Below are 259,738 nucleotides of genomic sequence, written 5' to 3' on the forward strand. Positions count from 1 at the left end.
GGTGCAGCTGGTACGAGGGCGATGCATTTGCGCCTGTGCAGTGTTGCCGCGTGCATAAACGAAAACATGTGGCCCTTACGGCATCGACCAAAGCTTTGTGGAGAACAGCTGTGGCGCGTCCAGAACAGCGTGGCTCCCAAGGCTGCCTCCGCTGCTTTTGGTGCTAATCAAAGGTAGGGTTGCCACCTGCCCGGTTTTGGACCGGTCCGACCGGTTTTTTGAACAGCGGGCCGGTTGCCGGTACTTAAAACCGGCCGTCATTGGCCGGTTTTGTGGCCCTCGTGCCGTGATTATGTCCGTTTTGGCGTTTTATAAGCGTCAATTCAACAACTAAGACGATAAATATGTGCCGAGAAGCTGCATAAAGACACGCGAGCAGAGAAAATACGCGGGCGAGCGCGCTGCCTGAGATGGCGGGGGACCTAAGGGAGGAACAAAACAACGAAATGCTACCGCTGCGGTCAGCAATTGTAGTTACTTTTCAGTGACGCACATACAAAGCAATAACCAAGCTCTGAATCACTTTCAGTACAAAGGTTATGTTTATTCCTCGCTAAGAAGACGCTACAGTAAATGGCCCTGCATGTCAAAAACATGGCGATTCTTTTTCAACACAAATTAAACAAGCTATATACCACGCCCCCCCGACGGGCCGGTTTTTTTTCTGGGGAAAGGTGGCAACCCTAATCAAAGGGGAAAGCTAAATGGAAAAAAAGGGATTTTGCAGAAGAGAACACTTAGTTCTCTGTTGCTCGGGCTGCCTGGAAATAGATAGGGGGGGGGGGGGGTCCTCCCCTCTACACATTTTTTAATGCATGCTGCCAATGATTGTTTTCCGCTATAATAAATGAAATTCGGAGTTGTTTAGCTGGTGCCGTTCGATATCGTCCATATATAACACAATTGGTTGACATTTTGCATGGGTGAAAAAAAAAATAGTTTCTAGCGATTTACCTGGCTGTAGTAGCTCTGGTCCGTCTTGTCATTGTGACATGTTCTGGACGGGATTGCTGCGTTGTTCGTTTTTTTCCACATTTACAAATACGGGTAATTAAAAGAGGTATACACCAAATTCTGTATATTAATAGTAATGAAGTTATACGCCACAAGCTGTTCTGTTGTTTCCGCGAACTGTCACTCTAACCCATACTTGTACTCCAAGCGGGTGACAAACATTGCGAACAAAAATTCCTTCAAGGACAAGTAAAATGGGAATGCGGCGCTGTCAGCGCACCCTTTAATTAGCGTGTGCCTTTCTAATGCGTTTTTATAAGATGCAGCTGATTGTTTCAAGAGTAAGAAATAACCTATTACCATAATCAATCACGTTTATCTTATAAATACATTTCGTGCAAGCCTCAGTGTTGCTGCAGTCCAGAAAATCCGGATGTCCGAAGCGCGAGCACGCGAAGGGAGTAACAAACAAGTGAAAAATACTCGGTGACAAGCTGAACAGCTGCCGCCTTGCAGACGAAAAGACAGCAGCCGGCGACCGCCGAACAACGCGTTTCCCCCCTTAAAATCGTCGGTCAGTCTGCCGGTCGAGCGGCGGGAAGCAGGCGGCGCGTCTGTAGCAGACGACAAGAGAAACGTCGACAAAAATGAACTCAGTAACTACTCTACGTTTAAACCGAACTTGCTGGACACGTGCTGACGGTTATGGTTTCATAAGTCAAAAGAAAATTTTACCCAGCCCTCTTCCTAGCGCGAAAAATGCAGCACGTGCGCGCAGCGAAAAAAGCACGTGCCAAAGCGGCGGCAGCCTCCGCGTACTCCCGCGGAGGGGAGAGTGCAGCGCTGCCCTCGCCCGGCAAACTTTATGTTGAATTCCAATGGCAGATCCAGAGCGGTCACCGTGCTCCACCGCGGAGCGCGCCGACTCTGCGAAGAGCGGGCACTCCGAAGCTGCCTTTGGAACGCAGCCGCTCCCGCCGGAGCAAAGTGCCGAACCGTGACCGGAACAGGAAATCCCCAGCATCCTTTGCGTCGCGCAGACTGCGGGTGATCATGGCAGAAGCGAAACCTGCGGCTCGTTCCTCGACTCACCCGATCAACTACGACGATCGCTGAGCTGAATTTGTAGATTCCGCGCGTCGTTCGCAAGAAATGGATAAAGCAGGCAATCGTGAAGCGTTTTCTTCCTTCGGAAACAGTCCGCACGCCGGCCGCGCCTGCCAGCTCGGAACACTCAGCTGCTCGAACCAGCGCTGACCACGGTAGCAACCGCTTGTCGCTGCTCTTCCGAATCAATCACACCGCTAAAAAGGAGTTCCACATGCGAGAAAGTAGATGTTAGTGTGATGAAAAAAATTCCCCCGCATTTCCCCGGGGGGGGAGAATGTGAAAGTGCGAATGCACGGTTGTCGGCCCGCTTGCGGCGCTTGCGCTCGTCCCCCGCAGCCCACCGCCTCGCCGCCTTCTCTTCCATCTCTTCCATCGGGTTTGTAGTATCACGTGTACACCACGCAGTTATCAAGCCGCTATAACGCCGCTGAGTCGCCAACGCATGCCGCTGACGACGTAGTTTGAATGCGTTAAAGATATAAGGCGCGTTACTCACACTGATATCAGCGTGGCTTCCGTGGCTTAGTCGGTAGCGCGTCGCGCTGCGGCCGCAAAGTCCTCGGATCGAAACCTGGCGCCGGATGCTGTTTCTTTTTTAAATATAGAGGAGCACTGCGGACGCCGCCGCCGCCGCCGCCGCCGCCGGCGGTGGATGGTTTGGGGTCGCTTATAAAGTGCATTCGCACTTAAAACTGTGCTAGGGATTGTTGTCAGGGCTTATTTTAAAAGCGGCGATCAGATATCTGCCGCGATGCTAAGCCTGCTGTGACCGGCCGCGGACATCCGGTGATCCGACCGATCGCCGCGGCGTGCAGCGGCGTGCCTCTCCGCCTCTCGCTGCGCGCCTGGAGGAGGCAGACGAGGCAGAGGAGGCGAGCACTGGCCGGAAGCGCAGACGGCGGCGACGTTGGCGACGTCACGCGGCAAAAGTAAGCGCCCTAGTGAGTTCCGGCCGACTCCGCCGATTTCGGCGGAGCAAGTTTTCTTGCTCCGCGGAGTGATCTCGGCTGCGACGGCGCTCCCGATCTACCATTGGAACAGGATTTGGTTGCTCCCGATCTGCCATTGGAACGCGCCTGCATGTTCCTCCATGCGCGCCTGCTCCACACAGAGCAGAAAAGTTGCTCCGAAAGTGCTCCGGATCTGCCATTGGAATTCAACATTAGTTTCGCCTCCCTATGGTCCCTAGAAACAAAACTTTCTAGGGACCGAAGCAGGGGCCGAACGAACACCAGCCGGGGTGTTCGTTCAATTTACCAGCGCAACTATAAGCGTATAATGGGCTCACGACAAAGAAACGGATATGAAGTTTAGAGAGGGCCTTTCGTTTGGTCTTCTCAATTTATCTGTGTCGTTCAAGGTCTGCGATTGTGCTCGCAACGTTCTTAGCGAGAATCCTAGCCATTTAAACTTGCTCGGACAGATAGGTGTCAACGCGTGAAATGTGTGCGGCCTCTCCGCCTCTTTTATGGCGCTGCAACCATCCTGCCTCCCCTTTGTTTGCGTGTTCCCCGAGTGGTTGTCCCTTGCACGTGTGTGTAAATAAAGCAGCCTTGAAGTCAGTTTCTCACCCTTTGCATTGTTCATTTGGAGGCCCCTGCGCGCACGTCTTTGCCGCAGCCTTACTTACGCGCAGTGGAGTTGGAATCTGTTTACAAAAATGCCGAATTAAAAAAAAAAGCAGTGTGCACAAAGTAATTCAGCCATTAAGAGGTGTACTTTAGCATTTGTATGGCCATAAATTGTACCTATCTCAGCTGAAATGTTCAGTAAACAGACATTTGAAGACGACAGAAACGGGAGAACGAACTTTCTCGATTTTGAAAATTCGCAAACTTAAGTGACACGCGAAACATTTTTTTATCCTTATAGCCAAATTAGGCTGCAATCGGTAACAACGATTGCATTATTCATTGCACAGGTTCTTCTGGATCACCCACACAATAGAAATGAGTCGTGAGATGCACGCGGGAAAAGCTAAACGGCAGAATTTTTTTATGAACTTATGATCAAGGGGTGTTCTCACGAGAGATGGAACATGCATGTCCGGTTGGCATCTTTAATTTTGTCAATTTTTTTACATACCTTTTCGTGTACAGGTGAAAAAATATCTGAAGTTAGCAGAAAAAAATTCTTTCTATCTGAATAAAATTCTCAAGGCTGGCTCGGGCTACAGACGCGTTGGATAAACCCCGAAGCGCCCTCTGCGCAGCGCTGTGCGTGCATCAGCGGCGCTCGTCCCGTCCGTCCTGTGTGTGTGTGTGTGTGTGTGTGTGTGTGGTTCTTTTTCGCGCAAGGCCCGTGTTCATTCACATAGGTGCACCAATTCGCCCAACAACAAGTTCTTCTAAACTGCGCGGACACCCTTGCCCATAGAGAAGGCGCGGGGACAAACTCTATTAGCATCCTCGATTAACCGCACCGGTGCACACCGGGGCACACCGGTGCGCCTTTTCATCCTCGATAAACCGCACCGGTGTGCACCGTCCGTCCTCGATAAACCGGGGTGCACCGTCGCGGGGCAATTTTTGGTTGCACCGCCGCGCACCGAGAGAGTCGACGGTGCGCCGGCGTGCAGTCCCGAGATGCTTCGCGGACGATGCCGGCGAAGGAGCTCCCTCCGCCGTCTGCTGCAGCGACGGCGCCATCGCATCGCCGCACTCGTGTCAAGGCGGACGGAGCTGTGTATTGTTGCTGACAAGGATGGCGTGCTTGTGAATTCATCGGGCAACGATGCGACAGTCTCCTAACGGGCGGTAACAACAGCCAGTGATTGTAAATGAGGACGCGAACTTTGTGTACTTCAAAGGCGGCTACATGCATTGCCAGAAAGTTGGGGATTGACATTCGTTTCGTTCGATCGAATTATCATGAACTGTCACCGGAGTGCCTAGGCGATGAAGACCTACTTGTTTTGCTGTAACGGAAGGGCGGAACAAAACAGGCACTCGCATTATGGCTCAAACGAAGATTAGAAGCAGCTTGTATGTAGCTGTTTAGTGGAAGCGGTGGCGGTACGTTGTTCCGCATGTGTGACGGATTTAAGTTGTGCGTACATATAATCATATTGGCCTTCAATAAATACCACTTTCAAATATAGCTGTGTCTCATTACAGTGCTGTATTGTTACTTGTGAACGTTTTCATGAGTTGATTTCTTAGATTAAGAGATGGCGCCTGGGTAGAACCGCCCCGTTTGTCCTCGATCAACGCTCCGTGCCGGTACGCACCGTCGTGGGGCACTGTGCACCGCGCCGGTTTTGGGGGCAACACCAGCTCCATTCGATTCAGAAGGGGTGCACGGCAACGTTGCAGAGAAAGTTCTGTGGTGCCGGTGCAGTGCAGCAGCGTGGTTCCGTGGTGCCGTGCATCACGGCTGCACCGTCAGCAGCGCCCCTGCGTGTTTACAATCGAGCGAGGTGCAGGCATAGTCGTCTGCTAATCATCCTCGCCTGTCGTCCTCTACAACTGGATGTTTATGGCCATCTGGGTTGCGTCGTACGCATCAGCGGCGACGGCAAGTTCGTCCCGCGTACCTTCGAGTTCGACGGACATTTTCACGCGGTCGCCGCAACTGCCGGTAGCCGCCTGCCAACCCGCAACGCCCCAACGCTCATGGCACCGAATCGCTGCACCTCCTCCGTAGCAGGTGCAGCGATTCTCTGCACCGCGGCGGCACCGCTGCTGCACCATGAGCAATCGAGCGACGCGGTGCACGGCACCATTCCTGCAGCGGCGAATCGAGCGCTTTGGTGCAGTCCACCGTGCAACGTTGCAGGCGTTGCAGGGAATCGCGCCTGAATCGAATGGAGCTACCGGTGCGTGTTTATCGAGGACGCTATATGGCGGGGACGGCAGGCTAGCAAGATATCTAGGGACCATAGTTATGGTATACGTCACACATGGGGGTTGAACGATTGCAGCGCTAGTGTCCCCTCTAGTTTCATTAGTATGAAACTCTCGACTGCCGTTGGCGACTGCAGAAGAAAAAAACAAAACTGACAAGTGCGGTGAAAAAAATTATAAACTAATAATTTATATCCTGTAGCACTAATTAGAGCCTCTCCGCACCAGAGGGGAATTTTTTATGAACTCTTATTTTGCGCACTTTTCTAAAAACTAACCGCAGCCGGGTTCTGGCGCTACTGTTGCGCTATGTTGCGAAAAAGAAAATAAGTGCAAAAACTGTGCAACAACCAACAAAAGGCATCTGCGGAGCTACGGGAGTGCAGGGAAAACGCCAGAGCGACTTACGGATCGTCAGGGCCTCGTGCTTTCGATGTTGCAAATGCAAGGAGTTTAAAGCAGTGAAATGATCGGATGAGCAATTGGTTGTTTAGCCATTGTGGGTAGCTTTAAAAGGCGCAGGAAGTTTCACAATGGTGACCATACATCAGTCTTATATGGTAAGGCGATCCCGGCTGGAGTGTGAGAGCTTGTTGCAAAAATCTCATGTTCCCAGCTGTAAGCCTATTTGATCTCGAAGTTGTGCCGAAATAAGCGAAGCGGATGAATTGGCGAAGAGCAGAATGCACGCCAAACAAGTGTTCGTGCAGTCCCTGCGCGCAGTTTAATACATTATTGATGGCTGGTTCTCGCAACTAACGAATGGTTGGGTGTGCCGCAGGCTCTCGTCATGTGTTCGGCTATGCACTGCTGCAGAAAGAAAAATCGTTTGTTTTCTTGTATCAGAGTACGCGTGAAGCTCGCCCAAGCTTTTCGATGGGTTGTCCGCGGCACACGTGGTTGACAAATGTAATACTTCGAATGTGTAGCAGTTTAGAATGTTCTGCTAACGAAAATGACATTGCACTCGGAATAATGATTGCCGTGTCCGCAATTTCTTTGACAGGTCGTCGAATGTAATAGGTCGTACATCGATCTCTTGTTTTTTCACGACCCGGAAAAATGCCTGGAAGGGATTATGTAAGTCCTACTGTAGAGCGGAGCCCCGCTCATGTGCCGCAGCATGCATGCTGCAATTGACAGCCACCATGTCCCATTTTCAGTCAGCTGAAGAACTCAGTGATCGGAAGCAACAATCAAAAATCAACGGTCATACGAATGGGCTTAGTGCCAAGGTAAAATGTCTTTTCTATCTCAACTCTTTACCAGCATACGGGAACGATCCTGACTGTTGGTGTTATGTGCTGCCGCTTGACTCGGGAGTTAAAATTTGCTATTACGGGAAGTGTGAAATCGAGGTGGTTCTGCGATAGGCGTTTCTGTTTTTCTTCACCTACCGGTGCCTTTTATTTTCAAAGGAAAAGCCGGCATGCATGCGGAACTCCTGGTACTGTGCAGCATGTCGGTCGATACAGTGCAGCTAGGCTCAGGTGCTGGAGGGGCTGGGAGCAGCCAGATAGGTGCCTCGACTGCAGAACTGCATGCGGACGTGTAGAAGGGTTGGGCCAGGCCTGTTGCTGCCTTGTGCAAGAATGACCCGTGCGATGGCCCACTGCAGGCTTCTGCAAATCCTGCGGGAGGAGTCTCATCCACAACTTGTGTGTGAAACGGCAGTGATCTTGAACAGCTTGGCCAAGGGTACCGAGGAGAATGTCAAGGCTCTCCTGGATGCAGGGGTGCTGCCCGTCTTGCTTCAGGGTGAGTGTTTCCTGGGTGCAGTGGCATCGCCAGGGGGCTTCTAGGGGAAGCCTCGAGAAATGGGGGCCGCAGTGTGTGATCATGTGATCCCCCCTTTTCACGCCGCCACTGCGTGGACGCGCGTCAATGTAGTGCTAGTCTCGTTGATGACCATTTCTCTCTGCGTGTGCAGGCCTGCAAAAGCATACGCAACTGCTTCCATGCGGTGAGCGATATAACTGTTTCAAGCTTGGCTTTGTGCATGCCTTCAGCTGTGTTGCCTGGCTTGCACATGCCTCTTTTCCTGGTACCCAATCATGAGCCGACGGTATTTTTCACGCACAGAACAGTCGTAGCTGCTACTTTTCATGTTCTTTCTGCAGATGTGTGTGAACGTGGCAGATGATGCCACGTCTACACACATGCTACTCATGAAGTTTGGTAGTAGTCGAGCATGCAACACTGATAAACCTGTCACGTTCACTGAAGTGTTGCAGTGCGGTGAAAAAAGAAAGAAAAAAGCACCTGGCGGATTTCTTTGTGCGATTAAACAGCTTGCAGCCCTAGCAAACCAAACTGGTCGAGTCCTGGCCTTTGGCAGCAAAATTTTATATTTGTTCAGCTTGTTCATGCTTAGCCAAAGGGAAGCAAGCAAAACTTGTTAAATTTACAGTGCAACAAAGACACACACAAGTACAAGTAAGGGACACATGCAGCGCTGACTTCCAACTGATACTTTATTGACACGGGAAAAACATTTATACATGCTAGATATAGTGACACTACAGCATAAAAAAAGATAAACAAGATATCAAATGCACTACACTTAAAGGAGCCATGAAGAGAAAACACAAGTTTGGTTCATTCAAAAGATTGTCTCGTTAGAATCATACTGACACCACTTTTAACGTAAACTTCGCTCAAATAAGCTACATAATTAGGAAAAACGGGAATGGTCATGCGACCCACCAGCTCATTTCCCGCAACAGAACCTGTGATGTCACATGGGCTAAGCTCTGCGATTGGCGGAGGCTGGCAGAAGCAGACGCAAATTAGGTAGAGCTTACAAACTAGACGAACGAGCGATTTGCGCTTAAATTTAGAGCACATTCTTTACAAAGCAATAAGAATAATGGGACAAACAGTGGAAGTTACGAAAGCACATGTAAACATAGAAGTACTGATGCGTTCTGCTGTTCGTACTGCGCACAGCATGCTTTGGTTTCGCTGCACAGCACTACGGGGCTTGGGGTTGTCTCAGACGACACTGGCCGATTGACGCAAGCAACGGTGTCTTACGTGACCCCATTTGTCGAGCGAGCACTGTTTCAGGGAACGAATATTTTCTCCCAGAACAAAAACAAGCCAGGTTTAAATGCGGGCAAAAACAAACCAAACGCTTGCCACGGTATGGTGGCGCCATCTAGGTTACGGAACGTAAAGAAACGCGGGAACAAACCAACACCGCTGTACAGGGTGGAGACAACCTTTGAACGGTCCCGTGCCGCCGCAATTGGGCCAACGGGCTCAACGCGTTATTCTTTTCGTTTCCCACGAGACCTAGCAACGCGAAACAGACAATATGATTCAAACTTCTTCAGTAAACCGCGTTGCGGCGATAATTTTAGCGCGGTTTTGACACAATGACTTGCTTCGGCGGCGAGCGAGCAACCGAACATGGCGGCGCCAGCGTTACGTGTCTCTACCCTGTACGGCGGATGCGTGAATGAAGGTACTCTAGGCTGCAGAGCGGTCGGTTCCCGTGATGTCACTTGGGACCACAAAAACGCACGATTGAGCGGGAAAATCAAAATTTTAACCTAAATTGTTTAATTTCTCAGTGAATAAAGCACCGTTTGTATCCGGACAAGCGCTGGGGGCACTATAAAACACGAAATCTTTCGAATAAAACCAACTTGCATTTTCTCTTCATGGCTCCTTTAAGCACTACAAATGCGCTGTAAATTTAACATGTTGAACCAACTAGCCCAGATGTCAACCTTAAAACTTGTTAGCCTGGGCTTGCTGCCCAGTCGTTTAAGAGGTCTAGAAGTGCACTAGAATGAGTGGCAGTAAGCAGGAGCACGTCTAGTGGACAGGGTCACTTCCATTTGTTTACTTATTTTTTTCCCACTTGCTTGTCGTATCTTTGATCACTTTGAACTGGAACTCATGGAAATTGCGATTTGGCTCTGTTGGCAGCATTGAGTACTGACTCCAAACTTCAGTACCTATGTATCGATGCTGTTAACGTCATGACTATGTGAAAATGATGCTGAGTAATTGTTGGCACTAAGCATTGCCTGAAACTTGTGTTGAGTAGGTTTTATTATCGTGGTCCCAAAACCAGAGAATTTGTAAAATTGCCTGGAACTTGTGTTGAGTAGGTTTTATTATTGTGGTCCCAAAACCAAAAAAATTGTAAAATTGCTGTCAGCATGACTTGCCATGGCTCTATTTGTGACATCTGTTCTGTGCTTGCTACTGTGTGATGCCCTATACAACAAAAAGCTTTCCCTGTTCTGTTTCAAAGTATAGGGCGAGCTTCCCGTGCAATTAAGACAAGCTCAGCAAGAATTGCGCACACGGAGTAAACTTCATGGTCCCGTACTCTCTCGTGCTTTGCCGTCTAATGGAGCCGCTGGGGCAGGCTGTGTGGCTGTGAGGGCTGGCTCTGGATGCTGTTCCAGGCCACGGGCCTTTCGCAGCGATGAAAACCTGCCCCTTTGGGCACCTGCTTCCTTGCAGTGTCTGAGACCACATGCAATTTAAGCTCATTGTTTTAGTTATGTCACTTGCCAGTCAGGAGCCTCATTTTATTATTACTGTGCTGGGAAAATGTTTGTTACTGTAAAATAACACAAATATGGTGCCAGCAAGCATGGTGTTATGAGGTTAAGGCAGTCTAAGTTGGGTTCCAGCAAACTGGGCTAGTGCCATGGTTTCACCTTTACGTGTTGCTATGCACGGTTAGGTCAGGTTTGCCCCTGTGTGACTTTTTGACTGGAAGTGCTCATTGCCGGGTGTGCTCTGCCTGGCATAGAGCCCTTCGAAAGGTGTTAGTGATGTGAATGGGGGCCGGGTGGTTGCCCAGAGTTGAAAGGCCTGCCTCCTCAGTTTGACCATGGTCGCCAGCCGATGATTGAGTCCTGTTTGCATTATCTTGTGCAGTGACCGTATTGATGGTTAATAGTGGATCTTGCTGTCGGGTGAACAGTTGACTGGGCATCATTGCGGCGTGCAGATTGGCACTCAAGTGGGAACAGCAAAATTTGCGGGTGCATTGGATGCATGAATGCATTCATGCAATCGCCATACTTTAGTAACAAGAGTCTACCACACGATTGGACCGCAGATAGCCTGCATCTCTGAAGCTTTGTAACAAAGCCATAACATTTTCATAAACACCTCAGCAGTATCGTCATGTACTAAAGGAAACAAACTTGCAATTTTTTTTGCTAATCATGCTTCTTGACGTGCAGTTATTGTCCTGGCCATTTGAGTAACAAATGTGTGTTTCTTATACCCCTGTCAAACGTGCCTGTTCAAGTGCACTTCCACGGAGTGTACTCAGCTAAAATGTAATTAGGGGGCAGCTAAACGGCAAACGCGAGTGACACTTTCCAGGGAATGCACCTTAAGGTGAGTGTGTTCCCGACATACACTTTACGCGGGCCGTCTCGCTGAGTGAGTAATCTTGTCAGTAGGGGTCTGAAAATCGGAAAAAAGAACATAAAACAGCAAGCGTTTAGATGGCTATAAATAATGTTAAAAAGCCAATGATAGGTACAGTCAAAACTTAGTCTAACGAAACCCGATCTTACGAATTTGCTGATCTAGCGAACAAATTCAGATTCCCCCACAGTTGCCTATGCAGCTCAATGCTTTTATGAACTCGAACTAACGAAGTAGATTCAGTGCCATTCCCGATTTGACGAAGTATTTTGAGAAAATGACACATTTAAAAAAATTAAGGAAGCTCACACTAATGCGTAAAGCCCATTCTACATGATGCGAATTAACCTGCGAATTCGCAGCTACGGCGCCGTTTGTGCGGCAAAACGACGCATTTCGGTGGCTTCGGCAGCGACGAAAATACATCGTTTTGCCGCACGAGCGGCGTCGTAGCTGCGAATTCGCAGGTAAATTCGCACCATGTAGAATGGGCTTAACTCTTTTGTTACGGCGGAAAAACGGCAAATTTTGAGTGCTTCCACAAAACTATTTTTTTCTCTTGAGCTACTGGACACATTTAGCATTGCTATGCATGTAACTGTAGCTTATAGATTGCTCTTACAAACACACACCAGCCGTTTTGTGAAAGGTACAATTACTTACAGTTTATTAGTCAAATAATCAGAAAAAATGCACAAAAAGTATACAGGCAACTTATATGGGCGATGGTAATGAGCCTAAAAGTTATTACAGGAATTCTAAGATATACAAATTGTTCCAACATTTCTTGGCTATGATTCAATACAGTATATATATATTAACGCTGTACACCAAATTTTGTATTTTTGTGGGCCCGTCAACCTAGCGGAACTTACGGCTGTGCCACTCCTCGAAGCCACTCTAGTGTAAGTCGGTCATGCATCTAAACACACTTTTTTGTGTTCTGGCATAAAATCCGTTTCACTTTAGTGGTAAAAAATCTGAAAAAAAATCCAGCGCTCTTGAGAAGTGTCGCGCATTGCTCCGTAGTGGTAATCTGACACGAGTGCCAGGCTATCATGAAGGTGATAACGCGATATGAAGAGGTGCATTTGGCAAAATATCCCTACCGTACGTTGTCCAGACCCTACACATCAATGTGTAAAGTCGCAATCATCAGATATGAAGCCCGTTTTGTTTATAAATACAGCCCAAATACAGCGGACGCCGTTTTCACACAACTCACCACTACCGCGGGTTCAAATTTCACTCTTGGCACGGTCTCTGCATGCGAAATATCAACAAAACATAATAAAATTGAAAAATGAGTTGTCAATAAATACGCCAGATGGCGTTAGTTGTCCACCAGGCGCCGTTTTTAGCTTTCGCGGGACGTTTGAAATCATCGGACACCGGCGTCCGATGGCCTATGGCGCCGTACTGAAAGAGTTAAGACTTGAAGGTAGCGAAGCTGTACACAACCTTCATGACCATCACAAAGGTTGAAGTCCATGATTGCAGCCGATTTGCTTCTTCTTTGCTGCTGCAACGACCTTTACTCCAACATTGTTGCTTTAAGTGTGAGCTTCTTTCATCTTTTTGGAAGTGATAATCATTGGACGTCACCATAGAGGGGCGTACGCTATGACGGGTATTTCTCATTCCGAGCAATTGTTCCCACGATTACTGCGAACACTAGAGTCTTTCTCGTTCCAAGCAAGTGTTGCCACCATTACGGCGAATGCTGGAGTTCTTTTTTTGGGGAGCCATACTTGGCCAATCTCCTTAAGTTGGTATGCTTGGCTCGACAAACGTGTGCCGGAGACGCTGGGCGGTTGCCATGAGGCACGCACACGAGTGCTCGTTATTTTCTTGGTTTTTTTAACTTCCAGGCGGTCGCCGCAATTTTCACCAATTTCCCTAAGTGGGTGTGTTTGACTTGACAAATGTGTGCAGGGGACGCTGGGCGATCGCTGCAAACCACACACACACACAAGCGCTAGGCATTTTGTTGGTTTTGTTAACTGCCCGGCGGTCGTCGTGAAGTCCGCGCTCACGTGTGTGCGCTCGGCAGTTTCTTGGTATTTTTAACTGCGGACAGAAAAAAATATAGATTTGCTAAAATTTGCAAAGGAGCATTGGACCCTTTTCCAGTAGCGATCTGTGCATGCGCAGGCTGCCAGTTCGCCATTCTTGGCAGGCTCCTCCGGTAATATAAACAAAAAGGCGCCCCTCAGCTTTCTGCTTGGGGAGCGGCTATGCATTCTAGTGCTGCACGTTTTTATTTTTTTTCTTTCGACAGCTTGTGGTGGGTTCGTACTTGCACACGAAAGAGGCTTTTTAAGGAATGGGACAAAAACATTCGAGGCTGACCACGCTGTGAGCAGCACATGGCTGCCAGTGAGGGAGTAACGAAAATGAAAAAAAAAAAAAGTAAAGAAAAGGGGGCACTTCGACCACTGCAGATTAGTCATGGGAATGTGCGCCTGCTACTGTGACGTTCATGTGTAACGGGTAATGGGTAGGTGCGGGAGGGACTGCAGAACCAGGATATCTTTTGCACGAGTTCTCTGAAAGCCTGACTTTTTTAGGGGCGTGCCTTACTGCCAATTTTAGTTTGCCGTGGTGGCTGCCAGGAGGGCCGGTACAGAAAAAAGGTCCATTTCGAGTGTGTTTCATCAGAACACACAAAGATCATTGCACGATATCAGAAAAAAAAAAAAAAAGGAGGAGGCTTCTAGTTTTGTTTTTACGCAGCTCTATGGTGTCAAATAATGATGATGTCCCTGAAACTGCTAAGGCTCCTGTGCCCACTCCAGGGCAGGCCATGGACGCTATTGACTTGCTCAGGCGATTTGCTGGGGCTCACGAAGGAACCGAAGATGCGTTGAACGCGCTTGCGTGCTACTAACAGTCCGTTCACCCAATGCTAACGAAGTGCCCTCAGGCAAAAATCACAGGCTTTTTGGCAGAAAATAAATTTCTTTCCCCAGAACCCCTAGCGTTTTATTGTTATTATTTGTACTGCAGAAGTGCATTGCTAAACTATTGGCTGGCGAGCGCCGCAGCCGACGCAATTACGATGCCATGGTAGCCGCTGGGATGCGCCTCCTTTTAGGCATCGAATTTATAGAATCAACTGCTTGTAAAATGGTAGTCCTGATTTTATGAAGTTCTCGATTTAACGAAAGAATTCTCGGTCCTCGGTGGCTTTGTCCGATTGGGCTTTAACTGCACATGGTTGATTTATTTTTACGAAAGAGAAGCAGTGACGAGAAACAATAAAATAACAGCGCACGGCACTAGAGTGAGTAATCCCATCAGCAGGAGTCCGAAAATTGTGAAAAAGAACATAAAACAGCTAGTGTTTAGATGACTGTTTTTACAAATAGAGAAGCAGCGACAAAAAACAAGAAAATGACAGCGCGCCGCTCTAAAGCTCCTGTATATAGCTCCCCTTGGGGAGCACAGTTGCACATCTATCCGCCATGTTAAGTTCCAAAGTCGTGTGGGAAAGCCACCCTTCGCGCAGTAGGAGCCGCCGCACCGGTTGCACACCAGCCGGGTGAAGTTGATGCATGCGTGTGCGCCAGCTGCTGTGTGGGGCAGCCGCTGACTTGCGCACAACTGAAGAAGGAGTTCGATGTGCAGCACTGAAAGCTGGCTTTCCTGTTATGCTGGAACGGATGGCGTGGCGGCTCATGGAAATCAGATGCGCAGCTCTGCATAGCATATACAGGTACTCTACTCCCAACAATGTGCCAGTGCCGCCTGGTGGGGTGTTGGCGGCCGCTCTCTGCAGCTTTGTCGTAGCTGGTGTCTTGTGGCTCTGTGGTTGTGTTCCCATTTCAGCCCTTTCTGTTATAATCCCGGCTCTGATAATTTTCCCTCAAAGATAATGCTGCTGCGATTTGCTGCGCAGAGAATATAGTGAAGGTATGACCGCCGGTGTTCAGTCACTGTCCCGACGGTGTTTGTTGTGGACTTGTGTGAGGCGCCGGTTGTGGTATCGAGCAATGCAACACAACAAAGTGTTTGCATTGCTTCTCACATGATGAAGAATGGGGAATTTCAAGTAATTTTGTGGAATATATGCCCTGGCTATCGTCACTGACATCATGGCCAAGAGCACTTTGTTTCGTCGTTTAGCAACGCGCAGCCAAAGTGTCATTCGGGGAGGCATTTGGTGTAAGTGCACTTAAATAGGCGTGTTTGACAGGGGTCTTAAATTGTGACCTGAACCTTTGATGGTCTTGATAAATGTGTTTAGGCAAACTTTTCAATGGTGAGTGTGCATGAATTTACAAAAATGCCAGCTCATTGGGTGTCATTTTATACAATTGCACATGTGACCACCTCATGCCCTCACATGACGTGCTCTAACAAGGTGCTCTAACACACAAAAAAAATAAAAAGTTGTTTGGCATAAATTGCTTGGCTCACACGGTTCAGTAGCTGTAGATTTTTGTGGCATCCCCAGAAGCTACTGCAGGCTGTGCTTTTTAGCGTTTGGTTTCTTGCACACAGTACACAAAATGGATGTGGTGTGGTAGATTTATGACTGCTCATGTAATGCGTGCTTATGGTGTGCACACAGACCTGTGGTTGCTGCTTACGTTTATCTCGCACGTTTTCGTTGTGCTTCTGGCTCCTTGTGTGCTTTCTGCTTTCTCATTGAAATTGTTTCAAGTAATCGTAGCAATCTGTAATCACTGAAATAATTTTATCCACAAGTTAGGCAGTGTATTAAGCTTTTGAGAAGTATATCAATTCTAGGTGATTTGACTAAATATGAATAAAGCTCTGTCATGTTGTGTTTCCACATTAATGTTTGCATGATTGCCCGTCTTTAAAGGGTTTCTGCAGCACTTACCACCGACTATTCGGAATGCATTTTGGGGTAAAGTTTGTTGTCCCAGCAATCTCCTCCTGCAAGGATGGTAGAAATCCGTTCACTACCACTGGAGCTACGCAAGATTAAAAATCGTGCATAATTGTTCCCTCTACACTCGACTTCGGACTGTGCGACGAAGACTGCGCACTCCCTCCGGGAGAGGGGGGTGGCTCGTAACATCCTCTTTTGTGGCTTTCAAAATATCACAGGCCGGGGATTTTTCTCTTGGCAACGTTGTACATCCCCCAATTACTGGTGTGGTGCGAAACAAAGCAGCCATTGGTGCCTGCTCGCAAACACGTGCTCAGGCTCAGGCTCAGACTTTAGGAGCAGTGAACGCTTGTTGTCGATTGGTCTGGTTGGAAGTGAAGTATTGAGTTCGTAAGTCCAACTCCGCCCACACTCAAAACAAAAAACACCAAAAGTGTGCTTACAGGTTCCGGCATAGAAGATGGTGCATAGTGCTGATGATGGTACATCGTCACTGGCAATGGGAGAAATAAACCGTGACGTTGACCAGCAACTCCCAATAGGACAGCCCTTGCAGTATTTATGTAATTAAAGTAGTGCATAATGAGGGAAATATAAGAGGGTGGGGTGAGTTTTCCCACAACTTTCTGCTTCACGTGCACATGTAATATTTGGCTTGGGTATTCCTGGTGGTGTGATCTAAATGTTGCGCTGGTTTATTTGCACTGCTCAAAGAGTGCTGCAGGGCCCCTTTAACGAACTGCTTCGGCATGGCAGTGAGCGGCCATCCCCTAAGGCAAACTAATCTCTGGCTGTTATGTATAACCCCCAGTTGCACGATAAAAAATTATGCATACTAATGCCAATGATGTGTTTCCAACATAACTTCTTTCAACAAAATACTTCATTTTGAATATTTTTCATGTGTTCTCCACTAAATGTGTTTTGGACGAGGCTTATTTGTGGTAAGCACACCTTACTACAGTTTTTTTTTTCTAAATTGAAAGCAGCTGCAGCAACAAGTGTAGCTTTGTCTTGTACAGCATTGCAAGAATTGCATTGCTTCACTTTCACTGCTGATAGCTGGCAAGCTTGAAGGAAGTGGTGCAACTGAAATAGAACTCTCGTTGGTTGAGCATTGGCTGTGGCTGTTTTCAGTTTGCAAGGTGTTTGGCTTGTGTGGGGTATGTGCTTGTGAAGAAGGGAGCAAGAACTTGTAAGCAATGTTCTGTGGAAGTGCCTGAGCACCGGAAGTGGTGGAAGTAGTGGCGAAAAAACATGAAGGCATCGTGTTGTGTCCAGCTCTCACTGCTCCCTCCCACGCACTGGCTGTGTCTGGTATGTTTAAGTTAGTTGGGATTTAATTTGATCGTCTATCACATGCTGTGTGCTGCTCCGACAGGAGTCAGGCTGTGCGTTTCCTTCTTGTGGCTGTAAGCAGCCAAGGGCACTGCTGCATGCACTGGAAGTGACGTGTGTAGGCAGTTTTCGTTTCCTTCGCTGGTACACATTTGCAAAACGGCACGTTGGCTGCTATGCACTGCTTTGCATGATGGAGGGAACCAACTGACGTTGCACCGTGTGTGTGTAACTGCTGGGCTTCTTGCCCTGCCGTTTGGTTGAGGTACCTGTGACGACCCGTGCAGGACTGGTGCACCAGGACCCGCGCTACGTGGAGGCCTGCCTGTGCTGCCTGCGCACGCTGTTCCGCTCAGAGCAGGCACCCGTGGAGTGCATGTACGAGGAGCCCTGGGCGGTGCGCCACCTGCTGCTCATGGCCACCCAGACTCACGCCGCCAACCAGGAGTGCATCGCCACCATCCTCACGGCCGTATGCAAGGTGCCTCCCTCAGCTGCTCTTTTTCGTGCTTTTAAGGGGGGGGGGGGCATCTTTTGCAGTATGTCATGCAGGATTGCAAATGGGCATTTGCATGGGAAGTCCTGCCATAGCTTTAACTGGCTGGTTAATTAACTAGTTAGCTCAGAGTAACTAACTTTTTGCAGTCAGGTACAGGGTCCCACCTCAGGAGGGTTTTGCACAGACATGTGCCTCGTAAAAAAATTAGGAGTACTGTCAATATTTTAGGACGCAGCCCTTTGGCGCCCATCTCTGGGCTGAGCCGCGTCGCCTTCGTAACCGAGTGAACGATGGCAAGACCTAATAGTGAAAGAAAGCAAAGGAGGAGAATGTCGCGAAATTGTGAGAGGAGGGCGGTTGCCGTGGCGGCAGGAGCGCTGTCCGAAAGTGTGCAGTGGGGGAGGGGAGGGGAGTATGCTGTGCCCGCGCGAGATGCTCGTCTGCGCGATGCTGGCAAAAACGTGCGGGGGGCGTGCGCGTGATGATGGTGTGCGTTCCCTGCCTAAGACGCGGGTCGCGGTCCCTTCCTGAGATGCACTTCGCGCCGCTGACGCGGAGGCTCATCATCGCTGCCGTCGAGAGAACCCACGAGTGAGTGCTGCCTCAGTGCACTGCTGTTGCGCCCAAATATCGCATTAGGGAGTATCGTAATCGCCAGCCATTTTTTTCTGTAAGCATTCATTCATTACAGTGTTTCTCATCTGTTAGTGCACTGGGGATCCCTCCTGGGCTTGTGCAAATGATTGGGGACTCCAGGGAGCAGATGTTGATACGTGACATGGTCAAGAAATCGGGAAATTTATGCCTGAAGCTTGTCTTATTCCCACAAACCAATTCTGTGCCGTAGGCTGTACCATAGCTGCTGTAGGCAGGCGGTTAGGAACGTCGTCAGGGTCGCTAATAAGGTCTGCATCTTTGGTAACTCCGATCCCTGCCGCGGTCGCCGCATCGTTGCGATCTCTCTACCTGCACGTTGTCGTCAACACTTGTGAACTTACGTGCTGCTGCGGCATCTGGAATGGCTCATGGGAATGCTGCCAGCTCTCTAATTCACTCTCCATGCACTCAATGCCGTTGTCTGCTGCATCCGAACACCTTTCTTCCGGAGCTGCAACGAAGCCGCTTTGCTGATACAGCCGCAGAACACGCACACGACACACTACAGAATGGCCGGGCAGCGCTTCCCCTTGCGTCAGCTTTCTGTGCAGTGTTGTGCTCAAATGTAGTGTGAGGAATTTCGAATTTCAAATGCCTCTGCAACCGGCGAACCGGCGACTACTTTTCACTGGCCTCCGCCTGTCTAATGATGTCCACATTCGTCGCTAAATCCAAATTCTTTCGTTTTTTTTGCGACCATGGCTCCAAAGACACACCACCGTTAACAGAACAAACACGCACTCTGCCACACCGGTCTCCATGCTAGCGGAGCCGCTGATGGGCATGCTGCAGGGTCACAATGCCTCCCGTTGCTTTCCCGTTCCCCTTCCCCTTTCGTATCCGATCACACCCTGCGCTCTCGTTCGTTCTCAAGAGGCTATCCGCAAGCTAGCACATCGAGCAGGTCGAGCAGGTGTGGAAGGCATAGAGTTTCTTCGCAAGTATTGAAGACCACCCAAGCGACGTGACACGCAAGAAGTCATCATCATCGCCCACATCTCCATCAGAAGAAGCGTGCTTGCAGGGGCACCTGCGGGGCGGCGTTCGATGTATGGAATGTGACGGTGAACGAGAGTTCGATACGTGCATACAAAGCACTATACTTTTGCATAGGATTTCACGGGGATGTCTGGACTGTTAAATATATGCAGTAATCCGATATACCCGGGTTCTATATATCAGGCATTGACTGCAATCAAAATGGGCAAAAATATGGCATAACATTAGAAGGAAATAAAGGGAATTCAGAGCCAACATTTGAGCTGAATTTCTCTGCCACATGGTAACATGAAAGATTACGGGTTTTGTTAGAAATTCTTGGCTTCTCAAAGCATGGCCTACACGTAATTTCGAGTGGGAAGCTGCAAAATCTGGGCACAGCAACTTCCTTTTATTGGGGACATTGTGCCCCATTTACCGTAATTACCCGATTCTAACGTGCACCTTTTTTCCGGAAAAATAGGCCGAAAAATCGCATGCGCGTTAGAATCGGATACGAAACCGAAACTGCCGAAACAGCTGAAATTTCGTTCCACCCATCGCCATCTCAAGATGGCGCCAAAGCCTTTAGCAACAATTTTTCGAACGCAGGAAGCATAGGCGCCTAGGCGTTTCTATCAGCGTTCACACAAATCGTCAAATCGTTCCACTTGCGCGCTTGATAACAGCAGTGGCAGCAGCGGCTCTCACGCGTTCAAAACGTGCGGTCTGCTGAAGCGTGCGCCTCTGGAGAAGCTCGCGGAATGGGCGTGCGAGGCGTGGGCCACGATCCCATCGACCATGGTTGAACGTTCGTTCAGAAGTGTGGCATCGCGGACGCTCTTGACGGCACCAAGGACGAGAAGTTGTGGTCAGCGGAAAGCGACGAGAAGTGAGATGAGTGAGATTATTTCGGGAAATAAATCGCCCATTTCTCTCGCATTCGTTTGTCTGGGTCACAAAGTTCCGTGCGCGTTACAATCGGAGGTGCAAGTTTTTTCGGGTTTTTTTTTGCCAGGAAAATCGGCTGCGCGTTAGAATCGGGGGCACGTTAGGATCGGCTAAGTACGGTACCTATCGCCTATTGTGCCCACTGTGTGGCCAGGTAGCTGTGCAGAGTACCTGCTTGATGGGGACTGCTGCATAGGTTTTTTCATCAACTCTGTTCTTAATGGCTTCTGTTAGAGTCATCATGCTTTGGCCAAGCCTGGCAACATCAAGCCTAGCATCACCACTGTTCACTCAGTGGTGAGCGATGGCAGAACTTTTTCTGCAAAAATGCGGCATTCATTGGCTGATGTTAAAAAACGTGAGAAATGGGGCGAACTAACGGGACGTAGAGTAGGAGACACACAGACTCTGCGTCCCATTAGTTCGCTCTGTTTCTCTTGTTTTTAGCATGCACCAACCCACCCGCTTGCTCCCACATTCTAAGGCTTACGTGGACGTCTCGCATTTTCAAGGAAAAGGCATCTGCGTGGGAAAAATAGAAAGTTCCACGGCAGAATTTAGGCTTTCTGTAGTGGCTACATTGCGGCTCAGGCTAATAATAAAGCAGCCGGAGTTCTTTTTACGAGCATGTTACAGGGTGCTGTTGTGGAGAAACACATGCCATGCGGTGATTATGCAGTCAATTCTGTGAAAAAGGTGACCACAAGGGATGAAGACAGAGAAGACACGCAATGCCGTTGACAGTAATGCTGGAACTGTGCCAACTGCCATCTATTTTTAAATTATGCATAGGTCAAGTGGGGAATTTAAGGCTCGATGGACAGGCCACTTGGACTTGTTCTTCATGTATGACATAAAAAGAGATGAGCCCATTTCTGGTGTCACATTCGTGCTGCATGTCCTGTTTCATGTTTGATCATTTGCACTTCTACTCTAATTTTATCGAGGAGAGAAGATAATGATAATTGTCAGTGGACATCTGAGGCTTGTGGTCCTTTAAACAAATGTAGTTGCAGTGGGCAGCTAGCTTTGATGCATGTGTGACTGTCGTATTTTATGAAACTGACAAAAATGAATTTTTTGTACTGTTGAGTTTAAAGGGGCCCTGAAAGGCGTTTTGAGCACACTAAATTGACTAGCGCAATCGTTAGATTGGGGCGTCAACATCATCTGTGCCAAGTATTACTCTTTTACGCGCAGCGGAAAGCTCACACTTTTGTTGCAAAGTTGGTCGCTTTTTTCTCACCCTTTCCTTCGTGTTTTTGGACGCCGCCATCTTCACATGTCTACATCATCGATTCCCAGATGTTCGTCATGAGCTAGACATCCTGCTATTGGGCGGCTTTTTCACGCACTTCCGGCAAAGAGATGAGTCGTCTGCTCAGCGTCGGCTCGCCGGCTGATCTGCCAGCGGAGTGCCGGAGTGCTTGGACATTTTACGACAAACGAAACAAGTGTAAACAAACGCTTAACCGTTTGTATTGAATGCGACAGGGCCATAACACGACATGAATATTCTCTTACTTGAGTACGTTCCATAAAGAAAGCGTTGAAGCCCCGTGGCACTTCTTTCTTGCAATCGCAGAGAACGCCCTGAGCCGAATGCCCGGGTTTGACGCATACATTTTATTCAACTTCCAAACAATCCAGAGATGCGTTTCGAACGAACACAACGTCACAACATGCGTTGCAAGTACGAACCGCGATTGACAGACGATGGGTTGCCTCCTCCTGCCCCTCGTAAATTCGGCACTCACCTCGCGCGCGGTTTGCGGGGACGAACAGCAAGTCACTTAACTCCGGCGCACAAGCCGAGATGGCTTTTAGCCACGCACACTGCACATACCCCATGCGAGGTTGAGTCGTACGCCGCTTGAGAAAGATAATCCAGACTATGGGAAGCACTATCCACCCGCAGAAGCACAACGCATTTCATCGAGAAACAAAGGCGTCCAGAACACACACACCATCGCCTCCTGTAATGCCAAACGCATCTCGCACTTCCAAATGGGAGTGAGTAGTATGCCTGCAGTGCCCATATGCCGCGAGGTGGGGCCCCAAGCTAAACCGGGATCACGCAACGGTAACTGACTTCTAGAGCGGTTTGTGCCTTGTTGCCAGGGCAACCGATGTTTGATATTGTCAAAGAAATGGTGCTCGCTCCAGCGCGAGGAAGCTCAGGGCCGTGGCGGAGCATGTTTTGCCAACGTTGCCGCTCTCCACCACGCGTCGCCCCAAGCTGAACTGGCGTACTGGCGTTTTGTGATCGGGTTCTGTATCGGTTCAAAATGTCTTTTTCACATGCCACCGGCAGGAATTACCACCGCCACAAAATAAGACCCGGCACCAGCGGGGCCACATCTGATACGGCGCTTTTTGGATAAACAGTGCGCTGTGCATCCAAGGGAGCGAGCGCAGGATCCTGCCCGTGCGGCTGCGAGTTCGCCGCCGATAAAAAGTCGCGTGCCGCCGATAGCAAAGTTCTGGAGCAACGTACACCGCGAAAGGGCAAGGCCAGGCCGCCGCACACATGGGGCCAGATTTTTCGTTCGCTTTTCCAGCCTTGAGCGGAGTGCGGAATTCATGGTGTCAACAAAGCTTGCCCGTAGCAGACGGCTGTGGGAGCAGCGAAATAGCGGAAGTACGTCACCGCCGAGGAGCGCAGCATCATGGGAGGAAAGGCTCGCTCGCCGTCAACAGCGGAGAGTAAGTTGAAAGGAGGAGGAAACGCGGCGCGACGATAATGCGCGTTTTTTGATTTACGATTTCTCAGCTAATACTCATCGCTTCAACAAAATTCTTGCGGGTGGAGATTGCTAATACATTGCTTTATTTGGTTACATGTACATCCACGCATCGGCGGAAGGTATTTCAGGACCCCTTTAAAATCTCTTGCAGCATTGATCACGATGAAATACTAATCAAGCCAATGTTGGAGCAGATATTATCTTCTTGTTCACATTTTGAATATTTCATTATTGCAATCTGCATTTCCAAACGAAATGGAAAAAGCAAAAGTATTGATCATCTTGAAGGGTGGAAACAGAAATTGTATCTAAAATTTTTGCTTATGTTCTTTCCTAGTAATGTTAACTATCGTCATGTGGTTTGCAGTACCTTATTGAAGAACGTCCTTATGAACGTCCTTATTGGTTAGAATGGAATGGAATGGATGACTTTATTATAGCAGGAGGCCAATAGGCCCTGTTGGGGGACATGGGAAAAAGGGTAGGGGAAGATGGTTCATATAAAGTCTTCACTGCACTGTGAGGGTTCACTTGGCACGGTATGCTCATTGGAAGTTGTGGCAAGGACACTCTAATACGACCATGATCGGGGTGTGCAATAGGAGCCGTTCAGGAGCCACAAAGGGTGTTTTTTGGGGGACATCTAGAGAGTGGGTGAACGATCTGCCATCATACCACTTTATAGAGACCTGTTTTGAGACCGAATTCTGTGATTTTCTGTAAAATTTGGGGGTTGTTTCTGACGTGTTGGACATGTTCTTCAGAAGTCGTCGGGCGTACTTGCGTTGTAAGGAACTGGTTGCGGTCAGTTGAGTAAGCTGAACAACCCCGATTAGGTGGAAAAGGTTTGGTGTATTGTTGCTGCCGCAGTTGGGGCGCCGAGGACTAGCAAGGTGCTTATGCGTTGTCCATTTGGAGGTGACGTCCGGAGTGTAGGCCGATTCAGCGTAGACTTTATTAGCGAAAATTTCTCCTGTTCTTGGCAGGGACTGCAGAAGAGCAAGAAAACCAGGTGGTGAGGCGTCGGCAAGCCGTTGCCGGCTGAGGTTCTTAATTCTACAGTATTTTTGCTGCCAGTCCAATTCGCATGCCTGTTGGGGCTCAGGTCTTTCTTGGATGGACACGGGAACCATGGGAGGATTGCGTAAACTCTCCCGGGCAGCATTATGCGCCGAATGGTTTCCGTCCGCTCCACATATGTAAAGTTATTTAACACATTGTAGGGGCCAGCTATGCAGCTCGTACTCAACGTTTCCTCTTGCAATATTGTATTATCCAATGTTCTCATGCCAGGCAGTGTGCAGCTTTTAGCTTCCCTGGCCAATTTAACACCCAAGGTGGGATGTGTCAACTGGGTGCACCGGGAAGTGGCATCGGAACCAACCGTTGACCATATTTCAGTAATTCTAAATAAGCACAATAGCAACAGTACTGAAATCCTTACTGTCCACCCCCACAGACTTCAAACCATTTTTTTTTCAATGTTTTTTCATAGTTTTGTTCATCTTGGTCCTTTCTGTGCCTTGTTTTTTCCCCCCCAATATTGATTTGTGGTCCTTATAGCTGTATGTATGAAATGTAGGTGTCTGTAGGTTTGCTCTTTTTTATTTTTGAATATATATGTGAACACGTGCTTGTACTATTAACACGTGCTTCTCAGCAATGATAAAGACCTTTCATTTGAGCACATTATTTTGGCACTTTTTTCGTTTCAGACACCAGACCATCAGAACTACTTGTGTGCCCATGGTGCAATTCCTGCCTTGTCTGCGTTGCTTTGTTCCCCGGTGTACAAGGTAATTTGTTGTGGGCAGTTTGGGCAAAGGTGAAACTCATCCTGCAGACCACTTTATAAACTTCTTTATATTTAGGTCCAGCTTCCAAGTCTTCGTTGTTTGACGCACATGTGCTACCAGAATGCCAAGGTGTCCCAGGCAATCGTGACATGTAAGTGCGCTTCTGCATTTCTTGCCACACATGGTGCCCATAGCCGTAGGTTGCTTCGAATGGGAATGGCTGGGACGTAAACGCTAATGAAATCGCCTGGCACCCCAAGCTTGGCACGTAGGCTGAGTAGTGCAGTGGGGTCCGTACCTGTTTTACCTTTATCTATGGGGAGGGCTGGAAAAGTCGACTGGAAACAAGAGCTCTGATACTTCCCAAGGTGGAGCTGAAGTAACATGAGCAAGAAGTTTTTTTAAATTTAATAGACAAAATTTTGGGTTGAGGAAGTGACTAAAACTGATGCTGCAATCAAGGCTTTGCAGTTTTTGTACTGATTTTATGGTTTTCTGATACTCTGTGGAAATGTGATCAGGGACACTACCTGTTTTGTTTACTTGCATGACATGGGAAAGTTGGTGTGAGGAAGACATAAAACGCATTGCTGCAGGTGGAAATGCTGTGTTGCTGGTGCAGTGATAGGCATTGGTACTGTTTTGCTTCTTTTCTCACCACAGTTCAGAGCCTCTGATTCAAAAGAAGTGTACGTAGTTGTGTCTTTGCTTGAAACTAGTTGCAACAGACCTTGCATTACCGTGTGTGCGCAAAGCACGATGGGAGGCAATATTTTTTAGACTGGGTGTGTTTCCTGGGGCCCGTGCTATGCTGTTTGTTTGGAAGCAAGGCTAGTTGACTGCCCTGATCGTGGCATTATTTCTGCGCCTTATGGGGCAGCAGATGGAAGTAGTGCGCGTTGAGAGCATGATGGTCGGACGTCTCTTTTGTGCTGCTGCAGCAAGCTACGGTGGCAGGAGTGTGCCCGACATCCTGGTGACCTTGATGGCGCGAGACAAGGCCACTGAGATGCAGCTGGCTGCCGCAAAGTGGTTAGTCTTCTCTTCCCCCCCCCCCCCCCCCCCCCCCCTCCCCTCCCCTCCCAGTGTGAGGTGGGAAGGCCGCAGCAGGGTGTTCTTCTCCCCGCGCAGCATGACCTTCCTGAGCCGAGCGGGGGCGTTGCACTCGGAGGACCCCCGGATCGTGTTCAAGGCCCTGCCCACTCTGGTGCGCATGTGCAAGAAGGAGCGGACACCCGAGGAGCGGGCGCACGGGGCCGAGACGCTAGCCTACCTGGCCGAAGTGGACACGGAGCTGCAGCGCATTGCCAGCATCAGCGACCACCTGATCCCCACGCTGGCTGAGCTGCTCAAGTACCAGCCCCCCTCGGCTGTGGTGCTCTACAAGGGGCCCGTGCCTGCCGTCACCATGAAGAAGGTGCGCCTCTGCCTTCCTGGGGGGGAGCATGGCGGTGGAATACAGGAGCACAACTCGGAGGGGTAGCAAGACTGGTTTTGTTAGTTTCGTTTCCCCACGAGCCGTCATCATCATCAGCCTACTCAGGCCCACTGCAGGACGAGGGCCTCTCCCATTCACTTCCAACCACTCCCGTTCGGCACCACTCGAATCCACTGTTGGCCACCGAATTTTCCTGTTTCATTCCTTCATCGGGTTAATGGCTTACGCCTTCTTCTAGACACATCTCTTGGTATCCACTCCGTTACCCCCACGTGGTCCACCGCTTGTCATTTCTTCTCACTGCATGGCCAGCCCAAGCCCATTTCTTTCTCTTCACTTGAGCTATGATATCTTCTACTCGAGTTCGTTCCCTGATCCAGGAAGCTCGCTTCCTGTCTCAAAGTGTTACTCCTAACATTATTCCTTCCATGGCCCGTTGAGCCGATCTGAGTTTGCTTTCCATTTGTTTAGTAAGGCGCAAAGTTTCAGCTGCATATGTCATCCCTGGCAGTATGCACTGGTTGTAGATTTTTCTTTCGAGTGATAGAGTTAGCTTACTTTGCAATATTTTGGAGTGCTTGCCGAGTGCTTCCCAGCCCATACCTATTCTGAGCCGGATTTCTCTCTCGTGGTTAGGGTCAGCACTAGCCATCTGTTCGACATAGTTATATTGTTTTGCTTCTAGCGTTCTGTTTTCTGAGTTGAAGAGGGCGCTTTCGGCATGCATATTCCTCATTATTTTAGATTTATTCATATTTATTTTAGCCCCACGGCCGTGCTTTCTGATTGCAGTTCCTCAAAAATTTTTTGCAAGTGTTCTGCAGTCTCAGTCAGCAAGACTATGTCATCTGCAAACCTCAAGTGACTCAAGTATTCTCTGTCTATATCCTTAATCCTGCGTTTTCCCAGTCAGTCGTTCTGAACACCCCCTTCAGACATGGTGTGAACAGCTTTGGCGGGATGGTATCTCCCTATCTCACACCCTTTCGGATCGGGAATTTATTGTTTTGCGTGTGGAGGGTTATCCTGCCCGTGCATTCATTACATATGTCTTCTAGAAGTCTTATGTATGTCTCCTCTATTCCCTGCTCGTTTAGTGCTTTTAGCATGGCTGCGGTGTGTACCGAGTCGAACACTTTCTCGTAGTCTTTTATAGACTACGAGAAAGTGTTCGGCCATGTAAACGGGTTTCGTGTATTTAGTGGATTTTTCTACCACTTGATTGACAACATGGATGTGATCCATGGTTAAGTACCCTTGCTCTCTGGGTTGTTGGGAATCCAGGCTGTCACCTATGCAGCTAACTATAACTGGTAAACAGCTTGTAAACGACTGAGAGTAGGCTGATGGGTTTGTAATTCTTTAGGTCCTTGGTATCTCCCTTTTTTATGAATCAGAATGACATTGGCATTTTTCCAGGGTATGAGCACATTGAGTCCTTCAGCATTCCGAAAATAGTGCAACAAGCTTTTCCAGTATATCTCCTCCCTCCTTCAAAAGATCCACGGTTAGGCCATCGTCACCTGCTGCTTTGAGAGCCTTTCCTACTTCCTTTTTAGTTACTTGTGGGACATTGCAAGTTAAGCTTATACTCTCAGTAGTTTCCCCCGATCGAAAGTCGCTGGCATACAGTCTTGTGTAGAATCGTTCCGCTACCTTTATTATCTCATCCATGCTGTACGTAGTGTTACCCTGCTCGTCTCTGAGTGCATACATTCTGTCTCTGCCGATGGCTGGCTTCCTCTTAGTTGCTTTCAAGCTTCCTCCCATTTGCAGCGTTTCCTCGATCACTGCCATGTTATATGCAAGAATGTCGTTCGTTTTACTTCTGTTAACCAATTTAGACAGCTGTGCTAACTCAACTTGATCCACCGTACTTGACCCTTTTATGTTCTTACGTTTCGCAATTAGTTCCTTCGTTTTCTTTGTTAGTTTTCCTGTTTGTTTCCTACATGCTGCTTCTCCACAGCTGCTGCAGATTCTATGATTGCCGTTGCTAGGTTGTCATGTAGCCTGTCTACACTATCCTTGTTCTCGTTTAGAAGCGCAAATATGTTTTGAAGAGTTATTTTAAACTCCTCAGTCCTGCCTCTGACTGACTCCATGCTGGGTTTTTTACTTTTCACGAGTTTCCTGCTTTCTCTTTTGAGATTGAGCTTTACTTTGCATTTAACCATCCTATGATCGCTGCTCCGACTCTTACTTAGCACTTCTGCGTCCTTCACAGTACCTTTGTTGTCACTTAAAATGAAGTCAGTTTCGTTTTTTGTTGTTCCATTAGGACTTCTTTAGTCAATTTTTTATTATTTCGTTTGTAGAAGAAGAACACGGGGTGGGATTCTTAATCCATAGAGAAATAGCAGGGAATGGGGAAGAATTCTTCAACATTAACGAAAGAGTCGCAGCCATTGTGATCAAGCTACACGAGCGGTCAGGGATTTATACACACCCCCCTAACACCCCCCCAAAAAGATTCCACAACCACAAGCACCCTGCCTAGGGATTTATACAACCCCCCCAAACATCCCACCAACACCCCCCCAAAATTGAAATTCTGCATAAACCCCTGCGAGCGATACAGGTTAAAGATAGTACAGGCCTATGCGCCAACAACTAGCTATGATGATGATGCCTTCGAGGACGTGGAATCAGCTGTGAAGAAGGGAACAACACTATTTGCGATTGTTATGGAAGACTTTAATGGAAAAGTCGGTAAGAAGCAAATGGGAGAAAGGTCAGACACTATTTGCGATTGTTATGGAAGACTTTAATGGAAAAGTCGGTAAGAAGCAAATGGGAGAAAGGTCAGACACTATTTGCGATTGTTATGGAAGACTTTAATGGAAAAGTCGGTAAGAAGCAAATGGGAGAAAGGTCAGACACTATTTGCGATTGTTATGGAAGACTTTAATGGAAAAGTCGGTAAGAAGCAAATGGGGGAAAGGTCAGTGGGAAACTTTGGAATAGACAATCGCAACAATTGAGGAGCTACACTGGTAGGATTTGGGGAAAGAAATAACCCATGAGCTGTGCCTGGTGACACATTGGTTGTTTTGAAGCTGCTGTTTTGTTTACTCCGTAATTTTGTGTGAGCAGGTTTTAATTCAGGCCCGCTATGTTGCTTGGCCAAAAGTGATGAAAGTGTAAGACGTGCTGGATTGGCAGGGCTACTGCTGCTATCCTCCTCCTATGCCTAGCTGTGGCCGGCAGGTGTCTTACGGGTGCAAAGAACAGGAACCCACTGTAGAAACCACTTACACACTGGGCCGAGGAACGGTGCCAATTTTAAGACCGTGCTAGGGCAGGGCTGCCTATATGGAGGGTCGCACACTGCCTTTGGAAACATACCCTTGTCTGAGTGAACAATACTTTATTTAACAGCGAGAACCAGTGGGCGTTTCGTAAATGTACTTTGTGAAGTTGTAACCAGCGAAAGGGAAAATTTGTAGTGGCATGCTAGCCTTGCTCTGCACACCTCTGGGAGTGTTCTTTCAGCTGGGCGATTTCCGGTTATTGCAGCTGGAGCAAGAGGTCAAGGTTATGCAGGAGCTGAGGCAAGCTGCTTTCAAAGCCTTTGCGGCCCTGGGGGCAAATGACGAAGACATTCGTAAAAAGGCAAGTATCTGCTCTGAAAGCAGAATGGTATTTAGTTGCGTCAAAGTGGATGTTGTCCTGTGAAAATTACCTGAACCAATAATGCGTGTTCAGGGGAAAGTTTGTTTTGTGTAAACAGCATAGTCTGTGACCTGAACTAGCTATGGCACTTCTGGTATCTATGCCAAGAAAGGTACAGCTCTGAACCAGTAGTACTAGGTGTAGTAGCCTCAATAACTTGCAGGTAGGTCATTACAGGCATGTAAGCCACTGAAAAGAATACAAATGTCTACCATCGTGTACCACTAGACAGTAAGCTGTGGCAAGTGTGGCCACACCGCATTTGGCTCTTAGTGTCACGCAAATGCATGCTTGTGGACGACACATTGCTCTTAACACTTACGGAGGCGGTGGAATTATTGGACTTACCTGTAAAGTGCTTTTTGAGCCTAATGCAATACCGACGCTGTACCTTGGATACCTATGGATACCAAGCTATGGAGGAGCTTTAGTTCCGAGCACAAGGTCGGAGTAATAATAGGAGGAGAACTTAGTTGTGTGCACAACAGATGTTGCCACCATATTGTTCAGTGCACTTAAGGGGATGTTATTTACCGACGCATGCTGGGTTGATCACTGTCCCGGTTCAGTGTGGCTGCCTTCCAGAGTGATGAAAATGGCTTGGGAGAAAGGGACCACAGATGTGCACTCTTTTGTTATGTAGTAACCCCGTTAATATCTACAAAATTACTAAGATTTACAGTTTGTACTTAGTAAATATTTACAATATTTACAAAACGGAAGAATTTACGAAATTCTTTCAAAAAGAGACTAGAACTGTGCTCTACAGCAACTTTGGAGGGGCTTCAGATGCCTTTAACTACCAGAGTGTCGCACTTGTATTTGGCAGTGGCATGTTTCTCGTGACAGCATGCACACAAAAGCGCAGGTTACAAGCCAATTTCACTTGGGTTGTTCACAAGTAGTTGTTTTGCTCCTAATCACTCATGTTTTGACACAATATAAATTAAGCACACAAATCCTGCAAAAATAGCGTGCCGCATGAAGATAACTATTGACTGCACACATTGGCTATACCACTGACATGTGAATAAATATGTGCCGGGGAAACAAAATTTGCAGATAGCCATCCAAGAAAATAGCCCCCAATTCACAAAAAGAAAGGAATTCTTTGTTACATCAGAGAACATAGATGCGTTTTGTAAAATCCTCGTGCTCATTGCTGCGTGGCAGATAATCGAGACGGACTCGCTGATGGAGCACGTGGTGTCGAGCCTGTCGGACACGAACGCGCGTGTGCGGCTGTCAGCGGTGCGGTGCCTGCACTCGCTGTCGCGCTCGGTGCAGCAGCTACGCACCACCTTCCAGGACCACGCTGTGTGGCGGCCCCTGATGAGACTGCTTCACAACGCCCCCGATGACATCCTGCTCGTTGCCTCCTCCACCCTCTGCAACCTGCTGCTCGAGTTCTCGCCCAGCAAGGAGGTAGGCTTGGGCTTGCTGGCTGGCTGCCCCTTTCCAAACCTTTGTGGGCTGTGCTGAGCTGGCTCCTGTGCGGAAATGAGTGCGGTCCCAACCTGCGGCGGGTTTGAGTGAAAAAGGAAATCGGGACTCTCTACAAACCTATTTATTAATGAGCTGAAGAATACAAAAAGAGAACACTGTCTAACTGTCAAGGTGGACGGGGTGGTTCAATCCACACTCTGACACACGATGGGAAAGGCACAAAACTCGGTCAGGCTTACCTGGGCTGGGCAGATGTACCGTATATGTCAAAATATAGGTCAGCCCGGAATATAGGTCGATCCCCTTACCTTGCAGCTGAGAAATGGGGAAATGAAATTTAGGTACACAACATCGTTTCATTGGAGCTATAAGCACTTGTTTTGTCCTAAGATCACTCATTAGAGCTGTCTGAAATCTTTTCGGACGACTGCTTCTGCCTGGCTGTCTTCCACACAGCAGGTCCTCCTCAGTGCAGTCCGGGGAATTGCTTATGGAGCGCTTCTTAATAAGCACTCACGAGACCACGTCATCAGGAAGCGAGCACCAAGCGTGGGACACCCATCACAAGACCGTCGCGAGAGGCGGTCTTGCAGGCGGCCAGCAGGCATCTCCGGGTTGTGCCCAGCCATCCATTCGTAGAGACGTTGCGTGATGCTCGCGTACAAGAGTCGCCACCCTGTCCTTTATGTCCAGGTGCACAGCCCACGAAACAAGGTCTTCCGAGCGTTGTGTAGTGGTAGCTGCCTCTTTAGCCTACGCCAGTAGTGTGCACTCTTTTCGGTGAGACCGAATTAGTGCCAGTCAGACAGGTTGTCGTTGGCTTGAGCTTACTATATGACGTTTCTTTAAGGGGGACGCGGCTTTCAACTTTAGGAAAATGACCAAAACATCGTTTTTTTTTTAAAGCCACACATTCGGCTTCTATGTTTTCTATCCTGTGCGTTTGCAAAGATTTTCCGCTGAAAATCTTCGCAAAGTACCATAAAAAAATACTTTTGCCAGCCGTGGTGGCAAAATATCAGCAGACAAGGGCAAAAAAATGGCAATTTTCGGAGCGTTGTATCTCCGCAACGGTGCCACCGGGCGCGACCATTTTGGCATCGTTAGATCGGCCGAGCGATTCTCTTTCCGGTTTCAGTCATCTCTTTTATCTTAGTTCATTCACAAATGCACGAACGCCAGAATCTTAGTTCATTCACAAATGCATGAACGCCAGAAAAATAGACGCACAAATGAAGCCAGAAATAGATGCTGAAGCGCGATTGTCCCTCTGTTTGGCGTGCGCTAGAACGGCCCTCCTGATTGGGCGTCGCTGCGGAAATGCAAGATGGCGGCCGCCTGACTGCATAGTTGCGCGTCTCTGAGTTCATTTTCGCTGCTTTGCTCGGCCAAGTTTCTGTTCAATCATTTGATCTGCTGTGGTATTTAACACAGACGTTGGAATTCCCGAGATCCTGAGCCAGATTTCGGGAAGTTGCATGGCTCGAAATGCAGAAGTCATCGAACGCTACGTGGTACGCGTGACTTTACCCCGGAGGGTAAAACGCGGTGTGCGCGCTTGTGATAGCGGTTCGCAAAGTGAACTTTTAGTCTGATTTGCAATGTTTACACGCTTAGTTACTCCTATGTTTGACAGTAGGCATGGTAGCCTTGGGAAAGAAACGGTCGACGCGTCAAATGCTGCGGTGCGTGGGGCATGGCCCGATTGCGCTACCCGTTACGATTGAGTGCGGGTAGTTATAATTAATGCCTATGACATCAGATCTGATGTTAATACCGACTTCGCGATGTAGACTACGGTATTTCAAATCACAATATGTTGTGATAAACGTGCGCCGCAAATATAGGGCTGTGCGCCAAGCGCGAGAGTTGGATGTTTGCAGTGGGTCTTGTAGCGATGATGCGAATTAGTCGAAATTGTCAATCAAAGGGCAGACACCCCAAAGGTCAACTGCAGTCAAGGTCAGCAAATACAAAATTGCTCATCCACTTCGAGAAATGTAAACAGCTCCAACAACTTTAGGAGCCGTTTTCTTGAAAGCATATTTTGAGCCTCCTGCTGTGTTCTTGACAAGGGTAGCGCGGGAATTACTGGACACATTTTGATCCCATTTGTGTCGCTTCAATCCTTGGAGTGTGCTTGATGTCATGACAGTTTTAGATTGTTCATTTATGCTCATAATTTTTATTGCCAAGACAAAGAGCCCACCAGTAGTTGTAGTGAAATCTGGAACAGTGAATATCATGCTGCGTAGGAAATAAATGAAGCTATTAAAAAAAATTTTGGGACTGTCACGACATAAACCGTATCTTGATTTAAACATGAAAAGTAATCGCCGCTTTCTAGCATGTTGCATTACCCTGCAAGGCTTGCCGCAAGCAAACAACATGTAAACCTTCGTAGAAAAAAAAACCACTGAATATATCTTGGTGAAACTTTATATTTCTCTGCCATTTCTAGTGTGCCTACCAAATTTCATTGCTCTAAAAAAAAGTTCACATTGAAAGCCATCTTGCCCTTAAAAGCTGTGGTGAACTGTTACCAAGTGCCTGAATTTATCTTAAGCAAGAAGAAAATAGCACGCACACGCGCACTGACAGCGAGAGAAGCAACAACAAAAAAAGATGGTGATGCGTGTGATTGATGTCAGGTGGCGGTGGTGCCTTTGTAGTTTGAATTGGTTGCCAGGTGTCAACTAATATTAAGACAATGACCGGTGTATAGGTCGAGGGGCAATTTATTGAGGGGCAACAAAGTTACTGTTCTATGCCCATCAGATAACGTGTACATTCGCTGAAAAGATTTCTCTTTCTTTTTTGGTGTTGATGTTGTTTTTGCACTCTAATTGCGTTGTTCGAGCAGTATCGTGGCTATTTGTTGGCTTCCTTTCAGTTATAACCACAGGCACGTTGGATGCATTTTTAAGGAAAACCGCAACTAAAGCACAGCAGAAACTAGAAGGTGTATCTGCTTTATGGGCAAATCACGCAGTGTGGCTCTGCTCTGGTGATAACTGCAGCTTTCACACTGCTTCCAGGCTTGAAGGAAAGAGTGAATCATTTATCGGCAGTGTTGCAAGGTGTCTTTAAATCGAGTGCAATGTTTACAAGCTCTTAAAGGTCACTGCATGAAAATGACTGTGAAAGAGCCAGTCATTGGGAGTTGTCACTGCGGTGGAGCGTGGGGAAGACTTGGGCATTGTGCTGCCAGTTGTTGATTATCCATGCTGTAGCAAGTAGAGGGTACGGGGCCAGTGGCTGTCAGGGGTGGTTGCGTTGGTGCTTGGTGGCATGGTAAAAACCATCCAATAGATGCACTGACCTGAGCAGGCTGTGGGGAAATGCTGGGAGCCGTTGTGATGGGGGTCAAAGTGACACACCTTTGCCACTTGTGGGGGCGCAGGACACAAGGCATGGAGAATCCTTTTGTTTGACGTGACAAGCAATGAGTGAATGTGCGCAGCTGATAGGCAACGAAGGTGATGGAGGGCCGGTGCGCAGATGAGGATGAAGCTGATGCTCACGTTAATTTAATTTCTGACGTTTGCGTGTATGAACAAACAGGCAGCAGAGAAATGTTGAGGGAGGCAGAGAGACCCCTGCGTTGATAATTTGAAGCCTGCCTCACCGTGACGATTAGTATTTGTAATAACCAAATCTTTAAATTTTTCATAACAAAACAAAAATTTAGAATTCAGGTTTGAAACCTCAATATCGAATAAAAATGATGTGTGTTGTGTTTCATGCTTCCTTTTGGAAAATAACTGTCGATGCATGAATGCCACCCTCTGTAAGTGGGAGCACCCAAGGTCGCATTCTTTAGCTGTTTGACCACGTTCAGGAGGTGAGAGCTGCCACCGTGGCCCTTGGTTAAACCCCGCAGGGGGCGTCTGGAGGGGTTCAGGAGTGGTGCCGCAAAGGGCGTCCACTGCTGTGGGCACTTGCAGGGGTAGAACAGCTGCGCCATTTGCGCCATTGAGTGCCAAACTTGTTTATCTGCGCCATCCTGCGCCAGACCACCCCTATTGTGCCAACCTCATTTATCAGTGCCGTCCTCTGCCGCAGAGCCCGAATCGAGCCACGAGATACGATCACCATATGATGCCCCATGACTGAAAACTTGGCTGGAACATCGTGTTTTCAGTTTCAATTTCGGTCTCATTAACGCTATGAGCGGCCATGGAAGTTGGCTTTTGCTTAGCTGTAAGGCTGCAGGCACTATGCAGATTGTATGCTTTCACTTTAGATTTATTTGCGTCGCATTTGCGCTGTTTCGTTTGTCGGTGCTGGCCGCTGTGCCACAATCAATGGAAAATGACCAACAGTGAGTGAAAGGTTTTTGTCTCACATCGCAAACATATAGAAAACAGAATAATATTCTTATAAAAGGTTGTTTAGTGGAAGTGAACTTCAATTTAGTCGTCCATTTTTGACGAGCGTAGCTGCATATATTGAACAAACAGCATCTTGGATGCTTTGACCTCGCTTGTTATTTGTTCGCCTTTGTTATAAGATAATAACTCATTTGCGCGTGTGAACTATGGGGTTAGCCTTGTTTATTTGGAGAATGGTCCAGCAACAATTATGCATTCTAACAAGCTCTCCTTACGTAGTCTACCGCATACGTTTGTCGACTCTCGCAACCCAGTGACGGGCTAAAACAAAGCTATGTTTTGTTTCGCACACTCTGAAACCGCTGTTCGATAGAAAAAGTGCAAACAAACACCTTGTTTTACAGGATACCGCCGTGAGTTCGCTTAACACTGCCTTCTAGCGGACACAAAGCAAGGCCTGTTATCTGATTCCCTTTGACTCTGCACGTGAGATTTGCCCTTTGAACGGTGATAATGCAGCGCACTTGCTGGGCCCGAAGGTAGATAACTCCGCATATTTAAATTCACAGGTATAGTACAAGAACTGCGTTTCTGGTTCAGAGTAGGTTCTAGTGCGTGGCGAAATGCCTAATATAGTAGATCTATACGTTAAGCTTAATTGGCAGGGGGCTGCCTCAGCCACCAGCCACCTGCCAAGTGGCTTTCTGGCTGATCCAAACCTGCTCCAAAAGGCTTCTCTGCTGGCTGCTCCAAGCCTGCTACAAAGGGCAATTTTGCCTGCTCCCAGGACTGCTCCCAAGCTCATGTACCCTGTTCCACCCCTGCACTTGGCACTTTGCGACACCACAGGCTTTAGCCCACGTCGATTGTACACGCCCGTGCCCTAGCTGTGCATGGCTTAGCCGTGTTTGGGAGAAAAGGGATGTACTGAAGTAAGATGGCAAGTTGGGCTAGCTGGTGCAGATTAAGATTCATGGTGAAAAGCAGCGCAAGGAACACAGGGACAAAAAGGAAGAGTGGACGACGCACAGCGCTGTGCGTCGTCCACTCTTCCTTTTTGTCCCTGTGTGCCTTGCACTGCTTTTCACCAAGAAAAGGGATTACTGGTGGCCCTTGGAGCTCGGGGCCATTCAGCAGAGGCAGCATGCCCCTTTGGCCCTGGCTACCCTTTGGTGGCACACCTTGATCACCTGTACTCGGGTATGAGTTAAGAATGGCAATAGCTCATGTAGCGCCCAAGTGCTGGACATCAGTGGGTGCTGGACGTCAGTTATGTCAGTGGGTGCACGCGTTTTGAAAGGATATTGCGCCTAGTGCGTGACATTTGCCTGTGTTTTCTCGCTAGTTTGTTTGTCGTCGCTGCAGGAACTTATAAGCAGATCAAGTGCGAGAATCCGGGGAAACGGCTCGTGCCACTGGTGATAAGACGTAGTGGCCGACCTCCCCCTGTCCTCCTGCTGTGCTAGCCTTTTGCTGCTCTGTAAAGATCAGGGTTAGTCTGCTGAGGGGACTGACTGGGCCCAGCACTGTGCCCGCCTGCAGCCCATCCTGGAGTGCGGCGCGGTGGAGCTGCTGTGCGGGCTGACGCGGCGAGACGAGCCGGCCCTGCGGCTCAACGGCTGCTGGGCCCTGATGAACATGGCCTTCCAGGCGGACCAGAAGATCAAGGCCCAGATCCTGTCCACCCTGGGCACTGACCAGGTCTTCCGGCTGCTCTCCGACCCGGATGTCAGCGTGCTCATGAAGACCCTGGGCCTGCTCAGGAACCTGCTCTCCATCAAGCAGGTCTGCTGCTGCTGGCTCTCTTGTCAAGCCCCAAGTGTAATTTATTGTGCACGAAAGAAGCCTATTTGCAGTAGGCAGCCATTTTTTCGGAACACTGTGTTTAGCTCCATCAATGGGTATTGCATTTTCGACATGCCACATCATTTCAGTGGACTCCAGCGTGCTTCCCTGTATCCCTGAGCAGTATCATTGCAGCACAAGCACATTGGCAGCAGAAAGGGCTTCATGTCACAATCGAGGGAGGATGATGGTCTTCTGGCGGCTGCTGCTCAATGGCCCCAGATGCCACCATGTTGGCAACAATGTCAGAGCCCAGTGGGCTCACTGTCACATTTATGTTCCCATCAGCCATCAAAAAATTCTCGAAGGCAGCTTTATCTAGCGCAGCATCTAGAACATCAGCAAGCTCCTCCCATAGCATGGCAATGTCACTGTTGTCTTGCACTAAACACTATACTCACAACTTCCACCCCCTCTCGACATGGTCTGGCATGGTAGAAGCAGTTGCGGACTGCATCTCGAGCAACATCTTGCCAGGCATGACTGATCATTCGGTGGCGGCCAGCTAATTAATCTTCAGCTTGTCGCTCGTCCACAAAGTCACCAACATGTGTTCACCGGCTGGCTTCTGGTAGCCTGGTAGCTTCTGGTACGAACACTGAAGTCAAAATACAAGTTGCTCTAGATCGATAGATTAGCTCAACAAGAACACGAATATACCACTCATGTGTAGCTTCTTTTTAAAATTTGTAGCAAATAGGGAAAACCTGAAGACCGGTGCTGTCGCTACTGGTTATACAGTCTACGGCCGTTACAACGAACCCTCTTAATCCGGAAAAAACGTCCGCTGTAGCCGAAGTATGCAATATCTGACGGGGGAAAGGGGGGGGGGGAGGGGGGGGGAAGGGGGAGGGGGAGTATGAGCGTTAAAGTGGGTACTTTGATTGATATTGCACATACATAGTACATACACTCTGTTCTTTCTACACGCCAGCAGCACCTCTGCACTGTGTTCGTGCGAGAGCAAAACCATTCCCAAAGCATAGCACTGGCACTTGGAAAAGGCCTAGCGCATGTGGTCAAGTGTTTAAAGACGCATGATAAGCTGAGGAAATAAAGCAAGAATATTGTTACGTCCGGGAGGGATTTATTAAGGCAAGAGCGCAGGCTCTTGCAATATATATACAATATATATAACTAGGAGCAATTATTAACCAGCTATACAAAACCACTTGTTGCCACCAGAATTAGCTAGGCCCTTTTAAATCCCTTCGTGACAAGGCAGGTTTTCACGAAGCCGTTTGTCAAACAAATCGGATCGCTGCCTGACGTTCCCCCAAGGCAGCTTCCATATTTTTTACGATTTTAGTCTGGCCATTGAAACAGCTGTTATGAAATAATCTGACGATGGACAGCTGTGAAATTGAAAGTTAGACCAGCTGGACTGCGCACGGCCACCGGCAGATTTCACACAATGAATGGGAACCAACCCCCTACTTGAGGCATTTCTTACTATTTCACCGGACGAAACGGGAACGATGCATGCATGGGAACAATAAAGACTGAACTTCACTGAACCTGAGTTCTTTACTACATAAAAAATTCCCGCGCCTTCCCGCGAGGGGAACACGAGTAAATGCAGAGCATTGGGGCCTCAGTACTGATTGAAGGCAGTGTTGCTTCCATCGCTTCTTCCGTGATGCTGGAGTAGCAGACACGAGTAAATGTGGGCATGAGCATCAACCAAGGAAGGAAGGAGCAACGCAGTGACTGAAACACGAGCGACCGCTAGCCGCTATATTTGCAGCGCGCGCAGTAGAGGGAGAGCAGTACGGGGGGGAGAGCGCGCATGCGCAAGCAGCGCGCGCCCTTCCACGACCCACCGCGCTGCTATCACGCACCTGTTACGCCGAGACCGCGACGGAGCGAACGGGCTGACTACGACGCACGCGCGCGCCAGCTGCTGTTGAGAGAGAGGAGGGAAGGAGAGGCGCACCTGCTGCGGACGCGGAACTGTTGACACCGTCCGACGCAGGAACAGGCGAAGCCAAGAAATGCTCTGCATTTAAAAACTGTGACAAGGGCAGACTTGACTGCGGGTGCACCTAGCGTCACTAAATAAAGCCTTTTAGAGTATCGGCACTCTTTTCTCTCATTGTTATGTGCCGCCAGGATTTTCATTGGTCGGTTGGCACCACGTGATCTTTGTTTACACATGCGCACAGCCATTTTGTTTTTGGGCGGCTCTCCTCTCTCTCTCTCTCCCTGCTGCGTGGACGCTAGAGCAGCCCGTCACACTCTGCCCGTCACAACCGGCGGCGGTTTCGTTGGGAGAGATGGCAACACTGCAAGCCAGAAACAAAATGGCCCCCATACGCTTCCGGGTGCACGAAGTGGTGGTACTCTTAAGTGTAGCTTATTTAGTGACGCTAGGTGCACCACTTCGCGGATTCGATAGCGCTGTTTTCAATCTCACCGGAGTCGCGTTTATCCGCAACGGCCTTGTTCTTGACGGTCAAGCGGGCAGTCTCCTTAGACAGGCCTGTACTTCTGGCGATTTCGGCCTGTTTTTCCCCATGTTCCACGATGTTAGTTACGCCTAATTTATCCGACAGTGCAATCAGCTGCTCTGCCGCCCATGCCGCTGGTCGCAAAAAAAAATAAAAAAAAATAAAGGCTTGGCTTGGCTACTCCAACGACCCAGCTGCCAACAATGTTACCAGACATAACAGTCTTCTTGCCAAACCAAACAAAGAAAAAGCATATCGGGTGCCGGTCCTGCGGAAGTCGCTATCAACATTCAGTCGAAACAATTTTCGCCTAAAATTTAGTCTGTTGTAGCCGATAGTCTGCTCTAGTCGGGTCCGTTATGAGCGGAGTGGACTCCATTTAAAATGCATGGGGACCAGACAAACCAACAGAAATGGCCTGTTGTAACCGAAACTCCGTTGTTGCCGGATCTGCTGTAACGAGCGTAGACTGTACTGTGCAACATGCAACGAAAGTCTGTCGTGTACAATGTCTTTCCTGGCTGCCGCTGGATGATGCTACTCGCCCATACTTGGGTCGGCGGTGTCGCTTTTTGAGGAAGCGTGCAAGCTACGCACAAGTGGTTGGTTTGATGCCAATATTAGCGGGTGTGTGTTTCTTCAACAAAGCGTCAATACGGATCACGAGTCCTGTGAAGGAATATTTTGCTTAGTGGACACGGGAGTTCGGAAAAACACGACTGATTTGACCGAAACTGATCAAACCACTTGGTACATGGTAGCGTTGTATTCGGTTGCTTCTATACCGCTATACATCGCTGCTGCCTCACTTACTTCCTGCTTATCGTGATGCAAACATCAGCTGCAGCCGCTGTTTGCATCACATTTAATCAGCATTTGATTTGCGATTTCTCAGCAATTAAAGTATCTTTCGCCACCGAATCAACGCTGAAATGTCTACGGGAAGGTCCAACTTTCGTTTGAAACGGACTTGCTGGTTGCCTTCAGTGTCTCTTTAACTCCTTCTTTACGTGGAAAAATGGCCAATTTTGAGTGCTTCCACGAAACATTTTTCGTTTTTGAGCTACTCAATGCATTTAGCATTGCTATGCATGAAATTCTAGCTTGTAGATAGCTTTGTGAAAGGTACAATTGTTTTGAGGTTATTGATCAAATAAACAAAAAAAAATGCACAAAAAAGTATGCTCACAATATAGATGGGCGATTGAACTAAACCTAAAAATTGTTTTAGGAACTCTAAGATATATATAAGCTGTTTCTATGTTCCAAAGCTATGATTCAATATTTACATCAATGCTGTACACCAAATTATGGATTTTTGCGGGCCCATCAACCAAATAAGCAATCTCTTTTGGCAGAACGTGTGGCAGAAGCCAGGCCACATTGGGCAGCACTGTCATGATTGTGGATGCGTGTCTTTGTTTTCACACTGCAAGATATTGCTAAAAAGCAAGAATCCGACAACCAGAGAAATAGTGGATGTGCTGAAAATTTTCAAAGGCGTATACGGTTGCATTAATCCAGCATCAATTGCTTTATCGCCAAAACAGATTGCTTATTTGGAAGCCCGTGGCTTGAGAAGAGGGCGATAACAATGTGTAGTGTGATATCAAATTTGTTTTTCCTTGTGTTTGGTTAGTGTCGCTTACTTTTTTTGGATTGGAAAACGTTTATTGAGCATAAAAGTGGGTGGCTTTCATAGTCCAGATAGCCGCGGGCTAGCGCAGCTGCTTGGGCGCGAGTGATGAGGCGTTCTTGGTCCTCGCACCGTGAGCTGGCCAGCTCGCGTTCCCACTGCTCAGGGGATGGGGAAGGGAGGGGGTTTGGCGCGTAGGGGCATTCCCAGACCAGGTGGTAGGTAGTGTTTGGGACGGAGCAAGAAGGGCAGTTGCAGGGGTAAGTGGAGGGAGAGATGTAGCGGAGTATCGTGGTGTTGTAGAAGGTGTTGGTCTGCAGTTGACGCCAAATGCGAGCCACGTGTGTGCTGAGGGATGGGTGAGGAGGAGGGTATTGAAGTTGCAGTTGGCGATAATGATATAAGATTTCAGTGTATCGGGGAGGGACTGGGGGATAGATGGAGGGTTCGGAAAGGTCCTCTTCAGTCGACTTTGCTTGTTTTTTAGGTACTCCGTTGTTATAAATAAGTGCTTGCTGCAATAAACCAGTAGTTGAAAGTTAGCGCTTTGTCCTTGTGCATCCTTTCCGTCCTTCGTCTTTTTTTGTGCTATACATCCCCGCCAGAAGAACTTTTTTTTTGGCCGTCAAAGCAATATATAAATTTATTTTGTGTCTCTTTTAAGATCAGTGTGCAAGGTCGTGTAGTTCAGAGGCTGGCAAACGTGCACCAAAGGAGATTGCTGGTTGTGTGTGGTGCGTGGCGCAGATGCACTCCCTTTCAGGAGCACCAATGGTTAATGTTGCGTTGCTGCTGTCATGCAAGCCAGATAAGATGAGCCCCGCTGGAAATAACAGTTGTTAGAAATGGTGCAAACATGTTGGTGCTTTCATAGTTGGCCATGAAAGGCTGAAAAGGCAGGCAGGGAGAGAAGGGTGCTGTGAACTTGGCAAGGGTGACCAGGATTAGAGCCAGGCCGGGCACAAAGGAAGAGCAAGCTTTACAAGGCCTGCCGTTGGCAAAAAAGAAATTCGCTCACAGCTGCCCACTCTGGTGGCGAACGGTGCTTTTGCGAGTGTATGGTCATGCAGGGGCTCTTTTCTTGTGCAGCACATCGATCACATCATGGACAGCCATGGGACCCAAATCATGCAAGCCGTGATCCTGATCCTTGAAGGCGATCACAGTGCAGATGTGAAAGAGCAGGCGCTGTGCATCCTTGCCAACATTGCAGATGGGGACACAGCCAAGGCCTTCATCATGTCCAACGAGGATGTGCTCAAGAAGCTCACCACCTACATTGTGAGTCACACGGGCACAGGCGCGTTGTACTCTGCTATCACTGGTGCTGGCACAGTGCTGCACTGCTGTCTGGAGGGGCAGCGTAGTGGACGAGAACAGCAACCTTGTCCTGTTCTTTTCTCATGTCCACTACGCTGACCCACAAAATGATCAGCCAATACCAACTTGCCCAAACATCGATTCCTTTGCTGTACGCAGGTAGCAGACAATGCCTCTCAAGAACACGACTGCTTTTTAACCGCCTCTGCCCACCTTGGCCTCCCTCTTTTCTCCACCCCACTGCTTGCAGCCTTACTTGAGACAGTGTTAATACCGTATTTGCACGATTGGAGCGCACCCCCGATTGTAGCGGGCAGTAGAATTCAACACCCGGAAACCACAAAAATAACTTGGCGCTGTTTCTCTACCGTGCACACGAAATAATACCCTGGACAGATGCATCAAACTTGCACAAAACATTTAATTGAACATAAATCGGTACATGCTGTGGGCAGCTAAAAACCTTCTGTGAAGCTTTTCACTTCAAAATGTGGTCCATTTGTTTTTGCCAATTGCGAACGCTCGTCCTTGGGACACTTCATGCATGGGACGCTGCCCGTTCTCTTCTATTTCCTCCCAGATGATTACTTTGCATTTAACAGAGCCTCATAATGATACTGTCTTTTCTTTTCGATCTTGACACTGGCTGAATTGGCCCAGCTTTCTTCTGAGCACAACACTGCAGTGACTGCGAAAAGGAAAAATGAAAACGGCGGACGAAGAAGCTCGACTGGGGTGCGCTAGAGCTCAACTGTGGGCGACTGCTTTCTGGTGTTGATGCAGTGTGCCTGGCCACCACTCATTGGGCCACTTCATTTCGGTTTAAACTTGGTGGTTTCGGTTTTGAGGTTTTTGAATTTTGAGTCCGGTTGTAACGGGCAGGTTTTTTTGAATGCCTATTTTCAGAAAAAAAGAAGTGCGCGCTAGAATCGTGCAAATATGGTAGTACTCATGGCCAACATGTGAAAAAGCCAGCACAGTGCCTATGTTTTGCATCTTTTCAGAATTCGTTGCTGTTTTGAGAAGTACGCTTGCGTGTACAAATCGCCATTCCCTTCCTTGCAGGCACACTCTAACGTGAAGCTGCAGATAGCAGCTACGTTCTGCATATCCAACCTGGTATGGAGCGAAGAAGAAGGTAGGCTTCTCTTGCGGTTCTGGTTACTGAGCCCTGCCTGCTGGCTGTGCCACCAAAGAGGCCTTATTGGGAATGCCATGAGGCCCGCTGGAATGCTTGTGCCCAATATTGATGATGCAGCGCTGATTGATGATGAAGGAGACAAACATTGCATATTCTTTCAAAGCCTACCGTTGCAGAGAGCACTGATATAGTATTTCAGCTGTTACATGTGCCAGAGTTATGACGATGCTGTTACTGGCATGTTCATTGACTGTGTTAAAAATTTAGAGTAGCCTAAAGTGAGCGTGAATCCAGTGCAATACCAGACTACCATATGTGTTGCGTTGGCAGTGATGCAATTTTAACCTCAGAAGTCATTTTTAAATGCTTCTTAACTACAAGGGTATCCGTAATATGAACTGCAAGCTCTGTAGAAAAGCTGACTTTTAGTTTTGAAAGATTTCTTTTGTGCATGCTTCTAAAATATTGTTCCAGTTTGGGCGAATTCCTAGCTTTGTTTTTTTTTGTATGTCATCATACACTTTAAAAGAATAAATATTTTAGCATTGGTTTTCAGCAAGAATTCATGAGCTAAAGGGCTAATAGCTGTTTTATATGTGTGGATCTGGTGGTTATCAGTTGAAGGCCGCTGGGCTTGTGTGTGCCTTTTTAGATGTGTTTTGCCATGAATATGTGGTGAAGTGGACTTCATGCTATCGGTTGTGGAGATGTGCTTGCTTTTCCAAATTGAAAGAAAGAAAACAAACCATTCACAGCTTGAACATCGTGGCCCTGTATTCTCTCCGTGAGAACGGCGGTTCCCATCTTGTGAGCTCATTGCTTGGGTGTCCTGTTGCAGGTGCCCGGGAAAGGCAGTCCAAGTTGCGCGAGTTGGGCGTCCAAAAGCTGCTGCAGTCCCTCCTCATCACCAGTGACACCACCCTCTTTGACAAGTACGTCTGCTCCCCACTTTCTAGCATTTTGTAACTGGCCTAACAGCCCGGTAGTAGATGAGGTAACTTTACAAAGAGTAACAGTGTTCACAAAGGTCTCAACAGGTTATGACTTCTGTGGCTAGCTGCCTTCTAGATGTGGTGCCTCAGGTGGTGTGCAAAAATTTTGTGGACTTTGCGATTGCAACAGAGACTGACCTGCCTGAAACAAATTCCTTTACTGCATGGCCTGCAGTTGAACTCTGGGGAGAGACAGAAGTTCAAAGAAAGTTTTCACTTGAAAGCAGCAAGGACTGCATGAATGTATTTGCCCACGTGTGGCTCTGGGGGCGAAATGCCCGAGAAACAGCAGAGCATCAGGATGTGAGCATTTAGTGATTCAAGATTCAGTGCATTGCATGTTTCAGTGGGAGGCGAAGGTTTTCCTGGTGCAGAAGACAATTGGGAGCGTAGTCAGTGTGGCTTTTGAGAGTGGTGTATGGTGGGGCACTGCTGTTTCTACGATTGCAGTTGCCCAGGAAAATGCCATTGTGGAAGAAAGCTTGCTTCATGTTGTGGTGCTGGCTAAGAGTTTAGCCGTTGCATTGCTTTGAAGGGGTGCAAGCGACAAGGAAGATTCTTCCACATTCCATGTCTCGAATAGCATTTACAGTCGAATCCCGCTACAACAAAATTGACGGGACGTGCAAAAAATTTCGTTGAAGCGAAAATTTGTTGAGGCGAAATCTGCCCGAACACAGCACGAAAGGGCAAGAAAAATAGACCCGGATATTTCTGCATCATTGGCAGCATAATACGATGTTTAGAAAAAGGAGTGATGCGCAGTAACGTCGTGTTTATTCAGATAACAAACATACCAATGGTTATGGTTATCTGTTTTTTTTTACCAGCACGCAAAGAGGGCGATACTGAGGAGAAGGGGAGAGGCGAAGAAATGCAGGTGCAAAGCGTATTGCTGTACAGCAAGGCGTTTCCACCGAGCTGATTACTTGCAGATAGCTGCTAGGCGGTTGGAAGCCCCCCTCTCTCTTGTGGCAGGAAAGGCACCGTTATCTTATCCTCTGACTAGGCAAGGCAGAAACTGCCCTTGGCAGGCAAGCGGTGCGCGCTTGCATTTATCTCGACCGCGCCCTCGTGGCTAAGATAGAATGACACGGTTCAAGAATAAACACGAAAACATTATTTATGCTTTTGACTTTGAAGAATTGTAGAAGGAAAACTGTAAGAACAGCTGCTCACAACAAATACATGATGGCACTGCGCCAGCAGCAGAGCACATTCGTGCGATTTCAACTGGATACAGATTGGCTATAGCTCCGGCTTGGCTAACCTGGCCTGCGCCTCGTGTAAAGACGGCCCGCCGCATCGTAATCACCATCAAACAATGGCGTCCACCTACGAGTTTGTTTTTGTTTTGGGTAGCAGTGTGGGTGCACCGCGCATGTTTCGGTGAAACTAAGCGTCCTGAATGTATAAGAAGTTACAGATAGCTGGTGCTATGCTTATTTTATTGTAAAATGATTGTTCAAACCCAGCCCAAATCATTAAAAATTTCGAAGCAAAAGCAAGCGAGACAAATGGTTCGTTGTGCCAAGGACTTTGTTGCATTGACTTCTGTGGCTAGCTGACGGGGAATTAGAAATATTTCGTTGAAGCAGAAATTTCGCTGAAGTGGACTTCGTTGTAGCGGGATCACACTGTAATTCTGTGCGCTATGAAATGAACATCATGGTGCTAGTTTGCTTTTTAGTTTGGTAGTTTTTATCTGTGCCGACATCATGAATTTTTAACACTTCCAAAACAAGGCTGAAGTCCTTGCATTGGAGGCGAAACAAGGCTATTGTTATTGATAAAATTTGTGGGGTTCGAAGCTACAAATAGACCGTATTACCCGGCTAGCAAGCTAGAACATGAGAACCAAAGCCACAATCCCCACCACAGCGTCATGGGGATGCCATCGAGGGTTCGTTCGACTTACCGGGAGGTGCCAATGAAGCCAGGTGATGTCGACAAACCACGCTGTATTGCTCGCTCGTAATATGGAACAAGGCTGTGGCGAGCTTGGGCGGGGGACGGAGCTCCACGAGCTCGGCAAGCTGTTCATGGCCGCCGACTCGGGGTTGAGGAGCGCCAGCTCCTTGGTCCGACCAGTTTTTCATTTTTCTTTCAGTTCAGGCATTTTGGGAGTGGCCACGTCTTGGTGACGCTGTGAGTGCAATGTACTACTAATAGTGTTGCGTTGTAAAGGAAAAATATATCCTGTTTACCGTATTTTCCGGTCTACAAATCACACCTTTGTATAAGTTGCACCCTCCTCAAAACGAGTTTTTTGCAAAAAAAAAAAAAAAAATATATATATATATATATATATATATTAGGGATGGGCGAATATTCGGTATTGTCGAATATTCGATCGAATAGCTCTCTATTCGTTATTCGCTTCGATCCGAATGCAGGTATTCGATATTTTCGAATTATTCGATGCTCCCGAATAGGCAGCTAAAAGCCAAGCTTTTCGGTCAAGCTTTCCGAGAGTTGCCCCAGGCTTGGCTCAAGACCCACCGACGCGGACATTTCTATTATCAGTGCCGGCACTGCCGAGTTGCTGCCTTGCCTAGAGGTTCGACGAAGCTCTCGGCCGCCAGCACACTTAAGTTTAAAAAAAAAGGCGGCACTGAAACGACACCGCTCCGAACATAGCGGCACCAAGCCAGCAGACTTGTACAGGCCGCCATTTTGAATAGGCATGCCGCCATTTTGAATAGGCTCGCACAGTGCGGCAGTACGCCGCACTAAGCGAGCCTATTCAAAATGGCGGCCAGCCACTTGCGCTTTGCTTGGCTACGGCCGAGGATACTAGTGGCTACAATACTTCTTTTTTTAGCGGAGCTTCTAGGCGGCGCTTAACTCTGCGAGTTTCTAGGCGGCGCTTAAACTTGTGAATGAGCAGCCGGCGGAAACTGCTGCACCTAGAGCATGTGGCACAACAGGCATTTCTTCATGAAAACTTGTGAATACAGCAAAGGAAAGCTGTGTGTAAGATTTTTCAATAAATGTTCAACTGGTAATAGTTTTACACAATGCTGTGCCTACGTGAGTTCTAATTATTAGAAAAAAATGTATACATTAGTCAGGTCACAAGTTGCTCATTTGTCTTTGTGATTTGCAATGTGTACTATTCGAACTATTCGATTCGAAATTATTCGACCAAATCACTATTCGCTTCGAATTCGCTTCGAACCTCAAAATCTATATTCGCCCATCCCTAATATATATATATATATATATATATATATATATATACAAATTTGTTTTCCTGCGCCTGTCTGCTCCGAAAGCTTGAAAATTGTGAAAATTGCGCCAAACTGCTTTAAAACGGTCTGAGAGTTCAGAATTTTAATGCTTCCATATGTTTCAGTGGGGAAAAACGCTTACGGACGGCATAATTTTTCAGCACCACAAGGTGATGCTGTTTGTAAAGGTTTAATTGATTGATTATCCAGTAAAAAACCCGCATAAAATTGTCCCCGAGAGTTTTTTCAAAAGTCACAATGTCGGGTTGCACGTTATATTCTGAGCGTTTAAAAGTTTTCCCATTGAAAACCATTGCAAAGTCCTTTAGAAAAAATACTGATGTGTACTGAGGTGATAAACTACTTGTGCAAGTTGATGAAAAAACGGCAATTTTTGAAGCGCCGTATCTTCGGAACGACATTACTTGGCGCCACTATCTTGGTGTGGTGGAGATTGGAAAACATGGCCGGCGGGCGAAGCAGTTGCTCGTGGTTCAGGCAGAGTGCTCTTGGTCGATTTCTACGTGGTTTTGGTTATGGGGGTGACTGGGTTTACATTTAGTCGTTTGATCTGTTGCGGGAAGTTGCACGATTCCAAAGACGGTAGTTCATCAAAAACGTGGTCCCCACGAATTTGCCATGTTTCGGCCTTGAGTGTGAGTTTGGTGCGTGCTTGAAGGGAAATTTCGGACTCAGTTACGGTGTTAAAAAACGCCTAGTTATTGCTGCCTTTGACAGAGAGTTTGCAAGCGGCGGAAATGGGACGATCGAGACTGCTGAAGGGGTGGCGCAGGCTACATCGCCGCGGACGGGCTATTATTGCACGCTAGTAATAATGGTTCATTTATCTCAAGTGAAATTTAATGCCAAAAGGGAGGTGGCTAAACATACCGATGTTACTGAAATTACGATCGTAGTGAACGTGCACCTTGGGGAGGGAATGGGAGGGCTGGTGGGATGTGATGACTGTCACTTCGTTTTCGCACAACTTTTGCCATGGCGCGTTTGCAATTGTGCGTAAAGCCGAGTCTGGGATTACAAAGATAATTTCGGCATTCACATGATAATAAAAATGCCTTACGATTGTTTGGTTTTTCAATTCGATATTTTCAAAGGTGCTCCACAATATCAATGCATCAAAAAGGTAGTGCAGTTCGTACCTTGTGATACTCTGGTAGAAAAAACTTTATTGAAAGGCTGTGTCAGTCTTGTGTATTCAAAACCGATTAAAAAGTGCACCCCCTCCCCCCCCTTCCCCCCTGAGTTGCCAAAATTTTGATTTTTTTAGGCTCCTAAGGTGACATAATAAATGTTGTTCTGCTCCAAAATCAAGATTTCGCTGCTCCAAAAACTGCTCCCAAATCTGATTCAGCTGTCTCACCCCTGCAAAGGCCTTGATTTCTTTGAGCAGTAAAGAGAAGACCCGATTACGTGACTGGGTTTCGTGCCTTATTCCCCCCCCCCACCCTTCCAAAATAAAAAAAAAACATGCTTTTTACAATTTAAAGCCAGCTTGGGGGTGCAGTAGTGCTGGTTTATACAGCTTTTGCAACTTAAAGTGAGCTTGGGAGCACAGGCATGCTGCTTTACGCATTGGCTCATGCGGAACGAAATCCCTGCATCGGCCGAGGCAGAAATTAGCATAGATCCACTTCCAATTTTTCATTCTGCTTTCTTCATTGCCTCATCCTGTAAATAATTTTACATGTTATTCATTTTACGAAAAGGAATGTTTCTGGCACTCCAGGGTGAAATAAAAATGAGCACAGATAATCAAACACAGTGCATCCAGCTCCTAAGATTTACTGGAGTATTTTATTATGACGAGTGTGATGGTGGACAGAGCCAGTAGAGTTGTCAATACCCTTCCCATTAACCCTTTGAGAGTCGAATTTTTTCGCCAAATGCGTTCCCCGCAGGGTCGATTTTTTTATTGCTGATTTAAATTCTACGGACGAATCTATATAGAGAAAAAATAATCAAATTTTTTTGGGTGACCGTAAAGTGACAAAAAAAATAATTTCTGTTGTTACATACATGTGTTTTATTATGGCGTTACGCAAGAAAAATTCTAAATAAAAACGAGAGAGCAACAAGCCGGCACCTTTTGAGTGAATCAAAATCAGATATACATCAGTTTCGCGGGCGGAAAAAGCGGGAAGCGCCCGGAGGACGATACCGCAACCAGCTGCTGCATGCCCGCCGGCGCGTGCCGGCGCGCGCGGCCGGATGTGGGAGCGATAGATGGCGCACCACTCAAAATAAAAAAAAAACGAGAAAAGAGCCTCATCACTTTCGCAGGCGACCTTGGTCTGTGGCAGGCGCAAGAAGCGAGAGGCGCCCAGGTACTCGGTGGGCGATACCCAGCGCGTCCTCGTTAGCGGATGCGCAAGCGATAGCCGGCGCGCCACTGAAGTAAATCGTATAAAAATAAAAAGAAGAGCCATCGGCGCAAGAAAAAAATTTGACGTATTTCCGAAGTGTGGCAGCACATGCCAAGAAAGAGAAGTTGGCGAAAAAGGCGCGCTTTTTAAAGATACAAACAATGCTGTACATGTACGTCTTTGAACATTTTGAAAGTGCTTGCCGATGCCGTACATGTACGGCCGTGACCCTCAAAGGATTAGCAACACAGAATTTTGGGGGATGAGAATGGCAGGAGGTATTAACTTGTGTACCTCGTTATCCAAGACTGTGTATTAAGAGCGTTTGCAGAGCTCGAAAAATTTCAAGATGGCATGGCTTTTGTAAAGCTCCCCCAACTTGTCCACTTCCAAAGGGTGGAGCTGTTCCACAGAGACTTTTCTTGGGGTCATTTTTTGAGGTGTGAAGGAGCTAACGTTTAACGTGCGAAAACAGAAGTAAAGTGCTAGTACACGTGCTTCTCTGCACCCTTGAAAATACCTTGGCAGGGCCTTGAAAGTCCTTGAATTCTTGTCTCCGAATCCTGTACGAACCCTGTAAACTCCTATAAAAGGTGTGCGTGAGTTTTTTTAGCGTGTCCTACGGGACAGCATTTGAAACTTGTAACGCTAATGCATATCACAACTATTCGAGCTAAAATAAAGCTCACTGAACCATCTTGAATTGCCTCCAATTTATTCATGAGTTTTAAAAGTGTTCGCGTGTTAGACCAAGGCACCATGCTCAAGAATTGAGCGTACACACGCAGCATGCTGGTTTTTCGGAGGCTTGAAGTGTTTGCACCTATCAATTGTGCACATCACCCAGTGAAGCGCCCTGAAACAAATCACACTTAAATTGTATCATCTACGATGGCTGTTCAAACAAACTGATGGGCCAGATGGAGCACTGCCACCATGTAGCTTCGGGGGACGACCAGGGTGAAAACTTAGGAGCGCCTCTTGCGGCTGCACCATCAAGAGGTACACAACAAGAAGTGCTTAGGTGTTCTGAGATTTTTTTAGCCTCAGTTGGGGTATTTAACAGCCTACATTTTTACAAAAAAAACAATAGACATCATGTTTCTAACAATTTCATAATTCTGAATTTTTTTTTTTGTGTGTGAAACGTGAACCTGTATGAACCGTTACGGAACTTTATTTTTTTCGTTGTGGAGCTGAACTGGAATGGAACTTTCATTGATGAAACAGAAACCAGAGTGAAAAACATGTCATTCTGACACCCTGGGTGTTGCGTACACTTGAAAACACTGACCTTAGCCAAAGTAGGTGTTCCCATATCTTTTATTTGCGCAGAAAAAGCACACAGAGCATCATAATAAATGTGGCTATGCTCACAGTACTGCACAAGGGTCACAATTACCTGGCGAAGTTTTGCACTGAAACCACAACAAACTAGGTGTTTGGGTTTGTTTGGGCAAACAAAGATTGACTTATTTTACAAATTCTGGGGGGTAAAATGAATAACAACTTTTTTAACATGCTGTATAGATTGTTGTGCCTATTTTAGTGTTAGAGTGCGTACATTAAACTATGGGCTGATTGGCAAGTGAAAACATGGTATCCTGCTTATAAGAGACAGAAACTATTGTCCGGTACGTGTCTCTTATAAAGGGGTTCAACTGTATCTCCAGCCATGAAAGTACTTATTGCTCTTGTAAATCGAATCAGCCGCGATTAATTTAACAACCTGCCCGTAGTGTCATCCTGAATACAGGCCAGAGCAGTCGATGTCACATTGGTACCGTCTTGCCATTAGTTTTTATGTGGTGTAATTGCATTTATAAAGGCATTCTAGGTGACAATTAAGTGGTCGTGACGAACATGTGGAGTGCAACGAGGGTCTTATTTCGTCATTCTGGATGAATGATGGAGAGAGGTCTTAAATTGGCCATTCTGCGTGTCCCAAAAACTCTTTGTTGTTGGATGTTATACGATTGGAAATCAACTCTGGCAGCTGCCTTCTAGATGTGCAGTGGTGGTGCCCCAGTGCGGAAGCTTATTCCACCGCGTTCTTCTTTGTCTGTGCAGGGTGAAAACGGCACTGCAGCAGTTCTCATGATCTTCAGATGCCACAGCTGCAACGGAGCCGCAGTGTTGGAGGAAAGCGGGCTCTCGGAGCCGGCAGTGTAAATCTTTCATTTGTCCGCGTTGGGAAACCGATTCACAGGAAGATGGCCTTATACAGTTGTTAGTGGGGGGGTGATTTATTTTCTAGCAAAATGGACGTCCATGGCACTGCTGGATCTTTGCACAGTGTACATTTTCTGCTTGATGCGGTTCTCCACGCTTCCCGAGTCTGCCGCCTTGGCCAGCATGGGCCTGCAAGGAGAAGAATGGCTGCACACGCCTAGGATAGACTACCAACTTAGCATTAAATTATGTACATACACTACAGCCGTGTGTCTCTCCCTCGCATCAGTGTCCTTTCTGCAAATGGCTGCACATTCTATACCATTGCATGCCAGCCGCCAGGCGTGGCCTGAGGGCCCCTGACTTCTCCTGCTTAGGCAACGGTGGCAAACAGCCTCAACTGGACAAGTGCTTTTATCAGTGACAAAACGCAACGAGCAACATAAAAACCTCAACACACACACACACACAAAAAGAAAGAGTTCCTGAAGCTTTGGGATTGTGCAAAACAAACAAAACTTCAAATTTTCCAAGTTGAAAATTTAAGATTTTGCATTCGGGTTTTGTTCCTGGTAGTACACTGACCTAATTCACAAAAGTGGGTTGCAACGTGATGCTCAAAAATGCATTGCATTGTAGCCACCTGAAAATAATGCAGTAATTCTTTAGCCTAAGATGAACAGGTCACATAGCATGCTGCTTCCCTACAACCCCTCAACCTTTAATAATTACCTCTCGTGTCACCACGACACATTCTCAGAGGGTGTAAGCGAGAGCATTGTATTGGTCCCATTTTGGTTTGGCCAGTTTAAAGGGGAAGACTGGTCTTAGAGCTATTTTTTTTTATTTACCAACCAATTTTAATGAAACTGCACTGCATTATAGAGTTTTTTGTGCTGATTTCAAAGCTGCCATTAGATTTTTTTGTAAGTTGATTATATTTTGAGTTAATGATTAATTGCCATTATTTTGGATCACAGTCACAAAAAAACCATGCCATACAGAATGGCAGTTACCACGTGGCTGAACAGACAAATGACTAAAGAATACAACGTAGGAAGAACTTTTTTGATTCAGCTATTCTTGGTCATTTTACACCACAGTGAACTGTGCTTCTCCCATGCTTTGCCAGAAATGGCTTGCAGGTGGTGCCATTTGAACACAATAATAATTTTCCAAAGCCTCCATTTGAAAAATTTGTTTCAAACATTGTATTCTCCACACATTTCGGTATCAGAAGCAAAATGAATTACAGTTGTACCTGCTTTGGGTGTCAAGGTATGTGAGGACGAAATGCTAGCTTTGCATTGCAAGAAAAGTGCCGTTTCACCATCGAATTCTGCGCTAACTGAGCTTTAGAGTGCACTTTAAAATGCTATTATAATATATTAACAACAAAATATGGTGCCTTTTGATGAGGAAATTCACAGACTGATATAAAAATGGCCGTGGAGGCTGAAAATGCCATTTTTCAGAAAACGCCTTTTTTGACCGTTTTTCGGCCCCAAAGACCCTACTGCCCCCTTAAAACACAATATTGCAGCAGTTTTTACAGTTGTAGCAGAAACATCTTTCCCAACAACAAAAGGGAATAGTCTTTTAAAAAGACCATGAAAACAATGTACAGTTCTTCGCTCCATTCAGGCTCTTTACCATTTTTATAAAGAACGACTACAGTGCAAAACCACATGAAAAATAAAAAAAGCTTTGGCGGCTCTAGGACTTGACTAGCAGTGCAAAAAGGGGGAAAATCATGCCCTATATTTTCTCAGAACAGCACCCATAGTTCGGGTGGGCTTCAAGTCGTCCAATTCTAGTCAGTCTTGTGGCCTGAAGCAAGAACAAAACACATGCTATGCTGCTTCTTGGCAGGACATTATTACCCCGTGAAAGGTTCTTTTTGGTTCAATCGGCATGTACAATCAATCGGTTTTTTTTTTTTTCGGCTGCTACATCATTGAAGCCCTTGGTATGCCACATTACTGTAAGGAAGCAGGTAATTTGGAGCCTGCCTCTTTAAAGGAGCCATGAAGACAAAATACAAGTTGGGTTTATTAGGAAGACTGCTTAGTCCAGATAACAGTGATACCAATATCATCGCAATCTTCAGACAAATAACGGAGATATTGAAGAAAACGTGTGAAGCAGTCGCGGCCCCCTAGCCAATTTCCCGCAACTTTTCTATGACGTCACGGAACCTTGTTTGTGTGATTGGCGGCCGCCTAACTGACCTATCGCGACAAGACATGACTGGACGTCTGTAATGGGGCCTCTAGTTCCATTTGACTGCATCACTTGAATGCTAACGTGCAGTTAAAGCACTGAATATTATGTTTTATTGTTGGCCCATATGACATCATTCTTGCTCATAACACGTCACTGTAGCGCAAAATTTGAATGTTTTTGAATACTTCTTGCTTTTTTTTCGTTAAAACATCTTTTGTGGCTGTAATGGAGCTGAGTGAGATGCTGAATTCTAGTTCTTTCAAATTAAACAAAGTTGTATTTTCTTAATGGAAACTGAAAGCGCAAATTAAATTCTTTGTCCGTGCCTAATTTGCGCTTTCAGTTTCCATTATGCATCACCAACAGGCCCAAACCATGACCCTTTTGTATTTTCTCTCCATGGCTCCTTTAAACACTAGAACCTGAGTGACGGCAGTGTTGAACAAAAGCTGCCCAATTTCTCACATGGTGCTAAGGCCAATTATGAGGTTTAACGCGCCGAACGCTTCACAAATGATGAGGCGCGTCTTAGTGGAAGGCTCCAGATAAATTTTGACCACCTGGGGATCGTGCGCCGAAATCTCGAACACATTGGTGTTTTCCCAACTGGTGCTAAGTTGTATATTTTGTACTCGTTCTTCATAGTTTATTTTTTAAGCATGTTTTTTTATTATGGTAGATTCTCAAAATGGTATCAGTGTAATGATGGACTTAGACTCCCTTTACAAAAAATGCTTAACAGATTATAGTCTAACAAGGTATAACACAGAATTGTAAAGGCAGAAATGTTACCCAACTGATTGACTCGCAAACTTATCCCTTTCACAATAGCCAGTTTAGACTTGCTGTCTTGTCAAAAAGATTTGGTATTTTACAGTACATCAGCGATTGTCCAGCACTGAATGATGCTTTATTCACTGAGAAATTAAACAATTTAAACCAATATTTCAATTCTACTGCTGCATCGCATGTTTCATGACATCAAATGACATATTGTGGGCAGGTACCTAAAATGAAAGCTAGTATGTAGACTGAGGCTGCTGCTATGGGCAAAGTTGCCCTTTTTGTTACCTCGCTTACCGTCCGCAATTTTAGATGGCGCAGCAATACTGCTTAAGTACCACAGTTCGCATACAGTTTGGTACTGACCGGACTCGTACCTGCCATATTTTTGTTACGGCTATAAGTAATCGTTTCGTGAAACACTGGTTATGACTTGGCAAACAGGGTCATGCCAGACAAGCCCGACGCGCCCAATGGTTGTGTTAGGCAGCGTCCTCTGTACTCACTGCTTCCATGTTTGCGTGCTTGTTTGTAACTTCTATGTTTACCCCCACCATTTTTACTGCTATAAAAAATAATATTGTGCACCAAATAACAATATGCACCTACTCCAAGCACAAACAGCCCAAATTTTAATTTACACTGGATTTTGTCGGCCTCAGCCCATTGCAACAAGTGGATTGCAACATACGTCCCTAGTTCAGTGTGGGAAAGCAGCTGGTGAGCCGCATGCCTACTCTCGGTTTTCCTCGTTATGTAGCTTGTTTGTGTGAAGGTCGCGCTAAAAATGGTGTCAGTGTTATTGTGACAAGGCAATCTGTCGAATGACTCAAACTTCCTTTTTCCCTTTACGGCCCCCCCTCACACGTAGATTGACCATCTGGGGGTCAAATTCTGCTGCAGATGCTGCACATGTGAAAACTGGACTCCGCCCCTTTCAGGTATTGAGGCCTTCAAGACAATTACGGGAGAAGTTCATCTGCAATGATTGGTTTCGAATGTGAGACATTCTTGGGCTTGGGAGAATGGCACGATGTTGCCTTACAGGCATCCACAAACATGGACCCCTGGCACCTTGATGCAGAAGAAGCTCAGCGGTGTGAGCATGCTGCATGTAATACTAGTGTGGGCAAAATGGCCAAAGATGCTTCACATTAGCAAATGCAAAGCAACAGGAAACGGTTGGGGCTGGTGAGCAAGGCGAGGAACTGTCACCATGATTGACTGTAGGGTTAACGCGCCGACGCAACGCAGGCGATGAGGCGCGCCGTAGTGGAGGGCTCCGGATTAATTTTGACCACCTGGGGGTCTTTAACGTGCGCCGAAATCTCGTACACACGGGCGTTTCTGCTTTTTGCCTCCATCAGAAAAGCGGCCGCCGCGGCCGGGAATCGAACCCGCGACCTCGTGCTCAGCAGCGCAACGCCTTAGCCACTGAACCACCGCGGCGGGTAACGGTCACCATGGGAATTGGCACAAACAAACAGGCCATGTTGTCTTTTATATACACGGGATTAAGTGGAAGCATGGAGCCCTGCCAACAACAAGTACAGAGGATTGCTGTGCACAACGGTAAGTGTGCCACATAAGAAGAAACCCCCGCCTATCCAGTGCTGGAGGACTATGGAATAATTTCAATCAAGTAGCTAATGTCGTCTGTCTACACACAGCCTGTGGAGTTGTCTAAGACAGCGCTACAGGCCTACACAGCATTTTGTGCTGTCTTCAAAAGGGTGCTTGTTTTTGTTTTTACCAGTACTGAAGGACGGACACTGCTCCTAAAACAGCTCCTTTTAATTTGCAAGTAAACTCCGTGAAACTTGCTGGTCTTGCTGCTTTTTTCCCACTGATTTCAAATGTGCCACTATTTTTTCAGCTCATCAATTAGTTCCCAAGGTAATTAGAGATAATTAGTCATTTTTGGAGGAACAATATAGTCACAGAACTGTAATGTTTATATTTTCCAATACTATGTACCCTGGTGGATGCAATAAGAGAATCGGTTTTTTTGATGCACCACTTGTTGCAACTAACTTTGCAGCTCATTAAACTTCAGTGGCACCACTGGCAAGGAACCATTTTGAATGCCCATTTCAAACACCAAAGTTCAATGAGTTGTAAAATTAGTTTCAAGCGGTGCAGCAAAAAATCGATTCTCTTATTGCATCCACTAGGGTTCCTAGTATTGGAAAATATAAACATTACAGTTCTGTAACCAGCATTATTTTGCCTATTGTTCCTCCATAAATGCCTAATTATCTCTACTTATCTTTGGAACTAATTGACCAGCTGAAAAAATAGTGGCACATTTTAAATCGGTGGAAAAGAAGCAGAAGACTGGCAAGTTTCACAGAGTTCACTTAAAAATTAAAAGAAATAGTTTTAAGAGCCGTGTCCCCCTTGCAAATGGCAGAAAATGAACCGGGCTCCTTGGGCGTAGCCGCAGACCCCTTTACCTGATAAACCCCTCTCCTGTATTCTTGTGGCAGTGCTTTTCCTCAGCAGCGTCGCTTTCGCGGTAACGGCTGACGAAGGTCTTGCGCTGCTCATCACGCCACTGGGCATTCTCCATCATCTCTCTGCGAGCTGCAGCTTTCTCCTCTTCACTCAGCGGTCTGTACAATGTAGAAGAACCAAGGCGGCCAAATGCATGGATTGCTTCAGGTGAGGAATGGGCCAGGTGTGACAAAAGCGTCCCGACTACAGAAGCAAACGGCCCTTCCTGGCACGTCAGCGTTGTCTTGAAAATGTACAATTTAATAACGCACTAGCGCGCATTTTGCTGTTCGGTGCAGCCAATTTTGAAGTTTCCCTTTAGTCATTATAATGCAAATATCTGAACTTCTGGGAACCGTGCCACTGCTAAAAAGCCCCATCCTCCCTCCATACACAACACAAACTTTAATTCGGTGAATGCATGTAATAGACTAATTACTACTGGAAATTAACCTTAGAATTATTAACCGGAAGAAAGGACATGAAGTTTGAATTGAAAAATACTTGGGAATAAAACTGTATCAAACATTGATAAAAATACAATATAAATCATGTATAAAAAAGCAATACAGTCGACTCCTGTTAATACAAAATCTACAGCACAAGAACAGCATTGTTACTAGTCCACACCACGTCTCCCTTCTTGATTTGGTTTAGAACCTCAACTTTCGTTGCCAAGCTGATCATATGACACGAGTTTCCACGATAGCTGAGACTTGCCGCTCTAAATCTAAGCATCTAAAAACATTTTTAGATGCTTCTTGAATGAGCTCTCGTTGTGCATAAATATGGTGACATCACAAACCATAATACCTGAAAGTGCGCGAGGCGTCTGCACCCGTTTTCACGTTTCTGGCATTTCTGCCTTACTGAACAACTACGAGTCGCGAGAATGGTGAATTTGGATTCCTGGTACCTTAATCTATCGATATAGGCCAATGTGTTTCCACCCTTTAGTGTCCCTTTAAACAGCAGAGCCCTGGCACGGCGCTGCCAAGCAGTCTTAACCCAGTCTTTGACGAGGGCACCACTCATCCACCCATTTTCGTGGGCTCGTACAACGACGTTTTTGGGGAAAACTTTCCCGGCTGGAAGAGGTTTCCGCTTAACAATAATGTACGGAGGCAGCTTCCACCTATCGGCCGTGCAACACAACATCACGGTGGTGCGCTGCTTATCATAGCCTTCAGTTTTGACTCGCTTTTTTTCACGTCCTTCTCATTCGCTATGTAGGCCCACAGGCATGTCAGAATACACCGGGACCTGATCAGTGTTATCGATCTGGCCTTGACTCTTGGCACAACCAATTGGTCGCTATTTAGGTCATCTCTGCTGGGCGGCTGATAGCTTCATTTTTTGAGCATTTACGAGATTAATTTATAGGTACTGCCCCAGAGACTGGTATATTCATTTTCTGGGGACGCCAATTTATCTATTTACACGAACTTCAGTGTCCCTTTCAGTGTCCCTCAGTGATGCCAACCCTAGGGATTTATCCCTAGATCTAGGGGTTTTTTGTCTCTTTTAAAGATTTGGCGTCTTTTTGTGAAATCTAGGGATTTTTTTAGAGTCTGTTGAAATGAAACGCTATGCAGCTTATAGCATCCTCGATTAACCGCACCGGTGCACACCGGGGCACACCGGTGCGCCTTTTCATCCTCGATAAACCGCACCGGTGTGCACCGTCCGTCCTCGATAAACCGGGGTGCACCGTCGCGGGGCAATTTTTGGTTGCACCGCCGCGCACCGAGAGAGTCGACGGTGCGCCGGCGTGCAGTCCCGAGATGCATCGCGGACGATGCCGGCGAAGGAGCTTTCCTCCGCCGTCTGCTGCAGCGACGGCGCCATCGCCGCACTCGTGTCAATGCGGACGGAGCTGTGTATTGTTGCTGACAAGGATGGCGTGCTTGTGAATTCATCGGGCAACGATGCGACAGTCTCCTAACGGGCGGTAACAACGGCCAGTGATTGTAAATGAGGACGCGAACTTTGTGTACTTCAAAGGCGGCTGCATGCATTGCCAGAAAGTTGGGGATTGACATTCGTTTCGTTCGATCGAATTATCATGAACTGTTACCGGAGTGCCTAGACGATGAAGACCTACTTGTTTTGCTGTAACGGAAGGGCGGAACAAAACAGGCACTCGCATTATGGCTCAAACGAAGATTAGAAGCAGCTTGTATGTAGCTGTTTAGTGGAAGCGGTGGCGGTACGTTGTTCCGCATGTGTGACGGATTTAAGTTGTGCGTACATATAATCATTGGCCTTCAATAAATACCACTTTCAAATAGCGCTGTGTCTCATTACAGTGCTGTATTGTTACTTGTGAACGTTTTTATGAGTTGATTTCTTAGATTAAGAGATGGCGCCTGGGTAGAACCGCCCCGTTTGTCCTCGATCAACGCTCCGTGCCGGTACGCACCGTCGTGGGGCACTGTGCACCGCGCCGGTTTTGGGGGCAACACCGGTGCGTGTTTATCGAGGACGCTATTAGTGACTGGTGTTGCTGAGTAACCACGCGTTTTCGACAATAAGTGACTGCAAAGAATGTAATTTTTTGCTAATTTCTATTTTTCATTTCTAACTTTCCTTCGCTATTTCTATTTTTTTTTTCATTTAAAACAGCATTGGTGTTGTGCAAGCCGAGAGAGGGCGACTGTGTTTCTGTAACGCGAGGTTCTCGCAGTAACAACCACGGAGCAAGATATTGCTCCGTGTTAACAACCCCTGAGGTGTGCTGTCGAAGGAACTTGTCCGAACTTGTCGTCGCGATTGACAACTTGTCTTCGCAAGTAAAGTGCAACTGTGGAAACACTGAGGTGTGCTGTACACTCGAAGGAACTTTTCCGAACTTGTCTTCACGAGTGACTACTTGGCTTCGCGAGTGAAAGTGCAATTGTGACTGAAAAAAATTAAAAAAATGCAATCTGGGGATTTTGTCTGCTATCTAGGGATTTTTGAGGGGTCATTCTAGGGATAAAGCGTTGCCTCAGGTTGGCATCACTGGGTGCCACTGTCCCTTCAGTCTGACGCGAGGCATTTTTAAGCCGGCAGTGTAATGGGGAGAAGGTGGTGTGGCAACGATGCATATATAGCTTGCACATGCTTGAGACTTGACCTGGAGCAATTACAGCAGCCAATTATTTGTCATCATCATCATCACCACCATGCGACACTTCAACCACTCTCTCTGCTTTTCCAAGCTTTCAGATCAGGAAAACAAACCTGCGCTTCTGGGAGACCTGAGGGGCTGGCTTGCTCTGCTCCTTGGGTTGCACCCTCACAGGAGGTGGCTGCCGCTCCCTTCGGTGGCTTTGGTCACCTCGAATCTGCAGCCAACAACTACTGTGAACTTACTGCAGTGCCACAATAGACCTGCGACACTTGTAAAAATATCTAGACTGATCACGGCCTCATTCCCTTCTGTGGCAAAGCTTCTTTGTTAGGGCATATTTTGATTACATGCTTTATCATGCAGTCTGCAATGCCAAGGTTGCTTTGAGACTGCACACTGTGCACGCACCAAGTCTCACAATACAGCTAGCCGTTTTTGCAGCAAAGCTTTCTATGCCGCACTCATGGCGACCATGCCATCAACAAAATGCAGTGCAAGAAAGTCAACTTTACACAATGGGTTTCACAAAACAATGATGGTGATAAGTGAAAACATATCAAGCACCTAAAGAAAAAAAAAATGCTCGAGTGGTCAGAATCGAACCTGGGTACTCCTGCTATGATGCTACCATTCCGACATGGTTGGTTATTTAATAAAAAGCGAAGCTTTCTGCGCCTCAGTGATGGACAGACGAGATCCACGGATTGAATGACACAATGGCACAAAGTCCAGCCCATCAACAATCAAGATGCACAACCCAACGACCGCGAACGAATTCCTCCCGAGAATGCTGAGCATTTCAACCATCACTGTGAAGTTTAGTTACATTGATTGATTAATTGATTGTAGGGTTTAACGCGCCGACGCAACGCAGGCGATGAAGCACCCCATAGTGGAGGGCTCCGGATTAATTATGACCACCCGGGGATCTTTAACATGCGCCGAAATCTCGAACACACGGGCGTTTTTGCTTCTCGCCTCCATCAGAAAAGCGGCCGCCGCAGCCGGGAATCAAACCCGCAACCTCGTGCTCAGCAGTACAATGCCTTATCCACTGAGCCACCGCGGCAGGCAAGTGTAGTTACATAAGCATCCCTGCCTATTCTTACAATTCATATTGTTGCCGCAATTGATACGATCTTTTTATGAGTGTTGTGGTGATGCTCAAGTATTCACAATTGTTCCTCTTTTACAGCATTAAACAAGGCGAATTGACAAAATAAAATGCTGCCATTGCACATTGTTGCATAACAAGACTTCAAAATGCCATGCTGGAAAAAGTCCGAGCCTCCTAGCACTGCGCCACTAATCTGGGCATTAAGAACTGCGGGGGGGTCCCTAAGACTTTATGAGTTTTCCGTCGGATGCCTGTCACCAGCCAATGTCCAACAACACAACAGTTTCTTGCTCAGGAATTTCAAGAAGCATTTAGCTGAGAAAAGCACCAACACCCTCGGCACCAATGCAACTCCTTGGCATCTAAATAAAGCACGCATTGAAATCCTATTAGCCAGGAGTTTTTACGCCCAAGTTTACACCATCTCCGACTAATCTGAACACACTCCACAGATCTGCATATGAATATCCCCTCATTATGTAAAAATTAGCGGCAGAATTTAGGCTGTGTGCAACAGCACGAAGTTGCAAGCTGCAGAGCAGCGGGTGAAATAAGCTTAAAGAGTTAGTGGGCACACTCACAATCAGTCCAAACTTGGGCCTTTCATTCTGCTGTCCGTTTTCTTCTCTGCAATTTTTCGTGCTGCTATCTGACTGGCTCGAGTCGTGCTTCTGTCTTTTGCTCTCCGACTGGGAGCTGCTCTTGATTGGGCGCTTGAGGGGTGCCTCGCGGGGGCCGTCGGACTCGGAGGAAGAGTCGTGCCTCTTCCTGGCTGGCTTCTCCTCGCGGCCTGTTCGAGTGCTCTTCTCCGAACGGTTTCCTCCGCGATGGACGTCCCTTCTGTGGTGCCTCCCTGCATCAGGCGAGCGGCTTCGGTGCCTGGTGGAGTGGTCTCTGTCGTCCCGCCTGTGGCTGCCGGCGTCTCGTCTCTCTGGCTCGATTCGGGCCTGCTTGGCAGGCTGGTCATCGCCAGAGCTGTTGCTGCTGGAAGAAGAACTGCGCGACTTCTTCTTGTGCTTCTTCTTTTTCTTCTTCTTGTGGGCTTTCTTTGAACTCTTTATGGACTGCTCGATCTGCAAAGGTAGCAAGTATTGCTCGTTAAGACTCGCAGAGGCCCTTTCGAGCAAAAGAAAATGTGCCGGCACAACATTTACGATGACGATTTTTATCAGGGAGGAGTTAAGGTTTAAGATTCCAAGTTCCTGTCCTCATTTAGTTTGGCTAATGATTCAAGTTAAGTTCAAATACTAGCATTTGGGTGTGGTTTTTCATTTTGATTTACTTATGGTGACATTGCAAATGTGAGAACCTTCAAGAAAGGACCATCTTGCACACCTATATTCAGTCCCCCCTTTTTTTTAATGGTTTTGGATCCAGCTAAACAGTTAAAATGCAGTTTTAGCGCTGGTTTTGTTTGACACCATTGGCAACATGCACATAATTGGTGGCTGAGCTTGTACTTCCTGGTACAGATGTGCTTTTTGACACAAACACATACTGGTGCATTTTTTCAAAACTGCGCCGGGGTAACTTAACTTTGACCGAACTTAATTTGTAATCAAACTTTGGTTTAGCTTCATCACATACATTAAGCACTTATTAGTTAGAAACGAAGCCTCATTGCCACTGCATCGAGGAATGGCCCAAAAAAAGGAAGTTATGCCCATTTTTTTATGGGAGGAAATTATAGGGCAGATTCATTGGTGTACACACTGCACCCTATTTGCGTGACAGTTTCCTGCCTTTATCGGTCACTGCCTTCACACCTATACATGCCAAGTTCCTCTGCAGGGCAAAAATTTTAATGAAGTCAATCACTGCAAGAAAATAGTTATGAAGGCCTTCAGACCTGTCTTTTAAGTTTGCACTTCCTGAAGACCAACAACAAATTCTCAGACCAGGCAATGGAATTCAAGTCAGGATGTGCGACCCACACTCATCAAAGATCCTTCTACGCCACGAGTCAGTGCACACACAGAGTGTGAAATGTGGTTTGGAAGCTTCAGCCCTCAACTCCACCTTCAAATGTCTTCCAAGCACGAAATGAAGGAAGCCTTGTAAGCTGATTTCGCAAGCTACGGCTGGCTATTTGGGTCACATGCTTCAGCCTGGCTGAAAATCACTGCCGCAGACAATAAAAGAAAAATTACAGGCCACAGACAGCTCCCACAAATGAGTAGGAAAAAGAATAACGCCCAATATAAACAACATCGCACAATCTAAAAAGGCTTTCCCTGGTCCATTCAAGGCATGCTCTAAAAATTTTGACGGTTTTACGGGCTAGGGCTACACCTCGGCTAAGATATGCCATGATGGAGGGCTACAAACTATTTTAAACCACCTGAGATCTTTAAGTAGTATTTCACATCTAATGAAAGTCAAGATAGTTGGCATGGTTGTATTCTTCAAACAGCACTAAGACGATGGGACCAAAGGAGGAAGGACAAACACCAGCGCCTGTGTTTGTCCTTCCTTCTTTGTCCCTGTCATCTTAGCACTGTTTGAAGAAAGTAATATTTGTTTGGAGATTACTTGGTTAAGTTTTTTTGTCCTGTGTAATAAAGTCAACTTGTGCTAAAGTAACTGGTCTTCAATCGGCTCGCTTGCTCACTATCATTGACCGCCTATTTGTATAAAAAAAGGCAATAGCAGTAACCGCATGCAGTTAATTTGCGGTAAAGTCACAATGTGCAGTGAACTCGCCAGTGAGCGAATCACTAACCACGACAGTCACACACAACGAAAGTGGTACATTCCTGATGATGCAAAAAAGCACATGCGGCTGAAGGCCGCGTTTTCTTCGTGACGTGGACAAACAAATGCACCCCTGGCCAGCCGTGAGGCAGCAGTGCGGCTTTGCTAGACCTGGCGAGCAGCAGAACATTACAGATCAGCCACCCGGATATGCCGACGCACTCTTGCTATCTGCGGCACATCTCCTCATAGATCACGCGGGCACAGCGCTGCCCAGTCTGGCCACCACTTGCACGCCCCACGGGTGCAAGGGGCGCCTGCACACCGTGTACTTCATGTAGGGTGCGATTGGGCACGGTGCAGTGTGGTTTCCTGTGCAACCTTGATCTACGTCTCAATTCCTCCGATCCTCCGTTCACGGCAGCTGAAGCATTACCCCTGCTGTTCCAGCATGCTTGCTGTAGTCTAGACATCTCTCCGTACCAACCGGGCAGTGCTGCACAGAGCATCAAGAGGCTCACCATTTCTCTCAGGTGCTTCATCTTGACAGGGTTGCTCAACAAGGTTTTCTTCGTCTTCATTTCCTGTTTCCTGCATACACAAAAAGATGAAGCTTTGCTAGAAGTGTTCCAAAAAACTCTCATTCCTATATGAAGGTATACAGAAACACTATTATTTTCACTCTGAAATCTTTTGATAGCTTAATACAGCCACTACTGGGTGAATGCACTAACAGGCAATTAGCCAGTAAGACGTCAGCAGTTCAAAGGGCTGGTGTTTCACATTTTTTGCATGATGGTGGTAAGCACCCAGTGAAACTACAGATATAAGCCATGTATTTGGGAGAGGGACACCTTAGTTTGGATTACTGAGTTCTCAGCATGCCAAGGGCCTAAAAAATAGCGTCCTTTTCTGTAGTATGGTTGATGCTGGGAATCCTTACCATCAAGCGCTGCTATTCTGTGCACATTGATATGCCGCTTGCATGCTTAGGATTCACTGTGATGCCACAGAAAACATAACACCTGCCATTCATCTCGCCAAACGGCAGGTTATATGGGGACCCGTTTCTGCTGTATTCTGCTTCTCAGGGAAAGGTCCGGCTACTGCCACGACAGTAGGATGCAACACAAAATCACAGAGGTGATGAAAAGCTCCTGTTCCACCACCACGCACGACGGTAAAGGAAAGTGCTATCCTTTTCCCTCTCCCTTTGCAGACATTTGTGGCCAGTAACATTACTGGATACACGGGATGTCTCTCGGGACACAAAGTAGCCCCCAAATCCTGCATGTTACTTGTCTGGCCGAGCGTTGAAATGCTGCTGGCCCATTTTCACTGATGCATTCACTGCCATTGGCCTGGGCCACAAAAACACTTTTTTTGCCCTTTTAAATTCTGAATTCCGTACCTGCTTGCGAAATTCCCAGTAAACATGGCCATGAAATGCCGGACCTAGTTAGCTCCTTACCAGACTACTACTGACGGTGATCCAGGGCTTTAATGTTTATGATAATGGACATTAAACCATGCAAAGACTTTTGAACTTAAATTTTATTTTAACAGGACTGTAACAAAAATGTCCAAACATGTAGCTTGTATTATATGCTAGTTAGTAGCTCAACAGCCCATTGTAGCCGACAACTGAGGCTAGTAAAAAGGCGAAGCACATTCGTCGCCCTTTACTTAATCTCGGAATGAAAAATGCATCTGTCGTTGTTACTACTGCTTATAAAAGGCACACAAGAGGCAAAACTGCAAGTGTTCCAACTTTGACAAAGTGTAATTACCTTGCATGTTTTTTGGAAGCTGCCCACGTAATAACTAGCATTTTTGGATGACCTTCTTGCCTTGTTTTATCTAACCCCACAAGGCACAAGCTATCTCTAACCAGTGCAATTACATGACTTTATGCATTGTATATTCCCATTCATAAACTAATTCCATCAATAACATCAATCCATCAATATTTGTTTGAAAGAGTAAAAACATTCATTGGGAAATTCAACTCTGCAGCTTTTGTGTTTTACGTCAGATCAAAAGCGCAACTTAATTTAGCAAGTTGAATAACTGTTGCAGTGGCTGCCACATGACAAGTGTTTTTGCACCTGTACCTACTGATGGAGGTTGGCTATGCTGAAGCATGTTGTATTGCAAACACAGTAAGTACACATAAAGAGGGAAAAATGTGTGTCCCTCTCACTTTTTGTAGTTCCCTTTGCAAAAATGGAGGGTGTCCACCCCCCATTATTTATTTAAAAAACACTGTCAATTCCTCAAGGGGATTACTACAAGAGCAGGTGAATGGATACAACCTTGGTAACAATATCCACATCAATATCATATGTGACTAATTATGAAGAATTTAGGGTAACTACAGCATAACGAAGCAACACTGCCTCCGTACAAATGTGCATGCAGGATACACCTGCACGCAATGAAAATACACGTTAGAACACAAACTTTTCAAAATATGATTGGTGCAACACTTAAGTGTCTAAAGCATTTCAGTACCACGTAGTTTGCAGAAAGAATAAACAGCAGAATGCATAATCGTAGCTAACAAAAGTTCACCTTTTTGTGGTGAAGGGCGAGGTAAAGATAAAAAAAAAAAAGACAATCAATTTAGTTTTATTCTGCAGCAAAGCACTGCGTGGGCCTTTAAATGTGTAACCATGCGTAACAGTAACAAGGGTGCGAACACGCAGTAAATTTACAACCACTACATCAACTAGAATTGCTGCAATAGATTGTGTGCACAATGTATTTGAGCAAAAGATAAAGGTCACGGAGTTGAATTGTGCAATACATATCGTATTTGAGTAAAAGATAAAGGTCACAGAGTTGAATTGTGCAATACATATCATATGTGCCACAGGCGCATTGACAGATACAGTCAAACCTGTTTATAGCGAATTGCAATATGCACCGTGATTAGTTCGATATAGCCAAACCCACCTATAACGAACTTATCGTTACAAGTTCGCAATTCGCGGGAGCCCCCCTCCCCCTCCCCAACTCCACCATCCCCTTATGCAAAAACGAACACAGTAAAGTAGCCGTTACCACACCCAAAATAATCCGTTTATTGCAAGTATTAAAGCTACTTTCCGCCTGAACTGCCTACTTTGCAAAGAAAAAAATCAGTGATTTTTGTTTTCACTTTCGTTTTGGCGGCTTCAACTAGCATAGCATTCTCTACACGAAACATTATTTGCACCAGTTCGAGTCCGCGTACTCCAAAATCTAAGAAGCACTGGCGGAGCACATTGACTGCCGAAAGCGCTTCATTATAAGCGTCGGACGGCTTTCACTCGCGACATCATCGGGAATGTGGGGGAGCTCTTCCCACAGTTCACCGATGCTGCTGTCTTGGTCCGGACTCGCTGACTGCGCGGGTTCCGTCGCGAGTCCCGTGCGTCGGAAACAGTTACGGAAAGTGTCGGGCGTCATGTCGCTCCGTGCGAGGCGCAATGTCTAAGTCGCAACTCTTTGCTCCGTGGTCGCGGCCAACCCACATCTCAATGATGATGATTGTGGGGTTTAACGCGCCGACGCAGCGCAGGCGATGAGGCGCGCCGTAGTGGAGGGCTACGGATTAATTTTGACCACCTGGGGATCTTTAACGTGCGCCGAAATCTCGTACACACGGGCGTTTTCGCTTTTCGCCTCCATCAGAAAAGCGGCCGCCGCGGCCGGGAATCGAACCCGCGACCTCGTGCTCAGCAGCGCAACGCCTTAGCCACTGAGCCACCGCGGCGGGTCCCACATCTCAATCGTCGCTCCGAGACCATGCATTTCGGCGGCCATTCTAGGCGCGCAGAGTTCGATTATCGGATGTGAACTTCGTTATAAGGAATATGTTTTCCATATATTTCCGTAACTGAGTTATTTTTGTTCGATATATAGCATAATTCGCTCTATCCGGGTTCGTTATAGCCGGGTTTGGCTGTAGTAGTTTTATAGTATAGGTGCACATTGACGCCCAAAGTGTTTCTCGCCATTAGCCAAATGGCTGCGTTTCGAAGGACGCGCACCTGATGGCAAACAGTGGATCCTCTCGTATCTTGTTTTCCAAGTCTACGGCAGCATTGGTCGGTGCCATGACAAAAATAGAGCCGGGTTCTTGATCTGCAAACGCGGGAGAATTGAGCTGGCACATGAAACTGAGCAAAACAAACGGGCAGACTTGATACCTTCGTTCTTGTCCTGCACCCCCTCTTCCTCTTTCTTCATGATCTCGAAGTTCTTATCCACCTTGCGACCAAGCAGGTACTGTTCCCTGTCCACCAGTCCTGCGACTCCCTGGTACATCCAGTCCAGTCGCTCTTCCCGCTTCCTGCAGTGCGGACCGGGGGTTAGCAGCAAAAGCAAGACAGTTGCTTCTTCAGTACTCACTTGACGACACCTTTCTTTTCGGCATACTGGCGCATTTCTTGCTTATTGCGCTCTTCTTGAAGCTCTTTTTGCAACTGCTCGATTTTCGCCTTCTCCTGATCGCGCATCTGCTCTGCCTTCCACACCCTCTCGATGTTCCGCAGTGTAGAGGGGTGCCATGATTTCTTCAAATTCTGCAGCAGAAAACAGTGATAAGTAGAACACTGTGAACCGAACTCTTCTTGGGTTAAAGCACATTACACATAAAAATGAGCAAACGCTTGGGAGTATGCATCATGTTCAAGAGGGACGACTTACCAAGTCGCCACCACCCATGGTGGCTGCTCGAGTAACGCTCGGCTGTCACTTGTAAAGATCACGAAAGTCCCTGCCCGCAGCTCGCTGTGGCCATTTCTTGCTTGGCGAGCTCTATTTCGGAGCAGCAGGCACAGTTACTGCAGCCTCGCCTCGATGTAAACACGACGCACGACGTTACGATACGACGTTCTGTGACACGACCGAATCACCGAATCGGACCGATGCCGCTGTCGATGCCACCGCCGCGATAGCAACCGTTTGCGGCGACGACGACGCCAGCGACGCGCGACGACAGAGCCTGACAGAGCTGCTCTGGCTGCTCTGCTTGGTCGGTTTGCCATTTGCCAGTTTTGGCGCAAGCAGCCGCTCGGTTGAGCTGGCGGTGGTCTCCGGGTCAACGAGGCTAGGGAGCCACTCGGCTGAGCTGTCGACAACATGCCGTTGTGGTCGCCGCGGTAGTTTCATGGTCGCGCCTTGAGTCCATGCAGGAAGGCGTGTCCCTGCACCGCGATGTCTCTCTCCGTGAGCAGTAAAAACTGGAAGCCCTCGACAAAAGAAGGTAAACACTTGTTTGTCCTCGTATCTCTCAACTGGTCGCTATTATCGCCTTTTATCTGTATTGACATTAGGCCTAGAGAAGAGCCCGACTATCTGTTGGCAAACAAATCGCGCATCCAATCGCCAAGTGGACTCAAGTTTTGTACTCCGAACTAATGGTGGGCTTGGTTTTTTTTGCGTAACTCCTGGATATCCGAATTACTTTGATATTGTTGCACATTAAACTCGTTTTCCCGCAACATCGGCATCTAACGAACGGCGTCTGTGGAGTCTGTACGAAAAGGCTACCGGGTTCGAGTTGATGACCTGTTGTGCTTTAACTTTCGCTGAATTCAGTTTTACCAGTTTTACAAAATGTACTCTGCTTGAGCGTGCAATGGATTAACTTGGGAAATTTACCCTGATCATCTAGTTAGCCGGGGTGTTCGCGTGAAGGATGTTTTTTTGAGCCCACACACGAACAGCTGTGGCGCGTTCCCGGTTTGCTGCACTGGGGCTCTGCACGAGCCGGAAAATCTCTATAACCGCGGACGCTGAGAGCGTTCATTTTGAGGCTAAATGCGCACTCGGTTACGGAAGTGCAGGCCGTACGATCGTTTCCGAGCCACGGTCACGTCGGTGCTCACCGGCGCCCGTTGACGATCGTACGACAGGCTCGGCCGTGTCAGCTGCTGCCGCTGTTTAGGCAGGCTGTTCAGAGCCTTTCGCTCCGCTTTTATAAGTACTTCTCGTTGCCGAAAACACTCGCTGGGGTCAGCAAAAGTAATTTTGGGGGCATTTGTGCGACGCGGTGCGCGGAAACGTGCGCCTTGTTTTCCGGTACCACGATGGTGCATTTGTGTGGTCTGTTAACAAACGCTCAATTCACTGTCGTCGAAGTGAAACGGACCTTGGGTGGGGGTACCTTATATGCCATATCTGACGCTTGAAAAAGTGTTTCAAGCCTGAGATATAGCGTGGGGCTGCATGGCCCACCACGACGTGTCAATAGTGCCCTTGTTTCGCGCCTTTGAAAATTGTGCAAGCGCGAGTGTGCCCTCTTCAACACCTGGTGAAAAGTGCTAAATAATACCTCAAAAGCTGGTGCCTATTATTCGAATATGCCCTGACCGCGTTGCCGAGTGATAATTGACACATTTTGAGTTCAGTCTGCAGAAAAAAAAAAAAAAAAAAACCTGTACACGCTTTCGTGCTTGTTGTCGTGTCCCATATTGATAAAAGTTCTTTGTCTTACTTGAACTAATAAATTACAAATGTCTTGCCTTTAGTCCTTACCCTTCGTAAGGCGCACAACTTCCACTCGTTGTATGGGCACTTGTTTTTCTTGCAACGCGATGTTTGTAGCCAAGGTAACGCAGTGGTTTTAGAAAAGACTTTTTCTTGCCTGGTTGTCGTGACATTAGACCACAGTCGTATGTACTTTATAGTCACCGTAATCACAATGGGATAAGAACGTTCAACTTCAATTATGCTGACCCATTTCCCGTACACCCAAATAGTGGATTGATCTGATCAACTAAGTTTTCGTTGAATTAGCAAAAGTTCAGATGTCAGAAGGACCTTGAAATATGTCAGGGCAGCTAGCTTCCATCCATGCCCAAGAAATGACTGCTTTTGGTCCCCTCAAACTCTATAATTACTTTCTACTCTGTGGTTCACAAAAGCACATGATAGGCTAGTCCAACTAACTAAATGTAAACTGCAAGTGGCAGAGTTCAAAGGGGGTCGGCCGAGGTTAGACATGCATGTCTTTTTCACCCATTTTATATTTTATCATGCATGCAGGATCGGTAAATTAAAAAAAATAAAAGCAGCGCATTTTGCTATTGTTTAACTAAAAAGCTTGGGTCTACTGCAAATTGTTTACTGAGAAGTATTGGTTGGATACGCAGCCTTATGTTACATTTCACGTTGTTTCATGCGAAGCTATCTGGGATGAACTTGGCACCTCGATACACTTTCTGTCGGTGCGCGAAAAAGGCTGCTCGCACGAGTCTACAAGAATGGTGATTGCGTCAGTTCAGCTTCCTTGAAGTGAAATGCGATGTCTGTTTCAGGCATTTGGGGCGCACGCCTGAAGCAACTTACGGGCACCATGGGGGAGAGGAATTCTCTGAAATTGCTGCTCTCGTGTTCCATTTGAGTGGGCGGAAATGCTTCTGCATGTACCCCGTTCAGCCAGAAATGCAGATGTGTATGACAGGCGTAATTGTTACTTCGCTGGCATGGAAGCCGGAGGTACAGGCCATGTGTTCCGTGCATTTGGCCTTGCATGTGTTTGCTCTTCATTTGCCTTCCTGCATAAGTTCATAGGGTAACAGTGAAACAAACAATCTCGACATTGTTGCATACAGTGCGTAGCAAACATTAGGCATTGCGGGGAGTGTTATGCTGCAAAACATTCCAACAGTGGATTTTCAAAAGGAAACACAGTTACACCTCCAGCATGTTTTGAGGTCTTTGAGTATTTATGACCGTGAATTTTTTTATCATTGCCTCGTTTTATTAGAACGAAGAAAACTTCATTTTAAAGGAGCCTTTAAGTATAAAAGCAAACTGACATATCGGTAGATTAGATCGGTAGAATATATACAACTTATAGTGGCAATGGTAAACATTTTTGCCCCTTTCCTTTGAAAGCCTTTTTTTGTGTGCACGTACGAACTCATTGTGAACTGTCTAAAAAGAGGAAATAAAAACTTGCAGTTCTAGGAAGCATAGCCGTTCTCCAAGCAGCGGCTATGCTTCCTAGCAAAACGAGGGGGTGCCCTTTTGTTTGTTTCGCCCGAGGCTACTGCCAAGAATGGCGGACCGGCAGCCCACACATGCGCAGATCGCTACTGGAAAAAGGTCCATTCTTGAGAAGTACGCATAACTGCCCAAAAACGTCCTACGAACTGGAAACGCCTTGAGCGGTGAAGGTACCAACAGAGGGCGGTCAGGAGGCTTCTGGTGGTCGCTAGCGAGCGGAATGAGCTTCGGAGGTCCTGTCCAGAGGGCTGGTCAAGTCAAGACGGGTGCGTCCGCAAAATTCAGCAGAAAGGTCAAAAGCAGATCAGATCAGAAGGTCCAACTGTACACTACAATATGTGACCAGGACACGTAGTGTCGTGTTTCTGCACAACGAACCGTCGCCTTTCAAATTTCGGAAAGTTTAGTGCCAAATTAAAATGATTTCCGCCAATTTGTTTATAAATTGCTTGTGGTTACCTGAATATGTGAAACGCTAGCTTTTATATGAGCTAGAGAACATACACTCAACAAAACTTGGTTTTCTGTCCCTTTAATCGCGTGGGCCATAAAGTAGTAACTCCCATAGGAATGCTAACAGGTGAGTGCCTCTTTTAAAGGAGCCATGAAGACAAAATACAAGTTGGGTTTATTAGGAAGACTGCTTAGTCCAGATAACAATGATACCAATATCATCGCAATCTTCAGACAAATAACGGAGATATTGAAGAAAACGTCTGAAGCAGTCGCGACCCCCTAGCCAATTTCCCGCAACTTATCTTTGACGTCACGGAACCTTGTTTGTGTGATTCGCAGCCGCCTAACTGACCTGTCACGACGACACATGACTGGACGTCTGTAATGGGGCCTCTAGTTCCATCTGAGTGCATCACTTGAATGCTAACGTGCAGTTAACGCACTGAAAATTGTTTTATTGTTGGCCCGTATGACGCCATTCTTGCTGATAACACGTCACTGTGGCGCAAAATTCGAAAGTTTTTAAATAATTCTTGCATTTTTTTTTTCGTTAAAAAAAAACATCTTTTGGGGCTGTAATCGAGCTGAGTGAGATACTGAATCCTAGTTCTTTCAAATTAAACGAAGTTGGGCAGACTGGTCTTTGAGCTATTTTTTTTTACTAACCAATTTTAATGAAATTGCACAGCATTATAAAGTTTTTTGTGTTGATTTCAAATCTGCAATTAGATTTTTTGCAAGGTGATTATTTTTTATACGATTTACAATTGCCATTATTTTGGGTCACAATTACAAAATAACCACTCCATGCAGAGTGGTGATTACCCTGTGGCTAGGCAGAAAAATGCCTAAAGAATACAACATTGCAAGAATTTTTTTATTTATCTATTTAGGACATGTTACTATACACTGAACTTCACTTCTCCTGCGCTCTGCCAAAAATGGCTCGCAGAGGTGTCAATTGAACAATAATAATTTTCCAAAGCCTCCATTTAAAAAATTTGTTTCTAACATATTCTGCACACATTTAGGTATCAAAAGAAAAAAAAATTAGTTGCACCTGCTCTGGGTGCCGAGATATCTGAGGGCGAAATGCTTGCTTAGCACTGCAAGAAAAGTTCCATTTCACCATCAAATTCTACACGAACTGAGCTGTAGAGTGCACTCCAAATGCTATTTACAATAAAATATGGTGCCTTATGATGAGGAAATTTGCAGACTGATAAAAAAATGGCCGTGAATGCCACAAATGCTATTTTCCAGAAAACAATTTTTTGACCGTTTTCCGACCCCAAAGACCCATCTGCCCCATTAAGTGGCTCGCAGAGCCTCTACTTGAAGTCTTGCTTGTTCCCTCAACGCCTAGAGCATGCAATAAAAGTAAAGCAAATGTGGGGGTGTCGTTAAATTTCTCTTCCCATGCTGATAGCACAGTCCTAGAAGAAGTGAAGGTGGCTCGAGTATTATTCTTTAGTGTTTGGCTTGTGCACTTGGCGTTCACTGTTTTGCGGAACTCAGACTTCCGTGCCAAGCTGTCCTGCTGTCTTCTCGTTCTATGATAGTGTTTATTTAAAATTTCAATTTTTAACAAAGTGCGCACAGCAAAATAAGCTAATGTTCCTGCTACACTGGCGTCCGAATGTCATTTGACTCGAATGCCAACTCGTGCTGCTCCACTGGGTTTTGAAATGCCATTCGACTCAAATGACGTTCGAGCCAAATGAGCACCCAGAGAGACATTTGGGGCTCTTGAGGGCCATTTCTAGCACTTTTACTCACAGCGTTCCAAGTCGGCATAAATACATTACTGGTGTACCTAAAACAAACGAAATATTCTGAATTGTGGGACCGTTTTCTTCTCATTCACTTAAATCATGGTATCAAGATGTAATAATTCCATACTCACGGCACAAGTGCGAGAAAGCGGCAAACCAGTCTGGCAAACAGCACAGAAAACCTCCATTGTGATTCAAAATTAAGCAAAAACCGTGTCAAAGGTTACGTTATTTATAATTTGATATCATTTTACTGCCAAAGACTGCTCCTAAATTTGATTGCTGCATTATTGTGTAAAAACAGCTTGATAGCAGCAGCGCCACACAGCACGGCGAGCAATTGTTAAACCTTTCGAGTGCCATCAAAATTGTATTGGAGCACGGCGGATTCTGAATGGCATTCGAAGCCCCTCATTTGAGTCAAATGGCATTCGGTTCGAATGACATTCGGATGCCAGTGTAGCAGGGGTATAAGATGGTTTGTGCCGCATTTTTCTACCAATGTATTTTTGGCAGGGTGTTGAACCGGAACCTAACCGAAAACCGGAACTGAACCGGTATTATTGCCGGAACCGAATCCGAACCATTATTTTTTGATCACGCTGAACCGAAAAAAAGAAATGACGGTTGCCCGTTCATGCCTAAACGGTTCAACCCTCCGTTGTTGATATTGCACAATCAATGCAATTCAGGCCTGTTTTCTTTCACATACCATCAACTTCGTACCCGCTCGCGCACTTTCCCCTCCAGACGATTGAACCACTATCACGCTCTATGTAACAACAGGGGAAATGAATGAGCACCAATGTAGCAATGGTCTATTGCTGCTGGAAGCGCGAGCGTAGTGCAAGCTGACCAAACGAAATGTCATTCTCGGCAGCTTGCAGGGGATATAAAACGACTTTTCCCTTCCCTAGCTGCGGCTTCATTGGAGCAATCAGGCTGCAGGAGTGCTCCACTTTGCAACAGAGAAAGCCCACACCCAATGTGTGCAATTTTTTTGCATTTTATAATCTGTTTAAAAGGTCCGACATCTGCAAATTAATACTTGACAAGTGTGACCGCAGGAGCTGCTCAGTGGCTAAGCTGTTTGCTGCTGACCACAAGTGGCCTCGATCTCCCTTCCCCACGACTATTTTGCTGAAGTAGATGGAAATCGAGAACGCTTGTGTATCGAAATTTTGATCCGCGTTTAATATCACCAGCTGGTTAAAATAAGTCTGCCGGCCTGCAACATAAGCTGCACCTCGAAGCAGAGATATAGCACGGGGCATCAAATGCGCCAGTTTTTTTTTTAAATGTGTTTACATGGAAAACAACAAAAAACAAAAGGTGAATCACGTTATTTTAAAATATTATGCAAAAAGTAAGTGAAACCAAATGAGTAAAAAATGCACCAAAACGTGGATATTGCTCTATTCTTTTCTTTGCCCTGCCTTTCACAACCAAACGTGTCATCACTGCGAAGGAAGTGAGTTCCGTGGTCAGTTTTTGAGGACAGTACAGTGAACAAGTTCCGTTTTTAACAGATAGAGATAACAACAGATATGTCAGGGAAAACTGTTAAGGTGCGCACTTAATCCCTTGGAAAGAAACTGCAGCCCTCGACCTTGTTTTGTAAGCAGAGACAGTAATAAAGCAGGTGACACGTGCAGGAAGGCAGGCCGGTACCTCACACTGTCCCATTCGCCCAGCGATCATCTTTTCTGCTTGTTCTGCAGTTTTGTCGCTTTCAGATCTGCATTTTTTCGAAGGTGCACTTGTACTGACTGCCCAACTCGCTACATTACTTCTACTGCTACTCATTCCGGAGGGGAGTACTGCTGTGGACGAATTGAAGAGCGTCTATCCAAAAAAGTCCCATCTCATGCTCCACGCGTCAAATTTCCCTTTCATTTTGTAACAGCATAATCTGTTAAAGGATTCCACAATGTAGCACACGGAATGATGGCCGGGGGTCAGGTGGTACGATGACATACTGATTGTAATGCACACATCCGGTATAGCTATCACAAAAGGAATTGCAGTTGTCAGAGCAATAATGTAGTGACTGAGCGTTAACTAAAGCTTAGGTACTTTTAACAAAAGTGTGACCAATACATCCAATAAGGTGACAGCTAACAAATTATTCAGGGTGACCAAATAATCTAATTCATTGGTAGTATTTATGTTCGTGTTTTAGGATTTTTCTGTTTTGTTACAAATATAAAAAATGTGTGCCATTGGTATTAAGCGCTGGTATTTGAACGCGCCAGTACGCAGGCCTAAATTTAAGGCTTCAAGGTTAGCGTGATGGGCGATATAGGAAAGGGCAGAAAATAGATCCCACCGTCATATCTCTTGGCGGTGGCTTTATAATAGTCTCTAGGACAACATAAAGTCTGGGCGAGAAAGTAGGTGGTAAATCGTTGCCATTTCAAATAAATAAATAAATCTGTTTTTCTAATATCTCGTCATTGTTCAAAGTTTGTTTTGCAATTGCGCCACTGCCCTTGGGGAACAGCAGCATTTTGAATTTTTGTTCGTATTTTGATTTGACTGTCGTTTTAAACTATAAATGTTTTTTTCTAATTTCAGTGATAATTCAACTCATCGAATCGGTTTGCAAACGGGTTAAAGTTCCCGAACCGGTTCGGTATGCGATTTTGTCGAACCGGAACAGAACCGGAATGAAATGATATCGCCTGAATCAGAACCGTAGCCGAGCTGGTATTTTTTTCGGTTCAGCACACTGATTTTTGGATATGTAGAATATCTTGCTTCCAAGGGCGAACTGGAAAGGTCCATTCATTATACATGATTAAAACCAAAAAGGCATCCTTCAGTGAAGCTAACCTAAATATGTTTTTCCGAATAAAGTCACAACAAGCACACTAAATAACTTATCCAATAAACATGTCTATTGCAGGCTTATGAGGTAACTTCATGGGCCATGTTAAACCCAGGGCCGTGCAGAACAAAAGCGGTTGTCCTCAGAGATTATGTGAAAATAGCAAAAATAAAACGAAATTGGAAATGAATCCGCTTCAACTAGTTTTTTGTCCAAAAAGCTGGGTGCATCTTAAAGGGACACTGAAGTGAATTTGTCAAGCTCCCGTTTTTCCTTGCACTGCGCAGACTGGCTCAAATTAGCACACTTTTCATCGTTTATCCGGTTGATAAGTCAGCAATTATTTCATAAAGCCCGAAAGAAGAAAAACTATGATGTGCAGTCTGCGGGAGGAGGTGCACCGTGATTGGATGATGTCCAAGATTAGCATTCAAACAAGTTTCGGTTTCGATTCTGTAAAACAACATGCTTGACATCCGACGTTATCGTTGGACGGGTATTCTTGATATCTCAATAATCACCATACCACGCTTCTGCCATGTTGTCGGCTGTAAAATGCCTAAGATAAAGCCTCCCAGGACGGCTTGGAATCGTAGCAATCACTAGCCGAGGCCTACGCAGTGGATAAATGCCCTCCGCATCACCGCAGACGCTCAAATGCCATGCGCTTTTCTCCCATATTTGAAGCTTGCCTGACTCATGCCTGTATCGTAAAAAGCGTGTTCGCACCAGGCCAAGGGTCTGCTGATTCTGGCCTGTGCCCACTGCCCGCAAGCAGTCGGCGCTTATGGCAACAGAAGCCAATGAGAACTTGCTAGCGCGTAAGTGTCAGTCTGCGCGCGTTCTGCGAACTCGCTCAAAGAGCGGTAAATGTTACGGCCCAAAAATGGTGACCTCAGTATAAAAAACATCGGCCAAAAACGAAAAAATCAACTTGCAAAAAAAAAAGTACCCTTGGGGATTTGAACTTGCGACTTGCAAAATAACATACCTAGCGCTCCTGACCACTCTGCCACGGGCCAGCGCTGCTGGCGTTGGAAATATTGGCGGTGAGCGCGAACACAGGCGGCGCTGCGAAGCGCGCCTCCGTGACGTCAGCTTAGGGATTCTCGCATTTGTCGTCTGCTTCACTCAGGATCGCTCTCCCTGCTGTTTCTTTGCGCTCGGTCAACGTCTGATGCTTGTCCGCACCAGAATTGGCGTGTGGGTAACTTTTTATCATAGTAACAGGCTTAAAATGGCATACACTAGCTCATGGTGTCCATTAAAGTATAGTTTTGGATGCGGCTACGGGAGAAACATTGCCGGCGCCACCCCATTCCTTGCGAAGTCGGTCCTGTGCGGAGCGCGAAGAGTCGGAGCTAGGCGTCAGCTTCTCATGTAAGCATTCGAACAAAAGGAACAGTCAGCTGCTAATAACCGACAACAGCGAAAATGTAAGACCAAAACAAATTCTAGGCCTTCAGGGCTGTCGGCTTTGGCAGAAGGCATCACGATTCCCGGTAATCATATGTAAGGTAAAACAGTTTTTGCAACCTTGCCGAACGCTCGAACGCGTTTTGTTACATCACTTTACGTTGTCAATGCATGAAAGTTTGCCGACATGCACTATAGACTGCAAAAACTGTAGGTTGAGTTCCAAATAACCCAGTGTGTATATACGCGCGTGCTGATTCTATACCAGGCATCTAACCAGTATGGAGGTTTATTGAGCAAAACGAGTCACGTCTTCGTCAAATTTATAGTAACACATATATGTTTGTTAAGACCTGGAGGGATATTTTGGAACATTTTGCACAGCCATATCTTCCCGATATTCGGATATGCGTTATAGGAAAACGGCACTCAAGAGGAGGAGGAGGAGTAAGGGGAGGAGGGGAAAACTGTTTAACAATTAAATCGATCTGGTTAGTGGGCCGGGTCCTCAGTCCAGGACAAGAGAGTAAAAGTAATTTTCTTCAAATCATAGAGCGCCATCCCGATTAGAATAGGATTTGTTCTTCGCGCCTGGAAGGGTTGAAAAGCAATAAAGAGCTACTTGGAATTCTTCGGTTTCGAGTCTTGTAATATATGCAGGTATACTATTTATTACGTTAGTTAGCGAGTATATCATGCATTCAACACCGTAATCATGTCATCATTGTTCGAGTTGAGAGTCAATTCGTTATGATAACGATATAATTACGATAGAAATTCGGAGCACAAAAGCCGCCTTCGAGTACTGTGCACCACGTTGTTTAGGGCGCGATCGCGGTGGCGTAGCACAAACCTTCCCATTGTATTTGCATGTGAATAAAAAAAGCACGCTGCGGATATGCACCTTCTTGCACGCAGCCGTAATAAAAGCCAATTTGTGAAGGGAATGTATGCCATACAAAATGAAGGAAATATCCACAAGACCTTTGTGAGGCTCCCAAACATCCCGAAACCTCCTAATAAGAAGTTGGTGACGGCGCAGAAAAATTAATGCGTTGGGCAGAAATAAAAAGCAAGAAACATTAATCCGATACAAGACAACAACGAAACAAACAGAAGAAAGCCGCTTTATTTCTGCTGTGCGATGAGCGTGTAGAGCTGCTTGGTACGTAGTATTAGACTGTTGAGTCTTCATAGGAGCATCTCAAAAATACTTCAGGGAAGCCTACGCATTTTTGAATACTTATCGAGAAGCTCTGGTCGCTGATCCTCGCGGATAAGCAAGAAAGGACGAGTTACACACGATCTTCTGACCGATACTCTGAAGAAAGTTGTTCTCTATCTCTTCGTGTGTTGCGAACTTGTGGGGGATACAGCTTCAAATTATTCAGATGCGTCAGAAGCTGGCAAAATACCTGAGTGAGCTAGAAATACTCTTTTTAACGCACTACAGCAACGAAGCGGGCGATTTCTAGCCCAGGCACTGTTGCCTTTCACAAGCGGAGTGTAGCAGACAGCGGCGCGAATCCCTAAGCCGACGTCAGAGCCAGGGGGCGCCACTCAAAGATCTCACCGCCAATAAGGCATATAATGTACAACCAGTTTACACTTTTGTTTAGTTTTAGCATTTCGAGCAGCTTAGGTGACTATTTGTTGTATAGCGCTCGTGCAGTAAGCGTCCTCCAAATTCCATAATATCTTACGTCTACCAGTTGCATTTCTTAGACGGGAAAGCGTTCGTAGATGTGAGGCCGCACGGATGCTGCCGGTCGCCTCCGCCGGAGCGACCGGTCCGTCCATCACCGTCTCCCATCTTCAGACAAATTCCGCGCGGCGTCCCTAGCGTCGCTGGAAAGAGCGAATAGTGTTACCAGAGAAATATACCACAAAAAAAATTGCCCCCACCTCCCCGAAGGGAATCGTGAGGAAGTGCGAATGCATTTCTTGCGCCGAGAGTACACGGCGTAGTAATTCTGCCATCGCCTTGAGAGGCGCAGTACCGGCGAGGGGGAGCTGTCAGGCGAGGGGAGAGGCGCGCGCCGAGGGTGAGTGCAAACCTAACGGGGGGAGAGGCGCGCCAGCTGCAGAGCATGTGACGTCACGGCGCGAGGAGAGGGGGAGCAGACGCAAAGGCGCCAGCGCGCGGTCACGTGGGAGTGTGACGTCACGGCGCGAGGAGCGGTGCGGGAGCCGGCGCGGGCGCGCGCAGCCACGGCGCGGGAGGCGGAGCGCGCGCGGGTCACGTGGGGTGTGACGTCGCTGCGCCGTTGCTACAGACGCTCATCTCCGCTCCTCGCGCCGTTGCTAGGGGAGAGGAGGAGGAGCAATGCGGACGGCGGATTCAGGGTCGCTTATAAAGTGCATCGCACTTAATACGAGCGCGCGTGAGTGTGCGCCTCTTGAGGAGCACCGGCGTCGGCCGGATCAACCTTCGAGAACACTGCCCAGCGTTCGTGGCGTGATCTCTCGCGTGCTCCTCTACTCGCCGGTTCACGTGCGTTCGCGCCTTAATAGTGGAAGTGCAGGCGCTGAACTCACGAAGCCGGTTGCCGCGGGTTTTAGCGCGTGCTAATGCGGTCCACTTAGGGAGAGATGTGAAAGGCCGCGGACAAAACGATTCTTGCCTGCCATTCATGGAGTACTTTCAGCGGCAAGTTGGGAAATCCATGTGAGGTGCAACACCCGGGTCTCCGACGAAGGGAGAGGGGCCGCCAGCTCTGCGGTTTCTCCAGCTTTGCACCACTAGTGGTGCGAGGCTGGAGAACAAACAGCAAATTTGCATCTTTACAATGAAGCAGAATGTTTAAAACATTGTGAGCCCACTTACATTATTATCTTGTAATTTTGCGAGCTTTCTAATCGTCGCTGCTATCATTATCAAACGGCATTTCCTTCGCCGTGTAGACCCGCACGGCCAAACCGAATGGCATTAGATTTGTCGTGTGACAGGGATATTGCATGGCGGCGCACTGGTGTCGATCTACCTTTGCGATTCGATTTTGTTTTTAATCTTTGTTTTTATGTTTTGATTCTGTAGCTACAGAAGGCTGCCAATTAAAATAAAAACAAAGGGCATCGCGGCAATAGTGACATGTGGGCATCTGCAGAACCTCTCTCGAGGTGTAGGGCATACCGTGTGCCTGCGTTATACGGGGGACGGAATCGTTAAAGTTAAAAAATTAGTGCCTTTCCACTCTGTGAAGAAGGATGACCTGCAAACCTGGACGCAGTCCACGGAGTGCACGAAACAAAACACGTTTGTTGTAATTCGCGATTGAGCATACTTCCTAGCCAATTCGCTGAATGAACCTCAGAAGGATCCAAGCTTTTTTCTTCTAGACAAACATGGAGCTGCCTGTGTCCATCTTACTGTTTGTGTAACACGCAAACCCGAACCCCTCTGCCACTAAGGACTCCGGACAGGTCCCATTGGGCCGTTTACCATCCGCGTTTAAACCTCGCACCAGCATAACAGACATGCCATCCATCAGTAATCAGTATGGGCATGAAAACTATAGCTGCGTGTGCAGCCCCCCCCCCCCTCCTTTTACTATTCTTCGCTACAAACCGGCACACGCATAAACCGGCAACCGGTCATGTGCGCGTGCTTAAAAGTGACATACGCGGTCGAAAATATCCCCTGAAAGCCTCTGAAGAATTTATATTGCCTCACGCCGGCGTTCCAAGCGGGCAGGTTGCTGTTCATCTGGAAGGGATTCGCTGCTACTCGATGAGCTGAACTTGAGGCGGTAACGGTGGTCCCAGCGTCTTTCCGTTGTTTTTGCGCCCGTGCGCGCATGTGTTCGGGCCAATGCTTCATTTCTTGCTCTTCCTCCAAACGAACGGCATGCATCCGTCCCATAGCGATTTAAAACATGGAAGCCCTTGAGCTCTATTCGCGCGTACGAACATGTGGCTGTCCGTTTTTCTTCCCCCTCGTAGGCATCTTACTGTGTGTGTAAGAAGTCTGTGTAACACACCAACCCACACTCGAGCCACTTGATTGAGGAGGACAGCCGACTAACCGCATTGAGCCATGGAATTTCGACATTTAAATCTCCCACCATGAAGCGGCATGAAGCCTAGCTCTGCGTGCATTCTCCCCTTTTTTCTACCCGCAAACCGTGTACGCATAAACCGGCAACCAGTGATGGCGCATACTTAGGCGTGAAAGACACCGAGGAAAATGTCGCTCGTAATGCCTTCCAAGCTGAAAAAAAATACGGGCTCACGCCGGCGTTCCAACGGGACAAGTTTCTCATCAACCGGGAGGGATTCGCAGCTTTTGGCGAAGTGGAATTTGAGCGGAAACGGTGACGGCGGGTTTCGGTCGTTTTAGGGGGAAGCCCTTTGGCAGCCGTTACCTGGGCTTCGCGGGAGCGGCGTCTGTTTATGCCCGCGTAACCGAGTGAGCGAACGCAGCAGCGACGAAAGAAAGAAAACGGAGAGGAGCGTCTAGCGAAGGGGTGAGCTGAAGTACTACACGTGCGGCGACGGCGTCATCTCTCACTACCTCTACCTCACACGTTTCTTGTGTCGCCATCATTGAGTGCCCTCCCCCTGACACTTTCCCGAGACGCTGTTCCATTCTCCGCTAATCCAAACCACGTGACGTTTGCGCGGGAGGTTCAAACACGATATGCAACAACATGCTCGCTGCTCCCTTGTACGGAGCTAATCCGAACCACGTGACATTTGCGCGGGAGGTTCAAACACGATTTGCAACATGCTGGCCGGCGGCGGCGACGCACTACGAGGTAGCAGCAGAGTAAGTAGACCCGCCGCGGTGGCTCAGTGGCTAAGGCGTTGCGCTACTGAGCACGAGGTCGCGGGTACGATTCCCGGCCGCGGCGGCCGCTTTTCTGATGGAGGCGAAAAGCTAAAACGCCCGTGTCTACGAGATATTGGCGCACGTTAAATATCCCCAGGTGGCCAAAATTAATTCTGAGCCCTCCACTACGGCGCGCCTCATCGCCTGCGTTGCGTCGGCGCGTTAAACCCTACAATCAATCAATAGCAGCATAGTAGTATTAGTAGTAATAGCAGCAGTACGCCGCTGTGCGTTCGCTGATCACGCGGACGCTTCCTGTAGCCCGTTCTACATGGAGCGAATTTCGCCTGCGAATCCGCTGGAACGAACATTCGCACTTGCGAAGTTGGCAATGCCTGGAATTGTCTACATGGGGCCTGCGAACGCCGCGATTTTCGCATTTCAGATGCGCCTTGTTTGCAGACTGAATTAAGTTTGCCACCAGCAAAGGTTGTTGTGATTTTATCAAGGGTGGTTTTATTTTACTTTCTTGGCAAGTTGTTCTGCCTGGTTTGCGTTAAATATAAGTTTATTTGCGGTTTTATATAAGAATCGCCAATTCTTTATTAATATACGCACACACAGCAGAGAAGACAAACGTTTTGGTGTGCCCGCGCGTTTGTCGCGCTCATACAAGCAACGCCATCTGGTTTCCAAGCGTGCAAGTGGTGCCGAGATGTGCTCCTATAGGCTCCGGACAGCGTCCAGAGGGCGACACGGAGCCCGCGACACCCAGCGCCCCCTTCGGCAGTATGCGCAACACTGGGTCGGTCCCCGCAAGACGGTACGCTGCTGGCTCGGGGGCGCTCTTCTTTTTGCAGCGCGGATTAAGCATACTAGTCGCCCCTTTTGAGCTTAAAACGAAGTAAGAGATTGTAAAGTAATCCTGCCACGTAGTGCATGTGAATGGAGAAGGATTTATTTGGTTGAACTCACGTATGAGAAGGCATATGAAGGCCGCATAGGCGTGATGCCCAGAAGAGAAACGCTTGTACAGCCTGACTGCGGGGCAAACCTTTCTCAAGATCAGCATGTTTCGCTTCAAAAGAAAACGTAATTTATATTGCTCACTCCACTAAAGAGGAGGCTTTGTCTGCAAATATATCAGACGTTGCGCGATGTTTCCGCGCGGGGTATTCCATCCATGTGAGTGCACTTGCATGCGACTCTGGACCACACGGGAGTTACATATAGGTCTTTGATCCGAATGTGATGCTCCATACATGTAACAGTATAAAATTCACGTCTGTTGGGGTATAGCGAAAGTGCGGACGTTAATTAGTGCCCGCTTCGCCGAGAAACTTTTGGGCTTCCAGTTGTAGCCCAGTACGTTAGTTGCATATACGTAAACACGCCCCCAAAAAAGAAACTCATCACGAGAAGGCTATCACAAGAAATTCCTTTGGACAGGGATGGGATGGGGGAGGGGTAAGCAGAACATCTAATAGGCGTATCGGAATAAATTACGGAATATTCATATTCGCGTATTTTTTTTTCTCTCCATGCCAACGGTTCGGCAGGAGACCTCCCTTAGGAAGGAATAGTAGCGCTTTTATTACCATCAACAGTTTTGCAACAAAAGTCACGGGAGAAAAAATTTAGTTCCCTGTGTACACCCCTCACTGGTCCGGAGTGACCGCAATCACAACGGATGGGATAAATAAAGTTTGTCCTCCTCCTCCTCCTCCCCGAACGCGAAATTTTTTTTTCCTATGTACATATTGTTCCAACTTTGATTGCGGCACGTCTTAGCTCTATTTTTTGTTGCTTTTCAGTGGCTTAGACAATAATTTCATTGTTTCTTTTTCAAGAAGAGGTGGTGATTTTACGCTATCCAAATTCTCGCGAAACATTTGGGAACATTAACGCCAATAAGTGTCCGCGCCCTAATGTGGTTATATGTATTTAATTCGGCGGTATAAGCACGTGGAATATTAGATGAAGCAGAGTAGAACCGCTGGGTGATAAACTACTCTGCTATACCTGTGTTCGGGGGCCCTCTTTGTTACCAAATTTAATGCGCATTTGTGTGTATTTACCGCCTGCTGGCCGCCCTACTAGCAAGCTTCTCGTACACCAAGGCAGCATGTAATCCGCTCGCTTAATGTGGGCCTTTCAAGATTCAGTAACCATGATCGGTATCTCCGAAAAAAAAAATAGAGAAGAAGAATCCGCGGGAGAATGCAAAGCCTTGAACACATGCTTCTCGGTTGTGCTAGCCTACGGCTCGGCAGCGAGGCGACAGCATTTTGGAGGCTTCCCCCGACTGTATAACATTTTGCATGACTTTGTTGCTCTATGTAGTACTTATACGCGCAAATAACGGTATAACAAACGTTTTTTCCTAATTTGCGTTCACTGGCGCTGAAGGCGGTCGGCGCGGCGGGACCGACTCAGAGTTGCGCGTGTCTGTCGCGGCTGGCGCTGCGCTCGCGCGGCAAACTTCGCTGTCCGGAGCCTATTGGCCGCAGGTCCGGCCCCTTTACGCCGCACACGCCACACGAGCGGCGTTTGCTCGACCGCTTCAAATGTTTGGCACTTTGCCGCAGCAACAAAAAGAGGTGGTTTTGCCGCACGAGCGGCGCCGCATCAGCGAATTCGCAGGCGAAATCGCTTCATGTAGTACGGGCTTCGACGCAGCAGAAATGCGCCGTGACCGAGAAGACTGCAGCTCGCACTGCGCACAAATTTCCTATTGGGGAGTATAGTAATCGTCAGTGCATTTTCGACTCCCATCCGTGCTTCTGTTTATTTTTCGCAATCATCTGATGACCGCACTACCGCCGTTAGCTGCCGACTGCGCAACTTTAGGGGGGGGGGAGCCCCGGAGCGGCGCCGAGTAAATAGGAATGAAAACTGGAGGGGGGGGGGGGGTAGACATATTCTGCTTTGCAGTAAAAAGTACGAAAATACATCCTCGCAAGTTAACGATGCATCGAGATTTCACTGTAAACCACCTGCTTGCAATGAAAAGACAACACTTCTTTATTGAGTTTGGTTTGGGCGGGGTGGTTCCTTATTCCAGGTAGCCATGCGTCGTCTTGGTTCGGCCGTCCCTCTCCACCAGCCGAAGTTGATCTCGAGGTAGGGAGCTGGATAGCAGTATCTCCCACTGCTCACGGGCAGGGGAAGGAGGTGGCAGGTCTGAATTTTTGTTGGAACGCCCATAGTATATGTGCCGTAGAGTGCCTGGTTGAATATAAAATTTACATTGTATGTCGAATTTTTTTTGGGAATAACAAATGCATCCTGACTGGATGGGCAAACTGGTTTGCCTGCACGTATTAGCAAGTCTCTCAATGCTTTTCTGGTCATGAAACTCCGCCGTCACGCTATGGGAGAGTGTCGTGCGCTGCCCGAGGGAGGAGGCCGCACCGCGGCTCCGGCGTTGATCGAAGGGCACCCGGGGAAGTTGTCGGAGGGCGTTCGGTAGGGAACGGACGCTCGCCGCGGTGCGCGTTCGCTTCACGTGTTAGGAACCGCTAAAGTGGACTTGGCATTTTCCGCGCGAACGGTCATGCGGCTACTGCGTTTCTGCCTGCTGGTGTGGCTACAGCGGAAACTGCGGCGAAACGTCGCTATTATTGCGTTACATTCTTTACCGAGTTACCTCCACATCCAGGACCGTGTAACGCCCTGCATTTCCACAAAAATTCAGATTTGGCGGAAGTTCCACCCGGAGTCGTTATAATAGTCTAAATGGAGATAATTGGTTGGACAGAATTAAAAAAAAAATAAGCAAAATAGAAAACAAAATTTTAATAAAACTGATCAGACAAATAAAAAATATGCATCCTATATATCTCCCCATAAAACCGAAGAATAAACGAAAAAAGTACGCTCAAATTACGGCTGTATTCAATATGCAGCCGTATTTGGCTCTACGGAAACCCGCACTCTAGACAAGCGCCAGAAGACAGGGTTCGCACAGGTCCTTGAAAACCCTTGAATTTAGAAGTGTCAATTTCAAGGCCTGGAAAGTCCTGGAATTTTTAAATGGTCCTTGAAAACCCTTGATTTTTCCGGAGAGAATCAATGGCCCTGTCTTTTCTCAAGAATTTAAAGTGTTTGTCGTGGATTTTAGGTGCTAACAAATGTAAAGAAACATTGTAACAATCAAGTTTCACTGTATTGCGTGAAATTACAAGTTTGGTGGATTTTCATTATTACGAGGCAACATTGGGAGCAGGCACTTGTCAATCCAATCCATGTCACGATACAATCCAGTGAAAGCCAGCTTCTGTTCTCTATGTTGCATCTTCCATCTAGTCTGTGGACGCTCGCTCCTTGCATGTTTGCTGTGCCTCATACGCTCCATCTGCGTTTGCTTTTTCGTGCAAATGGGGGACGTGTACATTATTCATCCTGCCTTGCAGCAACACTTGCGGATTTAATTTTAGCTGATACTCTTGCTGACAAAGCAGGAGATGCAGGCAACATTAACTAAGTTTTGAAATCAAACAGCCTCAGCAAACACAAAGGAAAAAGAAAAACCTCTAAATACCAGCCATGAAATAAAAAAATAAAGCTGGGGAAGCATTTACGAACCCGTTAGCAACTATGTAAATGTGCACTAATGTGCTTAGGTATTGCGCAATAAAAAACTTTTGCATTGTGTTGGAAAAGGTATAAATAATCCCATATAAAACGTTAGATGGGGACCTTGAAAATGTGTTTTCTGGTCCTTGAAAGTCCTTGAAAACCCTTGTATTTTTGCTTTTCAAGCCTGTACGAACCCTGGAAGAATGCTACGCATTAGTAAGCAATTCTCTGAATTTCTGCAGATTTTTTCGCTCTCCTTCTGACGCTGAGCTGCGCGGGAGGTTGAAGCGTATCATTCCACGAAAAAAGTTAGCGAATTGAGGTTTTATGTACTGCACGTCCGCGTATTTTAAAAAAACAAGATCACACCGGCTTGGCGAATGCGTCGCGAATGGCGAAAAATAGCGCGTCAATGTGTGCGCAGACATTGTCCAGAGAGCACACCCCTCGGCCACAACGGATAAGATCCACTTTTTTTTAAGTTCCTCCTTAATTTTTTTCACTCGCAATAAGAAAAAGGCTTCGAGGACAGCGGTTCGCTGATAATTCCCAGCGAGTGAAGGTGAAGCCGAGCCAGAGAGAGCTGCTGTGGAGATTTTTTTTTTTTCGGCTGTGTCTTCGCTTTTTCTCTTCCTTGAGGGGGGGAGGGGGTTGCTTTGTAATCACCCACATTGCCGCACTGTAAATGAGCTACCACAGCCTTTTTGTTTTGCGGACATTTTTCTTTTTCATCACCCGGACGACCTTTGTTTCCGTGGATTAATAGGCCACAAATAACCTCGCTGCATAAAAGGCCTCATCACAATATGCATATAACTATGTCAACTGTGTTTATATGATATGTAAAATAAATATGTAAAAAAGAATATGTAAATGCTCGCTGTGGATGAGTTGCTGTGAGCGCACGCGTAACGAGCAATGTGCAAAGCCGAGAAATATTTAAAAATACTCCAACTGTCGTTCCATTCCACAACCAACTTGCTTCCATCAGAAACCAGAGGCACTCGCGAGAGTAATCTTTGTTTTATAATGTTCAATAATGCTAAGGCTTTCGGCGTCTTGAAAAAGCACACTATGAAACCGTGCACCTCAATGACGAGTAAAAGGATTGAAGTAGGCGAAGAGGGCCGAAAAGAAATCGTCCACCCGTGCAGACTTTCCCTTTCGCACCGCGTCGAAATGTCTCCTCTGCTTTTCGCTCGTTGTTCAGGCCCAGCTGGTGTCGGAAATTAGTCCCGCATGTCACTCACTATATCCACCTCCTTGCGGGTTAAAAAAACCTGTCTCGAATCCCGGCGCCTGCACGTGTATGCAAGCACGGAGCACCATGGCCAAACCAGTTGGGCTTTCGACGCACGTAGGGATTTTTCCTAGAATGAACAGCGCTGTTTCCGGAGCTTCGATGGCCGTGCTGTGAAACCGATTTTCAAAGTTGAGATAGGTGAGAGGGCTATGAGGAGCGCGATCAAAGGTCTGGAAAGAATTTACACCATTTTGGAACCCAACTCCCCCTAAAATCCCCCACGCGCGGAGACTTCTGAGAAATTTTTCAGAAACAAACCCAGACATCAATCGTCAGTCTTTAGCGTGCATTCTGCCTTATACGAATTCCACGTAAGGGCCGCAATTACAAGACTTACCTGTCAAATTCGTTTTGTAGCAACAGCTGAGGGCGAAATTACCAACAACGCATTTCTATCGACAAAGTGCAGCCAAAGGTGGCTGCAGGTTCTGCCGCGCGTGACTGCACGCACGGAGCAGTAGCCCTTCTATCTGGGGGGCATCGGGGGAATAGATGAACTTATGAATGAAATTTTGCTTTGACTGAAAGATCATACGTTTCGTAGCTCTCTCGGCTTTTGATCGACGAGCAACGATGCGTTATTCGCTGAGAAATGAGTAAATAAAGCTGGCATTTCTCTCTCCCGTTTCCCTTTCATTTTTTCGTGACGTAGCCACAGCGTCACAAAGTAGGAGCGAGTCATCGGTGCGGTCTAGGCGCTCTCACGCTGGCAACGGTAGCTTTTACGTCTGAAAGCCAACGCCGATTCTGGCCGAGGGGGCGGGACTTCTATCCTTTGACCCCGACGGAACGAGAAAGGCTTTTTGACATGCCAGTGATGCCCATGGCAACAACACCGCATCAGTCACTTCCCAAGGCCACACACCTGGCGGTGATACGTGGAACGGGTACGGCACGCGAGTTTTCTCCTACGTTGCTCTAGCGACTTTACGCACTGGCGCCTTCCCGGCGCGGTAACAGTGGGGCTCTTCGATTTACAGTCTCAGACTCACCGCGGATAGTCCGAGGGTAGTCCGAGGATTCCCCGAAGCCATAGAGATACATGTGAAAATCGAATGCCGGACTGCTTCTCGGGGAGTCCGCGGTGAGTCCGAGACTGTAAATCGAAGAGCCCCAGTGTCAGTAAAATGCGATCAGTTGCGACCGCGCTGTCCGCTTCGAGCAGTCGAACTCGATAAGCTGGCAGTCAAAATTTTTTTTAACACGAAAATGTTTTTATTCCGGGATACACAAACATTTGAGTGACGTCATATCCATCACGGAAATGACGCCAGTACAACGAAGCGGGTGGCCTTGAAAGGGTGCACCCCTGCACACAGGTTCTTCTTGCGGGGAAGCAACCGTTTGAACTAAAGAGTACGTTATACTTAGGGTTGTTGTTTTTCGGGTTTTATATTTTAACGCGAAAGTGGTTTATGCCGGATACAAGATTTCACTGACGCCATATCCGTCACGGAAATTACGCCAGTACAGCAGGACGTCGCTCGCCAAGCACACCTACAAGACAGCCGCTGACCCTCAAATCATGCTCAGCTGTAGATTTTGCTGCACATTTCACTTTCGTGTTTTACCGATTCCTATGACAGATGAATCAGCCACAATGTTTTGTACGCTCTTTGAATAAACCACCGGCCACATATTACAGCCTGCGAACATTGTGACTGAGTCCTGCCAGGCTCCCACGGGCCCAAGCGTAGAGCTATGCGACGCTTACGGATTATCAACAGTGGCTTGCGGCGAATGGAAGAGAACAAGGTAATTACTCCTGGGTAATAAGGTTCGAACCCGGCGCGGGAGCGCTTTACCGATAGCAACATTCGCGCGTGGAGAACGGATGATTAGAAGCTCAGGCGAGTCGCTTAAACATATTGTTCCTTTTGCCGCTTCGTTTTCTTTTGCTCTGTTCCTTTTGCAGAAGGTCGGTCGTTCACTGTCGTGGATTGTTGACTTCGCTAATTACGCACTAATGTAAATAGAGCACGTCTTCTCCATAACGAAACTGAAAACATGGTTGCCGACTCTGAAGCGTGAGGGAAGCAGCCTGTCTCGCAATCTATGACAGGTGTAGTCTGTGTTTTTTAAACAAGTTGAGCTCACGTGAAGTTTTGGTTTCGAGAAGCTTGAGGACGTCGAACATACGATTTACGCCGGTGACATCACCCTATGGGTATGCAAAGGCAGCGATGGACATACCGAGACTACTCGAGAGAGCAGTCAACGAGATCGAAGATTACTTCCATGACGCTGGCCGCAAATGTTCGCCAAAGAAGTCGGGAACTACTCTTGTATCAACAGGCAAGAAGACACAAGAGTAAACCGCAAAGGAATCGGGATATGATAACGATACGCACCAAAGATGGTACTACCATGCCCACGGTAGCTAAGATCAGTCCTGGGAATGACCATAGAATCTCATGGGAGGAAGGGGGACACGCGTGTCAACCGTCTCGTATACAAGGCAGCCAACGCCGCCCGCCTACTCCAACGAGTAACCTTCCAACTGGGCGGCGTAAAGGAGGGCAATCTTGTCCGCCTAATTCAGGCGTTCGTGATCTGTCACGTAATCTACGTGGTTGGTACCAAAGTGAAAGAAAAAAGATCACCATACTGGTACGCAAGGCTCACAAGATCGCCCTCAGCCTACCGGACACCACGAACACCGATCTGCTGCTTCACCTAGGAATCCACAACACTCTCGAAGAGATAGCCGAAGCACAGAGTGTGTCTGAACTAGAAAGGCTATCAGCAACCAGGACAGGCCGCAAAATCCTCGCAAAACTGCAGATCTGATATACTACCGACAGCAAGGAAACAAGAGCACGCTCCGCAACGAAGTTCGCCAAGCCGTACGCATAAACCTGATAAGGAACGTTCACCCAGAACACAACAAAGGCAGACGCCAAAACGAGCCAAGGAACTCACGGACAAACACAGCGAGGACCCCACGCTCGCTTCGTCGACGCTGCAGATTACGCCGGCGGCAGCTGTTACACCGTGGCGCCGCAGGCACTACACGATCCGCTGCAAGCATAAGTCCGAGGAAGCCGAGGAGGTGGCCATAGCCTTGGCGCTTGCCGACCAAGGCTGCGCCACAGTCCTCAGTGGCTCGCCGCATAGCAGTATAGAATTTTAGTTTGCCAAATGGGAGATCTCACCCACGGCAGTCCGCATCCTGCTCCCGCATCCAGCAAGCCAACCGTCATAACCAGAAACATCACTTGGTTCCCAGCACACGAAGTCAAGGTCTCGGAGACAAAAGAAAACAGAAACGAGTCGGCCCACGTCGCAGTGCGCGCACTCTCTCTCCGCGCTGGCAACGAAGAGGCCACACAACTCTGATTCAGCACTAAGGACATACTCAACTGAACTGCCACCAGATCACTGAAGCGTACCGCCTAACTCCCGGGACACTCCTTCCACCCAACGACAAGCTGGATGGAAGGAGTGGAAGCCCAGGCCGTAATCTTCCGACAACTACAGACCGGAGCCCTCCAAACCCGGGCAGAAAGTGCAGGGCCTGCCGAAGGGAGACGGCTGCTCAAACGCACATGCTGTGGAATCGCAACGGACATCCCGAAGAAGCTGTCAGGAATCCTTCCGCCCGCGGCGCCGCTGCGGCGCTGACATCCTACGACCAAGAACAACTCTGGGCCGTCGAGCAAGCCCGAGAGGCGACAACGAGGCAGGCTTCTGACACCCCGCATGTAGGGAAGAAGAAACCAAGCCAAGATGTCTCCGACGGTGACCTATGCCCGGTCGACTAACGTGCGCGCACGCGTACGCCAGTTTTGCAGGCTCAAGAAAGTTCATTCCACTTCACTCCACTTACATTTATTTCACGTACCCAACCACCTAAGAACTGTTTCTTTGAAGAAAACATTTCTAGATTCTCCTCCAATGAGCTCTCGCCGCTCACAACTTTTGTGACGTCACAAACCGCAGTACTCAAAAGCGTACGGGGTGTTGACACCCGTTTTCACGTTTCTGGCATTTTCTGATTTGTTAAACAATTGCTAGTCGCGAGAATGACGTATTTTGGTTCTCGGTACCGTACTCTATCGATGCAGGCCAACTTGATTTTACCCTTTAGTGACCCCGTAAGTCTGGTCAGTACATTGCGGCCCGTTCGCGTGCGAGCGAGCCGGGCCCTTTGATTTGACAAGTGGCCCTCAATCAGTTTTGCCACTGTATTGTGCAGCCCCGTATACGGAGCAACTTGTCTGTGGGTGAGCTGATGGGCAATGGGCCTGTTTTAGAAACTTGCGTATGAGCACGTCGATCTTATCCTGTTACGCTCTGCTCAGGATGACGTATGGAACCGTTAACGCGCTAGAGAACCAACTCTTGGATAAGCGGCAAAACGCTAACGATCGGTTACTCGACGTCATGGGCGCATGTCAAATTACTCTGGACCCCTCGATCGCGCCAAGAGGCCCTGCTTCGAACACCACGAATTTAATGTGCGCAGAAACTCATCTCGCCTTGTGCCCATGGATCGGCCGGACTTGTAGCCACACGGAGGCCGCCGCCGCCACCGCGCCTGCTTCTGCCATTGTGTCGCAATCCCACTGCTCGCCCTTGCATTTCCGCCCATTGATTTCGCGCCACGGAGCGCTGCTGCCGATGAGCTGCAGCACCCCGTTTGCCGCATATCCTCCCGAACACGCGCAGTGTGAGGCTGATCACGTATGCTAGCGGAAGGGCAGCTGTAACCGGAGCGCGCCGCCCGAGCTGTCGCTTTCACACGGGGCCCCTCATCAGAGCCACGAAGAGCGTACATGTAAATGAGCATTATATGGGGACACGCAGGTTGCTCTTGGCTGTTTATTTTCTAGCTCTTTGAGGTTAAGCCTCCTTTTCGGAGTCAACAGGGTCACGTTCAGCGACGCCATTGACGCTGTTAAGCTAGACGAGGGCGACATCAAAGTACTCGACCCGCCTAACCCCTGAAACTATTGCGATACGATGAAGTCGATAGAGGCGCTGCACAAACACGCGCTGATGGGACCACGTAAGCCGTAACCCGGCCTTACATATGCTAACCCCCTCTTTGTACTGCAGTCCTTAGTGCATCCCTTGCTGCAGCGCTCTCCTCCATCGGCACGAGCAGCAGCTCCTAGCGTTCCCGACGCTCCTGGACTTGCCCACGGTGTTCTTTGGCAGCTCTTCATCGTTTTGGGTCCGTGACCATGGTGAACGTGCCTCGCACCCCCTAGACAGAACGCCACGTGCCATTTTACGAGGCGAGGCACCTACTCGGCGCTGTTGCGCTCAAAATGGGTGAAACGTATGGGTGCCTTCTATTCCCAACGTGTGAACTCGAGATAGGTGGTAATCCATTGTACGAATTCAAACGAAAAAATTCAGACGGGATGAACGGGACAAAGCAGTGAACGTTACGGCGCAAAAAAGGGCGAATTCAGTGTGGACAACATTGCCCAAAAACAAATCAACACAAAGACATCCATAAAGGGGTTCAGGCGAGCTCAATTGCCCTGTATTAATTCTAGTTTTTCAACGCCGGCGCAAGAGAATACGTCCTGCGCTACGCCTTATTCGTACAGTCATTTTATTTATTTTTTTATTTATTCATACTGTAAGCCTATTCAAAGGCTCATACAGGAGTGGTACAGTGCAAAAAAAATACGGCACTTTAACACATCTTTACAAAGGTGTTTAGCATACAAGGGCTAATAACGGCGATGTATATTTTTATTTCACAGGTTAACATACTTTCATTGATAATCAGAGTTTACAATATTTCAACTTCAGCAGCAAACATGTCCACAGAACGCGCTTCGACAACTTCACTACGTAATTTATTCCATGTTTCTATAGATAGTGGAAAATAGGAAAATTTGAAAGTGAGGAAAAATGATGTTCGCGGGGGTCCAACAATGGCGCGTATTAGTATGTTTGGGAAGCCACATTTCCGAACTTTGTTACACTCTTACGCAAAAAGGACTACCAGTTCGTCCTTTGGGGCACTAGCGGCCTCTGCCACAATCATTGGTCCCTTTAGGGGACGAGCGGTTTGTCCCGCGCCCGGATGGTCCGTTCCAATACCCACCCCCCAAGGACGAACTGCTGAGAAAAAAAAAAAAAAAAAAATGTGTGCACCAGCAGGGATCGAACCACCGACGCCCAGAAATACTCGTGAGGTACCCGACGCGCTACCGCTGGACCACGCCGCCGGGTGGAAATAGGGGTAGATAATATTCAAGTGTACAGCGTGTAGTTCTGTGCATAACGCGACAGATCCATTGCAACTTGTGTCCGAATTTCTATCCGTGCAAGCGAACGTGACCACGATTTGCGCCTTGCGTTTAGCGCTTTCCTAAGTTTAGGGACTATTGCTCAGTTTGATTTTAGGTACAGCCTTACAACCATAGTTTTTTCTCGTAAATAACAATCAACTCGTCGTCGCTTAGTTGTGGTAGGGTAGCTCGGTGATCGGACGAGTCAGGACGACTCATTTGTTTCCGCACAAATTAGCGCAAACTAGGGGTGTCCTTAGTGTTCGATAGATATGTTAAGTGCTCTATGTAACGTATGTGAAAGGTGTCGTCCGTCCGTGTGAGTGTCAGAATAGGGAAACAGACCATATTTTCCTGCATCGGCGAAACTCAATTTGGTGTTGCTTAGCCTGAATTCTTCAAGTTCGCGTCGCTATAGACGATTGCGACTGGGAATTGCGAGCGGGTTTTACAGCAGTTGCAGCATTGTCATAACTTTGGTGCACAAGGCAATTATGTACCGAGTATTACTTCGAGACGCTTACCTGTAGCGAGAATTTTTATTTTGCAGTTGTCATCAGCAACTACTGCGTTTTTTTCTCGTCTGTTAAAAACATATACATATTCATTACGCTTAGGAATCCACGTTTGCTATTGTCACTAATTTTTGTGTTACTGCTGACGCACTTGAAAGCTTTAATTGGAAGTTATTACCTCGCACAAATCGTATGCAACACAGCGTATCAACATAACCTCACCGAGAAGCGTCTGGCCATCGCGCTTCGCCGCTCCTTGCCATTACCCGGCGCTCTATTCACCCTAGGCGATTTTCTTATAATCAACATCGATATTTTCTCCCGTGGCACCATCTAAAGGACCCACTGACTGCAATGACTTGTGTTTTGGAAATCTAAAACTGTTCACAGACATATGCGCGAAAGGGCAACGACGACGCCATTACAGGGGACTAACGACGCAGCAAAGAGACTAACTGCATGCGTTTCGTCTTCCCGTTACTCCTTATCGATCGGCGGGGACGAACAGTTAGTCCGCATTTGTGCACACGGCACATACTCTGCCGCAGATACTCCCCTTGAAGATGAACGGTTGCCCCTGAAGACTAACGGCTGTATTTTAGTCCCTATTTCACTCCTTTTTGCCTAAGAGTGTACGGTGACTAAGCCTCGCGTCAGTTTGGCCGGCATGGAAAGAAATCGTTCATTTGTTTGTTTTGGTTCATTTTTATGTGATGGCGTTTCATTTGCTCATGACTGAACGTGGCTTTTATTCTGCAGCCTCGTAGAAAAAAAAAATAACGTTCTTGCCCCGTTGCGTCCTTTTTTACCCTACTGCAAGGTAGGGCTATTCCACGCTACTGCCACGCTAAAGCCCTCTTCTAGGTTTCAAGGTGTGGTTAGTGATTGAACCTTCCGTTTTCTTTACAATTGCGCCGATAAATCATATGGCGGCGCAGTAAGTGATTTAAAAGTGGCACTGCAGCAACACTGCTGCCTACATTTTCAGCTCTAATAACGGCGGCAGTCGTGACCGGCACGGGAAGCGCAGCTGTCAAGATAGCGTATCACAAAAGACGCATTGCTCTGGAGATTGCCGAAATAAATCGGGGGACGCGTACACGTATACCTTTCGCCCAGCATTACTGCGCGCCTATAATTAAGTACCGCTTGCAAAGAGCTATGCAGCAGTGCATGGGCATCGTGCCTTATAAGTGGAGACCGTAGTTTAGGCAAATGCCTGTTTTGTTCCTTGCGTTCTGATCGCGCCACTTTATATATATATATATATATATATATATAGACTGAAAAGATAAAAACTCACACAGAGCGCGAAAAAAATAAGGTTCGTAGAGACAGAGACAAACGAGAAAGACGTAGAAAATAAAAATAAGTTTACTGACATTTCAGAAAGAGGACTCCCTTTCTTCAGAGGGAGTCCTCTCCCTATATATATATATATATATATATATATATATATATATATATATATATATATATATATATATATATATATATATATATATATATATATAAGCATAAATTAGGTTAAGAAGGGCTTCTACAGTGTTTTTAAAGTGCCTACAAATGATGCCTATTTTTGGCGTTGCACCTGAATGCTTATAGGTGCCTATAAATGCCTATTTTCAAAATTAGTGCCTATATGAACACTATTTAACCTCAAGATTTGCTTTCGACTGCAGTTTGAGATCATTATTTGTGTTACCGGGCAGAATTGATAGTTCAAACTCTATGATGTTCAACTTAGTCCTCTAGTTCAGCCAACCACTGCAGAACAACCGCTAACAGCACTTGAATGGGACGCTCGTTCTCAGTGACAAGAGGCACAATTTTGAATTCAAGAATTTGGACATTGCGAGTATTTGCTATTGTTTCCGCAATTTTCACTGTGATTCCTGGACTAAATTCCCCGCGCCCTCCAAACATATCCCTTCAAACATGATACAAACTGTCCGTACGAAACAATCCTTTGTCAACTGACCATTCCTATATTGAAAAGCCAACGTCATAACTGCGACGCTCCATTTCCTTGCGACTTAAACTTTCCACTGCCGATGGGCTCTAAAACATAATTTTCTATCAAAAATCTGTTCATCTCTAAACTCTTTTCGAAAAATGCCCTTCAGATATGTGGAAGTGTATTTGACATCGCTGGGACATCTTGATTGTTCAATATAGAGATCATTGTACAAAATAAAATCGCCAGAGTTGTACCTAACAGTACTCATATAACAGATTTTTAATTTCTTCATAAATCGTCATCTCATGCGTTTATTTTTTGTTTGTTTTTTGTGTCGTAATTAAATTGTGCTAGGCATACAAAAATTAGGTCTTTTTTAATCCGTATCCTCAGCTCTCAAGTATTTTTTCATGCCTGTTTCACTGTATATGACGCTTGAGCAAGCAACAGTTGTCATTGAACGTAAGTGTAGACAGTGCGCTTGTTGAATTAAGTCAGTGGAACCCCATTATTCCGGAAGTTTTAAGGACAAATCAACGGCTATGTTAAACTTCTGGCGCTTTGCTGCAGTGATAAACAATAACAAGTTTGGTTTTGCTGTCGTGGATACAGGTCGTGCACGTCTTTGTTTAAAAATATCTGCGTTGATGTAACAATTTATGGTGCCTATAATTACGATTTTTGAGGCCTAAAACGTTATTTTGACTACCTGTTTTGGCGCGTATAACGTGCTTTTGTGATGCCTAAAAATCCGGCCTCTACTTGTAAGATTACAAGTGCTAGAATTGAAGCGTGTGCCAAATAACAACAAAAAAATTCTGAAGCTGCAGAACGGTGAAGCGATGGGCCAAAACGCGTAACAGCAACGTCGTTCCAGCGCGACGCTTCTTTTATCATGGCGTAGTCGCGTTGGCCGGCAGTGTTGCCACCTCTGAGTGTTCAGTGTTGCCCGACTTTTTGCGAACCGCAGTTGCGCCGTAACCTTGGTAACGCAGACTCGCCGCGCCGAGCTCCGCCGTCGTTGCGTGCGCTAGCCGCCGCAGGCTTGGCGCATGCGCTCTCCGCAGCTGGGTCGCCGCTGACCACGAGCGGGAGCGGGAGGCTTTCACTAGAACTTTCACCGTCGTCGGCAAGCGGCGTCTGACCACCCCTCGGATATCGCCCGGCGAGGTGCTTCACTGGAGTGGGTCGGGAATGCCAAGGGCGCGAAACTAGCGTCGCAGGCTGAGGAAGAGCGAGCTGTTCGCTCGCGAGACGCCGGAAGCGGGACCACAACCGCAGACGAAGGCCGCCTTTGGACGAATCTGCGACAGCCACAACGGCCGTGGACGAAAGTGAACAAACGGTCGGTCAACCACGTATTAGATGCGACTGCATCTCATTCACTCGCCTTGTCCCTGCATCCGGCGTCGGCGTTGTTGTCGGCGTCCGCCCCTCCCCCAATCTCCTCACCCCCTCTCCTCTTCGATAGCGAACACTCTCTCGCGAGGAGCATTGGATTGGATTCGAATGGCTTGGATTGGATTGGATTGGCTTAAAGTGGATTGTGTTGCGTCATAGCCGCGGCAGACGCACTGGCGCCGGCGCGTCCCCTCACCGTTATGCGCGCTATAAAACGCGGTGCCTGCGCCGCTCCGCTCCATCGTTCCAGCGCCGTTCCTCCGCTGCCCAACGCTGCAACGTGAACCCCCTATGCGTCGCATCTACACAGGGGTTCCCGCGAGGGGAGGTGGGAGTTTTTTTCGTTGGTCGAATGTGTATGCGCGACTGATCAGTTCCAAGGAGACTTTACCGACGATCTGTTTGGATTCGTGTGCGATATGTGCGAGCGGCCTCACGTGTGGCTACCGATGCGTGTCTACCCGATCCTAATCAGTCATGTTTATAGCCACCGACCTAGGCGCAGCCGTCATACCTGGCTGACGGCGAGGGTGTGTAATAATTACGGCTAACTAAAAGGTTAATCAAGACTCAACCAGGCCAAGTCAATTGAGCTTTCGCTTTGCACACCCATGGTTGGCTGAGCTAAGCCGCAGCCATTTTTTTGCAAGGCGGCGGTTGTCGGGAGAAACTGCGCCATGTTCTGTGCGTGGTGCGCGGGAACGCACTTGGGAATTTGCGCGCGTTTTCTCTGCACAGCTCATTTTAGTTCGTGGCACCAAGTATGGCGGCCTACATTAGCCAAGTCGTAGCGGCCCATGCTCACCGCGAGTGCATCACGGGAGCATCGGCTCTGCCGTCTTCATTCACGTTTGTGCGAGCGCCACTCCTTCCGAGTTCGCCTGCCTGACTAACGAAACGTCGTCACTGTTGGCTGGTTGCATTCAGTGTGCGCTAATAGGGGCTGCTTGCCCGTGCTGTTCAGATCGCAATAGCAGGCTCAATTAATGTGATTTCGGGCATGTTGACCCACTTAAAAAAAAAAAAAAACCTGACACAGACGCCTTCGTGCGGCTGTGAAACGCGGGTCCGGTCAGCAGGACTGGCCTTGACGACGAGCATCGCCGGTGGAGGGCCACAGCAGCGCGAGGCTCAGCATCGACCGATTCGTCTTTGCTTCGATCCTGTGATCGATGGCGTTCGCGGCCGGCCCGGCAGCTGCAGCCTGGCCGCTCGCGATAAGCTCCGTTTCTCCAGGCTTCACGCAGAGTACCCACGCTACAAACAAGACGAACGCGGCAACTACTGCATATCCTGCTCGCTAGCTATTCGCTGCCAAGAGGCGCACGCAGCTTTGCTCTCTGTGCCTCGCCGGCCGGTGCACGTTGCCTGCGTCCGTTGCGGCAGAGTTACGCCACTGCGACCGGGAAAGAGCAGGCTTTAGGCACCTGTAAAAGCTCGGGAATTGTCAGGGATACTGAAAAACAAGACGAAGGAAAATTATTAAACATTTGCGAAAAATCTATGAATGCATCGCTATGAAAGGTATTCTCAAACTACGAACAATAAAAGAACAAATGTCGTATCCCTTGCTGCACAGTGTGCATACACTGCGTTTTTTGCGCCATCGTGCTCCGAAAGTCATCATTTATTGCACTCAAACTGCTCCCAAGCTGCGCCCGCAACATGTGCGGCAAATTTTGCTACGCACAACTTTTCTGCTGGGCATTGTGAGTATTCGTTTGTATCGTAAACAAGACAACCGTGGGATAATCGGTGCCGGGATGGTAGCTGAAAGGGCGGAACGAGGAGTGCGAAAACCAGCCGGTGGCCGTCACTGGGCCCGGCGTCTGCTTCCTGCAAACAGGTACCGATTGTAGCTGCTCAAAGTAGCTCTGAGCAGCTACAAAGCAGCGCTTGGGCAGGAAATTACGTAGTGGGTCACGTAAAGGAGCTGCTCAAAATCTGCGCGCAGGCTAACTGCGGAGGAGCAGACGATTGGTCGTGTGCTCGTGTCGGCGCTCAACAACGCGAAGTTAGAACTTTGGTGACAAATTATTGCAGCGAATTTTTTTTAAAACGTCTGTCAACTGTAGCATTTCTCAGTTTCGTCGAGAACCGTTGTCGACGCACCAAACGCGCGTCTCGGCGTGGTACGGGACTCTGTTTTCATGCGTATTCCGTTTGCGGCTGAGCAAGTTCTGTGAGGTGTGCACTGGCGGGTCGAAATAAACTGTTTACCTCACATAGCCGCTGCCCGACTCGCAGTGTAGGAGATACTCAACTCGTATTGTGACTGCGACGAAGCGGTGGCGTAACTTAGGTGAAATTTACAATCCCAGATGCAAACTGATGCAAAATCCCATCGCATTTGTTTCAGCGAGCGAAGCATTTTATGACGGTGTCCAAACGTCGCCATTTGTACATACGTACCGGCTGACGCGAAAACGCGGTGCCCTTCGTTGAACACCGGGACCCGTCATCGTCTGCGGTCACATGGGCGTCTCAACGTCGCCTGTAGTCACGAACTATACGAACGAACAGCAGACAATCCCGCCATTCTCGCGCTGCGCAGACGATCAATTGGCGCCAGAACGAGCGAGAACGGCAACGAGGCTCTTTGCATGCGTCGTCTGCTCGCATTTCTGTCGTCTGCTCCTCCCTAACAGCGAGAGCAGTTTTGGGAGCTGCTCCTTGGTGCAATTGAAATGCGATTTAACAGCTCCCGAAATGGTGGGCGGAGCCAACGAGGAGTTGCTCAGCAGGTTGCTCAGGAGGGCAGCTTGGAGCTGCTCAGAACTGCTTCGAGCTGGCGAGAGAGACAAGAGATAGAGAGACCTACTAATGCTCGTTTTCGAGTGCCATGGTGGTTGCCCATCCGCGTAAAATAACCCGCACCCCCAGGTTGCGCCCGAGGAAAACCACTCACTGCGTAATTCAACCTTTTAATCTTCACAAAAACGGAGTGCGACGCAATTACGTCGAGTTTATTCAAATAAGGAATGTACCAGGTTTGCCGCTAGACACGTCCTATCCTGTCTTCGCCCCCCGGCACGTTTTCTGGTGTTGCCGTTTTCCGCATGTCACCGAAGCTGTGCGAAGAGCCTTCAGTGAGTGACTGAATTGAGTACCATTTTGTAAAATAAACTAAATTTTATTCAGATCGGATTATGAAACTCTATAAATTTTGTTACGGTTATTCAGGTGGTTCGAATTTTCACTTTTGTTGTGAACCCACTGAAAAGAACATGGAAAAAAAAAAAAAAAACAGGCACGTCACGCAGGGGTGTTGAAAGTTTTGACAGCCACCTTTCCTGTGAGTACTGTGCATAATTTTTATAACTTCCTTAATTACTGGTATTCACTGCGTCATGCTCAGGCTCATGATAAAAGACACGAGGGAAAAAGACTCCAGGCATTACATACAGTAAAAAAGGGCAGTAAGCAACTTTGAGAACAGAAAAAGTAGCTCAACGAACGAAGCTCAGCTGGAAGCCTGGGTACGTTCTTCAAGGAGAAAATGCTATTTCGAGCATGGAAAGCAGACTATTGTATTGTGTTCTTTTAGTGCGCGGCATTTAAGCGCCCGCTCCTGTGGTTTCACCGTGCCGTCGTACCTCGTTGCAACCGAGCGAACGAAATGGACACCAAGGGCAGGAAAGCAAAGGAGGAAAGTACCGTATTTGCTCCCATAATGATCGCACTCGCGTAATGATCGCACCCTTGAAGTTTGTCGTCTAAATTCGATCTTTTTAATTTCCCGCGCAATGAACGCACCCTGAACTTGCCGCAGCAGTATGTCATGTGTGCGCCAAGTTTAGCTGATGATGATCGTGCTTGCCTCTGTTTTCTTCCCTTTCAAAGCAGACATGGCTACGCCATTGCCACAGACTTGCTGATATTAGCGATATCGGCAAGCATGCGTTCAATATTGATGAGGAAGAAACTCACTAAATGCACATAATGTACTCACAAGACAAAGAAAAAAATGCGCTCAGCTTGCTGCGTCGGCCCCCATGTCTGTTTTGATATCCCGCACTGTGGCAGCGGCATCCACTTATTGGTTGCCGTGTTGGCAACTCGCAGCAAACTCGTTCCGGCGCATTCCCTAATTCATGAAAACACTGCATTTTGTGTCACTTTGCAAAGCGGCTGGCGGCGGTTGCAGAGTTTTTATTATTTTATGTTCATGAGACCTATCGTAAAAATTCTGACCCGCAACTTGCTTGCGTTTTCTGTGCCCGAAAGTTTTTCGCGAAAAATTTATCCCGCGTAATGAACGCACCCCTAAATTTGCATCATTTTTTTTTTGAAAAAAAGTGTGCCCATTACGCGAGTAAATACGGTATGGCGCGAGACGTGGTCCCCGCGGCGACCCGCTGCGAGCACGAGACGGCGCCAGGTGATGCGGGGTTCACTTCTGAGACGCAAAGGTATGCGTCGTCACCCAGAAGACTGCAGTTCGCCCTACGCTCAATTTTCGCATTCAGGAGTACCGTAATCGTCACCCAAAATTTTGTCACGTCTTCTGTATATATTGCAAACCATCGGTTGCTAAGTGAACTTGTGAGGTAAGGTAAACTAAAGTGATCATGGGAAACCGGGAAAAGTCGGGGTATTTGGAAGCACTCATTTCCTAGACAGCAGTCAGCAGCGGGAGGAAAAAGATTGTTTTTGTATCTGCTTGCGACGTCTGTTACAAGAAATGTGGAAAAGCGGTCTCCTTTTTTCGCACTGCCGGTTGGCCAGGAGCCGTGTGCAGAGTGGCGACACTCCAAAGGCTGACGAGCCTCTCCGCAGGAAAATTCTGTACCCTCTGGAATGCTCATCAAAACACTTGACTATTCGTGCGTTGCTATGGAATGCTGTTCAGGTTACTGTAGCATGATACACAGCTCTAATGAATGCGCGTTGCATCATTTTTACGAACTTAAAAGCACCAGAAAGCTACAAAAATGCGCACCAATCCACCCTGTGAAGGTGGATGGAAAACGAAGCTGCAAACTACATCCACAACGATCCACAAACTACATCCACAACCCGTGCGACGTCTTTGAAATTCACACATGTGGCTCTACAAAGAGTGAAACCAGAGACAGGTGAAATGCACTTAACCACACCCTTTATTACTTCAAAGAGATATTCTTTGCTGAAGTTACATCAATGCTTGATTCATGAACGGTGGTTGGTTGAGTTGTATTTGTGAAGCACATGACTGGAAACTTATTTTTATAAAATTAAAGGAAGCTCAAACGTGGTGTTAGACTATTTCACTTCTCCGTCTCTGCTGCCGCTGACGGAGGCGATGAGATCGGCGGCAGAGACGGAGAAGTGAGATGCCATGCGTTGGTGTGAGCTTCCTTTGATTTTCATAACTCCTAGAGCATGCGGAAGGCGCGCACACGGCCGCCACACGTGCCGTGGATGGAGCGCACAGCGGTGCGAGAGGTCGCGTGACGCTATCACGTGGCACTCAGCAAGAACGCCGGGGGTAAACCCGCAGATGTGCTCGGTGAGTGCACCGTCTCCCCCGCCTCCGCGTGGGCTCGTAACTCAGTCGGTAAGAGAACGGGCTTTCGCTCCGTTTCTCTGTTCGTTCCAGGTACGATTCCTGGCGGTGCCAGTAACTTTTATTTGTTCGCGGGAGTTTTTTGTTGACACCAACGGTCGCGACAGAACCCTTGGGGGGTGAAGGTAAAAAGCTTCGCTTTAAAACATCCTTCGTGTGTGTCTGCGTTTATACAGTGACAGGTATTTGTGTTATACCGGAGTGTAAAGCAATTACACAACTGGCTCGATTCTCACTTTTTCTTGGCGGAAGGATACAGTGAGCGCAGGAAGAACGATCCGCGTGGCGCGAGTTTCATCGGTTTCTGTTCTTTTCTTGGCTGCTGTACCCGAAACGATTTTTTTTGCACTCTTCTGTGATTCACTGTTCCGAGCTTACCCTCACCGTTGTTTCTGTTATGAGGAAAAGAGCATGCGCAGCCCGTGGCTTTGGCAAAAACTCCTGCCAAGGATCGAGCTTCATTTCGTTGCTTCCCATTAAGTCGTGATCGTAGAAAAATGTGGTTGGATGCGCTCGGCCTTCTGAGCGAACCGGGCTGCCTAGTGTCCTCTGCGCACTTTGCCGTTTACCCTGTTACCGGAAACAAGAGTTTCCGTTAGGGGCTGAAAACGGAAGGATATGTTTTAGCACTCCGTGTTTTTTAGCCCATGTTTTAGACGAACCGACAACCGATGGACAGTTAGGGTAACGGAGTGGGTACCAAGAGAAGGGTCTATAAAAAGGGTAAGGCCAATAACACGATAGAGGGATGAAATATGGAAATTCGGTGGCCAACACGCAGGACAGTAGCGGTTGGAAGTCATTATATAGGATAGGCCTTCGCCCTGCAGTGAGATGACTGCTGCTGTTTCCGTATTCCGGCTACCGTAAGGGAAGTAGTGACATTGTTAATGTGCTCTTAACCACTGAGATAGTTTCCTATGCCCGTGACGGAAACGTATTTTTGTGTGAGAGCAACATGCATATACTTAAAAAAAAAAACTAGCATACGGCTCGGAAATTGGTGCTTAGAACGAATGCACACGCTCATTGTAGGTTTCGGAAAACGAAGAGGTAACGGAACTATAGTCTTGACCCTTAGCAAGCAAAAGTGCGTTAAGATGAGGCCCATACAGAGACTAGATCACTTGACTGGCCTTAGCCGCGTCAAAAGATACAAGTCAGAATGTCTAATATGGGACCTCTTGACTCGTTGGACTTTTTGACTCGCCTTAGCCGCACAATAGGAGTCAAAAGATCCAATGGGTCAAAAGGTCCACAGTGATTCAAAAGATCCAACGAGTCAAAAGATCCAATATTGGACCTTTTGACCCTTTGGATCTTTTGACTCTTTGGATCTCTTGACTCGGAATCCAGCCAGCTCTCCCTGTTCTCCGACTGGGGTGGGAGGGAGGATCGACTTGGCGGGGGACGCGTGTCTTTGCGCGCGAACGGACGGTCTCCTTCCTCCCGTTCGGAGGGACGGAGAGCAGGAGGGCAATCTTGACCCGACCTTCCTTCCCCCTCGCAGACGGCACCGCTCTCAAGGACCGGAGTTCGGGCCTGTCTCGGATCCAGCGGCTGCGGCGGCGACTCAGCTGCAGCTTCGGACGGCTCTGTGAGTGGCATCTCCCGCCGCTTCGTGGCACTTTCTTTGTTCAGCCATAGTGGCAACTCTGTATGTCTGACTCCTCGCAGCACGTCGATGGCCAGTAAATGACAGGAGCAATCCGCCTCTTTCACAACGCTACTGCGCATGCGCATAGCCCTAGCGGAGAAGGCCAGAAACAGTATGGCAGGGGCACGGCCGGACTGGAGCAGCGGCGAGCGCGCACTTTCATACGGCCTGCGCACCCAAGAAGGAACCAATACAGCAGATTCTTTACAGTGGGGGCGCTTCGAACCAACCCTCTGCCCTTCCAACCCGCCTTTCTGTTAGTCGACGCATCGCTTCTGGCCGAGCGCAGCTGTGTGTTTTTGACAGTGCGCTTCGCTGCCGGCGGGCCGCTCAACCCGACCGGAGCGTGAATAGCAGAATCACGTTTAGCTAAGCGATAACCCTATCTCCCTCGACGGGAAATCATTCGCGTCACTGGTCGTGCCCTGTGCGTGTGCAAACCAAGACATCATCCGAAAGGAAAAATAAAAAGTAAGAAATGATATTTCAGTCACGGAAAGTGCCGTGTTTATTTGCCTGTCTCACCATTTTCATATAATACAGTCGCTGATAAGATATGAAGGCCTCGCACATTTTTCTTCATGTGCCCCGAGTTAAAATGTTTCTTTCAATTTTTTGATTAGCCGCTTCCGAGTGATAATGTTAGGCTGTTTGACCCTATTAGACCGAAAATTCAGAAGGGGGAGGAGTCGCCTATTTTAATGACGCACATGTAAATTTACGCGGACAGGTATCGCGTGTAGCCACGGCAGGGCTAGAGCAGTGGCAAGTGCGCGCGCGCCGCCGCTCTACCTACCCCGCGCGTGCTGTAGGTCAACCGGCGAGGGTTGGTCCGCAGCGACACGAACTAGCGGCGGTCAAAGGTGGGAACTATACCCGAAGCGCAGGCCGTATGAAAGTGCGCGCCCGCCGCTCCTCCAGCCCGGCCGTGGCAGGGGTCGGCCCGTCTGCTCCGCGGCGACCCCACTGCTGTCTGCTGCTGTAACTGAGCCCGTGTAGTGAAAGCATACGACCGGGTTCCACCCCACAGAGAAAACAAAATGCAAACGCAACTGTCGGGCAAACCATAAAAATGAAATTTTTGTTTCTATCGACACACGCCAACCTCAAAACGGGAGGGAACAAATCAGGAGCTGTCCGCCACGGCACGATGCACAAACGCCCATTCTGCGTCCCGTCGCAGTCACACCAGGCATTCACACCGTCGGTGACAACGAGCTGCCACGCCGAATCCACGCCGAACACACCGGCCGACCGAGAGTTTCCGTAGTATGACATGCTCGTTGACCAAGGCGGCTAGGCGGCCCCGACAAGATTCGGGGCGCGATGAATGTAGTTCGTAGAGCGTAATAAAATGCGTAAGGTCGACGAAGCGGCCGTACCTTCCCACTATGTATGCGATCCGTATTTCGTGGCTGCGACGCTTCGCTGACTTCGCTTAACCGAAGCTCTATGCGTACACGGCTGGCACGCTCGTAGAAAATGTAAGGCATGTTAAGTCCAGAAGAAGAGTTACTCAACTTAATCCAGGAAACGAAGAATCAAAATCAACCAATGTTTCTGTCGTAAATTGTGACACAAAAGTAGGAAGGGCACATTTTTATCGACGGGTGTACTCGCGAGCAGCTTGCGAGCTAAAATTTGCGATCGTATTTCCTGGCTTAATAATTAACGCAGTCTATGGGTATCAGGTCAAAAGACGCTTCGTGGACAAGCGCCATTCAAAGAATGGGCCGTTTCTGTGCCAGCTATACTATAAATGAAACTTTTTCTGAGGTTCAAAACCTAAGCTAAGCCTCAGCTTTGTGTCCGCGGCATTCGCGTGTGTCCTTCTGCTGCGCCGTGGCCGAGTGGTCCAGAGCGTCAGAAACACCGCTCTTGGGGACTTCTTTTTTTTTTTTTTTTTTTTGTCCTGGCATGCTTGCAGAAAGTGACGCATTTTTTTTTCGTTGTAATCTGCATACAGCCATCCACTACTGGGAAATGTATGGATTCAAATGACGATGAGCTTGCGATTTTTGTAGAAATGTAGTTCCTGTGCACCGCTTTTTTTTTTTTCGCCTGCGATATTGCCACTGCTTGAAAGGAATGAACCAATACTAAAACTGACAGTTGTTCTAAAGAAGAAAGTGTAATCGTGCGACGGGGACGAAGAACACCGGTTACAAATAAAAATGCACAACAAAAAGCAATTTTCTGAGATACGTTCGTACTTCGGCTGCTTTGGACTTCGCTTGCTTCGGTCAAAACGCTCACAAAATTAATCTGCACATACATTTATGCTCGTTATGATAAGAAACAGGGAAAGAAAACGAGCGGCGGAGTCGGAAAATCTGCAGCCACGTATATTTTTTTTTGCTTCGGTGAAATCCACATACGAGCATCAAGCAATGTTTTTTTTTATAGAGGTCACATTAAGTGCGTGCGTTTATGCTGCTGCCTGACAGATGCTGGTGTCCCCCTCCCCTCCCTTTTAAGAGCTAGAAGAGAGAGAAAAAAAGCAATGGCGTGAGAACATCGCTTCCACAGCCTCAGGTACCCACCCTCGGTTACTGACACTTGCGAAATTGCTGCAAAAAGAAACGAGCGTCGCACGCTTGTTCAGATGTTTCCCACGTTCAAATTTAAACGTACGTCTATCAGCAAAGTTGTTCCTTTTGCAGCTTTAGGCAGGCTATACAATTCAAGTAAAACAAATAAACAACCAGCACCGCAGCCCTGATTCCCCTTCCGCTGCAGTGGCGGCCGACTTGCGCCCCTGCCATACCGCTTCTCGGCGGTGCCACCAGAGGCCGCCACAGCGCAATGAAAAAGGCGGATGGCAGGTACGAGGGTATAGGAAATGGCAGGCAGTTGCCGCGAAATGTCGCGCTTTCAAGGCTCATTTTCTCGGACCAGTTCAGCCACACTATAAACCGTTGTTTGGCCGGTTAAGGTTGCCAAGTGCTTGGCACTCGCGACGTTGTTTGAGCGTGGGCATGCCCCACGGGTTCTCCCGTGAGTCGCTCTTTGCTGGGAAAAGGAGGAGGAAACACGTTAATTTATAGAGCCTAAATTTAACTGGCTTTCTCAGTTCAGAAAGCCGCGAGCCAGCGCAGCAGCCTGGGCACGCGTGCGAAGAAATTCTGATTGATAATTATGAGGTTTATCGCGCCGACGCTACACAGGTCATGAGGCGCACCGTAGTGTAGGGCACCGGATTAATTTGTCCACCTGTGGGTGCACCTGGGGGGGAGGATGTTAGCCATAGGACGTTAGAATTAACTTCCCATTTTGAAGTTTAGGGCGTTAGGCCTAACGTCACATCTTTCATTTTCATTTCATTTCATTTATGTAAACCAAGCATGTCTCGGGAGGAGAGGCGAAAGGCAGATTAACTCTGCCTGACGGCGGCCATCAACCCCGGACATGTAACATTGTAACATTGCAGAGCAACGTTAGAAAGAAAACATGACAACTAGCTATACAAAGGTGATGTAGAAAAAACAAGATTATACAGTTTTTTGAAATAATATTGTAGAAATTACAATAGGCGCACAACACAAATAATTACAAACTACACAGCGTAACGCTACACCATTCCACACTTAATTCCAATAAAATACAGGAAAAGCCAAAATTGTACATTTATCAAAAGTACATTATCAATTGTACATTTATCAAAAAGCAGCAAGCACAACAGGCGTACAACAAAAATTATAACTACACAGAGTAGCGCTATACAAACTACACGGAGTAGCGCTACAGAATTCCCGACATTAAGTAAGGTTTAATTTTTTTCTTTAACGCGAGCGAAGACGTGGTGTGTTGCAGTAATTCTACAACAGCCGGGTGCTTATTTAGATAGGTGGGAATGTGGTGGTCTAATTTTTGCATACCATAGTTTGTTGGGATCATTGGCGTCCTAAAACAACTCGGCCTTGGGGGTTAAACACCTCAAACCAGCCCCCACTGAACACCAGGCAGCAGGTACCGATTCGCGCCGTACACCCCAAACCCAAACGTTAGGCCTACGGAGTGCACACCCGAAAGTTGCCGCGCGTGTGCCTACCTCCAGCAGAGTAGCAGCACGTATACTCGCAGTGCGGGACTGGCCAACCAAAGAACCCGTCGCGAGAATGCTTCGCGTTCAACCAGCTTCCTCGTTAGACGGAGGGGTGCATGATTCTTTTTTAGCGGAAACAAATAAATAAGCGCGAATTTCATCACTGCGATGGGGTCGGACTTCGCACCCGTGCAAGGGGAAGTGCGGAGGCCATAAAATGCAACAACGGTGAGCTCTCCAGGCCAACGCTGTGCTGACGCGCCTTTCGAGCATTGCGAGCGCTGCTCATTCAAGCCCGGCTGATTTTATCAGATTTCAACGTGACAAGGAACTTGGCGAAATTCCCACGCGAGGAGATAACCAGCAACGTGAGCGGTGTGAGCACGGGTTATCTGCGCAATCGACACTGATCCGACCTGTGGACCGCCTAGCTTTTACGGCGTGCGGGAAGGGCCGGCTAGCTGTTCTTGTGAGGGCCTCGCAACTCTGCTAAAACTCCAGTCCAAATTGTGGTTGCGCTGCAGCAGTGATCTCTACCGCATGAGCGTTGGAAATGATCAGCTGTCGCGCCTTTGTGCTATCCTTGCTCTACGTAGACCAAACCACAAGCTTGCCGCAAAACGTTCCACGACGCCTCCAAGAAAACGCGTTCTGCGGACATTAAGGCCTTCGCTGACAACCATGCGGAACGAATGCACCTAAGTGCTTCGGAAGCGCGTCAGACTGACGTCGGTGGTGTTTGACACGACGCTGCGGACGCAACTCGCGCGGCAGGAGTGTTCAAGCTTAGGGACTATATAAGTGAACATTCGAAATTTATATCCCCATGTTGTTTTCTTCAGTGGCCGAGGAATTTTGCTGCTTTTCTGATGGAGGCGAAAAACGAAAACGCCTGGGCAAGTTGGTTTGAATACATCTCAGAGAAGGTCTGGCGCCTGTCTTGTTTTCGACATTTCGGCGCACGTTAAAATTCGAGATTTCGGCGCAGGTCAAAATTAGTCCCAAGTGTCCTCCACTACGGCGCGCGAAACACCCCAAAATTTTTTGGTTTCATGTTATTTGAGCAAAGATTTCAGGGCCCACCAAGGACATAAACTTCGAATTTCATTTCGCTCATTGAAGTGTTTTTCCCGGTTTCTCGTGCTATTCTTACCGCTCGGGGCTGGCTTGGAGTGATATTTCTCCCCGCCGGGACGATAAATGTTTTTCACCGTTCCACCGGCCGGCGTGTGCACCGGACACCCATACCCAATCGCGCCGACCGCGACCGAAAAAGCGACAACCCCCTTTTTAAATGTTTCAAGCGGGAGCCTTCATCTCACCTCGTCTGGCGGTCGTGTCTACCTCGTATTCTCTTCTCTCACGCCACGCGCCAACCTGGCGTGAAATACGCACTCGCTTCCTTCTCGAGTAGTTTTCGTTGCCGGCCCAAACATAACAAGGTATACGCGCGCAAGGTTTACAGATTATTTATAACAGCGGCTCGCAGCGAATGGAAAAGCACAAGTTCGGGTCGTTGGGGTGGCCTGCGGCAGTAAGTACCCTAACCGAGTTTTTGCTGACCGTTGTTCATGGTCCGCTCCGCTCCAATAGCAAGCGCAGGCGTGGCGCGCTTGGTTGGCCGCGAACGGCATTGGCTCCGGTATCGCCGAGCGGGCCGCCGGTACCGGAGCGGACCGTCGAAAACGGTCATCTAATACTCTCTAATGTTCGAACCGGGCGTGGACACGCTCTATACCATCTGATTGGCGGTGGTATATTTCAGTGGCGCCCCCTGGCTCCTGACGTCAGCTTAGGGCCTCGCGCCGCTGTCGTCTGCTACACTCCGCTTATGAGGAGCAGCAGTGCCTGTGCTAGAAATCGCCCGCTTTGATCCTTAAGTGCATCATTAAAAATCCTATCTCCAGTAATTCAGTTATTTTCCCAGCTTTTGACACCTCCAAATAATTTCAATCTGTCTGCTGTACTTAAAGGTGTTGTGCCACCAAATTTGTTGCTTGTGCATTCTTTGTTGCAAACGTTTTATATTTCATTAGAAAGCATGATACATGCTCTCACATGCACATATTCTGAGTAAAAAATTTATTATCGCACGATTCATGTGAACAGGATTCGGTTTCGGTTTCTGGGCGCCGATTCAAGCAGTGACGTCACAGCGTTGCGCCATAGCCTCCTTTAGTAGGTTATATAGGAGGCTATGGTTGCACGGACGCTCTGCCACGCGTGTCTACCATGCGGCGCTGCGGTACGTTGCGACTTTACTGCGGCGTCTGCTCCCCCACATACGTGTTTCACGACCACGGAAGTAAACACGCCGACTCGTCACGTCAAGCCGCGACAGCTCCGACACGGATTCTTTGTCTGCATCCTCGGATGCAGACAAATGAAAACCATGGATATGCAAACCATAAAAATGCTAAAAAGAAGGCAAAAAAAAAAAAAGTTACCCTCCCTGCGAATCGAACTCGCAACGTTGACCGGGCGGGCGCGACGCGCGAAACCACTGAGCCACCGAACAACCGGCTTGCCAATGCGATATAGCAGGTGTACTAGATGGAGGCCCATCATTGGAGTCGCACGTCGGTGTTTACTAGCTAGTTTACAGAATTCCTGACTTGTAAACTCAAATTTCTTAAATAGCGCTTGCGCAGCAAGGTTTTGCGAAGCCCCCGCTTTGCGAAAGCGCTCGCAAAAATAAGTGTGCCCGGCTGCGACTGCGATTTTGCACTAAAGGGATAGTGCTTGCCGTACTTTGGTTTTACGTTTTACGTTAAAAACCTTTGCCGATACTGATCTCTTATTACCCAAATTACCCTACGTAACTCTTCTTCTGCACGAAACTATTTTCTGCAGGCGAGCCGATCGCACACGCATTCCGGGGTAGCGGCGTCGCCGAAGAGCACGGCCGAAGCGTCGAACGCCAAAATACGGATCGCATTAGCGCTAGTGTTGAGTTGTATGGGCTTCATGGAACTTACTGAGTTTATTACCCTCCAGAAACTAACAAAATAGAGCCGCGTTCATTGCGGCACGAATGTTGTCGGGGCGCAGTTTTCGCTTCTCGGTCGATTGACGACGCGTCGTGCGACCAGTCAGGCGACCGGTTTTGTTGGCGTCTTCGGTCGGCGAGTCAGTCACACTACGGCGACTTTCCATCGGCCTACGTGTTTGTGTCGCCGTCGGCGTGGTGTGACAACGCGGTCTGGCAATTCGGCAGTTGGCCGATGTTTTAACGACTCGTCGGCGTCGCGTCGTCGTCGCCGTCGTATCGGTATAGTGTGTCGATACGACCAAGCGACCAAACAAACTGTGGTAACTGGAGTTCACGTTCACGTCGCTCGAGTCGCTAGCGTTGTATGACGTCACAAACTTTGCAGCGCTGGCAATTCACTGACGTCATGGTTAGTGGCGCTAGCGATGGGTCCCGATTTCCAGAAGAGCATTTAGGTAATTTTTAGAAGCGAATTAAAAAATATATTAAGCGCTTGCTGTACCCAGCACTTCGTGTTGAGGGTCGTTGCATGCAGAGGAAGCCTATAGCAGGCTTTTTACAGACTTAAAATTTGGTGGCACAACACCTTTAAAAGCATCGGTCAGAAGATAGTGTGTAACTCGTCCTTTCTAGCTTATCTGCGAGGTTCACTGCTCATAGCTCCTCGACAAGTATTCGAAATGTGGGGGCTTCCCTAAAGTATTTCTTAGATCCTCTTATGAAGCCTCAACAGCCTGTAATGCTCAGCAGGAAATGAAACGGCTGTCTTCTATTTCTTTCGTTGTTGACTTGTATCAGATGAATGTTTTTCTGGGCCCAATGCACTAATTTTTCTGCACCGTCATAAACGTTTTATTATGAGGTTTTGGGGATGTTTGGGAGGCTCACACACTGTCACAAACGTCTTATTAGGAGGTTTGGGGATGTTTGGGAGGCTCACAAAGTTCGTGTGGATATTTTCTTGAGGCTGTAAGGCACACAGTACCGTCTTCACAAATTTGCTTTCGTTATGGTTGCGTGCAAGAAGGTGCATATCCGCAGCGTGCGTTGTTTATTCACATGCAAATACAATGAGAAAGTTTGTGCTACGCCACCGAGAAACGGCGCAGACAACGTTGTCCAGAGTACTCGAAGGCGGCTTTTGTGCCCCAAATTTCTATCGCAACCATCGTTATCATAACGAACTGACTCTCAGCCCGAACAGTTATGACATGATTACGGTGTGCAGGGTTTTATATACTACTCGCTGCAGAGCGCAACGTGCCGGCTTCCAGAATGGTAAGAATCGAAACCGATGAATATGTCCAAGCAGCTCTTTATCGTTTTCAAACCCCTTCAGGCGTGAAGAACAAATCCTGGCCTACTCGGGATGGCGTTACACGAATTGAAAATTACTCTTGCTCTCGTTTTGTACTGAGGACTTCGCCCACTAACTAGCTCGATTTTCCTGTTAAAGTTATCTCCTCCTCCTCCTTTTCCTCCTTCTCCTCTTGAGTGCAGTTTTGCTATAACGCATATCCGGCTAGTGGGAAGATATAGCTGTGAAAAGTGTACCAGAGATGTCCCTCCTGATCTTAACCAACGTGGTGGTACTGTATTTTTACCGTACACGTACGTGACTATAGCGTGCGCGTGCGTGCTTGCGTGATATGGTGGAAATACGTTATGGCGGCGCACCGGTAGAAATGATGGGAACCGACTTAGCACTAGCTCCTTTCCGGACTGAAATCCAGTAATGGAAAATGGATGTGTCATTCATAAGACTTTGCGGTTTGGTTTACACCTACAACTATCAGACGAGGTTGAAACCACGATTGCTTTGTGGATGCAGCGGTTATGGCGCCGTTCCCTGTATACGAGCACTGCATCCGAGCCTGAACTGACCACGTTACGGGTACCGTGTTGAATTGCTAATGTTTTGTTCAGTAAGCCTCCATTGGGTTGCCCCTGCAAGCACGCTTCTTCTGGTGGAGTTGTGGGCGATGATGATGACTTCTCGCGCGTCGCGTCGCTTGCTAGATGGGCTAGCATCAGGATAGCCTCGTGAGAACAAGAGCGTAGGATGTGATCGGATACCAAAGGGGAAGGCAAAACTGACGGGAGGCGTTGTGACCCAGAGGCAGCCTCAGGCAGTTACTAGTAAAGCGTTACCGGTGACTTGTAACTTCTAACTAGTTACTTTTAACTTTGAGGAACTTGTAAATGTAACATTGTTACTTTTTTACAGAGCAAGTGTAACAGGAAATACCGGTACAGTTACTTCATTTTTTATAGGAAACTATCCAATAGCAACACTCGTTAGAGACCGGCGTACAGTTAGTTGCGCTTTCTACTTTTCCGGGCTTTTCTCTCTCCATCTTTTACCTTTCCAGAACACGGCTGCCCTCGCAGTTCAGGAGGGAGGTCACTAAGAGGATCGATTACCTTTCCTTCAAAAGACCGAGGTCAGAGGTCGGTCTTAGAGATTATATCTAAAACTATTCCTTCATCTTGAGCAAGCAGATACAAGAAAACAACAACTAGGAATTGGACCTTCGAAAAGGGGAAGGCTATGGGATGCCAACTTTCAGAAACAACTCATCTACAAGTTATGATGAGTTTTGCAGATACAAGGGTGCACCAACAAAATAGTTGGTGCAGCAAAATAAGGCGTACACAACGATTGTTGGTGTTGGGCTTTAGTGCGCCCCCTTTTAGGTTCCCTTTGTCTAGGGTTTTACCACGTGCAATTTTGACTACCTGCACGCCTTCGTACGTTTATGTAAACTCTGTCATTTCGTTTGTGATCTAGTACTTAGTTTTATACAGTAACGTAAAAGTAACGCCGTTACTTTTTTACAGTAACTAACTGTAGCAAGCTACTTTTGGAAACTAATTGTAAAAGGTACTTTTTTGGCATTGGTAACTAACTGTAACAGTTACTTTTTACTGGTAACGTCAATATGACTGTCCAGAGGTCGGTCTGCTGGCATGGAGACCGGTGGCGTGGTGCCTGTTTGTTTTGTTCCCAGCGGCGTGTCTTCGGAGCCAAGGTCGCGAAAAAACGAAAGAATTTGGATTTAGCGACGGAAACGGACATCGTTAGGCTGGTGGAGGCCAGTGAAAAGAAGTGGTCGGTTGCAGAGGCATTCGAAATGCGAAATTGCTCGCAGCACATTTGAGCACGACACTGCGCAGTAAGTTCACGTAAGACGACGGCAGCGCAGCCCGGCCGTTCCGGAGCATGTCGTGTGCGTGTCCTTGCAGCTGGTTCTGCAAAGCGGCTTCGTTGCGGCTCCAGACGAGGGGTGTTCGGATACAAAAGACGACCGCGTTGAGCATTCCCGTGCGGGTGCCGCAAGAGTTGACAACGACGTGCAGGCTGCGGCGGATCGGAACGATGCGGCACAGCCGAAGAACAGGAGCTAGCGACCTTGACGGCATTTCCAACCCCCTGCGGCATCCGAGGTCAGCATTCAACGTAATTCGTGGCCGTGGCGGTGCAGTGGACGGCGCCGGGCTGTCTCACTTGAATGGTGTTAGTGAGCTTGAATGCAATTGGGTGAACTTCATGATGCAGAGGATAAAGCAAGCCAAGCTAACAGACTTTTTTCGTGCTAAATAAAGTGCGGAGGTCGTCGCTCTGTGCTTCGTATTTTCCGTGCTTTGGGGGACAGATGGGGAAGCTACCGCTTGTCACGATCTCAGAGTGCTCCCAGTGATGTGCGGAGTTTTAGGGTAAGCTTCATTTGGGCATATTTTCTATTTCGAATGATCGATATATTGAACTATCGATATATCGACTGCATGAGCTTCGTCACCTCACCTGGCAACCATGTGCAGACCCGCTGAGAGATGGGAGCGGGGGAGCGGGATCCCGCCGTTGTAGACGAATGCTCCGATGCCCTGCTGCTCGAGCGTGGCCAACTTTCTGCCCTGTTTCATGCTTGCTCACTCGTGCCAAACCTAGAATCAAGCTCGCGGCGTTTAACGACGCTAATGCTTGTTCTGGCAGTCTTCTTTTCTTTTCCATGTTTTGCCTCACAAGGCACTCTCTTAGTCCCTGTAACATAGAAACTTAACCTCTTGCTCTTATGTTTTGCCCTCACATGGGGAAAGAAGCCCCGCCGTCAGACCGCTTTAAATCGGAGCCTTAATGCTCTCACTGCTGGCGTCTGTATTATAAGGCGAAAACGCCGTGCAGGAAAGCCAAGTTTCTCCGACAGTGCACTCTTAATCTGGTTCCACGTAAGATCCACTTAGTAACTGGAACTTTTTTGCAAAAAAGTTCCAGTTATATAATTGGAACCGTGTTCCACATATCCTGAAAATTAAGTGGAACAGTGCACCACCTATTTTTGCAACTAAATTATGTGGATCGGTGTTCCAAATAAAAGTATGCGGATCACTGTTCCAAATAAAAGGGTAGTTTAAGTTACTTGAACATTGATCCATGTAAAATGATTATGGAATTTATCCGGTGCGCCGTTCCAGGTACCTTCAGACCAGCTGTTTATATAAAACGGTGTTCCTATAGACAATGGGAAGCTGTCTATGGGACTCCACTTTTCCAATATTTCTGCTTTCCTGTCGGTATACACCGAGGTCATATGCCAGGCTGGCGGATGCATTGGTATCAGCAGAAAACCGCAAGCACCATTTTAACACAGCCTTGATATATGACCCACAGTGATACCAACAACTGGAAAGCAGAAACCACCGCAGCAGTGTGGTCCCTGACAGTTCCCAACAGTTGCCTATCGGAGCACAGTTCTATATAAAAGTTGGTCTGAGGCACCTAGAGCGGCACACAGTCTTTGGCTTCACCCGCAGAATCCTGTGCTGGGTCTTAGCTGCATGTAAAAGAAACAATATGCTTGCATTAAAATACACACGAAACAAACTATTATGACTCATACACTGCTTTTCAACATACTATACAAATTTATTGGGTGTTAGTATTCATACATTTCAGATTTGAATAGCTGTCTATTTTAAATTGCACAGAAAATGACCAACGTACAAGGAATAAATACCATAACGATAACACTAGGCTGCAAGTGGCATTCTGACATATTCACTTTTACTCAAAAACATGGTTAATAAAGACGGTAATAGTGTCAACTGCTTCACAAATAAATAGACGTGTGGGTCTACCGCGGCACTGACATTATACAACAGTGAGCATCAAATATGCTGTCTGATCAGATAAACAAAGGTAATTCAAAGGCGGAATTACTCATTGCGCTTGCCATACTACGTTTACGCATAACTGTTTGGGAAAATGCCGTTTGCTATTAAATTGTAGGGAAAGGCCTAAAAACAAGCCATACACGGTTGTATCATCACAAACCTACAACAGTGCAGTGCAAGAGTTTAGGTAAACAACGCTCGAGCCAAGATTAACGATAAAACATTTTGACACGAGAGGTCACATGCGGCAGTATGCCACAATTAAAACATGATTATTAAATAAAGTAGTTTCCTGACACCAGACGTAAGTGTAACATTGTAGCCAAAATAGACTTTATGAGCGTCCTCAAAAGGCCTTGACTTAAGGCACGTTACTTGACCAAACAATATGTAGTTGTTTAAAATAATTCATCCCAGGAAATCTCACAAAAGCCAGCGTGAATCTTATATAATTTTGCAAACCAGGTAGCTGGAAGCATGTTACACATATCAAAATTTAACAAGCAGACTAATTATATACGTCATCAATTCAAGCGGGAACAAGTCAGACATCCTTAAGAAGGAAACAGCCAGCGTTGAATAATACAGGGGACCAGTTTTACAAAGCAGACTTGAAAGCATTTTTTCCAGCCAAAATTCACAGTTGCGTGCTATAAAAACCCTCCCGTCTTGCTGTCAGTGTAATTGTGACCAAAGCCGCGCTTCTGCCAAGCAAGAAATGCAACTTTGTTCAAAGGAGAACACTTGTTCAAGCCAAATACGCACATTTTAAATTCTTCTACGGCATGGGTGTCAGCTCACATACACTACTAAAATTTATCAATGAAGGCGGAAGCCATCTGCGTAAATAAGCACTGTCACTTTTGCATCAGCAGCAGCAGTGCCACGAAAAAAAAATCTCATGAGCTACACTTGAATAATAGGACGTTACAATGCGGTGCCATCAACTACGTTAACACCCACTATAGATTCAAAGACAGCCTGCGCATTGTGCCAATGATGAAAAATAAGGCACGACTTCAATGTTCAGTTGACATGAAACTTGCATGTGCCAGTAACTTAAACCTCTTCATCTCATTTCACCCCCTTCATGCCTTTCATTTGACCTCCTTCATGCCTTTCAAGAGATATTTTAACCTCTACCAATAATTTAAAATCCCAAGTAGAGCTGAACACTTGAAGTATTTCAACAGAGACTCCAACTTAAATGACACCAGGCCACTGGCAAATTTCTCATGCTTTCCAAGAACTCCGTGAAAAAGTCCCAAGAACTCTTCAAAGGCACACAACCATAAGAACATGATGACAAGATGAAAAAGATGACATATGCGGCGAAGAGGATGACCACATTCTGAAGTGACAATGCAGGCGGCGAATCCGTGATGTGTTTCAAGCGGGCAATATTGATGGCGCCAGTCCCTTCTCTCAGAATAGCCGGGCCTCGAGAAGACTTACTTCTCACCTCATGTACCTTCGAGGAAACAAGAATATTTTGTTACATGGTTGCTTTAAATGAGTGAGTTGCTTAGGCCCTTTCATAACACAGTAATTGCTTTAAAATCAGTGATTTCTTGGGTTTTTTCTGGGAGTGCTGCTAAAGGTGAAAGTGCGCTAAACAATATCACCACAGACAATCAATGAAATTGCCCTGATTCTGGAAAGTATCCCACCTTGCTGCCTTGGTATCCTGAATATAAGGTTTTTTATTCTTGAGAGGTTTCGTTTATTAATCAAATAATAATTACTATAATCACCTTTCGGCATTATATTTTACACACCTTCTCTCTGCAAAAAATGTTCTCTGTACTGTATAATGTGCTCCCTAGAATGCTGTAGTGAGGCTGGCTTAATATAACTTACAGCTAAACGATGTTTCTACCGCAAAGAAATAAATGGCCAGTCATAGGAAATCATAAATATCGCACTGTGGCAGAAAATGTTTGAGGAATTCGTTCCACCTAAAATATTTCCCTCTCGATATGTATTACCTCCATGGTTCGTAGTGGTATAAGGCAGAAGTTGAGCTGACTAATGCTGAACTAGGCTGTTGCACCATTTTCTTATAAATCACAACTACAGCACATTTTATTGCAGACAACACTTTCTGTGCTCTAAACAATTCCCTTTAAAAAATTACCCCTTATATAACCACCTGTCAAAATCCAATGCAAGCATTACTCATGCTACGGCTGTATTTGGGAGTATTATTGGTGCTACGGGCGTATTAAAAGCGGGAAATTTAAATCGTCAGTTGCCACCGTATTGTTGTAGCAGCAACCACGTTGGGCGTGTCCGTGGTGCTGGCAAATCACAGCAACAACTCACAAGGTGTAAAAGCTAAATATTTACAAAACTTAAATACAAAATATTGCTTTTTTTGGCCATTGTTGGATCATCCGTAATAGGCGTAATGTGAACACAATGGCCAATATTGGCGTTCACGATAACTTCTTAACAGTGAGTTCTATTAGGATGAACAGCCCCACAAATTGAGTCCCGCAAAAACAAAATGCCAGCTTACCAGGGACGTCTCAAAGTGCACTTTCGCTAACGTGTTCCGAAAAGCTCCTACTGTCACCTTGAGCCACAGGCCAAGCTGTCACTGAAAAGAAGTAACAAGTTTCAAACCATTAGTTACAAAGAAACTACCTAAAAACGCGCCATAAAAGACCCAAAAAAGGCAGTGCGTACTTACTTGTAGAATGCAATAATTTCATCCCGTGCAAGAGCTTTGATGTGTTGCTTTCTGATGATACACTTCCAAGAAGGGGTCCAAATACAATTAAAATGGTCATATGCATTCCTTGTACAGCTGTTGTAGGTCTGTCTTCGCCCTATTGCCTAGAAAATAAACAGTACAAAAATATCAGAGAATAAATTTATGCTTTGCTTTACCCAGGGAGCACGAGAAAATATTGAACAATGTCTGATTCGTTCTACGAAAGTCGAATGTCTTTTTTACAGCGGAAGCCCTGGTAATCTTTCCTTGCTAAACAATTTGAGATATAAAAATATTTGAACATACTTTAAGCTCACCTGTCCTTGGTCTATGCGAACTGGTGAATATCTGCACAATATGCACGACTCAAAAGGTTCTCTTTTGTGGCTTATGAGCTCCACAGGGCATTCATAATCCGCCACACTCTCCCCGACGACCCTTCAGCATGCCGAGGATGTCTTCAGCCAGTAAGTGCCACAGCCATGACTTCGCAGGAGCATGTAAAGAATGGAAATAATTTGTTTTCATTTTTTTTTTGCAGCGGAACAAAAACATTTGTCACAAACTATCAGTGGAGGGCCAAATGTCTCCACAGTCAGCCACAGACTCTTTTTGAACAGGTCATAGAGTATGAATACAGAATGTAGCAATTTGCTTTTGCAGTATAATTTCTGCGTTCAAAGGAGAAAATAAATGGATTAATGTTTGGTGCACATCATGATGCAACAACTTTGCACCTGAGCGTTTCGAAAATTATTCCAACTCTCTATCTGCCACTGACATTGATAGCATAAAATGGCAGGAATGAATTATTTTTAAACTTATTTTGTGACGTTAAAACTTATAATAGTCCACACGTGAGCTTTATGGGTAATTATTCTGAGGTCTCAGGTTACCACTGACATTGACAGCATAGAAACGGCTCCACACTTTCTGCATGTTTCCACCTCACAAAAGGAACGTTTTGTTACTACGCTGCTGCTCAGACAACCACTTTCCCTTGCATTTCACAACACGTCAGGGAGCCAACTAAAGTTGACTAGTGTAAATAGACCATATGAATTCATCGAAGGCATTGGAAGAAACGGGGAACAACTACACACACAGCACAGATAAAAGTAAGCAGTGCTGCCGCCAACGTCTTGAACGCACATCAACATTAGGCGGAATAGCGTGATTAGCACAGTAAATTTATGGCTCTCAGAAGACCAACACAACGCAATTAACACGGAAGTTTGAAAATACCGATAAGTCTAAAGACAGACGCTCCGACAAACAAGCCGTGCAGTGTGTGCGCGCGAGACAATAGCGTGCGACTAACCCGAGAAGATTCAGTACCGCTGACAGGTACAGCAACCGTCAATATACAACTAAGCAACACCACACCATAAGGGGACATGCAGACTCGAGAAATGCGCGCACCAGCCACTTTCTAAATAGCACTAGATAACGTACGGTCAGAACTGTCAAGCCGACTCCGACAAAGACACACACAAGCTTAAGTGAATAACGGCCGCAAACGTTTCTCGCATCGAACAGGCAGCAGAGCGGCACGTTTATTGGACGCAGTGATGAACAAGTCAAAGATCAACAACCGTTACCAGAACATAAATAAGCAGCACTGACCTTTTTTGCGCCTCCCGGCAAAACTTCACTTCGTCGAACAGTAAATACAGCCCGAGGACATGAAGAAATCCGCAGTTTCACGCCACAACCAAACTGGTAACCGCACGTAACCGTTCCCGCCAGTCTGACCGACAGTTCATTTAGTACATCAGGCGCATAACGCGAGCAATCAAGAAAACCGCTATAGAAGGCCACTGGTGGCGCTGCATGCGGAAGAACAAAAACTAGCTTGCGTTAACGTTGAGACGTAGGGGCGCTGCTGTCGTTAAAATTGTTCACGCAGTCCCGTTTTTCCCTCATCGTCGTTGTACCCGTTGCCGTCCCACTATACCACGCATCAACGCAAGCGGCGCTGCCTTGCGGCTGTCAACGCATGCGCACGGCATGCCGCGCTGAAGTGGCGGTCGTCGCGGTCGTTTCGTAACGGTTTCGGCCAACTTTTTCTTCCTCCGTGCCTTGGGCGATGCACGCCGTGGCCAGTGACCAGTCCGCGGAAGAGATCACAAGCTCGGCACCCTTGATCGCTTATATTTGCTTCGGCAAATGGGAGTATTCCTCTAAGCGGACGTCTACGCAGCTCTGAGGCTGGAACAAAGAGCTCAGATATTAGCCAATTTAACACGTTAGTTGGGCTAAAGTTGTTTCTCTCCGCGGGCTGTGAGCGCGTGCGGTATGTGTGCGTAAACTTTGATGACAGCTTTTTTTAGTTCTTTGCAGTGAAGACAAAACGACGCTTCTTTATTGACTGCGTTCTCTTGACAACAAGCCTTTGCAATACCAATAATATATACTGCAACCCTTTTTGATGTCCACGTTATAGAAAACTACTTCCGTATAGTGAATCCAGTGTATACTCGCTAATTAGCGAGTAATAATACATCTGCCCGTTTTCCAGCAGTTTTTCTTCATGAACACCAATAGTGCACGAAAAGAGCAACGGGGGGACCAGGAGGAGAAGGCAGGTCATTCGGTGAACTTGAATTACTATGGCAAGTAACAACATTATGGTAACACTGCGAATTTTCGCGATATTGCAATGCATAATTTGAAATAACAATTACATTTCAGTACAAATATATAGAATGTAAGGCAGATGCCGCGGGTATATTTAGTTCTCCGGGTTCTGTGTCGTTCTCCTCCTGCAAAGAGGCTTTCGTTTTTGCTTGTGAAAATTAATAGCCGGGACGAGACAAAATACAAAAACGAACTTCTTAGCATATAACTGCATGCGTAGCATGATGTGTGCAGTGTAAAATGTGACGCAGTCGGTTACCATTATGTATGTACCCCATCACAACATAAGTAACGTGGACTAAGTACCATTGAGCGCGTACTACACCACAGCGAGATGATGACTGAGTGTTGAACAAAAGCTGCCGTTTCTGCGAAACTTTGTAAACCAAATACATAAAATGTAATGGCCTCAACAAGTATTTCGTAATGAAGATGTTCACAAAAGCACCACGAATTCTTCAGCGCTATAGCAGCTATGGCTTTGCCCGAACGGCAGACGGGGAAAGGGAAGACGTTTAGTCCTTCCCAAATTGAAGTCACTGGCGATTTTGTACTTGACGCCTCAAATTAGAAAAATACGATGTTCACGAAAGCGGTTTGGGTGCCGCAGAACACCTGGAAATGGGTTCCTGCAATTTCTTCTTTTGCCTAAGATAACCTCCTCTCGACATTTTTAATGCTTTGTACGGCGTTGACAAAAAAGTGGGATTTCGTTTGCTGTCAAAGGACATCACTAAAACTGCAGCTTAGCCGTATTATGAAAGTTAACTGCTGCAAGGCAGTTTGTCGGCGAAGTTCATTAGATTTTATGTGCGGTGTGCGCGTGTATATTAGACGCGCACGTGCATCTTGGGTCAAGAAGCACCTAATATATATGCGGTTCATTGTTCCAGTTGATGCATGAAAGAGTGCATACTTCACTGCCATGCACGAGTTATGTGGAACAAGACACGAGCAAAAAATATACAAGCGCACTCTCCCCAACCGTTTACTGGGACATAAGTGGAACAGTAACCGGAACCGCCGACATCGCATGACCCCATTTCTTCGGTTCCAGATAAAAACCACGAACATAAAGAAAACAAGCTGACGGTTCCAGATAAGATCCACCTATATGCTTCGTTCCAGTTATTCTTTCGTTCGGATCCACATAAAATATATGGACCACCCTTTTTAACTGGAACTTATATGGAACCAGATTAAGAGTGTGATGATGGATGATCGTGGGTGAAGTGAAAGCAAAGAACGCTTCCCGTGGCCGGAATGGAACCTCGGTCCCTCGCGTTCTGAAGTCGCCGTCTGGCCGATTGCTCCGTTTCGACGACAGGCAAAGAATCCGTGACGAGAAAGCCTCGCGTTCAACTATCGTCGTCGTTGCACTTTTTCTTCCCGCACGCGTTGTGGGGTGAGGCCAGTGGCTGGAGGAAACCTTGTCACGGCGACGCTGCCGTTCGGCCGCTTCATTGTGTCAGCCGTAGTATCTCGTTGCCGCGAACTTGGGGGCCTTGTGCGTGGCCACTAATTGAGGTGCCGCCGTGGTATGCTTACAGGGGCGTTGCGTGAGACGAAATTAACATTTGCAGAAACAATTCCGAGTTGGAAATTATTGTTAGATATCGCGGAAACATTCTTTCGAGAGGCTCGTCTCCGTAGATACACCTATACGTGCGTTTGCCCTTTAATTAATTGAATTGTTATCTATGCAGTGGGATTTGATTCTTTTTTTGTTCAATTAACATTTTTATTATGGTCCTAGGACTTGTTACGAACTCTTGTGACGCGCATTACGGGCGAACCGGCAAATTTCTCTAAGGGGAGTCTCCAGGGAATGCTCCCGCATTGAAGAAATCATTTCTCTCTTCCGTGTATTATCGCTGCCTTCCTCCTCTGCACACTTGTTTGGGGTTCTCTCTTGTTCGTTTCGGTACTTCGATTATTTGCGGCCATCTGGCGGACGCTGTGCTTTTCTAGGTCTTTGTTTTCGCCGTGGAGCTGCAAGCTGTCACTGGGTGTGCGAGTCCGGCGCTCTCGAAATCGGCCAGGTCCTTCTCACGTGGGAGCTCTGCAACGACAGTAGAGGTTTTCTGAGCGAGGAGCTCGAATTATCTTCAACGGGACGCAGCAGCGAGAAATATTGTGCCTCGTGATTTGAATGCACACCCACGCACACGCAGCCACACGCGCCAAGAGCTAGACGAGCCCTTGGTACTGTTCCATTTGTCGCTGCGTTCTTTCCGTTCCCGGGAATGGGCAGCAGGTGCGGACTTCACTCCGTGTGGCCCTGCAGGCTCGTTGCCCCGCTTCCTCCCTGCAGCCGTTCGCCCCGCAGTTCCGCATCGGAGCGCCATTTCTGCTTCGCAATTCGGCTGAGGGCAACCCTTGGGCTGCATTTTTCATTGCCTACTCTCTACCGCCGTGTCCAGATTGGACCGAACTGGCGTTCAGGTCGCGTGCAATTAAAAACCTTTGCAATCGAAGCACCAAGCTGTCGTGCCATACTAGCTCATACCTTGTTAACGTGCGTTTCAGTCATAATATCAGCTGCCTAGCACTGAAGGTTGTCCTCTTGCTGAGCGAACGAGCCATTTTTTCGGCCTTGTGGACAGTGTTTAGGAATTAGCGCGCTGATTACTTAAAGCGACGTATCTGGCAAACAAAAAAGTATACGCAGGTGAAAATTCGCGGTTCGCTCTTCCAGCAGAGTAAATTAGGCTGCAAAAAAATAATAATAAACATGCACAGCTTACTGAAGACGTTCGGAGTAAAGTGTGGTGTGAAATTCGGCCTGTCGGATTGGCCGTAGCGATGGTCATATCGAGGAAGGGTTCACGAGCTGTGAAAGCGACGCACATCGCAAGGGCCATGTTTTGTACCGTCCAGAGCTGAGGCCATTCCGGAGGTGGCAGTATGCGTGTGGCACGGTGCTGTTTACTATGCACAGCAAACAGAGAACTGATGCACCAGGTATCATCAGAATTGAAAGTTGGGCATGTTGGTACATCCTCATCATCATTTAATTACCCTTAAAGGGGTCCTGAAATACCTTCCGCCGATGCATGGATGTACATGTAACCAAATAAAGCAATGTATTAGCAATTTCCTCCCGCAAGAATTTTGTTAAAGCGATGAGTATTAGCTGAGAAATCGTAAATCAAAAACCGCGCATTATCGTCGCTCCGCGTTTCCTCCTCCTTTCAACTTACTCTCCGCTGTTGGCGACGCGCGAGCCTTCCCTCCCATGATGCTGCGCTCCTCAGAGGTGACGTACTTCCGCTATTGCGCTGCTCAGACTGTCGTCTGCTACGGGCAAGCTTTGTTGACACCATGAATCCCGCACTCCGCTCAAGGCTGGAAAAGCGAACGAAAAATCTGGCCGCATGTGTTCGGCGGCATGTGTTTCGCGGTGTACGTTGGTGCAGTTGCTATCGGCGGCACGTGACTTTTTATCGGCGGCGAACTCGCAGCCGCACGGGGAGGATCGTGTGCTCGTTCTCTTTGATGCACCGCGCACTGTTTATCCAAAAAGCGCCGTATCAGATGTGGCCCCGCTGGTGCCGGGTCTTATTTTGCGGCGGTGGTAATTCCTGCCGGCGGCATGTGAAAAATACATTTTAAACCGATACAGAACCCGTGCGCAAAACGCTTCAATCATGTGACCAGTTCAGCTTGGGGCGACGCGTGGTGGAGAGCGGCTACGTTGGCAAAATATTCTCCGCCGCGGCTCTGAGCTTTCTAGCGCTGGAGCGAGCGCCATTTCTTTGACAATCTCAAACATCGGTTGCCTTGGCAACAAGGCACAAACCGCTTAGAAGTCGGTTACGGTTCCGTGATCCCGGTTCAGCTCGGGGCCCCACCTCGCGACATGTGGGCACTGCAGGCGTATCATTCATTCCCATTGGGAAGTGCGAGATGTGCGAGATGCGTTTGGCATTACAGGAGGCGATGGTGTGTGTGTTGTGGACGCCTTTGTTTCGCGATGAAATGCGACGCTGTGCTTCTGCGGGTGGATAGTGCTTCCCATGGTCTGGATTATCTTTCTCAAGCGACGTACGACTCAACCTCGCGTGGGGTATGTGCAGTGTGCGTGGCTAAAAGCCATCTCGGCTTGCGCGCCATAGTTGACTTGCTGTTCGTCCCCGCAAACCGCGCGCGAGGTGAGTGCCGAATTTACGACGGGCAGGAGGAGGCAACCCATCGTCTGTCAATCGCTGTTCAGACTTGCAACGCATGTTGTGACGTTGTGTTCGTTCGAAACGCATCTCTGGATTGTTTTGAAGTTGAATAAAAAGGTGCGCGTCAAATCCGGGCATTCGGCTCAGGACGTTCTCTGCGATTGCACGAAAGTGCCACGGGGCTTCAACGCTTTCTTTATAGAACGTACTCAGGTAAGAGAATATCCATGTCGTGTTATGGCCGTGTTGCATTCAATACAAACGGTTAAGCGTTTGTTTACACTTGTTTCGTTTGTCGTAAAATGTCCAAGCACTCCGGCACTACGCTGCAGATCAGCCGGCGAGCCGACGCTGAGCTGACGACGCATTTCTTTGCCGGAAGTGCGTGAAAAAGCCGCCCAATAGCAGGATGTCTACCTAAACACGGCAACAGCAAGAACAAGAAGACTACATAAGCATGACAACACAATAGCAGGAGGATTGCATAAATGGGGGAAAGCGAAAAACATGAAAGCGTATACATGTTCGGAGAAACAAAAGGAAAACAAGACAGGAGGAAAAACAAATGGAACACCAAAGAGAAAAAAATCAGCCAACATTTAAAACAGGGAAAGACGTTTTTGGGGAGAAACAAGAAGGGACTCACCCCAGCAGCCGTTTGACTGCACGGGGTAGCAAGGGCTTTAAAAAAACCGAGGGAGAAAATACAAAAGATTTAACATCATCCATGAAAAGGTGAGCCAGCAGTATGGACGGTACACAAGCAAAGTTGGCGCACAACAGGGTTGTAGTGTTGAGCACATGTAGTCACAGGAGGAAATAAGGAGGACACGACGCATAGGGCGCCAATAGGAGGAGAATGTGTCAACAAGAGTCAGATTAGCGCATGGGGTAACAGCGAATAAACAGAGCAAGGAGAACAGCAGATAGATACATGGAAACTGTACACTAACATCTGGGTTTGGTTGTACTACGCGCTGTTCGGACATGGGGTCTAGTTTTATACGTGTACTGTTAATGACATCTTGAATTTATTAGGGTCGCGTTCAGTTGCTATAGATTCAGGCAGGTTATTGCACTCCTCTATGACAATAGGAAGAAAAGATTTGTTGAACGCATTTGTGGAGCCATGGAGGCGCTGCTTGCTCATTGAGCTATGTAGGCGGCGTGAGGTGCGCAATGGGGGTAGCAATAATGAGGTGTGTATGTCGGAAAATGTATAATATAGTTCATGAAAACGACAGAGCCTTGCTATTTTCCGCCTAGAAACAAGTGTGGGGAGACCGAGGCACGACTTTATAGCTGAGATGCTCGAAGGAAAGCCTTATGTAGAAGAAATAAAACGGGCTGCACGATTTTGAATAGACTCAAGAGAATTTATCAAATAAGTTTGAAGGGGGTTCCGAATTGCTTAAGCGTAATCAAGCTTTGCGCGTACAAAGGTGGTGTATGCCAATTGGCGGACTCTAGCAGATGAGCATGATAGCGATCTTCGGATGTACCCGAGGACCTTAGAGGCATCGGCTGCAAGTTTTTGGATGTGGTCAGACCAGGTTAGCTTGCTGTTTAAAAGGACACCGAGGTACCGGCAGGTCTCCACCGTTGATAAGTCAGTTGAGGTGACCGAGTATGTAAAGCTAACGGGAGAGTGTTTGCGGGTGACGTGCATAAATTTACATTTCGAAACGTTTAGTTGCATCATCCATAGCGAACACCACTTTTCTAAGTGGGTTAGGTCGTTTTGGAGAAGGAGCTGATCATTTTTACCAGAAATTTTCTTGTACAGAACACAGTCGTCTGCGAAAAGCCGGATGGAGGAGGAGATCCCTGACGGTGATTCATTAATATAGATTAAAAATAAAAGAGGGCTGAGGACTGAGCCTTGCGGTACCCCTGACGTTACCGTGGTTGTGCGTGACTGACGTCGGGCGACGGTGGTGAACTGGGAGCGATCTGTTAAAAAGCATCTAATCCACGATAATATCAGCGGGGGCAGGCAAAGACACGAGAGTTTACTAATGAGTCTTTGGTGAGGGACATGGTCGAAAGCTTTGGAAAAGTCAATAAAGATCACATCTGTTTGAAAAGAAGAATCTAGATATAGGTTAAGGTCTGTAGTGAGCTGGAAAAGCTGGGTTTCACATGAAAAACCCCGGCGGAACCCGTGCTGGTTGTGAAAGAAGAAATTGTTATTGTCCAGGTGAGCAGCGGTATGGGAATAAATTACGTGCTCTAGTAGCTTGCACGCGATGCAGGTTAGCGCGATGGGGCGATAGTTGGATGGGTCAGATTTATGGCCGGATTTGAAGACTGGTGCAGCTTTTCTCAGTTTCCAATCGTCCGGAATGGTGCCTTCAGAAATGGACTGGGGGAAAATAATTTGGAGAAAGCGGCTCGATGCTGTGTTGGTAGCCTTTAATACCTTTGCTGGATTGTCTGGACCGGGAGCACTAGAGGACTGCAGGTTGTTGATTAGTTTTATGATACCCTCTGTAGTTGCTTCCATTGGAAGCATCTCGCTATAGTCCGAGTGTCGTAAAGTGGGGGTATCGTGGCTAGGTTCACAAGTGAATACAGATGAGAAATAGGAGTTAAGGACATTAGGACACTGATCCTGCTGGGTTGGCGAGCCGTCCGAGTCAACGAGAGGGATGCTGTGGGAGTCGGCGTTTTTCGTGCCAAGTAATCTCCAAAACTTCTTCGGTTTTGTGCGTAGGATATCCCAGAGGTCATTGTGGAAGTATGCATTTCAAAGTGTAGCAACACGAAACAACGACGATGGGAAACAAAAGGGACACAAGAGGGACAGCGCCCGTCTTGTGAATTCCTGACATGGGCCATGGGGTGTGAGGTAAGGGCTAAATGGTTGAAGCCGCATCTTTCGACGTACTAAAAACGGGCGTCGTATTACCGGGTCGTTACTTGCAGGCCTTCCTGATCTAGTCTGCTTCGTGCGCTTAACGTGCATAATTAGTAACTTGAGTCGGTGGGCTGGTATATATTCACCCGGTTGCTGTTGTTCGCAGCAGACACGGAGACGCCGGAACGGTGCCATCTGCTCGCCGGTTGTTCGAAAAAAAAAAGAAGAAAAAAAAAAAACGCCCGACACTGACCTGTTCATAAAAACTTCCAATCACCTCCAATCAATTCCATACAAAAAATGTAGGAAGCTCACAGTAACGCGCATGACTTCAAGGTAGCGAAGCGGTACGCAACCTTCACGACCATCAAGACGGTTAAACTCCACAATTGAAGCCGATTTTCTTCTTCGCTGCCGCACACTGACCTTTACTCCATCACTGTTGTCATAAGTGTGAGCTTCCCTTTTTTTTTTTTCTTTTTTTTTAAGTGATAATAATTGGACATCACCTTAGGGGCCCGTACGCTATGGCATGTCTTTCTCGTTCCGCACAAGTGTTGCGACTATTACGGCGAACGCTGGAGGATTTTTTTTTTTTTTTTTGCCAATCTTGGTCAATTTCCCAAGTGGGTATTGCTCGGCTTGACAAACGTGCGCCGGAGACGTTGGGCGGTCGCCGCGAGGCACTCGCACACGAGCGCTCGGCATTTTCTTTGTTCTTTTTTACCTGCCAGGAGATCGCCGTGAGGCACGCGCTGACGTGCCCTCGGCTCTTTCTTGGTGTTCCTAACTGCGGACAGGCAAAATAAAGAATTGCTAAACAGCTTCGCTTAAAAAAAAAAAAAAAGAGCACGGCGCTGTAGGATGTCTTGATAGAAGACCTACGATAAGCCATTATAAGAACTGGCGCAAAGACAGTAATGGGCCCGCATCATTGCGCTGCCAGTCGTCGGAATGTTGGCTCTGGCGGCGCGCGCGCCGCCTCGTCCTCGAAGAAAAATGCCCGCTGGAAATGCTTGAGGGCAGTTAGCGTTATTCGGGCTGTGCTTTCGTTTCATTTGCAGCTGCCATTTGCCGTGCATTTAAACGAGAGGTCTTGGGATTAATGGAAATAGAAACACTGAGCGTACTTTGCGGTGCGTTCGCTGTTTCAAGCTCGCTGTTCATCACTGCAAAAGTATGCAGCGGTGAGGCGCATATTGCGCAGTTCCGCTTTCCTGCGCCAGGCTGCTCCAAAACAGCCTGAAAGGACGCTTCCTCCAGTTTCGGTGGGGAAAAAGGCCGACATGATCTTTCAAGCAGCCAAGTTTTTTGCGGTGATCATCTTGGTGTCGCCTCGTCTTCCGCCTTCCGGTCGCCGCTCTTGTCGTCGCTCACTAGGGAACGCACGAGCCACGGGGAGAGCTGGAAGGAAGCAAGCGATAAAGCGTGATCCAGTTGTGTTCACTGAAACGGCCTTCCACATTGGCTGTGGCAAAAAAAAAAAAAAAAAAAAAAAAAAAAACCACGGCTGCTGGGTCATTGCGCTTCGCCAGTCCCTTGTTTACTATACGCGCTACATTAGATTCCCCTTTAGTCGTCCTTTGTGATACTGAACAGTGATGCAAACGCAGGGATATTAGTGACAACGTGTTCCAGATCACAGGAAGTTGCACGACGCGAAATAGTGAGTCCATTGAAAACAACGTCACTTCGCCATGGCTCGTACATGAGTGTGAAATGCAGTGCATGATTTGGGGTTTGTCAAGGGAACGTTTGTGCGCATTGTGATGGTGATGTACGTCGAGTGGTGTGTGTCAATAGTTGATGTATCTCAAGTGAAATTTAGTTCCACAAGCCAAGTGGCTAAATATAGCAACATTATTGAAATTACGATCGGGTTGGACGTGCGCCACGGGGATGGAAATGGTGCGATGACCACCACCACCTCGCTTTGTGCAACTCCTGCCGTGGCTCTACACTTGTTCGTACAATGCAATCAAGATGTGCAAACATAACTTCAGCATTGAAATGCTAAAAGGAAGCCTTACAAGCGCAGTGTTTTTCCATTTGAAATTTTTTACTGCATTTTACGTTGTCTACGCATGCAGCCTGAATACAATTTAACAAGTTTGCGAGAAGGCACGGTCGTAAATAATGAGATGGGCGCTGCCAGAGGGCGATAGCGGGGGTGAAGAGAAAGACAGCTGCCTCGATCAGAGTGTGTTCCATTGCTTCACGAGAACGGGGCGTCTGGGTTGTGCTTCTTCCTTGGATCCTCCACAGGCAGTGCAGTTTGTAACTTGTGATATTCCGTTAAAACACTTTCACTAAAGGTTATTTCAGTGTTGTGTATTCCAAACTAATTCAAAATACCCCCCCCCCCCCCCTTACACACACACCTCAAATAGCTACAAAGTTGAATTTTTAAGCTCCTAAGATGACCAATGAAATGTCGGCAGCGGCTCCAAATCAAGGCTCTTTTGCTTGTTACAATCCTTGTTCAATTACTTATGACGGCACCTGTACATCACCTCATCGCTTGACCAACCCCCACGGCACGAAGCCGCAAGTCCTCGCGGTGGCCAAGCAACGAGGCGCGGCATCTAAATCCGGCATGGAGGCAAAAGTTGGTTGCGCTCTGCCACGCTGCGCCAGCTCCGATTAATCGGCCTTGCTGCATTTCTGCGCGCCTTAGCACACGCTATCCCCATGGACTATTCCTTGCTGTTGCCAGGCGTCATCCGGGGAACAAGTCGCCACTGATGGAAGTAGTCTTGAAGCATGCGGTGAGCCAGTGTCCGTAATGTGGGAATCGCCTAACTTTCCAAGTATATAGTGCGCCGTTACTTTATCGCAATCGCCCCAGAAGTAAAAGTAATCTGCTTAATTGTGGCGGAGCTTCACGCTGCGAGGAAGATCTGCCTAAGGAAAACTCTTCCGCAAGCAGGGAGGCAAAACGTCGCACCAGAGCCATACCTTTGGACGTAACCGGCGGAGCACCAAGGTACGCTTATCAACAGAATTTCAGATAACGTGGTCGAGCTTCTATTTTTTAACCCAAGAAAAGCCGCTCACAATGTGCCGCGTTCTGCGCCCTGTTCGCTGATTGCGCTCGTGAAGGGAAAAGAAGTCTTCCCAGACTACGCAGTCGCCTCAAGCATAGAACTTCTCCCTAGGTGCTGCCGCTGACGTGATCGCGCCTGGCATAATCGGGTCGGCCCGCGGGTGCCGCTGCTGTCACCCTCGGGCTCGTGGTCCCAACTCGGGAAACGCCGCCGGTGGAAGCGCTAACGCCACTCGCTTGCTCGCGGACAAGTTTACCGCATAATTTCCAAACCTCTCTGAGGACTCGCCGAGTAGCCTGCGCTGCAGCCCAGGCATAGCTTCGGGGTCTGCCTAGTTTCGTAGACAGGGGAGCGGTGAAGCCCTGCGTGGCCTGATCCGCCTCCTCCCCGCCGGAAAAGATTCAATAAAGTCATTTTCTCTCTCTCTCTCCAAACGTTTTGACCACTTTCAAACGATGCGGTAACGCAAAGTTTTGACCACTACCAAACGATGGCTTTACCGCACGCTCGCGCGTCGTGTGTTGGTGCACGCTTTACAGAGCTGTCCAATTGACCTAGAATGCGGGCGGTCGCGGGTCTCGCATTAAAACGCGGCACTTTATAGCTTTCGCTTCAAGGTTCTGCTCAAGCGCGCGCGCACGATTGTGTAGCAGGCCCTCAGTTTCATCCGTCTTGAAGGGTGCTGTGTTGTCAAATTCCACGGGTGGCACGCTGTGGAGATGGTCTGTTCTTTTCTTCTTGCTAGTGAGGTTGTGCAAGGCGCCCTTCTTACGTAAGACGCGTCGTTCTTTTATTCTCCGCTCGCGGGAGCTGAGATTAGTCGCCACTGTATAGAGCCAATTTTCTCAGTGGTACACGCAAAAGGGATGCTGGAAGGTGGGGGCTATAGAAGCATTGGCGGTGGACGTTCGCCGAAGAAAAACGAAAACGGCGCACTAGTGAGCAGCTTCGTTTCGCCGAGCCGCGTAGAGCGAATCTACTGAAAAAGAACAAAACGCTGAAGTATGCCGCCCACAGGCGTTCAATCTAAGGGTAAGCAAAAGGATGTCGTGTGACTTATTACGAAACATAATTACCTGGTTCAAAGGTGAGATTCGGAAAAGTGGGGAAAGCTGACGCTGGACATGTTTAATGATTGGCGCAGTCAGTTTTCTGGTATTGAAGTCGTAAAAATAAGTAATTTGGGCACCATAATGATTTATTCTTTCAGTTTTAATTATCGGCAGCAGCCGGTGGCTAAAGTTAATCGGCGAAATTCGATCCGTGTGGGCCGCGCTGTGGGCGTGTTCGTGTAACAGAATTGAGTATTTCGTTGTTTAAAGTGATGCAATATGATTTTTATTGCGGTGTGTGCATCGTAGGCTTTTCGCTCTCAAAATAAAGCTCAGGGTGTGGAGCGGTATTGGTGTCAGTCGTACAAACGACGATCTGAACCCGACGTATAGAACTGGTAATCACCACATTGCGGCGGCACTTGCAGACCGCATTTACGTCTATTTTGTCTGCGAGCCGAGGAACTGCAGCTGGAAACTGCGGGCGTAGGGCAGCGTGGCCCCGGGCAGTGTGGTCCCAAGGGGAAACCCGGACGAAAAAGTCCCAAGTCAATCCTTCGACCCCGAAAAAAAGCGATTAATTTTTAGGGGAGGGATGGAACGTTGCGGATGTTTTAGAACCGTTCTTGAAGTTTCAAGGTGTTTAATGAAGCTGCAGCAAGATGGCAAGACATTTGTTGTGCAATTACTGCATGTTTTCATACGATAGTAGGCCCGCTCGTCATAGGGCGTTTTGTCATGCGTCGATTTGTAATTGGTCGTTTGGTGACGTAGGATCATTCGTCATGAGGCAGCTCGCCGCATAGCAAACTTCGTTATAGGGGCGCGGAAGCAAATTATTTTTTTTTCTTCCCTTTTCTGTTTTTATTTTTTCAGAAGACAGGGTGCAGTCTTAGTGAGATGCGATGAGCCACTTTCCGACGTCGCTCATATTCAGTGGCTGTGCTATTTTGTAATAACGGCTACTTCAGCCTTGTTAGTTAACGTGAACACCTCTCATGAATGAACGCCGAATGGCTCATGATTGGACTCCAAAAAGTTTTATTCAAAATTGTAGCCTTTGTCTTGCAAATTTTCCTTTGCCTGCAGGCTCAATGCAGCGTATACGAGTGTAGGAATATTCGTTGGGCAAAAGCAGAGGACTAGCTCAGTTGGTGATTACTAACTTAGAGTCAAAATTAAGAGCAAAATCATACACAAAAATGACCTCCTCTTTGTATAACGCAGACCTTTGTCACGCTAAAGTTAAGTCAAATGCAAGAAAACATGTCATCGGTTACTAAGTAACGTGAAAGAACGGATTAATCGCGGTAATGTGCCTCAAAGGGTATACGCTTTAAGCTGACTTGAAACCATTTCGCCAGGGTTTCCACTTGGAACCATATTGTCCGGGACCAATTTGTCCGGTGACATGTTGACCGGATACCGAAAATTACTGCCTGGTAGGAGGCATATATAGTATGGCCCTGCCATCCAACATGTCGTAATTTGAAAAGAACGCTGTGCGCCCGCTGGTGGCTGATTTAAGTCTGCACCACGGCGCTGTTGGTCTTTGTAGCCGGCATTCAGACGTTGTCTCGAACCCTCGTGAGCGGCTGCTGTGCGAGATCAGGCGTTTTCTCCTTCCTTGGCCCACGGCAGCGACCAATGACGACTTCCACCGTTACGAATGGCCTGCTAACTTTCGATGCTGGGCTTATCATGGTCAGGCGAGTTATGCTTACTTTAACCCACTACGTTGAACACACGTCGAATGGGGTAGCGGTCACTCGCTCGAGCAGTGAGTGACCGGTATACACCGCAAGCGGGGTGTACTACACCGCTTCTTGTTCATGAGCGGGTCCTCGTCATTCAGCTCCGGAGTCGGTTAATAATCAGCTGCCAGATTCACGTGGACCCAGCCGCTCCTCGTCAGGCGACCGTGGGCAGTCAGTCGCGAAGCTTGCGAGCGCACTCGAGAAACGTGAGGTGTTCGTGCAGTGGTGCTTTTGCGTGGGGCGCGGTACAATCCTTATCACACCATGGACCATGGGGAAGGGGACCATCAACAGCGTGACACCTTTGCAGTACGTTGCGGCCAAGGGAAAATGGTGTACGTAGCGGAAGCGCGAGCCTTCAAAATCGCATTTTATTCCGCCTGCATGAGCATGAGCATTTGGTCCGTATACGCATGCCATGCTAGACCCCACCTCGATTTCTTTCGTTGCTTTTTTTTTCTATTTTTGTAAAAAAAAAATGGCGCAGCTTGCACTAGTGGTGCAAGGCTGGAGAAGCGCAGCAGAGCTGGGCGTCGACCTAGCTTCCCCCCCACACTGACAGCGGATCCCAGGAGAGAGGGAGCAGCCGGACCCCAGCAGTGAAAAGCCGTTGTGGACGGCACTGTAAAGCAAAGACCAGTAAAGTGTGTACAGCGTTTTATTCAGTAGCAATCGTCGTCGTTGTCTGTCACCCTTGAGGTTAACGGCCGCCAAGACTTCGGCGTCTCCGACCGCGAGTCAAGCCCGCCTCCCTCCGACCCACCAAGGGCATCCCCGTCTCAACGACCCCGCCCCAGAATTCCCAAGCTCAACCGACCAAGAGTCACGTGGGCAACACGTCTCCGGCTCGGGGCCGGGGGGCACGGGTTGGTCGCGCCGGAAGCGACGACGACGAAGCTTAATTGGGGCACCTCACGTGACGCAAGCCCTCGCGCAATCCTGGACGACGACGGGCGCTCGTTTTCTTTTCTTTTTTTTTTTTTTTCAAAGCCACTGCGCGAAGGTCGTGCCGGGCACATCGCGCCGGGGTAGTTTTTTCCCTCGGTATTTTTTTTTTTCTCTTTGCTAACGCCAGCGAACCAAGCTCAAGCTTAAAACAGCTCTGGCGTTAAAAAGTAGGAAAGGTGGAATGAAGTAGTGCACGTCTAGTCCAGTTGACACGGGGCCGCGTTCGACCCATTGCCTGAATATATGGTACACTGCGGTACGGGGGGCAGCGTTCTTAGGTGGCGGCAGCAGTGAATTTGGACCACTGCACTCGGAAGGAGCGCAGTGTCCTTTCCATTCGGCGCGACCGATCGAACGCCACTTGTTGGGAGGCCGCCTGACGAAGTTAGGACCGGCGACCGGTCGCCGCCGGCAACTTCGATCGCTCCATGTGACGCGTCAGTGCTGCTGCTTGCATTATTCGATCTGCAACTCGGCTTTTTGCTACGAGGGCGCTCCGCCCCGGCACCGTCAAAACATTCCCTGGCGGAGAACGTTACTCCTGCGCAGGAGCACCTGCTAGCTGTGTTCGACGTCTCGCTAACTCGGTTCCCTCGATTGGGACAAGGCCTCGAAGTGGCTTAATTTCAAGCGACCATTCCCGAACCACCTTGTGCTTGTTGAAGATGTCGGTGATGAAAATGTACAGATATTTTGCTGGACACCCCTGTAGAGTATTGTGAATACCGTCTGTGGAATATATATTAAGGTGCCTTGCGTTCGACATCGAAGCAGGTACACCTTTTGTGCCTTTAGTTGAACGGAATTTTGCGCACCGGAGGCGGCACACCATGTAACGTGCCTGCGTGAGCGAGTGTCGTCGGTGGGCGGGCTGCCACTCCGGATGGCTTGCAGCACGAGCTCCGGGTGCTCCGCCGTGCTTTCTTTCGCCGCCACTGCACGTGTGTCTTCCTGCCGCTGGCGACGAAAGCGCTCTGCTCTCTCGCCTGTTCGAGGAAACCGCGTATGCAGAGGCCTCTTGTGCGCTTCTATTGCGACCCGGATGTTCTCGTGGGTCCCCGTGCCAGGAGGCCCACGTGTGTCGCGAGCGGCGGCGCCCCGTAGTCCAGGTTGGGCGGCGTCGTGCACACGTGTCCGTGTTGGGCGCACATGCACGCTGCGTCCGTACCGCGTGGCCAGGTGGGTCGCATCGATCCGGGGCCGGCGCCGTCTGGCCGCGGCGCCGCTCTGGCCGCCGCATTTGCCAGATTGGAGTGGCGCCCTGCCCCCCTTGCGTAGTGTAGCGTGCGCGCACCTGGCCGCCCGGCTGGTTGCCACACAGGGAGCTCCTCCGGCGTCTGCCCACAGGTCGGTCTCTTAAGCATGGCTACGCTGTGTCCCTCGAACGCTGCTCGTTGTGTGCCTCTGTGGATGGAGCAGTTCCGCAGCACTGCGCCGTGTACGCACGGCCGGGTGCCACGGAGGGAGAGCGAGGTCGTAGATTTTGTGACAAGTGCGCTTCCCGCTACTGATGCCAGCTTGCGAGTACGCTCTGGATTGGACAGGTCAAGACGCTTGTCTGACTCGCGTCTCTATGCGCAGGCTATAGAGCCGGCTATTATCCGTTGACATCTTTTCAATGTTGGTAAGCGCCTTCTTTTTCTTTCGCACTGCGAGGCACTGCAGCGAACGCTATAGTTATCGCCAGCACTCCGTGATTTACTCGCCGCCGCTTTGGGTGCCTCTTCACTTATTGGTGCCTGGAAAGCGCTGAGAAAGCTTATCTGTCGCTGATTTGCTCGGCGCTCCAGACACCTTTCCAGCCTGTGATTTGCTGCTGTTGCGATCTTCCTTGACTAGGCTGCTCTTTATTGCTGCAACTGCAGAAGGAAGCCGCCAGTCACGGCGATGTTGGTCGTCTAAGCGCTGCACGGACGCGCTGATTGGCAATGTTGTAAAATCCCTCAAATGTTGAACAGTGTTGCAGGGACTTCTACATGCTCCAACCCTTTCCTCCGGGCATCCCCGAGCATGCTTTCACGTGAAGTGTGCCTTTGAAAATGGGGGAAGGGTTACGCGCCAAGATAGACTTGTGCTATGAGGTTCGCCGGAGTTATGTAGACTACCTGGGGATCTGTAACGTGCGCTCAAATCGCTCTGCGCTCGGGCGTTTTCGTTTTTTTTTTTTTTTTGTCTCAATCAGAAAAACTGCCTACGCGGCCGGGTTCGAACCCGTGAGCTTGGACCAGTGAAAATGTTCTAATAGTACTGTAAACTCCGTGCATTGTGCGTGGTAACGAACGTTCGTACCTTCCCATCGTGGCGCCATGTAGTATTTTGCAAATATCCGCACATTGCCCGCCGTGATGGGAAATGTTTTGCGGTATGCCAAGTTCAAGATTTCCTGATGGAGGCCAACTGCACTCAAAATTTTCACCTCGTGAAAACGTTATTTCCGCATAGTCTGCCTAAAAATACTGCAAGTTACAAAATATGTCCTATGAAATACGCGTATCCGCGTCCGCAAACGACCATCAAAAATTGATTTTGACACCGAATTAAGGAGAGCGCGGCCATTACGGCTAGGCTGAAGTGACGCTCCAGCCGGCCCAGCTGGCGCTCCAGCGGCCGACCGGCCGGAGCAAACCTGCGCGCAACGCTTCGCCCTCGCCGCGGCCCCAGGAGAAGCGCGCCCAGCAGTGCTCTACCGACGGTCCTGCCTGGCCGTAGGAAAAAAGCGGAGGGCCGGCCGCAGTGTCGCTTCCGCTTCATGGCTGTTTGCGCGTCCGCCGGCAGGTGCAGCGTCGCCTGCGACGGGGCTATTTTAAACGCGTCTAATTAACCACGCATTTCACGGGGCTACCAGTCATGTCTCAGTTGGCTTAGTGGTGCGTACTGTACGTTCAAAGTAAATTTCACCTTTACCAAATTTATTTTTAATGCGTAGTAAGGACCCCAAATCAGCTGGGACACGAGTGGTAGCCCCGTGAAACGTCTCGTTAATCAGACAGAAGCGAATAAAATAGTCGAATTGTATACAGAACACTGTAGATCAACGAAGATTATTCTAGGCTGTTCACGTTAGTTCGGAACGCTCTCCCTATCAGAAGAGATAACACATGCGGCAAAGAAAGAAAGAACGGAACACGCACCTCCCTTGGCACACAAACAACACCGACAGCCGGGCCGCAAAAGCAAAGCACAAATAAACAAACCCAATGCATGGTTCGCGGCATTGCCCACCTCTAAGAGTGCATCGACCCGACGCTAACGTAAGCGACAGTCCGAACAAATAAAAAGAAAAGACATCCCCCTCGCGAGGGGCACGATCAAATGCACAGCATTTCCGAGGGGGTGCGCCGGCAAGTCGTATCTCTTGATCGCGGGACCCGTGTCGCCATCTTTTGGAGGCGCGGGACAACTTGTGGCGCTTTCGAAACAAACGAGAAATGAGTGAAGGATATAAGGCGCGTTCGGTGCAGCGAAATCTGTGTCGGTTTCGTGGCTCGGTCGGTAGTGCGCCGGGCACCTTGCGTTCCGCCCGCGGCGTCATGGGTTCGAAACCGGGCGCCGGAAACTGGTATTTCTTCCTGGCTGCGGACTACGACAAGGCGCGCCTGCGGACTACGACAAGGCGCGCATGCGGACTACGACAAGGCACGCCAACGCCGCGTGACATTGTGAGTTACTAAAATGCTATGCATTTAAAAGCTCCGCCGCAGACCCCGCTGCACATGCCGGCGGATCGCATAAACAGCCATGACGCGCCTGTGACATTCCAGCGGACGGGGGCTTCTTCCTCTGGCCAGCCATGCAGCTGGAGAACCGGTCGAGCCAGTCGAGCTCTGCTGCGCACGCTTCACCCACCTGCTGCCCCGTGCGCGCGTAGAGCTTGCGCGCAGACTTTCCCCCGAGCTGGCGACCGTTCGGCCGCTCGCTGGACGGCTGCAACGTCACTGCAATGGCCGCGCTCTCCTCGGTTTCGGTTTCGAAATCGCTGATTTTTGCTGACCGCCTGCGGCGACCACGCGCGTATTTCAGCTGTTGTATTTTGCATGTTGCTTTCTTTTTAAGCACACTATACGGGAATAGGGTTTTCAAGAGGTCGAAATTTTGAGTGCAGTTGGCCTTCAAGCATAGTCCAAATCAATCTGCAGCCCTCGTTAGATAAGTCGAGGCATAACCCAGCCGTCGGGGATTGATTATCTACGTAAATGTGATAAGCATTGGTGTGCAGGCTTAGCGAGTATTTTAAATGCAGAGCATTTCAGTAACTCACGATGTCACCCGCGTTGACGTCCGTAGTCCGCACCGCACCCCTCCATACTATATAAAAAAAATACTATCCGGCGCCCGGTTTCGATCCCTCGACCCTGCGGGCGGAACGCAATGTACATGGTGCTCTAACCACTGCGCCACAAAGCCGACACAGAATGGGACGCTACTAACGCGCCTTATATCGTTGACTCATTCAAATTACTGCTGACGAGCCCTCTCTCGTCAGCAGTTGCCACAAGTGCAACAACATTAACGTAACGCAAACTACTTAACGTCGTGCGCCCCCGGAAATGCTCTGCATTTGATCGTGCCCCTCGCGAGGGGGATGTTTCACTGCGTCTTCTCTCGGTCGCGGGACCCGTGGCGCCATCTGGCGGAGGCGCCGCACAACTCGTAGCACTTTCTTTGAAAAAGCGCCTCGAAAGCGCGGCAAATATGAAATAGGGATGACGCGCTTTCGAGGCAATCCGCCGACGCGGCTGCTTTGTGTTTAATGAACGATAACTCGGCTAATACTGAGCGCTTTTTTACTAAGTAGCGTTGGCCTACTTGACTGCATGGGGTCATTCGAGAGCGTGTGCAGGTAGCACACGGTGGCGTCTCGATGAGCGGGGATCTTGAAGCGGCGCAGCACCTCAAGCGTGCCAACCTGCACTCCGTCCTCGTGTCTACTTTCGCTGAAACTTCGCGTACAGATTGGCTGCGGAAGGGGCGATACATTCTGCCACGATTTCTTTCGTCGCTGCTTCGATCGCGGCTTTTCTGGTGGAGGCGAGAAACGCCCGCATGTTTTGCATTACTTTTGCTCGCTCCCACCGTTCAAAGATCAGCCCCATCTACCCACGAAAAGCCCGCCTCCGAGCGGAGATTAAGAACATAAGTAAGAAGACGGTCGTTCGTGGCATCTCTGTTCCTTACTGGTTGCGCTTCGTCCCTTTGTATGCTGTAGCGAGATAAGAAAAGCCCGATGATTAGCCTGCGATCACAAAAGCGGTCGTTACTGCTTCCTCTTCGGCGTCGCGGACGGTTGCTTATCTGCAAGATCAAAGGTCTCTGATATCGGACTTGTGTCACGCCTTCGTGCTGCCCATGAAAGCGCTGTACTTTCCCGGCGGATTGGTCTGCTGTGATGGCCGTAGCCGCCTGCGCGTGGGGAGGAAGACGTAACGTGAGCGCGGAGCGGCGGGACGGCGTGTGCGAAAGGACGACCGTTGGGCAAAAAAAGGGGGGGGGGGGGGGGTGGAATGGGGCGTACCAAGGTGTCTCAGGAGAAGCGTCTAAAGCTAACCGAGGGGTTTTTGTGGAACACTAGAAGGCGTGAACAAATCAAGTCCGCCTCAACAAAACTCCCGAAACGGATCCGGGCTCACGCATCTATGAAGGACCCGCAACAGATTCACAAAATTTGTTTCCGTCCAAACTATTGGTCTCTGAGGTGCGAGTTGGCCTGATAGTCATTGCGGGGTGTTTTAAACAGCTTCGTTACGTTTCCGAATGAGAGATCAATATTGTTGAAATGTTTGACGTTTCGGGAAAAATTTTGTGCGGATTACAGTTGGCGTACGAAAAAAATCTTGCAGAACCCATCCACGACTGTCGATGTGACGCGACTAGCAGGAAACACCCTAACCCGATTTCTGCGACAAGAACTTCAGATGCAAGTCAAAAGATCACACCCAGTCGCCAGATATCTGTTCCGCCGAGCTTCAAACCGGCCTTATACTGCCAGCTGTTCGCCTTCCAGTTTCGTTTCCATGCGAGGTCTAATGTTGCTTTCATTCGTTTCCATCCGTTTCGTTTCCATCCGGGTGTCTAATGTTGCTGCTTAGTTGAACTGCCTATTCAGACGGAGTCTCCGATAATTTTTTGTACTGTCTCATTTGAAAAATGTTAGGAGGCGCTGCAATAGAGAAGGCTCGTTGTGCTGATCTTTTTCATCGCGCAACTACTACTCGGCCAAAGATCGCAGGGCACGATTCTAGCTCATCGTACCTCATTTTTGCGAGCAAGGCTACAATTGCGAGTAATAAGATTATAATAAAGCTCAGCTTTATGTTTTGAGAGATAACTGACCGTGAACGACAACAAGCATCAGCCACGGCGTTCCGTTTTCAACTTCATGCATGTTTTTTTCCGCATCGCGTGCTTGTCCCAAATATTGTGCTCGCTGTAAATGAAAAGTCAGCCATTGACAAAATGTTTTTATGTTATGTGGGGGCTAATGGGTGCCTCTGATAATGACGAAGCGCCAGATTTATTCCAGGAAACCACCCGAAATTGCACATTTTGAATTGGAGGTTGGGCTTCACCGCATGACACGAGCACCGTGCATGCTAACATTTTTTTTTTATATCTGACAAACTGTTCCACGCAAGTCGACATTTTTTCTAGTCCGGGTTTTTGAAATGTTTTCCTACAAAATGTATATTCTAATTTTTTTCTACTACCGGTGGTTTGATATACACAACTCCTTTTTTATCATTTTTTTCGACAACTTCACAAAAATTTTGATTTTGATATTTTTTTTACAACTATGATATATAAAAACCTTTAAAAACTGGTGTTATTGGAAAGGCCGTTAGGTAATCTGCATTTTGTGTTCCTGCAATTAGTGCCTAACCAATTTTTTAGTAGGAAAAAAATGTTTTCTTGGACCCCTAAAATTGGTCAATTTTCCGGCGGTAGCGAAAGAGTTAAGTGACTGCGCACTGAATAAAATGCCCTTAAAGTAGTTGCAGAGGCTAAACAAAATAATATCCGCTACAACATGCCGATTTATCGACTTTCTTTTGAGCGAGCTGTCGCGATCTTAGCGACGTGGGACAGTATCTCCAAGTCCGGTGGTCTAACTTCCTGAAGATCCTTATCGTTCTTTATTCTTGCGTACCGTTGACAAGGAAACACTTCGAAAGTATACCATAAACAGAGAATGCTGCTACTGTAAATGGTTGCTTCAGAGCGGGAGCATATGCAAGACGACGCGAAAAGCGCAGCTGACTCCGCTGACACGGCTGGCCTGGCACCGCCTTGAAAACGAGTGGAAATTTTATTTTGTATTTTCGCAAACTAAATTATCGTTGCTTAACATTTTACGCCATACGATTTACGAACGGCACGGTACATGTATATTAGCGAGTAGGTGAGGCAATAGCGTCAAATAAACAAATTAAGCGTAATTAATTAAAGCACGCAAAACAAGCACCAAATCAGTCCCCTATTGCAGAGATGTGTAATTCTATATTTACATAATATAACACAGCCACATACACGGTGCACGGCCCAAATATTTACATGCGATCGTCACTGATTGTGTTGGTTATATCTACTGCAGGGGTCGGCAACCTAGAGCCCGCGGGCCGAGTGTGGCCCTCAGGGCTGTATTATGCGGCCCCAGCACGTCGTCAGAACCCTCGCCCCTCCCCCTGTCACTAATATCTGGACGCCGACACGCCAGTTTTGACCAATAGTGTTTGACGGGGAGACAAGGACAGAAAATTGATCGCTTCCAGCTGCATTGTTCCCCATATTCACACTTTGCCAGATTATTGTCGCATATTATTGTCAATCCACTGAATTTTTTCTCTTTGCCTTCAAGGCCCACCTCCCCCTCCCCCTCCCCCTCCCACCTGATTTGCCATCCAGCCCTCCGCCGTGTCGACTTCATGCAACTCGGCACTACACCTGAATACGTTGCCGACCCTTATTCTAGTCTGTTAAGTGCGAACTGGGGATATATGATGCAAGAGCGTAAATAGAGTGAGAGCAAACAAGGAAACGGAACGGCCACTCAGTTCGCCTGACCACTTCGTTTTACAGCCACTACTTTCGGAATCACAAACATATTTCACGCTTCTGACGCTCGCTGAATTTTGTGACTGAGCCACGGAAAAAACGGCAAGCTAGCGCTGCAGTATGTATTCGTAACGATGACGCAAACCAGTGGAGTTTATTTAAAATGAACTCATAAGTGCGCAGGTGTTCAAAAGCACGGCTCACCGGAGCGGACCAGCCTGCGGTCCGCGAGACTCGCTTGTTTTACGGGCGATCATCGTCGATTGCGTTACTCTCCTTGTTTGATCGGCTGTAGTTGAAAAGTCCTTGTCACTAAGTGTATTAGTACAAAGAGGAAGCTTTCACTTCAAATTTCACTTCATACGACCATCGATCGGTGAAGATTTTTTCCCTAATGCCAAGTTGATCGCCGAACGAGATAGGATGCGCCGGGGATGGGTTGGAGGCCATGTCGCAAAACAATCGGGAGTATCGAGCTCATTTTGCTTCGGTCAACACAGGGTCCTATGGGACACCCGCAGCTTTGTACTAACCGGAAGTACTGCCCGGAAGTCGGTTTCGCAGCGCCCCCTGGGCAGCGCAGGAGGCCTATAACCGCAGCCAGCGTAAACATATCCTGTATATCAGCAGAAGAACTCTGCCTAATGTTTGTATAATGATGTGATATGGAGACGCGTGCGTGCGTGCGTGCGTCAATTATGACTCTGTTCAAGTGGCAATGAGAACCTCAATGTCTTCCAAATTTTTCTCCCCTAGCCGCGCTTCTACCCCCCCCCCCCCCCGCCCCCCCCCCCGCCCTCACTCTCTTCCTGTTCCGGTTATCTTCCTCTCCCGGTTATCATGGCCAATCGTCCTTGCTAGCCCTGCATGCTAGCGGAAATGTGACTTTCCCGTAATCGACTTTCTCCTTTATTCCCGGGCTCGTTCAATGAAGTCTAATGTCACAGCCATTTTACTAGGTCCACCTTTTTCGGTCATCTGGAATCACCGAGGCGTGGTGTTGCTGCCATCCCGTCTAGCCCGGACATGGGTGGCTTCAACTGTCTTCCCTCGCATTCCGGGGGCCCTAGGTTCGAAGCCCAAAACTGCAGAATCTGCCCAATTCTCTTTTCGACTCAGCGAGTCACTTTGTGTGCGGAAGCTTCGCTGAGAATGTGGCATCATTAGGAGCACTCGTGTATACCTGTGCTTTCAGTCTACGAACCGGCGGCTAGTTTATGCGACATGAATAATTACCGACACGAACACAAACGCGAGCGCTTGTGCAGTCCCGAATGATGACGATTGATTCGATATCTGTAGACAGGTTCGTTGAGATCACTTCAATTTTCAGCTGTCGCGGACGGCATCTGATCGGAGCGTTGGCAAATAGCTGCTAACATTCAGCAGGGGTTTCCTGCTCCGCACGGGGGGCTGATGATATAGGGCCCGCCCGTTGCCACACGACGCCTTCTTGTCCGCCGGGAAATTTGTTCCTCGAGAGGCTTCTCTCCAATCCGCGCGGGTTAAGCGGAATCCGCGTTCGAAGACGTTCGCGCTGCCCCAACACTTGTCCGCGCGCGTAATCTTTTTGTCTCTTCGCCTCTCCGCAGCGGGGAAACTCGTCAGCTGTTTTGTTCCGTAACTCGCAGTGGCGATATCGCGTCACGTGCCTGCTCGGGCGATGATGCAGCACGCAGGTGTGTTGCGCGGGCTCGCCCAGGCATTGCTCATGCATCGGCGTAGTAGCGTTGCTGCATCGTCTCGCCTGTTGCTACGCCACAGATCTTCGCTCACCCTCTGCATGCGAGGGAAGCCTACTGTCTTGGGCGGACGCATCCTCACATCCACTCGAGGCGTCCGCGACAAGCGTCGCTGATAGGCAGGGGGCCGTACTGTGTGCCCAGCTGTGCTTGTACGGCCCTGCGCAGTTACGCAATCCCTTCGCGGATATCTTCTCATCTCGGGCGTTGGTTTGCCTTGAATCCTGACGGCGACGCGGCTAAAGCGGGAAGTTGGGCGCGTTGGTTACTAACTAGGGAATTCGTCGTGCTAGCGAACATTAACACAGGGACAAAGCTGCAGGAGAGGCGAAACACACGCCAGATGTGTGTGCCCGGAAGGCGAAGCAGCCTTCCGGGTACGCGTATCTGTGCGGAAATTCGCGAAAAAAAAATGTTCCCTTGGCACTAGTGAAGTCGCGGTTTTTGTGCGATATTATCTCTTATCCGGACCCTTTTAGCAATATTGTGTTGTAACGGTAGGGTGTGTTCGGGTAAGGACAGCCAAAGTGGTGCCATGCCCATTTTTTGTTTCGGCTGTGGCTAGCGTTCCGTCCAGCCGGAACGGAGCGCTGCGGGTTATCCTTCCGTCCAGACGGAATACAATTGAGAGCTTAGCGTTCCGTCCAGACGGAGCCGGCGTGAAATTTGTACAGTTCCGTCCAGACGAAAGCAAAACCGTCTGATTAGACGCCATGCTCTGGCTTCGGATTTGGTGCAGAGGTTGCGCCTCGGATAATTGCACTAGTGTAGCCGAGTTCGATTCCTCCGGGAAATGCTTTATTTTTTTTTTCTTGAGTGGTTGTGCCAGCGTTTTGTAACAGCTAACTTCACGCCCACTTTACAATTGACGCGGTGAGAGCAGTCGGTCTTGATTTTGCATTCAACTGGCCGCTCCGCTACCGCTCACTAGAGCCACGGCCGACGTATCCATCGCCAGAGTTCCGATCATCTGTCGTTCGTGATGGTGATTACTAATTAACGGTTATTCTAGCTAGTCAATGAACGGAAGCGGTTCGTTCGGCTGGGTAAATATCAAGAAAGACTGCTTTCGCTGCTTATTGTGAAGCGGGCGTGGCCGAGGTAGCAGCTTACCGCCTTTCTTGAGTTTTGTTGATTTTTACCCAACCGGTCAAACCCCTTCCGCTCATTGACTAGCCAGATTCACATTTCATTAATAATCACTCTCAATGATTACAGATGAGCGGCCGCCAAATGAACCGCCAAGCTCGATTCCCCGATATACACACCGCTGTAGTCTGCGCAAGGTATCTCGTATACCACACCGGGGAAACGCTCCTTGAGCAAGCGGTCCTTGACTCTCACGAGCTCATGGCGCATCTTTTTGACTGGAACGTGGGCCACCTGCACGTCATATTCCCGTAGGACACGTGCCAAACATTCACTTGTTCCTGGAAGATAGGGTACAGGAGCTCGGTTCATCGGGGCAGGGGGCGCGACCAATTGCGTAGAAGAAGTGACAACTCGGCTAGTTGGTAATGCATATGGGACATCTTGAAGGTAGCGCACTTAAACACGGACACTAGTGAAAGAAACGACAAACGACAAGGCTTCTCTCCAATCCGCGCGGGTTGAGCGGAATCCGCGTTCGAAGACGTTCGAGCTGCCCCAACACTTGTCCGCGTACGTAATCTTTTTGTCTCTTCGCCTCTCCGCAGCGGGGAAACTCGTCAGCTGTTTTGTTCCGTAACTCGCAGTGGCGATATCGCGTCACGTGCCTGCTCGGGCGATGATGCAGCACGCAGGTGGGTTGCGCGGGCTCGCCCAGGCATTGCTGTCCCTGTCAGGTCAGTTGGCGTTCCGTTGCGCTTATAAAGTGCCTCGGGTAACCGCAGCTAGCCAGGTCGTCCCGTACCTTTGCCGTGTCCACCGCCGCATCCTCGGGCTTCGAGCACAATCTTTTACGGAAATGTTTCGGAAGAACGACGAAAGCAAGACTGGGGTCATGGCTGCCCTTAGCGGGGATGACAGATTTAATGGCACGGTCTACACGATAATGGTGACTAAAGACGCATACCCAGCGGGAGATTTAAAGGGCTGGTGAAGAGCTTTTCAAAAAAAATTTTGTTGGAGGCATTACTTTATGGTTTTCTTGACGCTGAATTCGAAAAACATGTTTATTTTATGTGTAAATACCCCCAAACCATCTTTTTTCGTCAAAACAAACGACCCCTGCCCGGGGGCACGGCGAGAGCCCTGGCTGCCTTTCGCGATTGGCTGGCGGCAGATGACGTCATATTCGGAAGTGCCGGGGCTGCGGTGACCGCTCGGCCTGGAGAGCTCGTTCTGTTCCCGTTCAGGCACGGGCCAGAAAGTCCTCTGGTGAATGGAAGAGTAACACAATCTTTCCTTGGAATAGGAGAGCCTGAGGGAAGTATAAACGTAACAAGTTGGCTCGCGGCGAGCTTTAGAAAGGGGTTTTCCCCTAACGGCTCATGGCCGACTTCTGTTTCTCGGATGCAGGGAAGTTGTGCAGATATTGGTTGGCCGCGTTCACTACCAGCGCTAGTAGTCACAATCCCTAGCACAATTTTTCAACACACCATCATCCCCTTCCTCGCATGTGTAACTGCGGTAACAAGCAATGTGCAGCGGCCCGCGATGCGCGCAAGCACCAGCTAGCGAGCGGCCGGTCGCCGCGTCGCGCGGAGGTGCTGGTGCCGGGTCGGTCAGCGGAACGTGGCATTGCTGCACATACGCAGTTTTAGAATAGGGGAACCTAACGTTGGTGGCCCCCCAAAATGTAGAGGAACCCAAACGCAGCACGCGTCTGGCCCGCGACGAACTTTAAAGAACGCCTCCCCCAACAGCTCTAGCCGGATTGGGTTGCACGGATCGCCTCGGATGTTGGGAACTTTAGGCTTAGCACCGAGGCAGATATTTTGTCGCTGCTATCTTTACAATTGCGAAGGACTATCCTTAACACAGTTTTTCACCACACTGTCATCCCTTTTCTCGCATGTGAAACCATATTTTCACGTCGATAGTCATTCTAGCGATCGGGGCTGTGTTCATTCTTGCGCGCAGGTAGCGCCATCCATCGGCCTCTCGCCGCATCTGGTGCTCGGGCAGGTTCATTTGCTGCTGTTGACGAGCCCCCGCGACCGGTCGGCGCTCCGCACCTCTTTCGAAATCACCTTGGATGACAATCCCTAGCACAGTTTTTCACCACACTATAACCACTCTCTTGCACGTTTACCTTGCTTTTAGGCCTCCTGCGCTGCCCAGGGGGCGCTGCGCAAACGGCTTCCGGGCAGTACTTCCGGGTAGTACAAAGCTGCGCGGGTCCCATAGGATCCCGTGTTGACAAGCAAAATGAGCTCGATGCTCCCGATTATTTTGCGACGTGGTCACCAGCTCATCCCCGACGCGTCCGATCTGTTTCAGCGATCAACTTGGCATTAGGGGAAAAAGCTTTGCAGCGCTAAACACGTTTACAGCGCCGACGAAAGTGCCGGGACCGTGACGGCGTCTGCTACTCGCAGGTTCACCGATCGATGGTCGTACGAAGTGAAATTTTAAGTGAAATTTCTAGTTTAAACTAATACTCTAGGTGACAAAGACTTGTCAAAAACAGCCGATAAAAAAAGAAGAGTGACGCAATCGGCGATGATCGCGCTTTAAAAAGCCAGCGAGTCCGGCGGACCGCAGGCTCGCCTGCTGCGGTGCGCCGCTCTTTTGCGTACCTGCACACTATGCGTGCACTTTCATTAAACAGTGCTCGTTTGCGTCGCCGTTACGAATACATGGTGCAGCGTTAGCTTCTAGTTTTGTTGCGTGTCTCAGTGACAAAATGCCGCGACCGTCAGAAGCGTGAAATCTGTTTTGCGATTCCGAAATTAGTGGCCGTAAAACAAAGTGGTCGGGCGAACTAAGAGGCCGCTCGCTTTCCTTGTTTGCTCTCACTTTACTTAATTACGCTCTTGCAGCATACATTCCCAGTTCGCACTTAATAGCCTAGAATGAGGGTCAGCAACGGCCGAGTTCCATGCAGCCGACACGGCGGAGGGCTGGACGGCAAATTGGGTGGGAGGAGGAGGGGGGCTTTGAATGCAAATAGAAAAAATCAGCGAATTTCTAACAATATTTGACAATAATCTGCGTGTCGGCGTTCAGATTCGACGACCCCTGCACTAGAAAACCAACACAGTCAGTGATAATCGTATGTAAATATTCGGGGCCCCACGCCGTGTATGCGGCTGTGTTATGTGATGTTATAGAAGTACACATCTCTCCAGGCAGCGGGCTTGTGATTTGGTGCATGTTTTGCGTTCTTTAATAGCGCTTAACTTTGTTTATTTGGCGCTATTGCCCCACCTACTCGCTAGTATACATGTACCCTGCCGTTCTTAAATCATGCGGCATAAAACGTTACGCAAGAATCATTTAGTTTGCGAAAATACGAAACAAAATTTCCACTCGTTTCAAAGGCGGTGCCAGGCCAGCAGTGTCAGGCTGCGCAATTCTTGCGTTCGCTTGCATGCTCTCGCTGAAGCAACCTTTTGCAGTTACTCAGGATATAGGATGAGCAGCGCTCCGTGTTTATGCTACTCGTGAACTTTCCTTTGTCGACCGCACACAAGAAGAAAAAACTGTAACTGTCGTCAAACAGGTAAACCACCCGACCTGGCGATACTGTCCCACGCCGCGACTACCGCGACAGCTCGCTCAAAAAGAAAGCCGACAAATCGGCTTCTTTTAGCGAATATTATTTTGTTTAGCCTCCGCAACTACTTTAAGGGCTATTTCATACAGTATGCAGTCATTTAAACACGCCACAAAGCGCCACAACCAAATTCACTGTGGCTTGTAATTGAAAACACACGGAGGGCGGCGAGGGTCGTCTGCTTTTGTACTACCCAGAGGAGTCGGCCGCTAGGGGCGCTGCATGTCGCCAAAACTCCAGCGCAGGAGGCCTTTCGCGGCTGCCTCGTTTCTGGACAGCAGCGAAGAGCGGTACTTGCTACCGCGGCATGCGCGGTTCGAACTGCATCGTGTGCCGTACGGGAATGCACGACCGGCGAGTGTGCGAGCGATCCCACATGCAGAAAACGCTTCATGCTTTCCAGCTTGCTTGATTTCTTCTTAAAATCTACCTACTTAACTAAACTGTCGTCATATATCTAACAATGTTGATCGGGGAAACGAACAAGTTCGGGAAACCCAGAGCGCTGCGGTCCCACAAATTTTCTAATCCTCTAATAATAAGGGATCAGGAACTTGGGGCACCTCCGTATTTGTTTGAGCCCGTCGCTTCGCGTATGGAGCACAGAGCACCCGACGACACGGCCGGCCCCGACTACTCATGAAGGCAATGTAGTAGCCACGGGCGCTCGAGTAGGAAATCTCTGGTATCTAGGAGTCGCTTTAGGGAACCTCTAAAAACACAGTGGCATAACGGTTAAAAATCAACGCCGAAGCAACTCTGGACATAAAGGGCAGATTACACGCCTGCTTAATTCGGAACTTCGCCCACAAAACGAGGACACAGCGAAGCAGCGGCGCACGCCGCTGGCCGTCTACCGAATATGACGCTACTTCCGGTCGCTGCCTCTCGGTTTCTCGCTCTTCCGGCGATACGGGAGGGAGCAGTGGGCGGGGCGTAGGGTCAACTTTACCGACGAATACATCTGTCCCCAAGCTAAAAATGACGAAAAAAACTTTACAGACATAAACTAACCAATGTATTAATTGCAAAAAAATATATTTTTACCCCATTCTAAAAGCACTTCAGTAGCCCTTTAACGCGGGGCCACGGTGTAAGCGCGGGGCGCAGTTTTCGCTTCTCGGTCGATTCCCGGCGACCCGTCGCCCGACCGGTCGGACGACCGGTTTTGTCCGCGTCTTCGGTCGGCGAGCCAGTCACATTACGCGAACTTTCAATCGGCCGACGTGTTTGTATCGCCGCCGCCGTAGTGGAACAACGCGGTCTGCCAACGCGAAAGTCGGCCTACGAGTCGGCGTCCTGTCAGCCTTGTGTGACCGCGTCATTACGAGAAGCGTGATAATGGAGTAAAGAAGGTAAATATAGACCAACACGATGGCGTGTAAGCATGCTGGAGAAAGCGTTAACCAACCAAAGGTGCCGCCGCCACCCGTCGACGCTGAGCAGACGACGCTTCTTTTCCCGGGGAGTGCCAGAAAAATGCCGTCCAAATAGCAGGATCTCTGCTTCGGGACGCACATGGGAGAATCGATGACGTACGTGTGTTTAAATGGTGGTCTCCAAAAACACCCAGGAAATGGTGGGAAAGGGCAACAAACGTTGCGGCGGAAGTGCGAGCTTTCCGCTGCACGCAAAAAAAATTACCACCCGTTCCTAAAGGAAGTTGGGAGAAGCGCGAAAGCTAAAAGTGCGTCCAACTTTCGCTGGAAGTGCGTCCAATCGATCGTCTGACGTTCAAAGACCCAAATCGCAAACAAAGCACGAACCCATGCGACGATTTTTCGCGTACTAAGTAAACGAATCTACGGACGGTCTAAATGTATACCGATACGTGGTTTATGAGATAGAGGTATACTGTTGTACTCCTTCTTCATGATCGATGCGTGTATTTGTCTTATCTAGAACCTTTTTCGCGATTTTCAAGTAAGTTTTGACACAATGGATTCCCGGTTTCACGCATGCGCTGCGTGTCTAAAGATCTTATCAGAGACTTTTGGTCGACCAACCGGTCTATGAAAATGCATTAGTGTTTTTTTTTTTTTTTTTTTTTTTTTCACAGAGCGCCATCGATCCCACTAAGAAAGCTTTCGCTTTAAAAGTTATGCTTGGAACAGATGACGTTTACCACCCAACCTAACGACTGCGCTTGTTCATTTAGTATGCACAAAGCGCCTTTCAGGACCACTCCAAGGCAGGTATCGGTAAGGCAATGCTTTACCGATGTTAGCGAACCCAACTAAGCATTTCGTTATGAGCAGTAATCGGCGCATGGGATATCTCGCTCCTTCCCTCCGTGTGCATGCGTGCCGTTGTCTCCAGACGGAGCTCGTGTAGCACTTCTGTCGTTCTTTGTCCTAAAACGTGGCTCCTTTTCCTTTGCAGCTCTGTCCAAGGAGGTGATCCTTCCCGACTACGACACGGAGAATGAGGTACCGTATCTACACGACTGTCGGTTGACTCGATTGTAGGTTGGCCCCCCAGATCGCATGCCGACAAACGTTCAGGGAAAAAAAAAACGGAACAAACGAGAGCATTGCCCACCAAAATACATTGGCCACCTGACCCACAGCTCGCCTTCGCTAGTGCCATCCTCTTCACTAGTGCCGCTACTGCCGTCACAGTGCCGCTACGACGTCACAGCACGTCGTCGTCGTCCAGTGCGAGTCCGCACGTTGCCAAAGGCTGCATCGCAATATCGCGCGAAATGGCCGACCGTGCGGAAAGCACCCACCCGCACTCAGTGGCCTGGTAGGCCCTCTTCTCAGTGAGCCCGGCTAGTGTGAGTTCTCGATTGTGTGCTGACAGCCGCTCGTTGTATTGGGGGCGCAAAAGGTCCTTCAGACTTATGACCACGGCCGATCACTGAACCTGCATGCTGCGGCAGTGGTCGGGAAACTATATTCCACATTGTCAGGGACTGCACAGAGATCCGACGAAGAGGCGACTGGAGGGGTGGTGGAGGAAAAGTAGGGAAGGGGTGAATACGCAGGGGGAGTAATCAAGCGGATGAGAATTTAGAACAGCAGGGGGGGGGGGGGGGGGAAGAAAAAAGCGGGAGGGAGCGATGGGAGCTTAAAGCCTGTGTTACACGGCAACTTTCAATTGACAGTTGAATGCTCACTTGTAAATGCACGTTGTGTATTTGCAATGGGGCACACGATCGACAGTTGGTTCGAAGGCCTTCAGAAGGCCTTTGAAATGGCCGTGTAGCCATTTCAAAGGGGGAGGTGGGGGGAGGCAAATCCATTAGGCTAGCTAGGAATAGGGCAAGTGAGTGGAATAAAACGGGCAAGTCGGCTGCTGACAACCGACGCCCCGATTCAAAAGGAGAGCCACTAATCATCATCATCAGCAGAAGCATGTCAAACTAGGCTCTGCATACGTACGGCTGGCCGCTTCTATTTTTTCGTTGTACTTGAGAGGCCCTCGCAGTGCTAACGTCTGTTCCTCGGTCGCCGATCTTCCAGACGGCCTCCATGTTGCTGTTAATACAATCCATGTAGCCGGATCGCCTTTATTTAACACAAGTCACGGCAGTTGGATCGGGACCGTGTTTCGCTTGCGGCTTGAGCTGTCAGAAACGCGCATGCTTCGCTGGTTGCAAGGGCATTTTTCCCCAAACGATATCGTATTTATAATTTTTTTTTTTGCTCGTTCGCACTCTTCCAAAGCGGCCCTCTGCAGCGGCCTGTACCTGCCTGTACGCGCCATACGCCATGGAGGGGAAATCGGAAGACCCGATTGGTTCCTTCGGTCTGAGCTCCACAGAACCTCCTCCCATTGCTCACCACGGGAAATTTGAACAAAGCGGCCTTTCCCCCGCCCGGGCATTCCGCGTGAGGGGTGGATAAGGTTGTGGGATTGGGGAAAGTGGAGAGGTACCGAGCGTTTCCCGAGTTGTGGGAACGTTCGGGGTAAGAAAGCGAATAGATAGAAAATGAGGGTTTGACCGTGTGTCGATTTCTCATCGTCTTTTTAGATCCCGGGAGATCTAAGAAGGCGATGAGAAACAAAGGGAAGCAGTGGGAAAGCACTGCAGCTTGCTGATATCGACACCCAGCGGGGTGATGATCACCGCCCGTTCAGTGTTGGTGCCTGTTGGGCCACCGCGCGTGATCTGTCTGGTGGATGTATCAATCATTTCAGACGATGTGGCCTTCCGTCCCTTCAACACCCAGCACAATATATGCGCACTTGCAATCGGAGGCCGTCTGTTTTTCCGTGGCATGCAGTCTTCTCTCGGGCCCGTTCTACGCCCTGCGTGCGGTGCGGCGTCCTTGTGGCAACCGATTTCGCGCGTGCACATATTTCCGGCTCGTTGGCGGCGGGTGTACCGAGTTGCTCCGGCATTCTTCCGCCGATGTCGTCGGCGCGTGGCCATTGCACGGCGACCCCACGCGTGTCCCGAAATAAGCCGCGTGGCAAAGGCCCCGTTTTTTTGCTTCTTGTATTTTAGTCGCCGACACGATGCGTCCCCAGACGCGCGCGTTTGGCGCAGCCGTCTTTGGCCGCCCTCGGAACGCCGCAGCGTTCCGTAGCGAAGTGACTCGTGGGTGAGGAATGCCCGTGGCGAAAGCGCCCCGGCTCGTTTCCGCGTCCCCCAGCTGCTTCTAGCACCCCTTGTGCGCGCCCTGTCCAGCCATCGCGGCACACTCGGCGTCCTTTGGGCAGCAGGGAGGGCGCTGACCTCGGCTCAGGTCGCGTCTTCTCGCAAGGGGAGGCCGGCTCGCTGCTCCACTGCACCGAAGCCCGTCGTCTGGGGGGACCACAATCATTACACCCTTTGGGGACCAAATGTGATACTTCCCATTGGCAAGGTCACATTGCTGAAGAGCAGTCGATCGAACCACCGGCTCCCGACACAGCCCATAAGAAATCCAGGGCGCTACCACTAGGCCAGACAGGAGATCTGGTAGGAAACGTGTGTAAACGTGCGTTGAAGTGTAAAGCGTGCAGTATACGGTGCCCAACGCGACGATTCATTGCAGCTGCAGTGTCCAAATTCCTATCCATGCAAGTGATTGTGATCACGATTTGCGCTTTGCTTACGCTAGAGACTGTTGCTCAACTAAGTAGAGCCTCACAACCATAGTTTTTTTTTTTTTTTTTACCTTAGCCACTGGGCCACCGCGGCAACGCTTTAAGTGTTGTGGATGTGTAGAAAAAATGAAGGCTGTCAATGCGGCACCTGATGTTTTCGTAAATCTGTCTGTGTTCGTATCTTTTTTGCTCTAATGGGGATGCACTATTACAAATCGGAGAACAGTCGGCTGCACGTGCACTGTTCGGGCGCGCGCGCCGCTGGCACCCTGCGGTTTCGCGTAATGGGCGCCCACATTTCATTCCCAATGGGCTCGTTGGAAACGCGACCACTGCAGCGCAAGCTGCGGACACACCGACGGGCCCGGTGCCAGATGCCCAGGGTAACGCCTGCTGTATTTGATATTTAGGACGAACTCCACGGTGAATCGTGCTGTAAAGCCCGGATGTTTAGGGGTAGAAATATTTCGGCGCGAAGACTATTTCAAATGTTCAGTTATTGCGCGCTGTCAGTAGGCGATGTAGTGAGCGGCGCCCCTTAGCTGCCTCGGCGGTAGCTACTGCGCGCACTGTATGTCAGGCTTGAAAACAGCGTTGTTGAAAGCTTCGCCGTCTGGCGCGCCTTAAGCGCGTCGAAGAAAAAGTCAGTTCGCACTAATGAACAGAACAAAGTTGCCAGCAGTTCACCGCATGTCCAGCGACATTGGGATTGATTAATTGTGGGGTTTAACGCGCCGACTCAACGCAGGCGATGAGGCGCGCCGTAGTGGCGGGCTCCGGATTAATTTTGACCACCTACACTCTTAAAAAAAAAAAAAAGGTCGGCGCACTTGCTAACAGAACACTAACCAGTTACTTGTCCCAGTATTGACTAGGTACTTTTTACTAACTGGTCATGCATGACCTAGTAAAAAGCTACGCGTAACAATGTGGACCTGCTGAGTGCGCAGCGCGACATAGACACATTCATCATGCACACATCACACGTGGACAATCAACAACTGAATTGAGCAAGAAAGCCAACGGGATGCACGAGGAGAGCGAGTATTACTTAGTTACCTTAGAAATACGTCTGCTCTTCCTGCTTTTATAGCCATTCAGCGGAAAGTCCCCTGAGAGAGTCGGTGGGCTTGTCGTAAAAATCAAATATTTCAGCGATAATTTTAGAATTATGCATTTTAATGGGAGCATATACAAGACCGCATGTGGATTTGCAAAAAATGTTTTAATCGTGATTTGGTGGGGAAAAAGAGCTGTAGTTATTATGTTCAATAATTCGTAGAATTTGTTACTTCAGTGAATGTTAGTATCAAACCAGCAGCAGTTACTAAGTGCACTGTCTAGACTAGTAACGGTTCCATACTTAGTGGTAGGACCTACCTACCGTTCTGGGGGGTAGTAAACTCCGTAAGAAGTTAGTAAATACAGCCACTACCCTTTTACGAGCTTTTTTGTTAAGAGTGTAGGGATCTTTAACGTGTGCCGAAAATCTCGTACACACGGGCGTTTTTGCTTTTCGCCTCCATCAGAAAAGCGGACATTGAAGTCGCACTTTTGATAGCGCGCGTTTTGTGTGAAATTAAAAGCGAGCGTCTTAACAGCCACGTTTAGGTGTAGTACCCGCGGCCGTGCACGCTCACGAGGACGCGGGCATGCGTGTGCGCACGAAGGGCGACGACGTGGCCAGCCGGCCTGCAACTGAAGCTCGCCAGAACGGCGGACATGAAGTTCCACATGTGTGAGAACAAAAAAAAAAGTGATGATGGCTATAATTGCTCTGGGAATTTTAGTCCACGCAGCTATTAAAAACGGGGATTACGTCACGCTCCATCCCGCATTTGCGCAAGTGATGCGGCCCCGCCCATGGGACGCGGTTGTTGCCAGACCACGCTGCGTGATGGCGCGAGAAGAGCCTCTGCCCAGGCTCTGCTCTGCCCCAGAAGCCAGTGACGCCCGCTGTCCACTGACGGGAGGAGGAAGGCGTTTTTTCCTCTTCTGTTGGCCACGAAGGGGGACAAGGGGTAGCGACATTGCAGCCTGGCTGTGAAATTCGCTCGTTGGCGCTACCCGGAAGCAGAGCCGCCGCTGAAGGTTGGGGTGCTCTGCGGCGCGTGCGCGGAGTGCATTCAATTCCGGGGTCTCGACGCGCGGGCTGATTCCAGAGCCATCTAAAGTCCGGGGTGGTAACCTCGCGACCCTGCAGGCTGCGACCCGCAAATGAGCCGCACAAGCTACTCGTTTCCCTTACCCAAGGTTTATGCGGGCTCTTCAGGCAAGATGCATGACTAAAGGTTAGCAGAGATGAGCACGATAGCGCATGAGCTTGAAGGGTTACCAGATTGGGCGAAAAAGCGCCAAATTTGGCGACTTTCACTTCAATTTGGCTAGAAAAAGCTTTTGGGGGTTGGGCGAGTTTTATTTTGGGGCACGTGCATTAAATTTGGCCATTTTTCAAGCGCAATCAAGATATCTGTTCGCGTTCGAGGCGTCTCTACTGATATTTGGGGAACCGTTTCCGCATAGATATCTTGGAACAGACAGAGCAAAAGTTATGTTCGGGCGAAACAACAGCCTCTACACGAGATTGAAAGAGGTCAGCCCACGCCACAACCTGGTGAAATGCGTGTGCCATTCCCTGCAGTGTGCCAATGCCTGCTGCACCCATTTCAGCGCTCGAGTCTGCATATCCCATTCTGCAAGCAAATGTTGATAGCCTGTCGGCCATATGCGCGATGAAATCCTCGAAAAACTTAGAAAGTGCCAGAAACAGCGCAGAAAACTTTATATTTCCTCTCCTCTCTTAGCTTGCCGTCTCCCTTTTATCTTTGCCGATATCAAATGCTACCGTGAAACGTGTTTTCAGTCAAGTGTCTTTGACAAAAGTGACCAGAAAAACCGTATATCTAACGGAACACTAGAAGTATTCTTCATGTTAAGTTTGCTTTTCCAAGAATCGGAGAATGTTGCAGAATTTTTGAGCCAAGATTTTTTTTTTTTTGGTTGAAATCTTGTATTTTGTATGGACCAAGTGGTGTCGCTGAGTGATGTACTTACTTTAATCGGTGCAGTTTTTGACCTTGGCCCTTGCGCCGTTTTTGCCCGCTTGTGTCTACTGTGTTTTGTGAAGGCTCATGGGGAAGGTCTGTCCAATCCCAGCTGCGGCTGTTTTTTTTTTTTTTTTTATTATTATAATGAAGGCGAAAGATGAAAATGTCCCATGTACTAGCCCTCCACTATGGCGTGCCACGTAGCCGAGGTGTTTTAGTTCCCTGGATCGTTGCGTATTGCATAACTAACAGGTGATTTTCCTTTATTCTTAATAATTTTGAGCATAAATAAACTTGTTAATGTGATCCAAACATTTGGGCGATATTTGTCCAAATCTGGCGTTTTTTTTTTTTTTTTTTTTGCATTGGGCGAGATTTGTGCGGGTTTGTCTTGATGATTGGGCGGTTTTTGGTTGGTGCACCTGGTAACCGTGGCCAGTAGTAACAAGAGCAAGCTGTGCAAGGACGATCGACGCATGCGTGTTTTCGGAAGTGCACAAAGGACCGAGGCGTGATGCTTAATTTGGCTGCAGCGTTCCTCGCGCTTTTAAAGAATTCCAAGTGTATCCCCACGGGTTTTTCTCTTTGACAAGAACAAAGTGAGGAGCCATTCCACTCTGTTGAGGGGGATGGCCAGCAAGGTTGCAATTGATGAATTGAAAGGTACCTCTCAAGTTGATTTTAATCATGACTCGCTTTTATTTAACTAGAAACGCGCAATCGGGCTCCCTTCGTATCAATTGTTTGTTTGTTTGAATCTTGTGTCCATTGTTAGCCGGATGCTGGTAGTCATCTCTCGTGGTTGGTGTGAACGGCAGAGCGATGGTAATGGCATCCAAGTCCGAGGTCGGCGCTATTCTTTTCCCACAGCGCGGCTCGAAAAGTTCAACTCCGTATTTTCATTTTTTTTCTTACTGGGCTTTGGATTGATACTTAGGGTACGAGTTCAAAGCTCGCTAATCGTAGTGCTGCTTGGTTTGTCCGAACCGGGACTTTTGTCTTAGGTTCGACACCCTGAATTGCAGTCGACCCGCAACTTTAGGCAAATGCCTGCAGTTCCCCCACCCTCATTTTTAACGGCGTACATAGCCGTACACAAATGCTTCGCGCTATGACTACCCCCCCCCCCCCCCCCCCCCAAAAAAAAAAAAAAAAAAAACGGTCGTGTACGCGCACACGCCTGTTTTCGTGCGTACACCTGGCGGAAACAGGCGAGTGGTTGCTGCTTGGCAGAGGAGGCTCCTCGTGAACATGAGTCACGTCTCGTGCACGTGTTATTAGTAGCTTGGGCAAATGCCCTAGTATCGCGACGGGCAGTTACCAGTTATCGGGTTATACACGTGCAGTATGTTGCGTGACATTGAAAGACGCGGTGTTTCTTTCTCTCTCTCTTTTTTGTGGGGGAGGGTGTACGGTGACTTCCCGGTGCGTACCTGTACAATGGCGATCGTTTTTCCATAAAGGAAATCGAGGGCCAGCAAACGGACGAATGCGTAGTGTGTGATGTGGGGCATCAAGCTTTTACTGGGATCTTCTTCCTTCCTTATCTCCCAATAACACCGCAGGGTTCAGTGCTGTCTCCTAATAAAGTAATTCATTCATCTGTTCATCTAATAATGAGGCATACTGAAACTCAATAAAATTCCTGTAATGCACGTAAATAGACGGACTTGCTATAAGAATGCATGGATTTTCTTGCTTCATATGATGGCAAGGTTCGGGAGAAGTTCATATTTTAGTCAAAGAGAAAAAAAAAAACAATTTAAGCATTTAAAAAACATTGTTATTGAGACTGCTTCAGACATCTGAGGTGCGTCGCGTATCCTCTGTTTTGAGCTTGAAATAAATAGCGAATCGTGAAGCACAGTTTTCTCAAATAATTCACAAATTTGCTACAAACTCTTTTCGCCCTATAATCAGGCCTGAATTAGACATTAAAGCCACCGTAAGAAATTTTAATTTCTAGCCAATTTAATGCATTAGCTTGTATTTTTTCATCTAGAAATTAACACGATGAAAAAACTGTCAGGGACTTTGACATCGTGCGCATTTCTCCGCGCCCAATTAATTTTCAGTTCTCCTGATTTTCCTCTAGGGGAATTTTTCTTTTATTTCGTGGTTTGATGACCCATACTTGCCTGATCGCCTTCCAGCCCTTGTTCTCTGTTTGTATAGAACTAGCGTTGCCCACCCCGATATTGGTACAAGTGCTTGTCACAGAGGTCTGCAGTGCGGAACAGGCAGTGGCGGCACCTATTTTGTCTCCGTTATTTTCATCGTCTTACCCTTGTCGCGGTATACTTCTCAAGTAAGATAACCAGCTCGCCAAATGTCCCTGACGTCGTACGTACGCTTTACGTCCATTTATCTTCGCCGTTCTCTTCGTCGGAGTTGTCGCCGTCGTGATCGCGCATACCTGGCGGCGGCAGCGCAGCGCCACGCGGGAAGGAAGTGCGCCGTGGAAACCCCCGGTTTAGCTCCACGCTCCAGCTGGCCGAGTTGCTGGAAACCGCGCGCGCGGTCTATTGTTGTGGCACGTCCCGCGTGCTCTTGAACTGCGCGAGGGACGATAGTGGCGATAAAGGAGCCCGCGCCGGACTCGCGGGTCTCAGATTGGGCGCGCGCTCGCTCCGGGAGCAGCCATGGCCGTGTGCGAGCGGGTGCACGACCTCAACAGCACGGCCCTGCGGTGCTCCTTCGTCCGCACCACGGCCGACTGCCACGCGGACGAGTCCTGGCTGGAGTACACCACGTTCGTCTACTGCGGCCCGTGGGCGCCCTATCTGCCGGTCGGCGCCGAGGTGCTGTGGCTCCTGCTCCTCTTCCTCGTGCTGGGCATGACTGCCGACGACTTCCTCTGTCCCGCGCTCGTGGTCGTGTCGCGCACGCTGCGCCTCTCCGAGAGCGTGGCGGGCGTCACGCTGCTCGCCTTCGGCAACGGGGCCCCCGACATCATCTCTTCGCTGGCCGGCATCGAGCAGTCGCGGCCGTCGCTCGTCATTGGCGAGCTGCTTGGGGCCGGAACCTTCGTCACGTCTGTGGTGGCCGGAAGCGTGTTCCTCCTGTGCCGCTTCCAACTGGAGGCGGACTCCTTTCTGCGCGACACCATCTTCTACCTGGCCGCGTCCTTCTGGGCCTTCTACCTTTTCTACACCGGAGGCGTCACGCTCGGCCATGCGGTCGGTTTCCTGGGCCTGTACGCGGTGTACATTGCGGTCGTGCTGGCTGGCCATTTTTGGAAGCAGGCGCACCCCGAAGACCTTGTCCCCGTCAAGGCATTCGTGGAGGAGGCACCCCAGGAGTCTCCTGCTCGCAGCCACCTGCTCGTGCCCCCGTCGTCTCCCGACTGGAAGGACGAGAGGAGGCCCTCTCTCAGCAGCATGTCTAGCGTGGGCAGCACGCACGAAACGCGGCGCCGTCGCAGTTCGACGGGCAGCCTGCACCGGCACCACGAGCACGCTATCGCGGCCTTTGTACAGGCCTCGTACGAGGCGTCCGTCGAGCGCCGCATATCCCAGTGCTCGCAGCCGCCGCAGCTCGTGGTCAGTGAACGGACACCGCTGCTCGGAGCGAGTTGCGTGGCGGAGCGGCCGCCAGAGCCTGGCCCGCCCGGTCCGTGGGCCGAGTTCCTATCCCAGCTGGTGCCCTGGGACCCGGCGGAGTGGGCCGAGCGCGGGGTGGCGGGCAAGGTGTACGACATGGTCACGTTTCCGCTGCGCTTTGTGCTGGTGCTGACGGTGCCCGTGGTGGACTACGAGAACGCCAAGGACAACTGGTGCCGGCCGCTGAACGCCCTGCACTGCGTGACCGCGCCCCTCTTCGTGGTCGTGGTGCTCGGCCGCGCCGACGACTACGTCTTCGACAAGATGCCGGCCATGGCGCTCGGCCTGCTCGTCGGCGGCCCCGTGGCCCTGCTCGTGTGGCTGAGCTCTAGCTTCGAGCGGCCACCCTGCTTCCACTGGGTGTTCGGATACGCTGGCTTCGCCCTGTCCGTGCTCTGGATCTACGGCGTGGCCAGCGAGCTGCTCGGCCTGCTGCGCGCCTTCGGCCTCGTGGCGGGCCTCAGCGACGCCATCCTGGGCCTCACGGTGCTGGCCTGGGGCAACAGCCTCGGAGACTTTGTCACCAACGTTGCCGTGGCGCGTCAGGGCTACCCGAGCATGGCCATGGCGGCCTGCTTTGGTGGCCCCCTTCTCAACCTGCTCATGGGTGTCGGTCTGCCGTACACGATCCGGCTCGCGCCGGAAGGGTTCGCCGCCAGGCTTCCCCTGCTCCTGACGACACTCGTGCAAACCTTGTACGGGGGACTTGTGGCTTCGTTAGTGCTCTCGCTGTACGCTACGCTTTTCTGCCGCTACCAGTCCAGCCGCGTTCACGGCGCCCTCTTGCTCGCCTTGTACGCGCTCTTCCTGATCGTTGCCGTGGTTGTCGAGTATAAGCTCTCCTAGCGACACCTGCCCGCTGTTCTCTCCTTGGGTAGTCTAGTGGTGCAGCTCTTCTCCTAGCGACACCTGCCCGCTGTTCTCTCCTTGGGTAGTCTAGTGGTGCAGCTCTTTTTCAGCTTTTCTCCAACGATTACATCTGAAATGGTTGCGCAAGTCTGTTTTTGAGAAGTCCGGGACAGGGTTGGGCTTCTTTATGCGTTGGAAGACGGCTCGCTCGCTTGTACATAGTGTGTAACCCGCTTTTGTTGCAAGGATCGTGGAACTGTGGCCTCAAAGGCCGAGGCATGCTGTGCGTGCTGCAGCACATATTCATCACCCTTCGTTCCCCACCGACTGCGGAGTTTGTTGCTGACCTCCTTGGGTGCTCACTTAGCTTTGAGGGCCCGCTTATGGCTGAATTACCGGAGTCTATTTAGCGTCCGAAAAATCTCACACTCGCGTGCTTGTCCGTGGACGGCAGAAACGTCCGCCCAACTTGGCATCTTTCTGTAGTCCACATGGAAGGAGCCTTAATAGTTCACCTTGAAAGCGAACATGCGCGCATGCGATTCTCCGACCTGCCCCGTGGTCAAAGGCGGACCCACAACTTTTGTGGCGCTCATTTTCCCTGTCGTGCGAGGCTTCTCGGTGCGGGTTGTATTGGCATAAAGTGCATCCCCGCGCTGTGTATATGTATATAGCAAGCTGATAAGCGCGCAAGAACGGCCTACCTGGTACGGAAAAAGCTCAAATACTCTCCTTGGTTGCAAGCGCCCGTGTGTGTGTCTCTTCTTCGCAGCCGTTGTATGCGAAGTGTATCATCTCACCGAAGGCCCGCGGGTTCTCGGCATAAGAAAGAATGAATCGGACGGCACGAGCGTTTGTGCTTTGTGCTTCATTTTTCCTTGTTCTGTTGGGCTGTTGCTCTCATAAAAATGGGAGCCTAGATGCTGCTACGTTTTATGAAAGTATCTACCATCATCTAAAGCAGAACGCCTGTATCCGATACCCATCGGCGCGGTTCTCTTTCGACCTTTAAACGGTGACAGCGTGCGTGTTCTTGAAGGTGGAAGGTAGATAACTTCTCATATAAGACCGGCAGGTATTAGTAAACATTTTTTTTGTGTGTGGTTTTGAGTAGGTTTGACACACGGTAGAACTTACCCCGTGTTCTTTTCTGCTAGTGTACGTCAACTTTTCGCGCTTTTATCTCTTGTTTAAGTTCACTCAAGCGCGTTGCCTTTTTAACTACGTGCTGTGATCGCGGCAGGTGCACGACTTCATGTGAACAACTGTGCGAGACTGGCGGATACATCCATTAAACTGAGTCCTAACTTGCAAGGGCATAGGGCAAAATTGACATACCAGAAGAAAGGAGAGAACTAGATTGTGTTCGATATTTACATAACTATTGTATTTATTTCACTGTGTGTGTCTGGCAAAACGAAGTGTCTGATTTAAGTTGTTTTGCACCCAAAAAGGTTGGGGGCTGTTGTGCATCTGTGTGCAAGAAGCTCATCTGCAGAAATATGGTGGTACCCATGTTTTAATGTGTTAAATATTAGCCCTCTGTGACCCGTACTCGAGACAGCTGTCCTTATTTTTTATTTTGATTGTAACATGAGACTTCACTGATGATGCCAGGCTCGTTTTTGAATGGGACTTGTAGGATGCGTAGGTGCTCTTTGACATCTGTAAATGTCTAGAAAGTCTGCAAAATCAATCAGGTATATCTGTGTACATTTAGATTCGTACGTGACATGCGTTTGTTGCTAGTTGTAATATACTTGTTCATCTTCGAACCAAAGTTCCAAATTTCTTCTGATTGCTTTCATTCACATTTAGCAAGCGATCGAAATACCTTCGTGCGCGAGTTCGCTGACTGGGTTTAACACTGCCTTGTGCCAGGAAACGCGTTTTGCTGTTCACGGGGGTTGTTTTTGCACGCCAAAGCCCATCTTACCGCTCGAAGCACTCTTCGTTCCGAAATGCACCAAATACCCTTTCTGGCTGCTACAAGTTTTGCTGCTCCGGAAATCACCCCAAATTGATTCGGGCCATTCACATCACTGACCATGTCTCTATAGTCTCGCTTCTTATTTTTTTGTCCCGTTTATTAGAAGGGTACGCTGTAGGCGTACCAGGGGCCACGCAAAAAGAGTCGTGCAAAGATCCAGCGGTGAGCGCACAAATTTGTCCTGCTTGCGTAGTTTGACGCCGATATTATTCTTGCGCCACGCATCCATCCTATCGGTTCGATTCCCGCCGTCCGTTCCTGCGACAGCGCCCATTTTTGCGGGAGAGGCTGCGGCGCACCCATGAATTAGTCCCTCCCCTCGTACGTTCGAGGCCGGGTGCGGCGTCACTCCAGTGTGCACTTCGTCCTCTTCCTGGAATTGCCCACGAATGGCGCTACGGGGTTAACAGGGAGGGAACTGCGTCATCGTCTCCTCTGTTTGGCGCACTTCCCGAGGTTGTGCCCTCGCGTACGCCAGGGTTCCGTTTACCTAGGGGTTTTTTTTATTGGGTCCTTGTGTCTTGCCTCTTTATGGTAAAAGTGAATGCATGCGTCTTCGCTGGGCTTTCTACTTTATTGCATGAGCAAAAGATTGGGCATGGCGGAAAATTTCCGAGTCGATCCGCGTCCCTCTGTAACAGAGTGAGCAATTGAAGAGCACAGAACGACAGAGGGGCCCTTATTGATGGAGGCGAAAAGCGAAGACGCGGTCGAGGTTTCGGCGCACGTTAAAGGTCCCCCGGGGTGGTCAAAATTAATCCGGAGCCCTGCACTACGGCACGCCTCGTGGCCCAGGGGTAGCTTCGGCGCCCTGAACCCCGCAATCGGAACGGCAGAAGGGAGAGGACGTGGGGAGGGCTGGCGGGGAGAGCAAAGGCTGCCCTCGCAACGCTGGTGCTGTTACCAGTGTGCCAGTACGAAGAGGGGCTCTCCAGCGCCTGTGTCTCGACGGGTCCTGTGACTTCCGCCACTGCTTGTACGCGTTGTGCAGTAGAGTCATGCTGCAGCCAGTGCGGGAGGCCAAAGGGGCGGGAATGGGAATGACTGCGACGAAGTACCAGCGCTGGCGGGCAACAAAAGGAGCGACAGCCGGTCAGTGGCGCTGTTCACGCGAGCAAACGTCGCCACCGGGACGCTCAACCACGCGCTTTGCGGGCTTGTGAAGCCGTAGCCAGGCGTGGTCACATCAGGCCGAGGCTCAAGTTCTCGAGGGAGAGGGCCGACATGATCACGTAACGATCGACCAATGGATCTTCAATTTTTTTTTTTTTGCAGGCATTTTGCTTTGCTTGAAGTAAAACAGCGAAGAACAGACATCTTTTATTCGCGTTGCGTGTCCGTTTTTTCTTTGCTGTGTGTTTTTTTTTATCTCGTTTGAATTCCTGAAATGTCTTTCTCTTTGGTGCTTTCCTTTAAGTTTGAGGGTGGGTGGGGGCGCAACAACTAAAGCGCTATCCGGTCACCTCTTCTAAAAGCCACTCATACTTAGCGTTTCCGCCTCGGCCAATCGTCGTAGGTGTTGTGCACCCGTTTATCTTCGCCGTCCACCACGATCACACCGGAGATTTGAAATTTTTTTTTTAAAATTCGAAATAATGCATTTTGCCAGCTATGCAAAAATGACAGGTTATTCGAAGTAATAATGCGAAGTGGAGAGCATGTGAAGGCTGTTATTATTATTATTATTATTATTATTATTATTATTATTATTATTATTATTATTATTATTATTATTTTGTTGTTCGCGCGCCTTGTTCGTCCTTCAAATGGTAAATGTCGCCGTCAAAGGGAGAGCACGAGGCGCGGCTTTCGGTGCCCATTCGCGTGGCGAAGTTGCCTCCGACGCACAGTCCAGAGTCCCGAGAGCCCTGCCGTCGCTTCCTGCATTGCGGTGCCGTCCTGCACACGCCGTGGGAGCGCCACTTTTGTTGTTCCGGGACACAATAGCCACTCCAGGTCGAACGCCCAGCGTGCGATACAATTGTCATGCTATGCGGAATTTGATAGCCGTGTGCGATAGGAGTAGTAGGATGCACCTACTTGTGACGCTCGCCGGCCTTCTGCTCCGGCTTTGGATGGGAGGCGTCTATCGGCTAATTGAAAGGCCCAATTTTTGCTCGCCTCATACCTGGGCACCTGCAGCCCAGAGGTTGGCGATCCACGTGATCGCCGCGGTTGTCTGCAAAGAGGCCTACCTGGGGAGACGAGCACTGACGCCCGATGGAAGCGAATCAGACCCGGCGCGCTGTCCCTGCAGTGGCGTGCCGCTGCTGCTGCTGAGTGCGACTACGCGTCTTTCTGGGGGAGGCCATGGACGGCACAATCGTATCAGAATGCTTCATAACCCGCCTCTCGATTATTTCAATTCAATTTACAATGACTGCGCACGGGAGGGACCAGCCAGCTTCGTCCTCTTCCCCCTCGTCTCGTGCCAAGGCCCAGGAAGGCTGACGTCGGAAGGCCCTGGGTACTGTGACTATGTATAAAGTCTCATCTGGGGTTCTCATTCTAACGGTCGTGTTTCGCGGAAAGACGGGCACATTTATTTCAAAGCGAAGCTTTCAGTGCCTCACTGGTGGCGTCGAAAAGCGGAAACGCACTGCCGGGAAGCCAGCAGCTTAGCGCAGTGGGTTGCACAAAACGACGACGATAAGCGCCTCACGGGGAATTAAAACGCTCACCGCGGCCAGAATCGAACCTCGCGTTGTGAAGCCGACGTCTGTTCGACTGCGCCGTTCCGACGCTGTCGAAGCAGTTTGAATTTCGGGCCGATCTTTACTCGGGTTGCGCAGTACAGAGTTTCGCGTTTCAATCATCGTTCTCTTGAGAAAGGGGCCTTGATATTTTCTGACGTCTGAAAGTTGCCTTCAGACATCAATTCTGTCACTATCGTTTGAATTTGCTCTATATTAAGAGCAACATTTGTATTTTAGCGATGCATAATTACCTGTAATATTAAAAGACGCTTCATTTTGTTGATTGCACTACTTTTATTGCAATTACGCCGATTATACTGGTGTAGGTCCAGAAGCATTAAAACATTGTCCAATGATCTGGAAAAAAAAAAACAATCTATCACCAAAAATTTTTGGATACGTTCTCGAAATCCACTGTCGGCAATTTCTTTTTACCTCTCTGTTATATGATTCAGAGATTGTTCTGCAGGACTTATTTGGATGTCTTTCCTTCGACGCTTTCTATGAGACAAGGCTTCGTGGGAGGCCCATGAACATTGTTCGCAGCCTATCGATATTTTTGTATTTTTAGTCGCGGGGCAGGAGTTTTCTTTCTCTGTGACTTTAGTATACCTATTGCATTGATAGTTTCGCGGCAGTCCAAAATCGATAATTCTGCGTCAGTTTCGCAATAGCCAACTATCAGTGCTAATGTACAGATAATTTAATTTAGTGAACTATCCAGGGTGCCAGATAGGCCATCGATACCGTCGCAGTGTTATCGATGGTTTTACATCACTACTGACTGATTGCCCCCTCTTTCGTAATGCCGATTGGATTGATTGTAGGGTTTAACGCGCCGACGCAACGCAGGCGATGAGGCGCGCCGTAGTGGAGGGCTCCGGATTAATTTTGCCCACCTGGGGGTCTTCAACGTGCGCCGAAATTTCGTACACCGGGCGTTTTGCTTTTCGCCTCCATCAGAAAAGCGGCCGGGAATCGAACCCGCGACCTCGTGCTCAGCAGCGCAACGCCTTAGCCACTGAGCCACCGCGGCGGGTTCTTTCGTAATCCAGCTGTCGGGATTAGTTTAGTGCCCGCCCATATGCCAAGGATGATTGAAGTGTTTAAATTTTGAGGCCCCTATTCCTCAACTTAGTTGTCAAGCTTTAACTTCCACCCGCCGCGGTGGCTCAGTGGCTAAGGCGTTGCACTGCTGAGCACGAGGTCGCGAGTTCGATTCCCGGCCGCCTTTCTGATGGAGGCGAAAAGCAAAAACGAAAAGCAAAAAAATTATACCAGTGCGAATGCGCTAATAAAATCATAATCTTGGGAAAACGATATTTGCATGCGCCCTTCGTGCACAAACGTTGGCGGCTAACGGCACTCCGTCGGTCGGAAGAGCAGACAATCGTATCGCTGCGCTGCCGGTCATGCACGTGAGAAACTGCAGAACGGCCGCCGGCATTTCGGAAAGGGACAGCGCCGGCTGGAGATCAGATAATCCGAAAGGGAAATCGCCTGGAGATAAGCGAACGAGCACTTTTGCGAGGACGGACAAAAACGCGCATCGGCATCTCCATACCGTTGTCAGACTTGCGCAAGTGGCTGGAGCTTCCTCCGGACTTCTGTCCGCATGTTAGTGAAAACTACCAGGGATGACATTAAGCACCTGTAACATTACGTGTACTGCCGAAATGTACGAATCTGGACGCGGAGACATTCGCAATTTAGCAAAGTTTTCGGCTTCAAGTAGCTCATCGTCACATCGCAAATGTTTAAATTATTTTTTTCCTTCCTGTTTCTGTTTCGTCCACCGATAAAAGTTCCGTTCCGGTTCAGCTTCGGAACGAAAAAAAAATAATGGTTCGTTATAGTTCATAACGGTTCGATTTGGCGCGCAATGAAAATTGAGATTTGTGAAGTGGTAAAAAACATTGTGAATCATGGAATTATATTGAATATTAGGTGATGCTGAATTTTTTGTAAAAGCGTTCATTAAAAACCTCAGCTGCTCACAAAAATATTCCAGAACTCTTAAGCACTCTTTGTCCTATACCTTTTGATGGCGCAGCTGCAAACGATGCTCAAGTTTATACTCGGTCCCCAGAAACTACATGCCGGCCGTCCTCAGGCACCCACGTTTGATTGATACGCTGTCCTAGATGCAAAATCCTCGCGCGCTTTTTTAATATTCATGGCGCAAATCTGCATTGGAAGCGTCTTTTTCTAAAAACTAGTGAAGATAGGAACGTCCCGCCCTATACTTGCCGTTCCCTTTATGAATTGTTTTCGCCCGCGCTCTGGGAGCACTTGCGTACAAGTGCAACATGACTTGTAGCTGTTTCCATTGTGTGTGCGGCGGTAATCCGCTATTTTCGCTGCTAGTCGCGTATGCTGGTGTTCACGCCAAACATTGTATTTTTTCTTCTTTTCTGCTATGTCGTGTTTCGAATATTCGCGTTTGTTCATGTATAACGCACCCTCTGCAACAATTCCGTGGGGCTAATGTGTGTATTTTAACAATAAATAAATAAGGAGGAACAAATAAGCGAAGCTGCGACGTCTGCATCGCAGCCAGATGCGCGCGGCAATTTATCACGCGGGGAGCTCATCCCTGCGCCTATCGAGATAGGCGAAGAGAGTGTGGAAGCAGGCAGCCAGTCTGCCGAGGGAGAGGGGGCACCAGCGAGACGAAAGGCGATTTTATGCCAGCGAATCGACGGCAGTATCCCACCTTGCTGCATGGGAATTGAAATGAGTCCTGAAATACCTGCACTTGCCATTCAAACCGAAACAAAATTTCCTCGGTTTCGCTCCTGAACGAAATATAATAACGTTACGTTTTCGTTTCCGTTGCAGCCAAAAATATAGTTTTTTTTTTTTTCCTCGTTTTTTTCCTTCCGGTTTTCGTTCCGTTCCGACACCTTGCATGATCGCATACGGGCACCGCCAGTTCAGACGCCATGGGCCGGACAACTTGAAAGAATGCTTGAACATGAAGTAGGCAGGACCGTTCCGAACTGCTCAACCCACTGGCGTGGCTCAATAATGCCTAGATTGTTCAGCGTCCAGGTAACATCAGGCATATTTGAGGCAACATGTTACAGTAAACTGGTTCGAACGAAATTGCTTTTCGAATGCCCGCTTAATTAGGGGCTTTTCACGTACTCTGTTGCAGTGCGGGGAAAAGGAATCGTTGGCGGTTTTGACGAAGCGCCGCTTATAACCTAGTCACTTCGCTATAACGAGGGTTCGCTTTACGTAGGCGAGAGTACCATAAACCTTTTACGTAAAAGGCCTCTTACTTGGATTGCTTTTTACGAAAAGGGCCGAAAAAAGCGCCAAATACGGGTGTCGGAAGAGAGGCGATGTAACAGCTACCACTAAAACAAAAGTTATCGGCTCCAACTGTTCCATGCACAGGACACAAAGGAAGGATGGCGCTCGAGCAGTGTGAACGCGGGAAAATTGAATAGAAATTAAAAGTAGAGGCAAAAACGTAAACGCCGTACGTCGAGATTTCGGTGCACGTTCAAGATCCCCGGGTGGTCAAAATTGATCCGTAGCCCTTCACTACGGTAGCTTGGCTGTAGCTTGGGTGCGGAACCCGCGAAATTTGACATTTTCAACTTGAATTGAAGAAACCTCCATTGCATTATCATGGGAGGAGGGGGAGAAAGGAGAGGTCGTCTTTCGACAATTTTGCAGCGGAGCAAGCTGCCTCTTTTTATTTTTCTTTGGTTCCAGCCCGCATGGTTGTTGTTTCGGTAGAAGAAACAAATGTGCCCGCGTGTAAGGAATACCCCGGAGGTGACTTAAATTGATCCGCTGCGCTTCATAGCTTATAAGTGTGCGCATTCCAGTTGAAAGTGGGCATCCCTGTTTGTCCTCTGAGCGAGTGTTAGAAAGTCTATTGCAGGCGGCGGCGCTTGAATGCGTGTTAGCGGAGGCTGTAGTCCTTGTGGAATATATGGCAACGCCCGTGGGCCTCAGCGCACTCTAAGGATCCCATTATGCCGTAATTCGGCGAGTTAACCTGAGATGCAGAGAGAGAGAGAGAGAGAGAGAGAGAGAGAGAGAGAGAGAGAGAGAGAGAGAGAGAGAGAGAGAGAGAGAGAGAGAGAGAGAGAGAGAGAGAGAGAGAGAGAGAGAGAGAGAGAGAGAGAGAGAGAGAGAGAGAGAGAGAGAGAGAGAGAGAGAGAGAGAGAGAGAGATTATTGAGCGTCTAAAGGGGGTCCTGTGCCCCGTTGGGAGTGGCTACTTGTTCACGGGAGCCCATATGACGTCATGGCCGCCTGCGCCCTGTCGACCAGCGCAAGCTAAGTCGCCAGGGAGGAGCAGGGCTTCAAAATCTCCTATTCTCTAAAAGACGGGGTGGGGGCCTGGAGGAGGGGTGGATTTTTTGAGCTGAAGTCACACTCCTTAATTATATGGAGGAGTGATGCTGTTTTTGTTTGTTTTTGTTACAAAATTTGCATTCCGCAGACTATTGCTCCTGCAACATGAGGTGCCTTGTTGGTTGGGGAAAAATCCAGATTGAATGAGGCGAAAGACTGGCTGTTCCTTTTTAGAGAGGCTAGGATGAGATGGAGTGAGTGTCTGTCTTTCTAGCCGATAGTGCTGCGTGATTTCCCCGAAAGTGTTGAGCGGGCAGTACTCCGCGTCTCCCTCCGCAGCCGGGGGTGTGAGTGCGCAGGCTTGTTGGTGGGCAAACTCGTTAACCTCTATGGAGGCGTTAGCAGGCGTCCACACCAATTTATTTTTCGATTTGCTATTTTGTTCTGCAGCAATCTAAGGGCCGATGGAGACACCCAGCACGATTGGTAGTTCCGATATGCTTGCTGCGAGTCGGTGACAATCTTGTGTGCCGGCGTCTGTGTGAGGGCCAGAGCAATTGCCATCTCCTTCGCTTCAGTGATGTCCGGGGTCCTGACTGTTGGGCTTAAAGGAGGCTGTTCCTGGTCGATACCACTAACGTTGCGTATGGCTTGCCTCTGCGCCGCGAGGCGTCGGTGTATACGACTTTGGGGTATTTCCCAAAGTTCTTGTTGAGCGTTGAGCGTTTGCGCTCTCGCTGCTATTCTGGCCTCGTGATGGGAGGGGTGCACATTTCTGGGCTGTGGGTGGGTAATTGTGGACTGGCGCCAGGGGGTTGGTGTCTGCACTTGCGGGATCGCATCGAGGGCCGTCCACCCTATATTGAGGAGAATTTTTCGTCCATCTTCAGTTCGGCTGAGTCTGGCCTTTTAGCTGGATAGATGACTGTGATGTTGTGGTTCGGTGACACAGACCAGTTGCAGGGACGCAGGAATGAGGAATCGCAACATGGGTTTGATAGTAGTGAGGCTGGTTACATTTATGACGGATGATAGGCAGGAACAGGACGTTAAATGACACGAGGACAGGTAAATGCACAGCCAGGCCATTGAGCGCAACGAAAACGGGAATTGGAGAATTAGTCCCAAAGGAAGTACAAAGAAAGCAAGCCTCACTGCGTGCAACCGGTGGCTGTGGCTTGGAAAACGACGTCGAGGGCTTCAGGCGATAAGCGGGGCAAGCGTCTCGCAGGCAGCGGGGCAGGACAAGGTGAGCAGGACAGCGAAGATAATGGAGGTCGGTGGCGATGAAAATACCATCACAGCCCAGCGTTTCCGGTGACGTGGTGCCCGGGCGTCCGTATACGCGACGGCCGTAGGTCACCTGGTCGTTCTGAAGACATGTCCCTGGAAGTGCCGCCATGTAGCTGCTGCTTCTCCAGCGTGAGCTGCTTCTTCCTCCTCTTCTTTCGTCTCGGACCTTCCCACGGTTCCTGGCTGGCTCGAATGCGGCGACACCTCGAGCTCAGCCTTCTCTTTTTCTTGTTCCTTCTGTTTCTCGCACCATACCGCAGTGACCTTCGTTCAGTTCTGTGTTGTGTAGACCCATCCTGAGGAGCTTGTCTGTGGACGCGCTCATCGGTAGCCGTGTGGCATGTTTAACTGAGTTCCGTATGAGTATATTGGAGATTTATGTCGCTCTTGTTCAGTCAGAGGTACGGGGTGATGCAAGTTATTCTCGAAATGACGAATGCATCGACCAAGCGCAGGGTATCGTCAGGCCTAGTGCGACCTCGGCCTTTCGGTTTTGTCGACTCTCCGCCTTCGAAATCACGTCGGTCCACTGAGTGTCGTGCTCCTGCGCTGAAAACTGGTGGCTTTCTTCATCGCTTGTGTCATGGAGCAATTTCGTCTTCCTCCGAGTGCGAAGTGACAACCGGGGTGTCCACAGCGGCGCCGCCGCCGATGCAGTCCCCGGCTCCACCGGGCGAGTCTTGGTTCATGGCCGTAGTTGTGACTAGGCCTACTTCACCAGAGGTATGCTTAGCTAGCTAGCTCGGGAAGAAAAGCTCCATTGCAAACAAGCACCCACCGTGTTGAGCCTGGTGTCCGCTGGCTGTTGCCCTTCGACGAGATCTGCACGATGGTGCACTGGGAATTTCACAAGACGTGGAATTCCTGCAGATTTAACTAAAAAAAATGTGGGGCTCATGGGAGACGCGTTAACTTCAGAAGCGTCTCGAGCGCCCTCCCCGAGATTGAGAATTGTACGTGCGGCTAGTTTCTTCTCACGAGGGCACCTGAGGGAGAGAAAGGCAGGCCTCGCGGGCGCCGTCCGTCGTGAGACCGCGCATCTTTGCATTATTCAGCGTCGCCCGCCGGCGCATATGGTGTTGCTGCCACCCGACGGCGCGGTGTGGGTGGAGTGGCCGAGCCTAATGCACACCGCGCTAAATGATTGAGTCGCGGCCCCACAAGGTGTCTCGCGAAACCTGATCCATAAGCAACGCCGGCTGTGGCAAGACCACGTGCTTCCGTGTCGCGCCTCTGGTCCGGCATAAGACATTCCGCGGCCCGGGGACCATAATGCTGTTTCTCTCGAGGCCAAGTACCGGAACGGTTGCGGTCGATCGGCCTGTCAGGACCTGATCAGGAGAAACGGCTCCGTCTGCGGGGCCAAATCCCTCCCGGAGAGGGATCGCGATCATTAATTTTCAACGCGAGTTTCCTGGATCGATCGCACCACGCGAGTTCGGGAATTCGTTCCTCTGTTTTCCTCTTGCTCGTCCCCACCCTCAAGGTCTGCTCGTTTGTATGCTAATACGGCCGCGTGTGGCCTTCTTGTTTCTACGGTGGTTATCGCGCAAAAGATTGCTCGTTCCCGAAACTTCGCAGACGGTGTTCTTCACGTCCTTTTGCGTATGCGGGAGAGTTCGCTTTTATGAGTGGGCCAAAAGTCGGTGAATATTTTCACTGAATGACGCCCGTGAGATTATTCTTGTTGCTAGTATACGTCCGATGGCGTACGCTGGTAAAGCAACCGTGTTTGTTTTTCTTAGTACTTAAAAGGGCATGTTACGATGTGAGTGTTACGGCGTATGTAGTCAAAGCGTGCGATTCGCACTCAGTTTTCGCGCTCCCAAGGAGGTGGTTGCGCTGCAGGATGCACTCGTTGACGAAAGACCGGCCTCGGTAGGGAACCGTCGGCACATGAAAGCCATGGCCGCGATATCCGCGGGCGTGAAAAACCGCCGTCCTCGAGCAAAACCGCGCCCCTGCGCGCTTCCGTGCACGCTCGTTGACAGGATTGCAGCGACTGCCTGGCAGGGCGGTCGACCGACAGTCGTCCGCGGGGAAAAGCAAAATGGTCAAGATGGTGTCTGTGACGACGTCTAGATGATCTGCGTGACCTCGAGCGTTGCTTTATCTCTTCGATGCGAACAAAGCACCCGGTTGATGTCGCTCTCTGGGCTCTTCGCAGCCCGCCACAGCAGTGACCCCCGACTACACAATGTGGTTGTAGTGTGCAGCCTGAAGGGTCGTGACGGTGCCGTGCTCGCGCTGGAAGGCTGTCTAGAACCACTAAATAAGCTACGTAGCGACACTGACGCACGGCGGCAGCCATTTTAGTGCCTGACGCCAGGGCGGCCAGCTTTATGCGCCCTATTGCGGCCGATACTCCGAAACCTGATCTAGTGGCTCTAGCTCAAACGGTCCCCGCGTGCTCTGTGTGGCCCACACTGGATCATTGGGATCAAGCGTCGTGGGAAGCACGGGATGTCTGCTTTGAGTCTCTGGGACGAGGGGCTTAAAAGCGCAGCGCTATTTGCCTCAAGTATACCCGAAATTCATGAATGTCAGGGGGACCTGCTCCAGGGCACAATTTGAAAGTGGCAGTCCCGCAGTTCGTTCGCTCAGTTGAAACTAAGCCTCGACACGTTTGTGCATGGAAGAATGTGCCTTTAGTTTGCTAGTTTGTACACTGTATCAAGCTCTAAGTCCAGGTCGCTCCACACAAGTGCTGCACAAGCGCACTTGCGACGCTTCGCTGACTGGTTAGTAGGGAAATCTAAGGCCAATTGAAGGCGGGAGAACAGTCAGCGAAGTTAATTTGGTACTAAGGAATTAAAATTAACCGCAACTCTTATCGTACAGCGTAGAACGAAGGTTCGGTAAGCACTTCTTTTCGGTTGGGTGAACTATCACAGCGGTGAGCAGCACGACCACACATCTGCGAACGGTTTTCCGTCCAAGGAATGCAGTCGGTAGAAATGAGATATTGTGGGAATTTGGTGGACCAAGAAATCATCTAAGCTTCTTGAAATGCGAAACCTAAATAAAAATGTAAACTGTGTATACGTTATATATTTTATATTTCCGTCCCTACAATCGCTGGCTTGTGGCCGAGTGGTCTCGAGCTTCAGGTGTACTGTTTTGCAAGTCGCAAGTTCGTATCCCCGATAGTGCAAATGTTTTTTTGAAGTTGATTTATTTTCTTTTGGGCAGTGTTTTCTGTACTGAATTCACAATTTTTGTGCTGCAACGTTCATTGCTTCACGAGATAGTTCGCGAAACACGTGCTGACTGACACTGACGCGCTGGCGTGTCCTCGTTGGCGTGGTGTTGCCATTAGCACCGACTGTTTGCGGGCACACTGCCGAACCGGCTGACCCTTGGCCTGGCGCGAACTCGCCTCTTACGGTACAGGTACGAGCCCCACAAGCACCAAAGGTGGGGGAGAAGCGTATTTGAGCCTCGGCACAAGTGATTTTTTTCGATTCGAAGCCGTGTTGGTTGGCTTATCTGACGCATTTTACAGCCGACAACATGGCAGAAGCGCGGTATGCTGATTACTGAAATATCGAGAGTACCCAGCCAACGATCAAGTCGGACGCCAAGCATGTTGTGTCACAGAACGGAGACTGGTTTGAATTCTAATCTTGGATATCGTCCAATCACGTGGCATGTATTGTCGTCACTGCTGTTAGTTGATGCGGCCTGCGCAAACTGCGAATGGTAGTTTTTCTTCTTTCAGGCTTTATAAAATAAATACCACCTTATCTCCCGGATATGCGATGAAAAGTGTGTTTATTTGAGCCAATCTACGCAGTGCAAGCAAAAACGGGAGCTTGACAAATTCACTTTAAAACGTAGATATATTAGTTTTTTTTTTTTTTGCTAAGATGACACGTAATTACCCCGTTACAAAGGGGATACCACTAGCAGTCAATCAATCATCAATGCATTACCACAGAAAGTCGCTCCCGAGTATAATCATCATAAATGTTAGGCTGACATAAATTTGTTTACCTGGAGCACGTCAGCGTACATTGCACCAGTGATATCCGTTGATCGTTATGGACCGTTGTGTTCCCCTTTGACGCGGGGCTGTTACATGTTACGAGTCAGCGCGAGGTGCTTGGGCGTTACCCTGTGCTCGCGAAATAGGGTACGCCGGCCAAGTTTTGTACACTGCGGGCAAGTTCTGTGTATGGCAGTGAAGCCGGCTCACCAGGAGGTTCCTGTTGGGACAAGCCGGAGCCTGGCTGCCGCGCTGCCACTCTTGGCCTGTGAGTCACGGTACCGCTTATGCGAGGACCGGTGCCAAGTGGGTCCAGCAAAAGCGCGTTCGAGCAAACCTTCTGCAAACGGCGGCCTTCCGGTGGACTCCCCCCTTCCCCCTCTCCCCCTCCGGCACAGCGCGCGCCGGCTTCTGAAGAAACCACTGGCAGTCGTTTGGTGTACTTTTACGTGTTGGTGTCGTGCGCAACACGCTGAAAGTCGGTTGACCGTTGGTAATCCTGGGTATTATGCTCGCCCTAAAGGAGTGCGTTCTCGGCTCCGCGGAGAAAGTTTCTCGTCCCGTCCAAGTTTTCATGTCTTAAAAGCACGCCAGTGTGCTGCTTCCTGTACCATCGCTTTTCTCCACTCCCCATGCGTTAAACCAGTTGAGTGTGGTCTTTGGCTCTTGGTCTTCTGAACGGAGGCAATTCCCCTGCGCGCTGCTCGCCAATCACGCTACCTCGACATGACGGAGGGCCGTACTCGTGCGCCTTCGTCCATCTCTGACCGTTGTCGTGCGAGATTAAATTTTTCGCAGGAATAGAGCGCGTTGTGGAAGCGCTATTTTTCTCTTCTGCAGTTCACCTCCGACTGTTTACTGCACGCGAAAGTGATGGTGAATTCTGTTTGTCTGATTTCGAAACCAGAAAAGGTTTCGTGGAAATCTAACCGCAATTTGTTCGGTTAGGAAGTGGCAGGACGGGGCTTCCTGTATGTCCCGGCCTCCTTCTGCTCGTTATTTTTGGTAGCTTTGTTCGTATATCAAGCCAAATAAATGTTACGGGCTAGTGTGTGCCGAGCACGTGTGAGAGATCCCAGGAATTGAACGGCGTCGAGGTATGGCCTCCGCTGCCTGTTGCTGAACGGGTTTCGCCTTTCACTTGGTCCAGTTAAGCGCGTGCTTTGCGAGGCTTGGAATCCGTGTTTGCAGTTGTCGCTTCCGAAGAATCGCACGCACATAGAAAACGATGCCACGGCGGTGAGTTTTCAAAGGGAAGTCTTGCTGTCCAACGTGGCTCCCGAAGTCTCGAACTGCCCGTGTCGCACTGCAGTGCGGAGGCTCTTCATGCAGGAGAATTGCAGTGCCATGTTCCTGTCTACTTCCGTTTCCTCCTTCGTGTGTATCAATTCAAACCGTTTCCTGTTCTTTCGAAACTATAGTAATAATCAGCGGAAGAATGCGCCGGAACGATTTCTGTGATCACGTTTGGCAAAACTCTTTTCACGATCAGCGAAACCGCTCAAGTTTCCTAGGCCATTGAAGTGGCTGTGAAAGGGAAGGTGGAGCGTTTCTAAAAAGAAAAAAAAAGAAGAAAAAAAAACGTAGAGGCAGAATTATAGTTTCTCGCCCGCAGACTCGAATGTCGCATGAACACACACGAGTGAAGCGGCATTGCGACATTTGTCTTGCAAAACGCGCGCTCCCATCTGAAAGAGGGTCGCGCCTTCGTCTTTGACACCTTTATTTGGTCGCGCCCTTCGTGACGTCGAGGGCGGACACCCTTTGGGAGGACTTTGGGTGTCCTCCATTGGCGTCATGAAGGGGTGCGTGTTATTCCGCTTCTATTGCATGTATTGCGAGATTATTTCGTACACGGAAACTATTCAGTGTGCACTTGCTGCTAGTCAAATCTAAAACCTCTTCACCTTCCCTTTGAAGCCGGCATGAATACAAACAACTAGCCTTTCGTTACCGATTTCCAGCCCCGAAAGACGTTTTTTTTTTTTGCCTAATAAGATACGAAATATTGAAAAACTTTGAAACTTCACGTTTGAAACGTCAGCAGGGACGTGGTAGGGGCACACCAACAGCAGCAGCTGTCAAACGCGTGAACTGCGCGCAACATTCAAGTCGTGTCATCAACCGGAACTATAGTTCATCTCACAAGCTAGCTGCAGCACTGTGGAGGCTACATTGTTGTCCTCCTCAGGGCGCCTAACTCACCGCGAAGGAAGCGACAAAAGGCGCCGGGGCCGTGCGGTGCCATTTGCCGAGAGGGGAGAAGGGAGTGTCCTTTCAGGACCCCCTTCACGGCGGATTAGGCGCCCTCAGTGGGCGCACTATTGATAACAATGTAGCCTCCACAGTGCTGCAGCTAGCTTGTGAGATGAACTATTGAGGCCTGTCTACAATCGCACACTCGTATTTCTTGGCGGCGGCGGCGTTGGCGGGCGGCCGCCATTCGCGCAAAGTACCTGTGACGTCACAAAAACCGGACGAGAAAGGGGCTGCTGAATTCCCGCTTCTTTATCCGTTACCTCTTTAATAGTGGTTTGAAGTTTTTGTCACAATCGGCAATATTGTTAATGGGTCAGTTTGAATAGCCCAAACTTGTACTTTTGTTTTCGCGTAGTAAATAGTTCTGTAAGCGTCCAGACGCGAGCTTTTTTTCAGCCATCATTCTTCCGTTGTCGCTACACTTACCTCGGGGATGGTGGTGCGTGGTTTTGCAGTGCGTCGTCTGTACTTGCTTAAAAAAAAAAAAAAAAGAACGCGGTTTGGTACAGTATGTGCGTTCGGTCAGTGGGGAGTGGTTTTAGATTTGGCGATACAGTGAAACTGTTGAAGTACTTTGATCGGAGTGCACTTGTGGCAAAAGAGCAGTCATCAAGCGAAGGTTTTGAAGGAAAATTTGCTGCGCCAGAATTTCAAAGCTTCCGAGTGGAAGCAACGAGAGGAGGTTGCCCAATGGGCTTCGCAACTTTCAGTGTGCAAACAAAGGTGGCGCTGGCGTCGCAATGTCGTCGGTTCCAAAAAACGACCGCTATCTGGTAGGGCTCCCGACTTGGTTTTACCGTAATTGCACGCCCACCTGCGTGCCAGCTATTGAAAACGCTTCCATAGTCCAGTGTTCGACGGAATACCGTTCGGTAGGGTAAAAACACTATTGCAACGACGAAACGTAGGTCTCTGACCAATTTAAAAAAAGCTGTTTGACGCTTCCGGACTACTACGGGTTACGGATACCTACGGGTCACGTCACGCGGATGCCTACGGGTTACGGGGACGTTGTTCCCCTAGGGGTGAACAAGGTACCAGTAGGGGTACGGAAACGTCCAACGGCTTTTTTTGACTTGGTCTATGACCTACGTTTCATCGTTGTAATAATGAAAATGATTTCCTGTTCTGGGTGTTCCCATAGCGCGCGCACAGAGCAATTAACGGTGCACTGCGCGTTTTCCGTACACTAACGAAGGCTGCGAAGCACTGCCGCCCTCTGCGCAATTTTTTTTCAAAGTGGAGCTCTACTTGCTCTACTTGCCTCTCCTCCTGGCTTTTCGGGCGCCGCTTGGTTTCCTACACCACCGCCTGATGGCGCTGGCCTCCGCGCATCGTAACTTCAAGTTAACTTCAAGGCTGTCGAGGGGACGAAAAGAAGATTATGCTGTATTCGGGTGGTCGTTTTAGAGTGCTCTGGAGCACTACGGAAAGCGACTCCGTGTTCGGGTGGTCGAAATCGAGCGCTCGACGTATATTCGGGTGGTCGTCTCAGAGCGTCGTACTCCACTCCGAACGCCTCCGGCTTCTCTGACTCCGAAGTGGGAGCGCCGCCGAAATCTGGAGGCGATCGGGTCACGTGACCCCGGCCGCCGCGGCTCGACCCGCTCGCCTGCCCGGTCGGTGGCGTTCGCTGAGGTTTGTTGTGGGAGTATTTCGACGTTTGTGCTTCTCGTGCTATTACTGAAGGCATCTCCGCATCATGCCGAAACGGAGACGCCCATTGAGTGTAGGGGAAACGTCTCCGCTGCTTCTGCAGCTCGAAATCGACGCCGAGGAGGACAGCAGCTCAGACGACGACGACTCGCACGTTTACGCGACAAAGTTCGCCGAACTGTTCGCCGCACCGCTTCCTGTGTTCAAAGTGCAGGAATGCGTTCGCAACTTTGGTTTGGAGCTAACGCGTCCGATCTGAATGCCGCCATTTGTTAGAATTCTTGGCCGTGTTTGGCTGTTTGCAGTTCCCGTGTTGGCCGCGCCGCGGCGCACGGTCGCGTGCTGCTCCAAGATCGGGTACGCGTTCGGTTGGAGAGCGGTCACTCTTGCTCGGATTGGGGGAAGCGGCGAATCGGCGTACTCCGAGTTGGAGTATAAGAGCGACCACCCGAATACAGCATTAGAATGCTGGTGGACGAAAAGCAGAGAGGGGAATATTGCCTAGGACAGTTACCACCTGTAACAGGGAAAAGAAAGTATTTCGGGCCTAATAAGCTTTAGTGCCTGCCCTAAGCAGCGCTAGTATTAAACCAAGAGTGTAAAACATGGTTATATTAGTCCTTTTTGGTAAGATGACATGTCATCACCCCGCTTAAAAGGGGAAACCAATAGGAATCATCATCATCGTATTTTGTGCCTGTCCTAAGAGCAGCGCTAGAATTAAACCAAGAGTACGGTTATGCATATTAGAATATTTTACTCGTCGTCACCCCAGTACGAAGGGGATACCATTAACGATCATCATCATCATCATCGCCCGCATTGCTAGCGCATCGCGTCTCGCAGCACTCGCGCCCCGGCCGCTGCCAGGCACAGGCCGAGGCACTCATTCTCTCTTAAAGGGGCCATGCAGACAAAATACAAGTTTGTTTAATCCAAAAGATTTCGTGTTTATAGTGCCCCAGCGCTTGTCTGGCAGCAAATGATGCTGTACTTACTGAGAAATTAATAAATTAAGGTTAATACTTTGATTCTCCCGCCAGAGCGTGTGTTTTCGTGACGTCTGCAGTGAAGTTATAAGTGCGCGTATTCGAATGAACTTCCACTGCGTCATTGGTCTGTGCAGCCTTGCCTGCCGTCAGTCCTCCCAGATGGCGCTACCACACTCAGTGGCGCTACCATACCATACTCAGTGTTAGAATTTGAGGGTATCCATCCAAATCTACATGAAGGGAATATTGGGCTTTCAGAAGCCCTAGGATTTAAGGGTATCACAGATGAAGTTAACTTCGAGGCTGTCGAGGCAACGCCGCCTGTATAAACATTGCCTAACGCGTGAGCGAAAAATGGCCAAACAGCCACTCTCCTGTTGCTCTCTCCTACCCTTCCCCGCTCAGTATACCCTTACAGCGTGCTCTCGTGTCTAGGGACCTTACTCGTGTCCGCCAGCCAGCGCCGCTTCTCGGAAACTATGCAAAATAGTGGAAAGTTTGTTTAGCGTTCCCGAGGCGGTGCTCGTACGCCTTCTTGTTTTTCACCATGCCTGTCTGTCTTGGTCTGTCACTGATAAAACTTCCTTTGTCACGAAGCAAAATCCCTTGCGCTGCTGCCGCAGGCTGATGCCGGCTTTGCGCTCTTATCTACTCGGATCACAGGCCTTGATATTTTCTGAGTGGGACATCCCACCTCTATCCCCTCCGCATTTAGGTATTGTTTTGAGCCCGCTGTTCGCTCTCCGCATCGGTACGCACTTCTAAAATTGAGGACTGTACTGTAGAAGCGCCCGGACAGCGTGGCGGGATCCCAGCTGCTTATCCTTTTGTTTCCTATCATTTTCTGAAGTTTACAAGCACGTGGTATTATTGGAAAGTAATCGTAGAAGTAAGCGCCTGAACAAAAAACGTGCACGCAATTTTTTCTTCTCTACATACTCCAGAAAGAAAAATATCAGTAAAATAATGGCTGCCCCATCCGAAAATATCGTTTTTCTGTTAGCTATATGTCTACCCGACAATCAGTATGTTCTTACACTATTTCAGTCCGCCTCCGTCTTTATCTTTGACCCGCCGCGGTGGCTCATTGGCTAAGGCGTTGCGCTGCTGAGCACGAGGTCGCGGGTTCGATTCCCGGCCGCGGCGGCCGCTTTTCTGATGGAGGCGAAAAGCAAAAACGCCCGTGTGTACGAGATTTCGGCGCACGATAAAGATCCCCAGGTGGTCAAAATTAATCCGGAGCCCTCCACTACGGCGCGCCTCATCGCCTGCGTTGCGTCGACGCGTTAAACCCCACAATCAATCAATCAATCAACCGTCTTTATCTTTGGAAAAATGCAGCAAGTATGAAGCGAGCGACACGTTGAACGAGATCCCCAGTGCGCCACAGAACTAGCGCCCCGTCGCGGCTAAGATGTAAGTGAAACGACCCTTGAAGCCCAACAGGCAAGCTGACAGACACACGTCGTTGAAGTGGGTGCAGCGTTCGCGACTCGCGAGCAGTGACGTAAGGCAAGATGTCCGCCGGCACGCGCCACATAACGGATCAGTGCCTGAACTAAGCGTCCCTACCCTTCCCATTGAAAAGCGCGCGACGCGTCAGGCAATGTTAATACAGGCGGCGTTGGTCGAGGGGACGAAAAGAAGATTAGAATGCTGGTGGACGAAAAGCAGAGAGGGGAATATTGCCTAGGACAGTTACCACCTGTAACAGGGAAAAAGAAGTATTACGGGCCTAATAAGCTTTAGTGCCTGCCCTAAGCAGCGCTAGTATTAAACCAAGAGTGTAAAACATGATTATATTAGTCCTTTTTGGTAAGATGACATGTCATCACCCCGTTATAAAGGGGAGACCAATAGCAATCATCATCATCATCATCATCATCATGGGCCGTTGTCTGCCGTTGCTTTGTTTTTGACCGTATATGCACCTGGTTTGTTTTTGTTACTGTAGAAAGTAATCGTTTCGTGAAACATACGATATCCTTGACAAACAAGGTCACGTAAGACAACGTCGCTGACGCCAATCGGCCAGTGTCGTGTAAGACAACTCCAAAGTGGTGGACTGCTGAGCAGCTGAAACAAGCTTAGTGCACCCAGTACCAACAGCAGTGCGCATCGGTACTTTTGTGCCTGCGTGTATTTTCGTAACTTACATTGTTTACCGCACCATTCTTACTGCTGTAAAATGAATATGCATTACATTTAAGCGAAAATAGCTCGTTCGGCACGCTAATCAGCCCTGCCTAATTTTCGTTTGCTTTTGCCGGCATTAGACTTAGCTGCCAGGTTTCACGAATTATCCGGGAGACTCCCGAATTTTGATGGTTTTGTACGATTGTACGAGCAATACAAAAATCTTCCGAAAATCTACTCGTGTTTTGCTAAATCTTTTTCCAAGTGTGGCCACATTGCGCCGGAGCTGCCTGACAATGCAGTGCAATCCTCGTTATCAGCGAAGAGTTTAAAAAGTGTAGTCGGCCGTGCGCTAAAGTTGAACCGGTCAGTACTAGCGTCACTAAATAAGCTACGCTTAAGAGTACCGCCACTTCGCGCACCCGGAGGCGTCTGGGGGCCATTTTGTTTCTGGCTTGCAGTGTTGCCATCTCTTCGAACGAAACGGCCGCCGGTTGTGACGGGCAGAGTGCGACCGGACGCTCTAGCGCCCGCGCAGCCTCGAGAGAGAGAGGAGAGGCGCCCAAAAACAAAATGGTTGCGCCCATATGTAAACGAACATCACGTGGTGCCGACCGACCAATGGAAATCCCGGCGGATCCCTTTATCACTCCCTTTCTCCTCTCTAATCTTTATATACCCCTCCTCCCCCTCCCCTCCCCCCCCCCCCCCGCACTGGGTTGTATGCAGGTGAGCCCCCAGCTGGGCTCAATAATATCCCCAGTGCATCTCCTTTCCTTTTCACTCGAACCACTTAGTAGTAGTAGTAGTACAATGAGAGAAAAGAGTGCCGATACTCTAAAAGCCTTTATTTAGTGACGCTAGTCAGTACCGCGGCAGCGCTGAATGCGAGAGGCATTTCAGCAGAGCGTAAAAAATCGCACCCTGTTCCGACCATCCACATCTGATAACCCCCGGCCACTTTTTTTTTTTTTTTTTTGTCGAAGTGTCGCAGAGGTGAACATTGGTGGCCTCGACAGCAATTCATAGGACTTCCTGATAAGGACGGCGTCAGCCATGTTGAAGATTTAGCAGGTGACCAGTTGTTAGTAGTAGTCTATAGGCTGGTTAGTAGTAGCAGGTTGTTAGTAGTTTGGACGACACATTTCGGTACCTGTTCTGTTGTAACTAAGTTAAAAATGCATGTAAAATATTCCTTTGTGTTACTTCTAATCCCCCCCCCCCCACCTTTCTAGACAGATCTCCCTAATGCCATCGCAGCGAACCTGGCAGGTATGGTTCAAGTTAGACAATCGCACAGCTAGGAATTATGCCATCATAAGTTGTGTTGCGGGAAACTTGTGGATCGCATGGCCATTCTTTTTTTTCCTAATTATATATCTTATTTGAGCGAAGTGTGCGTTAAAAGTGCTGTATGATTGTAACGAGGCAATCTTTCGGATGAACCAAACTTTGGTTTTGTCTGCATGGCCCCTTTAAGGTGTGGGCGACGCGTGCGTTGCGTGAGTCAATTGAGTGTGGGGGACGTGGACATATTTTTGGCCACCCTTTACATCGCAAATTGAAGACCTCCTCGCTGTGCGCTTCGTTCAATGCGCCGCAGTGGCTGGGATTCCTGGTTACGACCACAGCCACGACAATACGATACCGTTGGTTTTCACCGCAGACTCAACGTCGACCTTTGAAAGCCGGCCGTCATGGAAGATGTTTCGGCGTGCGTCGTCTTAACTGTGCACCCTTCCTGCCCACGTCAGGAACTGGCGGTGTGTTCCCCAAGGGGATCGAGTGGTAGTTTCTCGTTGAGTCTCTTATTTCTCGACGCACTCACCACTGCTTCGATTTACGTGGGTTCCGCCATTTTCTTTCTCAACAAGCGGCCTGTGGTGCAGGCGCCGAGTTGCACTGGCATCTTGCCCGCAAGTTTATGGGTTCTCGTTCGTCCTTACTGAATCGAAAAGCGTCAGGTGGTGAACTACATCCGGAGGCCTTACAGTACAATGTCTGCAGCAACCGCCTCCTGGAAGCGTTCACGCCCGGCATTCACATTCGGTCCAACAAGAAAACCCATAACCGCGCTCGCAATAGGCTGTGTACGCCATCTACTTCGCACTTTTTTTTTTTTTTCATTTGTGTGCATCTGTCTCTCGAGCGGAATCAGCTCCTTTGTGCGGCGCCAACCTAGAGAAGACCCAGCGCGTGGACTGTCGTGCGGCCGGGCAGGAGGCGGCTCGCGCTGTGTTCCCCTTGTTTGGCCGCGTGCGCACAGCGCGCTCTGTATCGATCTGCGCTGGCGACGCGCTGCTGTGAGGACGGACGCACTTGATGATCCCAGAGGATCCGGCCTGCCCGAGTGGCGATGCCAAGCAGACGACGCGTTGTAGTCAGTCGACCTTTTTCCAGTAGCGTAGCCCTCTCCGCCCGAACCATTGCACCGGTGTGTGGCGTCCTTGCTTACAATCTCGTTGCGCATGCGAACGCGCCAGCTATTCGGGCTCGCCGCCGTTTCGGGACAGGGCAGTGGTCTTAGCAGAGCTACAGTGTAACTGATGCCAATTGTGTTGAAGGTGGTACAACGTGTATTTGTAATTGTACAATGCTGCGAACCTTGACAGGTACAAGCCGGAGAGGGGTGTACACAATGAAGAGACATACTGTTACAAGATCAGCGTAAATGCGTCGATACATGATCATCACGTAATAGTGGGTGACAGCAAGAGTGAACACTCCGGCAAAACATTCCAATCAGAGACCGTTCCAGGGGAAACCGAGTTTCTGCATAGGTCCACACGGGCGAAGAACGTTTTATTACTTCGACTATGTTTGTCACAAGACGCTCTATCAGGATTTTTAGTTACGTAATCTCGTTACTGAATTCCCAATTTCTCAAAATACAGCTGGTGTATAAACCTTAGGCACGCAGTTTTACATCGGTTGGCCAGTGGCTCAAGGTGTGCAAGCTCTAGCATATATCTGAAGGGGAGTGGCGACGTCGACAACGTTTATAGATCAAACGAGCTGCCAATCTGCGATTTCTTTTTCAAGTTTTTCTTGATCAGTGATGGTGTAGGGGTACCAGACAGTGCACCCATATTCCAGAACGTGTCTTACAATGGATTTATATGCAGTAAGTCTAAGCGACAAGGGGGCATACCTAATCTATGCTTCAAGAACCCCAACTTCTTTCTCGCAGAGGAACATATGTTATTTATATGCATTTACCAGTTAAGTCGGAACGTCACGGTTAAAGGAATTTAAAGACCTAAAAACGATATTATTGGCTTCAGTAGTTTGTACAAATGCCTCACGGAAATTTTTGCAGCGATCCGAGGCTGGAATTTCATCGACATAGAAAATCGAGCGATTTTAATTGTCCCGGCCGCGAGCTACCACTAATCGGCAGCACTAGCGAAGTCGCTATCGGCTTGGCGAAACTATACTTACTAAGAAACTCTATAGAAAGACGTTTCTGGCCGGTGCAGGATGGTGTCATATAGTCGTTCTCGGAACCGGAAACGATAGCCTGCGCTGTTGTCGGTGGTCTCGTTTCGGCAGGAGGCGTGGATGTGATACCCGTGATACCCCTGTGAGCAAAGCTTTGCGCACTTTGCGTGCGAGCGGAGTGTAAACCATTAGGCAGTTTTAGAATAGGGAAACCCGGCGTTGGGGGCCTCCCAAGAAGTTATAGGGGAACCCAAACGCAGCGCGCTCGCGCGCGGCGAGTTTTAGAAGAGGGGCGCCCCAACAGCTCGCAACCAGCTTGCGTTGCTCGGGTCGGCTCGGGTTATGGTAACTTTAGGCTTAGCATCGCGGCGGATATTTGATCGCCGCTATCTGTGCCACTGCTAATGACAATCCCTAACACAACTTTTCATCACACTATCATCATCTGGAACTTTATTCTCGCGGTAATTGCCATTTGAACGATCGGTGACCAAGACATCTGCCATGGCCTTTTTTTTTTTATTCTTCCGTGCAAGCAGCACCATCCTTAGGCCGGTTAGCGTATGCTTAGCATAGCGGCAGATATCTGATCGCAGCTTTTAAAATAAGTGCTGGTAACAACCCCTAGCACAATTTTTCACCGCACTAACATCTACTTTCTCGCATGTGGAACTTCTTTGTTGCGACCAGATTGATTCGGAAGAGTGGCGACAAGCTGTTGCTACCGTGGTCTGCGCCGGTTCGAGCTGCAGCAGTATTAAAAAACTCTGGTGGCAGCGACTCATTTGAGCCTTACGATTCAGATGACATGTCGACTGCGCGGGCGAGTGCGGACCATGTGCAATCGTAGCAGACGATGCGGCAAACATACCTGACGTCACGGGTTTTAAGTGCAGAGCACTTTATGGGCTCGCCTTGTCGTCTTAGCTCGCCAACGGTCGATGCGACTGCCGCAATAAGGCGGCGCAGAGATAGCGGACCCAAGTAGAGCCTTCCGTACCGGGGTCAGGGAGTCACGCTGAGGCTTTAAAAACCACGTGGTTTAAATAGTCATAACCGTTCAAACCTCGTGAACCGCTGGCGCTTGCCATACATCTCCCCGTTACTTAGCGCAAAGAAAACTGCAGGTACACTTAGGCAAAATCTGTGTGTATAACCGACAGCCCCCGAGTTCCTTTAGTTAGGAACACTCGTTGGGTCGTTCATTACAATAGTAAGCGAAAAAAAGTGGCCGCGCAAGAAAGAAATGGCGCGTCCGAAATGACGCAGAAAGGCTCCAGCCGCGCGAAAAAAAGAATGGCGCGTTCGAAATGACTCAGAAGGACTCCAAGGACTCCAGCCGCGCAAGAAAAAATTACGCATTTGAAATGATGCAGAACAGCTCCAGCATACGAAATTAAAGCAAGCACAAAAAGAACAGAACTCCCACTGGCGCAGTTTCAGGCAGGGGGCGCGCGAGCACTGCGAAGGCAGGAAATTTGAAATGCAGCAGTGAGTGGATAACGGTGCTGCAGCCCATTATGGCGAATCACTGCTCTGCACTTCCGACAGATTTCACATTGAGTGGAACGGCTTTAATTTTTGATTGACATTAGCACCAGCAGTTTTTGCGGCAACAAAACCGTAACGTAACGCTGTCCGGCCTGCGTTTGAACGCCCATTTGGCGCGTGACGACCGAATTTGAAACTGATTGGAATAAATGCGTTATAATTGATTCTATGATGGCAGGTGGCCGCTTTGAGTTCAATTTTCGTAATTACTGGGCCAATAGGTATTCTTTACAGCATAAAAACTGAAGGCGAGAAATGTAATGTCAGTACTCCTTTAAAGGAGCCATGAAGAGAAAACACAAGTTTGGTTCATTCGAAAGGTTGCCTCGTTAGAACCATAACGACACCACTTATAACGCAAACTTCGCTCAAATAAGCTACATAATTAGGAAAAAAGGAAATGACCATACGACCCACCAGCTCATTTTCCGCAACAGAACCTATGATGTCACTCGAGAATGCTCTGCGATTGGCAGAGGCCGGCAAAAGCAAACGCATGTTAGGCAGGGCTTACAGTTTGCATAGTGAGCTATATGCCCGTGAAACATACTGCACATTCTTTTTATGACAAAGAACGGTGGAGTAAACAGTTGAAGTTCTGAACGAACACGCAAGCGTGTGCGCCAATGCGTACGAAACTACCGCCGGCCGAGCTCGACACCTCGCCGTCGCGCAGACGAATTTTCGGGTTCGAGGCTCTTACGGTCCAACGAACCGTTCCAGCACGTACAGCCGCGACCTTGCTTGGTATCTTAATCCCTTGACAGGAGGTTGGCCGTCATATCGCCAACCAGCAAAGGTAAAAATAGAAACGAGGGGAGTAAGGAAAAGCAAGAAGCGACGAGATAGTGCCAGTCGTCGCAGAAGTTTCGAATGGTGTTGGCTTGCTGCTGTCGTTACGAGCTCGTTTCCAGTTTACAACCACTGAAAACTTCAGTTTGTTCGAGTACTTTACAATGAAATTTCGTTGCTGCGTTTTGAAATGCCCATGTAGTACGGGCAAATCGTCGAGGGTGTGCGACATCCCCGCCGGTGAAGAGATCTCCTTTCATGTGCTGCCCAACGACGAACCTCGGCGAAGCAAGTGGCTACGTTTTGTGAACTTTGCAAACGGAGGAGAAAGGGAGCTAAAGGAAGTACGAGTGTGCTCGCTTCATTTCCGACGAAGTGATTACGGCAGGGACCCTTACGTGAGCTCACTCCTGGGACATGCTGGCGCTCGTCGCCGACTTCGTCCAATCACCGTGAAAGCGCTCTGACCTTGGGGGAAAAAATGCCGTACACACCGTGCATTGACGCTCGTATCTTTCTGGTCGGAGCAGAGAGCTCGCGCGAACGGCTTTCCATACACGACACCGGCCAACTGGCATAAGCGATACTGCTACTGAAATTGAACTATTATTAACCGTAATAAAAATACGGCACATACGTACCAGTCTGTATTCGTCCGTCGCGACGGGGCTGACGAGGCAGCGGTGCCGACGGCTGGGCGTTCGTCTGTTGTGGCTATCGCGGAATGGTCGCTTTCCGGTCCCTCCGCGTATCCCACAACTCCTGCCGCTCGTGCACTTAGAAGCATTGAGCGTTCTAGTGGTATGAGGTTGTTAAATGCAAGCCCGAGCTTCTCGGCGAGAGTTTTGTTCTCCGGATGAGGCGATTCCATGACTAGGGCTGCGGGTGCACTAGGTTTTACTAGTATTTTTAAAATGGCCGCCGTCTCCGTTTCGGCACGAGTTCCGGTTCCTGTTTGATTCCCGCGTGTGGGTGCTATATGGAGTCGACATACTAAGTATCTGTTTCATGGACCGGCTCGTATGACGCCATTGTTCACGTCACGAAATGTGCAATTTAGCGGGAGATTTAAAATTTTGGCTTAAATTGCCTTATTTCTTAGCATCATTTGCTTCCGGGAAAGTGCTTGGGGTACTATGAAACACCTAATCTTTCGAATAAAACAAACTTTTGTTTTCTCTTCATGGCTCCTTTAATCCCAGGTAGTTATGTTCCTCCACTTGTTTATCTTGTAGCTGCCGATACTATATGTAAAATGAGATTTATTCTTTTTGTTTGCGATTGTGTACTGTCTTGTCGAAATTGATAAGAATCTTCCACTTATCGCACCATTCCGTTATTGCATCCAAAGCATAGTTAAAAACTTGCTGGTCGGCGACAGACACTATGGGGTAGCAATCGTCTGCGAACAGCCTAAGTCTTACAGGGGGCTTTACAACTTCAGCAATATCATTTAATATAGATATTAAACATAACCGGTGCCAACACCGAACCCTGCGGGGTGCCCGAGAAAACATTCAAAAACGAGAGCAGGCATCGTCAATTTCAACATATTGCGGCTAGTTAAATATGAAAATGACCAGTTTACTATTTGGGATGGGATGCCTGAGTTTTTCATTGTGGTTATTAGTTTTGAATGCGGAACTCTGTTGAACGCTCTTGTCAGGTCTACTAGTATTGCTTCAATCTGTGCCCCCTTGTCAAGCACCAGTGCCATCTCATAAACGGTAACTGCTAATTGATTTGTAGTTGAAAACCCTTTTTGAAAACTATACTGTACGTTACAAAGGAGGTTATTTTTGTCTGGAAAGCCATTTAGGTGTTTGGCAATTAAGTGTTCAAGAACTTTACAAACTGAGCAAGTAAGAGATATAGGTCATTAACTACAATAATCGGTGACAGCCTTTTCCAAAGGTTGGTTTCACTGGGGCAACAAGCCACTCGAGTGGTATACAAGCAGACTCAAGAGACTTTGCGCACAATTGTACCAGGAATCTAGCCAGCAACTCTGTGTATCTTTTAAGAAATGCGGTGAAAATGTTATCAGGTTTAGAGTATATTTGTAGGAACTAATCACAGGAGCAGCTCAGTAACACCCTCAATCGTAATATTGATATATCTGTAGCTATTGTTGGCGTGATGCATATTGGCCGGCGTGGGTAGCTGTGAGAAGACGCTCTGAAAATAGCAATTAAATGTTTCAGGAATTTTCTTTTTATCTGTAACTATGTGAGTACCGACAGCTATTTGATATATGCTTCTTGAGTCCTTGTTTGATATACATTGCCGAAATTTGAGTTTTCGGCAGCAAAGTGCCCAACGGTGGTCACATAGAAGCGCCCCGTAGCTTCTCGTAGTTTAGATTTCAACGTTGAGCCTATCTCGAGAAGGGCGGCGTCCCTGTTCTTCCTTTTGAGTTTTCCTTTTAAACGTAATCTCTCTGCTTACCCAAGGGTCGGCTGTGGTGATTATTTTAATTTTGTCTGGAATGAACTTATGGATGCAATAATTGCAGCATGACTTAAATTTTGCCCACAGGACATTAACATCATCATCATTAAATGTTAGTATTGCCTCTTCAAAATAGTGGACAATGTTTGGGTTATCCAGTGCGTTGTAGTCTTAGTTTTACAAATTTAGCATTGTTTAACTTGAATCCGTCTGGAAGCTTGCAGGAAAAATATACGAACTTGTCAGAGATTCTTTCATAAATCTCGGTGGTTCAGCTGGCTGAACACAGGATTAAAGCTAGAATTGAGGAGGCAGTGTTGGACCTAATACAGTCTGCGTGAGTTTATAAGCTAATAACGTGTCTAGGATATGATTTCGGAGTTCTTTATGTCAGCGGCGCCTGATGACATCAAGCACCAGTCAATGTGGGGCAGATTGAAGTCTCCCGTGTGGGCTCGATGGGCCCTGGCGGGCCTATGTGGGTCACAGGGTGCTTCCCCACGCCAGGAAATGGCCCATCCAAAATGCCCCAGAGACCTAGAGGTTCGCGGCGTCCACTCACCGACAAAGGCGACGACAGGCTCCAAAGGGCCAGGACGAACCAGGGGGTTTATTGGCCGAGTAGTACAGCGCATAATGAACTCCAAGACAGGGTTAAGAACTACACTGTACCGACGCGCGTCCTACTAAGGCCCCGCCGGACCGGGCGGGCATGGCCGAGGTTGCACGTGGCCGCTCGCGAGGTAAGGGTAGGCCTACCCTGCACGTCCGAGCAGGGCCAAAAGCAGGTCCCGGCCGAACGGCGCGGCGGGGAGAGAGAGAGAGACAAAACTTTATTAAACTGAGCTTGTCTTTAGCGTGAGAAGGTGGTGGTCGTTGTTATCAGCCCAACGACGACCGAGGCGGCCCTTGCGATCAGGGAGGTCTGTACCTCCCTGTCGTGGGATGCCAGTGCTTCCCTCCACTTCCTATACACCAGCCATGCTTATTCTCGTTTTGTGATTTTACTTTTGTTTTTGCTGACTTTACTTAGTGTTTAAGGTTTCACCCCTCATATATGACTATTGTTTTGGCGCTCTTTGCCCCAGTTGGCCTTGCGCCATAAACATCCAACCATCATCATCCTCCACTGCTCAGCTGTGGTGATTCCGGGATAGGGATTTTGGGGGCAGGCCCACAGAATGTGGGGTAGGGTTGCTGGGGCTGTGCAGAGGGTGCAGTTCGGGGATGGGACTTGTGTTGGGTGGATTAGGTGCAGGCGGGTTGGTGGGTGTGGGTGTGTGTTTGTTTGTATGAGCCTCCAGTCTTGCTCTTCGGCTGTTGTGAGTCCCGGGTGCGGGGTGCTAGCTTTCGGCGGCAGAGGCGGTAATGTTCCGTAATATCGGTATAGTTAAGGAGACTGTCTCTGGATGACCTTGCCTCGTGGGATGGGTCGGGCGCGACTCCAGCTCGGAGGGTAAGATCTCGAGCCTGAGAGTGTGCGGTTGGAGACGAGCCAACCTTGCGACAAGCAGCGCCCCGCTTATCCGGCTCCGATCTCCTTCATACCACAGAACAGGGAGGATTTTAGAGAAGCAAAGGTCTAGCTTTGCCTGTAGTGCCAGAAAAAGCGTAGTGGCGGCGTCGTGAACTACCGAGTACGCCCGCTTGATGGCGCTGTAAACACGGCTTTGTAAACATGGCGGATGCTTTTTGCACAGGCCGCTTGAGCTCCTTAATAACATGGCTGCCCTCGCACGGCGGCCGCCGGCTCGCTGCTCCACGGCCGGTCTCCTCCCGCGCGCGAAAGGAGCGTCGAGTTCGGCCGTGGCTGCTCCTGCTGGTTCCTGGCTGGCACGCTGGCCGCGTGTTTACTTGCGCCGCGCTAGTGAAGTGATGTTACGCCAGGTGACCAGATGGCCTCGACTGGCACAGACCACAGTGAGCAGCAAGTGAGAACAAATCGTTTATTGACATCCGCAAGTTTACAGAGGCCAGGACATCATTTCATTTCGATCGCTGCAATTGTACGTCGCTTTCGTGACAACATTTTTTTGCCATAACAACCCGTTCACTTGCGCTAAGATTTCCAACGAAGGGCACAAATGAGGTATTGGCGGCGACAACGGTTTCATTTGCACCGTCTTTCTAGCGGAGTGCATAACACTCACCTTCTGTTAGAAGAATCAAATATTCTGGCCTCGACAGCTGTCTTCCGATGCGGAATTTCCCACCACTCCACAAGCACTCAATTCCCGTGTTTTGCCAGTCCTCTCAACAACTGATGGACGCAAAAGCACATAACAGCAATAACAGTCACGAAACCAGTGCTCCGCGCACATAGAAACGGGGGGCCGTTGCAGCGGTTTCCATTTGAATTGGCGGCTTTGTGGTTGCGAATTCAGAAGCGAGGTGGTGCACCAGTCGGCTGTTCGTAAAAAGTTGCGTACATTTTTGCTCAACGGATGTTTGATGCGGAACTTGTTCAAAATATTTTTAAACAACACATTGTAAGCGAACTTTGTTGGCTCTCTGAGTCACGGTTCAATGTTTTGTGTTCTCTACCAAAAGTAACCTTTCGGTTGCGCCGTCTGGTGGACTTGATGGTCGAAAACAGCGCTGAAGGTTGGTCACGTGGGGCGTCGATTTTTACGCCGCCTATAGGGGAACCAGGGAACGTCCAAGCTTGACTGCCCATACCCCATCTGCCCGTCTGCCCTATCCGTGGAGCAAGAGCCCGGAGAGAGCTGAGCGCGGGGGAGAGGAGGCGGAAGGCTGGGCAAGGAGGAGCGGCAACGGAGCGGTTGGCGCCCGTCGGCCCGCGGGGTGACGTCACGTGCGCGGGAAAGCGCGCTCGTTCGAAGGCCACGCTCGCGTGAAGAGGAACAGGGGATCAAGCGGATCCCCACACCCGCAACAATAATATTTTGATCTCTGTACACGGCTAAATGATCATACAATTCAAATAAGAAGTCACAGGTAGCTCTTTGTGGCCGCTATAACAATATGGTTTCCCGAAATGTTGATTTTACAAATAACACATTAGTGGTCAAGGTTGGCAGCAGGCAGTGAAACAGACAAAGTCCCACCTTTACAAGGACTGCCGCACTACCTCCTCGTGTAAGTTCATCTTTGTGATAGCGTAAATATGAAGCCGGAATCACCGAATTATCAGGCATATCTGGGCGAAGCCAAGTTTCGGAGATGACATGTGGAAATGCTTCAGTTCCTCTTTTAGATGCGACGGCATCTCATTCACTCGCCTTGTCCCTCCCTACGGCGTTGTCGTTGTCCGTCCACACCCCTCCCCCATTCTCGCCGCGCGAGCTGCGCTCTCCGCCGCTCACCCCCTCTCCTCTCCGATAGCGAACACTCTCTCGCGAGGGGCATTGGATTGGCTTGGATTGGGATTGGATTGGATTAAAGTGGATTGTGTTGGATTGTGTTGCGTCATAGCCGCGCCACGTTGTGTCATAGTCGCGGCAGGGGGTTCACGGCACGTTTCACGCGATGGGAGAATCAACCTAACGGAAATAACAACGGAACCCCCTATGTGTCGCATCTACACAGGGGTTCCCGCGAGGGGAGGTGGGAGTAATTTTGTTGCACAAGCTTTGCTCATTAAGGCAGATAAGCCTAAAAATATTGGGTTGCTTTGAAGATTCAGAGCGTAATCCATTTACCTTGTTTATGTTGTGCAGTTTGTTGGGCATGCAGCCATGCAGCATGTGTTATGCAATATGCTGTGCAGCCGATATGGCAGAAGCGCTGTATGCCGATTACCAAGATATCGAGAATGCCCATCCAACGATAACGTCGAATGCCAAGCATGTTGTTTCACAGAACTGAAACCACAACTTGTTTGAATTTTTGAATTCTAATCTTTGACATCGTCCAAACACGTAGCACCTGTTACTGACGTCACTGCTGCTAGTTGGTGCGGCCGCCGCAAATCGCGCATGGTAGTTTTTCTTCTTTCAGGCTTTATAAAATAAATACCTTATCGCCCAGATAAACGATCATAAGTGTGGTCATTTAGCCAGTCTATGCAGTGCAAGCAAAAACAGGAGCTTGACAAATTCACTTCAGTCTCTTTAAAACTGCTGGCCCTTGCAGAATGTGGCCGTGACGCGGGTGACAATGAATGGCTTTGAGAAGAGCGAGAGCCTGGAGGATGGGGCCCTGGACAATGTTCGTGGCTCAACACCCAACAGCAACGTGGCCAGCCGGGAGCCCAATGGCAACCCTGTCTGTGAGGACAAGTTCCGGGCAGAGCCCCCCGCGCCCTTGCCGCCGCCTCGGACCTCTTCGTCACACAGCTACCTCAACAAGGTCTGCAAGATGGCTTCTCGAACTGAAGGTGACTGTCCTGCCCCCTTTTGCCTAAGTGCCATAGAGGGACGAAGACCTGTCTCTCCTTTCTTTGAATTACCGTGTTTACTTGATTGTACCACGATTTTTTTTTTCTTCTAAATTTTGCAACCTGAAGTGTCGACCCTCTCGTTACAATCATACAATCAAATGCCGAAAACCTAAAAAGTGCGATGATGCACCTTATTCTCATCGACGGCTACCATTTCGGCCATTTCGCGACCTATTTTGGCAACATGTGCAAGAGCCATTTGGATCCAGTACCAGCCAAGACTGGCTTTCTTTTTTACCCCCCCCCCCCTCCCCTTTGCTGGCAGTTTATACTTCGAAACAACTTTCTGTGGCAATGGAGAGAAAGCTGGGGGGAGGGGGGGAGGGGGGGATGGAGCTAACTGCTTTGTGCTACTGCGCCAAAATAGTTCCCGATAAACTAGTTTCAATTTCAGTTTCAGCGTGACAGGTAGGCATTTGCTACAGTTCATTTCTTCATATCAGTTCCAAGGTTGAATGTGCTCAACCACGATCACCCAGCATGCAGGCATATCGGTGTCTCCTTGCTTACGCTTCATTTGCTTCTCAACACAAGCCAACGGAATGAAGTAGAATTCTGTAAAATGCATAACTCTGTAGAATGAAATGCGGAAATGGCGGAGTCCCAGTTATGTCAGTCTCACTTGGGCATACATGTTGCAGACCCCTTACTTTGTTTGTTCTGACAGGTTTTAGTTCTCAAGCTTCTTAAAAATCTTATGTGGCGAATTAAGTGCCGAGCTTCCCAGGGAAAAGTAAGCTGCATGGCTGCCGTAAACAATGCCATGGTTTTTTTTTTTTTTTTAATAAGAGAACCTATGCGACGCCAGTGGCAAACACCGGAACCAAAAACACCCGAAAATTCAAAAACAAGGCGATCTGTTTCACATAGTCTGGCTAATAATTTAGTGGCATTATCAATGCAAGGCTAAAAACTAAGAACTCTGTATTTTTGAATTGATTAGGTTACACCCAGCAAATTATTTTTGTTGAACTGCTTCCAGTTGCGCAGCGAAACGGTGTGATTCGGCTTGTAGCCTTTACTGCATTGCCACAGAAAGTTGTCCCCGAGTATAGTAACAGCGGCATTGACGGTGTGTGCAGTGCTTTGCCTTTGTCTTGCGTCGTACTGTATGAAAGCCTCAGTGGTTTTCGTTTCGACTCCTCTTCAGCTCCCCTTGCGATGGCAACGTGTTGCGTTTAGAACGATGCCCGTTTCATGAGATCACGAGATGCCCTATTTTGATAGCTGCAGAAATTGGTAATTCAGCAGCTGCCCAAAGACTCCACGTTACTGAATCTACGATCTGCAGATGAAAGCACCAGCGGGAGCGCTTTTTCACGTGCGATCAGGGCAAAAAGGTTTCCGTGGGCCTCGCCATAGCTGCCACGTCAAATTGGAGAAGCGTGTTGCTGATTTTGTCACGTAACAGTGCAACCAGCTAATGGCGGTCAGTGTTGTACTGATACAGCTCAAAACAAGCTATATGAGCATCTTGCGAATCAAGTTCAAAGCCTCACAGGTGGCCGTCTAGTCAGTGTTCGAAAAATAAATGTGTTTTACCATACTTCCACTGGCCTTGCGTGAGTACTTTGGCTATTCTTCTTTTTCTTCTTCTTCTTCTTTTTCTTTTTTTTTCCCTTGACGTGACAAAATGTTACATCTCACGTTACTTTTGCGGTTTTATGTTTTTTTTCTAGATGCCATGAAAAGTCACCCCCTTTTGCATTACAGTCGAGTAAATACGGTACGTGCCAGCACACCCAAGTTGCCACGTTAGTCCCATGTCGGGAGGACAGCTGCTAAATTTACAGATCTCTATCACTCTCCTTCAAGGCGGGCTTGACTCGGGCAGAAAGTTTGCCCATACATGCGCTCGTGCTTGCCTCACAGAGCTACTCCTCCACAATTCCATCCTGCCGTATACATCCTCTAGAAAACACACGGCAACTTGGGTCAAAGAGCATTGAGGGCTGCTGTGGAATGCTGTGCTGGTGTGTGCACATTGCCAAGAAGGCAGGTTTTTATAAGATAAGGGACCAAGGTCTCGCTGATAGGCGTTGATAGCGGTCCTCACAAACATGTTTAGGGGCAAGGGAAGTGCAGTTGTGCCTGTCATTCTACTCGTACACAAGTAGTTAGCATCATTCCGCCCCTTACTGGCGTGAAAGCTAGATGAGCCAGTGGTCATCACAACAGGCAGTGCTGCACATGCAGATGCTCAACATTCTTTCACGAGTGCCACGATGCTTCCGGCTTGGAAGTACTCAACATTGCCATTCTGTGATCTACCCAGTTCCTCATGAAGAAGACTTGCTTATCACTTCTGGTACTTATGTGGAAGCATCATTTTCTGTTTGAACTGAATGTTTATTCTAATTGAAGCTCACCTTCTCTTGAGTGGGAAACCACTTCAGCTCAGCTCAATAATAAAAAAGTGTGGCTTTATTATTATTTTTTTAATAATGATTACGGTTGCAGCCAATTCAAGAGTACGGATGGCTAATTGCAGCAGCCAGAAGAAAAAAAAACACTACCAGAAAATTAGCAACTGGGTGACTGCAATAAAGTGCCAGTTGCAACATTCATAAAACGTAAAAAAAAAAATTAATACACATGCATGATGTGAGTGGATACTAATGTGTGAGTAGATATTGTGAGTAGACGTTAAAATTTTAATCCACACGCACCGGCTGAAGAACGATAGCGTTTTTTGACACAAAAATCCAAACCACCTGAAACTTACCCTGGTATTCTGAGTCCGTCCTCTATTCCAGCCTCTGGTCGAGGAGATCCTTGAAATCGATTTCCCCATGCATAATCGTTGTGGAATCCTCCCCTTAGCCGAGTGGAGGGAGCAAACGGAGTGGAGGAGGGACTCAGAATATGGCCCTTAGGCAAAACTTGAGTACATAACATAACAAAACTTTATTTCAGAAGGTGGACGCGTCGGTCAGCATGGGGAAGAAAGGAAGGTGGGGGGGGGGGAGAGTTTAAATGTTACATTCTGCGGTCGACGCCTGAAGAGCGCGCGAACTCCCACAGAGAAAGCAGCGTCTGCCTTGCAGTGGCGGGTTGCAGCGGGGTTGTCCATTCCACAAGCCGCTGGACGCCGGGCGGAAGATACTGTAAACGGAGCGTTTGAAGGCCGGGACAGTCCCACAACATGTGGTGGACAGTGGGCGTGGCTCCTGTGGAGCAAGAGGTGCAGGCAACTGTGGCCACAGATTGCGCAACCTCGACTTGAGTACAATGCTCGAGCTCAGCAATGAGCAGTTGTTCAGGGGCATAAGGTGGTGGCACTCCAGCGTTTGAATCCAAATGAGTTCATTTCTCACACTTTACAGTGCTCTCCTGCACTGGCCTTTCTGACGGTGCAACTTTTTATTATTCAGTTGTGCCGTTGTCTTATTGTAATTTTTTTTTCTTGTTGCCAAAAATTCAAACCTTATGTACAAGCAACTGAGTCATAAAATGCAAAGTTTATTTGTTCTACATTTATGTTATTTCCTTTCTTCATTCTTTTACCAAAAATTTGGGACCTTAGTTTTAAGAAGCAGTAAAGATCTCCTGATTCATTTGTTTGACATGAGCTTGTCATACTAAAGGTGTGCCCGAAAAGTTGGTGGTCGAATATTTTTAGGGAAAGCCACCTGATGGAGCAAGTTTCCTGCAAAAAGAAAGAAAAAGCCCACATGCAGCTACAAGCAAATGGTTCTAGCATAAAATGCAGTTCTTGTGATAAATGTCTGAACATAAATGTCTGAAAACAATGAATATACTTAAGGTTCTCTCCCATCAATCGTATGGTTCCGACAAAGAACTCCTACTACGGCTCTATACTGCTTTGGTTGGGTCTCGTTTAGACTATGGCAGTGTGGTATATGGGTCGGCGACTAAAACAGCGTTGCGAATGCTTGACCCAGTGCTACACTTGGGGCTACGGCTTGCGTCGGGTGCTTTTCGCACTAGCCCTGTCGAGAGTCTGTATGCCGAGTGTAATAAGTGGAGCCTTGAGAACCAACGGACATACATGGACTTACTTTATGCTTTTAAAATTTCATCGCTGAATAACCATCCTTTTTATCCTGTCTTTATCGACACATCAACATCACTGCTTTTTGTAAATCGCCCATCCGTTCCTCTGCCCTTTTCACTTAGAGTGAGAGAGCGAGCCTCGGATCTCAGTGCTTCGTTGTTAGATGTGTACAGGTCATCCTTTTCTAACAGTTTACCGCCTTGGCAAGTTCGCCCTGTGTCGTGCGACCTTTCTTTTATGAGACTTGACAAAAATCGTGTACCACGAGCTGCAATACTGCAGCACTTTCTGTCTTTGCAGTTTAAATACACATGTGCAGAATTTTATAGTGACGCTTCTAAACCTCCACTATGGTGTCGTGCGCTGCTCATGGTCCTAATTTCAATGCAGCCAGAACCATGAGCGTGCACACAACAATTTTTTCAGCAGAAGCGTATGGAATTTTCCTGATTGTACGACACATTCTTGAAAATCAAATTCCCAATTCCATCATTTATACAGATTCTTTGAGTGTTGTTCGCGCACTGTCATCGCACAAGCCCCCCAAAAACCACATAGTTAATCTTGTATTCAGCACTATCATGTCCGTGTATGCACAAAAGCACGAGCTGGTCCTCTGCTGGGTCCCAGGACACGCAGGGATCGCTGGGAATGAGTTGGCAGACGAGAGGGCCGGTGCTGCTGCACTCAGGAACACTGTGGACATTACAACGGTACCCTACACAGACCTCAAGCCACACATAAGACAACACCTGCGAAGAACATGGCAAACACACTGGGACGAACAGACAGACAACAAACTACATGTTATAAAGCCACACTTGGGACGGTACACATCTGACTTGCACAACAGACACTCGGAAGTCGCCTTGGGTAGGCTACGGATAGGGCACACGCATGCAACTCACTCGTATCTACTGACGGGATCTCCTAGACCCCAGTGCAGCAGGTGCGGAGAGGCCCTATCCGTAGTGCACATAGTAATAACATGCAAGGCACTTCACACAACACGACACAAACACTTCAGAGAACTCTACAGACAACATATTCCCCTACATCCATCGTTTTTTCTAGGTGACGATGCCATTGTTTCCGTGAAACGTGTGTCTGAGTATTTGTCAGAAGTCAAGTTTTTAAACCTCATTTCCTATCACACATAATCAAACTGGCCCTATACACCAGCCATCGCCATTATCTTTAATTGATTTTACTATGTTCGGTTGACACGCTTTTTTTTAACCTACCTTTTTGTGCTAACCACTTCACTTCATTAAATAACCTTGTCTCTGGCGCTCTTTGCCCTCGTTGGCCTTGCGCCATTAAACACTTACCATCATCATCAGTTCTTGTGATAAGGAGATGAGACGGAGGGAAGGAGGGGGAAAAAGAGGAATGGACAGAGACTGGAAGCACTTCCGAATATGAATAAGATATGTCGACGTGATACTTTTTTCAGTGACATTCTGCAAGAACTCGCATGAAGAGGCAGTTCTGTCTGTTTATGCTTGAAGAGGATTTCTCAGACAAGTACAGAGCTAGGAACATCATCATGAGCAGCTTTACAGAAGCCTTTATGAAATGGCCCACTGATGCTATTCTTATCTACAAATTCAAGTAGCTCTTAATCCCAACATTGCAAAGGTATAAACATGCATGAAATGCCTGCGAAAGTGGTGCGAGTTTGAAAACTTGTGGTGCGACCAACAGTTATGTGTTGAAACTCTACATATGCTGGTTTTAAACACCTGAAAAGGTGTTAGTGCTAATTTTCATTATTTCATTCGTGAAGGTGTAACCAAACTTTCTTTCAAATGGCTGTAAAAACTATTTCTCTAGGGCACTGTGTTGGGCTTGTTGGGGACAAGTTATAGAATTGTGAAGAGCGTACATATTTCACGAAGGACAGAGAGATGCTTGCAGCAAGCACAGTGCTTGTGTTGTGTGCATCTCTCTGTCTGTTAATAACTTTCCGTATAGTGCCCAATTTTTATTCACACACTTATGAAATAATCAAATATGAAAACAAGCCCCACTAAGTGCAAGTAAGTACTGTAGCATTACAAATAGTTCATTTTTAGCTCTTTGCTGCCTGTTACAAAGTTGTGTCTTGACACTTTGTAGAACAACTGCATGCACTTACAGGGGAGTGTGCAGGCAAGAATCTTCTGTTGCCTGTGCACTATTGCTCTTATTTCATTTGGAAGCAACCAGTCGAGCCGAATTATTGGGATTTTTCAATTCCCAGTCCTGGTGCAATTGAACAAGGTAATTCAGCCAGGTGCCAAAGCACATGTGCCCAATATGCACCTCACAAGGGAGCGTGCTGCTCAAGAGTGTTTTGCCACTTCTGCGAGGTGAACTCCCCAAGTTGGCCAGTGCCTATGCAGACAGCACTGTGAAGTTTCTGCTTCAGCTTAGCTAGCTGGAATGTAGGGGGTGGGAGGTTTCTGTCCCACACGGCGTGGTCATGGTGGAGACGGGCAGCAAGCATTCTTTGCTGGAGTGTTTGCCTGCCTGAGGAGTGTCTGACGCCTGTCCTGCACAGGTCCCTCTGGCAAAGGCCAGTGGCCCCGGCCAGCGCCACACAGCAGCAGCTTTGACGAGTGCACCTCCATGGAGTACCGGCAGGTGGCCCGCAAGCCTGCCCGCCCAAAGTCCGAGATCTTCTTCTCGCAGGACAAGGGACCCAAAACTCCTCGATGCCCCTCCATGACGTTTGAGGTCAGCTTGCCCCCCTGAGGGCCTCACAGAAAAGGGTTTGCGGTGTAGAGCTAACACTTCCCAGTGGCCACAGAAGTAAGATTTGGAATCTAATGAGCACGTGATCAAACTCTTTAGTTCAGCCCTTATTTCCCTTCGCATAACAGAAATTTAAAATCTGAATAAACCTGGAATGCGTTCATTCTGTATGAGACATCGACTTAAATTTATCTGCTTTAATTTTCTAGTGGATGCATTTCTGAAAACTTAAATGAGCAATATGATTAGTTAGATGCAAAGATCATGTTCTGTATTTTTCTGACTTTTTCATGTCTTGTAAAAAAAATTCAGTGCCATTCCATTCTATAGGAGGATGACCGGTTGAGTGGTTTGTGGATTACCGTGGTAACCATGGTGCAACATTTTTGTTTCAATTCAACCAGCTTCATTTGAACCGGCTTGATGCTTAGTGAGAATTATTCGTTGCGCAATGCAGTACATTATGTGCGAGATGCTGAGAGTCAGGTTCAGCTAGGGGTTCTTTAGTGTGTACACCATGTTCTTTTTGAGCAGCAGGCATTAGTGCCCAGGCCTGGTTATATTTTCAGAGGGAAACTAACTTAACAGAGGTAACATATGTTCCTAGCTTTGGTTGCAGTTTAGGTGAGTGACAGAATGTAGGTTACAAGCTTGCGTGGCCTCCTAAATGCAGTACTGCTAACGTAAAGCAATAAAATAGGTGTACCCTTGTTCATTGTACTTCTGCTTTCATGAAATGAGGCCTCATTATTGGTGCTAGGTCCTGTAAAAGTGCACGTCTGCCAGAGGTGCACTCTGAGTGTCCTGATGCAAATGTACAACTTTTCTATTAATGTTCCAAAGGTAGGCAGACAAAACTGGTGGGGAGCAGTAGAAGGCTGTTCCTGAGCTGAACCTGAAGGGAAAATCTGTTCTGCTCTTCGAGGGTTATTGTATCATGGGCAGAGCATATTACTGCCCGCAAGTTATTTATTACAAGCCGTGGCCATGCTGGACGCTACAAAAAGTACATGTGGTAGAGCTTGCACGAACAGGAGTGCCATAGTGCGCTTTAATTGAAACGAAGGACAAGTTGTAATTTATAAGCTCCAGAGAAAGTGATCTGTCAATTTTGAAGTTAACAGTAGGAGCTGTTGGCTGCTTCTGTTTCTTTTAGTATTTGTTGTTTCGTATTTGTCACTTGTTACAAGTAGTGGTTGTGTAGTTGAAAGTGGTGAACCGTAATGAGTTTCTTGCGACAATTCTCATTAATTTTTTGTTGTGAAATGCTCGGCCGTGTGTATGGGTGCTTCATTTTCTATGCAATTTTGTTGCGCAGGGGAACATGACTTTTGGCAGGATAGAGGCCTATGTACGGCTGGAACAATTAGGAGAAGGGTCGTACGCTACAGTGTATAGAGGCTATAGCAAGTAAGTACCACACCTTGGTTCCCACTGCATCTTTCGTTCGCACACACATTAGAAAATGTCCATTCAAATGTGTCTGTTTTGTATGCTAGCACCAAGATTGTGTGTTATCTAGTGTGGAGGAACTGCACCTTATCGGTGGAGTGCGTGTGAAAGGTCGAGGGTACTTAATGCAGGCGGTTAGCCGACCTTGTGCTTTTTTGTTTGCTGCGAGCCGCTGTTGATAAACAATCCCTAAATCGTTGGTCGCGTAACTCTACCCTTGTTGTTATGTTTGGGCCCGGAAGGAGCATTGACCAGCATCGACCACACGGACGGCTCGACACGAGTGCTGGCAAGCGTGTGTTTATGTCATGCTAGGTTTGTGCGAGGGAAGAGAATATGAGGTGGCAGGGATCGACAGACGGGGTGAGGTGAAGGCGCCCTCCTGAGTGGCCCCTAGCCGGGCAGCTGGGCTTGCACGATATTCAGAACTGCGCTTTTCGCCCACGGCTGGCTCAGTAGAGTTTGCGTGGCCGGTGTAGGCAGGCACCCCAGCCGCTCGAGCATTTAAAAGCAATGAAAGGGAAATGGGAGAAACAAATGCCATCTTTATTTACTCATTTCTCAGCAAATAATGCATCATTGCTCATCAAGTAAAAGCCGAGGTAGCTACGAAACGCATGATCTTTCAGCTAAAACAAATTTCATTCAGCCTTGAATGTCCCTTTAAACCAAAACAATGTTTTTGCCTTACATGCGGTAATGTGGTAATCTCCCGCAGGAACTGGCGCAGATTAGAGATACAGTACAGTTCAGGTAATCGCTGTTAAAAATGCCACCCAATTGACTTCGCTTAGTTTGCGTGCATTTCTTTCTCCCTGATAGCACGTTTTCGATTATCTGCATGTCTTTAAAAATTGCTTTGATCCTTCTTCTGGCATCTTCAACTTCTTCTTAATTGCTTTTGCTCTTTATTTTTCCTCTTGTGACCCGCCGCCCTACTTTTTAAATCAATTGCTTGTCAAGTTCGTTTATGTCTCGCGTGATTTTTCACCTGTGAATTTTTCATTCTGTGTGTATGCCATAAACTTTTTACCACTCCTTCCGCCTTTTTATTTTATTTTTTTCTCCACTTGTGACCCGCCCTCCCGTGCAGTTTTTCAAATCAATTGTTTGTCAAATGCTTTGTTAATATCTCGCGTGGTTTTTTTGCCAGTGATTTTTCTTTTGAGCTCACCGCTCGTGTAATGCCTGTCGACCAGGCCTTTGAGGTACTAAAATAAATAAATAAATGTAAAAGTTAAACCCGCAAATTTAAAATACATAAAAGCTGGCCCAAAATTGGATATTAGTATTAAGTACCGATATTTTCAGTTTAATTTGTGCATAGCCAAGTTAATTTTTTTACAAACATAGTGATAAAAAGGGATTTTGAAGGGCAGGACAATTTTTGCGCACTTGTGTTTTTGTGGACTTGTATTCGATAAAATGAAAAAAAAACTGAAAACGGTTATAGACAAAAATGGAGACAATGTTACTGAAGCAACGCATTTAGAAGAAATAGCGAGAATTACCATACGAAAGAAAATTAACTTGAGGCACATGTTTTTGAATGCTTTTGACGATGCGCAATTGCTTCATGTATAGTGAAAAGAGGTGCCTACTGGTTGTCCCTGTATGACCCGACACCTCGTTGCAACTGCAGCTGATCTGGATGAGTGCTCAGCCCGTCTCTGTCCGTGTCGTTTCAGTCTCATGAGCAAAGTGGTGGCACTCAAGGAAATCAGGCTGCAGCCTGAGGAGGGCACACCCTTTACGGCAATCAGAGAAGGTGAGCCACCCCCGTGGGAGAGGGGAGAATGACTCTGGAGGACTGCTATTCAGTTGGGCAGCACACGCAAAGATAAAGAAAGATTACAAAACAAGCACGGCTCAAAAAATTGCAGCAATAATATGTACGTTCTCTCTCTCTCTCTCTCTCTCTCTCTCTGCTCCGGTAATAACGAAATGGTAAAAGAAAAAAAATATTTAACAAAGGTCTTCATAGCATGTGGACCACTACTTCATCATGAAAGAACAGAAGAAAAAAAAAGACTGCACGTTAACTGTGTATAGCCAGGTACACAGGTGGCAGTGTAGGATACTGTGGTGCATTTTACACAAAAACAGTGAGACCAACTTTGGAGGCCTCTAAGGTAACTTGCTTGGGTAAACCATGTTTATTTTTTATTATTATTATTATTTTTTTAAAGAGGTACATGGCCTCCCCAAACGTTTGGACGTTCGGCCGAGGTCTACTAACCCTGCCTGCCTTGTGTTGCCAGCCAGCTTTTTCTGGCCTGTGCTGCCTTTTTTTGTCATTGTTAACATGTGCACATTTCAAGCACCCTTTCTAGCACCGACACACGTGTGTGGTTCAGGAAGGCTCAAAATACGTGCGTCAAAAGGTGTGGCAGAAAATAGGAGGTTGGAATGAAAGCGCGCACGGCGCATTTTAAAGATCCCCAGGTGGTGAAAATTAATCTGGAGCCCTTCCACTACGGCACGCCTCATCGCCTGCATTGCGTCGGCGCATTAAAACCCTACAATCAAATCAAAATCAAACGAAAGCGTGCATGTTTTTGAATGAGCAGCATGTGCTCAGTTATCTTAAGTTTCTCAAGTGTATTTCAAGTGAGTTTGTATTTAAATGTATCAAGTTTCAATAAACTTAATTCCTTAATTTCACCAACTGCTTCATTTTTATAACTTGCTAACAGCCATGAAACATTTCTCCATTTGTCATTTGGTTACGAGAAGGTGAGAGAGTCTTCGCGTAAGCAATGTCTCTTTTTGAAGTGAAGTCAGTTGGAAGCCTTTGCTTGTTTCACAACCCTGTCGTTGTGCTGCTCTAAGTCAAGAAGCTTGCCAGGCCCACCAATGCTATGCCTTGTCAAGCAAGTCTGGTGAACACGTTCAGGTTGCCACGCTTGTTACTAAGGTAGGAGAGTCTTGTGAAGCCCCTTGGTAATTTATCCATAGTTCTAAAAACAGTGCCAGCGACTGGAAAGAATGATTGCAGCTGTCCTTTCCCCTCGAATTTCTTTCCTGAGTCTGCAGTAAAGTGCTTCGAATTATTTAGGTAGAGTAACAAGCACTGTGGCATTGGGATTTGGGTAGGGTGACCAGACGTCCTGTTTTGGCCAGGGCAGTCCTGTTTTTTGAGGTCCGCTTCTGGCATCCCGTCTTTTTGTCCCGATAAACAATAATGTCCTGTTTTTGCAGGACTGCATAATTTCAAAATTGGTGCCAAGCAGTTTAACCAAAAATATGCCGACCTGTTGCAAGCATATTTTGCAAATTGACCTTGAGTACTTTAAAGTATTTACCAAGACTTTACAATTCAGATCTAATCTTACCCGAAGTGCACTTTGAAGTTTCGTACCGAAGACGACCAGTGGACCATTGTCAAGGAAAACATTGCAAATAAGCTGGAAGATTGGGACTCTTCAGGTATTTCGGTCTCTGAGAGATGGGTACAAGTAATTAAACAGATGACAACAGGATCTGCACTGCGCTGAGATTTCACGCGTCGCGGAACTGGCCACGTGTTTTTTCGGAACCATGGCTCTAGTAAAGCGGTTTTTTTTTATTATTATTATTATTATTATTAACTCTGCGTGGACATCAACCTTCTGTCAACATTGTGTACCAGGTTACTTGTACAGCTGCACTTTTCGTGCGTGCAAAGAAATTTTCAACAGAGTGTTGCAGGATAAACTCTTGCTTAATAAATCCAACCATCAGCAAATTATGCCGAAAAAGGACCTTAAGTGGTACCTTCAAAATTAATACACGTAATGGAACTGTGAGTGGGACTGTTACCTCAGCCTGAAATAGGGCGTAGTGCGAAATGTAATCTTTTAAATAAGAGCAGTTCTCGCATTAAGGGGGGACGTGGCTTTCAAAATCAACTTTTTTATTTCTGAGTGGATTTTGATGAAAATTGGCACAGCAACTGGAAATGCTTCTGTGATAACACCATAAAAATTTCAAGATAATATTTTGATAACTTTTTTATTTATTAAATTTTCTTTCTGTTCCGCTTGTACCGAGCTTGAGCGACTTATAAAACACGATAGAAAACTTGTTCGAAGTGCTTTGCATTCCCAAATGAATGGGCGAGGTCGTGACAGTTTTAGAATTTTTTTTTTACAAAACAATATTTTTTAGTTTTCATTTTTTTAGAGGTTAATGTGCAACAGGCATGTCGACTGTGAACGACTATTTGAATAAAAAAGTCACAAAAAACAAATCTGGAAAACCAAAAGTGTCACGACCTGAACTGTTCATCAAGGAATGTAATGCAAGAAACGGAATCAAAATAGACCCAGTGGTCACGAAGAAATCCCTGGTACAAGCGACATAGGTGGCAAAAAAAACTGTTTTGAGAAAACGGCTTCCGAAGTTGCAACATAGGTTTCACTTATCAAAAGTCGCCACGGTTGCAGCCTTTCATGTCCTTTTGAACATGGGGCTTCTGGAAGGCCTTGCCTTGAAATTGGAGTGCCTTTTACAGCCTTTCTCTTTCCAGAAAACATCATTTTCAGCTCCTCCGTGAAGAGTACATACCCCCTTTGCAAACCAAACGGAGGGGAAGATGGGTTTCAATGGGCTTTCAATGCAAAGTAGGTTAGCTGGTTGGCTGTATCGCAGTGGACAACCTCCTTTTGCAGTGTTGTCACCATGGCAACAAGTTAAGCATTTTTTTTACTTAAATTTGAACATTTTTGGCTTTTTTTATGTTTTATCTTGCCTGGCACAGCAACTTAGTACTCATACATGCAGGTGTTCATTGCCAAAAGTTTGCATACCACAAGGATGAAAATGAGCTACTTTGAAGCTTGGTAGAGTATTCTGCATAACTCCCAACTTCAATGCAAGAGCATATTTTTTTACTACTTTTGACATTCAAGGCATCCAATATTTCTCGCAGCACAGCCAGTATGCCCTAAGCAATGGTATCAATAATTTCCCTAAAAAAAATCACTGTTAAATGCTGCCACAGTAACGTACATTTTTAACGCACAGAGCATATTTTTATTCCTATATTACTAACTCAAACCTGTTTGCATGAAAATTACAAGTGCACAGGAAAAAAAAAACGTAGCGCAAGAAAGGCGATATGGCTCGCGCGCATCGCAGCGCACGCTTACCGCGACATATCGTACTTTGATTATCCCTGATATGGCTTGTCAGGTCGCTTTTAAGATTAAATCTAACGTCGCAGGCATTAATTACAACTAGTGGCATTCAATCGTAACCGGTTGCCCAGTCATGTGATGCTCCAATGCGCGTCGGCTATGCCGTGCGCGCCGCAGCGTTTGACGCGTCGACCGTTTCTTTCTCAAGGCTAGCATGCCCACAGTCAAAACACAGCAATAACTAAGCGTGTAAACATCGCAAATCCGACTAAAAGTTCACTTCACGAACCGCTATCGCAAGCGCGCACACCGCGTCACCCTCCAAGGTCTGGCGACGGTAGAGTCACGCGCACCACGAAGCGTTCGATGACCTCCGCGTTTCGAGCCACACAACTTCCCGTAATCTGGCTCGTTATCTCTGGCATTCCCATCGCGATAACGTGCGTGTTGAATACCACAGATTGAGTGTTGAATACCACAGATTGAACAGAAACTCGGCCGAGCGAAGCGGCGAAAATGAACTCCATCCGCTCGCTACGCAGCTCAGGCGGCCGCCATCTTGCGTTGCGCCCGCGACATCCAATCAGGAGGGTCAATGTTCTGCGCCCCGACCGAAGGACCAATAGCGCTTCAGCATCTATTTCTAGTTTCGTTTGTGCGTCGTTTCTTTTCTGCCGTTTGTGCGTTTGTGAATAAACGAAGATACAAGAGACGAGCGGAACCGGAAAGACGATCGCTCGGCCGATCTAACCATATCAAAATGGCCGCGCCCGGTGGCACCGTTGCGGAGATAGAGCGCTCCGAAAATTGCCGTTTTTTCGCCCTTTTGCACTGATAGTTTGTCACCGCGCCTGACAAAAGTATTTCTTTATGCCACTTTGCGACGCTTTTCAGCGTAAAAACTTTGCAGGCGCACAGAATAGGAAACATAGAAGCCGAATATGTGGGTTTCAAAAAAACGATGTTTTGGTCATTTTTCCGAAGTTGAAAGCCGCGTCCCCCCTTAAAATGTTTTCCCAGAAATGACAAACCTTTGTCTTTTTTACGTCCCCTCTCCCCACTGGGGTGTCCCGTTTTTTTACCTCCAGGAATATGGTCACCCTAGATTTGGGGCACAAAGTACTTTTTCTCATTCACATATGGCGTGACTTGGCATATGCTTATATTTGTGCTGATGTATCTTCAATGTTTCTTTTCTCTTTAGCATCCTTGTTGCGGGGTCTAAAGCACGCCAATATAGTTACACTTCATGACATCATTCATACTAAGGACACGTTGACATTCGTGTTTGAATATGTGGTGAGTGCAGTTTGGCAGTTCCTTCTGAGACAGCTACATTGATTTGCATGCTTTTCAGTCCCTGCCAACCTCAGTGTCTTTTTTTTTTTTTTTTTTTTCTTCCCCCTCTTGTTTTTTTACAGCACACAGATCTAAGCCAGTATCTAGAAAAGCACCCTGGTGGTTTGAATCCCAAGAATGTTAAGGTAAAAAATGGGATTGCATTTGCTTTAGAGGTACACAGTAATGCAGTGGGCCTGAAAGACCTTTGTTTCTTTTCAGCTGTTCCTGTTTCAGCTTTTACGGGGCCTCTCCTATTGTCACGAACGAGTGATTCTCCACAGGTGCATACAATCGCTCGTTTCCCTCTCGTTTTCCTGCGGTCTTTTTTAGAGTTTGAGGGCACTTTTGTGGAGATTAGGCCCTTTTTTTAATGTTCTGTGGTACTGCAGGATTGTCAGCTCCAGCACCCCCGAGGAAGTGCATTTTGAAAGACATAAACTTGCATTCTCTGTCACCACAGATGTGATTCGCATGAGACTTGTGGCCTGGCAAAGAAAGAAAAAGGAACATTTTTAGTAAACAGGATACGTCCTCAGTGTGACTATAAAATAAGCGCTCTGTAATTCTGCTTTACATTGTTGTGCATTTTGATACATGATTAACAACCAGGCTTCATAAAATGAGGCCTGAAGAGCGTCTAAGGTGGGCAAAGTTGATATCTTAGTATTTGTGTGCACCTAGCCGTTGCGCTTTCCTGCATTTGGCAAAGCTCATAAGAGGGGTACAAGACACAGCATTCCATGCACTATGAGGTTCGCCCACCTTAGTTAAACGCTTTAATGGGTTAAATGCCGTACATAGCCTGGCACATGTTGTGGCTCGCGAGGGGCGACTTTGTGGAAGGCATTGTCAGTGCACACAATTTTTAGCACTGCTCTTAAGAAGGTGATGGTTTGTCCTGGCTTGCTTACCCTGTTTGACCTTTCCAGAGATCTGAAACCCCAGAATCTTCTCATCAGTGAACAAGGGGAGCTGAAGCTTGCAGACTTTGGCAAGTATAACTTGAGCATGCTTGTGAGCGACTTGAATACTTCAGTAAAATTTCATCTTTATGACCTTGTAACTGCTAGTGCGATGAAATGTCTTGAAACACAGCTACAAATTAGTTTGATACTTTTTGAAGTTCCTTTTGAAGTTATAAGTCATTAGTTGCTGAAGGGAGTGTAACTTTTCTTCAAATTTTGAGGCAGCAAAGTCAAGAGCTAGCAGACTTGCAGTATCTCGGGTTAGGCATGCAGGGAAGGTGCAGTATTTTAGACAAGAGCACGTGGTGAGGAATGCAATGTAATTTCTTAAAGGAAAGAATAGTACTATAAAAACATTGCACAGCCCTGCCAGCAATGGCTGTACGCACGACCACACATATTTTTCATTATCAGTTACAAAAGGTCTAAATTCAAATCCCAACTCCCAACAAATCCCAATGAAGAGTTTTTTGTTTTTCTATCACTTAATTTATTAGTATATATGTATGCATTGTTTTTCTTAGTAGCGGTGAAGTGGCAAGTTTTAGGACTCTATCAGAACAGGGCACAGAAAGCACTTTGGGAACTCACTTTTACGTGGCACTTGCTCACTTCATGGTACAGTCTTTTAAGAGGGTGGGAGTGGCGTCAACTTCTAGGTAATGGTCGACACAGCTTGCATAAAAACACTTTATTTTTCGGTATTTCCTTAAAAAGTTATGTGTCTCCTCAAATTTTGCAAGCATTTTTTGCTATTTACTTGCAAAGGGTTCTTTATAAAATTACCTTCAGCTGAAATGGCAAACTCTGCACCTTTTAAATGACCTGGATGGTTTCATTACATGGTTTTTGTAAACTCTGGCAGCAAGCACCACAATGGCTGACCTTCACAAGTCTGTAATGTTTCTTTCAACTTCGCCTGGCTGTGGCACTGGGGATTCATGCATATAGTATTGCCAGCCTGCGGTCAGTTGCACTCAACAGCCATGCCGTGGGATCACTGTCTGCGGTTTGGGTCTGCTGCTCGCAGACTAAGAGGCGAGAGGTGACCATCTTTGGCGATAATTATTGCGTGTTCACCCAAAAATCCTGTCAGCTGGGCCGGACATTGACATGACAGTGAGCGCAGAAATTGAGCAAGTTCAACCCCTTGGGCGTCAGCACGATTGCTAGAGAGGCTTCAGCCGGTCCCTTCAGCTTTCAGGGTCACCTCGCCATGGTGGTGTTGGTGACAGTGTAGCACTGTGTCTAGTTTGTCAGATGAGAAGACTTCTCCCTCTCTCTGCTGAACGACTCGCTATGTTGGGAGAGTGACCCTGTTACTCGAAAGGACTGCCAATTTTTGTAAATAATACTGTCTCAATCGGTTGTAGTGAATGAAGCCTTTGTAGCAAAGTAGGCAATTAAAACAAAGCAGTCATGAAGTCCTGTTTCTGCTGGTACTTTTTTACGTCTGAGGCTGGATATAATTAAAAATTTGATACGATTAAGTATTTTAGATTCCTGTTTCATTTATGTATTCATTCATTCATTCATTCATTCATTCATTCATTCATTCATTCCAAATACCTACAGTGCCCGGTAAGTTATATTGTAACGGGTGTAATTAGTAATTACAATAAGTAAATACACAACAGCAAGCTAGGGAATCGGACTAGAGGTTTGTCTTTTAACAAGTCAGAACTAGCAACAAGTTATGGTCAGCAGCAACTAATTCAAACAGCAGGACTCGGAAAACAATTTCAGGGGCAGTCGCAACATTTGGTGATCGTACAATTTCGTTTGGGAGCATGTTCCAATGGTCAATTGTATTGGGAAATAACGACGAATGCTTAAATACATTGATACATCACTGGTAAGGTCTTTTTTTTTTTAATCTGTCGTTATGACACATAATTTGATGTTTTTAGGTAAGTATTTTTGTCAATTTAAGTTAATCCTATTTTAATGTTATGGAGAGTCTACAAATTTTTCTTTGTGAGCATTATGTTTGCCACCCAAGGTTATCTTGGATGTCAGAGCTTCTTATTGCAAAGTTGAAGCTACCGCTAACAAACGTTGCTGGATGCTTTTATACCCTTTCCAACAGGTGTTCCAATTGTGCCATTTTAACACAATTTTATATTTTTGAGCCAAGCTGCACCAAAACCATGAAACCATGGCATTCGCGCTCACGTCGCTGGCTACTGTTCAGACCATGAAACCATGGCATTTGCGCTCATGTCACTGGCTACTGTTTAGATTTTTTGTTGTTGTTGTTGTTAGAATGCTTTTTTAGTGTTTGTGCTGGCACTGTGGTGTGATATTAAGTTACTGTGATCGTTGCCGGCACCGGCAATCACGGTGGGAGAAAAATATTGAACAATACCCTTTTCTATACGCGCCTCATTTTTAATGCAAGGTAACACAAAAGCAAATTCTCAAGAAGAAAGTGAGGGGTGGGTTCATTACGCAAGTGAATACGGTACTTCCTTTACTATCTCTGCATGTGCAACTGCAGTTCCATGGTGTTACATTTGTTCAAACTTGTCATCAACTTCTGGGAACAGGGCCACCCTGTAATGCCTTGTGCTTGGAGCATGTTTTTGTGTACTGGACTGTATACCCCTTTCACACCTGCACCTGCTTGTGTGTGCGGCCGTGTAAGGTAGTACTGCTCAGAATGAAAATCAATGGGCTTAGAAATGCCAGCAGAGGAGTGGATGCTAGCTGCTGTGGTTCTGTGTTTCCGCGTTAGCAGTGCAACGTTGCTCTTGGCAGCCATGCGTCTTTCGTTGTTTCTTGCATTTGTTGGGGCCACAAATTGTGAGGCACAGCAGTGAGCTTCGTGTTGGGCAAGTTGGTACGTCTTTGGCGAGTTGGAGCATTTTTGGTGCAATAGAAGAACAGGCGCGCACAGGAGGGACAGGATGAACGCCACTTGTCCTGTCGCCCTGTACGTGTTTGTTCTTGTTTTGCGCAAAGCCCGCGTTTATTCACCAGAGCCTCGTATTCTGCGTGTGGCTCTTTTTCTGTCACTGCCGCGTAGTGCCCGCACTAGTTCAGTCATACCACAATTTCGTGAACCTTGTGTTAGCGTTCATTCCGTGGGAAATAAAAAAAAAGTTTGCACCATTATTTCTAGCAGTTTAAGATTGGGCTACTAGTATGTTTCAGTCTGATTTTTTTTTTAAGGTGCATTTATTGAGCGAAAAAATGCACAAAATTCGCGCCCCCATTCTGGTGCGCAGCAGTGGAAGGGTGGCACTCCGCCCTTCCTCTCAGTCGCGTGCACCCGATGTGGTCCAAAGCCCCCGTGGGAGTGAGAGCTGGTGCTTTGCCTTTGCTGCAGGCCTTGCCAGGGCCAAGTCTGTGCCTAGTCGTACTTACTCGCACGAGGTGGTCACCCTCTGGTATCGGCCACCGGACGTGCTCCTTGGGTCTACCGATTACTCCACGTCGTTGGACATGTGGTGAGCCCTTGTTGCTCCTCTCTGTCTGCTGTTTCGTTGATGGAAAAGTTGCCCCTGGCGTGTGATAGACGACACGAGAAATTTCTTTGCAGCGCTTGTTTGTCCCACGGGCGTTGAGATATCTTGGGAAGTGCATTGATGTCAGCTTCCAGTCTCGGCAGTGCACTGGAACTTTATTGGGCATAAAAGTTGGTACGTCGTTTCAGGCACTTAATGCAATGCATTGTGGCTAAGTATCATGGTTCTAATTGGTTGTTGCATTGATTTCAGTTTTGTGGTTCTAATTGGTTGTTTTGGGGGTTTAATTGATTGATTGCATCGTGTTTTTGTTTTGTATTTTTACCATTGGATGTTTTTACCATGTACTGGACCTTTGTTCCTGGCATGAGAGGTTTTGTACTAAATGGGAAAATTTGATGAGAGGACTCGCAAGCATATATTAAAATGAGAAAACTGCAGTGTCTGGGTACAAACATTACATACGCAAAAAAATTCAGTGCCCTTCTACTCTGTGAAGAAGGGTGACCGGCTTAGCTGGGCGTAGTCCAAGAGGTTCACCGAAACAAACACACCATTTGCAATTTGCGATTGAGCATACGACCTAGCTAATCAGCTGAATGAAGCTTGGACAGACTAGAGTTCTGTTCTATAGAACGAACATGGGGCAGTCTTGACAGCAGATAAGAATTCCACAATATGTACTACAACTTTGCTGTGAACTGTGTAGTTATAAAAAGTGGATGAAACTTGGCATAATAGTCCTAGTGGCTAATTGTCAAATGATTTGTGTTGGGATAGTTTCAATAAAACATGAGTTACAGCCATTTTCTGTAAGCTTACTCCCTCTGCAGACGACTGTGCATTGACAGCGGCCGGGAATAGTGTAACCTGTACAACTTCACTGTGAAGTAATTGTGACAAGTAAATGAAACTTGGTGCAATGATAGTAGTCCTAGCGGCCAATTTGAGTATAGTGTAGACCGCTTATAACGTATGTCGCGGGAGCCGCAAAAATCCGCACTATAACCAAAACACGCGCGAATTCAACCACATCGCCACCTATCTCTCAAGTCTACCTATATTTATCATCACTCAAACGCACAGCACTTAAAAACGAAGGCACGGTCTATATTTCGTGTTATTTCTAACATCAGCCGCTGCTGCAGGGCAAAAGCGCAGTCTCACAAACGGGGAGCGCGGCTTTAACTTCCGTTGTGTTTGTTTTGAAAGACCATGGCTGCGTTTTTAGCGTCTATGAATAGATGCCGCAAGACGTGATAAGAACTGCAACGGTTTTTTTTTTTTAACCCCACCTTGTGTTCACGATGCCGAAGGCGGCTGCTTATCAGCCCAACGTACTGGTGGTGGAAATCTTCGGCTTCGCGCGGCTCGAATGTTCAGAAAGGGGAAGAGCGGTGGCTTATCTGCACAACGTTCTAAAGCGTGAACCGCGTGGTAGATTTGGTATCGCGAAAATGTGCAGTGCACGCCAGCGCGGATACAACTGGCGTGGTGTGGGCGGCACGGTAAGAGGCGGCAAGATGGCGTCGGCACTGGCCGTGAAGCGGTGCAGGCAGTTCCAGTAAGTTCCAGCGACCGCTTCTAACCGCTCGCTGAAATGCCGCACGGGGCGCAAGCGAAGATGCTCATGCAAGAAAAGAGCTAATAATGTGGGCGAAAAGTGGAATATAAACTGCCATCTACGCTGCTTGTGAAAGCGCCCATCTAAAAATACCGCGGCAATAAGCCTAAACATCTCTGGCGCGGCTCCCGCCATTAGGTACGCGTCTCCCCATTGGTGCAAGTCGTCAGGCTCCTCCCACTGCCACGCGAAGAAGCCACCGCGAGCGCGGAATCGTCGATACGAGCACGAAAAAAAAAAAAACACACACACACACACACGCAACGCCGATGTGCACAATTCGTGCGCGAAAACGGGCCATGCGGTTCACGATTATTTAAATCAACTTGCCGCGCGCGGATGGGGAGTCTGTCGCTATCTTCCGAGGTGCATCAAGCAAGGTCAGTTGTGGTTATCAGGTACGCGCGAACTAAAGGGTGCCTATTTTTTTTTTCTTTGGGTGTCTACGTTAGAGGAGGGCAAGGGGTGCACGCTGCGTCAGATGGCCGATTTCATCCTGTCTTTTTTCTTTTGCTACCCTAAAACGATGCCTCAGCTGCGCCGGTCGATCAGCAGACCCGCCGAAAAACCGCACTATAAACGGTATTGTGCTTCGGCCAACCGCATCTTAAGCGGTATGCTTATGCATTGAGTTCTATGGGAGGCAAACCGGTGGTCGCAAAAATCCGCGTTATATCCGGTCCCGCACTATAAGCGGTTACGTTATAAATGGTCTACACTGTAGTTTTTTCAAGATACGTACATTAGGTTGAGAACTGCAGGGCATTCACCAGAAAGTTTGCTTTGCTGCAATATAAAATTTTGTTGACGCGACTTTTTTATACGCACTCTGTCGAAGCATGCAGTTTTGGTCAGAACCTTGCCTATAGCAGCTCTGCTGTAAGATCATGTTCTCCTTCTATCACAAAGTGGCCAAGTTCAATGAAAATAGCACCGGAGAAACATTTTCAGCGGCAAGGGAAGTTTGTGTGTCTGGCACAGCCGCTCAAGTTTGCAGAGACAAATCTTTGCATCGTCATAATCATCATCAAGAGGGCTTGGTAGGGGCGAGAAAATGTTCCCAGGACAGGGCAAGGGGGCAGAGGGGGTGGGGGGCGCAAGCAGAGAGCATGCATATGCACCTCAGTCACAGGAAGCTGGGCTGGGAAAACAAAGGGATATACTCGCTTCTACATCTATTAGTCGCAATTGTTACCTGATGTGTTCAGCACGTGGGTCTAAGATTTTATTATAGCATCTTTTGGGGGAAATTACATACTGTCAGCTTCCCTTCAACACTGACTACTTTTGCTCCCAAACAGAGTTGCACTCGTGTATATGTGGGTGATAAAAACTCCAGGTGTTTGCTTTAATGATCTGCCAGAACCCTGAAGAGCTCGAATAGGCTTCAGTATTGCTGCTGGGGGAGGTTCCCGTTTGAACTTATTCCCGTTCAACTTTCCCTCTTGTTCCCTCTTGTTTCAAACAGGCACAAAACGACCTTCCCATTTTGCCTGTTACCGTTTGAACCCATTCCCATTTCAACTTTCCCGTTTATTCCCTCCTGTTTAAACCTGCCGCAAAACGACTTTCCACTTAATTTTCCCATTTAGCTCCTTCCCAGAATAACGTACCCAGTTCGGCTCAAGTGACTCGGACCGAGGTGTACTATTTGGATTGCTTGCTTAAATTACAGGAGTCCTAAAATTCCTGAAGTTCACGTGTGTTCTACTTCAGGGAGCCAGATCAGTGACATTTTCGCAGTTTCACAGCGCTGTTTCCAAGATGTCATCGTACCAACTTGCCCACCTCACCACCCTCTTAAAAATCTGTGCACTGTCTCTACAGGGTGTCCCAGCTATCGTGCACCAAGTTTTAAAAAAAGAGCAATGGCATTTTTCGAATAAAACCTAATGCATAATGTTTGCAGTACTGTGGAGAAGCAGGCTGTATTTTTTGTTAATGAGAAAATTGTAATTAGAATGAGAGACAGCTGGGCGAGTTGGAAGGGGTTCATTTTCAAAATTTAACTGTGCGAAAGACGGATACAAAAAAGGACACGGACGAGCGCGGTTGCGCTCGTCCGTGTCCTTTCTTGTATTCGTCTTTCGCGCAGTTAAATTTTGAATATGAATTAATTGTAATTAATTATATAACTTGAAGTACTCTCCTAATCCTCAAAGTGTCAATGAGGAACTTGTAAGTACCCACGAGAGGCATCTAACTGCGGTATTTTCAGCGGAAACCTGATTGCATACTCATTTATTCTGACTGATAAAGAAACCGTGCGAAATATGAAAAATACCTTGTGACGGCGCTTCTGCCCACCTCATAAAGCAGCGCCCTCAAATAAGTGGATTGAAAGCAACTGCTTCGCCTGCCATCCGCCCGAAGAGACAGCCTGACAGCTTGATAATGTTAGGCAAGAAAGGAACAGCAACAGCACATTTTGCGGCGCGCGTGTGGCAGATAAGGCACAAACGCCACAGTTCTTTTTTTTTTTTTTTTTTCCTTTTCTGTTTTGGCTAAATCAGAGGCAGCCTGTTTGAGGTTTGGCTAAATCAGAGGCAGCCTGTTTGAGGGCATTGCTTTATGAGGACGCGGGAGTCCCATCGCGTGGTATTTTTCACATTTCACATTTGAGTACATACGGGAAAAAAGTCTTTTGAAAGCATAATTTTTCAGCGTGATTGTTTCTTTTCTGAGGAGAACCATGAATGAAAAAACGAACTTGTCTCATTCCATGCAGAAATCAGACGAAAGAGAAATGCGACAGCCTGTTCTTCAAAACGCTTCAAGAGCACAGTATCAGGCATTCGCAAACTTTTATCGGCCGGAAAAATCGGCTGTATGATCAATTCCATTCATTGCTGCATAGAAGTTTTTACAGTAATGCAAGGCCTGTCCCTTGGATGCACATTTTTGGGGAACACTTAAAAATGTGGTGACACATATTTTCGGAAATTCGAATGGGTTGAAACGATACGAGTTCAAATGGGAAGAGCGGTTTGGGGGCGGGTTGAAATGGGAAGGTCGTTTCGGGAACGGGCGCACATGGGACTGGTCAAATGGGAAGTGCGTTTCGGGAATGGGTTCAAACGGGAATGGGTTTTTTCAGGCTACACCCGCTGGTGGGCCCTGATGTGTGTCATTTTCTCAGTGAGGATCCATCCCCCCCCCTTTTCCCCCCCTTCCCCCACCTCCCCTGGAAAAAAAAAAACAGTAGCACCTTGGCTAGCAAACAGTGATGACTTAATTAAACAATACACCAGAACCTGAAGCAGGCTGTAATCTCTGTTGTAAAAGGCTGGTGAAAGCAGCCTTTTAGAAGAGAGAGTGAATCAAGGAAACAAGGAAAGGAACATCTTAGAAGATCTCGGCCTGCATGAAGCTGCATGTCTGCAGGGGTGGGGCAGGGGAAAATGTAATGAGTCTCTATCCTGGAAAATGCACTGAATAGTTAATTCCATTAATAGCACTGGTAAAACCACATAGTTATACTTCAGTTATGTCTCCACCCAGGCCACACATGATGACCCTGTTTTAATGCTGTGCACAGCCACTATGGGGCTGTGGGAGTGCCCCGCACACAGATTGCACTCGAACGATGTTGGCCCAATTAAGGGGCTGTACAGCAAGCAGCTGCACGAAGCCCTTCAAAGAAAGGGAAATGAGTTTGGTAAGTACTTGTGGGTGCATCGGGGTCTTCCTGTACTGCGAGGCATCACACATTTTCTGCAAAATAGAAAAATATACTCCGTCTTTCGGGTGTGACTTGGTTGGAAGCACCTTTCCGAAACGCCAAGTACTTGCTCTGAGAATCTAATCTGCCAATGCATGCTGGTGCAGGGGAGTTGGCTGCATTTTCATCGAGATGATCACGGGTGCAGCTGCCTTCCCTGGTGTCAAGGACACAACTGACCAGCTGGACAAGATCTGGAAGGTGAGGCTTTGTGCACTGAATCCTTCTCTCATGCTCCCTCTTGGTCTTCAGCTGAACGAAACCTTCTTCACTGCCCCGGCTAGTTTGTATGTTTGAATTGCTAAATCATAGCTTTGGCAATGCCATCATTGTGTCATGCAATCACTGTGTGCCTAATCTCTCCACTGAAGCCTTGTCGGGTTGCGAGGCCTGGTATAAAACAAACATAAGCTCGACTCGTGTCAGGGCTTTTATCAGGCTGTCAGTTAATGCAAGGTATCTTGCCATAAACCTTGTTTTAGAGCAGGTGCTCTTCTCTTACAGTACGGGTTCAAAGTTATATTGAGCAACTCCCTCTACAGGGCACGGTTTCGAAATTGTTTTAGTGCGCATCACTTTGGCACCCGCTACTGTAGTTTGACGGCGGCGTTGTCCTCGTTTCAGAGTTATTGAAGGGAGAACCGAAGTCCGAAAGAAAACTGGACCTCCTAACTCTAGAATCCCCCCCCCCTCCGCTTTTTTTTTGTGACGCTAGCAGTGCGACAGTTTCCCAGACTGTTTGCAGGCTTTCTTCAGTGCAGTCATGATAGGTCAGTGGTTTGGAGAGCAGTTCCTGCCTTTGAAACTGCTCTGAGGGGGAGTCCATGCGAGCACATCGGACACTAACTTCTGCTGCCAGCAGCTCAACAGTCCGTGTCTGCTCAAAAGAATTGATGCAGAAAATAGACCTGGGTCACAGAGTGTTGCAAGCATCAGTTCCTTTTGCTCCACAAAAATAGGGGACCAGGACTTCAAGCTCGTAAAGAGAAAATGAAAAGGTTTTAGATCATATAAAAGAATGGTTGACCAGCAGCAAGTACATATTGATTATTTCTCGTGAACGACATATTTTCCTAATACGTGCAATAGAAGTGGCCCAATACACAAACAAAAGTGGCCCTATGCTCGGTCCCCATCGGGGCGCACGATGGCGGAAGAGCAAAGACGGCAGGCGAAAACTGGCCGGGGGTGCATCATAGCTGGGCATCTGGTCCGAGCGGCTGCCTGTGCCGCACTTTTTTCGCTGTGTGTCCTTTGCAGGCTCACCACAGGAAGAATGCTGCTCAGATTTGCTTTTGTTGTTGTTGATAGCACTTAAAGTAAAATCTCGTTATAACCAAGTTGGAGGGAACAGGGGTTGTAATTGCTTCATTATAGCTAATATCCACTTCTACCGACAATTTACATGCAAGAGAGGATGTACTCACCAACGAAACCCACAGCAGCCCACAAACAAAAAAAAAAAGGGGGTAAAAAAAAAACACACCAAAGAATCATTACTTTATTCACGCTAAACGACTCATCCATGATCATTCGACAGCACACAGCTGGCAGCTCACTTCGCAGAGAAAAAGCGCTTGATAGATTTTTGCCGCGTCTTGTTCAGGCGAATGATGACTTCTCAGCTGCAGCCGCAATTTCGAGTCCGTTTTCGCTGTCCAAGTGAGCGCCAAAGCGGCACAGCAGGTCGGCCACCTCCTGGTAGTGTGCCTGGAGGAACATGCAGGCGTCCTATCGGGTGCCTGGGAGACGCGCGCCCTCACGCCTGTTGCCAGGCACGTGCAGCCATTTTATTGCGCTTTAGTTGGCGGCCCATAGCTAGCACGAATTTTGAATTACCGCATCCGTAATGCGACGTATGCCGTCCCTCGCTATTGTAGAACTGACGGGTGCCAAAAGGGTGCGTAAATGCTCGTTGTAAAAAAAAAATAAGTTTCGTTATACCCATTGCAAGGAAATTTTTGCATCGTTAAAACGAGGTCTTCAATAGATGGGTGTCTGTGGGAATTTCAAGGGCAATTATTATTCCTTTGTTATATCCACTAGTTTGTTATATCCCATTTCATTATAGTAACGAGATTTTACTGTATTTGTACGATTTTCATGTTCAAAAAGTATTCACAAATGCCACACCAGACATTTGTTACCATGCCGTGTTCCTAAGCGGGATAATATTATGCCGGGATGTCATGAGGTGGCTGCGCTTGATGACAGCAAATATACCACCCTACGTTGGATGTTTTGTAAAGTGCTCTATATTACTTTTTTTTTTTTTTTTTTTGGCAGTGACAGACATAAATGTTCATATCTGATGCTAGAGATATGAAGGATGGTGAACACTGCTACGCTTGGCCCCAGGGTGTTACTGGAAATACTTATTTTGTCAAATGCGTCAGTTTTCTTGTGCTGCAGGGCTTAGAACTGTTTTCTTGTGCTGTAGGGCTTAGAACTGTGTTCAAAAACATAACTTTTAGTGAAACTCAAACAAGGTTCCAACCTTGATAGAAGTTATCGCCCGGCTAATATGTAGGTAAATAACATTCTTCCAAAGTAAAAGAACCACCAAGACCGCAACATTACTTATTTTGCAATTATGCATGCCACGAGAAGATATTTGTCTGGAATAGGAAAAATACTGTTCCAAACCACCAAAGTACAGTGAGTTTGCGAGTTGCTAAAGGGGGTTAATTAAGGGGGCTGCGTCATACTAGGGGCTATTTATGCTGTGCGCCGGCATATTGTAACCTGAGATGCACTGGTTGCTGTTCTCCACCTGTGCTCCAGTGATTCTTTATCGATAGGAAACATTCCAAAGCAAAATGACCCATAAGTCACGATGGGAATAAAAAAAATTAGGAACGAAAAGTGCATGTACAGCCATTGTCCTAGCGATGGTGAAACAGGCCAACGATTTATCACAGACCCTTAGAGATTATTGCCAAAGGTAATAGAACTACCTTAAAGTAGAACTACCTTAGAATAGAACTACCTTAAAATAGAGCAGTGTGCAGTCTACACTCCGGTTGCTGGTACGTGAATGACAGTGGCAACAGACATCCTTTTTTTTTTTTTTTTTCTGTTGCGAAGTAGTATGTACCAGCCAAGAAAAGTTTTGTGTCTGCATCAGCAGGAAACGCCAGACTAAATGAAAGAAATTACTGGCACCGCCAGGAATCAAACCTGGACCCGAATAGAGAAATGGAGCGACAGCCTGTCGTCTTACCGACTAGGCTACACCCACACGAGGAGACGGAGACAGACAGTGTACTCAACTAGCACAGCGGCGGGTCTACCACCTGCACTCATTCAAAGCCCTTGTATGAAGTGGCAACTGCATAATGTATGATAACGGCGTTCATGTGGTTTAAATTAGCAGCGAACAAAAGAGCGTCTGGAGAGGGGGGAGACAGTGAGGCAACAGCATAAAACAAGAGTGAGGGGGAGGCAGTGGGAGAGATGACGCCAGAGCCGCGTGTGCTGCCCTCCTCCTCACCCTTTGCAAGACGCTCCTCTCCATTTTATTTCTGCCGTCGCTGCTGCGTTCGCTTACTCGGTTATGCAGACGCCGCCCCCGCAAAACCCAGGTAACGGCTGCCACAGTCTCTGGGTTCATTCACTCTTTGTAGAGCCACGTGTGTGAATTCAAGTGACGTCGCATGAGAAATCGTGTGGGTGTCGCTTACAGCTTCGCAGTTCAACCACCTTCACAGCGTGGATTGGAGCCAAATTTTTTCTGTGTTGCTTTTTGTTGGGTATTTGCATTTATTATGCACATTTTGTAGCAACCTTATCGTTTTTTCTGCTTTGGGGTTATGTAACAACAAAGCAGAAAAGAACAATATTGAAACCAGCTCATTCCAGTCTTGTTGGAACAAGCCAGATTGCGTCACCCTTCCACACACCCCACTCCCCCCCCCTCCGCTATGTGTGCGTGCTTGGAGAGGTGTCAGCCGTTGCCAGTGACAGGTGTGAAGTTTTAAAAAAAAATCAGAAACTGGAAGTGGTTTGCCCTTTTGCTACCCACATTATGTTAAGGCGTTGCGCTGCAGAGGACAAGGTTGTGGGTTCGATTCCCGGCCGAGGCGGCCGCTTTTCTGATGGAGGCGCAAAGCAAAAACGCCCGTGTGTACGAGCTTGCCTCGTCGCCTGCGTTGCATCGGCGCTTTAAACCCTACAATCAATACCCACAATGTGTATTATACATAATCCGGGGCTAGCCCGTGTCAGGGTTGGCGCCTTGCTGACACAGAAAAGTTGCATGACACATGCCCATGCTCTTTTGTTGGCAATGGGCTTGGCCTGAAATAATGATTCAGGATTATAGTTTAGAAAAAAAAAAAAAAAATATCAAACAAAATTTTGTCAGAGTTAGAATCGACTTTTTTTTTGTTTTGGACGATTGTTACTGCTTTCAAAATGCTGTGAATGCTCTGTGCATCTGGAGAGCTGTTGCTGACTGTTTATTATCTTTTGAAGATACTGGGAACCCCCACGGAAGAAACCTGGGAAGGTGTTTCACGGCACAAGAACTACAAGCTGCGTGAGTTCAATGATGATGCCGGCTGTTGCCCCTTCTCAAAGGAAAAGTTGCATTACCATCCTTTATTCCAGAAAAATTTGGCTTGTACCCGGGCCAGCCTCTGAAGCAGGCCTTCCCGAAGCTGTCAGAGATACCACAGGCGGACGAAATTGCCAACAGATTTCTCCAGGTATGCAGTAGTACTTTCAACTAGAAACATGATACATACTGTCTCTGTCAGCCATTGCGGAGACTTGTTGGTTACCCCTGCAGGTTTCGCATCAAAAATGATAAAAATACTTCAAAGCAGAGCCAGAATATTCCGAGGCATATGGCGACCATCGTGAAACAATATGCCCTAGTCGTTATTTTTAGGGAATAACTTTAGAGGAAATGATCGGGAATAATACGTTTAAAGAATAACTTTATGGAATAATAGCGTGCAAATAACTTGTAACGGGGGCATTTTTGCTATCGTGTGTTACTGAGTTACCACTATTGCCGGCCACAGCGGTGGCAGCACCCGCAGCTCTTTATTTTTCTCAACCGCATCATTTTATGGTCTCACAGCCAGAGGTCTTTGCCAACTGATGCCATGATGTCGCCTCCCCTCACGTCAGAGCAGTCTCGCACTGATGTCCCAGTCAATGTAGTTAGCCAGGCTTGTGCCTTGCAGCGCCTCACCCAAGCCGGTGTATTGACGGGTGTATTGCACCACTGCCAGCCGCCTCCCTGTTAACACTTCCTGTTGCCCTCTGATTGGGTCCCGGGCGTGCAATAGTGCGCATGGAAAGCACACGGTAGAAAAAGACTTAGGGAAGAAGCCAGTGCGCATTTAAGCTTTCCAGAGTGCATGTTCATAATTGAGCTTTTCAGCATGCATGTTGAGCAATTTCCAAGTAAGAATACAGTCGACTCCTATTAATGCAAAGTCCGTGGGGACCGCAAAACACTTCAAATTAACCGCACTTCCAATTGAACAAAAATCACAAGAACAGCGTTGTTATTAGTTTGCAACACGTCTCTCTTCTTGCTTTCATTCAGAATGTCGACTTTTGTCGCCAAGACGAGCGTATAACACAGGTTGCTATACAATTGAGACAATGTTAAAATCAAAGCCTAAGAAGGTTGGAAAACAGAGAGATGCATACGCTGGCACAAGTCTCAATTGGCTTGCTGCTTTATCAACTGACTGTGCACTGCCTCAGCTGCAATGGCGCCCACAATGGTACAGAACACGGCTCTGTCGTTGCGCTTGAAAATTTTGACTATTATCGGGGAATGATGGTCACCCCGGTGTTGTTTATTTGAAATGACTTCCAGTTAAACGATATAATGGGTCTTCGCTTCAAATTATCGAGAAATTTCTTCCGTTGGGTTGCGTGTAAAATTGCCAGGACCAGCATACTTCTAATCAACCGAAAATTCCAATTAAGTGACTTTGAATTATTGAGAGTTGTCTGTATACAGAAAGTGCAGCAGACTTCTTTAGCCCCCAATAGAGATAATTCTAGTAATAACTAGCTGTGCATTTCCTTTGGATATTTAGATAGTTTTTCTCCCCCAAGAGATTATCATTGAGATTCTGTGTTTTATTAGGATACTTTTCCAAAAAATGTTTTTGGGCCATGGGCTTGTTTTGAAAGTGTTCATCATGTTTCTAGATGGATACTAAAGTTTTGCACTAAAAGGAAATCTACAAGTTAACAGAAGGCAGTGATGCGAGCGAGCCTTTCTATTGGTGTTGGTACTTTGTGCTTTTAGCGTTGCCGACAGAGCCAGTATGCTCAAGCACTACACTGACCTACACATTCCCATGCTTCATTGCAGAATTCACCTGAAACAACAAAAAAAAAAAAAAAAAAAAACCTGACCCTGAATAGGGCTCTCATTGCCACAGTTCACGAGGAGAATTTTTTGCTTCAGTGTCTGATCCCTTCAAAGGACACTGACGTGATTTGTAAACATTGCGGGATTACTAGCGCAAATTGTAGTCTGGAGTCTCTAGGCCATGTTTCGACCACTCTCACCGCGTTTATGCAACTTTACTAGTAGAAAAACCAATTCAAATATGCTGTCTGCCTCTCTGCATTCTTCTTGCCGATTTCCTATGATGTTTCATATGACGCTCAAACGAGGTGGCTTGGCTTGACTGCACTATTGCACGGCTCGCTTACCCTCTGACAGAATCATTCGGCCCAGCGTTTAGTCGGCCAGCCGCAGGTGGGTCGTCACAGTTCGTTCGCTCAGTTGTAACTAAGCCATGACACGTTTGTACCTGAAAGAATGTGCCTTTAGTTTGTTAGGTTGTAGACTGTATCAAGCTCTAACTCCAAGCAGCTCCACACGAGCGCACATGAGACTCTTCGCTGACTGGTACACCAGTAGAAAAATCTAAGGTCAATTAAAGGCGGCATAAGAGAAAGCATCGCTGATCCCAGTTGGTTTATGGGTAAATTCCGAGTTGGTGCTAGCTGGTCCTGGACCAGCTAGGAACAGCTGGGCCTAGCTGGGAATTTAACCATAAACCAGCTGGGACCAGCTACATTTTCTTTTGGGGGGGAGAAGAGTCAGCGAAGTTAATATAGGTACTAAGGAAATAAAATCAACTCAAACTTTTATTTACAGCATAAAACCAAGGTGCGGGAAGCACTTTTTTGCACTAGGTGAACTAGCACAGCGGCCAGCAGCACAACCAATCATTTGCAATCGCTTTTGTGCCTAAAGGTTGCAGTCGCTAGAGATTAGGTATTTGTTGGAATTTGGGGACGCCTACTTCACGAGTGTTATTCAAGAAATAGTTGTCTAAGCTGCTTGGAATGCTACAACTAAATAAAAATGTAAACTGGCCATACGATACATACTTTATATCTTCATTCCTGACGTCACTGGCTAATGGCACAAGTGGTCTGGAGCGCTAAGTATATCATTTTGCAATTCACAAGTTTGAATTTTGAAATTTGAATTTGTTTGTTTTTGGGCAATGTTTTTAATACTGAATTCGTCATTTTTGCGCTGTAACGTTCGTTGCTCCACGAAGGAATTCTGCAGACTGACACTGATGCACTGGTGAGTTCTCGTTGGCGTGGCGTTGCCATAAGCAACGACTGCTTATGGGCACAGTCCTGAATCAGCTGACCTGTGGCCTGTTGCGAACACGCCTCTTAATTAAGATACAAGCACGAGCCAGGCAAGCTCCAAAGGCTGGGAAAAGTGCATTGCATTTGAACATCTCCGGTGACGTGGGGGGCGTTCATCCTATGTGTACGCCTTGGCTCCTGATCGTTACGATTCCAAACCATGCTGGCTGGCTTATCTGAAGCATTCTGAAGCATTCTTGAGATATCGGGAATGCCCAGCCAATGATAGCATTGGATGCCAAGCATGTTCTTTCACAGAACCGAGACTGGAACTGGTTTGAATTCTAATCGTGGACATTGTCCAATCACAGTAGCACCTCGTATGGATGTTACTACTTTAGTTGGTGCAGCCGCCACAGACCGTGGGTGGTAGTTTTTCTTCTTTCATGCCTTATAAAATAAATATCACTTTATCGACCAGATAAAGGATGAAAAGTGTGTTTATTTGAACAAATATACACAATGCAAGCAAAAAAAAAAACTTGACCAATTCACTTCAGTGTCAAAGTCTGCGCAGTAATGAGTATCGCCTGTAGAATAATCGAAGCACTCGCGTTTTTATCACAGCACACATTGTGAGGCTGCATGTGCCTTTCTTCCCGCCTGCTTTCCAGCTTCAACCTCAGAACAGGATCTCAGCTGTGGACGCCTTGCGGCACAGCTATTTTGCAGACATGCCGCCCAAGGTGTACGATCTCCCTGACCGTGAGTGCCAGCTTTTCCTCTGGTGTGGACTGCAATTATGCACCTGGACGCGTGTACAGGGCAGGCCGAGCCCTAATTTCTGAGCTGCTGTTTCGCTAGTGTGTTCTCATGGAAAAAATTGGCTGCGTTTCGTGAAAGAAGTGAAGTATAATGAACACAGCAAGTGAAGCTTGAATGTCAAAAAGCACAAGCTTCCTTAGGAGCACTGACACATTTTTTTTTTTTTTGCGATAAGTAGCTAGTGACCTACTTATCACCTGTAAAAACCTCATTTGCTTCAGCGTGCGACGGTTGTTTAATTAGAGGCATTTTCAAAGCGGCCAGTCGCAGTTTCGGTTTCAGCGGGAGCGAACAAAGCTTTGAACAAAGCTTTGTGTGAACAAAGCTGACCACTAGACCGTCGGAGGGATATCACAGAGCAAAGCTACTGTAGCACTGTCGAATCTGCGTCGCCGGCAGTTTCTGCGAATGCCCCCCCGTACTGATCTCCTGAGCCGCTTAATTAAAAAGCGACCGTGGACATGACACAGGCGCTGCGAGTGCGAATGCTACCACAGCTGAAGAATGACGCGCGACGCTTGAGACAGTGGGTGGCAAGACGCGCTGGGGGCAGCCTGGGATCCGGTCTGCCTACAGATGTGTTCGGCTTAGCACTGCGGCGGATATTCGATTGCCGCTCTCGTAAGCGGTGCAGATGACAATTTTTAATGCAACCCGCCATCGCATCATTAGGTCCTTTTTCACATAAGCTGCCATGGTTGGGACTTGGGTACAATTTTGTACAGCAGTAACAAGCTATCACTCTAACTACCTGCACCACTTCGCGGCCGTGGCCGCTGCCTGCACAGCGACCGTGCGGCTCGCTCAGCGGGCTTTTCGTGTTTCCGGCGCGTTTTCGCGTCCAATGTAAATAAAAAGTACTAAAAACTGAGTGCCCGGACTCGCTGTAGAACTTTGGTCGCGGCCAGCTGCCCAATGAGCCGACGAAATCACGGCGCCTCCGCCGCCAACGGTCGGGTCGGTTGTTCTCGAGAGCAGATGCTCCGCTCTCCAATTGGAGTGGCGAGCCGGCGAAAAACGCCGGCAGTGCGGAAGCAGCAAACACAAACTCGTGACATGTTTAAATGTTGTTTATTTACAAAATATCCATGGGATGTCGATTGCGCGTGGTCCTCTGCTGGCTGCTCGGTTGCGTTTCGCACACTTTAAAATTGATTTTAAGTATGTTCTAGGCTGTATTCGCCGCTGATATTTTGAAGATGATGTATGTGTGTCCACAATCTATTTCCGAAGTTATATCGCCTTCAAAATTTTGTGTCAGTACCCCTTTAAGGAACACGTTCAGTTGCAGGAAAGTTAGAGCTGAACACGTTCAGCTCTAACTGTCCTGAGTGTAATGAACTTTTTGCTTCCATACATGAAAGTAAACATTAGTATTCGTCTTGTTATTGCAGCACCTGCTGCGGTGGCTCAGTAGCTGAAGCATTGGGCTGCTGAGACCAAGGATTCAGGTTCAATTCCTGACCATGGCAGCCGTTTTTCGGATGGAGGTTAAAAGTGAAAGTGTCGATATTTTGGCACATGTTAAGGATCTCCAGGTGGTCAAGGTTAATCTGGAGCCCTCTACCACGCTGCATTTCATAGCTAACATGTAGCTTCGGTGCGTAAAACCCCCAAAGTGTAATATATATATATATATATATATATATATATATAGCGAATCAGAATCGGTCCGAGTGGCGCTGGCTACCACCCCCAAGTGCACGAAACAAAAAATACCTTAACATTAATACCCAAGAAGGTGGAGGGGAAAATCGCCCTGCCGGTAGCGTAGTGGTTATCTCACCAGACCGGTATTCTGGAGGTCGTGGGGGTTCGGATCCCATCTGGCGGGGCATTTTTTCACCACTTTCTTTCTGACCCAAAAAATTCTTCATCTCTTTCTATGACCTAACGCATTCCCCCCTTTGCTTTCCGAGGTTTTCTTGACTGCCAACCCTTATTCTATATATATACACATATATATATATATATAAAGAAAACAAAACATTACGCATATTCGAAGCAAAGCATCAATACATATCTGATGCAGGCAGTGTTCTTTTAGTTGTAAATACATGTGCACTTGATATTTGCTGTAGGAAGCAAAAACACGTTTAAAATATTTTGACTAAAAAAACTAGAAGAGCTTGTGGCGAAGCCTAGACCTTGTGGCGGCATTCCAACAGTAACAAAAGGATCATGTCGCGCGAAGAGTGTAACATGGGAAAATTACCCCACCGTGTTTATCATGGGAAAAGCCAGACGAGAGTGGAAGAGCATGAGAAATGGGTGGTGGAGAGAACGGAGGCATTTGCTTAGCAGGGGCAGCAGAAGGCTATTACCTTTCAATGACATTTACATCGAAATGAGTAGATACGCGGCCCTTTCTTTTTTTTTTTTTTTTCTTCTCTTCTTTTTCTTTTTTGCTTGTTTGTTTGTTATTGCAGCAGCTGAACAGGCGTAATCTGTGCACAGTAATTTTGAACTTCAAGGAGAATACATAGCTCAGATTTGGCTTATTTCAGCACTGTGTCTACACCAAGCGATCTCCGAACCCCGAGAAGCATCTTAGTGTTTGGAGATCGCTTTCCCGTTCAACGCTTCCGTGGTCTGTGCGTGGTACTGATGCCCTTCCCTCTCTATTTTCTCCCACAGAGGCATCCATATTCACGGTTCCTGGTTGCAAACTTAGTCCAGAGACTTACAATCTCCCCATGTCTGTGATCAAGGCAGCGGCCAAACTGCGATGTTAGCTGTGATAGGACGTCCCCATAGTCTCCAGTGCTTGGGCGTCGGCAGCACACCGAGAGGAGCCCACCCTTGGTTGGAACGTGGACATCCCTGGAGCAATTTTTTTTTCATTCCTGCCAACCGGAAGGGGTGAACCATGCAGAGACAGCACACCGGGCTCGATGCAGTTTTTACGAGTGTCACCGCCATCTTGTTGAATGTGCGTTGGAAGCATTTTTAAAGAGGTAACTTATTTAAGGACGGCTAAGGCTCGCCAGTGCGTGTGCATGTGTGTGTGCGTGTGAGGTCTGAGTGTGTGTGTGTGTGTTGGTAATGCAAGTTGACAGGCCCCCTTGCTTTCCTTATTGTTGTCAACCTTTTGGGGGTGTCAGATCTGTGCTAGCTTGACATCAACTACTGCAGGACAGCAAGTGCGCCGATGTTGCTGGCATTGTGTGCATCCATCCCGCTGACCTGGTGCTTGCTGCTAGCAAGCCTGACGTTTACCAATCACCACTGTTTGCTGCTGATGTAGAATTTGAGGGAGACTTTCTGGTGGCACATTTCCGCGCTGTGGAGCACAGTTCTTTTAATCCAGCTCATCCCACTCCTAAGTTTCTTTTCTGGCTCCTAAGTCCCGGGTGCTCAGGGCTGAACTTTGTGCTGTCACTGCAGTCGGCAGATACACCTTCTTACACAGCGCAAAGATGTACCGCCCCCACAAGGTTGTAATCCAAACTATTGGCTGAACAAGCTGTGTGCGTACTTTATTAGGGTGCTAGGGGCTGGAGTGGATGATAGTTTCATGGTCTCGTAAAATGTGATCGTCTCAGCAAGTACTAAATCATCTAGACAAAACAAGATAGAAAGCCGTTGAGGGAAGCAACGAAGTTCACATCACTATCACTGATTGGCTGACCAAAGCATCCACCATTTTGTTTGAGCTTCTGCCATTGTGTAAATGGTTGGGGCAATGGAACATTGTAAGCAATTTCCCGTTTGAAGCTGTAATGAAATACAATAAGTTAGAATGGCCCTGGCTGTTCTTTCGGAAATAGGCAAAGAGCAAGAAACTCAAGAGTGTAGTATAATGAATGAGGGTGTGCAAAGTACACAAACATAGGAGTAGGTTTCTACTGAAGCCAGTGTTATTTCAGTTTCAGTTGTTTTTTACAACTCTCTTCTTTCTGCATTCTGTAGGCAGTGGTACATAGGTAGTCTAGTGCTTGCACCAGCAGATATGCCCTGGTTGGTGCACTGAAATCCTGCCACCTTTGGTAGCTCCCTTTGTGTTCCTTGCGTTTTGCTCCAGATAGCGACCGCGTACTCTTTGGTACTTCTCTTCTCTTTCCTCTTTTTTGTCTGGTCATTGAGGCACGTGTGCAAGCGGCGCAGCATTTCGTGCCCTTTTTCTGGCCCATCGGCCGGAGTGTTGTATATGTGAATTCGCGGCCCTTCCTGTTTGGAGGCTCGCATGACTGTCCATCCTGTGAGAGCAAAACGATCGAACCCCTTTTTCAATAGAGGGCTTTTTTTTTTTTTTTTTTTTAAAGGTCTTTGTGCCGTCCGTGTGAGTTTTCAGAGCTTTTTCTGCATTTGCGTGTGTGCGCAGTCCAGCACTCTGCCACTTTTGCTATTAGGTTTGCTCTGTGGAGCGCGGGGAAACTTTTTCACTCTTCCAAGAGCAGAAGTAGATGAGCATTGCAAAGACCATTTTTAACAACCAAACACCCATGCGTAGCCTTTGGCCTACCTGTCTTGGTAGGGCCCAACCAGCAGTCATCATTAGAGGCCAGATTTATTTTTCACGAGTAAGTGGGGCATGCAGACTTTTATGGTATTCCTTTAAGTACCAGTAAAAGTGCTGTCCTAAGCCTATACTCGCTATACTTTGAGTTCTACTTTGATATGAATGATTAATAAATGGTCACAATGCTGTCCATCATTGCTGGCCCAGGGTTTATTGAATTAGGCCATTTCCCTTTAGCGAGGCACATGGCACTATAGCAAAATTTATGGAAGTGAAACGGAAGAGTTGTTCCACTAATCCGTCCCCAGAAAAGTGCAGACATATTTGCGGTGGTTGTAATTTTTGCAGTCTTCTCTTGTGGGTGTAATGGTGCTCCAGGAAGTCACTTGTTTAGTTTTGCTGTTCCAGTTCCAAAGTCCTTTTTTCTTTTAAAGTGGGGAAATTGAAATCGTAAGCGCACCAGTAATGTCTTGGAACAAATGGAGAGCCTTGGAAGATTTCGGCTGAGCCAGGGCAATGCCAACACAACTGTAGCTTTAGTGGCCACGCCTTTGTGCAGTCACAGTTTTGCGGGTGGGTGGTAAAGAAAGTCGGCCTATCTGTGCATCCTTCTTGGCTATGCAATGCTGGAAGCATGGAGCAGATTGGATGGGAGGGGGTTTCTCAGTCGAGGGCTGTGGCATGTATAAACACCCTGAGACACCTCAGCCCCGGTAGCGGGGGCCTACTGGGCCTCTACACGCATCTCAGCGTGTATGCATGTGTGCATGCGTGCATGCGTGTGTGATGCACTCACAAAGACAGGCAACATGTGGAAAAGGTAAGCAACATGTTTGTAGGGAAAAGGTGCTGCTGCACTAGGGTTTAGGCGAAGGATGTAGGCACAAAGAGCGCTCACTATTAAAATGTACTCGCATGCTTTATCGTACGTCCTTTCATGAGGTCTGTATCAACAAAATTAAAAGGCAGTCACCAGTGCAGGTGTATTTCATGGTCTCAGCTTGCAGCCAAGACCCAGTGGCACGTGCAGTGAGAGCAAGCACAAGTATCTGCAGTGTGTACAGGCTCGAGTGGCTGCAGTTGTGCCAGCCTATAGCCTCTCAGCAAAAGCAATTCCTCCAATTTGGTCTGATGGCAGCTCACTGTGTGTACTTCACTAGTGAACAATTTATTTTGACCTATTCTTTGTACGTTTTGGCGTGATGTAATGTAAGGAAATCTGCCACAACCATAAGGCAAGGATAAGAATGTGCGTGGGTACCTTGGGCAATTACTATTGCTTCCACCTCGTTCGCCTACACCCTGGCAATCATGGCCGATACCAGTGCCACTGCATCAACCTGTTTCATTTTGGCTTTTGCCTGCCCCTGTGTGTGTGTGCGTGCATGCATGTGCGTGTTATCCAAAAGGTCCCAGCTATCGTGAGCCCAGATATCAAAAAAACTGGTGCATGACGGGTGCATTAAGCCGAGATTATGTGGTGTAGACTCATTGCCTGCATAGCAGTGTTGTCTAGTTAATCCTAATTTCTGTATTACCCATTCTATGGCCAGTGGAGAGCTCCTAACATGCCTGATTCAGCTGTGTCACACCACGGTTCTGACCTCGCACAGCGTTGTCGTGTCCCTTGGCTGCGGGGAAGGCACTGACGGAGGCACTGCGCAGCAGACTGGGATGATATTCAATGGAGATTCAAGCCTTTTCTTGCACCAGACAACAAAAAATTTTTTTTTCTTTTGTTGCAAGCTGGCATGCTCAGTTGACTTGCCACCCTTGCAAACTGTGTAAGCCTTACAAATGTGGCAATCAATGCAAGCATCAAGGATTGCCCATGAATGCAGCTGTGTTTACACATGTGTGGACGCAATTTTACATGGCACTTTCGGTGCTTTTTGCCCAAGAGATATTGTCACACAAGGGGCAGCACTTTGCAAAGCACTGGAGTGGGTGTTATTTTCCACATATTTGCGATGAAATTGGTAAGTTAAGAAAAAACAATTTGCTAACTAATTAGAGGCTTCAGATGGCTGGGATGCCCTGCATGTGTGAATGTGTGTGTGCATGTGTGCATATGTGCATGTGTGAATGTGTGTGTGCTGTGTAATCAGAAAATGGACAAGGACGGAGAAACACAAGTAGACTGAATGAGCGCTCATTGTCTACTGGTGTTTCTCTGTCATTGTACAAAAACGCCTGTTTGTACGAGATTTCGGCGCACATTAAAGATCACCAGGTGGTCAAAATTAATCCGGAGCCCTCCACTACGGCGCGCCTCATCGCCTGCGTTGCGTCGGCGCGTTAAACCCTACAATCAATCAATCGATCAATTCTCTGTCCTCGTCCATTGTGCTCTTTTTAATTTGTTTGAAGCCATGAACCAAACTCGCCCAACAAAGCATTTTATTGCGCCATGTTTTTTTGCTCCTTGTCACCTTGATGATGGGGCTGTTGTGAGATACCCGCTCATTGTTCTCCTTTATTCGGGCATAAAAGCTGCAGCGTAGAATCGGCTAAAAGGGAGGCACATGACAAAGGGAGTGCTTCCAGCATTGAAAAGCGAGCATTTGGGGTGCACAAGGCCGACTGCACTTTTCCAGCCTCAGCTCGCAAGCGTCGCCTGCGCATGGCTTGGCTCTTGGTGTTGTAGGACTGAGCCACCTCCAAAGCTGGCCTGTAGGCTGCAAACTGTGAGGGCTGCAAGTTCTACTTCGCATAATGCCACCTGTTCTCCAGCAGGCCCAGCTCTGCTCGGTGTGCACGCTTGAGAAATGGCAGCCCTTGCCACACGTCGCAGCAGGCAGTGGTCAGCGAAAAGACAGTTGTCTCTTGTTTTTTGAACATTCTGTTACAGATATCTCGTTTGGTACGAACGCCTAGAACCTGTAACCATACGTAGGACATAGGGTGCCTGTGGCGAGGATCAGGTCTGACATTTCGATGGGTATGCTTTTCCAGGCCTGAGGTGTCAAGCTCACGTCGTGGAAATGTGCCAGCTACCTTTCGAGTGGTGTGCGAGAAAGTGTGACCATTGTGCAGACTAAAATAAATGCTCAAACGCGAATGCCTCGGTTCTTAGCAGTGTTATCAGGCAGCCCCAAGGGCTGTGGTGGTTTACCGCGTGTGCAGGGCACTCCTGCTGTAAACAAATTTGTTGTGTTCATTGCGGCGCCCATTACGGCTGTCCTCCCCCACTTCACGTTGCCTCGAACTGCACTTAGCAAAGCACTTTGTTACTCCTGTTCGGCACTGGAGGTGCTTTTGTTGCTGCTGCAATTTAGTTCTGATACGCTGTAAGAAGAGGGCAGACTGTGTGCATAAATATACTAGCTTCTTTTCTTTTCTAATTCGTGATATTTTTCATTGCCACTGTGCTGCTCTTCCCTGTCCGTGTTGGCTACAGCCTGTTAGTAATTGGGCACAGCAGCTTCAGTTGCAGCAGCAATCACACGAGGAAAACGTATCCCACGAAGCCGTATATAAAATGAGCCCAGAGTCCTGTCATGTTGTACAGAGGTTTTTGGTAATAGTAGGAAGCGTATATGTGCGATCAGCAATTGCCAGCTGACCCAGCAAGAAGCTGACCGGATCAAGGTTGGTCAACAGTTCATTGCATTTCACATGTTTGGGTGGCAAGGCCTACAGTGGGAGTCAAATGGAAGCAGTGCGGGGCACTTTGCTAAGCTCGGTGAGGATGGGTTCAAAGGGGCGAGCCAGGTGTGGCGTCGGAGCTTGTTCGAGAGGCGTGCCACAGGTGAGAGCGGTTTGAGGCAACCTGGAGAGGGGCAAGGCTTGCTCGTTGCTTGCTGCACCGCCTGTGCCCAGTGTGTATTGGTTGGTGTACAATAGATCTGCTCATTGGTCTGAAGTGCTACGTTGTGATAATGCCGTTTAGCTCCTCCTCTATTTATGGGTTGCACAGCCCTCATTTCAGCACAGTGCTGCTGTGTGCGTGTGTTTGCGATAAATTGCCTGTAGCATACCCATGAGAGAATCTGTCGTTTTGAGTCATGTTGCTTGTTTACCATCTTTGGCTGTTTTGTTTTTTGAGAGCAGCGAACTCTTGGGGGTGATTTCTTATATTGTATGCTACGTGTTTTCTTCGTCTATCACATATCCAATATGTGGTCAAATATACTGTGGCTGGTCACTGTAGTCTGATGTCTGGGTCTTTGCTTCTTTCAAAAGGTGTATGCAGTGTGGGATCATGGCCATTCAGATTGAATGTGTGCGTGTGGCCCACATGTTGCACCAGTCTCGTTAATTCGCATTAAATGAATCTTGAAACATGTTCGGAACATAACCTCAACTCCCACAACAGTGAGGTTACGTGACATCTGAACCAAACATCGTTTTTTCACAAACAGCAGAAGGTCCATATTTGCGCAGCGAAATTTGCCACCTCTTTCCCACACTCGCTTTGAATTCCCACCACCCTTCGGGGCACTGCTATTGGTCCTCGCTGCCTGCCTCTGTCAAGGTCCCTACTGCTGGTCAGCATATTATGCACTTTCAGTGAGGTGTTGCAGCACGAACATCAAGCGTTAACCTATACACAGGCATGCTTTGTGGAAAGGAATTGTGTAAGCTGCTTGGTTTCACAGCTGCTTTGGAGGCTGCAAATGTGCACTAAAGCAGTTGGGGGCACCAGCTTTCCTCTGCTGTTCAAATTGTCCTTTCTCACGAGTGTAAAAGGACTCAACTACACACATTCATTTTTCCCACGTTTGCTCGTAGCGTGTTCCACAAACTAAAAACATTGGGCCCGCTGATGGATACGTCAACAAAAGCACGCACAACAGACGTGGCTGCCACGCTGCAAGACCAGCAAGACCAGAGCATAGACCAGCTCCTGGTGATGTGCACACCACCAGCCTGTTGTGTCCCGAGCCAGCGTGGGGGTGCTTTCCGCAATGTGCAGAGACTTCGTTGATTTTTTAATTCTGCCTTAACCTTGGCCCCCGGCATAGCGCAAGGATATTTAATTCTAGTGGAAGTGTGAGATTTATGCATCTCATTATGCTATGCCAAGTGGTTCCAGCGAAGCATGCATACAGAGGAGAATTGTGCCAGAGAAGACTAATAAAAATCGGTGTGCAAGGGTAGGAAATCTGCTCTAGAATAGATAGCAACGTGGACAAATGCCAATACAATACCTTTGAGAAATTGTCCGAGGGGATGCATCTTGATGAGTTGCCCCCATTGCATTTCCACTGTTGTAAAGGAATCCTTCATGGTCTACTGTTGTGGCATCCCACATTTATTGTTGAAGTTTGATCACTAGGACCAAACGTCCAGACGTCTGGTCCAAAACAGGACCAGACGTCCTGTTTTGGCTGGGACAGTCCCGTTTTTGAGGTACGCTTCTGCGTCCCGTCTTTTTGTCCCAATAAACCATCGCGTCCTGTTTTCGCAGGACTGCACAAGTATGGCATTAGGCACTTTAAAATATTTACCAAGGGAGCAAAATTTAGATCTATTTTCAGCGAAGAACACGTTAAAAGTTCCCTGCCGAAGACGGCTTTGAAGAGGCATTATTCACCGTTGGATGATTGTCAGCAAAGTATTGAAAAAAAACTAGAAATAAGAACTCTTCAGGTATTTCGGTCTCTGAGAGATGGGTGCAAGTCTTTAAAGCGATGACCACAAGGGATGTACCCTGTGCTGAGATTTCTTACATCGCGGAATTGGCCCTGTGTTATCCTGGAATTACGGCTTTAGTGGAGTGCAGTTTTGCCATTGTGAACTCGAAGTAGGCATCATCCTGCTGCCAACAATTTAAAACCGAGTCTTACAACCGAGTATTTTATGACCGAGTCTTGCGGGATAAAAAAAATTAAATCGTCAGCAAAGTACACCAACGAAAGATCCGAAACGGGACCTTCGATATAAATGCATGTAATTGATCTGTGACTGGTATTGTTCCCTCGGCCTGTGTGAGGGCTTAGTGTAAAATGTGACATTTTAAAGATGAGCAGTTCTCAAATTTAAATATTTTCTCCCAATCTAAACCTTTTGTCTTTTGTGCACTCCCCCCCACTGGTGTGTCCCGTTTTCTGCCTCCAGGAATGTGGTTACGCTGTTGATTACAAAACATGAAGCTTGTGGATTGAGAGTGCCCAAGTGTTAGGAGACAAAAACGGTCTTACGGCTCGTGCTGGAGGGCCGAAAGCACATGGCTCACGATGACGATGGGTGCTCCTATTACCATAATTTTAATGCCACTATGGTATAAGCATGTCACATATAGTACGCAAGCAGTGGGTAACGGCAATGGGGTGGGCTGTAGAATGGGCGACTCTTTGGGTGGCATTTGGAGTTTGTGTTCATTTCAAGTCTGCCTGATTGGTTGAAAGCAGACAAAAACAATGCAAGGCCTGGGATCGCTGCAATTTTCAGTGAAATCACACCTTTGCTATCAAACCCGAAACTTAAAGGGACAGACAACCGATATTTGTCGAGTATATATTCTCTATCCCAAATGAAAGGGCATCACTTAAAGCACCTTGACGAGAAACGGTTTTGCTGATAACTCCCTAGAACTTTTTAAATCGAATTTTTTGATCTACGAGTCGTATGTGTCCCTCCCAAAAATGATGCTGGCAACCATGACATAGAGTAGCTCGGCTAAGGTGGCTAGAATGGGGAGGTGTGAGTACCGGCGGCGGAAACGTGACTCCACAGCGCGCGGATGCCACGGGCGGCGCTGTTGACCAAGGCGCGGTAGGGCGCGGTAAGGCGCGCGGCTGGAATGGGCGCACCGCCAGTATCGCGTCGGCTGCATTTCTATCATCAAGGTGAAAACGAACCCGTTGCGGTATCGTGCGCTTTCTGGAAGAGTAAAAGAACGAATATTTATCACTAAAAAATTTTTGTCACCCCATTTCATTACACCCGTGAAATGTAGTTTTACGGGCCCAGTTCGCATTGCAGTTTCAAAAGCGTTTGCGCAATACGTGAAGTGGTTGTATTAAAAAAAAACAAAAAAACTTGGGGTTGTATAATATGCACTGACACCACCCGCTACACGGGCGCCATGCATTTCGCCTTCCTCGGAATACAGCCGCCGTCTTCCAGATCGGCACTACCGTAGAGCCTGCGAACTGTCATTAAAGCGCTGGACACATGTACGACTGGTACACGCGATTCGCATGCGACTGATCGTTACGATTGATCGTTAGGACCCGTTTTGGCGTCGATCGCTGGTCGGAGGAGGCTCACGACGTGCGTCTGGCAAGCCAGATGCAGTCGTGCCATCGTTGCAATCGTCGTGAGGCCACAGCCAATGAGAGCCCGCTGAGCCCCAACCCCCCGCAACCGGCGTGCGTTGCTCTGCTCGGCTCGGGTGTTGGAAAGTTTAGGCTTAGCAACCTGGCGGATATTTGATTGCCGCTATCTGTGTAACTGCGAATGACAATCCGTAACACAACTTTTCACCACACTATCATCCCTTTTCTCGCATAAGTTACTTCTTTTTAGCGAAGATTGATTCAGAAGAGCAGCGACAAGCGCGGTTGCTACCGTGGTCTGCGCCGGTTCGAGCCGCTGAGTGTGCCGAGCTGGCAGGCGCGACCGGCGTGTGCGCGGACTGTTTCCGAAGGCAGAAAACACTTCGCGATTGCCTGCTTTATCAATTTCTTGCGAACAAACGCGCGGAATCTACAAATTCAGCTCAGCGATAGTCGTAGTTGAACATCTGCGTAGCCTGTTTCGATGCTTCCGCGCAGGTATTGCCATCTCTCGACCGGTCGGCGCACCGCCCGCCGCGCGCCGCGGGGGCCGGTCAGCGTATACGCTTGCATCGCGGCAGATATCTGATCGCCGCTTTTAAAATAAGCCCTGATAACAATCCCAAGCACAATTTTTCACCACACTAACACCTACTTTATCGCATGTGGAACTTCATTTTAACGATCAGATTGATTCAGAAGAGCAGCGACAAGCGGTTGCTACCGTGGTCTGCGCCGGTTCGAGCCGCTGAGTGTCCGAGCTGGCAGGCGCGGCCGGCGTGTGCGCGAAACGTTTCCGAAGGCAGGAAACGCTTCACGATTGCCTGCTTTATCCATTTTTTGCGATTAAACGCGCGGAATCTACAAATTCAGCTCAGCGATAGTCGTAGTTGACCATGGAGCAAAAACGGTGGGCGGAGCGACGCCGACGACGCATCGCATGCACGCATCGGGTCATGTGTCTCAAATTCACGCGTACGACTAGTCGTGGTGACAGTCGTAACGATCAGTCGCATGCGAATCGCGTGTACAAATCGTACATGTGTCCAGCGCTGACGTCTCGACGGACACTGCAGCGCTTTCTGCTACCCGGCCGTAACAAACCGGCAGCCCGCACGCAGTTTTCCCGCTCACATCAGAAATTATAGTTGACATTAAAGCAACACATCTGGTCTCGTCATGAAATCGTTTATTTACAATGAAAAAAAAAACGGTTTATTTGCGGGTGAAGAAGATGCACACTAAAAAAAAGCATTTCCTGGTTAAAAGAAAATAAAAAGTATGCAGAGGGGAATAACTATTTGCGGGTGAAGAAAAAAATATTTACAGTGAAGAAACAAAAGGAAGTTAGAAGTAGGAAAAAAACTAGGAAAATAAACTACTAACAGGTGATGAAGAAATAAAAAGTACTTACAGGGGAAGAGGAAACAAAGTATACTTACAGGGGAAACATAAAAATTATTAACAGCGGAGCTCTTGTACAAGCCGTAAGTTCGCCGTTGCAGGAAAAAGATACAAAGAAAATGCCGAGCCCTCGTGAGCGCGTGCCTCGCGGCGACCACTGAGCGCCTTCGGTACGCGCGGTGGCTTTAATAATAATAATAAAAAAACAGCGCTGTCGTGAAGCGCTACCGCCCATGTAAAAATAGATAAAGACTTTATCGCAATGTCAAACTTAAAAGACTCTGTTGGGAGAGGTCACGGGACCGTCGCATAAGCCATAATGGATAATTGGACAGATGGATTGGAGTGTGCCCCTCCTTCCCGAGACGACTTCCAGATCCCGCCACCGCTGCATGAGAAGAGCATAGTGGAAGTCTGCAATGCTGAGGATGACTTTGCATCTATTACTCGCGGCGAAGAAGACGACTTCTTCAATGCATATGACGACGAATTACTAGCCCCGCAACTATGCAAATAAACAATGATAATGAAACTTAACTATGGGTCCTGCAATGTCCACCTACAAGAGCTTCGCCATTCAAGTACTGCGCGTAAATGCAAGCTTCCCTTGATTTTTTTACAGGTGAAGAATTAAAAAAAACAAGAATTTGTGAAATTCAGCCTACATCACGCAAGGCTTCACTGCATTCAGTTTCTTCTAATTACTTCGATGGTTCACACCTTAAGTATAACGTGTATCCTCGTAATGCAATAAAACTGTACAACAGTTGCCGTCAGGGCAGCAGAATGCACTGGGCAGGCAATCTGCGGCACATCACCCGTTGACTAGCCAATTTCTGCCGCCGCTTTAGCATGCAAACGTGTTACGCTGAATGCGCGAGTTAGCTTGTTTTCTCCGTTTGCTCCGTCTTTGCTGTCGACTGCATCGCGCCAAGAATGGGAGAACGACGCGAGACGGTCCGCAACGCACGACGAAGCTGGCCGCGGCAAGGGCAGGGTGAGCGCGGGCAGGACGGCGCGGGCGGCTGCGGCTACCGCGCCTCGACAGGCAGCGCCTCATTCCCCCTGGTGTCATCTGCGCGCAAAGGAGTCACGCGCGGCCGAAGGAAGGCGCCGCGGTGCTCACACCTTCCCATTCTAGCCACCTTAGCTCGGCAACATACTTTTGTCTGTATGCGATCAGGGGTGAGACAGCTGCGCATATTGCGCAGTTTTGATACAAAGTTGTTTTCCTGCGCCAGGCTGCTCCAAAAGCTTGAAAATCAGAAAAATTGCGCCAAACTGCTCCAAAACAGTATGAGAGCCATGGATTTGAACGCTCCCGTCAGTTTCAGTGGGCGAAAATGCTTTCTGACGGCATAATTTTTCAGCACCCCTAAGGTGATGGTGTTTGTAAAAGTTTAATTTATTGATCAATCAATAAAAAACGCATAAAATTGTCCCAGAAAGTTTTTTCGAAAGAGACAATGTCGTGGTGCACATGTTATATTCTGCACATTTTTAAAGCTTTTCCATCGAAAACCATCGCAAAGTCCTATATAAAAATACTCATGTTTACTGAGGCGACAAAACTTGTTCAAGCTGATGAAAAAACGGCAATTTTTGGAGCGCCATATTTCCGGAACGACATCACTGGGCGCCGCATTGGAAAACATGATCGGCGGGCGCAGCAGTTACTCGTGGTTCAGGCTAGTTCACTCTAGGTCAGGCAGAGTGCTATTTGAAGATTTCTACCGTGGTTTCGGTTATGGGGGTGGGTACATTTAGTTGTTTGATCTGTTAAGGGAAGTTGCGCCGCTCGGAAGACTGAGTTCATCAAAAACAACGCGGTGCCCGCGAATTTGCCATGTTTCGGCCTTGAGTGTGAGGCGCGGTGCGTGCCTGAAGTGAAATTTCGGACTTATTGCGGTGTTATGAAACGCTGTTATTGCTGCCTTTGACTGCGAGCTTCCTCTGGATACAAGGAATACAAGGACTCTGGTAGAACATACTTTATCGAAAGGCTATTTCAGTGTTATTTACATTCAAAACCGATGAAAAAGTGCACTCCCCTCCCCCCCCCCCCCCCTCCATTTGCCAAAAATTTGATTTTTTAGGCACATAAGCTGACATAATAAATGTCGTTCACTGCTCCAAATCAAGGTTCTTCTGCTCCAAAATCGAGATTTCGCTGCTCCAAAAACTGCTCCCAAATCGGATTCAGCTGTCTCACCCCTGTGCGATATAAAAAGCGATATTTAAAAACTTGTTCCCAGCTAAAAAAAAGTTTGAATCGCAGGCTTTCCTGTTCCTTTATGTTTTTTTAATGCAACGGTCTATTTTGCACGAATGCGCCATCTGTTGGGATAGACGATAGGTAGAATTTGGCTTCACGTTGTGGAGGCGGGAACTTCGATTCTCCCCGGGAGCGACGTTTTTTTTTTTTTTTTTTTTTTTTTAAGCTGTCGTTGGTGTATTTGGAAACTGAAATCAAATATTTTGGCGGAACAAACACCCCTGACTCCGGGAGAATCGTCAAAGCTACTTCACTGGGTCTGTTTACTGAACGCGGCCGTTGATTCTGGGCGTGGAGGCTCAGTTAGCCACACTGAGAGGTATCATGTATGAGACTGAGAGGCACCCAGCGACGGCGGGCGGCGTGTCTTTAAAAATTTCAGAATAATGTTTAGAAATACATATACAATTTAACCTTGTACAAATACTTGTGTTAAAAGGTTTTCAATACGCAAATAAACGTTTCAGCAGTTACAGTAACTGCTAGCTTTACAGGTCACGTGACAGGGACACATATTGTAGTGTCAAGTTTCGACACTACGAACCGCCACCCTTCCGATTTAAGGAAGTTTGCTGCCAAATTAAAATTATTTCCACCAGTTTGTTTAGAAATTGCTTGTGGCTATCGGGCTATATAAAACGCTGGCTTTCATATCAGCTAGAGATCATATACGCGACAAAAATCGGTGGTCTGTCCCTTTAAAGCTTTTCACTGGACAGTACTTGCGCAAAATTTTTTGTGAATTCGCTATCTTCTTTTGAACATTTTTCTGGTTGAAAGCAAGTTTATTTGCTTTATTTCCACTTGCTGCTGCCCGAACTTTCATGAAAAAAGTAACATTTATCCAGATGCAATGGGTGCTGTGCCAAAAACTCGTATTGAAATTTGGAACCAATCCGCCTCTGATGATGATGATGATGATTCCTATTGGTTTCCCCTTTGAATCGGGGTGATGACATGTCATCTTACCAAAAAGGACTAATATAACCATGTTTTACACTCTTGGTTTAATACTAGCGCTGCTTATGGCAGGCCCTAAGGCTTATTAGGCCCGAAATACTTTCTTTTCCCTGTTACAGGTGGTAACTGTCCTAGGCAATATTCCCCTCTCTGCTTTTCATCCACCAGCATTCTAATCTTCTTTTCGTCCCCTCGACAGCCTTGAAGTTAACTTCCTCACTGATACCCTTAAATCCTAGGGCTTCTGAAAGCCCAATATTCCCTTCATGTAGATTTGGATGGATACCCTCACATTCTAACACTATGTGCCGCATAGTTTCTGTTTCTTTTCCGCAGACCACACATACCCCATCATTTTGTGAATACTTCCCCACAAAACTCTTAGTTCGCAGGCACCATGCTCTAGCCTCAAAAAGCAAAGCACTGCCCTGGGAATTATCGTAGAAATTTTCCTTTCTGATGTTCATCTTCTCAGCCCTGTACATCTCTAACGACGTTTTAGCTTCCATTTTTTCCCTCCATTTATTCGTTTCAATCTGCCTTGCCTCTTTTTTGGTTACCTTGGCTGTTTTGGATTCCCCACTGTTCTTTCCGTATTTCATCGTTAGCCGTCTAGTCTTCCTTAACCACTGCGTGTCCACGCTTTTCAAGTATAGGTACCTAAAAACCTTAGCTGCCCACCTTCGTTGATCCATTGCCCTCAACCTCATCTCAAAGCATATTTTACTTTGAGCTTCTCTAACTTCAAACGACGCCCAGCCCATATCTCCCTGAACTGCTTCGTTAGTTGTTTTTCCATGCGCGCCTAAGGCCAAACGTCCTACCGTTCTCTGGTTTACTTCAAGGCCTGATAGAACGTCTGATTTTAAGCAGAGTACAGCATTCGCAAACGTGAGGCCTGGAACCATTACTCCTTTCCACATTCCTCTTACTACTTCATATTTGTTATACCCCCACAGAGCTCTATGCTTCATTATAGCTGCGTTTCGCTTTCCCTTAACCTTAAGTTGCTCCTCGTGAGTACTTAAGTAGTTATCCCCTTCGTTTATCCACACTCCCAAATATTTATATTCCTTCACTCTAGGTAATTCGCCTTGCTGGATAGACACTACGTCGGTGGTAGCGTCATTTAAAACCATTATTCCTGATTTTTCTGCACTGAAATTTAACCCGAGGTCAGTGGCTTCCTGGCCGCAAATATTTATTAGCCGCTGCATATCGGTTTGGTTATCAGCTAAAAGAACAATGTCGTCTGCGTATAACATTCCCGGAATATGCTGTTGTACCACTTCGCCTTGCAGCATATGGGTTAGGCTAAACCCTACTTGACTTTCTTCCAGTTTCTTTTCTAACCCTGCCATGTACAGCATGAACAGTATTGGGCTCAAAGGGCATCCCTGTTTCGGTCCCCGATGGATGTTGACCTGCTGGGTGCATTTCTGTCCTTCCCAAGTAATGTGCACTCTATTGTCTTTATAGATTGCTATAAGGAACTGTACTAACTCGTCATCTAATCCCTGGAGTTTCAGCATTCTCCACAGCCGTTCTCTGTTTACGTTGTCATATGCCCCTTTTATGTCCAAGAACGTAATCCATAGTGATCTATTCTGTGCTTTCGCAATTTCAATGCATTGCGTTATCACGAACAGATTGTCATCCAGTCGCCTGTCTTGTCTAAATCCATTCTGCAGTTCCCCAAGTATTTCATTTTCTTCCATCCATGCTTGAATTTCTGATTTTATCGCCTGCATTACGAATCTATACACCACTGACGTTACTGTGAGTGGTCTGTATGAATCAATACTGGCTTTGTCTCCTCTACCTTTATATATTAAATTCATCCTACTTTCTAACCAGTCCTCTGGTATTTGTTTGGTTTCTATCACCTTATCTATTGCCCTCATAAACGATTCCTTACTTATAGGTCCAAGTAGGTTTATCAGTTGCATTGGTATTCCGTCCGGGCCCACTGCTGTCTGGGGGGAAACCTTTTGCTCTGCTTTTTTCCAATCAAGGTTGCTCAAACTTATTTCCCTTTCCGCAGTCTTTTGTGGCGCTGATGTTATCGGTGCAGGTTTCTCTAACACTATTGTCCTAAACGTCTCACTAATCACTCGATGAATATGCGCCAACGCGTGCTCTCCTTCTAAATATTCCCCCTCCTCATCAATCAGGAATTTTTGATGGTTATCGTTTTTTGAGCTTAGTGATTTTACATGGTTCCAAAACTTCTTGGATGCGCTTTTGTCCTTCTTCCGTATTTCTGCCATCCATTGTTCGCTTTTCTGCTTGATCTTTGCTTGCACCATTTTCTGCACTTCTAGTTTTTTCCCACGGTAGACATCCCACTTTTCCTTCACTACCTCCTGTTCCATACCAGTTCTTTTTGCTTGTCTATGTTCTCTCGACGCCTTCCTTCGCTGGTCAATAGCCTCTTTTATTTCCTTATCCCACCAGCTTCTCGGCTTTCTCTTCCCTTTCCATCGGTTTCGTTCCTTTGCTTCATTCATCTTACCCTTTCATTGCGGTGTGCTGCCACCTAGCGTGCCTGGCGGAAGTTGAAGCTGTAGGGTTTGGCGGCGTTTCCTCCGGCTGCCTTCTCGTTGTATGCACGGCAATCCCACATTACGGCGAGGAGCAGCCGAAGTTTTTCTTCTGTGTTGGTGTTATAACGCCTTAAGATGACAGCCCCTGGTCATCACATAATACCAGGCGGCTTCTTATCACTGAATGAGGGCTGGCAGAGAAATCTCGGACAGATCCGTGTGCCGTCCGAGTAGCAGAGCGAGCAGTACTTGGAGTCGTCTGGCATGAAGTGCGATCGCCAGCTCAACAAAGGCCGGGAGTTCGCAAAATGCCTTTAAGCGCTGGACACATGTACGATTGGTACACGCGATTCGCATGCGACTGATCGTTACGACTGTCGCCACGACTAGTCGTACGCGTGAATTTTGAGACGGCCCGATGCGCGCATGAGATGCGTCGTCGGCGTCGCTCCGCCCACTGTTTTTGCTCCATGGTCAACTACGATGATCGCTGAGCTGAATTTGTAGATTCTGCGCGTTTGTTCGCAAGAAATGGATAAAGCAAGCAATCGTGAAGCGTTTTCTGCCCTCGGAAACAGTCCGCGCACACGCCGGCCGCGCCTGCCAGCTCGGCACACTCAGCGGCTCGAACCGGCGCAGACCACGGTAGCAACCGCGCTTGTCGCTGCTCTTCTGAATCAATCTGATCGCTAAAAAGTTCCACATGCGAGAAAGTAGGAGTTAGTGTGGTGAAAAATTGTGCTAGGGATTGTTGTCAGGGCTTATTTTAAAAGCGGCGATCAGATATATCTGCCGCGATGGAAGCCTACGCTGACCGGTCGCCGCGGCGCGCGGTGCGCCGAGCGGCCGAGAGATGGCGATACCTGCGCGGAAGCATCGAAACAGGCTACGCAGATGTCTTGGTCACCGATCGCTCAAACGGCAGCCATAACTTAAATAGAGTTCCACATGCGAGAATGGGGGTGATAGTGTAGTGAAAAGTTGTGTTGCGGATTGTCATTCGCAGTTGCACAGATAGCAGCGATCAAATATCCGCCAGGATGCTAAGCCTAAACTTCCCATCACCCGAGCCGACGCGAGCGACGCAAGCCGCCGTAGCCGATCGCGTGCGGCCGACGGGAAGCGATAGAAGCCGACACCGTTCCCTTTTCGGCACTCCGAGTTACAGCGGAACGCAGCACACGTTGTGGACATTGTTCCGCGCATAACGAGCACACACAAAAAATCAAACGATGTAAATACAACCACGACCCCTTCCCGCTTGTGCGGTAGCTGTGGGGAATGTCGTCTGCTGCCCCTACTGGACTGCTTAGGGACTTGGCCGCTAGGGGATTGCGCATGCGCAGTGGGGTTGTGAAAGAGGCGGATTGGAAGGTGCTAGTGGTGACGACTGAGTTCACAGAAGAAAAAAATTTTAGATGCGACTGCATCTCATTCACTCGCCTTGTCCCTGCATCCGGCGTCGTCGGCGTCCGCCCCTCCCCCATTCTCCTCGCCGCGCCAGCTGCGCTCTCCGCCGCTCACCCCCTCTCCTCGCCGATAGCGAACACTCTCTCGCGAGGGGCATTGGATTGGATTGGATTGGATTAAAGTGGATTGTGTTGCGTCATAGCCGCGGCAGACGCAGTGGCGCCGGTGCGTCCCCTCACCGTTATGCGCGCTATAAAACGCGGTGCCTGCGCCGCTCCGCTCCATCGTTCCAGCGCCGTTCCTCCGCTGTCCAACGCTGCAACGTGAACCCCCTATGCGTCGGATCTACACAGGGGTTCCCGCAAGGGGAGGTGGGAGTTTTTTTTTTTTTTTTTTCACATGTCTGTTGTAGGGCCCATAATCCTGAACTCAAAGCTCCGCAGAGTACCCTTCAACCTTGGTCGCTATTTAAAGTGCATCCTGAGAGGCATGCTGCTGCCAATATTCTGTGCTACGCACTTTATTTATGCCGACAGCTGTCAGTGAATCTGGGGTGTACATTTCCTGGCTAGGCGTGTCCAGAAGGGGCTCTTACTTGCTGCGACGGTCAACCATTCTGTGTCATATTGCCATAGCGTAAATTGTGTTCTGTCCTTCATAACCTGTACGTAGGTGTAATACAGAGGGGTCTTTTTAGTAAATTGGTATGCATAGAGTAGTTTTACCAGCAAGTTATAGTTCATATCATTTATTTCTCCGTGCCTCAGTTTTGCTGTTGTATTTGAGTGTATCAGAATTTCTCATGACCTCAGAAGTCTCGTAGGTATCAGAATTCCGGCATCAGGATGGCCAGTGAAGGCACACACAGCCATCTAGCTGATTATTTTGAAAGACTGACTGGGCCGTGGCATTTTATTTCGAGTTATCAGGGTAGTTCTTCCCAGGGGCAGATCTAGTTTTTTTCCTGAAAGGGGACAGCCTCTATTAGTAATGATGATGGTGATAATGAGGAGCGGGAGGATAGTAGCCTTTTTTATTCACGGAAATTTAGGAAAACCCCAAATACAAGAAACAAAAAAAATTGGGCCCATCTCCCCGCGAGGGGGACTCGAGTAAATGCGTCGCATAGGGGGTGGGTGTATTGCGTTAACGTTTAGTGTTTGGGGAGTTGGTGGTAGTGAATGCGTTGTATCAGCAGCTTCTTGACGTAGTTTGAATGAGTCAAGGATATAAGGCGCGTTCGTAGCCTCCCATTCTGTGTCGGCTTTGTGGCGCAGTGGGTAGAGCACCCTGTATATTGCGTTCCGCCTGCAGGGTCGAGGGATCGAAACCAGGCGCCGGATAGTATTTTTTTTTGTATAGTGTAGGGGGAGGGGTGCGGACTACGACTACGGACGTCAACGCGGGTGACATCGTGAGTTACTGAAATACTCTGCATTTAAAAAGCATCAACTGGAATTTTACTACCTGAGGAGTCATCTTGGGGGTATTCGCCGCGAGATCGACATGTAGGTGGCGACAGCGTCGCGCTGCTACTGTGGATGCTCCGCTGAGGTGTAGACAAAAATGGTATGACGTAGTTCGATTCCTCAACGTTTAATGTGTAGCATGGAAGCGGCAATAAGTTTTCATTACTACGCCAAAAAAGCAGTGACCCATCGGGAACCTCAGAACGGCCGCAATATAATGACAATGAACTTGTACGTCGTAGCTCGTAGAAAGCTCGGTCTTTCCAGAATATGGCTTTGAGCCTTCAATAAGATCACAAATAGAAACAAATCAGGAAGCCTCGATCTCCAGAATTCAGTTTACAACAGCACTTTCCATCGCTTTCACTGGTAGCCCTGAAATGGTTATAACTGCCCCGACACCTTTTCTAAGAGCTTACAATATTTTTTTGTGTGTTCGAAGGGCAACATAAAATTACTGAATTCCAACCAGCGCAGAGATATAAATGTAACCATTCTACCAGGTCTTTTGCGTGTAGCCTTAGTTAAAGGGGCACTGACACAAAAATTTTGCATCTTGTTTTTTTTGTTGCGATAAGTAGCTAGTGACCTACTTATAACCTGTAGAAACCTCATTTGCTTCAGCGTGCGACGGTTGTTTAATTAGAGGCATTTTCAATGCGGCCAGTCGCAGTTTCGGTTTCAGCGAGTGCCGCGAAACGATGGATTTTGTGGATTCTGTGTGAACAAAGCTGACCACGTGACCGTCGGAGGGATATCACAGAGCAGAGCCGCCGTAGCACTGTCGAATCCGCATCGACGGCAGTTTCTGCGAATGCCCCCACGTACTGATCTCGTGAGGCGCTTAATTAAAAAGCGACCGTGGATGTGACGCCGGCGCTGCGAGTGCAAATGCTACCGCGGCTAAAGAACGACGCGCGACGCTCGAGACGGTGGGTGGCAAGGCGCGCGCTGGGAGCTGCCGGCCGGTCTGCCTACAGGTCCGCCTACAGATGTGTTCGGCTCAGCACTGCGGCGGATATTCGAGTGCCGCTCTCGTAAGCGGTGCAGATGACAATTTTTAATGCAACCCGCCATCGCATCATTAACTCCTTTCTCATGTAAGCCACCATGGTCGGGACTTGGGGACAATTTCGTGCAGCGGTAACAAGCTATCACTCGAGCTACGTGCGCCGGCCTGGGCCACTTCGCGGCCGTGGCCGCCGCCTGCACAGCGACCGTGCGGCTAGCTCAGTGAGCTTTTCGTGCCTCCGGCGCGTTTTCGCATCCAATGGTAATAAACAGTAATAGAAACAGAGTGCCTGGAATCGCTGTAGAACTTTGGTCGCGGCCAGCTGCCCGATTAGCTGACGAAATCACGGCGCCTCCGCCGCCAACGATCGGGTCGTTCGTTCTCGAGAGCAGAAGCTCCGCCCTCCGGCCCTCCGATTGGAGCGGCGAGCCGGGCGAACCGGCAAAAAACGCCGGTAGTGCGGAAGTGGCAAACACAAACTCGTGACGTGTTTGGATGTTGTTTATTTACAATTGCGCGTGGTCCTCTGCTGGCTGCTCGGTTGCGTTTCGCACACTTCAAAATTGATTTTAAATATGTTCTAGGCTGTATTCGCCGCTGATATTTTGCAGACGATGTATATGTGTTCCCACCAATCTATCTCCGAAGTTATCTCGCCTTCAAAATTTTGTGTCAGTGCCCCTTTAAATGAAATGTTAGCGACTCTGAAGGCAGGTTTGATGAATAACGGTGTCGGATCGCTTATTTAAGGCTTTCGTCGCAAGTGAACTTGCGAATTAAGTTGCTAACGCACGCAGTACAATCAACATGTCATGTTTCGCTAGACATATGTGACAAGCAGGTTTACAGTGTGTAAACCAAGCTTTTGGGACCTACAGTGAGCACAGCTAGATTTTGTTACGGCTGCACGGTTGACCGTTTGCATCCATTTGAAAATCTAACGGGTGCCTAGAACAGGGAGATGTGTTTGCATTCTTGCATAATGTCGCTTACGAACCATAAAGATGGCAAATGAAGTTGCCCTGTGCAGATGTAGTAAAACTTTCCCTTTATATTTCTCACTATACGAAGCAGCGCAACGGTTCCCTGTAACTACTTTGTGTTGTAAACTGAACCTCGCTTTTGTGTTGGCATTTAATTCTTGAGGATTGACTAAAAAAGGCACCGATAAATGTTTTCTGTGCATTTCGGGGGGGGGGGGGGGTCGTTCTTTTTTTTGGGGGGGGGGGAGGGGGGGGGTCTTCCAGCGTTCCAAGCGCAGCCAGAAGAGAACGCATGTAACGCGAAAAGCGAAACGTTGGTTATCAGTATTACTTGCAATTGAAAGTACGCTCGGTGTCGTGTTCCGTAGCGAAAAAGCCGTACATCAAAAAGTAGATGCCGGTATTTTCAAAACAGATTAACCCCATTTTTGCCCGAGATTGTCCAGGAATTGTGGCTCGCCTTTTTCATAATTGTATTGAAAGCGAGCATTGTGGGAAATAAAAAAACTCCAGCGAGTCACGGCACACACCCTCCACACATGTGGGCAACAACGTGCATTATATTACGCGATTTTTCCTCCTTTTTTAAACTTAGGTCCACCTTAAGAGGTTAAGACGTGACCATGTATTAGGCATTTGGTTGTGAAACACATTTCTGGACAAGCTGATTCATGTCGGGATTTGAAAGTGGGATATATAAAAGTGACACGAAATGTCACAGGACAGGCGCAAACTCAACTGCTTAATTTTATCGAGAAATCCCCCCCCCCTCCCAAATACTCTTGCGCATCCACAGAAACGTATTTTAAATAAGCAACGACTGTCCAAAAATTGTGTTTATTTTCGAAAAGGTACGGGAAGATCACACTGGCGCTTGCGGGTGTAAAATACGTCCCCGGTAATGTATGGGCGATAGCACACGGATCGTGTGCAGGGTAATTGTTTTTGTTTGTTTCTTCTTTGACACAGCGCAATTTTACAAGCGTGTGGCAAATGCACGGGTATGCACAGGCCTTGTCGCTTCTTACCCGTTTCGTGTATCAAACTTTTATCCTTTAAATAACCACCACGCCACCTTCAAAAAGCACCCTTTGCCGTTTCCGAAACGGCAGACGTCTGCACTCATCAATAAGAAAAGTGCCATGGACACTGTCGAACCAGCGGGCCCAGAGAGGACTTGCACAAGCGTGGCGTCGGTCACCCCAGGATGGTTAAAAGGGATGGCAGCTTTTGAAGGAGAAAAGAGGAGGGGGGGGGGCTTCGCTTGATGTGGGCTTTTCCCGACCTCTTTACTGCGGCCATGAGCCCTGAGAGTTGTATACTTAGCGTAAATAAAATGTACTTACATCTTTTTCTTTTTTTTCTTTTTTTTTTGAGCAGACGTTCGTAGGCTACGTGCCGTCGGCCAACGAGCCATCTAGTCATCGTTGCGGCGTACCGGAACAATGCTACAGTGTACTGTAACAATGCCTTCGCTCTGCTACGCATCCATAGAAACGTATTTTAAATAATACGTTAAATTAGCAACTCAGTATAAACAACGACTGTCCAAAAATGATATTTATTTTAGAAAACGTACGGGAAGAACGCGATCACACAGGTGCTTGCGGGTGTAAAATACGTGTCCGGTAATGTTTGGCGATAGCGCACGGGTCGTGTGCAGTGTAAATGTTTTTGTTTGTTTCTTCTTTCTATAAGGAAACAGCGCAATTTTACAATGGCGTGGAATTTCACGCGTATGCACAGGTCTCGTCGCTTCTTACCCGTTTCGCGTACTAAACTTTTATCCTTTAAATAATCACCACGCCGCTTTCAAAAAGCACCCTACGACGTTCCCGAAACAGCAGACGGCTGCACTAACCAAAAACAAAAGTGCAATGTGTGGAAGCAATGTTTATAACACGTTTCACACTCAAGCGGTGACCACGGCGAAGATGTTTCGTGGAATTAAACCAGCGCATTAACCCGCAACCGCCGCTGATTATTCCATCTCTAGAGGAAATGAGCAAGAAGAGGTAACCATGTCATTGCTTGCTGCCAAACAAGTACATATATTGGTTGTTTTATCGCGTACAGCCCGAGCCTTGCGCCGCGCGCAACGTGAACGAGCAGACGACGCGAGAGCGCCATCCACACTAGGAGTGGTTCGTCCCGCCGCCACCAGGGGCCGACTGTGTTCGATCTCGGGGCGAATAAGTTCAAAAATTAAGGAGGGAGAAGGGGGGGGGGGGGATCAGGACCCCCCCCCCCCTTTGGATCCGCCAATGCTTCTTCCACACGGCTCTACAGCTGGTTTTAATGCAAACGCTTCTTCAGCGTGTGTGTGTGAGGGGGGTGGGGGGAGGGGGGCGAGCTGTGTATCTTTTTCTGAGACCCGCCCTACGCGCAACGAACACTACCACGCCATATCTGAATATTGTAATATAACAACACGTTTGTGTACTCATTTTTTCCCGCTGCAACTGCATTTCTCTTGTCTCTGATTTCACTCTTTGTAGAGCCACGTGTGTGAATTCAAGTGACGTCGCATGGGTAATCGTTGCGGGTGTCGTTTACCAGCTGTTGTTTCCAACCACATTCTCAGGGTGGAT

At 48.0% G+C, this 259,738-nt stretch overlaps 4 protein-coding genes and 1 long non-coding RNA gene across 11 annotated transcripts; 3 read left to right on the forward strand and 2 right to left on the reverse strand.

Moving 5' to 3' along the window:
- The first annotated feature begins 6,237 nt into the window (after nucleotides 1-6,237).
- Nucleotides 6,238-53,481, forward strand: LOC144156261 (armadillo repeat-containing protein 8-like). 4 transcript variants are annotated; one of them, XM_077688184.1, is made up of 17 exons: nucleotides 6,238-6,469; nucleotides 6,916-6,989; nucleotides 7,073-7,144; nucleotides 7,528-7,667; nucleotides 7,840-7,872; nucleotides 17,811-18,004; nucleotides 25,071-25,151; nucleotides 25,227-25,302; nucleotides 26,093-26,183; nucleotides 26,283-26,568; nucleotides 30,109-30,204; nucleotides 31,438-31,689; nucleotides 37,569-37,829; nucleotides 43,065-43,256; nucleotides 44,361-44,433; nucleotides 45,275-45,368; nucleotides 53,116-53,481. In XM_077688184.1, exons 1-17 carry the CDS (start codon nucleotides 6,443-6,445, stop codon nucleotides 53,144-53,146), a joined length of 2,073 nt encoding a protein of 690 aa, XP_077544310.1. In that variant the 5' UTR covers nucleotides 6,238-6,442; the 3' UTR covers nucleotides 53,147-53,481. The 4 variants fall into 4 exon arrangements, with proteins under 4 accessions (XP_077544310.1, XP_077544311.1, XP_077544312.1 ...); XM_077688185.1 differs by having other exon boundaries at nucleotides 37,587-37,829; XM_077688186.1 differs by lacking the exon at nucleotides 7,840-7,872 and having other exon boundaries at nucleotides 6,239-6,469.
- Cwc25 (CWC25 spliceosome associated protein homolog) lies at nucleotides 53,282-70,581 on the reverse strand. Its single transcript, XM_077688190.1, has 9 exons — nucleotides 70,344-70,581; nucleotides 70,047-70,219; nucleotides 69,845-69,987; nucleotides 69,686-69,779; nucleotides 66,170-66,239; nucleotides 63,536-64,027; nucleotides 61,948-62,051; nucleotides 58,683-58,841; nucleotides 53,282-53,406 (listed from the first exon to the last, which is right to left on the reverse strand). Exons 1-9 carry the CDS (start codon nucleotides 70,359-70,361, stop codon nucleotides 53,292-53,294), a joined length of 1,368 nt encoding a protein of 455 aa, XP_077544316.1. The 5' UTR covers nucleotides 70,362-70,581; the 3' UTR covers nucleotides 53,282-53,291.
- Nucleotides 70,582-70,651: 70 nt separating this feature from the next.
- Nucleotides 70,652-242,970, forward strand: LOC144156262 (cyclin-dependent kinase 14-like). Of its 4 annotated transcripts, none has more exons than XR_013319731.1 (18): nucleotides 70,652-70,902; nucleotides 107,976-108,062; nucleotides 156,405-156,451; nucleotides 200,220-200,463; nucleotides 207,090-207,265; nucleotides 208,602-208,693; nucleotides 210,424-210,503; nucleotides 215,060-215,154; nucleotides 215,277-215,339; nucleotides 215,416-215,477; nucleotides 216,126-216,187; nucleotides 219,493-219,613; nucleotides 225,084-225,177; nucleotides 229,453-229,516; nucleotides 229,588-229,685; nucleotides 233,250-233,340; nucleotides 236,038-236,357; nucleotides 242,597-242,970. XR_013319731.1 is itself a non-coding variant. In XM_077688189.1 (18 exons), exons 5-18 carry the CDS (start codon nucleotides 200,244-200,246, stop codon nucleotides 236,133-236,135), a joined length of 1,416 nt encoding a protein of 471 aa, XP_077544315.1. In that variant the 5' UTR covers nucleotides 70,652-70,902; nucleotides 87,965-88,023; nucleotides 107,976-108,062; nucleotides 156,405-156,451; nucleotides 200,220-200,243; the 3' UTR covers nucleotides 236,136-242,020. The 4 variants fall into 4 exon arrangements, 2 of the variants coding, with proteins under 2 accessions (XP_077544315.1, XP_077544314.1); XR_013319730.1 differs by lacking the exon at nucleotides 242,597-242,970 and adding an exon at nucleotides 240,818-242,020; XM_077688189.1 differs by lacking the exon at nucleotides 242,597-242,970 and adding an exon at nucleotides 87,965-88,023 and having other exon boundaries at nucleotides 236,038-242,020.
- LOC144173687 (uncharacterized) lies at nucleotides 123,033-124,794 on the reverse strand. The gene is made up of 3 exons (XR_013323361.1): nucleotides 124,677-124,794; nucleotides 123,368-123,536; nucleotides 123,033-123,172 (listed from the first exon to the last, which is right to left on the reverse strand). It is a non-coding gene; the product is annotated as an uncharacterized LOC144173687 (long non-coding RNA).
- On the forward strand, nucleotides 164,479-169,406 carry LOC144156260 (mitochondrial sodium/calcium exchanger protein-like). Its single transcript, XM_077688183.1, has one exon. The coding sequence runs from the start codon at nucleotides 164,752-164,754 to the stop codon at nucleotides 166,555-166,557; it is 1,806 nt and encodes a 601-aa protein (XP_077544309.1). The 5' UTR covers nucleotides 164,479-164,751; the 3' UTR covers nucleotides 166,558-169,406.
- Nucleotides 242,971-259,738: the final 16,768 nt, after the last annotated feature.

Source organism: Haemaphysalis longicornis, unplaced genomic scaffold, assembly GCF_048455015.1.
Source record: "Haemaphysalis longicornis isolate Haplotype H1 unplaced genomic scaffold, Haemaphysalis longicornis Haplotype H1 scaffold_1, whole genome shotgun sequence".
Taxonomy (NCBI): domain Eukaryota; kingdom Metazoa; phylum Arthropoda; class Arachnida; order Ixodida; family Ixodidae; genus Haemaphysalis; species Haemaphysalis longicornis.

Coding starts and splice junctions, on each gene's coding strand:
- LOC144156261 (XM_077688184.1), top strand. CDS start 6,443: ATGGTGACCATACATCAGTCTTATATG. Junction 30,205..31,437: donor ACGAAGACATTCGTAAAAAG/GCAAGTATCTGC, acceptor GCTGCGTGGCAG/ATAATCGAGACGGACTCGCT. Junction 44,434..45,274: donor GGTATGGAGCGAAGAAGAAG/GTAGGCTTCTCT, acceptor GTCCTGTTGCAG/GTGCCCGGGAAAGGCAGTCC.
- LOC144156260 (XM_077688183.1), top strand. CDS start 164,752: ATGGCCGTGTGCGAGCGGGTGCACGACCTCAACAGCACGGCCCTGCGG.
- Cwc25 (XM_077688190.1), bottom strand. Junction 66,240..69,685: donor GATCCACTGTTTGCCATCAG/GTGCGCGTCCTT, acceptor TTGTGTATGCAG/GAAACAGGAAATGAAGACGA. Junction 62,052..63,535: donor GGCCCAAGTTTGGACTGATT/GTGAGTGTGCCC, acceptor TGTTGGCTGCAG/ATTCGAGGTGACCAAAGCCA.
- LOC144156262 (XM_077688188.1), top strand. CDS start 70,854: ATGTCTCTCTCCGTGAGCAGTAAAAACTGGAAGCCCTCGACAAAAGAA. Junction 108,063..156,404: donor CTGCAGCTTCGGACGGCTCT/GTGAGTGGCATC, acceptor TTTCCTTTGCAG/CTCTGTCCAAGGAGGTGATC. Junction 233,341..236,037: donor GGTGTACGATCTCCCTGACC/GTGAGTGCCAGC, acceptor TTTCTCCCACAG/AGGCATCCATATTCACGGTT.